The following is a 288358-nucleotide window of genomic DNA, read 5'->3' on the forward strand; positions in this document are numbered from 1 at the left end:
GCTGCAGCAGATGTGTTATATTTCTGTAGGGATTTGAGTTTTCCACCACCTACCTAGGTCTTCCTACTCCATGGTTTAAAAATATTTCCTCTACCTCACACTACCTCTCAAATAAACAAGTACCACTTACCAGATAATTCAGACAGAGGCAGAAGAGAACACTGAATCAAAAGCTTTAGATATACTTTGCCTCCTAGCCAGTTTCTGGGGCATGATATGCAAAAAGGCAAAGATGTAGAAAATAGAATCCAGAAAACTAATATCTTCATTTGTTTATTTAAATACTTATGGAGTGCCTATTACACAGTATGTAAGCTTGTCCTTTGCAAGATGGCAAGAGGAGTGTATTAGTATTGAGTTACAGGGCAGTGGGTCTATGCTAAAAGCCTATAAAATACTTCTAGCATTTAAATAGTGCCGATAGTTGTATCCTTCTCCTTAAGCTGATACACCATGTCACCTACTTAAAATATTAAATTTTAATATTTATTATATGCATAGTGTTACAAGGCAAACAATAATAAGGTCGCCAAACAAGCAGACCTTGACACTACTTAGGTCTAATAGATGGAATAAGATATTATAGTGCAGAGGACTTAACTGAAGAGTGGTGTTTGCCAGCAGAAAGAGCAATACAGTGTAAACACTCATAAATATGTCATCTTCTGTGAAATAGTTATGCCATGAGTATTTATTAAGAAGACTGTACTACACATAAGATTGTGATTACCAGCCCTTAGTTCTGCTCAGCAATCTATTTCACTTGGAAACTCACTCTCCCACTTACTTCATTGAATTTTGCAAACCCGATCTACTACCTTCAAACCTTCAGTCCCTTCCTCCAATCCCAGATCTCAGCTACTTCATAGCAAAATAGAAGCCATCTGATGCGAACTCCCTAACCCCACATCAGTACACATCCTCATTTCCCATTTACATTGGAGGAGCTGACCCTTCTCCTATCCAGAGCTAAACCTTCCCCTGGCTCCTCGGCTTCCATCCTGTGATGGTGAATTTTATATCTCTTGGCTAGGCTACGGTACCCAGTTTTTGGTCAAATGCCAGTTTTCATGTTGCTGTGAAAGTAGTTTTTAGAAGTGATTAGCGTTTAAATCAGTAGACTTTGAGTCAAAACAGATTACCTTCCATATTCTGGTGAGCCTTATCCAACTGAAGTTGAAGGCCTTAATAGAAAAGACTGAGCACCCCAGATGAGGAAGAAATTCTGCCTTCAGAATCAGGACTAGACCATCAGCTTTTGCCAGAATTTCCAGCCCGCCAGCTTGCCTTGCAAATTTCAAACTTGCCAGCTCCCACAATCCCATGAGCTGATGCCTTAAAATCCACCCCCTCATCCTTCCTATTAGTTCTGTTCCTCTGGAGAACTCTGACTAATACAAAAGTCCCCATCTACCGTCTACAAAATGGCTTGTATAAAAACAATAATATTTCTATAACACACTGGCTGCTCATGGCTGGAAGTTCCTCCTACCTGGAGCTGAAGACACCATGACTTTTTAGCTGTACTAAAAAGCTGCACGTCTGTAATTTTTAGCTGTACACTCCTCGAGGGAGGCCCTGCCCACCTCCCTCTTTGCTTACTTCTCTCCCTTGTATGTTCTACTTCTCCTTGGCTTTTAAATAAGCCTAAGCCATCAGGTTAAAAAAAATAGAATATGAATTTCTGCAGCATCTTCAGATTACCACCTTATTTCTCTTCTCTGCTTCACACTTTTTATAATTATTTATTCTGTTTTTCTCCTTTCTGTGTCTCCTATTCTTATACTTGTTCAAATGAGTGAAGAAATGAATGAAAGGAGAGTTGTCTAGATGAAAAAATGTGAGGCACTATGAAGGCTACTGAAAAACATAAAAATTACTCCTTAAACAAAACATATATTGGTACACATAAACATGTACATATAAACATATATAAAGCCATGTGATAGTTATAGGCAAGGAGGTATGGAGATAGGGCATCAAACGGTTGGGATTCTTTAGAAGTTTTCCAGGAGGAGACAAAACGTAGATAAAGATCGTTGTAGTAAAGGACATATTCCAAGAGCTCATTTAGAGGACAAAAGAAAAAAATTGGAGCCAAGTAAGAAGATAGATAAGATATGAGGCAACCACCAGTAATTCTGGAAGGCAAAAGGTGGAGGATGGAGAGACTTTAAAAGAGACAATGAGTTTCTCTAGGGATAAACCCAGTTTTGTGGAGAGACTTATGAAGAACATTTAAAGAAAGTAAAGATGTGTCGAGAAGAATAGAAAAAAAAATGTATGTATATATCTTCAATTTTTTAGGCAAAGGGTGAATATATAGAGAACAGTTTCCAAAAAAATAGTTGAGGCAGAAGCTAGATTCTCATGTGTTAAGAAATGTGTGAAGTAATGGAAGCAAGGAATACTAAGTCTTCTTTCAAGGAAGAAGGGTACTGAGAAGGACCTCTGATGTCCCTGGGATGCTTCACTCCCTCCATCCCACATCTGTCCGTCGCTAAGGCTCATTATTCCTCTTACAGATGCCATCTGTCTTGACCCTTCCTTTCCCTTTCTATACCTGCCTCTGTCCTGCTTTAATCTGTCACCTCGACTCCCATTCCTCCTCCCTCGAGGCCATCCTGTGTGGATGATGAAATGAGGAGTTTAAAGGCAGCAGGTGCCACAGGAGGGACAGGGTAACATGAAAGAAAGTGGATAAGAGCCTGGTCTCTGGAGGTGAAGAAGGCTGGCTTCAACCTTATAGCTGTCTGGTCTTGAGCCAATTATTTAAATTCCATGGCCCTCAGTTTCTTCATCCCTAAAACATAGACAAGACTTCCTTATTGGTTTGTTGTAATATTCGAATGAAATAAAATGTGTTATATAGACACCTGTATGCACACAAGGTGCTCAATCGTTTTTATTGTGATACCAAGCTAATGTTCCTAGAACACAACCTTTATTATTCTACATCCGTGACCAAAAGCCTTCACGGCCCTACTATTTCTTACTACTTTAAACATAAATTTCTCTCTCCTAGACTACGTCTCCCCTGGACCAGGGACTGTCGTAGTCATCTTTGTAACCCCAGTGAATAGCTTAATACATTTATTCAACACAAACTTTCTTTATTTAGGAAATAGATGGAATGTTACATTGCCACTAGGATAGAATAATATGCATTTGGCCTCATGTTGCAGAAAATATAACTAGCAGTGACTTTACAAAATAGATGCTTATCTCATGTAACCGAATTCTAGAGGTAGTAAGTTTCCAGATGAGTCAAGTGACTCTGTGATGTCAAGTTCTTTCTCTCCTAATCCACCATCCCCAGTGTGCTGACTTTTCACCTTCAAGCTTTTCTCCTTCACGATGCCAAATGACTACTGTAGCCTTGGGCATCCTGTGACCTCATAGGACCACTTTCAAAGCAGGAAGCCGTGAGGACAAGCAACAAGAGAGCTTTCCTTATTTGTCTCTCTCTTTACCTTATCAGTGAGGCTGCTTTTCTGGATTTCATTTGTTTGAGTCTCCTCCTCTTAATTTGCTCTGTAAAAGTTGGGGAGCCTGGCTCTAAGGACCTTCTCTACTTAACTCTCCTTGACAAGTTTATGCTTTCTCATGCTTTAAAGAGATAAATGCAGACAACTGTCAATCTTATACTATTCCAACCCAAATCTCATCTCCAAGTTCCATTGTCCACATAACTAACTCATATGTCCACTTGGCATCATACTGTATGTGATATTTTTCAACTATCTTTTGTCATCTTGTATCATGTTTTAGAGAACTATCTCTGTTATCCATGAGATCTAGTCCATTTTCAACCACTGAATGCTAATCTAATGTAGAAATAAACCACAGGTTAGCTATCTATTTCCTTGACTTGGGGCAGTTGTTCCTACATTTCTATTACAGAGCTGCAAATAAAGAATTTTCACATGTCTGCTACTGTGGAATAAGGAGCATTTACTTCCCAGTATAATTGTGGGTTTGCCCATTTCTCCTTCTAATTGTGTAAAATGTTCTCTGTACATGTTGTGGAGGCATATATATTTTGAAATGTTATTACTTACTTGTGACCTGAAATATACCAATATGTAGTAAACATCTTTATCCCTCATAATGCTTTTCCCCTCAAAGTGCATTTTTTATATTAATATAGCAACACTAACTTATTTATGATTATTATTTACCTGGTCTCCTTTTTTTCATCCTTTTACATTGAATTATTCAGCATCAATATATTTATGTTCCCTTATAAATAGAATTTTATTGGATGTTTAAAACCAAATTTATAGCCTCTGTCCTTTACCTGGAGAATTTTGATATTTCTTGTGATTAATGAAATTTGGGCGGTTTATCTCTATCTTCTCATTCTTTTTCTTTCCTTTAAAATTCTTTTATCTTTCCCTGCCTTCTATAATATTGACCAAGGTATCTTTATTCCTTTTTATCCTCTAAGCATTTAGATATTATACAATCAATTTTTTATTATTTAATTATGTTGAAATTGTTAACATATATACTTGATTAAACAGGGACTAAAATTAATAATTCTATAGCACAGGATACTATATTCAATATCTTGTAATAACCTATAATGGAAAAAAATCAGAAAAAAGAATATATATATATATTCTTTTTTAAAATGGTATTCTAAAATACCATTGTCTTTTAGCTTTTGTTCTTGCTCTTGAAAGTTTGTGCCAGAATAATTTTTGTTTCTTTTTAAATAATATATACTGTCTCTGTGATCACTTCAAAATCCTCTCTTTGTCTATGGTTTTCTACAGTTTCACAATAAAGTTTCAAGTGTGATTTACATATATTTAACCTGCTCATGACTCATAGTGTTTCTTTAATCAAAGGATTCATATCTTTCACCATTTCTGGAAAACTCTCAGTCATTACTTCAACACACGTTTCCTCTCCCTTTCTCTCAATCATCTCCTACAACTCCTACCATCTGGTATTCTCATCCGTCTCCTAATTTCTCCTTTGTTTTCCAATTCTTTATCTCTCAGTACTATAGTCCGCGTAATGTTCTCCAATCTAACTCTCTGTTCACTAATCCTCTTTCTAGTTGTATTTTATTTTCTGTCTAGTGTACCTATTGACTTTTTTCCCTAGAAATTCTATTTCTTCTTTTACAAATGTGCAATTTTTCTTGGTGCCCTCTTGTTTTCTTAGGATTTATATTCCACAGGTTTTGCTATATCCTTTTCAAACAAACTTATTTTATAGGTTCTACCTGAGTGTTCCAGGAGCTGAAATTCTTGGAGTTTCAGCGCTCCTCATTGTGGCATCTGCTATCTTTTGCTCAAGATGAATTGTATCTCTATAGCATGGGTTGAGGATTGTCTCTAGAGCAGTTTTGCATTTGCTTCTTTCTTCCAGGTGTCCCCAAGGGTACCACCCTGCTGGCTCCAATTTTTATGCAAACTTCTTTCCTTTGAGAGTTCCAAGCTTTGTGAGAAATATTATTTTGAACCCTAACCCTGCATGAAATGCAAGTTTAGGGTTTGGCGTCGCAGAAAATTCTCTTTCGTTTCAGCTTCTTTATCTTCTTTCTACACCAATGGGTGGATTTTTTTTTTTAAGAATACTCTTTCTCTGAGAGTTTTCCTGAGATTTAGTACTTTGAGGGTCCGATATTTATTCAAAGGTCTCAGTTTCAATCCCCTTCTTCTTTTGAATACAAAGCTTCAATTTCTGTCCCTCTGAGGATGTTAAACTCTTGAGACTCTGGATTACGGAGACCAAGAATACCTCAGGGCAGTCACAGTAGCTCGCGGTCTCACATACTTCACTCTGCCACCAGAGTAGTCTGTTCTTCCTTGCATGCTGAACTATGCATTTAAAACTTTTTCTTTACAACATGTATCCAGCATTTAATAGGTGCTGGTAGTAGGAGAATTTCTGCTTCTCTTTGTTCTCCATCTGTCGAATCTCTTGAAAGCTGCTGCAACTTCTGTAAGGCTGGAAAACAAGGCCATTTCCCCAGGTATAGAAGTCAACATTAGGGCAAAGAGGAAGGTCAAGCCTGTGCACGCGCGCGTGTGTGTGTATAAGTAGACACAAGTATGGCTGTATGAATGCGATAAGTGTGTGAAAATAAGCCTCCATCAGGGAAGACTTTCCTGAAGAGTGGGGAGAAGAAAAATTTGCTAAAGAGGCACAGGAGTACTGTTCCAGGCAGAGGACACAGCATTTGTAAGTGCACAAAGATTTAAGGGAACATGGATTATTTGGTGATCTGTAAGTAGGTCCATGCAATAAAAGCATAAGCGGAACATGGGGAAATGATCAAACTCTAGGGATGCATGATGTAAATCCATTTTAATTCCATGCCAAGAAGCTTAGATTTTATCCTAAAGACAATTGAATGCCCTTGAAGGATTTCAAGCAGAAGAGTGACATGATTAGATTTCCTCTATAGAGAGCCAATATGAAGAACAGATGCAGGGCGACAAGAGACCCTGGCAGTAATCCATATGTCTTTTCCCCATGCCATAAAGAGTCATCTGGGGGCAGATGATGTCAAGGAAGGGAAGGGATGAAGAGAAAGAGTGCCAGGGACAGATACTTGATATCAAGGACTCAAAAGCCAAAGGAAGGATCAGGTGGGAAGCTGGGCAGAGGGTCTGAAGTCCAGGAGAACCAGAAGAGGAATCATGAGGTTGCCAAAACTGGATCATAGACCAGTATCCAAGTTTGGTTAAAGTGCCAAGAAATTTAGACCAGAAAAATGCAGGCCAAGCTAAAGAAATGCTGAGAACAGGGATAAAAGTTTGGTGCTATCAGTTATGATATGTTGTGGTCAATAATAGTAAAGCTTTTAGATATGCCCATTTTCACTCATTCGCATGACAGAGGCATGTGTCCCCCTGCTTCTTGCTACTACCTTTCTGATTGGGTCTCTTTGATACATCAGCATCACTGAAAATTCATCCTTAAATAAAGCCAACAATAAAAAGGATGAACAAACATAATGATATGTAATTAATGCTTTACACTGCTTTGACTAGAAAGAAGTAATTCTTTAATGTAATTGTAGCTGTATCTCAGTGGGTACAGAGATAGAAATCTCATATGGGGCAAGGTGGCAGCGTTCCTGCCAGAAGAAACAATCTGGGCTGTCTTGATTTCCCATTTTGTCTGTAAAGACGAATCTGGCAAAGCTCTTGAGCTTGGCAGGTGTTTATCACTCTATTCCTATTCCAATGGGAGAGAAACAGCATGACGATTGTGATATTCTAAATTTAAAACAAAACCCACTTTATCCCAGATGATGAGCTCTAACTGGTGACGCTCCAGGGATGCGACTGCTGTTATCTAGCTTTTATGTTCTTTTGGGAAATGCAAGCTGCGTCTTCTCCATCTTGGCAGCAGTGCACCTCTAACCTCAATTAAATAGTATCCACGGTGGTGCATGCCTGATAGCCCTGAAATTTAAATAAAGGGGAAATAATAATTTTGTACTATAAAATCAATAAGCAAGAGACTTTCTCTTTTTCTATCATTTTGTACTCTGATGATTCCTCCTGTGCTCAGTTATGTTAGACCACATTTTTAGTGTGAAGAGTTACATCCAAGTATATTATTGCACATATTATAATTATCAGATAGACGCTTAACGGTCATAGAGATGAATGATTACAGACTCTTTATACAAAAGTGAAGAGGGGAATCAAAAAAGAAGCAAAAAGATTGACTAAACAATTAATGTCCTAAGGAATTCGTAACCTGCAATACAATGTTCCAAATAACCACAATATGACACTGTGGGATACATGCCAAAATAGGAGCATGAACAATTGCCAAAAGGGCACTGAATCCAATTTGGGACACACTAAATTTGAGATGCAGGAACAAAATCCATGTGACAATTTGACTGGGCAACTGGGAAGCTGGAACAGAGCTCAGATGAGAGGCTGGTGTTGAAGCCTAGATTTGGAAGTTGCCCATCCAGAGGTGATATTTTGAAGCTTTGATAGTAAATCTGAGTGCCAAGGAGAAGCATGCGAAACAGGAGAAGAGAGCCAAAAAGTGAACCTTCTGGAAGGTGCTCCTGGAGGGAACAGGAAGTGGAACCAAGTAAGGAAAAGCAATTTAGGAATGGTGAGAAGGGAAAAAGATGTGAGATTGTGTACCTTTATCAAAGGCAAAGGAAATGAGAAAGTCAAGCTAGAGGGAAGAACTGCAGTGCAAAATACTTGTGAAGTTTAGTAACTTGGGCCTGATGAGGCTGGTTATAATCTGCAGGAGAATGGCTCCAGTAAGCAGGAAGCAAAAAGGAAGATTATGATGGACTGACTCAGTAGTGAATGAGAATCTAGAAAGTAGAAGCAGCTGTGAAAAACAGTACCACACAAAACAGAACATTTGAGGAATCTGGTGATAAGAGGAAAATGCAAAAATAGCCTAAAGGGACAATGGGTTTGAGGGCAAGGCATTTGAATCTGTTTTGGTTGATTTGGTTTTATTTTTAATTTAGGAAAGACAATTATGGTTTGCAACTGAAGATAAGAGTCATAAAGGGAGAGAGAGATTTACATTTGAGAGGGAAAGGGAGAATTACATAGGGTCTCCCAGGGATGGCAGTGCAAAGACTCAGATAATAATCAAGGCCATTTTTTAAAGTTAGTGCTTACTGTATGCCAAGTGGAGTGCTAGGAACCTTACATCCATTAAATAATGTAGTTTTTACAACAACAGTGTCAGATAAGTATCATTAAGCTCGTTTTATGATTTAGGAAACTGAGACTCAGAAATGGTGAAGTAACTTGCCAAGGCCATATAGCAGGTTCAGTGGTATGGCTAGGACTTAAATTCAGCTCTAACTTGACTCCTAGCCGCATTCTCCATCTCCTATACTGAGCTGGACCTGACAGAAGGAGAATGTTCAGTAGAATTGCAAAGAAAGTGAGCCTATCCATGTTTTCCCACCTTCTGCCTAATCCGTCTAGTAAGTGATAAGCTCTTGCTAAGCTCAGTCTGTGTTGTAGTCATTACTGCGGGTCACCACCATCCAGTTCTCCTTCCCTTCCGGGCACGTGGCGTGTGCATCTCAGCCCCTTGCTCTTGGGTGGGGCTGTGTGAATAGTTCAAGAGGTTGAAATGTGAGCAAAAGTCACATGCCATCTGGGGGCTGAAGCAATAAAAAGCCTGATTCTCCTGGCTCCTCGGTCCTCTCCTGTGCCAGTTGTGGAGGGAGATCTTGGATATGACAGACTAAAGGTTATTTTCTAAACATATAAGAACACTTACAAACCAAATAGTAGAAAACAAACAATTCAATAGAAAGTGGGGAAAGAACATAACCATAAAAAAGTCTTAAAAACATAAGAAAAGATGCTTATTCATAAACTTTAAAATGCTAATTAAAATCACAGTGAGAAAACTTTTTAACCCAATCAGATTTGTAAGCAATACAAATTTGTATTTGACGGTACCCAGTGTTGGTGAGGTTAAAAGTAAACAGGAATTCTCATAGACTGTTGACAAACATGAGTACAAATTCTTTGGAAGGTAATTTGGCAGTATCTAACAATACTTAAAATACTCATGTACTTTGACCCAGCAATTCTACTTCTAGGAATTTTTGACAGATTTATTCATACAATATTCCAAGGAATATGTACATGACTATTTCCTGTAGTATTATTTATAATAACAGAAACCCCTGAGAATCTTTTTTTATTTGTTAAAAATTTTTATTGAAGTATAGTTGATTTACAACGTTATATTAATTTTAGTTGTACAACATAGTGATTCAGTGTTTTTATAGATTATTCTCCATTTAAAGTCATTGTAAAATATTGGAGGTATTCCCTGTGCTGTACCCCTGAGAATATCTTAAAACCCATTAGTGAAATGCTGACTAAATAGATTATTATTTATTCATACAAAGAAACATTACGTAACTATTAAAATGAATAAGTCTATGTATTAATGTATTACAAGATCAGATGAAGACCATATGAAAATACTTTGGAGAGCAAATTTCTGAAAAAGTGATTTTTAGACTATCCATGGTTTACGTTTGTAAGTCATCACAGCTTGATTTAGGTTTAACTACACAGGCAAATTCTCGTTTGTTTAATCCTCTTACCTAAAATCTCTGGGAAAGATGTTGAAGTTGAAACAGGAGGAAGAGATTGCTTCAGGCCAAAAAAGTCCCAGAAAACATCATGAGATCTAGAGCTAACCTCTGAGTCATGGTTTCATGGGAACTATTAAGATATCCAGTTACAGCTCCAGGCTTTACAGATATGGAACTGGAGGTCCAAGAATATTTATGGAACCAGTCATAACTGATGTTCATTTGCATAATATATAGAGTCTTAACAAATTTTCAAAGCCATATACTTCAAAGCAATTTTAATTTGACTTCAAAGCAATTTTAATTTGACTTTAAAGCCAGTATCATATGTATAATTCATGGAATGCTTTGCATTTTGCCATGAAATGATATTAATATCTTGAAGAAGAGCTGTTTAAATGATCAGAGACTTGTTCATAATTACAGGTTATTCTGAACAAAATGGCAACAGTTTTTTGTACACTATCCAAGTTGCTATGGTTGTTAAAGAGATTTCTTTTATGAATAACAGCGATAAAGTAGAATCTCAAGATCACCAACATATCTGGAAATATAGAAACCTATGCTTTCAAGGCACTTAGAAATAATTCATTCTAGTCTAACCATCTGTTTCCATTCAGGACCACAAATAAACCTTCAAAACCACAAGGCAGATCATTTATTCCTTGAAGACTGGGACTTTCCTCACAGAGTTTAATACATAGTCTTGCAATTAATAGTTGCTCAATAAATATTAGAATTAATTAATTATTTGAGGAGACGGGTCCAAGAGCATGGTCTTCGGAATGAGACAGACTGGATTCCAATCCTGGCTCTTCTACTCACTAGCTGTGTGACTTAGAGCAAGTCAATGTTCTCATCTATGGAGAAACTATACTCCCCCCAGGCGTTGCCAACATTTTTCAGTGCCATTTTGGGCACACGTGAATTCTCATTAATAAGAATCACGCAAGTTTTACTGGCTCATTTTCCCCACATGCTAGTTTCAAAACCTCAGTATTCTGTACACTTCTCCCCAGGTGTTTCCAGTTTGCTTCTTCTGGGTACTACCTTGCTCCATGGGCACTGCAGTTCTCCGCTGTGCCCTACTACTCCCCCGGGTTCCAGGCTTGCTTCTGTCTACAGTGGATTCCTGAGCAACACTAATACTCCACATGAGACAGTAAGTCCCTGGTGCTAACTCTACCTGCCGCCACTAGACCTCTAGCCCTGGCAGCAACCTCTGCTGGCCCTCTAGGTGCCATTCCAAACAACTTCACTCGAGGGCTCAAAGTTGCTTGGGGATTTGAAGAGAAGAGGTTCCCCTCCCCTGGGCAGTACTTTCCATTAGAGTTTCCAAAAACGTGGTGATTTTGTGTGCCAGTGACAGAGCTCTTTCATTCTCTCCTTCCTTCTTTTTCCTTTTTCTTCTCTCTCCCTCTCTTTCTCCATCCTTCCCTCCTTGTCTGCATCTCATTCTCTCTTTTTCTTCTTCCTTTCCTTTCCTTAATTTACAGACCACCCACTTTCTGTAAGACTAAACCTTCCATAGAGGCTGTTCTAGAAGTTAATGAAAAGTGATAAATCTCATATTGTATTCAGAATTCCTTTTCTTCTATTTATAACTTCTGCTCAATATGTTTGGCTCTTCCTTCCCTTAGAAGATTGTTCTTCCCAGAACACACTTCAGCCTCCATGAAAATAGAACTGTGTTGGCCCATATAACCAGTTTGCCTTACATTCTGACATGACTGTAGACAGGCTATGCTCAAAGTGAAATCCCCATCAAACACAGAATAAATATAGTGATACCCAAGTTATAAGACTTGTGATATCTTACAACCTTCTTAATAAGGTTGTTGGAATTTTAAAACAATTATTGACATGGAAAGCAGTCAGTAAATGTCAGCTATTAGTACTAATAGTAGTAGTGTATGGTATTTTTTATTATATTAGTATGATTTAATTAAGATGATTGTTACTTAGTATCTTATGTTCAATATAAGTTTCTTTTGATACATTTTAAAATGTATCAATGTATTATATTTTTTAATATTTAGTTTCTTACTGCATCCTTTTCTATCCTGGGGAAAATAAGCAAATTCTGCTCATCTATATTCAAGTTAAGGACTTTTAAGGGAGTTACTTTCTAATCCAAAATTTTAACAAAAATTGTAACTGTAAATTCTTGGCTACGAAAAAACTTAAAAGTAAGTTGCTTGTTTGAAAAATGAAAAACTAGCATGGGGATTTAATTAGTTAATAAATATATACCAAGTGTTATCTGCCCAGAATTAAACTCAGTACAGTAGGAGAAACAGAAGAATTAAAACACCTGAGGCCAGTCCTTCTAAAAAATATAGGACAGCTAAGATTAAATTTAAAAATAATAATAAGAGCTAACCCACATGGTAATTAAAAGTCTACAATAGGATTTCAGGGAAAAGGTATAGTAAGAAAGGCTGAATTAGTCACATACACTTTAATGGAGAGAATAGGACTAACCAAGAAGTCAATGAATGAATTTAACCAGGAAGAAGAGGAAGCATGGGATTGTAGAAAACGGCTAAAGATTCAGAAGACCTGCGTTCTGGTTCCTATTACAACTTTATTCAGTTAGTGAGACGTTCAGAAAATTACTTAAATCTCATTATGATCTCCATTATTATCTCTTATTTCAGTTATAAAAATGTGTTACCTCATTTTTAAAATGAGGAGTTGCACAAAATTATTTTAAAGTATTTTCATAGCCTTAAAAATTCCATAGTTATGATTTCAAAGGGTTGATATCATTTAGAGTTTATTTTTGTACCACAATGAAATTAAAATAAAACTTGATAACAGAAGGATACCTAGAAAATGTTTGATAGTTAAGCAACACACTTGTTAATAGTCCACTGGTCAAAGAAGAAATCACAATGGAAATTTTAAAATTTGTGGGGTGCAGGTAAAACAAAACCAAGAGGGAAGCTTACAGCATTAATTGCTTATATTAGAATGGAGGAAATGTCTCAAACAATGAGAGTTCCTACCTCAATAAAGAAGAAAAAGAGCAAAATAAACCCAAAACAAACAAAAGGAAGGATATGATAAAGGTAAGAGCAGAAGTTATTTAAATTGAAAACAGGACAATAGAGAAAATCAATGAAAATGCTGGTTCTTTGAAAAATATCAATGAATCAGTAAAACTCTAGCAAGATGACAAAATAAAAAGAGAGAAGACACAAATCATCAATATCAAGACTGGAACCAGGGATATAACTACCAATCCTCAGCCATTAAAAAGATAGTAAGGCAATATTACAAACAACTTTATGTTTATAAATTAAACAATTTAGGGAAAATGGGCCAAGTGCTCAAAGACCACAAACTACTCAAACTCAACCAAGATGAAATAGATTATCTGAAAAGTTCTATAACAATGAAAGGAATCAAAGTCATATTTTTTAAAAGCTCTCCAGAGCTGGATGGAGAATTCTACCAAACATTTGAAGAGTTAACACCAATTTTATATAATCTCTCCCAGGAAATGGAAGAGGAAGAAAACTTCCAAACTCATTTTATGAGGCAAATATTACCCCAATACCAAAACTATACAAAGACAGTATAATAAAAGAAAACTACAGACCAATATCTTTCATAAACTTAAATGTAAATATTCTCAATAAAATGTTAGCATATTGAATCCAATAATATATAAAAATAATGATATGGCATGACCAAGTGGGAGTTATTCCAAGTATGCAAGGCTGGTTCAACATTTGAAAATTGATCAATGTGATCCACTACATCAGCAGGCTAGAGAAGAAAAATCACATGATCATATCCATTGATACAGAAAAAATATTTGATAATATAAAACACTCATTGACAATAAAAGCTCTTAGTGAGTAAGGAATAGAGGGAAACTTTAAATATTTAGGGAGAGATAGATGAAAGGTAAGGGGATGGGAAAAAATATACCATGAAAACAATAAAAATAAGACAGCTGGCATGACTATATTAATATCAGACAAAGTAGACCAAATGAAATACACAAGAATGTTCAAAACATCTTTATTCATAATAGGAAAAAAACTAGAAAACCCACATGACCATTAACAGCAGAAGGAAAAAATTAACTGCCGTATAGTCATTCAATAGAATACTAACAATAATAAAAAAAGAACAAGCTACTACAATGCAACAACATGTATTGTATGAACATGAACAAGCAATAACATGCATTGCTATAGACAATAACATAGATTGTATGATTCCATTTATATGAAGTTCAAGAAGAGGCAAAACTATGATAATACAAGTCAGAATAATGATTACTTCATGGGTATCAGCAGGAAGAGGCACAAAGGAGTCTCCTAGGTAGCTGGAAATATTCTATATCTTGATCCGAAAGCCGGGTTGCTGGGTGTATATACTTACGTTAAAAATCATCAAGGTATACACTTAAAATGCATACATTTTGCTACGTGTATGTTATAACTTTAAAAATATTTTAAAAGTGAGTAAAATTTTAAATTAAAAACTCAGTAATGCTATAACATTTTGAGTAAATTAGATATGAGTCATTGCTAGAAAGTTTGATTCTACTTGGGGGGAGAGTTGGTGTTAAGAGGTAGTGGGAATAGTGGTTGAGGGATAGAAAATTGATGGTTTTCTTAATCTATCAGCAGTTAAGTTATTCTTTTAACTTATTTTAAAAATAGATTAAATGAATGACAACTACTTTATTAACTCAATTTCTCTATTATTTTTTAAATAATTTAGATCAGGCCAATTCAGTGTTGAGGCCAAAACACTTGTACACCAGGGGGGAGTTTTAGAGAATTATTAACAGAGTAGCTATTCCCCAAAGAATGTGAGCTAGCTAACTAATGATTTTTGAGTGCTTGTAAAATACCTTTGTTTCATGCAGTTTCATAAAGCTGAATTAAGCGTCTTACAGAGTGATAGAAAAGTGAACTCATCCATTTAATGACATCTGGATCAGCTGGAACATCTGGGTTGGATGTTTAAAATAAATTTGAAACCAGAAAATGTTTTGTTTTTTATTCCAATCCTGTTTCATTTACTACATTGGGGAAAGAGCTTAGGCAACAACATCTGTTTCCTTGAAAATTGGAGAGGAGTGCATATAGACACAACATATAATCATAAACAGACGAGTCAGGAGACAAAGACTCTTCTGGTATAAAAAGGGAATGATATGAAGCAGTAAAAACTAGAGGGATCTCCGAGCAAGAAGATTTGCTTTCAAGAAGAATCATAGCAGGCAAGGAAATACTCTACAAAGAATGATAATGGCATACAGCAGATCTCCAGAACTGATTCATCTTAATTTTGTCTCCTTTGACTGATGGCTCCCAATTTCCTCATCCTCCCAGTCCTGGGAACCACTATTCTACTCTCTGGTTTTACGAGTTGACTATTTTAAATTCTTCATAAAAGTCGGATTATGCAATAAGCAATAATGTATTGTAAACTTAAAATTTACAAAAAGGTATATGTTATGTTAAATGCTCTTACATCAAAAAAGAAAATTAGAACATTATAAATAAATAAAACTGGCAAAAGGAAACTTTTGGAGATGATGGATAAGGTTAAGGCCTTGATTATGGTGATAGTCTCCTAGGTGTATACTTATCTCCAAACTCATCATCAAGTTGTATACATTAAATATGTATTGCTTTTTGTATGTTAATCATACCTCAATAAAGTGGCTTTAAAAAAATAATGGGTATGCACGAGAAAAAACAATCCTTCATTTTTACATGGCAGCAAATAGCCAAGATTTAGTACAGAGTCATCAAAAGTCTTGAAAGATCACTGGGGACTTCCCTGGTGGTGCAGTGGTTATGAATCTTCCTGCCAATGCAGGGGACACGGGTTCAAGCCCTGGTCTGGGAAGATCCCACATGCCGCGGAGCAACTAAGCCCTTGTGCCACAACTACTGAAGCCTGTGCGCCTAGAGCCCACGCTCCACAACAAGAGAAGTCACCGCAATGAGAAGTCTGTGCACAGCAAGGAAGAGTAGCCCCTGCTAGCCGCAACTAGAGAAAGCCCGCGTGCAGCAATGGAGACCCAATGCAGCCAAAAAAATAAATAAATAAAATTAATTAATTATTAATTTTTAAAAAGAGAAAGATCTCTGGAGTACAATTATAAATGATTGTCTTAAATTTCAATATAAAGGGCATATAAATAGTTTAAACAATAAATTCTTCTATATTTTAATGTTACAACTACTAGCTACAGAAGAGGTTCTGGTATAAGGATCTCATTCCTAATTATGCTAAAGGACATGAAGCCTGGAATTCCATGGTTATGCAGCAGTTCCATTAAGCAACTCATCAATGAAATCAAGGATTCAAACCCTTTCCATCTTTCCAGTATGCCGTCTTCAGCTTACCTGCTTGGTACTTACATTGGCTGTCATGGTTACAATGTGGCTGCTACAGTCTCAGACTTATAGACACAAATTTGGCTGAACAAAATAAGAGTACTTCCTACTAGGCATCATTTTTTGGTTGTTGAAGAAGAAACAACAGGTTCCTCCTCAGTCCCCTTGATTAGAATTAAGCCACATCCCCAAGTTCTTTACAACAGGAGGATGGGCAGGAAGGGAAGTATCTGATATTATCAGCCTTCCTAATAGGAAGAAAATTCTGTTATCAAGGAACAGAGTTGAGGAGGGAAAATAACTCTTGGGAATACGACTGCTACACTCTCACTGTAAAAATTTGAAGAGTAGGGTAAGTGAAAGAATATAGTTGAACTGATAGGCATAGCTATGATATCTTACAGAATTTATTAGAATCCTTGCTCTGCACTGTCAACTAGTTCTGTAAGCCTAGGCTAGCCATTCTGATCCTTAGTTTGCTCATACATAAAAAGGATTAATAATGTATATGTTGTAAGATTCATATAAAAATTAGACATAAAGGATATAGAAGCCTTGTGTGTTATCAGATCCATGTAGCACACTGAATAAATGATACCCATTATTATATTAAAACAACTCTGTTAGCACATGAATATTACTGACAGGATAGGGTTTCTTTTCAACTATACATTTAAATGTTTTCATATTCTTTGTTAGTTCATCTTCACATTCTTTTATTCCCTCATTTCCAGAGCTAATGTTTTTTTACAGACTGACAGGAATTTAAAAATGAAATTGTTTAGTGATATAAAAAAATGTTTATAAAGTAAGATCAGTTAATAAGTATTAAAATCAAAAAGTGTCCAAACATTAGTGATAGAGATTCACAACCTCATTTTACTAAGAAAGGACCTAATACATAGTAGGCATTTAATAATCACAAGTGAATGTATAAAGCCTAGTGAGGTAAAGTGAGTTTCCTATGTAAAATGTTATTAGCTGACTTCTTGTGTATACATGGTGGCATTAATTAAAATTTCTTCCCTCTTACTCTTGGAAATCACCTTAGATCTTCAAACCACTTTTTTTTAAAAAAGTGAAACTGCAAGAAGCTAAATTTTCCAGACTCTAAAGTAGAGACCAGGGCTACTGAAAATAGCTGAGGTTGAACAGGGAAATCAAGAATTATAAGGAAAGAAGTGGAGAGAAGATACCCAAAGATAATTTACAGGCAAGAAAACTCATTAGCTTCAGATATCAGCAGGACTAGAAAGTTACATTTCTTAAAGGTAAAAGCCACCCAGTGAAGTGCAATAGCTGTTGACAGGAGCATTCCTGAGCTCTTTTTGGTTTTGAGGAGGTGGAGGAAAATGGCAAATTCACACAGGCAGCCATGTTTTCAGGAAGCAATCTGACTCTGAGGCAGTGAAGGAAGAGGAGCCTTTATGTTGACTAATGTGACTTTCTCCATTGTCTGAGAAGAAACAAATGCACCATAACTTATGCCAGTGCTGATGAACAAGTATAAGCAAAATGTGCTATGTTAATACATTGTAATATTATGTGGTCTAGAAAGGAATGAATTACTCCAATGCTCCAATGTGGATGAACCTTAAAAACATTGTGCTAAGTGAAAGAAGTCAGACACAAAGAGCCATACACTATGTGATTCCATTTATGTTAAATGTCCAGAATAGGCAAATCCAAAGACATAAAAGGTAGATTAGTGCTTGTCTCCAGCTGGAGCAGTTGGGAGGGAGGAATTGGGGAATGACAGCTAATATGTGTGCAGTTTCTTTTCGTAGTGATGTAAATGTTCTAAAATTAAATTGTGATGATTGCGCAACTCTGTGAACATACCCTAAACACCTATACTATACACCTAAATGGATAAATTTCATGTTATGTGAAATTTATCTCAGTAAAGATATAATAGGAGGGAGGCTTTTATTTAGCAGGTATAACTGCTTCTACAGCCTTTCCTTACCCCCTCTCTTCCCGGTCTTTTTGTGCTAGACCAAGGGTAAGGGCACTTGGTAGGCCTTCTTTTGACAGCTTAGAGCAAGAGGCGGAAAGCTTTGGAAGGTGTCAAATGTGTTATGTTGCTGTGTCTAAAAAATGGTGTTATTTCTGTGACTGTCTTTGGAAATATACTTGACCCTTGAACAACACAGTTTTGAACTGCGAAGGTCCACTTATACACTGATTTTTTTTTTCACTAAATACATGTACATACTGTAAATGTATTTTCCCTTCATTATGATTTTCTTAATAACATTTTCTTTTCTCTAGCTTACTTTATTGTAACAATACAGTATATAATACATATAACATACAAAATATGTATTAACTGCTAATGTTATCAGCAAGGTTTTCAGTCAACAGTAGGCTATTACTACCAGTTAAGTTTTGGGGGAGTCAAAAGTTATACATGGCTTTTCGGCTGCACGGGGATAAGCGCTCCTAATCTTCTTGTTCAAGGGTCGACTGTACCTTTATTAAATGTACTAAGCTTGTGCCTCTTTTTGGTTACAAATCTTAGCCAAACTTGTCTCATTGTGGTGTTGATGATTCTAGTCTACACCCATAACTGTATGTATATGTTGCACAGCAGTTTGAGGGCTCATGTGCATTTCCAGCCCCACCTAATGCTCATCACTTCATTCCTGGGATCGCCATGTTTTTAGCATCAAACCTCGTGTTTGACCAGGGTTGGGTGATGTAAATCGTAAACCCTCCTTAAGATTGTGACATAGAGCTTGTTTCTGGACTTTCTCTTAGAGCTTATGGGTCTCAGTGAGACTGTTTTGAATATGAAATAACCAAAGAATCTTTTTTTTTTTCCTGGATAACCTCCAGTATTATCTCAAGTCCTACTCAGAAGTATAACTTCTCTGGGGAATGCTTCTTTGATGAAAGACTTGCCCTGAGACTGGTCCTCCTGAGTACCTTAATATCAATGGTTCTCCATATCCCACAGCTCATGTGCTTATGAGTTGGGTCTAGACTGATAATTTTTAGAAACTAGTATAAACTATGTCAAATATATTTTGAGCTTCTTGTATTACTTTGCCCAGTTAGCACAACTCTTCTGCTGGTTTCTCTCTTTCATTCCTTGTTTCCTTAATCCTGTACAATAGGATAAAAACATATACCTTGGAGTACAGTTATGTCTGATGACACGTACATGTATACAAGCAACTAAAATTATAGATGCTGGGGTGGCAAAACTCCAGACAATGCCCAAGATGTTCGTAGCTGCAAAATGTTAGGTAAATTAGACTGAGAGTATCATCGCCTCTTTCCTAAAAGTTCCCAGACACAATTCTTTCTCAAAAATGAGGTTTGGACGTATTTGAGAAAAAAAGTGAAAAATTTTTAAAAAGCTCTTTCTGCTAGAGTAAGACAAATGGCTTTGGAAGAGGTACTCTTAGGACAATTAGAGTGAGTAATGTTAGAGTCATGAAGACAAAGAGAAGCTAAATTCAGGGCCATGTGTCCAAATAATTCTGATTGTTTAGACTCCAACCCTTTTATTTCCTTTCCTGGGGTGGCCCAGACTCATGGCTGGGGGGTATGCATCTGGTCCCTACCCAAGTTGTATTACCAAGTTTTCCAGGAAAGGGAAAGGAGGTCTGGAAAAGCAGATATAAGAACAATTAGCTCATTGATAAATTTTATTTCATTTGTCTTTTCAGAAGTCCTCTGTACAATCTTGTTTTAAAAACCTGGTATTGAGCCCTATACCAGATGCTCTGTGAGACAGACATTGCTGATACTTCTACCCCTGGGGGATGGTTTTAATAAAGTTCTATCCTGCTAGCCATCTAATATTAATTTAAAATTTCCTAATGCCCCAAGAATAAGGGCAGGATTCATCATTAAGATTTCTAAGCGGCATCTTAGCTGAGCTGCTGGTAAATGAAACCCAGGTCCTTTCTCTTAAGCCTCTCTCCCTACCCTTTGCCCCTCAAGAAGAGGCTGGCTTATTACTGCAGAGTTCTGTCCATTGATTGGGTCAGCATTAATTTCTTCAGTGCCGGATAATGCCGCACTTGGAGTATCTTCCTTGCTTCTTTCTCTGTGCTGAGTCCCTGCTGGGACCAAGGGAATCGACAGGCTGAGCATGGGGCAGCCAGATTCAGTGGGTAGACTGGCATCCCCTGGGTGACAAGCAGTGATTTTTCCTGTTTGCTCCATCAGACATCTAACGTTTTCCCTTGTTAATGAGGTGGGCCCCCAACTCCTCCACTGTGATTTTGTTTCTGCACATTTTCTAACTATCAGGCATATTAGATCAAAGAAAAGAAGAGATGAAGATGCTTATGAGGTAGACTGGAGAGGATACAGCTCCCTGCAGTGTGGCTTTGATCCAGACACTAGGTGGTCCCTCGTTGGAGTCACTGGCTACAGTATTTGAATAAATTTTGAAATGCTGTAAGTGATTTTTGTTAATAAAGGCAAAGAAGCACACAAATCAAAAGTTTCAGATTGGAACACAAAAGATATCTTAAACAAAAGGATTCATAGCAGTTCAAAATAATGGAGGGGAACAAAAGTATACCAGATGAATGTTAACACATGGAAAGTGTATTTGTGACTCTTAATATCAGCAAGGTGGAAATATGGCACAAAATATCAAACAACAATATGAGGGGCAGTTTATAATGCTACAGGATATACTTCATACTAAATATGTTATGAATACTTATGAACCAAATGCTGTAACAACAATCATAAAAGAAACAAGATACAAACAGAAATACCCAGAAACACTAGTGATAGACAATTGTAATGCAACTCACTCAGACTATGATGGATCAATGGTCCAAAAATGAGTAGAGAACTAGAAACACTAAATAACCTAGTAGTTTCTTCATGTTTTATCCAAATACTTTTAAAAAATGGAACTTCTCAATATTTGCAAATGAAGCAACTGACGAAGGATTAATCTCAAAAATTTACAAGCAGCTCATGCAGCTCAATATCAAAAAAACAAACAACCCAATCCAAAAATGGGCAGAAGACTTAAATAGACATTTCTCCAAAGAAGATATACAGATTGCCAACAAACACATGAAAGAATGCTCAACATCATTAACCATTAGAGAAATGCAAATCAAAACTACAATGAGATACCATCTCACACCGGTCAGAATGGCCATCATCAAAAAATCTAGAAACAATAAACGCTGGAGAGGGTGTGGAGAAAAGGGAACACTCTTGCACTGTTGGTGGGAATGTAAGTTGATACAGCCACTATGGAGAACAGTATGGAGGTTCCTTAAAAAACTAAAAATAGAACTACTATATGACCCAGCAATCCCACTACTGGGCATATACCCTGAGAAAACCATAATTCAAAAAGAGTCATGTACCAAAATGTTCATTGCAGCTCTATTTACAATAGCCAGGACATGGAAGCAACCTAAGTGTCCATCATCGGATGAATGGATAAAGAAGATGTGGCACATATATACAATGGAATATTACTCAGCCATAAAAAGAAACGAAACTGAGTTATTTGTAGTGAGGTGGATGGACCTAGAGTCTGTCATACAGAGTGAAGTAAGTCAGAAAGAGAAAAACAAATACCGTATGCTAACACATATATATGGAATCTAAGAAAAAAAAAAAAAAAGGTCATGAAGAACCTAGGGGCAAGACGGGAATAAAGACACAGACCTACTAGAGAATGGACTTGAGGCTATGGGGAGGGGGAAGGGTAAGTTGTGACAAAGTGAGAGTGGCATGGACATATATACACTACCAAATGTAAAATAGATAGCTAGTGGGAAGCAGCCGCATAGCACAGGGAGATCAGCTCGGTGCTTTGTGACCACCTAGAGGGGTGGGATAGGGAGGGTGGGAGGAAGGGAGATGCAAGAGAGAAGAGATATGGGAACATATGTATATGTGTAACTGATTCACTTTGTTATAAAGCAGAAACTAACACACCATTGTAAAGCAATTATACTCCAATAAAGATTAAAAAAGATAAAAAATGGAACTTCTCATCAACTACGTGCTTATCCTGAGATGCATGTCATACCAGAAAGACAGGATAGACTCCTGACTTCATTATTGTTCTCTTATTTACCAGTTTGCAAAATAATGGGTTGTTCATCGAGCATCCTCCAAATGTGATTGACCCCATGATTTTGTTTTATTCTATTATGAATTCATGGTTTTAAATATGCTTGATGTATTTCAATCCAGTAAAGGTATTATTCACACTGACATTCAAATTGTCCCATCTTTGTTCACTAGGAGCATTTTCAAGTTGATTCCTGAGTCCTTTCGACATGATAACAAGAATCTTTAATCTCTCCTTCAATTTCTGATACGACAGGATGACTCAGGCTTATTGAGTTACCTCTACCCAAGGTTGGAACATAGTCATTTCATCAAGGAGAACTGGTTCCTTTGAAAATAGATTTTAGAGATAAAATCTGCATTCTAAGAGTGCTCAATGTTTCTAGGCCTTTTTGGTGGTCAAAATTATATAAAATATGATATATATGTAAATATAATATATAAATATATAATATAATCATATATATTTAAAATAAATCATGAGTTCGTATTGAAATTTCAAGTTCAAATTTACAGCTAGAGGGATTTTACTTAACTTTTCCAATCTCATATTTTTATCTGCTTTTTCCCACACCTAAAATTCTACTTTCTAAAATCAACATAATTACCCATTTAATACACACATAGCAGTCTCAATACCAACAATACCAACACTACCACCAAAGATATGATTACTGAAAATAGGTTATAATTTTGGGGGGCTCTCTTTGTCCTTACAGTCCATCCGCTGGTGATATATAGTCAAATTAAGGTATTTTAGAGCCATTTGAAATAATTTCTCTTCTGTGCAGTTTGCCAGCTTGGCATACTATTGTGTTCCTTTGTTTCATTTTGCTTTGCTTTCAGTTTGTAGGGATGATTTGTAAAATTTTTATTCTGTTTTATAGTTATGTAACATATTTACATGGTTTCAAAGTTAAATGTACAAAATGTGGTATACATATATGTGTATATACATATATATATTAAATTTTGTGTGTGTCATGATCTCATATATTTTCTAGAAGCTTAGTTGTTTTTTTTTAAAACATCTTTATTGGAGTATAATTGCTTTACAATGGTGTGTTAGTTTCTGCTTTATAACAAAGTGAATCAGCTATACATATACATATATCCCCATATCTCCTCCCTCTTGAGCCTCCCTCTCACCCTCCCTATCCCACCCCTCTAGGTGGTCACAAAGCACTGAGCTGATCTCCCTGTAGAAGCTTAGTTTTGATCTTGGTTTTCCAGGACTCTCAGTGGTTCTATGAGCTGAGCTACTGAATGTCTTTTTAATAAACCTTTTTTTTTTTTTTTTGCTTAGTCTACTAGGCTTGGCTACCGTTGCTTGCAACTAAGAAGCTTAACTGGTACTGCAGGAGTAGCTGTTGGATGGGCAACTGAGTCCATTTGCAGATTGATCTATACTTCCTGAAACTAGTTTTGCATGAACAAAATCTCAATGTGTCGATTTGAAAGTTATTAAAGTGTCTGTTACACCTTTACCACACTCCTACCTTGTCCTATATTCATGTAACTAACGGACACCACACAAGTGCTTTGCCACAAAATAGACATGGGAGAGGCTGGCATAAATTTTAGGTATCCACCTCGGTTGGCATTCTGTTTCATTTCTGCCTTACCCTGTTATGTACAGTCTTATACACGTTTCAAGAGGTTTGTTGTGTTCTCTGAGGCCTGTTCATGACTCTGCTCCAAAGGAGGTTGAGAGGCTTATATTCTCAAGAGTCTCCACTTACTGTGTTGTGGCCACCAATGTGCTCTTGGAGAGCGATTCTCTTTATTAGATTATAAAACACACAGTGCAGTGGCGTCCATCCTCCTTGCAGAATGCAGTGACCTCTGATCTAAATGGAATATCACTTCCTCTGTTTGAGTCCAGTGTAAGTCTGAATTGAGACGTTATCACAGAGAAGTAGTTGAGAGAGAGAGTACTTCCTCTCAACTACGCTTGAGCATACATGGTGCCCTGAAAAAAGTGAGAGATTTGAACTTTGCGAATCTGTGATCTAGTGGTGAAATATAGAGATGTCGTATCAAAATAGCCTCACTTGGCTCTTTTCCATGCTAAGCGTCTTAAAAGTTTCTAGACATTTCTGATCATGTTGTGTATTTTCTCCTTGTTCTTTGGCAGCAGAAACACCTTTTAACGCCTTTTCAAATTAGGCTAGCACCTTCCACACAATCTTAGTTTTTTATAGAAGATGGTATGCCTTAGGTTGTATTTTTCCAATGTTCTGTGGAACATTTTCCTGTGGGCATTTGTAGGCATGTACCCAAAATATTCCAAATTCAAATGAATTTGGGAACTTCTACAGAGATTCACCCTGTAGAGGAATTCATGTAGCCCATGAGAATGTCAGAGCATTTCAGCCACAATGTTGCTCTCCAGGCATGGGTGCTAACATTCTTCATAGCTGTGTTCCCCTAGAACATGGCTTGGAAGTAAAAACAGTGAATATTTACTGGGGGCGCAGTTCTTCAGTTTAGTCCTGCACAGTTCCACAGCACCATTCAGTTAATCACACAATCCTATAAAGCTGGTATACCACTGTGCTATTTTACAGGTGAAAAAAAAAAAGGAGGCACAGAGATATTAAATACTTACTCGAGAGCACTTGGCTAAATATACATTATATAGTAAATGAAGGAGCCAGGAATCAAACCTAGACATTCTGACTTTTGAGTCCATTCTGAACTACTATACTTGCTGCCTTCTAATGAAAATTGCTACCCGAGAAGTATCTCAATCATTCATATGTTTTTATGACACATCTCATAAGGTTAGTGAGGCTTCAAATTGTCTATTGTAAAGGATGCTCAACATCACTAATCATTAGAGAAATGCAAATCAAAACTACAATGAGGTATCACCTCACATCAGTCAGAATGGCCATCATCAAAAAATCTACAAACGATAAATGCTGGAGAGGGTGTGGAGAAAAGGGAACCCTCTTGCACTGTTGGTGGGAATGTAAATTGATACAGCCACTATGGAGAACAGTATGGAGGTTCCTTAAAAAACTAAAAATAGAACTACCATACGACCCAGCAATCCCACTACAGGGCATATACCCTAAGAAAACCATAATTCAAAAAGAGTCATGTACCACAATGTTCATTGCAGCTCTATTTACAATAGCCAGGACATGGAAGCAACCTAAGTGTCCATCGACAGACGAATGGATAAAGAAGGTGTGGCACATATATACAATGGAATATTACTCAGCCATGAAAAGAAACGAAATTGAGTTATTTGTAGTGAGGTGGATGGACCTAGAGTCTGTCATACAGAGTGAAGTAAGTCAGAAACAGAAAACAAATACCTTATGCTGACACATATATATGGAATCTAAACAGCAAAAAAATGGTTCTACCTCATTGTAGTTTTGATTTGCATTTCTCTAATGATTAGTGATGTTGAGCATCCTTTCAGGTGTTTGTTGGCAATCTATATATTTTCTTTGGAGAAATGGCTATTTAGGTCTTCTGCCCACTTTTGGATTGGGTTGTTTGTTTTTTTGATATTGAGCTGCATGAGCTGCTTGTAAATTTTGGAGATTAATCCTTTGTCAGTTGCTTCATCTGCAAATATTTTCTCCCATTCTGAGGGCTGTCTTTTCATCTTGTTTATGGTTTCCTTTGTTGTACAAAAGCTTTTAAGTTTCATTAGATCCTATTTATTTTTGTTTTTATTTCCATTTCTCTAGGAGATGAGTCAAAAAGGATCTTGCTGTGATTTATGTCATAGTGTGTTCTGCCTATGTTTTCCCCTAAGAGTTTTATAGTGTCTAGGCTTACATTTAGGTCTTTAATCCATTTTGAGTTTATTTTTGTGTATGGTGTTAGGGAGTGTTCTAATTTCATTCTTTTACATGTAGCTGTCCAGTTTTCCCAGCACCATTTATTGAAGAGGCTGTCTTTTCTCCGTTGTATATTCTTACCTCCTTTATCAAAAATAAGGTAACCATAGGTGCATGGGTTTATCTCTGGGCTTTCTATCCTGTTCCATTGATTTACATTTCTGTTTTTGTGCCAGTACCATACTGTCTTGATTACTGTAGCTTTGTAGCACAGTGTGAAGTCCAGGAGCCTGATTCCTCCAACTCCGTTTTTCTTTCTCAAGATTGCTTTGGCTATTTGGGGTCTTTTGTGTTTCCATACAAATTGTGAAATTTTTTGTTCTAGTTCTGTGAAAAATGCCAGTGGTAGTTTGATAGGGATTGCATTGAATCTGTAGATTGATTTGGGTAGTATAGTCATTTTCACAATGTTGATTCTTCCAATCCAAGAACATGGTATATCTCTCCATTTGTTTGTATCATCTTTAATTTCTTTCATCAGTGTCTTATAGTTTTCTGCATACAGGACTTTTGTTTCCTTAGGTAGGTTTAATCCTAGGTATTTTATTCTTTTTGTTGCAGTGGTAAATGGGAGTGTTTCCTTAATTTCTCGTTCAGATTTTTCATCATTAGTGTCTAGGAATGCAAGAGATTTCTGTGCATTAATTTTGTATCCTGCTATTTCACCAAATTCATTGATTAGCTCTAGTAGTTTTCTCGTAGAGTCTTTAGGATGCTCTATGTATAGTATCATGTCATCTGCAAACAGTGACAGTTTTACTTCTTTTCCAAATTGGATTCCTTTTATTTCTTTTTCTTCTCTGATTGCTGTGGCTAACACTTCCAAAACTATGTTGAATAATAGTGGTGAGAGTGGACAACCTTGCCTTGTTCCTGTTCTTAGAGGAAATGGTTTCAGTTTTTCACCATTGAGAATGATGTTGGCTGTGGGTTTGTCATTTATTATGTTGAGGTAAGTTCCTTCTATGCCTACTTTCTGGAGGGTTTTTATCATAAATGTGTGTTGAATTTTGTTGAAAGCTTTTTCTGTATCTATTGAGATGATCATATGGTTTTTCTCCTTCAATTTGTTAATATGCTTTATCACATTGATTGATTTGCTTATATTGAAGAATCCTTGTATTCCTTAGATAAATCCCACTTAATCAATGTGTATGATCCTTTTAATGTGCTGTTGGATTCTGTTTGCTAGTATTTTGTTGAGGATTTTTGCATCTCTGGTCATCAGAGATATTGGCCAGATGTCAAAAAATTTTTCCTTTTTTTGTGACATCTTTGTCTGGTTTTGGTATCAGGGTGATGGTGGCCTCGTAGAATGAATTTGGGCGTGTTCCTCCCTCTGCTATATTTTGGAAGAGTTTGCGAAGTATAAGTATTAGCTCTTTTCTAAATGTTTGATAGAATTCTTCTGTGAAACCATCTGGTCCTGGGCTTTTGTTTGGTGGAAGATTTTTCATCACAGTTTCAATTTCAGTGCTTGTGATTGGTCTGTTTGTATTTTCTATTTCTTCCTGGTTTCGTCTCGGAAGGTTGTGCTTTTCTAAGAATGTGTCCATTTCTTCCAGGTTGTCTGTTTTACTGGCAGACAGTTGCTTGTAGTAATCTCTCATGACGCTTTGTATTTCTGCAGTGTCAGCTGTTACTTCCCCTTTTTCATTTCTAATTCTATTGATGAGACTGGCTAATGGTTTATCAATTTTGTTTATTTTCTCAAAGAAGCAGCGTTCAGTTTTATAGGTCTTTGCTATTGTTTCCTTCAATTCTTTTTCATTTATTTCTGATCTGATCTTTATGATTTCTTTCCTTCTACTAACTTTGGGGTTTTTTGTTCTTATTTCTCTAATTGCTTTAGTTGTAAGTTTAGGTTGTTTATTTGAGATATTTCTTGTTTCTTGAGGTAGGATTGTATTGTTATAAACTTCCTTCTTAGAACTGCTTTTGGTGCATCCCATAGGTTTTGGGTCATTGTGTTTTCATTGCCCTCTGTTTCTAGGTATTTTTTGATTTCTTCTTTGATTTCTTCAGGGATCTCTTGGTTATTAACTAGTGTATTGTTTAGCATCCATGTATTTGTATTTTTTACAGATTTTTTCCTGTAATTGATATCTAGTCTCATAGCGTTGTGGTTGGAAAAGATACTTGATATGATTTCAATTTTCTTAAATTTACTGAGGCTTGATTTGTTACCCAAGATATGATCTATCCTGGAGAATGTTCCAAGTGCACTTGAGAAGAAAGTGTCATCTGCTGTTTTTGTATGGACTCTCCTATAAATATCAATTAAATCTATCTGGTCTATTGTGTCATTCAAAGCTTGTGTTCCCTTATTAATTTTCTGTTTGGATGATCTGTCCATTGGTGTAAGTGAGGTGTTAAAGTCCCCCACTATTATTGTGTTACTGTCGATTTCCTCTTTTATAGTTGCTAGCAGTTGCCTTATGTTTGAGGTGCTCCTGTGTTGGGTGCATACATATTTATAATTGTTATAACTTCTTCTTGGGTTGATCCCTTGATCATTATGTAGTGTCCTGCCTTGTCTCTTGTAACATTCTTTATTTTAAAGTCTATTTTATCTGATATGAGTATTGCTACTACAGCTTTATTTTGGTTTCCATTTACATGGAATATCTTTTTCCATCCCCTCACTTTCAGTCTGTATGTGTCCCTCGGTCTGAAGTGGGTCTCTTGTAAACAGCATATATATGGGTCTTGTTTTGGTATCCATTCAGCGAGCCTCTGTTTTTTGGTTGGAGCATTTAATCCATTTACATTTAAGGTGATTATCGATATGTACATTCCTATTACCATTTTCTTAATTGTTTTGGGTTTCTTTTTGTAGGTCCTTTTCTTCTCTTGTTTTTCCCACTTAGAGAAGTTACTTTAACATTTGTTGTAGAGCTGGTTTGGTGGTGCTGAATTCTCTTAGCTTTTGCTTGTCCATTAAAGTTTTAATTTCTCTGTCGAATCTGAATGAGATCCTTGCTGGGTAGAGTAATCTTGGTTGTAGACTTTTCCCTTTCATCGCTTTAAATATGTCCTGCCACTTCCTTCTGGCTTGCAGAGTTTCTGCTGAAAGATCAGCTGTTAACCTTATGAGGATTCCCCTGTATGTTATTTGTTGTTATTCCCTTGCTGCTTTTAATATTTTTTCTTTGTATTTAATTTTTGATAGTTTGATTAATATGTGTCTTGGCGTGTTTCTCCTTGGGTCTATCCTGTATGGGACTCTCTGTGTTTCCTGGACTTGGATGACTATTTCCTTTCCCATATTAGGGAAGTTTTCATGTATAATCTCTTCAAGTATTTTCTCAGTCCCTTTCTTTTTCTCTTCTTCTTCTGGGACCCCTATAATTTGAATGTTGGTACATTTAATGCTGTCCCAGAGGTCTCTGAGACTGTCCTCAATTCTTTTCATTCTTTTTTTTTTATTCTGCTCTGCAGTCGTTATTTCCACTATTTTATCTTCCAGGTCACTTACCTGTTCTTCTGCCTCAGTTATTCTGCTATTGATTGCTTGTAGAGAATTTTTAATTTCATTTTTTGTGTTGTTCATCATTGTTTGTTTGCTCTTTAGTTCTTCTAGATCCTTGTTAAACATTTCTTGTACTTTCTCCATTCTATTTCCAAGATTTTGGATCATCTTTACTATCGTTACTCTGAATTCTTTTTCAGGTGGACTGCCTATTTCCTCTTCATTTGTTTGGTCTGGTGGGTTTTTGCCTCTCTGCTAATGGGTGGGGTTGTGTTCCTGTCTTACTAGTTGTTTGGCATAGGGTGTCCAGCACTGTAACTTGCTGGTCATTGAGTGGAGCTCGGTTTTAGCATTGAGATGGAGATCTCTGGGAGAGCTTTCGCCGTTTGATATTATGTGGAGCCGGGAAGTCTCTGGTGGACCAATGTCCTGAACGAAGCTCTCCCACCTCAAAGGCACAGGCCTGACATCCGGCTGGAGCACAAAGACACTGTCAGCCACACAGCCAGGTACGTGGGGAGTTTCTTGCCTTTTGGGAAGTCTGAGGTCTTCTGCCAGCGTTCAGTAGGTGTTCTGTAGGAGTTGTTCCACACGTAGATGTATTTCTGATGTATTTGTGGGGAGGAAGGTGATCTCCACATCTTACTCCTCCGCCATCTTGAAGTACTCTCCTCAAGCAAATGTTTGACATTTATTTTTCCATTCAACTCAGAATCCTTGATGACCTCTTTTGCTATTCATTCACATTGCTAGATTGCTGGGAGGATGGTGTGACGCTTTTGCTAATCTGAAAATTAAATCAAATCCTTTCCATTTTGAGCTTGAAATTTTAAGTGTCAGTGATCATTAACTAATCAGAAAGTTAAGGCTGCCTAGTAATCAGGGGCTTTATACAAGATGACAAATCCATTTGGTGACAGTTTCTTTTTCCAAGCAGTTTTCACCATGCAAATCAAAACTCCTAACCAACCTGGGCCATGTCTAGGCTGGGCCAAACTTGACTAAGAATAATTTGTATGCTGACATGGCTCCTTGTCCCAACTACTAAAGATGAACCCTATGTGACATATGAAAGTAAATTATCCCCTGAACTCAGCTAATAGCTCCGTTTGATTTTACAAATGAATAGACAGAATTTGGTTGCTGGTGTTTGTTTCTTTGACAGAAGTCAGAGGAAAGGGAAGGTTTCTAATTTGCCCCCTGCTCCTTCTGTTCCTCCCTTGCCTGTTTTCTCCCTTGGATGCAGGGAACTTCAAGGGCAAATTGGGTTGTAGACTATAAAGAAGGTTCTCACATCTCCCCTGCCCTCCATCTAGATCAGCTCAGCCACGCAATATGGCAAACTTAGATCATTTTCAGGAGTTTATGAAGAGTCCCATAGCTGTGGTCTGCTGTGAACTGTGATAGAGTTCTCCTCCTGTTATTTCCATTTTAGTCTTTGAAACCAAAAGCTTTCAGAGTGATCAGGGAGATGAAGGCACTGGGTCCACACATTATGCTCTTTGTCTCCAGTGATTATGGATCCCATGGACTCACTGTACTTCAGTCCAATTACTGTCACTATCATCAAGGATTTGGCGGGACTTTGTCCCTGGGAGTTAACTTCTAAGACTTGGAATTTGCCAAGTGATAGGAGTGTCTTTATTGTGAATCAGTCAAGTTTGCCTACATAATGAACCCTCAATAAAACTCTGGACACCAAAGATTGAGTGAACTTCCCTGGTCAACAACGCTCTGAGTATTGTCACACTTCAATACTGGGAAGGGACCACGTCCTGAGCATGAGAGCTTTGCATTTGGAACCCTCACAGACTGTGCCCTATGTGTATCTTCTTTTGGCTGCTTCTAATGTGTATCCCTTTGCCATAAGAAAGCTGTAATCATATGTAGAGCACTTTCAGTGAGATCTGTGAGTCTTTCTAGTGAATTATGGAACCTAAAGTGGTTGTGGGAACATCCAAATTTGTAGCTAGCTGGTCAGAAGTGAGGGTGTCCCTGGGGACCCCTGAACTTGCTGCTGGTTCTGAAGGGAGGTCAGTTTTATGAAGGACTGTGCCCTCAGACCTCGTGGCCTGACAAACTCATTGGACTGCTCTTCCAAAGCTTCCAGCCAGGCCTGTCTTTGCCTATCAGAAAAAGTACAGGCTCAGCTCGTATCACAGTGAATGAACCAAGACCAGTGCCACATCTGTGAAATGCTCTCTTTACTCTCCTCACTGGCTAATTCTTCTGTTAAATAGCTTGGAAGATGTTCCAGTTTTTCATATACAAAGTGGCCCCACTTAGCAAATAGCACTCCACACCATTATTAAAAATCACAGTTAAGAAAATAACAATTAATGCTGTGTCAACATTTGCTAGTTGATTTGATATTTTTATACATTATGAAATGTTACTATCAGCCACCACACAAAGTTGTTACAATAATATGGTATTCCTGTGTGTACATTACATCCACATGATTAATTTCTTTTATAACTGGAAGTTTGTACCTATTAATCCCCTTCACCTGTTTTGTCTGTCCCCCTGCCCCCTCCCCTCTGGCAACCATCAGTTTGTTTTCTGTATCTATAAGTCTGTTTCTGTTTTGTTTGTTCATTTGTTTTGTTTTTAGATTCCACATATAAGTGAAGTCACACAGTATTTGTTTTTCTCTGTTTGACTTATTTCACGTAGCATAATACCCTCCAGGTCCAACCATGTTACTTCAAATGGCAAGATTTCATTCTTTTTTATGACTCAGAAATATTCCATTGTGTATATATATATATATATATATATATATATATATATATATATATACACCACTTCTTCTTTATCCATTCATCTATCGATGGACACTTAGGTTGCTTCCATATCTCAACTATTGTAAATAATGCTGCAGTGAACATAAGGGTACATCTATCTCTTCGAATTAGTGTTTTCATTTTCTTTGAATAAATACCCAGAAGTGGAATTGCTGGATTGTATGGTGGTTCTAGTTTTCATTTTTTGAGGAACTGCCATACAGTTTTCCACAGTGGCTGCAACAATTTACATTTCCACCAACAGTGTACAAGTGTTCTCTTTTCTCCACATCCTCTCCAACACTTGTTATTTGTTGTGTTTCTGGTAATAGCCATCCTGACAGGTGTGATGTGGTATCTCATTGTGATTTTGATTTGCATTTCTCTGATGATTAGAGATATTGAGCATCTTTCCATGTCCCTGTTGGTCATCTGCATGTCTTCTTTGGAAAAATGTTTATTCGGGTCTTCTGCCCTTTTACTTATACTTTATATTGAGTTGTATGAGTTCTTTATGTATTTCGGATATCAATCCTTTATCAGATATATCATTTACAAATATCTTCTCCCACTCAGTAGTAGGTTGCCTTTTTGTTTTGTTGGTGGTTGCCTTCACGGTGCAAAACCTTTCTAATTTGATGTAGTCCTATTTGTTTATTTTTGCTTTTGTTTCCCTTGTCCATGGAGACATATCCAAAAAAATATTTCTAGGATCAATATTAAAGAGGTTACTGCCTATGTTTTCTGGTTTCAGGTCTTACATTTAAGTCTTTAATCCATTTTGAACTTATTTTTGTATATGGTGTAAAGAAGAAGTCCAGTTCGATTCTTTTGCATGTAGCTGTCCATGAGACTGTCTTTGCTCCATTGTATACTCTTGCCTCCTTTGTATAGATTAATTGACCAAATGACTGTGGGTTTATTTCTGGACTCTCTATTCTGTTCCACTGATCTATGTGCTTGTTTTTGTGCCAGTACCTTACTGTTTTGATAGCTGTAGCTTTGTAGTATAGTTTCAAGTCCAGGAGTGGGATACCTCCAGCTTCGTTCTTCTTTCTCAAGATTGCTTTGGCTATTCAGGTTTTTTTGTTTTTTTGTTTTGTTTTGTTTTGTGGTTCCATACACATTTTAGGATTACTTGTTCTACTTCTGTGAAAAATGCCTTTGGTGTTTTGATAGGGATTACATTGAATTTTTAGATTGTTTCTTTGGGCATTTTAATAATACTGATCTTTCCAATTCACAAGTAGGGTATATCTTTTCATTGATCTGTGCCGTCTTCAATTTTTTTCCTCATTTTCTTACAGTTTTCACCGTATGCTCTCAGAACATACATGTGCCAACATGTAGGTACATTTCTGGAACTGGTAGCACTCTTAGTTTTGGTTTCCCAAGTAGATTCTGAGAGAACTTGGATGCAAAGAAACATGAGGATAGAAGTGGAGAAATGAAAAAGGGAATGTAAGACAGCTTATAAAAGGTGAATTAACAAGCCTGTCACCACAGTAGGTAACCAAACTTAATCCTGCTTGGGAACTCTTGAAGTCTGAGTGAACTTGTGCTGCTGAGATATCTATAGTGGCCTTCCCCAATCCCACAGGAGTGTTTATACACCAACTTCTATTAGTCCATTGTTAAGACTGTTGTGCTTGCAGGCTGCCTTGGGCATCATGGGCTCTAGTTGCTAGAGAAAGCCCCCGGGGAAGTGGAAGTCAGCATTTCCCACACTATAATGGTTAGACATGAGAGGTTATGGGTGGACACTGACAAGTTCTGTTATACATTCCTCATAGTGACGGAAACTCTCTCCCTGTGCTGTCTAGTACAGTAACCAGAAGCCACATGTAACTATTTGAGTGAAAATTAATTAAAATTAAATAAAATTAAAATTTTATTCCCTCAGCCACATTAATTGTGTTTCAAATGCCTCATGACCATATGTAACTAGGGACTACTACATTAGACAAAGTGGATATAAAACATTTCCATTAACAATAAAAGTTCTTTTGTTCAGCACTAGTCTATGCTGTTATGTAGGGAAGTTGGGGAGATATCCCTTCTAGAAAGCAATTTGGAAAAAAAAAATCAAAAAACCTTATAACTGTTTATACCTTTGACTGACCAGTCTTAATTGGTCAAGGAACTAATCCTTGAAATATCTGTGAGCCATCATGAATAAAGATGTTTATTGTAGTATTATTTTTAATGCCAACACACCCACACAAAACCAGAAACAATTTAAACATTCAATATTTGGGGTGGGCTAATTATACTTCCATAAGTTGAAATGCTACCCATTAAAAATTATATTTTACAAAGTTGAATAAGGTGGAGAAATTTTTTAATAGCAGGAGAAATGGCAGAAATAAAAAATAAAAATAACTGTGTACTATAGTCTTAACTATATTAAAACATATACATTATAGGGTTTAAATATTTTTCTATCTATCTTACATGTTTTCCACATTTCCTATAATGATAATGTTATCTCTATAGTCATAAATAAAATAAAAACAGTACACACATACACACAATTGTTAAGTCTTTGAAATCTTTGTTTTCTTTTCTAAGTCATTGATAATGCTCTTAAATAGAACGTGACTACGGGCTGAACTGAGGTGACAGACACTGGAGATATTCCCCCAGGTTTGATTTTGCCTTATCACAACTTTTCAGGTATGATTATTCACCCATTTTAAAAATTCCTTTCTATCTTGGCACCCAACCCATATTTCTATATCTTGACCACAAGATGTTAATAAGATTTCTTTAACCAGGACTGAATTTGTTCGTTCAGCTTATTCAACAAACATTTGTTAAGGAGCTGTCGTCCTCCAGCTGAACAGGAAGGGTCCTGGGGTTTTGCACACTAGAGGTGGACAAACATCACCATAGCCGTGAGCACAGCAGACCCTGTCCTGGGCACGGCTGTAGGAGTTTGACAGTCCCCTGTCCCCTTGCCCCTGCTTGGCCCCAGCCTGCTGAACCTTCCCACCAGAGAGTCCTTTGGGTTTGACATTAATGCTCTAAGTGCAGAAAGTTCCAATATCATACCATTCATCCAATGGGCTCAAAGGAATCGCTTCAGCATTTAGGTTCTTAGGAACTCTTTAGGGAACTTGGTGGAAAGAAATCTGCATTCTTCTCTTTAGTAATTTAATCGACACTGTTCTGCATCACAGCTTCTACTACATGAGTAAGATATAATACCATGGAGTCATTCTTTATTTTTAAACTTTGGCTCCTCAATAGATCACAATTTATTGTCAAATATTTGGTAGTATTTGTATGAGCAGGTACTTGTATTATGAACCACGACTAGAGCAAAATAATTTCTCCAGCCATGAAACTTGTCTATATTTCAGAGTCTGCAGTTTGATAACCATTAAAATTGTCGCTGTGGGGATGTTTTCTGACTTTTTTTCTTTGAGCGTCTCCTATACTAGCTAGCATAGCATCTACTATACTAGTTCATTGACTCATAGGGAGCTGTGCATTTTACTAGCTCTGCATTTTACTAACTATTCAGTTTGCTAGCTATGAATTTGCTCGTAAGGAGCTATGCAGTTTATTACTCCAATTAATTGATGGCTTGCTCTGTGCCAGGCATAGTACTAAGTGCTAGAAATACAAAGCTGGATACTACACAGTCCTTATCCTCAAAAATCATATAATGGGGAAAACCCAGGTTCATGATCAAACAATATTATTTCTACGTGATGAATGTCATAATAGAAGCATAATATGATGTTACAGTGCACCGAATTCATGCTTTACCACCCCCTGTTTCTCTTAATTCCTATGACTTACTTAATATAAAATGTGTCAGCACACAGGCATAAACCTCTGTCCAATAAATCAGTAGTGTAAGCTATCAATTTTTCATTATTTCATAGCAATTAAATACCAGGCTCTGGGTCCCAGTTCCACCAGAGTAAGGAGAAAGACAACCAACCACACTCCTAATCCCTAGGCCTGTGCCATGGATCCCATAAATTGGGCGCTGAAATATTGAGGGGGATGGGACAGGTGGCATCTGGCCTTTGGTGGTTAGATACACAATTTCCCATCACAACATCCACTGTGCCCATTGACACGGTCCTTGGGTCCAGAGGCTCACTATTACATCTGGGCCACGATTGGGCACACGAAACCTGGCCCAGGCCTCCCAGGTCACATCTGTGCAGACTCACAGCACAGCAGTGCTGGTCCCCGGTATTGCTCTCTCCCTGTCAGTGCTACTGAGATGGCAGAGGTAACCCCCAATCCCCGAGAGAACTCTCCCTCCAGTCTGGGGAAAGTCCTCCTCTCTTCGTGTTTTACCAGGACACTCTCTCTAAGCCTAAGTACCTAAACTTCCCTTAGGGCCCAAGCTTTTGTTTATAATAACCAGGAACACCTGGGCTCATTTCTGATTTCTACACTGCCATGTTCCTCCTGAGTGGCAATGAGCCCAAAACCTACTTGGGAGAGGGCTGGTAGTGAGGAAGGAGAAATGTGGGCTTGGGAATTACCCCAGATGCACAAAGAAATGCGTCTGCTGAGCACTGTCTTCTCACACCTCCCACCTGCAGGCCTCCAGGAGAGCCTCTCTTGAGCTGATGGCATACAATTCAAGAAGAGGCTTAAAAAAGAAAGTGTTTCCATGGCAAAGTCTTTGCTTCTTTCTGCAAGTCTGTTCTCTCTGCCTCGCTTTATACCAGTTCTCAGCCCTGATGCACACTGGAATCACTTGGGAAAGCTTTACAAATTACTAATGCCTGTGAACCCCGCCTCCAGAAATTCTCGTTTAACTGGACTGGCGTGGAAGCTGGGCACAGTCCCCTGGAGAGGAACATGCAGTCAGAGGTAATGATTGAAGCATTGCTATGTCCATCTCCTCCTGGTCCTTCCAAGCTCCATTTTCTAGACTGCCCTTTGCTTCTCAAACTTTTTCACATCATGACATACAGAGGAAAAAAAAAAATTTTAGAGAGCAATGGGCTGAATATGAGAGTGTTTGGAGCCTCTGTACACCTGGAAGAAATGCTAGCTATGGCAAAGAGAGAAGTCAGTTCTCACCGCCTGTCAACAGATTGGAGGCGACCAGAGTGCCCAGACACTGCAGCTGGGCCACTCTAGGTTAAGACAGGCAACTGCTCTTGTGTTTACAACCTGTATGTCTTTTCCTTCAAAGCATATTCACACAATAAATGTTAGTGTATCTGTGCATTGAAATGTTTACTCAATAACCTTTGAGGTCCTATTATGTGTTTGTTGTTAGTGTTCAGCAGAGGGAATACAAAAATGAAAAGACATAGTTGTCATCATGCAAGGGCTTCTAGTCTTTTTTAGGATGAAAATGCCTTATAGGTTGGTCTCATTAAATATAATTCATTTTACTTGCCTTACTGGGCCTGATAAAAAGTGCATTCTCATTCAGCTAGCTGTGCATCCTTGGGCAAGTCCCTTAACATTTCTGAAACCCTTTTTTCCTCCATCTAGGAAATGAGAGGATTTTGCCCGATCTGGATGATCCATGTAAGGTCTCCATGTCTGCTAATGAAGTAGAAAGAAATCAGAGTATGTTGAATGATTCCTGTGACATTTAAAACCATGAAAATCAAGTTACTAAAGCAGGGACTTGAACAGACATTTGTACACCCATATTCATATCAGCATTACACACAGCAGCCAAAAGGGGGAAACAACCCAAATGTCGATTGACAGGTGAAAGGATAAATAGAATGTGATATAAATATACAAAGGAATATTATCCAACCTTAAAAAGGAAGGATAATACAACATAGAAAGCATTATACTAAGTGAAATAAGCCAGATACACAAGGACAAATATTCTATGATTCCACCTATATGAGGTACCTAGAATAGTCAGATTCATAGAGAGAGAAAGTAGAATGGCGGTTATCAGGGTGAAGGATAGGAGTTATCATTTAATGAGTAGAGAGTCTCAGTTTGGGATGGTAAAGCAGTTCTGGAGATTGATCATAGTAATGGTTCTGCTCAGTGTGAATGTACGTAATGCCACTGAACTGTACACACAAAAAGGGTTAAAATGGTAAATTTTATGTTATATATATATATTTAACCACAACAAAAAATATTTTTTAAAATGAGGTTACTACATTTATTTTACATTCTTAGTTTTATGAAAAATCCTTGTAAATACAATAGCACTGCATTCATTTCAGTGATATTTACATGATTATTTTTATAAACTGCTAAAAAGTTTTTCCATGATATAATTTATGCCTAATGACATGTTAGGATGGTTTGTAAACTTTGACCTGTTGCGCCCTAAAAATTGGAAATAAGTCATGATGAATATTTCAATTGCTTCTCAAACTTGGCTAATTAGAAGAACCACTAGAAATGATTCAAAATATTTATTACTGGGACTTACCCCAAGCCACCTGAATCAGAATCTTCTGGGAAAAAGCTTGGGAATCAATATTTTCATGAAGTGCCCCCGGTTGACTCTTATATTAGATAAGTTGGGAAATACATTTTTGAGATCAAATTCTGAATTCTGAGTTCAACTGAGAGAGAAGCAGGTAATCAGCAGCACCTAGACGCCCCTCAGCAACACCTCTTACCCCTCTCCGCCCCTGGTCTGCCTGTCAGGTCCCACCAGGTGACAGCTCCACTAATACTCTTTCTCGGGAAAGTTGATGCTGTGCTGAATAACTGCAAATATTTCTGCAACAGTGGATGGAAAACTGTACTAGGAAGAGAACAACCTGATGTGGATAACTCAACAGGGGATTTGGGCAATTGGATTAAAAGGGTAATGTGATCAGTAGACAATGAATCTACAACTAAGCCAATAGCAGACTGACAGCTTAATTCACTTAGGCATCTCTCCTTAGCATTTTACTAGGAACAAGTGCCCAGGCAAGCATTTTTTAAGCTGTATTTTAAATGCCAAGAAATTTGAAATGACAAATTAGTTTTAGGCCTGGTTGCAGAAATATGGATTGTTTTTTCATATTTTAATCTTTTGGGGAAGACCTAATTTCTGAATCCAATTTATTTTTCTTCCTCTGCCCCCAAAGTACTCTCACCGTTACTCTGGTGTGCCACATTTGTTCTCAAATGCAATCAAAGAATGGTAGAGGGCTTCCCTGGTGGCGCAATGGTTGAGAATCTGCCTGCCAATGCAGGGGACACGGGTTCGAGCCCTGGTCTGGGAAGATCCCACATGCCGCGGAGCAACTGGGCCCGTGAGCCACAACTACTGAGCCTGCACGTCTGGAGCCTGTGCTCCGCAGCAAGAGAGGCCGCGACAGCGAGAGGCCCGTGCACCGCGATGAAGAGTGGCCCTCACTCGCCACAACTAGAGAAAGCCCACGCACAGAAACGAAGACCCAACACAGCCAAAAATAAATAAAAAAAAAAAAAAAAAAAAGAATGGTAGAAGTGAGTAGGATAAGAGTTAAGACTGAAATGTAGAGAGTTTTACAAATTTACCGTGAAACAAATTTTAAAAACGTGTTTACCACGTTTAACATGAAAACTTTATTACATTCCTACAATCTTCATTTCCAATATGATTATCTTATGGTAACCGAGCAGGACCCTATGGGGCCTTTCTGGGACAGACCCTTGCCCCATATCCTCTGCTCTAGTTCCTCTCTGAAGTACCTAGATAATACTATCTGATGCACATTTACCAGTTGTTTTAGAGATGTGAAACCCCCCACCAAATGGAAGACGCGAACTACTTGATGACCATGAGCACATAGCCCTCAGGCCTCCTGGAGCCTAAACATTGATAACTAATCCCTGTGACACAGCCCTGTTACCTTACCATCAGCCGATCAGAGAATGTGCATGAGCTGCTCACACACGCTGGGACACCCCTCCCTCACCTGGCCTTTAAAAAATGCTTTCTTGAAACCCATGGGGAGTGCAGGGTTTTTGAGCACTAGTTGCCCTGAACTCCTTGCTTAGTGCCCCGCAATAAACACTGCACTTGCCTTCACCACAACCCGGTGTCAGTAGATTGGCTTTACTGTGAGTGAGCCAGTGGATCCAAGTTTGGTTCGGTAACATTATCATTTATTTGTTATCATTCACTATAATCTCTTCCTCTTCTCCTTACTCTCTCCCCTAGCCTGGCTTGCTCCCTTGTTCAGTTTTGGTTTCATTCTCTCTGTCTCTCTCTCTCTCTGTCTCTCTCTCACACACACACCTCACACACAAACTCAAGCACACACACTCAGACTAACCAGTCAACTATAGACGACCAATTGGTACCTCTTTGACTGTTTTGGCCAATTTTTTAGGAAGAGTGGCTTTGTATCAGCAAAATGTTTGAACATTCCAGCCTGTCTTCGGAGAAACCCAGGGGTGACAGAAGCATGAGCGTTGGTCTCTCAACCTGTATAAATCTTGTAGGAGAGCTACAGAGTCCTGTGCCTTTTTCATCCCCACACCTCCCACGTGTGGCTGCAGTGACAACGCATTAAGAAGATCCTCTACCTTGTGTCCTCTTCCTCCAGAAGGGACCTAAAAAGTCAGACCAACACTTGGTGTAACAGATCAAGAGAGCCCAGCTTGGCTCTACCGGCTAAACCTTCTAGGAGGCTGCAGAAATCAACTGTCACGTGCTCTAACAGATGAGTGGCTCCGAAGAAAGAGTTTAATAACTGTAATGTTTTAATAGCATCCGTTCTTGCCACCATACAGAGCTATAAGATAAGCAGTTCTCACCTGTACTATTGCATACCCATTGAGCTATGTAAGAAGAATTACAGTAAGCCAGGGTCTATGATCAATAATGTGCCTTTTACTTCAAGAGTATAGTTACCAGGAAACAAAAGCCCCAACATACCAGGGCTTTCTGAAGCACAAAGCTTTACGTCCTTGATTTTGATTCAAGACCTAAATTCTAATATATGTATTATCATCTCCGCCTTAAGTTTGCTGTGACACATGTTTTTCTGATAGGTATTATTTCTTCTAGGACTTAACAAAAAGTTAATTAAGAACTAAGTGTATTCAAAGATAATTATTGTGCACATATATGTACACACATATATGTATACACATACATATATATACATGTATATATAGGTATTTATCACTCTTCTCAAAACCTTCGTCCTTCGAGAGCTGACAGTTATTAGCTTTCTGAGATCCAGCCTGTTTCAAACTTGCTATATGCTTCCTATACCCTACACCTCCTCAGAGAGTGTCTTACTCTTCTTTCAAGGGAGCAGACTCTACCCAAATTCTTGCCGTTCAGAAATATGAACCCAGTGTTGCAAGAACATCTGATTTTTCAAAAGAAACTAAGATTCCAGATTTATAGGTGAAATCTTCCATTTTTAAAATGAAATAAAGGAACCAAAACCACTTCGACGGGCTGCATCTGATCCAGTGCTCTCTCTTTTAATTTTCTGGTGTAGAACAGATGGACTGAGGCCTCTCCAGCAATGATCTATAAATATCACTTTTTACCTTTTATCTTTAAAACCCTAACTTTCCTGAAATTAACAGTAACATTCTTACATGGGAACGATTTTGAGAGTAGCAAATCAAAAAATAAAACACATTGATTCCACCAAAATGGAAGAATCACTTTTACCTATGGGTATGTTTTCCCAGTCTTTGTGTTACCTTTGTGTGTTATTCTATTTTTATTTTATTCTTTGTACAAGTTGAATCATACTATTTTAAACCTATTTTCACTTATATATATTTCGCAACTATTTCTCTAAAACACAGTCTTTAATCACTACATATTCCATCTTAAATATAAATGACCACAATTTATTGGTCAGTTCCTATTGCTGAAACTTAGTTTGTCTGATTTCTTTGCAGTTCTAACTAATGCTTTGGCAAACATCTTTGTGCTCATTCTGTTAATATCCTCAGGGTAAATTCTTAGAAATGTTATTTTGGGGTCAAAGCATTAGAGTATTTTGAAGATTTTTGATGTATATTAGTAGCCTTTAAAGTTGGATAGATTGGGGTTCAAATCTACTCTTCCCCTCACCATCTATGAGATCTTAGGTGAATTACTTCTGTAAACTTCAAGGTTTTCATCTATAAAATGAGAATAATACGTCAGAATAAATTGTACCAGTTTATACCTCCCTTAGCAATGTGTAAGAGAATGTTAGACCTCTTGCTAATCTTTTTTCTCACCTTTTCTAGTAGAATAAATAAGAATGATATTTAATTTAATTATTTTATTTCACAAAATGTGGCACATTTTTAGATATTTAATTACTTAAAATTTTGTTCATGAATTGCCTGTCCCTATTTTTCTATTGATATATTTATCTTTTTATTGGTTTTAAGGAATTATTATAGTCTCCACAATTTTATGTGACATATATGTATATATACACTTTTTCATTTTTTTGTGGTCATATCTATCAATCTTTTATTTTTATTTTATAAACTTATTTCAAATTCAATTTTTAAATTTAATTTTTCATATTTAATTATTTAACTCATCCAAGTAATTTACTTTATAGGTGATATGAGGTAGTGTCCCAACAAAATTTGTTGAATGATCCCTTCTTTCACCACCAACTTGAGAAAACATCTTTTTAATACTTCCATATATTTCTGTTTTCAGGTTTCTGTTCTGTTTCAATGATCTGTCCTCTTTTGCTCCAATACCATGTTTTTATATTTATTAGAATTTTATACTTTTGAACATCTGGGAGTGCAAGTCCTTTTGCCAGGCATTTCTAGCTCTTTCTGTCTATTTATCCAGTACCAGTACCATAGTAAATAACAGTATATAAACACATTTAAATATTAATTGGAATTTATAGATTAATTCTGGAAGAGTCTTCTCACTTACAGAGTCAGTTTTTGATAAAAGTTGACAGCACAGCTCACAGTTACCCTCTCTGGCCAGAACCCAGAGGACGTAGTTCATGTTGCTGTTCCATAAGCTTTGACACTCAACTAGGAAGAAGCAAGGATGCCACAGAAGTCGGACTCAAAAGCCAAAAGACCTGGGTGTTTGTGACTCAAAAGTCCCAAAAGACCTGAAACTCTGATTCACTGCTATTTTTTGTTCATTAATTTAATTAAACCTCTCAGATACATTGTTGTTTATTTTCTTTATAAGTGTAAAAACAAAAAATTTAAATGACTATTACTGTGCTCCCCACTTCTCCTCTCCCTCAAATTTTGGGGGTGGTGTGAATCACAGAGACGTCTGATAAGTTTTGCTGAACAAAAGGAACCAACCAAGATTTATTAGTAGTTTTCAGAACATCAAGGTTCAATCAGTAAGTTCAACTATAAGAAATTACTGATCTTAGACTCTTGTATGTACAAAAATGGCAATTTCATATGGCTTAGCTTAATGTATACTGACAGTTCCTTTTGGTGTGTTTCACTTGCTTGGTGTCAGCTAGCTTTGTACATCTCGCTCCCTTTTTGCCCACGATGTATGAAAAAAATTAAAACTCTTATTTCCAAATTTTTTGGAAAGACTAATATAAATATCTATCTTTCTAAAATGAAGAAAAATTGGTCCATATGTGAATGTTTAGTAAAAGTTAAACCATTCCTTCTCATGTGCAATTTACGTCAAGAAAGACCACCCTTTCCTGTAATTCATCTGGCTCAGCTGCATAAATAATCTTTCTAAAACATGGTGTATATGATCAGCTCAATGACTTCTTTCTCAAAGCTTAAGTATATCTATAAACTCTGAACTCAGTATTCCAAGCTCTCTAGCGATCTTTCCGACCCTCTCTGCTGTCACCCCCTACAATGTGCTCTCCATTCTCTGCAGTGTGGTCCATTTTCAGGTCGCAAAACATAACTTGCTTATTTCTGACCTTTTACCTGTAGTTCATTCTATTGATCCCATTTCTTCTGGCTCTTTCATTACCTAAACTGTATCTTTTGTTCAGATTCCAAATCAAGATTCATTCCTTTCCAGGAGGGTGGGAAAATTCAGCCCTTAGTGTTATTTACAGCACCCATTATAATTGACTCTATATTTATATTCTGCTTATGTACGTGTCTTATCTTCTTGGTAAGGCTTCTAACTTCTTTGATGTATCACCATTCACCTAGCTCTGAGCTATCTAGGCAGTAAACCTTTTGATGACTAAGGTATGCAAGGTATTCTAGTTGACGATTCCAGTTTTCATTCCTCCTGGTCTGGTGATAGTTGGAATGAACAACTGCCCAAAGCAGATGAGATGTTATGCTACAGTGGAGTTCAATGATATCATTGCTTCATGTCAAAGCAAGGCTGCTACCCAACAGAGCTGTCTGGACATCGCTCCACGTGACAGCCACATCCCTATTTTTGTCCCTCGATTTTCCTTCTTTTTCACCAACAGGACCTGATTTTTGCTAAATGGCTGGTTCCTTCAAGTACAGCCATGGCAGGAGATGTCCTTTCCCAGAGCAGGACGATGAATTGATCCAAGAGAGTTAACGCTTTTAAAGATCTTTTTGTTTTGTCTCAGCTTTTGAACTCTGGGAAAATAAAAGTAAAAGTGCAAACAAAAGGGAAAGAGACAAAATATTTTTACATTTTCTTAAAAAGTGTTTATTTGTGGCTGATGTTGTTGTATGTTACATTGCTCTTGAAGATTATAAACCACATGCACAACAGTTTGCATTATTATCTTCCTTTGGAGTTTTAACAAACTTATTAAGTAAGACTTGCCCACATTCAGGTTGCTTTAGCTCAAGTCTTGCCTCTCCCTGGCTTTAATTAGATGAGATCCTTTAATATTTAATACCAGTTTATTTAATTGAAATATAATTTAATCAAATAATAAGACTGGTTTGGCTGGAGTATCCCAACAGAATACTATTATTAATTATTTTTCTTTTTTTATTATTGAGTCTTAAAATATTTAGTGATCATACTTGCCCTCACATTTCAAAATCTTCAGATGTTTCTGAAACTGCTGGATACGCAGTAAAGCTGCTGGATACATCTTTTCACATTTGCCATATCTTTTATTCCTTTATGATGCATAAGATCGTAAATAATATATCCATTATTTATGTGAGAGGAAGTTTTAAGGTTGGTACTTAAAGATGTTACATCGCCTAGGCCACGGTATTATTTTATTTTACGAGATATTCAGAAAAACAAATGGGTTATACTATACTTATTTTAATCTTATTATTTTGTATGAGGTTAGAATTTGATAACTGTTTTGTTTTACCCAGAAGTAGATTTTGTAGAAATCTGGGAATTAAAAAATCCAAAAGGTTTCCAAGGATTCATTTTATTTTCAAATTTCCTTTTATCCATCGATGTCTGCAGGGCATCTTCTGCTCTGCACACCTTTTAATCTTGAAGTTTAGAGAACTGTTGTCTTTTTGTTCTCCCTCTTCTACTTTTTTTCTAAGTCCTACTCTTTGCAAGGAAGCCAGAAGTGTGACAGGAAGGTGTGATTTTTAATTTACACCAGAGTCTCGCAAATAATGACTTTTCACACCCTGCTTTTGCTGCTTAGCCTAGGGGAGGAGTGTTGAGGCTACTGTCCTAGCAAATTAAATCCACTGCTGTAATTTGGGGCGATGTTTGTCTACATTTAACCCTTGTTCTCAATTTTGCAACTTGGTGTTTGTGAATACTTATGAGAATGTGTCTTATTACTTTGAAGTGTCCTTGTTTTTTAGGAAATGATTTTTGAAGGCTGTTATTTTTTTCAGATTGTCAAGAATGAAAGGTAAACAGGTTCTCCCTTTCCACCATTCTAACTGTTGGAAATTGTGACATTCAAACACACAAAAGTGAAAAATACAATAATACTTATTTTGAGAACTTCTAGCAATAATATTTAAATATATGATTTAATAAGTGTTTTTTATCTTTCCTTAAGATTCCATTTCTCTAAGAGTAGCCTTTCCTTCTGTCTTTATGGGAGAGTTAGTATCTTACTGTACAGGTAAATCTATATCATTTAGTTTGAAAGATGAAATGGAAAGTAATGTTAAAAAGATTTAAATGTTTTAAGTTTTTCAGTTTCTCCCCAGTCCATTGAAAGTCATTTGGATTGAATTGTAAAAAACAGGGATGAGCTGCCTAAGGGAATTTAGAAAAATTATTGTAATTGGCATATTGTTTTAAGTTTTCTAAGTAGTAGAGACGAATGGTGGCATACAAACATAACTGAATAGTTAAAGAATATATCTTGCAAACTTTGTATACTCGTTTCACTTACAATTATTGACATACTGAATTGTCTTCACATTTTGAAACTACCGACTAATTTTTAAGTTTTCAATCAACGTGTTAGTTTGTACTAGTTATTTTACGAATCATAATGGTGTTCAATAAAGTTCTAGAACTGAATGGAATATGTAAGAATATTATTGAAAGGAAGGAGATTCTCCTGAGAATTTGGTTCCTACTTCCTAATCTTGTTAAAGCAAAGCAATCAGAAACAGCTGCAAGCTCTCTCTCCTCCATGGGGAGCAGCAAGGGGTTAACCAGTCTTGGTTTACTAAGTATCTTTGTCAGGCTTTTATCTGATCCTTCCTCCCTTCCTCCCCTGCCCACCCCTTTTGTAAATGTCAACAACTTCCTGATGAGCCTGGTAGTGGTGAATTTCACACCTTCCTTTTCTTTGTGAAGAAACCTGGGTGTTAATGGTACAGGATTGGGTACCATTGTATGACTCTGGCCGTCTGTGAGTAAAGCTGAGGGATGCCTGTGGAAAAAAAGTAGGAGAAGGTGAAGAAATTTGAGAAATGAGACCAGGAAATAGGTTCAAATTGGTCTCATTTTGAAAAAGAGTGTTTGTTTTATTAGCAACTTTTAAATGTGTATTAGGAAAAGAATAATTTTAAAGAAGCTTAGCATTGAGAGTCTCAAAGAGTCTGGCAAAGAAAGGGCTGAGATTAGAGAGCTGATTGGTAAAAATAAAGAAATAAATAGAAGAACAACAGTCAGAAAGAAAAACTGAAGACTCCTCTTTTTATTCTACAGGTTTATTTACAGGCTACAGCAATGGAAACTTGGTCAGTTGATCAGGTCTGCAGTTGGTTGGTGGAGAAAAACTTAGGAGAGCTAGTTCATAGGTTTCAAGGTGAGTTGTTTACACTTTCAAAAATGTTAATTGAGCAGCCTAGATATTGAGTGTTCTGTGTTATTGATTTTTTTTTTTTTTTTCCCTAATGCATGTGAACATTGACGTGGAGTTGCTGCAGTGGGAAACTCATTTCTCTACTGACTGTAGCAGAGTTTGCGTTTGACCTAGTATCCACGAGAGAATCTAGTATTTCAAAAAGATCTCAAATAAGATAAATCTTGAGTAACTTAAAATACATATTTGATATATGCATTTGATACTGGTTTTGTCTATAAATATGCAGCTTGTGCATTTTTTGTGCAGTGTTGCATAGTGTTGGATTTACAAGTATGGAATATTGCTTGGTAGGTACCATGAAGAATACTTATCCGAAAATATTTTTTCCTTATCAAAACAGTGTCTGTAAGAAAGAATCGGGAGAGTGGAGGCATTAATGTGGAAGTAAAAAGTTTTTATTGTGACTCTAGGTTGTGGTACTTTCTTAGGAGCAAACATGTATTTGGAATTATGCAATATTAGTGTTCTATTTTTGTCAAAAGCACAGATAATTTTATAACTGCAGAGCACAAGTTTAGATGCATCTTTTAATACCGGAAATAATTCTGCCTGCTCAGAGTGCCGTGTTTTACAGCGCTTTACCCAGCAGACAGGTAGAGACATTTTTTTCCTTTTTCCCAGAGGAAGAAGTAAGTGGGGCCGCTCTTCTAGCGCTTAATGATCGAATGGTTCAGCAACTGGTAAAGAAAATTGGGCACCAGGCTGTTCTAATGGATTTAATTAAAAAATATAAGCAGAAGAGTCAAGAACTGAAGTCCCCTGGAGAAACAGCCCTGGTCACGCAAGCAGAAGCACCGCCAGAGTAAGTGTTCATGAATGGCTTTATTTTTGCTGTGCTCTCCTGATGATGGCTGTTGTGTGACATTTGGGGTTTAAACCTCTTTGAAAATTGTGGCCATTTTCAGATTGTGTGTACAGTGACACTTTTTGCAAAGTTTTATGAGTCAAGATACTTTTTTTTTTTAAATGCACCAGTTTTTTAAACACTGACTCCGTTTGTTAAGGAAGACCTATAAGCCCAGAGTTCCTACATAGAAAGCTCTATAACAAGCAGTTAAAATGTACATATAACACCAGCAGAAATGAACTCCTGCAGCTTAGGTCTTAAAGCTAGTGTTTGAGAAAGGCATCTTTTTCTGCTCCTTTGCTTTTCCCAAAGCTATTTGTGTATTTATTTATTTGCCAAGGATTCCTTATAGTAACTAATTTATATTCTCCTCTAGAGGCCTTCATAATATAATTTGCTAAAGACTCTTGCTGCAATGGATTTTTTAAATTTCTCAAGAGTATTCTTGGAGTACTGAATGCTATGACAGCATCCCACAAAAGTCATGTAGAAAAATTTGTGATGCCTTTGAGGTTTAGGGATGTTTTTGTTTGTTTTTTATCACTGACTTCTGCAATAAAAAGGAATGATGACAGGAATTATAAAATTTAAAATTTCACTTTGCAATTCTATGCCCCAGGATCATCTCAGGCATTCTGTTTTGGTTTTTCTGTATTTGAGACTTTTGCAAGGTTTCTAAGTTTAAATAATTACTGCAGACCAATTATTAATTTTTAAAGTAAGATTATGATGTTTGGTGAAATTCATTCTAAGTTTTTACTTTAAGTTTTTCAGGTTATATCTGTCAAACTATATATTTCTGTCTTGTTCTGTTATAAGCAATACAATGTTAGAGAGACCTGGCTTAAGTAATTTGACTTCTAGAATATTTGGATATTTGGGACAAGGAGGGGGATACGTAGACTTGAAGGAATGGTCCACAGTTCGTCTGGAGATTCTACCATTTGATTTATTTGAAGGATTTCTTCTAAACATTGTTTTGACATATCTATGTAAAAGATATGTGACTTTTGTTGAAGTTCCCATTGTATGCTTTTACTCTTTTCCAGCAAAGGGAGGGTGTAAACTTCAAATAGAGCTCAAAGTAATTTCCCAACATTCTTGGATGAGTTGGACTTTTGAGCTGGAAGTTCCCCTCAGTTGACTGGAATCTTGATATTGCCTTAGGCAGAGCTTGGAAGAAAACAGACACCCTTGTTTCCACTGCAAATCAGTTTATAATGTTCTCTAGTAAATGAGGACTAACTGGATTGCCAGGAAACCCAGGCATCATTCCTGGTTCTACCACTGACTTGGATTGATTATGTTAAATGTTGACACTCCTGTTGCTTCATCTGTAGGTTGTGAAAAGTAATACAGTACTTAACTCCATGTTAATCCACACTGATCTTAGGAGTATCATAGTCTTTGAGAAAATCTCTCCTCCTTCTCCCAGACCAAAATAGTCTTTTGCTAAATATTAAGCTGTGTTAACCTGGTTAAGAAAGCCATTTTCAAATGTAACCAAGACTTGGAACACTGGTTTTCCAGGGACTGAGTGGGGGCTTTTCACCCATTAAATAGTTGACTCTAAGGTTTGTGTTGTCTTGCATTCAAATTAAATTATTCTGGTGCAAAATCACGATTGCAGATGGGTTTATAGGTTATAGTTTGTTAAAATGTTTATTGGCTATATTTGCTTATTGTCAAATATATAGTCACTTGACAAATATATTGTCCTATGGGAATCAAGATAATAGAAAAAGGTATGAGAATATGCTATTTATTTAATATGCTATTTAATTAAACCCTTTTAGGAAGTGCTTAATAAAGATAGGAAACTTAGCGTAGTAAAAAGAACCCTGAAGCTAGGTATTAAAACACTTGATTTTAAATCCCTGTTCTGATATTAGCTACTCATCTAACCTTGGAGATTTGCTTGACTTTTCTTAGTTTCAACTGTGAAATGAAGTGAGTAGAATAAATGATGCTTAAGACTCCTTCTAAATGGTTTATAAAATGGCATTCTAGATCAGAGATTGCAGATGGGTTTCAACTTGCATATAAATTTCCTTTAATGGCTAATGGTTGCCTGGTATGTTATTTTGAAAAAAACTTTACAGGCCACATCTGGACAGGATATTTGGCATCCTATTCAGACTTAGGCAAATGATAGGAATATGTAATAGGTAGGAGTATCTGCAGTTGCTTTTTGGTGTCGTTCTTGTTGAAGCTGGTAGAAAAATCACTGGACAGGAAGTTGGAAAGTTGGAAGTTGGAAAACTGAGGTCAACTGGTGTTGCTACTGATTAGCTTGTGGTGGTGAGCAAGTTGTTTTCCTTTCAGGGCTTTAGTTGTATCATTTAGAAAATGAGGGTGTTGGGCTTCCCTGGTGGCGCAGTGGTTGAGAATCTGCCTGCCAATGCAGGGGACATGGGTTCGAGCCCTGGTCTGGGAAGATCCCACATGCCACGGAGCAACTAGGCCCGTGAGCCACAACTACTGAGCCTGCGCGTCTGGAGCCTGTGCTCCACAACAAGAGAGGCCGTGATACGTGATAGTGAGAGGCCCGCGCACTGCGATGAAGAGTGGCCCCCACTTGCCACAACTAGAGAAAGCCCTCGCACAGAAACGAAGACCCAACACAGCCATAAATAAATAAATAAATAAAATTTAAAAAGAAAGAAAATGAGGGTGTTTGTTAGTGAAGTGTGGTTCAAAGATCATGAAATTTTACAGATAATAAAAGGTCCCCCAAAATGACAGGGAATAGAGAAAGGATCTGACACAGAGTTCTTTTTTTTTTTTTTTTTTTGCCAAATAAGAATATTAACCAATAAAAGTGAATTCTGCTATCACTATTATTTCATAAAGGAAAGGATTATCATAACACCATTTATAAATGTGATGGATTGGGGAAAACAGCACTGTGAACTGGCATTGTCTGTCTCCTGGCATGTATGAACCAAGTGAGATGACCTCAGAGGATTTCTCTTTCAGTTCTCTCAGTCAGGACTCTGAAGTGGAGCTTAAAAGTGGACACAGATCATAGTGTTTCTACGGGCTGACTCCTACTCTCTGTGAGAGCCTCTGTGAGAGCAGTAGCTGTGACCCCTGTTGAATAGCCCCTGACCCACCTTTTCTTTCTTGGTGACAGGGATGAACAGTCCTCCAGTCGTGGGGAGCAGATGCCATCTTTCTATCCGGTTGAAAACCATAATAATGATCCGATTGACCAAAGAGTACTGAAACAGAGGTGGGATTGACAACTTCTAAACATTTGAAATCCAAATGATAATATTTGCCTTTATTTTTGTGAGGTTTCGTGTGTTTAAATGTATTTCTGAGTGGAAGCTATTTGTTTTTCTGGAAGGGATTTTTGTAAATCAAGTGATGAAGTTACTTGGTAAGAGGTGAAGGTTAAACTTTTTGATCTTCACATTGAAAGAGTAAAGTTTTGAGATGATATCATGCATCTTTCAATTACACGTTGTTAAGGAAAAAGATGATTTCTGTGCCCTACACTGTCCAGAGTGATTGGCAGTAGCCACAGAGATGGAATTTATTCAGTAAATAGTGTCCTATAGAATATGCCTTTTGTGGAGTCTTTGAGTTTCGGATTTGAGTTTTATAGTTGGTGTCTTAACTCGATGGCTCCTGATGGAAGCACTGCTTTGGTAAACATTTCCTCATATTCCTACACTGGGATTTTGGGCTGTAGTATTTCAATATACAGGCTACGCTGGAACAGAGGAAAACTATAGACCTAGAGAACCAGACCCAGAAATGTGGAGCTCAGACGAAGTTCTGAGGGGGACTGTAGGTAAGATACGGTCCGAGAGTCATGGCGGCCTATACAGCATTTTCCAGCCACCTGGCCTGTGCGGTTCACCCATCACTCGTGATACCTATTGTTTGCAGCAGCTGATGAGCAAATGCTTTTCATTAAATGTACTGTCACTGAAAGGAGAGATGTCAGCTGGCATAGAAGAATAGTCAGGCAACAGTCAAGCCAGGGTGTGGTCCTTTATAGTTTTTACAAGCCCTTTACATTATCATCTCGTTTAGTCCACACAGAAGTCCTGCAAGGTGGGCATTATTCTCTTTTATGTGAATGAGTTAAACTGAGATTTAGAGAAGTCAAGGGGCTTCTAGCTAGGTTTCCCAAATGGGCTGTTCTCACCTCAGCACAGAATCTACCGCCATCAGGGTGGGAGCTCAGGGGACCAAAGGCAGAAGCCTCAGCCCCTGGCTGCCTGCCCCCAGAGGCCCCGTGAGTGCAGAAAACACTGCACTTTTGGTCAGGAGCTCTTGCAAATGGGCTTCAGCTCTGGGCGTCCCCTCTGTTCTCTTTCTCGCTCCACCACCTTCAACCTCTCACTCTCACCCCTGGGCTCAAAGTCTCCAGCTGCCCAAGATGTCCCAGTGGTAGGGTCCATCTTCCTCCGTGCCATTGGTTCCCATTCGGGGTGGTGAGCGAGGAGGTAGAGGGCGATGTCCTACGTGGTCTTCCTGGTCTGAACTATGGTTCAGAAGCTGTAAATACATTTTAATGGTGTCTTCATTCACCTCCTTCCTACACATGGGAGCTTGTTGGTCCCAAGTGCTGTCTTGGATGTGGTGCCAGGGGTGCAGAGTCAGACGTGCGCCCTCAGCGACCCCTTCAGGAAGCTGCCAAAGGCAACCGGGCCTTCTCTGACTGTTCAGCAGAGACAGGAAGAGCGATGATTAGTCCCAGTGGTCCAACCCTAATACCACTGTGAATCAGTATCCAAACTGCAAAACGGGAATAATAAACACAGTACATTCCTCACGGTGCTCCTGTGAGGACCACTGTCTAAAATCAGATAATACCTGCTTGGTGCTAAGCACAGTGGAAGCACCTGGAAAGCACTCAGTGTACCGCCATCTACGCAGCACTGCTCCAGGCAGTAATCCCACGTGCCTGAGGACTTCTTTCCTCTCCCTGCTTGCTGCCTGTGGGAAAGGAGGATGCCACCTTCTACAAGTTCTCTAGGTCGTTTCCCTTCCTCAGCCCTCTGGTGATATTCCATTCTCATACGGTCCTGCGATGCTGGCCAGGCAGGATTATTATTCCCCTTTTTTTTCACGAGGCTGATCAAAGACACAGCCTGTGCTCCAGGGTATGTCTCATTCTTTATAGTGTCTGGCATGGAAAAACACAGAATTGGGTTAGAAATGGAGAGAAATAAGAAGGTTTGGAAACCAGAGCCAATACTCTCGTATCTTTCTTCTAATCATAAAGTCTCTCCTAATCTATATGACCACCAAGGTACCCATCACTATCCACAAGCACCGCAGAGTTAAACGTGTCCAGCAATGAGCTCATGTCCCTTGCCTTAGCATATATATAGGTGTAAGAAATGCAAATGTACTCAAACCCAGTGCCCTGGGTACAGAAGCACTGGTGCTGGAAAGCCAGGGGTGAAGCTTTCCCTCCCTCTCGTGGATCCACATGATGGCTGTCTCCGTCTCTCTTCTGCTTTCCTCATCCGTTTCAGTCCCTTGCTTCTTCCTGTGAGGATGGGTTACCCTACTACTCATGGCTGCTCTGCCCCGTTCAGACTGGCTGGCCATAGCACTGCCTCCAGAGGAAGTTCTCCCTGAAAACAGCTCAGGTCGTTCCAGCCAACGGACTCAGCCTTTCAGTGTTGCTTAGTTCAGTATCTGGGGAAGAGGAACTGAGGGGTCTCCTGTGGATCAGATGTCCCCTCCTGGGCAATCAGCTATGTGTGGGCCAATGAGGACAAGGCAGGGGTACCTGTTTTAAATATTTTCACTCTGGTCCTGCCCTTTGTCCAGGGCTGTGGAATGGAGTGGGACAGAAGATTCTCTCCCTTCCCAAGTCCTGTCTCAGACAGTGGCTCCGTCATCCAGCCATGTGAGTTAAAAAATCATTGGAGCCACCCTTGATCCCCTCCTCCTGCCCTTCTGCCTAGGGTGCTATTCATTCAACAGGTGTTGATTAAGAGCCTATTGCATGGCTCCTGGGTCAGGCTGTGTTGTTCCCTTCCCTTCCCTACCTGCTCATTTTTGAAGACTCTGCTCAAAATCCCTCTGTTGGAAGGAAGCCCCTCCAGTGATATTCCAGGTCAGGCAAGGCGCCCTTCTATGTATAGCATCCTCTACGTCTCTCTTGCTTCACTTGTAAAACTAGATAATGGAACTGATCACTTTAAAGTTTGTATTCCTTCCTTAGAAGCACCTCCTGGACAAAGACCATACCCTTCTGTCCTTGGAAACACAGCATTTGGCATAGTTCCTGACACACAGAGGCTAAATAGGAGTTTTTAATTGAAATGAGGATGCATGGTCCAATGAAAGACTGAATATATCTTCATGGGACGGGATAAATATTCGAATAACATCAATTTCTCTTTAGACCTTTTTGATACAATTCCTGCTGAATATGCTAATTTTTTTAACAGAATTAAAACTCCAGGAGTTTATGTGCCCCTCACACATAACAGGCTAGAAAGCTGATGGTTGGCTACTGCTTTCACGAGGCAGGGAGGGATGGTGGACCAAGTGCCAGCTTTGGGGTCTCACACACCTGGGTGGGAATCCCGACTCTTCACTTGTTCTCCAGGGGTCTCTGAACAATGTGTGATGGGCACACCCACCTGCTCGTGAGATGACAATTAAGGTACTGGCAGCTGTCATCACACCATACAAGGTGGCCGTCATCATTCTTGTGATATTTTTTCCCAAGTTCCCTAAATTGAACATGTGTTTTCCATCCAGATTATTTGCAGACAAGAAGTCAAAGAAGGCTCTAGAGGCAGGACATTCACGTGACTTTGGCCCTTGAAAAGATGTGTGTGTCCCAGTGGATGAATTCCAAGTCCCAAGGAAACACTAGGGTGCTGTGACACAATGCAGTTTTCTTTGGTGATAGGTGACCCCGTGCTCTTTACCGAATTGCTTGAATGCCCTTTCTTGATGGTAGGCTTATAAGGTCCCATCCTCAACATGTGTTGGCGATCCTTTAGAAAGACTTTTTTTCCATGCTATTCTTCATTTTGCCTCTACACTATTTGAAACCGTTTGCTTCCCTTTTAGTACCTAGTAAGGCATGAAATCAGATAAACAGGTAGAGGTTTCCTAAATGTCACTTTAAAAACACTTGGCTTGAACTTTAAATATATGCATGCAGATATTTTGCTTCAGCCTTTGGGTGTAATTATAAATTAGTCACAGTTTCACTCATATTTAAAAATTAATTTAACGATGATTTTTTTCTGGGTCTGGCGACTGCTGTAAGATGTTGTAGAGTGATCTTACCCACCTGCCTATGCTCAGGAGGGAAAATGTCAGTGGGTCCGCACTTGATGTATTGTTTGTAGTCACTGCCACACACACAGCCCAGATAAGGGGCAGCACACTTACATATGCATTTTATCCAGCACGTCGTAACAAAGGGAGGTTCAGTGAATTGCACCAAAGACAACATAGGTGATAACTTGTCACATTTAGATGCTGAATCCCAGGTCAGTGAAACAACAAGGATCCCTCAGAGTGAAGTGCAGGATCCCACATCTCCTATCCCGCAGGTGTAGAGAACACCCCATACCTAAGGGTTGTGTGTTTGGAAGTGTTATATTGTAACTCTGTCCCTTGATTGGAGATTCCCAGTGTACATTAACGTAGTAAATGCTATGAGGAGTCCTACAGTAAGAAAACCCCTTTCATTCTGTCTGGCCCAGAATTCTTTCTTTGTGTAACAGCTATTAACATTACAGGAAACACCTTAGGAAATACTGACTTAAAGATGTCTTACTTAAGTCAGGATTCATTCATTCATTCCATAGTAGATACTTACTGAGTGCTTACTCTGTGCCAGGCACTGGTAGACACAGAGGATACAGGGGTGAGCGGAGCAGACCAAGCCTCCCGGCTCACAGAGTTCACGTTCTAATGGTGGGGGGAATAACAAATACATATGATATTACATTGTAAATATGTTTAAGTGCTATGAAGACCAATAATGCCAAGAAAAAAGGGGGGAATAGAGAGTGAGTGGCGTGTGTATGCGCATATGTGTGTGTTAGCTACAGGAGGGTTCTATTCCAGACGGGGTTTTCAGTTAAGTCTTTCAACTTTGACTAAGTAATGCTTGAGCAGAGACCCACATGAAATGAGCTAGAACCGAAATTTCCTTCAGTGGAAGATATCTGTGGACCCAGCCAAACAGGAATTACAAAATCAGGGACAGTTGGGCTGACATGACTGATAAATAACTCTCTGACTCCTGCCCATTCCCATTAAATCTAATGGGACGTCTTCAGAGAGATCAAAATAAGCTGGATTTCTAGTCTCTTTTTCCCTTTCGTTCAGTCCAAAAGTTACTAAATATATCCCATGAGCTAGGTATTATATGGACAGTGGGTGAAGCGGGGGCAATTTTGTCCTTGCCTAGGGGCACTCAGAGTCTGACAAGAAAGATACATAAGTTAATAACTGCAATATTGAGAAAGAGATGCAGAAATAGATATGCACAGCGTACAGAAAAAGCACAGAAGAAGGATAAATAAGACTTCCAGGGAAGTGAGTATGGAGGAGGCCCCTGGGGGAAGTCTGCACAAAAACCGAGGGAGGATTTTGAAACATGATTAGAATTTCATCTGAAGGAAGATGAAGCAAGAAGAAAAGGACATTTACAGCAAAGCAAACAGCACGTGCAAAGGTACAGGCACCTGAAACGGAACAGGGCATTCTATTTGGAATAAGTATTTTTGGAATGTGAGAGATAGAGGCAGAGGAGATGGACTTGCTGGGAATGATGAGAGGTGCTGTTGGGGAGGTAAGGAGCCTCTGTGCTGTGCCCGTGGACAAGACAGTGGTTTTTAACCTTGACTGTACATTAGATTCTCCTGGAGGACTTAAACAAAATTTAGCAGGGCCCTAGACCGTGCTCCTCAAACTCTAATGTAATGAAAGGTCACCCAGGAATCTTATTAAAATGCAGATTCTAATTTAGTAGGTCGGGGTGGGGCTCAAGATTCAGCATTTCTAACAGAACCCCTAAGAAATGCCAAGCTGTCCTAGGACTACCCTGTGTAGTAGTAGCAAGTCATTTCTGGAGGTGTACAACAGACTGGATGCTTGTGTCCCTCCAAAATTCATATGTTGAAACCCTAATCCCAATATGATGGTATTTGGAGGGAGAGGACTTCCGGGAGGTAATTAGGTCATGAAAGTGGACCCCTCATGGATGGGATTAGTGTCATTAAAAGAAGAGGCCAGAAAGCTAGCTAGCTCTCTTTCTGGCGCGTGAGGACACAGCAAGAAGACAGCCTTCTGTAAACCTGGAGGAGGGCATTCACCAGGAACCCAACTTTGCTGTCACCCTCATCTGGAACATCCAGCCTCCATAACTGTGAGAAATTAATGTTTGTTGTTTAAGCCACCCAGTTTAATGGTAATCTGGTATAAATCAAGTTACTTGAATCCTTACAAATAGGAAACTTTTATTTTTATGATGCTACATAGTGGAGGAACTGGCAAGCCACAGCCCAGGTGACACACAGTTGGGGGAAGACTGTCAGTCTTTGGTTTTTTTTTTTTTTCCACGAGGCACATAAAACCAGCACTCTGGGCCAGATTTGAGAAGTGAATTTTACACCTCCATCTCCGTTTAGAAGTTGCTCTGAGGATGTATGCTGTTCACTGTGAGGTCAGGATTCAAAAGCTAGTAGTATACAGGTAGATTAATAAAAAGCTGCCCTAGATCCATTCAACCCTGAACTACCAGATTTTGATAATCCTGAACTACAAAATAGTAGTCCTCAACCATTTTGCAACAATTGTGTAGGTAATGTCTCATTACTTTTTCTTTGGTATGAATGAGGAATTAAAAAGAAAGAGGGACTCAGACATGATAGCTCCATGAGATCTGTTTTTGTGACTGTCATGCTAATAAGTGTAAATATTGAGGGTAAAGGCCAGAAGTTTCTGGGTCTTTGTCCATCTCTCAATACCAAGAAGAATTGGGGAATAGGAAGAAATAAAAGATTTATGTATTTTATGCTTCTTTGCTTGATTAGTCAGGGCCCCAAAAGTTCCTGGGTTCTTGAATCTCGCATTGGCAAGCAAGGACCGGGAGGATTTGAGAGGTGCCAGTTTGTGCCACAGCAGAGTGGCTGATGCCATCCACATCTTTACCTCTACTTTATGCTTGATTATGTGTTCACACATGCCTTTCAGAAACTAAATTCTTCTGGAAGTCTCGTAGATTAAATAGCAGCTGTGATAGCCCAGAGCTATAAAACATAAATTAAAAGCAATCATCAAAATGCTGAGAATGTGGAGCAAACATTTCCTGAATTAGTGGTGGTTACCATCAGTTGCAGCAAGAAAGCAGCATTTCCTTCATAGTCCTTGCATGTCTTGCAGTGACGTTCACTATTTTCAAAGATGGCATCTCACCTTGCTCATTGGCATGTATCTCTTTATTGGGCTTTTCAGAACGTCTTGTTTACTTTGTTTTCTTACCAGTGGAAAGTCTTGCCTAGGTAAAGTAAAGCAGGTAATTGTCAGAGTACTGGCATCATAACACAGAAGCAACATTTCTGTTTAACTTTGTCGTTTGGTGAAATTTGGTCCCTATTTTGAAGATATGCATTATGAGGTCCTTTTCTGTCCTATGGTAAGATGATAGCAAGTTCTTTAAACAAACGTCTAAGCCTCCTCTAGCTTCCTTTCTCTTCTTCTATGTTCCAAAAACACTGAAACTTTTAGATGTTGCTGTGGTTACATGCCATTTAGTTTCAGAGTTGATAATATAAAAATTGGGCATCCCAATATATACCATTTTTAGTGTATAAAGTCTGCAAGCTTGGGTGTGGAAAAGAATAAAATGAATGTAGGCTTGTGGAACACAGTCTTTCAGGTAGGTCCCTGGAGAGCATGGTATTTGTCGCTGCTTTCTCGTCTGATGGTGGGAGTACTGCTGCTGATGGTAGTGGTACTTTAGATGTGAAGACTAAGACCAGTAGCGAGAAAGGCTGTTCTTCACAGCTAAGTCCTCGCTTGTCTCTTGCTCTTCTTCCTTGAGGACCAGAAAGCAATACCATTTTATGAGACTAGAAAAGCATCACAATCCCTCAAGGTAGCAGATTATCTCCAAGCTGGAGCCCCTAGAAAAAGGTGTCACTTGTTACCTAAATTCTAGGAAAGCAGGCATGATTCATAACGACTCCAAAAGTCAACCAGTTGAGTGTTGTCAACCAGTTGAGTTGAGTGTGATGTGAATTCTGCCTTTTGTTCTGTAAAGAATCCACATGCAATGCAGCTGAAGCCTGGTGAGATGCTGAGAAAACTTCTTTAGGACGTTTTTCTCGGTGATGTTTGATCATTTTGTAATTCTCAACAGCCACAGTCTAATTCCTAGGTACGCTTTGCATATACAGAGGACTCTACTCCAATTGCCATATCTGCCTCTCTTGCATTTGGGTCCCACTAGTTTTCATATCTCAAACTTGGGGGCTTAGTGATGTGACACTTCAATTTCATGTATGAAAACACAAGTTTATGGAACTAATGTCTGCCTTTGCTTATCTATCATAGAATGTTACATTTAATGTTTTGTATCTCTCTCAAATGTTCCTAAAACTTTCTACAACATTTTTGTTACAAACTGTTCCACTCAACAATGACATAGGGAAATCAAAACAGGTAAGGAGCCAAGACTTAAGATGACTACTCACAGGGCCAGTGTTGGACCAGGTCATGTGGGAGATTCAGACAAGAAAGACCACCCAAGAGGCAGGAGAGTGGGGAAGAGAATCCACCTGGGGAGAGGGCTAAGATGAGCCAAGAAGATCGAGGGAAACTTAGGGCATTGGGGTGAGAGAAACAACTGCTAACACATGCATAGTGTGGCCTGGAGACTTAGTAGGCTTGAACCTTGGCTGGATCTGAGAATTCACATTGGATACTAGCTGATAATAAAATGGCACACAAAATTGGACCATATTATGAATTGTCCTAATTATTAAGTAAGTTATGTAACTGGAGATAAAACAAGTAGTCCCTACCCTCATGTATGTCTCTTCTGCTCCCTGCCATGGCTCAACATCTGCCTTCTGTACATTGAGATTTTTTCTTAAGAGAGCTTTAACTTTATGGGGATTCCCTTGTATGTTATTTGTTGTTTTTCCCTTGCTGCTTTTAATATTTTTTTCTTTGTATTTAATTTTTGATAGTTTGATTAATATGTGTCTTGTCTTGTTTCTCTTTGGGTTTATCCTGTATGGGACTCTCTGTGCTTCCTGGACTTGATTGACTATTTCCTTTCCCATGTTAGGGAAGTTTTTGACCATAATCTCTTCAAATATTTTCTCAGACCCTTTCTTTTACTCTTCTTCTTCTGGGACCCTATGATTCGAATGTTAGTGCATTTAATGTTGTCCCAGAGGTCTCTGAGACTGTCCTCAATTCTTTTTATTCTTTTTTCTTTATTCTGCACCCTGGCAGTTATTTCCACCATTTTATCTTCCAGCTCACTTATGCATTCTTCTGTCTCAGTTATTGTGTTATTGATTCCTTCTAGAGTATTTTTAATTTCAGTAATTGTGTTGTTCCTCACTGTTTGCTCTTTAGTTGTTCTAGATCCTTGTTAAATGTTTCTTGTATTTTCTCCATTCTGTTTCCGTGATTTTGGATCATCTTTATTATCATTACTCTGAATTCTTTTTCAGGTAGGTTGCCTATTTCGTCTTCATTTATTTGGTCTTGTAGGTTTTTACCTTGCTCCTTCATCTGTTACAAATTTTTTTGTCATTTCATTTTTTTTTTTTTGATGGGTGGTACTGTATTCCTGTCTTACTGGTTGTTTGGCCTGAGACGTCCAGCACTGGAGTTTGCAGGCAGTTGGATAGAGCCGGGTCTTGGTGCTGAGATGAGGACCTCCATGAGGCCTCACTCTGATTGACATTCCCTGGGGTCTGAGTTTCTCTGTTAGTCCAGTGGTTTGGACTTGGAGCTCCCACCACAGGAGCTCGGGCCCAACCTCCGGCCTGGGAACCAAGATCCCGCAAGTTTCCTGGCACGGTTAAAAAAAAAAAAAAAAAAAAGGAAGAAAGAAAGAAAAAAAGGACCAGTACAATATCAAAGAATAAAAGACAAAATAAAATTAGAAAGATAAAAGATATATTAGGAAAACTAAAACTATAATTGAAACAATTGCAACAAGGTAAAATAAAACCACAACAGAAAAAAGGAAAAAAAATAATATAAAAAAGGTTTTGGGGGTGGGGGGTGGGGAACAAGCCAAAAGGAGAGATCACTAACAAAGTAAAAAGAATAAAATAAAATTAGAAAAATAAGAGATTTATTAGGAAAAATAAAAATATAAAAGTATCAACAACAATGAATCAAAACCCCAATCTAAAAGAAGAAAAAAAAAAGAAAAAAGAAAACCTTGGCTATGGGGGGGAATTTAAGCAGGGGGTGGAACTTAGGTGGGGGCGGGGTTTAAGGTGGGTCAGGACCTAGGCGGGTGGGGGGGTGACCTTTGAGTGTGGGGGGGTGACCTTTGAGTGTGGGGCGGGGCCTCTGCTTAGAACCTGCGCAGAAGGGGAGAGGTAGCACGTGGAAAGGAGGGCTTCTGGAGTGTGGAGTTCCGAGTTTGGAGGAGGTCCCTGGGTGAGGGTGTGTGGGTGGGGTTTAGGCCCAACAGGCTCCCCGGTGCCTAAGTGGACAGGGAAAGCGCTGGCCCCGTTCCTTTCCATTCCTTCACACGCCTCCCCCACCATCTCCCCCAGGGTCTCTCCTGTCAACCCTGGACTCCTAACCATGGGTGGGTCCCGCTGGGTGTAGGAACACCTTCCCTCCCCCAGCCACCCCTCAGGGTGCTGGTCCCGGAGGCCCAGCCTTTACTTTTGCTCCCCCTTCCCTACCTCCCACTCCCTTAGGACCCGCGAGGCTGGAGGGGGCCTCAGTGGGCAGAGGGTCAGGTCCCGGATCTCAACAGGTTCCTGGGGGGTCCAAGTGGGCAGGGGAAACCTGGCCACACTCCCTTTTGATCCTCTGCCCTCCCAGTGGTTCCCCAATTTCCCCCTTCAGGTGTGGGATCCCTTCCCCTCCCCCAGCCACCCCTCAGGGGCCCCAGTCCCGGCCCACCTCCACTTCTCCTCTCCCTTCACTCCCCCCAAGCCCCACATCCTACCCGGTTGCTGGTGGGTCCTCCCATCCCCTTAGGTGTCCATGGTCCCCCACCAGTGCCTGGTAGGTGCCCTAGTTGTGAGGAGACGCGAATTCCACATCCTCCTAGTACGCCATCTTGACTCCACTCAGTCAATGAGCTTTTTCATGAGAACCTCCACCTCATAATTTTTTTTAATTAGCGCATACTGCAGTAATAATACTATTATCATATGTGTCAGCTTACCCTTATTGTAAGTTTTATTTTATTACGAATATAAACTCTACATACATACTGAGTGTTCAGTGCAATAGACTCTGATTAGTTAGACTGGGAACAATCCTAGCCATTAACATGTTTTAAAAGCTCTCCAGATGATTGTACTGTGTACCCAGGGTTGAGATCCATTGGATTAAAGATCTTTGTTCTGTGGTGGTATCTTGGTGAAGGGCACTGGCTCTGAGGTAGGAACAGAAATATCAACATCCTCTTAGTCTGGGAATTTTTTCTGCTCTGTGCGCTTACTTTAAGTTGACTTCTAGGGTGTTCTGCCCAACTCTACCTCAATAAAGATATGAATAATCTTAACCTCACAGTAAAGTTTTTAAAATCCAATGCAAATATTGTTTTATGGATGGGAAGTGATTGTGCCTGCAGTTATCTGCACCTAAATTAGAGTGTATTTTTAATTTCTGATTCTAGTATTCTGTGTAATACTAGTTTTGACTTGTATAAGTTAGCATAGCTTGTATTCTGTTCACTCCCCAAATATCTTGTTAAATTGTTTTAATGTAAAGAAAAGGATAATTTGATGCCCCTGATTTTGTCTAATTAGGAGCAAGATGGAATATCTGGCTTTTATAGAGCTTGTATGTGTCTAGTTACATTCTAGGTATTTGACAGAAATAAGACCATGCTATATAGTGCCTACCCTGATGTTGAAAAGACATACAGAAAAAATATATAGAACAAGAAGGTAAAAATTGCCTCCAGCCCTATTTTATAGCATTGGAATGTGGAAGTTATCCATTGATGTGGTACTAAATAAGACATGGCAACCTCACAAGTCTAAAGGGGTCATGCAGCTAAATTAGCTTGAAACTCCTGAGGAAAAGGAGATAGATGTTAAAATCTTGTACTGAAACCAAGTTAAACACCTGCACAGTTGCAGCACCTTTCAAAAATCTTGGGAAGGCACAAAATACAGCAAACAAAACTTGCCATTATTTTACACCCCCGGTTTAAGTAGATAAGGGAGAGATCATGGGAGAAAGAAATAATAGAATAGAACAGGAAAGGAAATAGGGATTGTAGAAGAGTATTTGCCACCTAGTACACCCCCACTAAATATTGGTTGAGTAAATGAATGAAATGAGAGAGGAACACTGGAAAATAATTTGGGCTGAGGCAAAAATTTCTTCTGGGAACAGCCTGTTGCTGTACTGAAGCCAGCGTTGAAATTATCGGTGTGCTCATTTTAGCCAGGACATCTTTTCATCGCTGATGCAGTTATTGCCAAAGAGGGAAAAAAAGGAGAAAGAGCTTATCATGAAAAGAGAGGAGAGTTCTTTCTCCTCTTTTCTTTATTCCCCATGTTTCATTATACCTCTTGCATTCTAACAAAATATGACCTAAAATTCTAAAGGAAACCTGGCCTTTCGAAGCTCATCTGAATTTTATTTGGACTACTAAGGCTTCCATGCTTGTACCAGAAAATTAACCTACTTAAGTTAACTTAGGAAATCTTTCTTTGTCTTCTGCTTGGCTTGCCTCTATTGCTTCACTTCCATTCCAATCAATCCTATTAGTGAAATGGATTAAAATCTATCTATTGTCTCTGGTAACTTGCTTGGAAATTTTACTTTTTATACACTGGATCAATCACTAACTTTAAGGTTTTAAAGTGGTTCTGATATTTAATTTTATAAAAAACCTTATTGAGGTGTAATTTTCATAACATAAAATTCACCCATTAAATTATACAGCTCAGTTAATTTTAGCAGATTTATGCAGGTGTGCAGCCATTGTCACAATCCATTTTGGAATGCTTTCATCACCCTAAAAATTCCCTGGTGTCCTTTTTTCAGTCAATCTTCACTCCAACCCCCAGCCCCAGGCAACCACTGATCTGCTTTGTGTAGCTATCATTTTCTGTAGCCTTTTGTAGCAACTTCATCTGAATGGATCAGAATATCTGATACTTATTTTAAATTTAGAGACCAAGTTTACCTTATTAAAATAGCCAAGAACAACTAAATTAAGTGACTCTTGTATTTCACTACAAACAGAAGCCAAATAAGTTAATTAGAGAAATTTTCTGAATCAGGTGCTAAGACTTTATCATATGCCTCATTTGCTTTGCTGAATTGCAATTTACTCTCTCTTAGATACCTTGTTCAGTTTTGAGCTATGCATTACATATTAACTCTTCAAGATATATGGATCAATATTCTTTCCAACTTCAGACTTTATTCTATAGTCTATACTGTTATGACATTTTTCTCCAGGATGACAAGTATTCGTGTGTGTGCAAAGGAAAAGAAAACAGAGATACCTGATGAGGCCTCAGACATTTGCAGGTAGATAATTGGATGGAAGATGGATTGATGACTTCCATATATTTAGGTCTCAAGAAAGTGGTTTCTGTCATAAGTTCTCAGGGTGTAGAGAATTAATAAGTTGCATATATTTGAAACAGAATTTCACTCTTTGTGTGTTTTTATTTAACAGAAGGAATGTGAAACAGGTTCTAACAGGGAATAAAGCCTTACAATGGACTAAGTCCTATGTTTTACCGGAGTTTCCTTATGATGTCAAATGCATGTTAGCAGAACAGAAGTGTCCTGATCACAGCATGAGGATAAGGATCATTGAGTTTCTCCAGGCTGACATGACGAAGTATCTGGAAGGCTCACTGTGAGTAATAACAGGGCAGACTTGCTGCTTTGAGAGAGGGTGTGTTTTCAGAGTAGACTTGAATTCATTTGGAACCGATTCTCTTCAGATTTTGCATGACATATTGGTAGTAAGTCCAACATTGCCCAATATTTGAATGTCTACGTTGTCATATAGAAAGATGTGAAGAAAAGTGAATGTAAGTTAGACTCATCTTATGAGGAGGAATGTAGGCTTCTTGAACTGAAAAATGTCCTCCCTGTCTCACCGAACAGGTACCCCACCACCCAGCAGTATAACGACGTGGTCAACGCCCTGCTGCAGGCCCACCCTTTCCTGGATGAGGACGGCTGTGGCTTTGTAAGTGACAATGTGGAGCCCTTCTGTTTCTCTCAACCTTTCTTAAAATAAGAACGTTGTATTGTCCAGTAATCTTATGCCTCTTTCTCCTTTCCTCAGTCTCTTTCTGTCTGTTTATCTGGGTCTATCTGTTTCTCTTTCTCTGTCAATTTCTCTGACTCTGTCTGGTCTCTCTCTGATTCTGTTCCTTTGGCCGTCTTTTCTTTCTCTTGCTGTCAGTCCCTGTTTTGTTCTAAGTTTTGGTCTTTCTTTCTCTCTTTCTATCTCTCTCTCTCCCCTCTAGCTCTGTTCTTTTTGATGACTTCTCTGTGTCTCTCTCTGTGTTCCTTTGTCTTCTTTAGGTCTTCTTTAGTTTTAGGTACATAGCAAAATTGAGTGAAAGGTACAGAGATTTCCCATCTCCCCCCTGACCCACACATGCACAGCCTCCCCCATTATCAACATCCCCAACCACAGGGGTACCTTTGTTACAGGGGATGAACCTATATTGACACATCGTTATCACTCAAAGTCTATAGGTTACTTTGTTTCTCTCTTGGTGTAGTACATTCTATGCCATGAGACAAATGTATCCATCATTATTGTATCATGTATATGTGTACTGTTTTCACTGCTCTAAAAATCCTCTGTGTGCCACCTGTTCATCCCTCCTCATCCTTCTCCATCTTCTTTCTCTCTCTATGTCATCATCGTTCTGTCTCTCGCTGAAAGCTGTTTGGAAGCTGGTGTGTAAAGATGAGTCTCTAGGAAGGATCTTTAAGAGATGCGATACGTGGAGAGAGTAAGGCTGTGACTGCACCTCCTTCAGGGCTTTCATCAATAAAGTGGTTCTTGCCTTTGTTTAGAGCCGGTGGAGAAGTGGTCTGCTTTTGAGGTCTTGACCTCCAGCCTCACCTGGCCCTCTCACATCTCTGCTGTTCTGACAAAAACAGATCCTGGAGGTGTTCTGGGGCAGCAGTTCTCAACTCTGGCTGCACATCAGGATCCCGAGAGATTCTGGTTTAGTTGATCTGGAGAAGAAACCCTGACACCTTAAAGTTCCCCAGATGATTCTGATGTGCAATCAGGGTTGGGAAACACTGCTCTAGAGGTTTCAATACAAGCTTTGCTCTCTGGGTCTGCAAGTCTCTTGGCTTTAAAAGCCTGGGATATCCATTGCCCAACAATGTGAGTATGCTTAACTCTACTGAACTGTACAGTTAAAAATAGTTAAGATGGTTAAAAAAATTGAGTGTATTGTGACACTGGAACTATATGATTTAAGGGACAATTGTGGGGAATTAATGCTTTGGGTACATAAGATTTGCTGTCTATTAGTCCTTATATCTCTATATGCCGTATACGCATACATTGGTAGTCTTATCTAAATAAGATAGATGTCTTTTGCACCTTATTATAGCAGATATCTCTGAGAAAAATTTTTTGCTGTACTTTCTTGAAGACATAGTGTGTGTCTTCAAGACACACACTATGTGTGTGTGTGTGTGTGTGTGTGAGAGAGAGAGAGCGAGAGAGCATGCACACAGCAAGGAAGCATTTGGTCATTTATAGGACTAACTTTATTCTCAACTTTTTTATATTGAAGTATAGTTGATTTATAATGTTGTATTTCAGATGTATAGCAAAGTGATTCAGTTATATTTATATGTATATATATATTTTACAGATCATTTTCTACCATAGGTTATTACAAGATACTGATATTCTCAACTTTTTATTTCAAAAGTTTTCAAATCTACCCAGGAGTTGAAAGACTGCTGCAGTGGGCAGCCATATACCCTTTCTGTAGCTCGAGGTTTCTTAGCCTGGGCAGTACTGCGTTTTGGGTGGATACTTCATTGCGGTGTGGGCTGCCCTCTGCATTGGAGGGTACTTAGCAGCACCCCTGGCACTCACCAAGTGTGACTAGTACCCCTTCACCCAAACTGATGTAACAACCAACCGTGTCTCCAAACATTGCCAAATGTATCCTGGGCGGGGGGGGCAAAATCTCCGATGATTGAAAATCACTGATCTAGATTCACTAGGTATCACCATTTTGCCACATTTACTTTTCCTTTCTCGTATTTATTTGTTTGTTTTGACTGAGCATCTGAAAAAAAGCAAGTCGCAGTTGCCACTCCTAAATACCTCAGCATATATCTTATAAGGATAAGGACAATCTCCTACCTAACCACAATACCATTTTTATACCAAAAGAATTAACAATAATTGCATAATATCATATACAATCCATATCCCTGTTTCTTCAGTTATTGAAACAAAGTTTTTAAAATGGATTTTTGGCTATAACATCTAATCAGAGATTATGCAATCCATGTACTTACTATGTCTCTTTAATTTCTTTTTGTCTCTAGGATAGTTTCCCTACCTTTTTTTTTTTTTCATGATATTTTCTCTTTTGGACAAGGCTAGTCCAGTTGCCGTGTACGATGATCCACATTTTGGGTTTGTCTAAATGTTTCCTAATGATTATATTTGGGTTTACAATGTTAGGGGAAGATCTGCTGGTGATATGTTAACTTTTCACATATCCGATCAGGAGGCCATAACTTCAGGGTTGTGTTTTATTGCAGAGTGATTGGAGGAGAGCTGTGTCTATGTAGCTCTTTCCACACCCCCTCTAGCTGGAAAAGCATGGAGAAGAAGGATGATTGTTCAGTGACAAAAAGATTTTCTGTTGTGGCATCTGTGTCAGGAATTCTCTGTGCCACGCATGTAGCAGATGCTCAGGGCACGCTCCTTGATTGACTGCTCATGTGGACCACTGCATTGACTGGCCCTTTTTTTGTTCCTATCAGATACTTGCTAAGGAGAGAAGGGAGAGGCTGGAAAGAAGACATTGGCAATTAAAAAATGTCCTAGCAGTTGATTGCTGTAATACCTCCCACCAAGTCCGCAGGTTTAGAAGCCCTTAAGAGCTGTGGGAAACATGAGGGGGAAAAAAATATATTGGCACTAGTTCAGATTTCAGGGCTGAGAAAAATACAAGCCATCCATTATTTCTGCGCTGTTGTAAAACAGCAGTGGCAGTGTCCAGACCCACAAGCCTGTGGGAGGTGAGGAAGTATCTCTGACTCATACATACCCAGGCGCTTAATTGGGGCCGAAGCTGCCTTCCCAACCCCCAAGCCCCAGTACTCCTCACCAGGGCTGCCAAGGGTTTTTTGTTATTTTTTTTTTAACATCTTTATTGGAGTATAATTGCTTTACAATGGTGTGTTAGTTTCTGCTTTATAACAAAGTGAGTCAGTTATACATATACATATGTTCCCATATCTCTTCCCTCTTGCGTCTCCCTCCCTCCCACCCACTCTCCCTATCCCACCCCTCTAGGTGGTCACAAAGCACCGAGCTGATCTCCCTGTGTGAGCAGCACTTTAGTTTACAAATGTCTTCCATGAAGTAGCTCTTCATTTGAGTCTCCCCCTAACCCAGGGCAGTTGACAAGACTAATCTTCTTATTCCATTATAGTTAAGGGAACTAAGGTTGAGGGATTACTTGTTGAAGATTTCTTAGCTAATACGTACTGGAGCTAGTCCAGCATCCTGGGTCTTTCCAACTTAGGTCCCAGTGCTTTATCAGGGGCAGGAAATAGCTCTTATTGAGACTTAAACCAAGGAACTGGGAATGACAAAATCTAAGTGCCAGACACTGGACTAACATGATCTCAGTGGCATTCCCATTTGCCTGAGCTCGTAAGATATGCCCAAAGTCACCCAGTGACTTAACCCATCTAGTGGCCAAGACTAGGAGGCAAATATGGGCCTGTGTAGCTACAAATGGCCATTTCTTTCCCTGCACCCACTCTTGGGCCTATTCAAGTGCATGGCATTGCAGGGAAGATGAGGGGCTGAAAAGAAGCCTTGAGGCTCAGGTTTGGCCACTCTTCACACAGTGAGATACTTACCAAGCAAGACCAAGACTCAGAGTCTTGCTTCTAGTCTGTTGCTCAACACCTGGGTCCATGTACTTCACAGAGGACAGACACAAGGCATCTAGCGTTTATAGTTTCCAAGATGCACCAAGCGCTGTGCTGGGTTTGGTGAGCAAAGTAGACCCAAGACCTTCTTCATGTGCTCACAGCCTAGGGGAAGGAAAGAATGGAAGGAAGGAAGAAAGGAAGGGGAAATTTGAAGAGAGGAAGAATGAAAAGAACAAAAAAAGAAAAGAAACAAAAACATCACCTAGATGAGGGTAAACTACCAGTGTGATGAGGGTAAACTACCAGTGTGATAAGTGTTGACAAGGAAAGGTGAGCCTGATAACCAAGGGAAGTGAGCCGTTAGGGAGGCCGTAAGGGAGTGATGGCTGAGCTGAGATCTGGAAACAGAGCAAGCTTTACCTAGATACCAGCAGGGTAGGCGAGGAGAGGGACAGAGCTTTCCAGGCCAAAACCAAAGGCCCAGCAGAGGGAAAGAATGTTAGCAGTGTTGGTGTGTTGAGGAAGAAGCCCAGGTGTGTCCCCAAGTTATTAACCACGTCTCTGGTCTTCCAAGCCGTCCACATGCCAGACAGATTCTCCCAGAGCACAATCTGACCATCCACACTTCCCACTCGATGTGGCCTAAGAGGGCTTCCTAACCCAGCTCTGCAGCCACTTTCTACAAAGCTTTAAAGGATACAGACACCTGGGCTCCTCTCAGACCTGCTGAAGCAGAATCTCTAGAGTCTGGCTAAGCACCAGCAGCACTGCCCCTCGGGAACTTGGAAGAAATGCAGATCCTCAGCCCTGCCCCTGACCTACTGAATTAGAGGCTCTGAGGGTAGCACCCAGCAACCTGTGTTTTAACAGATCCTCCAAGAATTGTGATTCAGGCTGAAGTTTGAGAACCATTGCTCTAGAAGAGAACTTCTCTGTCCACAGAGAGGGGTTTGAAAGGATCTGGTTCCGGATTACCTTGAAGCTCTTTTTGGGGTAACCACGCCCTTCAGGTTGGGGCTGACTTCTCTATTTTCTACACCTTCTACCCTTGCACGTCTTGAGCTCTCTGTTCCTGCCAGGCACAACTCTTGGCAGTTCCCCAAAGGGCACCATCTCCTCCTCTCCTCTGTTGCACACACTGCTTCATCTGATGATGCATTTAAAGAAAGCGCGTCAGTCCATATATGCATACGCCAGTATCAGTTCTTTTCTAGAATCCAACAGGAGAGTGGAGTGCATTGTGGAGACACCAGAGTAAAGTGGAAAGTATCCAATTTTAGGAATTAGGAACTCTAGACTCAAGAGCCAGTATATTTAGCTATATGACATTGTATACAAATACACACACACACACACACACACACACACACATATAGCTATGTACTACACAAAATATCAATATATGTATATATTTATAGCATTATCACAAGATTATTGTGAGGATAAAAAGAAGAATAGATATATTATTTCTATTACTGTCATGGGAAAATAATTTCAAACCTGAAGGTGGTAGGCAAAGATTTTATTGTTTATATAGGATTATTCCAATCTCTTTGGAGATTAACTGCCCTGTTTTATAATTTTACACAGTTTTTATGGAAACGAGCCCTCAAAGATCGTTTTAAATATGTTCGAAGACCCATAGAAGATGATGAACAAGTGATGAGAAATAAGTGTAAATTTGGACACCGAAAAGGCCAGACAAGGAAATCTCTTGCTGATATAAGATTTGATGAAATTAAAATCGTCCAGATAAAAGTAAGATTGAATCTTTAATTGTTCTGACAATGTATTGGTTGGTTGATTGATTAAGGGATAATAAATGCTAGCATTTAAAATAATTAAAACAAAATAAAATATCCTTTTGAAAATTTGAGGTGTGGGTTAGAAACTAAAAAAAAATCTGTTTTGTTTTTGTGAATGAGAGTATTTCCAAAAGAGGACTTCCAAAAACGGAGCAGAGAGTGTTATTGAACATCGCAAGTTTATTCTTTCACAATCTTCAAAAAACCTGGAGAAACCCTAAAGTTCTGGATCTTTGAATAATTTCTTTTCCTCTCATCCTAAAATGTATCCTGCGTTCTTGCTGTTCTTATTGCTACAGAAAATTTTTTTAATACTCATATTGTAGGGGTCAAGTTGCTTCTGGTTTCAAGGTTTCAGGGTGGAAGCTAATCCACATGCATGGGTCCAAAACCCCGTACTGTTCTCACTTTGTACAGAGGCGGCCATGAGGAGCCACAGGCAAAGGGCCCCAGGCAAGGCCTGGAGATTCCTCCCTCTGCAGTGGGTTTGCTGTACATAATGTTCACGTGGGTCCTAATTACCTGAAATTCTATAAATATTCCTTATCTGCCTCACAGCCCCCAAGTGTTCTCAGAAACAAAAGTGTCCCCTGCTAATAAAGTAGATTGAGCTCCTTAGGAAGGATGTCCAAACTATCAAGTTATAGAAGCTAAATCTCATGTCCTCCCCAAAATCTCTTTTCACATCAATCCAACATGAATATGTAAATATAATTTTTCACTACAGACACGTTTATGTCAGTGAATGTACTTGGTGTAAATATGCTGTTTTCTTCTTCAGCTGGTATAGTTATCTGATATTAATAGAGCAACCTGTCAGATCATCTCAATTTTATTATCACTACTTATAAGCACCAGGGGACAGGAATATTTTTTAACATATTTTGTAAACTGTTCATCCCAGCATTAGAAGTAAGAAACATTTTAGATGAAGGAGTATTTTGAAATACCTTATTGGGACTTCCCTGGTGGTCCAGTGGCTAAGACTCCACACTCCAATGCAGGGGGCCCGGGTTCGATCCCTGGCCAAGGAACTAGATCCCACATGCTGCAGCTAAGAGTTCGCATGCTGCAACTAAAAGATCCCACGTGCCGCAACTAAGACCCGGGGCAGCCAAATAAATAAATAAAAAGAAATACCTTATTATAATTTTCAAAGAGATTTTCAAATGACAGGCCAGTTAAGATAATATAATTTTATGTCTGCTCTTTGATGAAAAGACAAGACAGATGAAAGTTACCTAAATTTAGTGTAATTTTATAGAAACTTTAACTGCAATATTCCAATTATAAACTGAAATCATGATAAGATAGAATTACATTCATTTTAAAATCTTTTATATTCTTAAAATAAAAAGCCACTTTGTAAAGGAACATAATTATTTTGTGCATATTTTCAAAATATGTGATTTTCCATATACTACAAATGGAGTTCCTTTATAAATGAATTAAAATTTTACAAATTTTACAATTTTACAAATTTTAAATTCAATTTTCTTTCTTTCCCACCACATCCCACCAGAATTGATGCACGTCCCGCCAAAATTCATTGGAATAGATAGATGAATGGTAAAATCGGAAAAGTAGCACTTATCCCCAGCAAGGGTAAGCCCAGGGGGTCAGAGGCCACCCTGAGGGACACAGGCTAAACGGCAGCTCCTCTCCTATGTTGACACATCATCACTGACCCAGTTTGTACAATCGTCTTTCCGTTCTTTCTCAAAACCACCGCAATTCTTCATGTAACTGCACCTTTTGTTGTTCCTGTCTTGGAGTCTCCCAGACATGCTGGAATTCTAAATTGAATCCTACTAAGGCCCATGCAAGGGTCTTTGCTACAAAAAGAACAGGGATTGAATGTACCAGGGCCCAAGATGAGTTGATGTACCAGGGCCCAAGATGAGTTAAGTTGCAACAGAATTTAGTTTTGACCTTCCTGCCAACTGGGGCAAAAAGAGGTCATTGTTCACATCTGAAGAGGCAACATTTTTCCTGCCAAGCAAATCTAATTCGTAAGGATTTACTTTCCTCCCTCTTACAAATGGAGCTACAAATTGCTGATTCTTTTAAACACTGTAGCATCCCTGTTTATGACCTCATGTTCTGTAAAGCCAAAAGCTTTGAAGGATGGAGAAAATTTTACACTAGAATATTACATTACAACGTGTTTCTGTGTTTTGTACCCTCCATGGTGATTAAGCAAATGGGAAAACACTAAGAAGAGTAGAGGGATAAATCCATTGAACATACCACTTATCTCATGGGATTTTAGACTTCAGATGAATTGCCTAAATTATTTTGGGCTTCATTTTGAATTTCTGATAGCTCCTTTTTAATGTCTTTATGATTTCTGAAAATTAAAGATAGTTGGATTAAGATACACTGTGACAACTTTCACATCTTTTAAAATTTCTTGACTGGGCACAGCATTTCCATAATATAGAAAAAAGTTATTTCCTGTGCTGTAGAGATGGAAAATATTGATGCAGGCAAGACGCCAGGAGGCAGGCCATTCCCTCAAAGGCAGGGAAGTGGGTTTGGCTAAACTGGAGGAAGGTTTTGGGAAGGAGTAAGGGAGGGGAAGAGATTTTTCATTCCTTTTGTTTCTGTTGTTTGTCCTTTGGTGGTTGGAAGGAATTTACCAAAGAATTGATGGTAGATGCCTCAACGAAGGACAGTGTGGTTCTTAGTCCTGTCACGTGGGCTTCTGCAGATAACCAAGCAGCTGCAGAATTTGTGTGAGTTTGAGCTTAGGTGACAGATCTTTTGTCCCCAACCCTCCTCCTCCCTCAATCTCCAAGGTCAGCGTGGCACTGCTTAAACTACGCTACAAAACCCAAAGCTTCAGCAGCATCAAAACATCCACCCATGAGTCTTAAAAATGCCTGGGTTCCTCATATTCTACTCTTAAAAAAACTTATAACCATGGTATGCAGATGGCTATACTTGTCAGAATACCAGACTGTTTCCAGATCAGTCCTACAAAATACTGGTTTTAAATGCAATGTTTAAAAATCCTTTGCCAACCTCACGACCTCATGTCACTGCTGCTTGTAAATCATGCTGTCAAGTGCAACATAAGTGACGTTGCTTCTTATGCATCTGACTTTTAGCTTTAGGTCCAAGCAACTTGTAGCCCTGTGATTTGAAAAATCTGTTTGCTTTGCTTAATTGCCTTTTATTATACTTCTTCTAGTATTTATAAACGGAGACATAATTAGATTCTCAAAACAGAATTAACTGAGTAATTTCTTTTTTTATTGATGTATAGTTGATTTACAGTGTTTCAGATGTACAGCAAAATGATTCAGTTATATATATACACACACATATATATATGTTCTTTTTCAGATTCTTTTCCATTATAGTTTATTACAAGCTATTGAATATAGTTCCCTGTGCTATACAGTAGGTCCTTGTTTACCTATTTTATATATAGTAGTGTGTATATGTCAATCTTAAACTCCTAATTTATCCCTCCCCCACCCCCTTTCCCCTTTGGTAACCATAAGTTTGTTTTCTATATCTGTGAGTCTATTTCTGTCTTGTTAATAAGTTCATTTGTATCTTAACTGAGTAATTTCTTAAGTTGCTGACAACATTATCCTGTTTAAATGATGAAGACACACTGGTTTTAAAAGCTTACAGGAATTGTATGGAGCTGCATGCAGAGTAGTGGAATTAACTTTGTACTGTATGATTTTTTGTGCAAAACCTCAGGTGTTAAAGTTGGATGAATCAAACTCCTCACCTCATGGCACATTATTGTCATTGTTCTGTGCCAGGCCTTTCTCTTGTTCTATTCACTTCTTTTTGTGCTCGTTCTTCTCTGCCCTCTTCCTCACCTCTGCTCTTGGGCAATCCTTCTATTGTGTTTCATCTGTATCTTTTTGTTTGTAAGGTGTTCTAAAATGTGTACTATGATTTTGGGTGTATACATATTTGAGCCAGTGAAAATGGTATTCTATACCCCATTCGTGTTTCACTTTTTCACTGACACCCTCTAAGACTCATTCATGTTACTATGTATATTTCTAGCCCATGATTGTAACGATTATTACAAGCCCTTGCCTCAAGTCCCTCAACAGATTGTACTGCAGAGAACGCCATTATACCTGTCTGGTTATGGACTCACCTGTGTGTTATTCCTTTGGCTTGTCCACCAAGAAGTGGAACTGATGGGGCAGAGGGCATGCAGGTAGTTAATCTGACCAATTACTTTCTAGAATGATTTTGTTAGTCTCACTCCCATAATACTGCATATCCCTGTCTTCCTGCCATTGCTTGGCACTAGCCAGCCTTGTGAGTTTTGCCAAGTCTAATAGGTATAAAGTGCAATCTGATTCTTGTGATTTGCATTTCCCTTGATGACTAATGAGTCTGAGCATCTCTTCATGTGTTTGTTAGACTTTTGAGTTTCTTCTTTTAGAAAATTACCTCTTTAGATCCATTGCCCAGTTTTTAATGGGTTGGCATCTTTTTCTTGTTAATTTGTAGGAAGCAGTCCTTCCCATGCCCTAAGTCACAAAGATATTCTCCTACTCTTTCTCTTATTAAGTTTATAGTTTGCATTTTCATGTTTAGATCTTTAAGTCATCTGGAGTCTGTCTTTGTATATGCTATTAAGTAAGGATAGCCATAGGGTGAGTTGCTCTTACAACACCAATTACTAAACAATCCATCCTTTTTTTATTTATTTATGGTGGTACTTTTATTGTATGTTAAGTTCCCCCAAAAGACTTGGGTGTGTTCTGGGCACTATCCCTTATTCCACTGGTCTCTCAGTCTACTCTTACGCCATTGTCACATTACATTTGATTACTTAGTGTTTATTACTTAGTATCACTTAGCACTTAGTGTACAGACATTTCTGGGGTGGTTCACCCTCATTTTCTGGAATAAGGGGAAGGACAGGGGGTCCTTGTCTCAAGAACCCATGCTGGGACTCCTTTGTAGCACCTGCCTTCTCATAGGAGAACTAGAGCCTGGTCTAGGGGTGCTGAGCTCAGGTGGGAGGGTAGGACCAAAGGAAGGTTCCGAGCATCTGCCCTTGCAAGGAGCATCAGGATAAGCTCTGTCTTGCTCTTGTGGAGAGCCTGCTGTGACAGGATGCAGGTGGCCTATGGAGGCATCCTGCTCCTGTCATCCTGACCCTGGGGTGGAGTGGGGATGGCAATTGGTTGACATAGGGCACTGGACCCCGATCTTCACACTTACCCAGCCTGATGCACATCATTTCTCGGAAATCTCTTCATGCAGAGGATTCCTTGGTGGTTCCTTTGGGCCTCTGCTGACTCCTAATTTATCCCTCCCCCATCCATGCCCCATTTGAAACATCAGGATGTAAACATACTTTGAAATGCTTAAACTCATCTTTAATGCTTTTTGACTAATGCACGCATTTTCTTTTCTTAAGTTATTGAGGTTTCTTTCATCCAGTAGAGGTTTTGACTTATTACCATAAACTTTTCACTCTTGGGATATAAGCTGACTTTAATAATAGTCATTGCTTCTTTCAAATTTTTCTGATAAAAACCTGGTTTGAATCTTTCATGTGTCCAGTCTTTCACATTTAATGCCTGATCTTTTCACCCACTTTGAAAAGATTCTCCTCTGTCTTTATGGAGTAGATTAACTCTGAAATGGATATTTGGTGAACATTTATTTTGGTTTCTTGAAGCAGTACAGGAAGGACTTTGAATTTTCCACAGGGGCTTTTGCTTTTCTCTCTTTCTATTTTTCTTTTTCCTAATTGCAATGAAGTTCTCTCAGTTTGGAGGCTATTAATGTGATCTTTAAGTGCACAGCTTATTTTATCTTTATCAGTTAATGTAGTCTACATTTTGGTTTTTTTAAAGAGTTTTAAGTAAGTAATTTAATCCTATCAATCAGTTTCTTCAAAATTCCTTTTGATATCATCTTCTTGGAGGTTTTCATTTTATGCATGATTTATTACATCCAGCTCCAAGTTCTTAAAATCCATGTTGTCTTCTCCAGGAAGAGCAGTCACTCTAGTCTTCCAGTTCCTTGTTTACCATCTGTTTAGTAGCTCTATTCATTATTGAAAGTGACATATTAAAAGCTCCAGCTACTGTTATTACTGAATTGTCTCTTTCTCCCTTCCATTCTATCAGTTTTTGCCACATGATTTTGGGGTTGCTGTTGCTAGTGTATATAAGTTTATAATTGTTGTATCTTCCTAATGGATTGGCCCTCTTCCCATTATAAAATATCTTCCTTTGTCTCTAGGATCAATTTTTGTCTTAAAATTTATTTTGTTTCATATTAATATAGCTATTCTGTCTCTCTTTTGGTTACTGCTTACTGGTATACCTTTTCCCATCTTTTTACTTTCAGTCTACTTATGTCTTTGAATCTAAAGTGTGTCTCTAGTAGACAGTATATATTTGGATCATTTTTTAAAAATCCATTTTGTCAATTACCTAATGTGATTAGTGATGTTAGGATTTATGTCTGCTATCTGTTTTCTATATGTCATCTTTTTCTTGTTACTTTATTTCTTAATTACTGCCTTATTTTGTGTTAAGTAAACATTTTCTAGTGTATTAATTTAAGTTCCCTATTGTTTCTTTTAGTAAATAAACATTCATAGTTATTTCCTTAGTGGTTGCCCTGGGGATTACAACTAACATCTTGATTTATAATAATCTAGTTTGGATTAATATCCATTTAATTAAAACAGCACATAAAAACTTTGCCTCTGTATAACTACACTCGTTTTCCTTTTATACACTGTATGCCCATCAGCACAATTTATAACTCTTGCTTCATGCAATTGTTTTGAAAACAAGATGGGAGAAAGAAAGAGTTACAACCAGAAAATACATTGATACTGTCTTTTATACTTAACCTATGTAGTGACCTTTACCACTGCTCTGTTTTTTCATGTGGATTTGAGTTACAGTCAACGTTCTTCCGTTTTAGCTTGAAAGACCATCTTTAGTATTTCTGGTAGGGCAGATCTGCTAGTGATCAATTCTCTCACTTTTTATTTATCTGGGAATGTCTTAAATGTCTCCATTATTTGAAGGATGTTTTGCTAGACATAGAATTCATTTAGGGAATTGATTTCTGGTTTGAGAATTGGGTGTTCCAGTGTTCAGTTATTATGGTTTTGGCTATAGCTACCAGAAAACCCTGTCTGAAATTGGCTAAAACTATAAGGAGAGCTGTGCTCTCACATAGTAAGAAACCCAGAGGTGGATGAGTGTGGATATGATTGCTGCTCACCAATTTAATCAGCTCGTCTCCTCCAGACAATCATCATGTTTGTACATCTCCACTCCCTTGAAGTGAGATGTGGCCATGAGACTGACTCTGATCAATGGAATGTGAGAAGAAATGTCAAGCGCATTGAAGATCCAGTATGCAGTGCCCCATCTTTCCCCTTTCTTTTGCAATGATGACTGATATTCTAGATGGTGGAGCCAGTTTCTTGGGTGAAGAGGGTGAGGAGCTGGGCCCTGAGAGGGACATTCACATGCGTGATAAACTTCTGTTGCCCTAACGTTTGGGGGTTGCTAGATAGAGCCGCAGTATCTTGCCTATCCTGAGTAATACCAGCGGCTCCAAGTACAGCATGTCAGGCTTTGGATCCACATCTCAGTGATTCTCCTGTTCCAGGGCAGGCTTCATCAAGTGATGGAGTTTTATGGACTTTTCTCAGAGTCTAAAACATGAAGAAAACACAGTATTTTGCCCGATTCTGATATGAAATATCTTATCAAACATACACTGGGAATGTTGCAGCAGTTTCTGTAGAGAGGTTAATTTATGCTTTTTTTTTAAACTTATGCTATATCTAGGACAGGAACACAGGGATTTAATAAGTGATTGTGGGGTGCATCCAAAGTCCTCCAGACTTTTGTTAAATAAATAAATAGATAAATAATAAACAAACAAACTGCCGGGTGTTAAATTACTAACACTATACTTATACAGTAGCCCCCGCAACATCCACAGTTTCGCTTTCTGGGGTTTCAGTTACCCCCAGTCAACTGTGTTCTGAAAATATTAAATGGAAAGTTCTAGAAATAAACAATTTATAAGTTTTAAGTTGAGAGAGAGACCACATTCACATAACTTTTATTACAGTGTATTGTTATAATTGTTCTATTTTATTATTATTGTTGTTAATCTCTTACTGTGCCTAATTTATAAATTAAACTTCTCCATAGGTACGTGTTAAGGGAAAAACATAGTATATATAAGGTTCAGTACCATCTGTGGTTTCAGGCTTCCAGTGGGGCTCTTGGAATGTATCCCCCACAGATAAGTAGGGGGCTACTGTAATTCATTTCTCTCTTTAAATATTTCTTTTCCTACTTGTTGGGTATATATGTACCCAGTGACTTTGAAAGTCATGAAGTAGTTTTGTGTGTTAGCTTTCTTTGGCTTACAAATACGATGGAATTGAAAGTCATGCAAAATCTGCTTAGTCAATGCTAAGGACATACACTAGGTTTCTTTTGATTTCTTTTAGGGCATTTACTGTTTGTTTCTTACTGCACCTGACATAATGATTTATTGTATAAATACTAATCATTTTTATAGCCTTTTCCACAGATGTTTCTCTCATGGTGCAAAACTGAACAAGAAGCAAAAGTTGAAGAAAAATGTTGACAGTTAATTGCATTCTGGATATAATGCAATTACTGCCATCAGCAGGTGGCACGTTTGCTAATACTGTGAAGTTTTACAAGTCAGCTGTGCACTTGGAAACATGGGGCAAAGTCAAAGCAGTTTCCCTGCTGATTGACTAAGACACGTGACTGAAAGTTAAGGAAAGAGACTGTTCAAGTTACACAGGGAAACATCGTTTCCAAAGTCAATTTGATAATAGAAGTGGAAACAGGGATGACTGGAATTTGGTATGAAGAAAACTCTAGCATCTAACACAGCACTGTTCAATAGAAACATAATACAAACCACAGATATAATTTAAGATTTCCTAGTAGCCACATTAAAAAACGTAAAAAGAAGCAGGCAGAATTATAACATTAAGAGTATAGTTTACTTAACCCAATATTATCATTTCAACATGTAATCATTATGAAAAATTGTTAATGAGATGTTTTACATTCTTTTTTTGCATACTAAGTCTTTGAAATTCAGTGTTTCCAGCACACATCTTAATTTGGTCTAGCCACAGTTCAAGTGCTCCATAGCCATATGTGGCTAGTGGCTTTTAGACCAGATAACTCAGATAAATACCCCCTTAGAGGAATTAGAGGGTTAAATGACACTCTCTGGGGAACACCATAGTTAGCAGGGAGCATGACCAGTTACTAATGTCAAACCCTTGTTGCATTTCTGGGATAAATCCAAGTTAGTTGTTCCTTGTTCCTAATATTTGCAACTTTATTCATGAATGAGATTGACCTGTAATTATCCTCTCTCATACAGTTCTTTCAGGTTTGGGAATCAAATTCATAGACATAGAAGCTTCGTAGAATGGGTTGGAATTCTTCATAGAATTTCTTTTTTTTGACTCCTTGAAAAAATCTGCATAAATTTGGTATGCCCTCTGTTTTGAAAGTTTAGTAGAATTTGTCTGTGAAAACTTCAGGTCTTGGTATTTTCTTTGTGGAAAGACTTTTGTCTTCTAATTAAATTTATATAAGTTTCTAGGAATTTCTTTTTAGTCTGTTTGTATGTTATATTTTTCTAGGAATTTGTTCACTTGGTCTATGTCTTGTTAATCATCCTATGTTCACAGATAGTGGATCTACCTGATGCTTTCCTAATATGCTTGTAAAAGTCTTGATATAGGAGCCTTTTAGGCTCTTTACCATTTTTCCATCTTTTACAGGTAACATCTGCTCACATTCTGGTCAGCTAGACAGTTTGTCAACTTGTTGATCCAAGTGTAGTTCAGCCAAGTGTCCGCTCAACTAACTTTTCTAGAAAGATTTTTTTCTTGTCTCCTCAAAGCCTATTGATTACCTTAGATTTTTAATGAGACTATGTGAGGTACTTTTAGCCACCCCACCCCATCCAATGTACCCAAATGCATAGCGAATATAATTGACAGCTTCATGATTTAGTATCACAAAATACCCACCATAATTATTTTGAATTTGGATTATATGGCATGGTACTGCAGCCCTAAAAAAGCATTTAAGAAGGAAAAATAAAAACAATAACAATAACAAAAACTTAATTTAAAACCTTTTATCTCTTCTTAATATTTTGTCTTCTAAAATTTAAATGCATGGGAATAAATGACATTTCTATTCAGTGTGAACATTCTGGATAATCTAGGTTTCCATGTAAAAAGGTATGTAGGAAATGAAATAACTCTTAGATCTGTCAAGAGAACAGATTATGGGACTTCCCTGGTGGTGCAGTGGTTAAGAATCCTCCTGCCAATGCAGGGGACACAGGTTCAAGCCCTGGTCCGGGAAGATCCCACATGCCGCGGAGCAACTAAGCCTGTGCGCCACAACTACTGAGCCTGCGCTCTAGAGCCCGTGAGCCACAACTACTGGAGCCCATGTGCCACAACTACTGAAGCCCGCGCACCTAGAAGCCAGTGCTCCGCAACAAGAGAAGCCACCACAATGAGAAGCCCGCCCACCGCAACGAAGAGTAGCCCCTGCTCTCAGCAACTAGAGAAAACCCGCGTGCAGCAGCAAAGACCCAATGCAGCCAAAAATTAAATAAATGAATAAATAAATAAATTTTTTTAAAAAGAGAACAGATTATAATTCCAGAGTCAGTAATTAACTGTTTGATTTGTTCACAGCGTCAAAGACATTTGTTAACCATGTTCCAAGTCAAGCATAATGCTACATAGTAGTGTTCACCATATGAGTGAATCGTTGAGTGTGCCGTAATAGCCCATAACTCAGGTTTTCATGAAGCATTAAACTGCCACTTGAAACATGGAACATATTAATATTTTGAAAATATTTTGCAGGAGGAAGCTGTTTGTTTAGATTATGAGGTAGATGAACATATTAACTGGTTCCAGCAAGAATATGTGAAAACAGAAAAGGACTGGAGCGAAATTGATAAGAGGATGAGCCAGACTTTGGAAATAAGAAGAAAGTTGATCGGCAGCAGAACACCTCTCAAGGACATTCTTAAAATGTTTCCTTTCCTGAAGTGCCCCTATCAGGTATTTGCTTATAATAGTCTGATTATAATGTCCAAATTGATTTTTGTTTCTTTCCTCTTGGAGTGGTAGCAGGACTATGCAGCAAGATGGTGGTTATGAATCTCAGGAGAATGCATGAGGCCCAAGGGGTACAACTAGGACCATTTGGTAAAAATTTCTGGAATCATATTCTGATAACACACACTGGCTGCCTTCAGCTTTGAAGAGTTCTCCATCACTGGACACATTGTGGAGGCAGGGGCACCACTACTTTGGGGTATTTTGACAATGGGAAACATTTTCCCTTTGCATGCATTTAGACAATCAAGATAGTTTATGAGATAACTGTTAGCATGCAACATTACTCAAAATCTATTTCCTTTATGATCCCAAATCATTTCACAAAGTGGTCTTAAAATATACGAAGTTTACAGGTAAATCAGACACCCTGCCATTTAGTTTATTTAAGGTGGCCATTAAAGGGTCCTATTACAATTTTAGTGTAATTTTGGCTGTAGTATATAATGAAAGACTCTTCAATGTTTTTATCTGAGAATATATTTCATGGAGGAATTCTGTAGGTGCAGTCAACCAAACTGGAAATGAAAAGTTTTACATGCTTTTCTTCTTCCAAAAGAAACTGAAATAAGAATTTGCCTGCATGCTTTATTTTAATAATAATGTCTATAGCAAACATCTGAGTGTTTGCTACATAGCAGCTATGTTCTCAGTGCTTTACATGGATTATTTTATTTAATTTTTTCTCAGCAACCCTACCTTATTTATTGCTTGCTTTCTCCTTAATCTTTGGGTTGCTAGGAACAGTAATATACGGTAGCCTCTAGCTGTTAGAAGAGTATGCCAGATTGACACACGTACAAAATATACTTTTAAAGTGAAAAACTGTTAAACTGATAGTCTATAAACTCTTTAAATGTAAGGAGCATGTTCTGAACATTGTAGTAGTTCCCAAAGTACCTAGCAGAGTACTGTGTGTAAAATACAAATAAAATATTGATTTTTTTGAATGCTGGATGAGTTAGATGGTTGGTGACTTAGTCCAATCTAGCTGCTATAAACAAAAATACCATCGACTGAGTAGCTTATAAACAATTGAAATTTATTTCTCCCAGTTCTGGAGTCGGGGAAGTTCAAGATCAAGGTGCCTTCAGATTTAGTGTCTGGTGAGAGTGCACTTTCTGGTTCATGGATGGTGCTTCTTAGCTGTAACTTCATATGGCTGAAGGGCAAGCTAGCTCTCTGGGGGCTTTTGTATAAGGGCACTAATCCCATTTATGAGGACTCTGCCCTCATGACCTAAGCACCTCCCAAAGACCTCATCTCCTAATACCATCACACTGCTAGGTTTCAAGATATGAATTTGGTGGGGGACACAAACATTTGGTGGGGAACACAAACCAAGGGGACTCTTGGTCCCCTTCATGTATTTCACCCATTCCCCATCCCCTTCCCTCCGGCAACCACTAGTTTGTTCTCTGTATCTGTAGGACTCTGATCTTGATTAAAGGGGAACATACAGGATGTGTCTCAGTTTTCTTCCTTGGGGTTACTTTCTAGATCATGGCACAAAAAGGTGAAAGCCAAGCAGAATGGTGGTCTCACAGAGTTGAACAGTTAGAGGTGGGAGTTTGGGAATGATGAAGTAGTTGGTATTTGCGAGACAGGGTACTAGAGGAAAGATGGAGGGCAGAAGTCCATGGAGGGATCCCCCAGAGGTCTTTGGCTGAGAGCTGGACTGCACAGGACAAGACCCCACAAAGCTGCGAAGAGAGGCTGCCACAGGACGGCAACCTGAAAGCAGAGGCCACACGGTGTTGAAAAATAAGAATTCTGGCCCAGTCAGAGCGGGAAGACCTTGCTGAGAGTCTCGGGCGTCCATCTGAGACTCCAGAAAGTCCATACTTTATGTCCAAGATTTGAGTTGGAGCCATTGCCTAGAACTAAGGACGAAGACCAAAATAAACCAAAATAAACTCGTTCAAACAAACGATAAGATTAAGTCTGACAGAACCAGAAGGATCAACCAGAAATTTAATTGCCTGCCAGAACAAAATTTAACACTCTTGAAAGGAACACAATTTAATTCCGACTCCCTACTAGTGGTCACTAGGGGTAATAGTGAGTGGTGCCACTCCAGTTTCCTCCCCTGGATTCCTGGACCTGTGAATTCTGGCTACGAGAGAAACAGCACCATATATTGGGCTCTGACTCAGCGCATATACAGCTCCTGGAGAACCTTTCCCCAGCCCTACAAGGAACTGCTACCTAACTGGTGCTGTAACCAAGTCTTCAAAAGGCCATTTCACCGTTCCATCAAGCCAGCTGCTTCAGGATGGTGGGAACACGGTAAAAACCAGTGAATTCATGCAGCATCACTGTGGGGCATCTTAGCGGAGAATGGAATATGTATTTTAAAAGAACCAAATTGAAATTCAGAACTGAAAAGAACATTTATCTGAAATGAAAACATTGGATAGGGAAATGCTTATTGGGAAATGCAAACTAAGGGTCTGTGAACTTGAAGATAGAAATGATCCAATCTGAATAGAAAATGAAAAAGGATTAAGGTTCATAACCTTTGGGACAAAAGGGGTTGTAGAGAGAGGGGCTGTTCTGTGACTGACCATTCACGACTGGGGGTTTGGCTACATGAGGTTTGGGGAAGATTTGAGCAAATAAGTAAATATTGGGTTGGCCATTCTGTGACTGACCATTCATGGCTGGGGGTTTGGCTACATGATGTTTGGGGAAGATTTGGGCAAATAAGTAAATATCAATACATCCAGGATAATGGGAGCCAGGTTTTCGCTGTTGAGAGAGGATGTAAGGGAAGCACGGAGGTTGGAATAAGGCCTGTGTTGTTGGGTTGGAATTGAAGGTATCAGTGTGAACTCATGGTTTTTAATACTTATATATAGATATTTAAACAGATAGATGTATGTCTGTGTGCATGTATATACAAATATGTATTTCCTAGCTTTGTTCTGTAAGAAATCCTAGAACACCAGTGAAGCAATGAGCACATCAAGGGCTGAAATCTTAGTTTTTAAATATCATTCTCCATTAAAAGGAACCCGGGGCTTTTGGAGAAATAGCTGACTCCAAGGCTGAGGCAGAAAAAATATGAGATGAACCTGAAATATTGTGTAGTGCCAGAAACTAAGGAAGTGCTCACAGACCAAGAGGCTATGTCAAGAGGATTCAGGGGTCAACTCCTACTGGCCGAATCTGGACAATCTGAGCATTAATATAAATAAAAAAAGGATTAGAGTTATGATCATTTGAGTAAAGAGGAATTTATTATTCTGTAGTGATACAAATAAATGAATAAATAATTAATGTAGGAGAAGAGAAAGCTACACCGTAGAGTAGAAAGCCAATAAATTGAGAAAGAATTATGGAATTAGAAAATCACCATTTGGCAACTATCATATTCAATAGTAATACTTGATTCAGGCAAGAATCATTGGTGGATGTGAAATCTTATGGCTGAAAGACAGGAAAAAATATATTTACATCAACTCAAGGGAAACTCCCCTTAAAATACTTACAACTATATGTTAATTAATAACATATATATTAATTAACCTGTCAGATTCCATCTTCACCGAGTGATAAGTTAGTATCTTCAATAATGGCACCAGTTACCACCTTCTGATGGAGAAGTGCCAGCATTCTTGCCATAATTCATAAATCATGAAGAAACATCATACGAATCTAGAATGAGGGGTGTTCTGCTAAGTAATTGGCCTCTACTTTTCAAAAATGTCAGGGAATTTAAGAAAACCAAGATGCTGCTTCAGATTGAAGGAGACTAAAGAAACATGATATCTAAATCTCACGTGTTCCTGGATTAGGTCCTGGATTTGAAGAGCATGACTGCAACAACGGGCAAGTTTGAATGGATTAGATGTTCCTGATTTTGATGGTTACGCTGTGGTTATATAGGAGAGCATCCGTGTACTTCTAGCTAAGTACAAGGAATAATAACACGCAATGAAGAATTAAGGGGTAAGAGGGCATCATATCCACAGCTTACTTTCAAACGGATCAGAAATGTTAGCCTTGGGGGAAGTTGCGAGCTCTGTTTACTCTTTCTGCAACTTTAAGGTCGACTTGAAATTAGTTTTTTTTAAAAAAAGGTTAAAAAAATTCCTAAGCTGTGCGCCCAAGAAAGTGGACAATATTTACCTTCCTCATGCTTCACTTCACATCTCTCTGCTGAGAGAGGTTTTTGTAGGGTATTAATCTAAATTAGTCGTCCACTGAGTGTTGCCTGATAGCAGAGCTGCTATGTCTTTATGAGAATGTGAATTCCAATTTTCCAATAACTTAACTTTTGGACCTAATCTTTGGGCAATTTATGATCCACCAAAATACTCAAGAAATGATGAGACCCAGTGGGTAGTATATAACTGTTCCTTATAGTGTTTTAAGGAAAGTGATAATTACATAATTCCTACTAGTGTGGGTGATGAACAGTCTTATAATGCCACTCTGTCAAAAAAGTTGGGAGGGGGACAGTGGTGGTGGACTTCTCCGAAGGGAAGAACTTAGGCAGTGGCAAGAAAAGGTGGTTTTGAGTAAAGGGGTTTCCATACAGGTAAACTGTTTTTGCTTTCACCTTGTAGTCAGATCTCCTAGACTCATTTTGTTTTTCACCCTTTATTTCTGTCTGATCTTACAGAGTTTCTAAAGCTCTTTTCCCTTTAGGATACCATGGTCAGGAATTTTTCAAGGTTTGCTTCCTGAAATCTGACAGTTTTCTTCTTGTGCCTCTTGTTGGACAGTGCCAAAATATAACAATGTAGCAAAGAAATGTAAGATCCTAGAATCTTAGCTTGGTAACCCAGACAGCCAAAATATGTGTCATATACTTTGTAGAGGGATTTGTTTTCTGTTTGCTTTTTTCCAAGTACTTTGTAACCCTCATTCACTTGAGTCTGCATCCAGTTTTAATTCTACAGGCTTAGACGTTTGTCATGTCCATTATTTATTTCTTCCTATTCACTTCAGGCTTTCATTCTTTTCTCCTCCTCCGTCCTAAGTCTTTATACTTCTCCACTAAAGCTAATCAAATATCTAGTATATAAACTAACATTCAGAGCTTAATATAATTCTAAAGAGTAATTTACTTCCTTACATTCTATACATTAGCTTTTCTTGTGATCTTTTTCTTTTTTCAGCTGTTCAGAGAATTCCAACTTCTTACAAGAACAGATATTTATAAGAAAACAAGGCACATTTTGGAATCCTATTCAGAAAATATACTGGCTTCTTTTTCTTTGGTGGACAATCCAATCAATATTGCATTGCAAGAAAAAATGAAACAACATACAGATGAAGACATGTTGAAACGTTAGTAAACCTAAGGGATAGGGTGATGTGGTCTCAGTTATCTGTATAATTCAGGATAATTAGGAAAGCTATGCTTTGTAGAATTCAGTAGAATTCAGTGAAACAACATGTGGGAAAGAAAAAAAGAATTTCTCAACTAGGAGGAGTTGAGGTATAGATTTTAAAAGTACACTTGATATTGTAAAATTATATTTAGGAAACTAGTAACCTGTTAATTTCATACACAAGGTAATTTCCAAGCCACAAGGTAAAGTACAATGAAATCACCCTGGCTGAGGGACAGAGAGTACAGAACTCTTATCTTCTCCTGGCAGTGATCTGGAGGGCAGAACAGGAGATCTTGAATGTTTATTAGAAGGGGATGTTGGTTTAAAAAATGGTAGGGAAACACTGATCTAAGAAGGCTAGTTTGTTCTCCGTAGAAGGTAACAAAAAAAAATCCACATGTTTTGATACTGGCTTTACTTACAACAATTGGTAAGAGCTTATTTTTACTTAGACTGTGAGCCTGTTTGCTTTGACAGATATGAAGATGACAGCCACCTGTTTACTCCTACCAGATGTTTTCGGGGAGGATCCCAGCCTTTTTGTCATTGTGAATGAGAAGGTATGCGGTATGTCAATGATCGCTGGTTTGAGATTTCATATCTTTATGTGATTATTTATTTGAAGCAGGATGGCGGCCTATTTTGAAGTTATGTTTTGTCATATTTACAAATATGCTAAAGTGCAACAAGCTCATATATTGTAATATCATGGTTAAATTGAGGCATCTGGTATTATTTAGCTAGTTTACATATCATGGGGTGGTGACTACTGTAATCTTTTTTTTTTCAGGTGCAAGTGTCCACACCCGTGTTAGAAGTTAAGAACCCTTTCAACATGGATGTCTGTGAATTTTCTTTGTATTTAGAAAAAGAGAGACTCACAAAGGTGGATGACTGTATTACAGCCTTGGCCACTCTCATAGCTGCCTTCCATGTATTTGGGATTGAGTGTCCAAGAAGACTGTCCCAAACCCTCAACTTCCTAGAGACACTGATTTTTGATACGCACAGTCCATATTTTCCTTCTGTGAAAGAAAAGGAAAAGGAAGTAGGATTTCAACACCCAGTCACTTAATAGCATGCCAAATATTTTATCAGAATTGATCTCTGGGATGGCTGAAACTATTAAAAATTGTTTTGATTTAGTAGAGGTAGGTATTAGAAAATCATCTTGTCTCTAGGATTTGAACGAATATCAATGCCTTCTATCTTTACACTTCGATACTTTAATTCTTTATTGAAATTCTGTAATAAAATACTAAAGAGATGTTTATTTTGAGTTCTAAGCAATTCCAGTCCAAGTTAACACATTCAAGGGTGCATTAGTTTTTAAAAGACACTACGCTTCACATTTTCTTAAATCCTTCATTCAGATTAGGGTATGTATGACCTTGCACTTAAGTCAACGTGCCCACTTTTGAAAGACTTAATGTCCAGGAGCTGCACATTTGTGGCCTGTGGTTCTGCCTCTGGTATGAACATTGCTTGGAAACATTTTGAGCATTTTAAGAAGATGCTCACATTCCCCAGTTCCTCTTTCCCTCAGCTGACCTGCCCTGGGGGGTGTTTTGGTTTCCTTCATTCATACCTGTTGAGAACCCGGGCTGCTTCATTCCTGAGGTCTCACTTCTGGCCAATCTCGCTGGCACAGGTTTTGATCATCTGTGACCCGTCTTCATCTTTCTCTGCTTCCCTCGAGATGCAGTGATGTGCCTGGTTCTTGTCTCCCCACACGGTTTCTGGTTTTCCTTCGCCTTGACCTCATCTGCCCTGGTTGCCCCTTGGGCTTGTTTTGATCTATAATAAGGATCTTGCTTTTCACTCCCAGCACCACTTGGGCCTCAGCTTCTAGCTTCCAGGTTAGGACCCTTCCTAGACTGCCTCTCCAGCCTCTCTCAGGAGCCCTAGTCCTGGTGCCTCACGCAGCCCAAAGTCCCATGTTGTAACTCATCCAACATTAGCTTTAAGGTGCCCCTTATTGTCATCATCACAATCTCAATATTACTTAGGTTTTTTTTTTTTTTATTAATTAATTTATTTATTTTTGGCTGTGTTGGGTCTTCGTTTCTGTGCAAGGGCTTTCTCCAGCTGCGGCGAGCAGAGGCCACTCTTCATCGCGGTGCGCGGGCCTCTCTCTGCTGTGGCCTCTCTTCTTGCGGAGCACAGGCTCCAGACGCACAGGCTCAGCAGCTGTGGCTCACGGGCCCAATTGGTCCGCGGCATGTGGGATCTTCCCAGACCAGGGCTCGAACCCGTGTCCCCCGCACCGGCAGGCGGACTCCCAACCACTGCGCCACCAGGGAAGCCCTAACATTACCTAGTTTTGACAGAACTGGTTGGTTTAGAGACTGAAGAATTTAAGTGTGCTAATAATTGCACCACAATGCGATGGACATTTCCTGGGTTACTTCATCACATAAAAATTTTTTTTTAAAGTTTAATAAGAAAAGGGTTCATATGAATTACTAAAGAAATATTTTTATAGCACATCTCTAGAAATACTGCAAAATACTAATATCTTTCTAACTGTTCATTAAAATGCTTAAGTCAGTGAGATAAAAGAAAACGAAAGATCAGCTGCCCACCTCTGCCATGACTATTCGCTACTTACGTGAGAATGGACAGGCAATAACAATTTGGTACATTTCATTTTTGAATAACTATTCCCAATTCTACAGTTTCCATTTCTTCCCTTTCACTACAATGTGCCTTTAGTTCCTTACAAAAAAAAGTTTCTTTTATTTCCTCCAATTGTTCTCTCCCCACTCCCGTTTTTTGTGTTTTTTGTTAACCATCTTTATTGGAGTATAATTGCTTTACAATGGTGTGTTAGTTTCTGCTTTATAACAAAGTGAATCAGCTATACATATACATACATCCCCATATCTCCTCCCTCTTGCGTCTCCCTCCCACCCTCCCTATCCCACCCCTCTAGGTGGTCACAAAGCACCGAGCTGATCTCCCTGTGCTATGCGGCTGCTTCCCACTAGCTATTTTACGTTGGGTAGTGTATATATGTCCATACCACTCTCTCACATCATCCCAGCTTATTACCCTTCCCCCTCCCATTTTTTAAGTTTCAAAATCTTACTCCTCTTCTCCCAAATGAATTTACCAAGTTCTTGAGAGAGTCGTTTCCCTTGGAGGTCCACAGTCTCTATGGCTGGCCTTTTTTTTTTTTAATATTGGAGTAAAGTTAACAATGTTGTGTTAGTTTCAGGTGTACCGCAAAGTGATTCAGTTACACATATACATGTATCTATTCTTTTTCAAATTCTTTTCCCATTTAGGTTATTACAGAGTACTGAGTAGAGCTCCCTGTGCTATCCAGTAGGTCCTTGTTGATGATCTATTTTATATATAGTAGTGTGTATATGTCAATCCCAAACTCCCAATTTATCCCTCCCCCCACCTTTTTCCTCTGGTAACCATAAGTTTGTTTTCTAAGTCTGTGAGTCTGTTTTGTAAATAAGTTCATTTGTATCATCTTTTCTTAGGGTTAGCCTTGAAAAAAGCCTCTCTTTGTTCCTTTGGGCTGGGGGCGGAGAGATAGGGGTGGAGCTGCAGGGTAACTGCAATGAACTTTGGCTCGAACATGACAGACATGCGCTGACCATGAGGGCAGAGACTCCCATAGACTTCATTGTCTCTTTCAATGGTGTATCTGTCTCCAGTGGACAGCATGGCCGTGCCACTTGGCAAATATTCAATATTTCTTGACCAACCTAATCCTATTTTCTTTGGAAGCTGAGTCCACTGAATCTAGAAGTTGCAAAATAGCAACCTGGAGTAATATTTCAACCGGTAGACGGGACGGACTCCTTTGGCTTGTAGAGTGTTTGTAATTTTTTAAACTGCCTTTATAGATGGGAAGGTTCTGTCAAGTTCCACATTCCCCATCCCTCCCTTTTGTCTTACTCCAAGCCTGCTTCTCTCATTTCAGGGACCTCCCTGTCATCCCGGCTCCCTATTGCCTCTGTTAAAACTTAGACTATACTTAGACTATATCCCAGGGATGGAATGGTGAAAGGTTTCCTTTTCTTGTGGTGGACTCTTCCACCCTAATAGGGATGCTTAATGCCCTGCCTCTAACATACAACAACATGCTTCTTAGAATGAGCAGATGTTTTCAGTAAGATTGAAAAGGTTCCTCTGTTATAATACGTGCTTTAAACTAGAAAGGAAAAGTCCTCAATGCGTGTCAATTCTACTTGACGTAACCATAAAATTTTTGATTTTTTTTTCCTTTTTGTCACTCTTCACATCATCTGGGACACAGTTTGACAAACAATTCCAAATCCTACAGATTCATTCATTACACAGGTGCCCATATGTTTGATATTGTTCCTGCTCTCATACACCCCTCCTATCTGACAAGGTTTCTTAAGAATCATACATATATAAAAAAGTATCTGCAATTAAGATTTTATTTCATTCATGTCAGGTATAACAAGTACAACTTGAATGTACAAATTCTGAACAAAAAAGGAGAAAAGAACTAACAACAAAAAACTTTTTTTAAAGCAGATTTATGCAAAGAAATGAAGGGGGGGGGTCATGGGCCCTGTTTTACCTTGAATTATGACAAAAGCAAAGGACCACTCATAGACTTCCAATGCAGGGGGGAGTATCAAGGGAATCCTACATGATAAAAAAATGAAAGCAACTAAGGAAAGAGGTGGACCTTTCCCCAGAATTCAGACAACATGCTACAAACTTACTTTCTACTTTTAAAATAGTTCTTAAATAAATATCCAATCCTGGAATTAAAAGTTACATACATAGGCTGATAAAATAATTTACCTTTTGCGTTGGAAATGCATTCTTGCAAAAGAAACACTACCAGCTATCAGTTTATAGGTCATCAAGGGCTTGCATTTAAAGTGCATCTGTATGCTTCTATATTGAGGAGAAAAGAGTCTCTCCAAAACAGAGCTCCTTGAATAACTGCTCTGGGAAGGTCACCTCCCTCATCTGTGAGCATTTAGAATCTTTGTGTTGACTGGGGTTGCTCCCTCAAATCTCGCCTCTTGGGTAAAATCTATACACTCTCTCTTCAGCCAATCCTAAAGAAAACCTTTGGGTTTGGAGGACACTGCAAAGGTCTGAGACAGAGCTCTTTCCAGGTTAGTGTTTATATCGATAGAATGAGCCCTTCATCTCTGAAGAGCACCACAGTTATTTCAATGACAATTAGAAGCTCAAGATAATCTCATAAATAGTTTAAGATCATACAAACAGCCCCCCAATATAACTGCATATTCCTTTGATATCACTGGAGTCCTGTAAACACACAGGGCACCACGATGTATGAGACTGATGTCATTCAAATACATCACCTAATTTATTTATGTTTATATATTTTATTTTTCAATTCCATTATTTATATACACGTTTTTGGTAATTAAGTCAAGATGCTGGTGAAAATTAATTTGTTTAACATTTCATAATTGCGTGCAAAAGTAAAAACACTGATTTAAAGAAAGGTAATTTTTACAACTATTCAGCCCCAACAAATTATGACAAGCAGTTAGGCAATATCATGACTTGCAAAGTTATACTTAGCATAATGTTGCAATTCAAAATATGGCACAGAATTAACGATACAGATAACAGTCCCACTGGCTAAAGTTAGCCAGGTTTTGACGAATTTGGTTTAAGTTGAAGTTTGATTATATAAAAAGGTTCCTGAAAGTATTGAAAAAGAAACAGTGTACATGAAAGAGAATTCAACAATGTTTACAAAATGCCAAAAGTCCTTACTCTGCCCTCCCCCCCACCCCCGCTTTTTCCATAAATAATTAATGAAGTCCCCCTTCCCTCCCACCCCCCAGCCTCAAAAAGATTTACAAAGATAAATTTAGCTCAGTGAACAGAACCGAAAGATGACTGTTGTTAGACAGTACCTGGTTAAAAGCTCAAGCACTTTCGTAAGAATTCATATATATTGTCTCTTAAGGAATATAAATAATCTGACAGCATTGCTCTTTAGAGTTTTGGAGACTTCTCACTTAGGAGTTACAACTGTCTTTGTGCTTTGAGTAAAACATGAGCTTTAAAGCAGAAAGCTGATGGTGTTCAAAATTCACCATCTTCAAAGTTCATTGTGAGAGTTCTTCTCTGCGGCTTTGAACATCAGGATAGAATTGAAAATTTTGAGAGCAGGGCCCAACTTAATGCTCATAATTTTCACAATGTCTGTTTGGGTCATAAGCAGAAATGCTTCTCCATCAATTTGCTAACATGGGAGGAAAAAGACAAAAGATTGTGAGTTAATCGGATGTAGGATTATGGGACATAGTCAAGGTTCAATTTTCAGCTGTCTTCTACACAGTAACACTAAAATGGCACAGATGGGCAGTTCATGTGTACAAACAACAGTTCCTCGTAAGTGGACCTTTCTTATCTACAACAACACCCCCAAATGTGGACTGGGAACAAAGTCAAATTCATTCATCTGAAGAATCAGCTCATAGGAAAGTGGAAGGTGCTCATATCTTTCTGTGATTATTCTGACGTAGGTGCTGAGTCAAAAACAATTTGGGAAAATCTAGGGTGCCTCAGATCCAGTTCTTATCAGGGCAGGTTTTAAAATGAGAGATGAGAATAAGTACATAAATACTTGCTGATAAGCAAAGGAATTCAGGCAAACACATCAGCTACATGCCTTCCACCATGAAGAAAAGAAAATCAGTGATAACATTCATTTTTAGAGTAGCCACAGTTATCCTTCAAATGCAGAAGAAAAGGAATTACTAACAACCAACAAAGGCAACCACCAGTATAGCTGAAGGAATGTAAGCCTGGTGGGAAGAGTTGTACACTCTAGGGTGGTTCTTCTACTACTTGGGTAACCATAAGAAGCATCCTTCCTCTCTCTGGGTCCCTTCTAAGACTAAAAGTCTACACTTTTACAGAATAGGATACTGTGAGATTCAAAGATATAACTCTGTGAAGATGATGTCTGGTTCAGTGGGTAGAGCAAAGGAGTAGTCTTCTTATTGTATAATTTTCAGCTCTTGGGGAGTCCACCATCTTAAAAAAATTAATTCACTCTCTTTGTCTTCTCATTTTGTACAAAAAGTAAAATACACTTTTGCTCTCTGCCTCAGAGGACATTAGAAACCTTGACAGCAGTGTACTATTATGGGCTGAATTGTGTTCCTCTCAAATTCCTATGTTGGAGTACTAACCTCCAATAATCTTAGAATGTGACCTTATTTGGAAACAGGGTCACTGCAGATGTAATTAGTTAAGATGAGGTCATACTAGAGTAGGGTGGGTCCCTAAACCAAGATGACTGGTGTTCTTATAAAAAGGGGAAATTGTGACACAGACACACATAGAGAGAAGACGATGCGAAGACAACAAGAGAACACCATCTGCAAGCCAAGAGAAGAGGCCTGGAGCAGCTCCTTTCCTCACAGCCCTTGAAGGAAGCTACTTGCCAACGCCATCATTTCTTGTGTTCAGACTTCTAGCCTCCAGAATTGGAAGACATTAAATTTCTGCTGTTCAAGCTACTGGTTTATGGTATTTTGTTACAGCAGCCCTAGCAAACAAATACTACTCTAAATTCTGTCAGCAGTTCACTAAATAAAGCCTAATGTAATTAAGTTGCCATTTCTTGAAATTTTCCCCTTTCCTCTAAAAATAAAAACCTGTAAATCTAAATTGCTTAAATGCTTAATCAGTAAGAAGGAGAGTCATCTTATACAACTTTAAGTAACAATTCTGTGGAAAAAGTTTGCTCATTTTCAGCAAGGAAACACCCTGCTGTCATAAACTAGAAGTAAAGACATTGCAATGTTAATTTCTAAGTGTAAGACAAGTTAAGTGGCAGCTATGAGAAACGTTCTATTGTTTTTTGGAAACATTTGCTTTGGTCTCATTTGCTTGTGCTGTGACAGGTCTCTGATAAACAAGTCCAAGCAGAGAGGCAGATCTACTAACACTTCACTCAACCCAGACAGACCTTGGTAGAATGAAGGATCTGACAGACGTCGTCTAAGACATTAACTAAAATGTCAACGTACCGGGTTTCCCAGGGAGCTCACTACAAAGAGTGAATGGTTTATTATAACCTTGGGCCCTACTGAGTCTTCTTCTGGGACTAAGTAAGAGTTTAAAGTGACAGATGACTGATGAAAAGGAACATTCAGAGAACTACGAGGCTGGAGTCTGAAAGCTAGGAGTGGGATGAGAAGGATAAGTTTTGGTAGATTATTATTTTTAAAGCTACCCTGGGAAGAAAAAAATCATCTTGAGGCTAGAGCCAAACTTTAGTATATTACATACAAGCTGCTCTGATGTGTAGCCATAAGGATAATCCTCAACTGGAAAGAAGCAAATAATTTAAGAAAGTACTTTCTGAAAACAGTAATTACTGCAATGGACTGCTGGGTTTATTTTTGGTTTATGCTTTTGTAATGCATATAAACTGGTCTAGCTCCAGAGATTAAGTTTCTTGCTAAAGGCCCAAAACTCTGAAGGAGGATTTGGAACTTGGGGTTCCTGCCTTCCATTTCATTGCTCTTTCCACTGTGCACTCGTGGTTCTCTTCCAATGTTGTAACTCTGCAAATCACAGCAACATGCTCTTTGAATGTCTTTCTCAGAGTGTAAAGGTAGGAGTCTATTCATTCAACAGAAACTTATTAAATACCCATTATAGTCTACATATTATTCTTGGGCCTGGGCATATAGTGCAGACTAAAACAGATAAAAACAAAACTGAGCAAACAAATAAAAACTCCTTGTAGAGTTTACATTTTAGTAGTAGGAGACAGACTATAAGAAAAACCACAAGAAGCAAATTAATTAGTAACTAATTCTAAAAGGTGATTAGTGGTATGAAAAAACTGCGAGTTGGGGAGATGAGTGGACAGTAGGCCAGGATGGATGTGTGGTGGCAGGTGGCAGATTGAAGGAGGGTAGTTAGGATAGGATATTGAGAAGTGGAGTAAGCCATGTGAACACCTAGAGGAAGAGCATCCCAGGCAGAGGGGAGAGCCAGAGTGTACCTGGATAATTTGAGGAATGGCAAGGAGGTCTGTGTGTGGAACAGTGTAAGCAGGGGACAGAGTGGACCAAGAGGTCAGGCGGTGAGAGAGGTGATGGGGTGTCAGACTGTCACCCTTGTGAGGCTCTTGGCTTTTACTCTGATTTAACTACCAGAAAGACCTGAACAGAGGAGTGACATGATTTGACTTGATCTTGTAGCAGAATCAGCCCAGCTATGCTGGAAATAAATTATAGAGGAGCAGGGACTTCCCCGGTGGTGCAGTGCTAATGCAGGGGACACGGGTTCGAGCCCTGGTCTGGGAAGATCTCACATGCCGTGGAGCAACTAAGCCCATGCGCCACAACTACTGAGCCTGCGCTCTAGAGCCCGTGAGCCACAACTACTGAGCCCGTGTGCCACAACTACTGAGCCTGTGCTCTAGAGCCCAAGGGCCACAACTACTGAGCCTGCACTCTAGAGCCCAAGAGCCACAACTACTGAGCCTGCGCTCTAGAGCCTGTGAGTCACAACTACTGAAGCCCACATGCCTAGAGCCCAGGCTCCACAACAAGAGAAGCACTGCAATGAGAAGCCCATGCACCGCAATGAAGAGTCGCCCCCGCTCGCCACAACCAGAGAAAGCCCGCGTGCAGCAACGAAGACCCAATGCAGCCAAAAATAAAATAAATAAATAAATAAAATATTATTTTAAAAAAAGATTATAGAGAAGCAGAAATAGAAGCGGGGAGCTCGGCTAGGAGGTTATTGCTTTAATCCAGATGGGAGAGGACGGTGGCTCCGACCAGAGGTAGCGGTGGAGGGGGGAGAGGGAGCTGGAACACTTATATGCTTTTAAAATACATCCAATAAGGTTTTCAACAGATTAAATGCGGAGTGTGTAAGAGAAGGAGTCATCCAGGATGGTTTCAGATAATAGCCCACACCTGCACTTTGCCTCTTAGAGATGACTTACAAGACTTTAGCTAGATTTGTTTTCTCGTTTTCGTCTAGGACTCAAAACCCACACCTGCTGACCTGGTGAGACATGTGAGAGCAAGGATCATGTCCTATTATCTCTGAATTAACCCTCTTACTAGAGCATTACATGGAGTATCATACACATGGTAGGAATTTAACAAGATTTCACAGGGTGAATGAATAGCGGAATGAACATATGAATAATACATGTGGACAGAGAACATTCATTGCCTCATTCTTCAAAAGAAGGCTCTGCCTTTGAGGATATTAGGTGCCTGGGGAATGTCTCCAAAGATAATATGAAGAAAAAAGTTATTCAAAGAAATAACATATCATTTGAATTTGAATCTTACTTAACCTAAATAACAGAGCAAATCTATATGGATTGGCTAGATATCAACAGAATCAAAAGTAGAATTTATAAAACAGATGTGCTAGAAATTTATTTTTTAAATTGTTTCATCATTTTCAAAGGTAATGTTACTACATGGCTCTTTCAAGGAAAGAGCAACAGCTCCCTGCAGGAATCTAAGTCTGCTCAGGGATCGAAAATCGACTGAGAGTAACCCACAAAGACACTTAGGACCTGGGCCTTAAGAAACTTAAAATCTGAATAACTGCAAATTCTTTCATTTGACCTTCAACTAGAAAGAAGACAGAACATTTCTGAAAGTAAGAACATAAATCAGAAAAAGGCTGATGACAATCAGATCCTTGTGCATTTTAACAGGCATCCACATAAAGCATAAATGATATCTAATAGTATAATGACATTGGCGACCGGTGGCTCAATTCTTGGCTGTGCCGACACTCTTGCAGTGTTCTTAACTGAAAGTGTGCTATTTGAACAGTGGAGGCTAAGCATAGGAGCAAACAAGGTATCTTATAGCTGCAGACAGCAGATGCTGGACAAAGGCTTCTGAGATGACTCAGTCCTCATTGTACCTTCTGAGATCAGGGTGATAACTGACTGTTCTGCTTGGAGGAGATGACAGGCAAGTGGCTTATTTTTAAAGGTCTCTAGTGAAAAGAGTCTCCTGCTTCTAGTGTAGTTAGAAGTAGAATTCCTTTTTGTCCTAATGTTCACTAGAGGTGGTATCATTATTAATCATCCCTTATATTGAAGTTTCGGACAGGCAGATGAACACAACTAATAAAATCATCTTCCAACAGCAGACGGTAATAAATGTAATGAATATCAGTTAGTATAAACATCACTGAGAAATGTATAAGGTCTAAGGGATTGTTTTAGCAATAATGGTAATATTAATTATCAGCATCAAATGAAGTTAATCTTGGTGTTAAAATGATGTTTGAAAATAACGGGAACTAATTTTACTTTATTAAAAATGAAACGTTGCTTCTTTCTTGCGTTGGTTTCTTTCTGTGCTATATACTATACAAATGCATGTTTTTAAGTTTTGTGTTTGTTTTCTTAAATAATGAGCTTAGTGCTACTGCTGTGGGGCATCAATAAAATGGCACAATTTCCTTTGCATCTAATTTTATACAAACACATTTTTATACAACTGATTAATGCTGCTTGTTAGACAACTCGATATCACTTTGTCAGTTTCAACATAACCCGTCTCTTCCTTCCTCTGCCAATTTAGAACATTTCACCATTCACTGCCTTTCAGTGCTTTGTCCCCCCCCTTAAGTAACATACTGCAATTTAGTGGAATACTTACTTCGTCTTTAAATACCTTTCCATGTTCTTCACATCCAGGTAGGCTCTGTATGAATTCTGACACCTGTTAAAAATAAGATCAAAATTCCAGTTTAAAAAAAGAAGCCGGGGGACTTTCCTGGTGGCACAGTGGTTAAGAGTCCGCCTGCCAGCGCGGGGGACACAGGTTCGAGCCCTGGTCCGGGAGGATCCCACATGCCGCGGAGCGACTGGACCTGTGTGCCACAACTGCTGAGCCTCTGTGCCACGGCTGCTGAGGCCCGTGTGCCTAGAGCCCGTGCTCCACAGCAAGAGAAGCCACCGCGATGAGGGGCCCGTGCACTGCAGTGAAGAGTGGCCCCCATTCACCACAACTGGAGAAAGCTTGTGAACAGCAATGAAGACCCAACGCAGCCATAAATAAAAAAATAAATAAATTTATTTAAAAAAAAAAAATGGTCCACATCAAAAAATAAATCTTTAAAAAAAAAGAAGCCGGAATCTAAATGCTACAGGTTCAAAATATTTAACCTATACTTTCATTGTTTCTCTCAGAATAATTTCTTCTCCTTCAGAAAAAAAAACACTAAACCCCACATGCATTCATGTTGCCCTCTCCTTAAGCCAGTACTACTACGTCTGGCCCCTGGCAGACCAAGAAAATAAAATATACCTCATCTGTGCTCCATTTGGAAACTTTACTGGCAGGGATGCCGGCTACAGTTGGGAGAAGTTTGCTCTGCTGCTCCCAGCGCAAGGGCAGACATGGAATCGGGGACTTAAAGGACAGAAAGACCGCTGACCGCCGCTGTGCCTGCTGTACGCTGGGTTCTTCCCGGGCACCTGGTTGACAGAAACAATCAGGAAGTCACTCTCTGAAAAGCAGCCAAAAAAGCCCCCAATGCCATGTGTCACCCCCAAACAATGAGTAGCATGGAAACAAGGCAAAGCATTGGTTCAACATTACATTCACTGAATAATTACACTCTCGTTCATCTTTACTGAAAGTCACCATAAGAAACAACCTAAAATTCAACTGACATGTTTGCCACATCACCCATCACTGAAGACATGCATCATTATATCATTCAATGTTCCCTCTTTAATGTTTCAGATAAGAAATCTACCCCCGAGCTTTAGTGACAAGGAAAATAACTCTCACCCTAGGGAATTATATTTGGTTCCCTTTTGGCTTTTGGATGTCCTAAAAGTAAGAGCCAAGTTGCATGCTCAAGTCCAGCCTCTGTGTTTACCCTGTAGTTACCATACCTGTTCTTTCGTTTTACTTCAGCCCTGTTGTGTTCTTCCAATTTTTATTTACTAATCACATCGACTTTTTAAATAGCCAACTTATTTTTTTTGAAAGGGGATATGAAATTATTGCAATAAAAATAAAATAGCATAAAGGCAAATGCTTTTGTCATTCTTCATTTGTGAAGATCAAAGTTAAAACTACAGAATATTCTATTTATCTTCTAGTTCTTCTGAATCCAAACCTAGTTTACTGCTGCTCTTCTAAAACAGCCGTTTTCTAGCAAATGTTTTTTTTTTTGTCCTTGGGACTCTTGACTTAGAGTTTGTCCGTCATTATCTCTGTAAGATCGGATCCTTTAGAAGGGAAATCTTTTCTGAAAACTACTTACTCAAAGCCCATCAGAAGAAGGCACCTCCCCACACTTACTCTCCCCTCTGCCCACCAGCTCAGCTAGGAACTGAAGATGGCAGCACACCTAGAACCCCCTCCAATCACACCCCACCCAGCAAGGAAACCACTTCCCTGACTTCGAACACCATCGCTTCTTTTGCCCTGGTTCTGAACTGTAAGTTTGATGAAAACTTGGTATCTGGCTTCTTTCTCTCAGCAGGGTCTGTGTGATTCATCCACATTGCTGTATGTAGTTGTAGCTCACCTGCTCTTTGCTGTGTGGTTTTTCATTGTTATGAATATTTCACAATTAATTTGGAGCTGATGGACATTTGAGTTGTTTTTAAGTTTTGGCTAAGACCGACATTGTTGCTATGAATGCTCTTGTACATATCTTTTCTTGAATATATGTATGCCTTTCTGTTGCATACATACTGAAGAGTGGGACTTTGTGGTTATAACATTTGTGTACATTAAGCCTCAGCAAATTCCACCAGTTTTCCAAAACAGCTGTATAGTACACACCTACTAACAGTATAAGAGTGTTCCAAATGCTCCATACATATTCTTATCAACATGTGGTACTGTCTATCTTTCTCACTGTAACCCTTTTGGTGCGGGTGTCATGGTATCATATTGTGGTTACAATTGCATTTGTCTGATGACAAAGTTGACAACCTTTTTCTATGTTCATCGGTCATACGGAGAACCTCTTTTGTGAAGTACTTATCTATTTTATGCCCATTTTTCTATCAGGTCATCTTGCCTTTTTCTTACTGATTTGTAGAAGTTATCTATGTATATACTCTGGGTAAGAATCCTTTCTTGAAAATATGTATTACTTATATCTCCTCCCACCCTGTGTCTTCTTTTTACTCTCCTAAAAAGGTCTTTTGATAAACAGAAGTTCTTAATTGTAGTAAAATTTATTAATTTTTTCTTTTAGGGCTAGTACTTCTGAAGAAATCTTTGAGAAATCTTTGCTTACCCCAAGGTCCTGAAGATAGCATCCTCTGTTTTCCTCTGAACACTTTATGTTTTACCTTTCACATTGAGATCATAATCCATCTGAAATTTATTTTTGTGTATGGTATGAGGTAAAGATCAATATTCATGTTTTTTTTCCACATGGATTTCTAATTGCCCAACCATGATTTAAAGAAAAAGACCAACCATCCTTTCCCTGCTGTACTGCAGTGCCAGCTTAAAAATAAATCTAAATCTGTTTTCAAATATTCTCTTCTGTTCCACTGGTCTCTTCACACTGACCCACAGACTTTAATTACTCTCATTTTATGAGTGTACTGATATCTGCAATCTAGGTCTTCTTCAAGACTCCTTGACTATCCTTACCCCTTTGCATTTCCAATTTTAGGATCTGCTTGTTAAAAAAAATGCTAGGATTTACATTGGGATAACCACTGAATATACATCAATTTGGTGAGAGATAACATCTTCACAATATCAAGTCTTTCAATCCAAGAACAAGGTATCTCTATTTATTTGGATCTTAAAATACCCCTCTTCAATGTTTTGTCATTTTCATGTAGAGGTCTTGCATATCTTTTGTTAAATTTATTTTTATGTGTCTGATGTTTTCTGTTGCTATTATAAGTGGTAAAGTTTTTTAAAAACTATTTCCTACTGTTTTATTGTGGATCTTTAATAACTTTTCTCTTAAACTAGCCTAATCTAAATTTGAATTGCTCTGAATGTTAGAAAAGTCGTTATACTGAATTAAAAGAAAAAAAAATCTATCTTACTGGAGCTAACACCCACTGGTCCTTGCTCTACCTGAGTGAGCTCATATAGAAAACTGTGTCTGCTCCCCATGAAACATTTCAATTCTTCAAATATTTTATTAAAAAAACCCTTCATGGTCCCTCTTTCCACATTTCATCCGTCGAATCTCATAAAATTGGTTTTAAGGTTTTAGGTCTTCATCCTATTTTACTGAAAATCTATTATAAGCCAAATATATAAACCTGTACCAGTTTGTCTTTATTCTTTTAAAATTGCCCAGAGTTCAAGAAACTTTTTTTGCATAAATATGGGGTAACTTAAAAACACTCCTTAATCTCAGACAGTCCCAAGAGTTCAGCAATTATTTGCAACACATTATTTGTAAATCCTTCAGGAGATGGACTTCCATGAAATGGTAAGAGTTCTAGTTCCACACTAGAGTAAAACAACACAGTCTACTTTGTAACTTGTATTTGGATTGCCTGCCACAGAGTGTCAGTTTTTTCCAAAGCCATACACTTTCTTCTATAACTATTTATGTTCTGTTGACACTTGGCACTGTTTCCTCCTTCATTGAAGCTCCATTCTATGTTCATTCTAGTCCTGCTAAAGTTGTATTATTCACAGTTCATTTCTAATGCTCCTACATCATTATTCCTTAGAATAATAACTGAGCCATTCTAAAGAAATGACTAAAAACCCTAAAGCTCCTATATTTCTGGTAGCGTTTGCATGTCTTCGAAGCTGACATTATACATAGGCCTAGACTCATACACCACTCCAATCCTAATACCAGTTTTGCTTCCTTCACCTTAAGACCCCCATTCCTTTTGCTGATTCTTTCATGTTGACTGATGCCCAGTGTTATTTTCTGACGAATGGGGCAACTGTAGCATTTACCAACCACAGAATATGCCATCTCCTCAGAAGATGTTAGGTTCACGCTCCCAATCCAAAAAGGATAAAGAAAACAACTTCATTTGAGTGGATATGTATTTGATCCTTTGAAATGCACAGAAACGTGACTCCAGGTTTTTATTTTAACATGTGATATAGACTAAAATAAACGCACAAAGACTCTGGCTCAAGTAGTTGGCTCAGTGCAAAGAGTAGGGAAGGGTAGGTTTGAATGTGTATAATGTGCTTTAGAAAACAAAGCTTTTTTATTCTGGAAGACATTTCTGCCAATAGCATTTTATGAGGGTCAGATTTCTCACCACCCTCCTCTCAAATGATTTACCTGCATGAAAAATCATACTTTTTAAGGAGTTCTCAGTATTTTTTGAAGTTTGCCGAGAAGAAAATTTACCCAAGATATATGGTCAAACTTTTTCTCACTACTCCCACACCTTGACTCTCCTTCCTCCTGGGGAGAACAGTAACTGAATAACTAGCCCCCTAGAACCACCCTTGACCAAGATAAGACCTTGGGAACAGACACTCTGCAAAGGAGAGCAACAAGATACATGAAACCTGCCTTCTTGATACTGTCGAGTACCATTAAATCATGGAGCAGCTACCTTTGAACCTCCTCCATGTGAGAGAGAACTAAACTGCTTTTACCTGATATAAACCACCTGTATGTGTTTTATGTCACACACACACACACACACACACACACACACACACACACACACCCCTAATCCTAATCACTACCAAGTTTTACTGCAAGAGCGTTCATAATAGTGAGAGACAGGAAATAACTAGCTTAGATATCCACTAGAGATTGGTCCGTTAAATGATGCTGCATTGATTATCGATCCACAGAGGGAATATTTAATATTATTTTGTAATTAGTATAAATATTTGTGTAAAAATGATTGTAATATTACGTAGTTAAAAAACTGCAGGTTACAAAGTAGTTAGTACAATATTTCAGATATTAAAAAAATCCCAAAGAAACTCCCCAAAATTCAGAAAATGGTGTTAGAAAATAAAATTATAGGGCTTCCCTGGTGGCGCAGTGGTTGAGAATCTGCCTGCTAATACAGGGGACACAGGTTCGAGCCCTGGTCTGGGAAGATCCCACATGCCGTGGAGCAACTAGGCCCGTGAGCCACAACTACTGAGCCTGCACGTCTGGAGCCTGTGCTCCGCAACAAGAGAGGCCGCGACAGTGAGAGGCCCACGCACCGGAATGAAGAGTGGCCCCCGCTTGCCGCAGCTAGAGGAAGCCCTCGCACAGAAATGAAGACCCAACACAGCCCAATAAATAAATAAATAAATAATAATTTAAAAGAAAATTACAGATAATTTTGATTTTCTGCTATTTGATTCCCTGTATTTTCTAATTATTCTATAATAAATGTTATTTTAACAATAAGTTATATAAAACCAGAAGCCGATATTGAATAAGCTACTTATTGTTACTCAAAAATAATAACAAAAAAATGAAAGCCTCACTTTGGTGACTTGGAAAGCAATTTAATGCATTTTTGGAAATATATTATTAAAACATCAATTGCTGGGCTCCCTTAATATCAGAAGCAAGAAAATATTAGATGGGAGTAGCGTTAAGAGAAATAACTTTGTGGATTTTTGGTTTTACTGCTATTTCATCTCTCTAGCCAATTATCAAATGAGGAATATTTTTCTTATGTTGATACTTAATGGATGGATAGTAAAGCCCTGCCTCTACCATTTACATTTATTGTTTATAATATGGAAATCACTCATTCAGCAATTACTTATTCAGCACTTACAGTGCAATGTGGAGGGCTACATCAATACAGCATATTCTTGTAGACTTTCTTGAAATGATGTTTAATAGATAATAATGTAGTTATCCAAAGCAGAAGTTTGCAAATACAAATGTCTCTCAGTTCTGGTTGAGAATATAGGTATTAAAATCCTTAATTTGGCTTAGGGTAGGAAAAAGTGAAGTAGAAGATTAACCCTTGTAAGAAGACAGGTCTGATAAAGGTGATCCTGAAGAAATATATCCTCCAATGTTTCATGCAGAATCAAGACAATAAATCTTCAGAATAGAGACCACCATCTAAACCAAACATGAAATCTCCCAGTAGAAAGAGATGTCTTCACTACCATGCAGCATGAGAACCTGCTTCCTATAGGGCTGTTCCCATTAGGGCCCAGTAGAACCACTGCAGAACCACAGTAGAACCACAGGGAGGGCAAGATCCAGAGAAAAGGAAAAGTACTCTTCATGCTGCTCCTTGCTCCTTTCGGACTCAGATCCCACTCTGCTTCCTATTTCCAAGTCTGAACAATGCTAAATCAAGAAGCCACAGCATGACTTACCATTTGTCCTGACTCATTCCTATCCCTTGAAGCCAGTGACAGAAGTGAGACCAGAATCTCCAGCTGCCTTGTTTCATTTTAGTTTCAAAACAATGCTAGGAGGTAGCTATCCCAAAGATGAGGAAAACACACTGTGAGATAGGGCAAAGCCAAAAGCCACCCTGTGAGATAGGGGAAGCATCAGAAAGTGGCCCTGGATCTTCTGTCTCCTAATAACAAAGTACAGGGTCATGGTCAAGGGGGTGAGTTTAAGAGTCTGATATACATGGATTCAAGTCCCTGTTCTGCCACTAACTAGCTCTAAATTTTGGCTAAATCAACGTAACAGGATCATTGTAAGGATTACATGATATTTTAAAAAATGCTTATTCCAGTGTCTGACATATAGTAAAGACTCAGCAAATGGGAAAACTTATTCCTATCTTGAAAGAAAGGCATGCCACTGAGAGTATACTGAATATAAAAAGGCAAAAATGAAAAGGAGTCAATGACCCTTTTAAGCTAATATTCCATGAGTCTATAAAAAAATGCTCTTAATGTGAAAGGAAAAAAAGCCAGAAGAAATGGGATACATCTGTCAACCAAGTTTTTTTTAATGGAGTTACTAACTGGTGACTAAATATAAAAAGGATGAACAATAACAATGATTGGGTAAAATAAATGGATCACAGCATCAAGGAATGTGGATAAAATTAGCTCCAAGATCCTAAACTCAGGCGTGAAAAATATTTGAGGATCATTTCAAGGTTAACAACCAAAATAAAAACCAATTGCTATGGAAGCAAAAAGCAAGCCTGATTTTTCAAGTGAGAATCTAGTACATTACAAAATAAAATTCAACTCTTTCTGCGTATCAGCACCCGTGAGAGAGAATGTTTGCAGAAGGGAAAAGAAAATTACACGTTTCCCAGGAATACAGGAGTTTAAATTTGAAGGTCAATTTATAGGATCCTTTATTAATGGGCCTTCCTACAATGGAGGAAATGAATTAGTTTATCTTTCAGGCAAAGGAGACAGAAGCCAACAAAAAGAAAAAGCAGAAAAAAGTGATGCATTGTATTCAGTAAAGGTCCCCAAAGGTCAAATTCAGTAGCATAGTGGCAATCATCAAAAAATCAAAAAGCCTCATAATTACACATATGGTATGGAATTAAATTGAATTAACTGAAGAAACAAGGTAGGAAGATGTTTTTTTAGGGAGAAGTGTTTTTAAAAATCAATTTGCTCTAAGACTCCAAACAAAATAGTTCTCATGGGCTTACTGAATCTTAAATCCTACTAGCTATAAGGAATACAGGGTGGCTTCTTTTCAGACTCCTCTATACTAAATAGTGCACAAACTGCAAGAAGGTTTCTCTCCTATCACCTATGCCACCCCCCCAGCCAAGCCAGATCTGGGAAGGGCTGCTTCCACCACTGGTGAATGGCATTGTGAATGAACACTGGTGAGCACCTACGAGGCTCAGCATATCTACCTGACCCTCAGGCTCAGGTGTGAAAGAGGAATTCTACTGGCACCCAAATGGGAGCATTGAGGGGTAAGTGTTCTTCACAAAAAACCTGGGGAAACTTCTCTGCACTCAAAAATGATAAAATAAAAAACAATCACCAGGGGCCTCTGATAAGTTCTACAAAACACTGAGAGAGGAGCATTGATTTATTGACAGAAGAGTTTCATGATTTTAGTAAGGCACAAGGGAACATGACCTCTACAAAACAAAACAGGCTATGAAAAGAAAAAAACAAGCCAGTGCAGGAAATTAAAGGAAAATAAAAACCACTATTAAAATTCATGTTAAAGGCAGTAACTAGTAGACTTGACAGAGCTAGAGTAAGACATTGCAACTTGAGAAATATGTCTAGAATATCAAAAAATGCATAAGCTGTTGAAATATTAAACTACTTCCATAGTGGCTGGTAATAGTCCCCTCCACCCTCAGCAGTCAGGCCCTTGCAGGACTTCCCTAAGATGCTGCAACCAAGTACAGCAGGGAGCTTCCAAACTGCTCCAGCACTAAGGCTGGTGTTTGTTTTAACTGTCCTGTGCAATGTTGGCTGTCAAACCAGTTGTTAAATATTTTGAATATCATCCTTTGGATCTAACCCAAGAGTAAAAGGTACTACCAATCAAAAAAGAGAACAGAACAAAAGTAATAATAAAAATAATAACTGAAGGAATTTTTCTGGATTAAAAAAAAATCCTGGATCTAAAAAAAAAAGTAAATAAAGCACATGACATCTCAGGCAAAATAATGAAAGAAGGCTGAATTTAGGAGCCAGATTCATTGTCTAAAACCAAAAGATTGGATTGAATTGGGCCTAATCCCACATATGTGAAAGGATGTTTTGGTTTGTTGTTCAGTTTTTTTCAGTTCTGTTTGGTTTTTCTTAAAGGAAAGTCAGAGACCAAATGACTAGCTAGGTGTAGTGGACACTGTGGTGGGCTCCCACTTCGGAACTCAGAGGTTCATTCTCCTACCTGCTGACTGCTGATGCCTCAGAGCTACCTCCCTCTCCAGGAACTGCCCTAAGCCAAAGGGAGGCTCCTTGTCCAAGGACACGGCCCCTCTCAGCCAACATCCAAGGACTGGTCAATACAAAGGCCTGGTCCTCATGCCTAAATTCAGGATAACTCGGAAGGGTCATCTGGAGCTCCTTTGTGGGATCGACTGAGGCTTCTGCTGTAACTGCATCATAGCTCATTCTGCCCACTGTTGCTTCTCTCACTCTCTCATTGGCATCATTCCCAAGAGTACCCACCAAAAACCTTCTGCACACATCACTCTCAACGTCTGTTTCCAGAGAGCCCAATCTGAGACACTAGGTCATGGCTCTATTGAGACCTGAGAGGCAGGAGGACAGAAAAAACTAAACACACCCACCCACTGACTAGGATCTGAGATATCACCAACATCACCAAGATACAGGAGCCCTCAGACACCATAAGGTCTCATTTTGGACCGAAGGATCATGGGGTCCAGGGAAAGACAACCAATAAACTCTTAAATGGTAAGGTCAGGAAGTGAAATTCAAATCTTTTCCATACAACATGAATCTGGAAAAAATTTTCAAAAAAAAAAAAGAAAGAAAGGAAATCTAAAGCTAAGAAAGCAGTTAAATAAAAGCTGATAATCATAACATGATTTCACTACAGTAAAAATTAATTTTATGAAAGTTTTACATAAAATGTTTCAAAAATTTGGAAATGAAGGGAAGTCATCAAACTCATTTTAGGAGGCTAAAACTGGATGAGATATTAATATGCGAATCTTACTTAGGAACATATGTGCAAAAATTCTCAAAGCAGCTTGTTTTTATGAGGCTCCTTTTCACTAATGAAAAATAAGACAGTAAGTAAAATATGCATATTGAACTGTAGGTTTTATGGGTGACAAAAATAATAAAGAGCTATATATGAATCCTAGCAATGTTTCTTTGGAAAGAACTGTAAAACTCAGGCAATTCAAATAAAAAAAAATAGGATAAAAATATACAAAGTTTGAAAAGACATAAAACTACCACAGAAGAAGAGAGAACACCACGCATATCATGTTAATAAACCTGAAATTCTCCATTAATTAGACTATTTTCAGAAAAAAATTATCAGAATCAGCTCAGCAAATAAAATGGAAAGTGAATTACATCACCAAGTTAGGAAGAAACTGAAAAGGTTGTCAAATTATTACTCCCTCAAAAAGTTCAGAGCCCAGAAGATTTTATTATGAATCTATCTAAACCTTGCAATGATCAGATAATTCCATGCAATAGACACTCATTTCACAATACTACTACTACTTCTGCTATTACTTCTACTACCACTAGCAGCTAATACTTTGGCCACTGATGCATTTATTCCTCATAATAATCCAGTGATGTGGGTACTATTAAGAAACTGAGGAACAGAGAGTTAAATACTTTTCCCAAAGCCAGCCACACAGCTAGTACTGGTGGAGCTGAGAAGAGAATGAAGGCCGTGCTCCTAACCACCATTCACAAAGAAAGGCTGAAGCCTTTGATTAAGAACCCGATATACTCGGATGACAAAAGCTTCGTAAATTAAATGTTTTTCTTCCTTTCTAAATGACCAGAAACATTATAGCACTTATTATGTGCCAGGCACTGTTCTAAGCAAGTTACAAATGTTACTGTACTCAATCCCCATAACAACTGTGGGAGGGAGTTACCATCATCAACCTTCTGGACAGATAAGGAAACAAGCACTGAAAGGTATTCCATGAAATGTCCAAGATTACACAGCTAGCAGGTGGTAGATCAGGGATGCAAATCCTGGCCATCTGAAGGGTTTGTATGTGGTGCAAGATGAAACACCATAAAACATGCTGAGGACAGCAGAGAATATAACTTTTAAATTAATCATAAGTTACTGCTTTATGACAATCAGATATGGAAATCAAAGCATCACTTATGGAATAGGTCATTATACGCAAACAGTCCTTAGGTGCCATTCTACAATCTTATAAATAGTCTAAACCAAATAAAGCACATGACAAGCAAAGTCCCAGGGACAATCATTAAAATCATAATCGGGACAACATTGTCCTATAAAAAATAAATAATAATTATAACACTATGCGTAAAGTATAAATACCATCTGTACTGTGAGTAACAGTCATTACGACTTCATTGTTCAGTTAAACCACTGTAATGTCTATTCAGCAAAGATGTAAGACAAATTACTTTCTCCAATACAACTTAAAACTTTTGTTCAAGCAATTTCCTTTTCATTTTGTGGTACTAGGTTAAGACCATATTAGTTCTATTTGAATTTCAACACATTCTGAGATGAGTCTGAAACATATGAAGCAAATGACATCAACAATATCAAAAAAATTTACGACAAGGACCAAACAGAATGCCTTATCCAAACTTTATATACAATATTGTACAGATATGTGAAAGAGACTGTAAATACAGGTCACAGATGAATCCATATCATTATGAAGTATACACCAGATTTATCCTGAACAATAAACTTTTATTGCCTGTGGTAACAGAACCAACCAAACGAAGTTTATCTTTAATATAAAAGGGACTGCTACATTCCAGTTAAGTTTTGATTGTTGAGTATTAATAGTAATACCCATCAATAATATGAGATTATTATGGGTACCTGTGGCTTCATGTGATGTCCTCATTTCACTCTCTGTTCTCTCTTCAAAGTCTTCTTTGACCTCAGCAGCATGCTGGTCTCTGAGAAAAATAGGTGTTTTAATATTTTGTAATAGAAACGTTTAAAATGGGAAAGCGGGGGTGGGTGGTAGTGGTGGGATGAACTGGGAGATTGGGATTGACATGTATACACTAATATGTATGAAACAGATAATAAGAACCTGCTGTATATAAAAAAAATAAAATAAAAATTTAAGTACAAAAAAAAAGAAAGGACTGGCTCAACACTGCACCTCAGCAACTGTTTTTTTTTTTTTTTTTAATTTAAAAACAAATGATACCATTAAAATGTTAGAAAGGATTTTCGGTTTTACTAAGAAGCAATTAATACTAAAAACACCTATAAATGTTCATTTTCCTCATTATCAATTTTCATTTACTGTTCAGAAAGATTTTAAAGCTAAGAATGGTATTAAGGTTAACTATTCTGGAAAATGTGGCTACTGAATAGCTCAACTTCAAATTGGGACATGTATTCATGAGGAATTTTACTTGTCCTGTATGGTAAGACTACAATTTTAACAAAGAAAATGGTTTTAAAGTCCATACCATTTAATCAAGTCACTATATACTACTCAGCTCCAGAATTTGAGATTCAGGCTGAGATTGCCCAGGAGAATCAAACTCAATTCTAGGAAGCTTTTCCTGGCTTAATCAGGTCAAATTCATAGGCTGAACTGATTCCACCTCTCTCTGACCAGGAATGAACTAATGCTAATCTAACCATGCCAAGAACGCTCTAAAATGGAATGGACCCATTCCAATCCTAATTCAGAGCTTTACCCTGAAGTCAGCGACAAAAATGGCTTTAAAGGAAACCAGGCACAGGCTACTTATATTTTCTTTAAAACTAAACTTCAGGGATTTAAAAATTTTAACCTAATGTATTCCGTTCTCAGGGTTCAAAATAAATCCTTTATAATACTCTATAATACTCTGTACTTATGATGTTCTGTTGTTTCAAATGCTGTTACCTTTACAAATATATCCTTAGTTTCTTGAAGACTCAGACCACACTTCTGTTCGGTGTTAAGAAAAGGGATAACACCTTTGAAACCAAATATCCCAACAAAATATAAAGGAGTTCTATAGTCTTAATTACCAAGGCACTAATTTACTCCCTTTTTGTAACAATACTAATTTAACACAATGCTGCCAACACAGTAAGCATGAGATAAATAAAATGTTCACTAGTTCTTAGAAAGATCATTTCCAGGGACACATGAAACTTCACTGGAATCTGAGCTCCCTGGCTTACTTCATACTAAAAACAACTTATCGCAACTGCTGAAGAATACTTGCTTATTTGAGAATGGGAAGAATCACTGTCATTATGCAATAAAAAATTTTTTTCCAAGAGAAATCAATTAATGACTATGGAGGCTCTTACACCATAGAAAGTGGGGAGATGGAGGAATAGTGAAAACAAATAAGAAAATCGCTGATAACTGGAGAAAGGACACTAGGTGAAGTGATAGTAGAAAACTGCCTTCTCTGTGAACAGTGTTGAAGTTAGACTTGGTAATTACAACATGTTAAAATCAGCTTATTATGCTAAGATTAGCTTATGTGATCTTCTGAACTTGTTTCATATTAAACTGGAAATAATAATCTTTGAGCCCACATATCTATCCCAGTAAGTACTGTGGCCACTGAAATAAGTGGTTTGTGGATGGCTATATTAATAGTTATCAGAAACAATCACACATTAGAGTGACATAACTTAAAATTGGCATTTCTTGGAGTCAAAGAAAATAAATTCCCAATTAATTACTGTAGATTGCCTAAAAGCTTTAATGAATGGTTAAAAAAAAAAAAAACCCAAACAAACAAAAAACCAAACTGAGCCCAAAGGCTAAAATTATATCTTAGAATTTTCTGTATATTTCAGTTTTCATGGTTGAAATTGTCCACTGATAATTAACAGTTACATGTTTGTGGTTTCAATAATGCATATTATATTTTCCTTTAAAGTAAACTTTATTAAACTAAAGCTATAAGACCTAAGTATGAGGAAAGTTCTTCTGTATTCTTATGCCCAAATACAATGCCAATGACTTATTTTATGAAATGTAGGAAAAGGATCATTTTCTAGGAGGGAACAGAGATAGAAAAGGAAAATAAGACGTTTGACCCCAAAAGTTTCTTCATCCTAAATGTGCCATAATCCATCGCTGAAGAGAAGCAAAAAAGAAGCTTTCTGCTTGTATATTCATGTTCCTTCATTATAGAAGCATGTTCAGTTCTTACTTTCCTTACTTTAACTCATGATATTTCATTAAATTTAACCCATATAAACTTGGGAATATATACATATGGATATTTATCTTCACCGAAAAACAATTCCAATGCAGGACTCCATAAGAAATGTTCATTGAATGTTGTATTTCCAATTAATAAATTGATTTTGCTAACTCCTTAAAATTAAAAGTGACTAAGCCCCTTTGGGTTCTGATGCTTCCTTTAGCTGGGGTGGGGTCAATAAGAATAGTCTGTTAGAAGGGGTATTACGAAACAGATGGATGAACAGAACTCCTGAAGGAAACAGAATCCTGACCAAGCACATCCAGAAATGTGGAAACAGTATTAATAAGAAGTAATAATAAGAAAACTTAACATACTTAAGAACATATTATGCACCAAAGATTGGCCGAGTTCTTTACATGTCCAATATTTCATAACAGTCACTGGAAGAAGGTTCTGTTGTTATATCCACTGAAACTTAAAGAGGTTAATCTCAAATTTTCAGGGCAAGTATAGCACCAGATCTTACTGACACCAAAATCTATAATTAGATTTAATTATTATTTGTTTTTTTACCCTTGTGTTTTTCCAGAATACAGTAAATATCCTTGTTACATGCAGTTAAAGGGAACTTGCCTTCTGGTGTCATAATCTTATTTTCAAACTGTCTTTTATTGATAAGGTCAGGAATGAGGAATCTGACTAATATTCTTACTTGTTTTATATTTTATCTAAAATAAAAATCACTTTCTCAACTGGGCAACCAATATTTCTCTCACCTATAAGGTTAGAAATTTCACTGCTAATTCTCACTGAATAGGTACTGTGATTAATTTCTTTCTCTATGCAAAAATGAAATGCTTTATCTAGGATATCGACTTCCCAAGCAAAAAGTTATTCTAGCTGCACAGTCTTCCAATTATAAACAAAACATGTTTATATCACAATGTCAAAACTCTGTGATAATATTATAACACACTCTGGAACAGAGTGCAAGATATGCTTGTTGACAGATTTTTTTTTTTTAATGACAACCAAAAATATTTTTGTTGTATTTTAATATGACAATTTTCCTCACTTTAAAACTCCTTTATCTTCTCCTGTTGATCAACATTTTTCATTACAAACAATTTTGTTTAGGAAGGGAATACAAGCTGAATCGTAACATGGAGAAAGCAGCCCAGCAGTGGTCTTGATGGTCTTTGAAAGTGAATAGTCCTGGTTCAAATTTCAGCTCTGCTACTTACAAGTTCTATATGACCTTCAGCAAGTTACTGAACTTCCCTAATCTTCAGCTGCATCTTCTGTAAAACAAGGATGATAAATCCTTTACCTCACAGGCTTTTTGAGGACTGAATAAAACAATATATAGGAAGTGCTTAGCATCCAGCCAGACACATAAGTAGGAGCATGATAAATGGCAGCTATTACTATTTAAGAATTACTTATATTTTAGGATAAAATTATCTACTGACACCTATTTTCTTTAAGTAACCTGTTTTTCCTCAAGTTTTAAAACAGCCTTTAGAGTAATGGTTATGAGCCAGCCTACAGTCAGACTGCCTAGCTACTTACTAGCTGTGTAACCTGTAACCAAGAGAGGTCTGTTTGCTGAATGTGGATGTAATAATAGCGCCTACCCCACATAGGCATTATGAGGGTTAAATGATCTAACATAGCTAAAAGCACCTAGAAGAGTGTCTGGAACACAGCAATTTCTCTTGGGATTTTAGAATTTTCAACAACCAATTTATTTCAGCATTTCTTTAGCCTGAATTGAAGTATGATCATAACTAAAATCTTACTCAAGAATATTCTTTAGGCTTTTAATTAAGACAGTGGAATACACTCAAATGGAAAAATGTTTTCTTTTTGAGTCAGCATTCTCTTTTTCTCTGTAATTATGTGTCATGCTTTAGATGTCTTACGATCTTACTCAAATGAGATTTGTGGTAAATATTAGTGAAACAAACATTAGAAGAGTAAATACATAGTAACAGGATAGCATTTGAATGCCAACAGCTGTTTCTTCAATTTTATTTTTCATTTAAAAACAATCCCTAGCCCATTATGTTTCAATCAGTCATCAGTTCATTAAAAGTAATATTGAAACAATATGAAACAACTATTTTGCTTCAATTCAGGGATTTCAGCCAGCTCTCTAACTCCAGCATGAGTTTGGCTTGGCTCATACCTTAAAACCACCCCATCCTTCTCTTTCCAGAAGAGCTTATTCTAGTCTCATAGGGGCTTTGTCAGAGCTGCAGAGGACCTGTATTCCCCAGGAACAAGCGGGGACACAGTGAATGTACTGAGAGCTGTAAAAAATGTAGGGTTTCCTATTTTGAATGTTAAAAGGATGTCTCTTTGCATGTCCCCAGCATTTTGAAAAAAAAAATTCTGGGCTGAGGTCACTCACAGGTAAAAAATCAGAGAATGGGAATCTCAAGGTTGTATGTTAGAGGAACTGTAAAAGAGAACCTGAATTGTCTCCAAAATGCCCCCTACAAACTGTGCTTAATGGCTTCAGGACAAGGAGGTCACCATCTTCAAAGGGATTCGGAAAAGATGGCAAATAGAACCAGTGCAATTAAAACTTCCATGTCTACAGTTAACATTCGAATAAAGAGTTTTTATAACCAAATCCCTTTTGAGACTATACACGAACAATAGTTTTAATAGAGTTTTCATAAACACAGTCCAGGAGAGATAAGCATAGTTTACTATTTATCTAATGACTACGAATAAAACATTTTGATTAATAAGGCTATTAAATTAAAATTTAGCATAAGGAACATATGTTAGTGAAGAAAGGAATATAATGAGTAAGTAAATAATAGTGGATGTTATCAAGATGCCAAGGAAACTCCCCAGTAAAATGAATTCATCAATTAATTAATCAATTCTCTTATAAAATGAAAAGCCCTAACCAGTAAGGTGAGATCTGGGAAGTAAAGATCATGTAGCATAAGAAGAGCAGGACTGCATTGCTTTCATGCTGCTGTCATATGAAAAAGAACAGATATCGTTGCTTTTCTACTATTTATAAGAGTCTCCTGAGTCAAGAATAAGTGCTATTCAAGGAGAGAAAAATCAGACTCTGTTACAATATTGTTCTAACAACTTCCCAGGCATCAGCAGTAACACGGTCATCTCTTCCTTACGCTCTGAATGGTTGCCTTGTGTCACAGCAGTTGGCATCAGGACTGCGAGTGTTTTAACCCAAACCCAGCTTCTCCCTGGTGCACACAAACAATGACACAGATTTGACTCAGATTCCCAAGAACTGGAATATTTGAAAATTTCCACAGCTCCTAATCTGTATCTGGCAGCCCATCAACAGAAGGGGGGAAGAGGCTTTACAATAGGCAGGGAATGACCCAGTCATTAAAGGAACTTTCTGAGTAGTCAACATCAAAGCCCTCAGGACCAGAAAACCTTAGGAAGCAACACAAAGTTTCTGAAGATTCCTAATTAACTTTTGTAATCTTTTAGAACTTCTGGCTCTAAATTAATTTTATTCTACTAGATTTTACAGTTTTGCAAATAAAGAGATGTATACATGCTTATAAGTTCCATATTTTATGTTAGCCTGTATTCCCATCTGTTTCACAGGGCCCTTCTCATGGGTACAGATGGGCAAATCTGATTCATCCTAAATATATAAATTAGATTGAAGCTGCAATTCCTGTAACTGCTCCATGTAATTCTGAGAGTAGAAACACTAGACCTACAACTTGAAAAGCTGTTTTAATGGCCTATAAAGAACTGAATTGAATTTTTTCATTGGATATAGGTTAGTAATGGGCATTTGCCTTGCAAGGTAATACAAGCATTAGCAGGTATTTTTAAAATGCTTTATTGTACTTCTGTGGTTATCCCTAAGCAGGCGTAAACAACATGGAACCTTAAAACATTATGTGGTTTTTAATAGCAACAGCACCTAATTTAGAAACACAATTACAAGCATCTGTAGAATATATTTCATGAGAATAAGACTATGTGGGATAGACGCTGATGTTCTCTATTTGGTAACACATTGTGAACTATTACTCCAGAGAAGGGTCTTTATATTCAGTAATGATTCTCAAGGCCTGGTTTATAGATCACTTGCATCCAATCACCTGGGGATGCTTGTTAAAAATGAACTGAGATGCAGCTTACATTTTCTGAATCAGTATCTCTGGAGATGGTACCTCCAAGGTTGGATTTTTTTTTTTTTTTTTAGTAATTTTTAAAGTTTTATTAATTAATTAATTAATTAATTTATTTATGGCTGTGTTGGGTCTTCGTTTCTGCGTGAGGGCTTTCTCTAGTTGTGGCAAGTGGGGGCCACTCTTCATCGCAGTGAGCGGGCCTCTCACTATCACGGCCTCTCTTGTTGTGGAGCACAGGCTCCAGACGCGCAGGCTCAGTAGTTGTGGCTCACGGGCCTAGTTGCTCTGCGGCATGTGGGATCTTCCCAGACCAGGGCTCGAACCCGTGTCCCCTGCATTGGCAGGCAGATTCTTAACCACTGCGCCACCAGGGAAGCCCCCCAAGGTTGGATTTTAACAAGCATCTGATGCTTCTGATGCAAAACAAAGTTTGAAACCCACAGGTTTTATTCAGATAGACAGAGAAAAATAAACTTTCTTTTACTCAGCTGTAGACACACAGAGACTTAAGGTTATTGGTCCCCAGGAAAAGCTCCTCCACTGATTGGCAGAGCCCAGCCTCACCATCTTGCTGCCAGGAGCACGGCGAGGGCAGAGATGAGTGGCTGCTCTCCCAAGTAAGGAAAACATCTCACTGAAAGCTCTAGACGCAACACAGACGCTCCTTACACATCTGATGAATGAATGGATAACTGGGAGAGGATTACATCCTCACATTTCTATCTAAATACACACTGGGAATTCATTCATCAGCTGACCACCCATCTGACGAGTCTCTGTAGGAAAACAGACCCAAGCGTTCAGCACACCCACAAAAGGACTCAGGGTAGAGCCCACTTAATGTGGGGCAGAGCTTCCCAGCTAGGATGCCCTGATCCTTGGGTACCAGTGCTCTGAGATACCGTCGCCTGTGGCCCCGGCTCTTGCCAGCCAGAGGCAGCCCTCTGTGTCATACAAATGTGGTCGTTTCCACAGTACCATTTTCTACGTGGCCAGGTAGTTAAACAACAGTTTGGGAAACACTGCCCTAATTTATACAAGTGTAGGTATGTGTTTGGGGGATTTAGCTCTTAGATATCCAGTGTGGGGATTTTACAAAGTTGAGAAAGTAGGAAGTTTTACTGGAATAAAAAGAAGGTTATGAAGCAGTTGCCTCTTAGGTTATGTGACTGATAACGTCTCCTTTGAAGGCTGGTGGGTGATTCATGGTGGCCTTCCAACCTCACTGAGTGCCAGGTAGTGTGCTTGGTGCTGAGGGCGTCTCAGAACCACAGAAGACGTGGCCTCTGCCCTTGTGGAGCTTATCATCGAGCAAAGTACACAGACTCGGAGAAAGTATTTACGCAGAATTGTCAATTGTGTCGGGATGTGTGACACAAAAGCACATAATAATGAGGAATCTGACCCACCCATGGTCTGGAGGATCAGATAAAGCTTCCCTAAGGAAACAGGAGTTAACCTGGAGCCTGAGAGGTAAGAGACTCGCTAGGAAAGTGTAGGAATGGGGGTTCGAGGTAGAGAGAAAAGAATGTTTGAGGACCAAGGTAGCTGAAGCATTAAGTTTAAAAACAGCCTAGTAGAGAAAAAGCTGGAGAGCTCAGCAGGGGCCAGATAACACTGGTTTTGTAGGCCATGTTCAGAATTAGGGTCTTAATTCCAAGGGTAATGGGAAGTCGTGGAAAATTTTAAGCAGGAAGATATACTCCCAAGTGAATTTTTAAAATGCAGACTCCTAGGCCCTAGCCTGAAAGATTCTGGCGGGCTGGGCTGGGCCCCGTAATCTGAATTTTAGAGATCTCAGGGAATCAGACGTGGAGTCAGGTTTGGGAAGCATTGCTATGGAACGCTGGTTGTCCATGGGTCTATCCCAAGCAGGTGGCCTGTGAACTGGCCCTTAAAATACCATTTATGGTATGAAAAGGACACACATATTCCTTGCATTGTTCATTTATCTGGCCCTATTATGTCTGCTCCTGGATCACAAGCCACGCCAGCACACTTCACTCTGGGGACCGGCTGGCATTTGAAATGGGTGAATGGGCTGGTGCAGCAGACATTGTCGGGGCCTGGCCCATATCTCCTAGCCACACGCTACCCCTTCAGCGCACAGCGGCCGACTCCTAGCTACCTCTCACCTGCTCTGCCTTCCCACAGGATTTACTGGGGCCCTGACTGCTCTACCTGCTGTGCAGCAGGGGACGTGCTGGGAAATTAACTCGTCCTTCCTCCCCTGGCAGCCTAGCTCCGTGACCGAAGACGAGCTGGTGTTTTAAAATAGCTCAGCTCCCTCATCCCTACGGTGGGAAAACCTGAGATGTGTGCTTTACACAGCCTCCCAGAGTGCCGCCAGCAGGGCTGTGTTCCCGCTGCCCACAGTGGTAGCTGGTGTGACAATGAAGCTTCTACTGGCTGTCTTCCCTCCCCGGTCTCACCTCTCCTCTCCCCTACTGGCGTTTTCCTCACCTCTCAAGTAAACCACTTGCCATCAAATCTCTGTCTCAAGGTCTGCTTCTGGGGGTGCAACTGTCTCTTGCTGTGCCAAATGCCTTTTTTTTTTTTTTGAAAAAAGTAGAGTCTGGCAACCAATTTTTAGCAAATTGTTAAGAAGGATGCAAAGAAAATGTGTTAAAACCTGACTGGGAAATTCCATCTACATGAGCAATGATTATGCAAAAAGAGGAGAGACCGTAATCTGACATTATGAGAATCATCTTGTTTGAGTGCTCTCTACTCAAAGTTTAACCTAGGAATATTAAAAAAAAAAAAAAATGGGCCAGCCTTACTTTGCTCCTCTGAAATAAAATAAAATAAATATTGTGAAACAAATAAGCAACCTATTCCTCTTGCAACAGCACTAATAAAAACTAACATTTATTGAGGGCTTATTGCTTATTAGTCACTGTTCTCAGAGCTTTGCACAGCTCACGATTTCATTCTTAAGTCCAGGTGAAAGAATCAGTGATCAAAAAATTTTATGTTTGCTATACACACTACTATATATAAAATAGATAACTAATAACGACCTACTGTACAGCACAGGGAACTCTACTCAATACTCTGAAATGGCCTATATGGGAAAAGAATCTAAAAAAGAGTGGATCTATGTATAACTAATTCACTTTGCTGTACACCTGAAACTAACACAACATTGTAAATCAACTATACTTCAATAAAAAATTTTTTTTTAATTTTAAAAAAGAAAAAAGTAATTAAATATGTTCATACAGATTCACTTACAGCAAAGAAGCCAGATAACTTCAACTCTATTAATTCTACATTAAATCAACCATCCTCAAGCCTTAAGATGAGACTTCTTTGTTAACAACCTTTCATTTGTTAACATCTGCTGTGTTGCTACCCCATGATCATTTATATCTAAAGTACCATGTATCATTTTGATTGTTGTTGAGAACTAGTGACTGCCTGGAGAAGAAAAAAAATAAAATAATCTGAAGCCAATTTTTAAAAATTTAAAAGAATAAAATCTATATTTAGAAAAGTAAATAAATCGATGTTATTTTGGCTATTTTGGAAATGTTGTTTTTATGCATAATGAAGTGCTTAGATTGAAATATCATGATGTCTGTAATCATTTCTTAAAAATACTTAGCATAAAAAGTAAAGCAAAAAAAAATCTCGGTCAAAAATGTTCACCTTAAAAAGTCTGGGATCATTAAGGGATTGTCTCCCTCATGTTTCCTTTGATAACATATAACTAATTAAATCTCTCAGGTTACTACTAGCCTCAAAATAAATAAATAAATGAGCCAGTAAATAAATAAATAAAATAAAAATAGTTAAACTGGAAAGTTGAAGATGAGAAGAAATCTGAATAAAGTCTTCAAAACCATGAATAACATAACGCTCATTTACCAAATCCCGGTACCCCTGAAGCAATTTAACTTTAACACAAATAAGTGTAAATATTAATTCACAGAGAAGTAATGGCAGGTTAGAATTCACTGAATCAAAAGACAGTAGGGGCTAAAAATCTATGTAATGTAAAAATTATTTAGATATCAAACATGTGCCATGGGTTACGACAGAAACCTTAAAATCTCTAAGACTGTCTCCTTAATGACGGGTGATGATGTGAAGAACCACGCTCACATCCTCACAGAAGACAGATCCCTGGAACTGTTAGATCCACTATAAACGCCACTCTTTTCTAGAGATCAGACTTGTGGTTACCAGAGGCAGGGGATGGGGGAGGGGGAATTGGAGGAAGGCGGTTAAAAGGTACAAACTTCCGGTTACAAAATAAATAAGTCTTAAAGATGTACAGCATGACGACTACAGTTAACACTGCTGGATGGTATATTTGAAAGCTGCTAAGAAAGTAGATTCTCATCACAAGGAAAAAAAACATTTTTTTCTTTTTTTTTTGGATGTACGTGAAGGGATGGATGTTCATTTACTGTGGTAATCACTTCACAATATACGCAAGCCAAGTGATTATGCTGCACACCTTAAACTTACACAGTGCTATATGTCAGTTATATCTCAATAAAACTGAAAGGAAAAAAATTACTCTTTTCTTACAAATATTTCGAGTTAAAAAGGACCGCAAAAATCATCTAAACCAACTAGGTCTTTCTGCTGTGAGGAAACTGGACCCAGGTATCCAGCCCAGAGCCCAGAAAGTTAGTGAAAAGCCTGTGAGATGAAACTGCCAGCCCTTTAGAGTATCCTGTTAAAACTGTAAACAATATCTCAGCTTTTGAAATCTAAACTTCAGGGATCCTTACCTCCTTGTGAGTCAATGAACTCTGTTTCTGTAATTATTACTATGTGAATTAGTACTTTATTTGTCTTAAAGTAAATTTCCTCAATATCTGATATGCCCTCATTATAGGGCACTGAGTTGGGTACATGAATTTATGTTACATTAGTCATGGTTTTAAGGATGAAAAACAAATCATCAGGGACTTCCCTGGTGGCACAGTGGTTAAGAAAACGCCTGCCAATGCAGGGGACACAGGTTCGATCCCTGGTCCGGGAAGATCCCACAAGCCACGGAGCAACTAAGCCCGTGTGCCACAACTACTGAGCCTGAGCTCTAGAGCCCGTGCGCCACAACTCCTGAGCCTGTGCTCCATAACAAGAGAAGCCACCACAATGAGAATTCCACGCACCGCAATGAAGAGTAGCCCCCGCTCGCCGCGACTAGAGAAAGCCCATGAGCAGCAATGAAGACCCAACGCAGCCAAAAAAAAAAAATCATCATTGTTGTTGATAATTAAAGAAGTTACAGCTCTCCCCAGTCCATAGGGCGAAACTGCTTTTCTCTAAGGATTTTGATACTTTAAATGCCATTACTCCAATAACACTGCTGTGAGCTGAGAATCAGATTTTTAAAAAAAAATTTTTTTAATTAATTAATTAATTAATTTTTGGCTGCGTTGGGTCTTCATTGTTGCGCGCGGGCTTTTTTCTCTAGTTGCGGCGAGCAGGGGCTACTCTTTGTTATGGTGCATGTGCTTCTCATTGCGGTGGCTTCTCTTGTTGCGGAGCATGGGATCTAGGCATGCAGGCGTCAGTAGTTGCAGCACGTGAGCTCAGTAGTTGTGGCTCGAGGGCTCTAGAGCACAGGCTCAGTAGTTGTGGTGCACGGGCTTAGCTGCTCCGTGGCATGTGGGATTTTCCCGGACCAGGGATCGAACTTGTGTCCCCTGCACTGGCAGCTGGATTCTTAACCACTGCGCCACCAAGGAAGTCCGAGAATCAGATTTATTCATTCAAATGTTCACTTGGTTCATCCATGAGAATAAAAGTTACAAAATATTAAAATAATCAAAGAACTACATTGTCTTAGATTTTTAAAACTCTCCATAAAAGAAAGCCCCAAAACCTAAGTGCTAAGGATCATCTTTCTATTAATGTTTTCTTTTAGTAATATCTTTAGTTAATATAAAGGCAGAGAACATTTACTTAAAACATCAAACAAAACTTGGTTCTTTACTTAATAATCAACGGAGGTTAAAACATTCCAACTCAACTCTACAAGTGATATCAACACCAAATGACTAAGCATACAATACAACAAATATCCTAATAATTAAATGAAATAATGTAGATGCAAGTACTTCGCATATAATGAGCACTAAAAAGAAATAATGTCCATTCTTCACAGGGAATCTACCATCTTCTTTGTAAAGGATGCTTTTATACAAATATTGATCAGTTCACTCAGAGTATGAATTGGCATGAAATAAAATGGGGATTTCCAAACTTCTAACATCAAGCAAGTTCAACTAAAAGATGAACAAGTAATACGATATCCTGCCTGATTTGGACATACTTTTATAAGTACCATCGGCCTCACGTTAATTAAGTCAGGTGCATTTTCAATAATGTACGAGAAGACATCACTACAGAACATAAATCACCTAAGGAAAGAAAAGTCTTCCAACTACAGTACCTCTAAATAATATTACTAATATTACCTAAGGAAAAAAAAGTCTTCCAACTACAGTACCTCTAATAATATTACTAATATTACCACTTTAATTACCTGGTTTCAGGAGATGAAGAGATTTCATTTGTGTCTGCCCTTTTACTTCTTGGAAATGACGGACTAGCCGGAGGCATCTCACCACTTAAGCGGTCTGGGAAAATTCGGTCTTTATTCAAATTGATTTCTGAGTAGGGACAGGTGGCAGCACTAAAACATGAAAAATTAAAAAATAACGAAAGGAAAGAACACTCCTGTTAGAGCATAATTACTTCTTCCAATTAAAATGACAAGCTAAAAATATAAAATGCAAAAATTTAACTGAATATATATATTTACACAGATTAAACATACAGTATGAAATATTTTATCTTTAAAACATAATTTAAGTATATTCTGATAGAAAATATGCCTCTGCATTCGATTTTTAAATGCAGTCTTTGGAAGTGAGCGATGGTCACCGAAGGACTCCCTCCTGTGTTGTCCAAGGGCAGGGCCTGTGCATATCTCTAGGAACCATCAGCCCAAGAGAGAAATGCTTAACATAGGAGGAGGGTTGGTGATAGAGGTGGGACAGAGACAGAGTGATTGACAGATGGAGCAGATCCCTTCCTAAAGTGATCTTCCAGGCCCAGGGCCATCACAAACTGTTTCATTTCCTTTATAACAGCTGCTACCCTCCAAAGGAAGGAGGTTCCCCCCATTTCCTGTCTCCAGGCCCATATGTATACCTGATATCCTAGGAAAAAAAATCAATCGGTAGCTATTCCCATCCCTAATATGAAAACGGACCAGAAGCCAACTTGGATAATAACCCATCTAGCTCCCTTCCCTTCTATCTGTGACCACTGGTTGGTCTCTCAGATTCCACGTGGGGATCATTCCTGTTATCCAAGCAAAGGGAATCTAGGTCACTAACTGTTAATTCAGCATTAAGTCAGCATACTCCTGTGCCTGGGCCTCAGCTTTCCAGTCTCCAGAAAAACTGGGCAGCCTCTATCTGAATACATAATCAACCCCTCCAACTAACTCCCTATCTTGCCCCTTGGTTTTTAGGAAGCCTCCTGAAATCTGGAAATGATTGGAACTTAGGTAAATTATATTAGTGTCTTGCATATTCTTTTCCTCAGGTTAGGTACTATTTGGAATGTTGATAATCACCTAGGGAAAATTTTTAAACACTGACTTTCTGCCCTCTACCAAGAGAATCTGACACATCCTCCTGGGAGGAGAGAAGAGTCTGCAAATGCTCCCAAGTGATTCTGATAATGGTCTATAAAATTTATCACAGATACCTTGTAAGCAAAAGTACAATCTTTATTTTCTTTACTTACATGCTACTTTGATATCTATGCAAAAGAGGAAAGTAAATAACATTTGATCATGTGTTGACATAAATGTATATAATGTTAACCCAACAATAACAAAAACAATAACCAGTGATATTTATGGAGCATTTACTATATACAGAGCACCATGCTAAGTATTCTACATTCAGTATTTTACTTAATCTTTACAACAACCTACGCGGAAGGCTTTTCATGTGACAAACTAAGTTTAAAATGGTTAGATAACTTCACTCTTGAATTATTTCATTCATTTGATCGACAAGTATTTATCAAGTAACTACGATGTGCTAATTACCTTCCTAGCCATGGGAAACACAGTCAAAATGAAAAACACAAGCTGTCTGCTCTCATGGAGCTGATATTCTAGAAGGGGATGGGCCATACATGATTTACACAAATAAACTGGACAACCCCACACAGTGACAAAAGCCAGAATATAATGTAAGAGAGACTGCGGGGCTGCGAGGGGGGTGGTGAGGCAGGGCCTCTCTGAAGAAGGCATTCCAGGAAATGGGAAGAATAATACAACATAGGGAAAGCCAGGCATGAGCAAGGGAAAGACAGACCAGCTAGGCTAGAGTGAAGTGATCAAGGGCAGGAGATGGTGTAGAAGCAGGCAGGGAAGTATTATGTAGGCACTAGCAGGTCATAGTCACCAGTTCATATTTTTATTTTAGGTTCAATTTGTAGCCATTGGAGGACCTTTGAATAAGGAAATGATAATGGTTTGATTTACAACTGAGAATAATCACTCAGGATTCTTTGTGGAGAGAAGATGTCAAGGCAGCAGAATTGGAAGAGAAGTTATGTAAGAGTAAAGATACAATAGTGACTTGAATTTGTGTGGTTGGGATGGGGAAAAAGAAGACCATCATGTATCCTTTGAGATCCCTCCTGTAGATGGGCTGGAGATGGGGAATGATATAAAGGAAGTATTCAAGGTTTTTGGCTCGAAGAACTGGGTGGTAATAGGGACGCCTCTTTCTTTTTTCTTTTTCTGAGATGAGAATGACCAGAGGGAAGAAGATTTGGGGGCAGGATCAGGCATCCTGGAATGTTTATTAGACATCCAAACAGAGATGCTGCTTGCCCATGGTCACACAGCAGTGAAGTTGCTCAGCGAAATGAGCATACTATTTTATCCATCCTATTCAGAATGCATACACTGTTTTATTTCACTTTACTCATTTAACAATGATGTGAAGGAAAATTCATTGCCAACTACGATTTTTTTTTTTTGAACAATACCTTTCAAGTACTTCATGGGATCCTTCATGGGATATTTGTACTAATCAGTGTTCACAGATATGAGTGACAACAACCAAGTCTACCTTGAGCAGAAATGAACTTATTGCAAGGGCACTGGACAGCTCAGCAGGAAGGCTGGACAATCAGGCTCGGGCAGGAAGCAGGGTCCAAGCAGCACCTGCCCCTCCTAAATGATCGGCACAGGATGAGGCTGCTGGGCTACAGCATTCATCCCTCTTCTCAGCCCCTCAGCCACTTCCATACCTCACCCAGTCCTCCATTCCACGGAGGCTGCAAATAAGTCCGATCTACCTTCACGTCATCCCTCATGATGGAAGCCCCAGATGGCAGCATCTGCTGGGCTACATTTAGGTCTTCTGCCCACAGGCCCGAGGAAGAGGATCCTGTGGCTCCCCTAAGGGAGGTGGAGCCCTGCCTGACCCTGATCTTGGTTTCAGGCAACATGTAACTGTCTTAGGGCTGTCTTATAATAAATGTGTTTAAACCAAATTCATCTTTAATAAACTCCCTTCCCCTGGAAAAGAAAAAGAAAAAGGATAAAAAAAAAACACAACTACCTCCTCTTCCTGCTCTTGATTCTTGGTTTCTGATAAAGGAAATGTATTAACCAACTCAGATCGTGGTCATCTTTGACTCTATTCTATTCTTTCTCCCTCAAACTGTGTATGTATTTCTACTGCAAATTTATCTACTTAAATTTTGTGGTAGCAGGAAAAAAAATCCAAATATATATTTTTTGGTTTCTTTTGACGGACAGTATGCTGCTCTTCCTAGAATATCGCAATCATCAAATGTTTGACTCACCGTTAAACACCTGGCTTTACGATTGTTGACTAACTGTATGTTCACTTTGGAATTTATTGGATATGAAGAAAGTAAAGAAAATGAAGGTCCTGGTCCTAACCCCAAGCGCCACTCCAATACAGGGAAGATTCTTGGATTTTTAGATGGGCTGGGTCTCCAACTACACACTATAGTGAACAGTTACAGCGTAGAAGGCTTATATTATAAGCTCCATGAGGGAGCCCCTTCATCTGTTTGTTGATTAAGTGAAGGAAGAATATGTCTCTCTAGATCACCATATGTAAACCTGGGTAGCTCAGAGAGAGGCAAGACTGCAGACCAGAATGAAACTTGCCACTTAAATATCCCCCGTTTCTCGATTGCTAGGGCCAGAGGGTAATTTCAAATTCTCACCCTGAAGTAGGGGAAACAATCACAGCCTTCCAAGCAAAGATTTACTAATGGGCCACGATGATCAATCAAGGCAACCACACGCTGATCAGTTATAGATTTTGTGCTAACACCTTCTCTCCTTCTGAACCCTGAGAAAACTCAAATGGGTTTACACACCTCCTATTCTTACAACTACTCTGGGGCAGAAAGGGAAGCCAGCTGGTTCCCACAGTAGGAGGTGATTAAAAAAAAAAAAGAAGATGCCACAAAATGCAAATGAAGGGCTTCCCTAGTGGTGCAGTGGTTGAGAATCCGCCTGCCAATGCAGGGGACACGGGTTCGAGCCCTGGTCTGGGAAGATCCCACATGCCGCGGAGCAACTAGGCCCGTGAGCCACAATTACTGAGCCTGCGCGTCTGGAGCCTGTGCTCCGCAACAAGAGGGGCCGCGATAGTGAGAGGCCCGCGCACCGCGATGAGGAGTGGCCCCCGCTTGCCGCAATTAGAGAAAGCCCTCGCACAGAAACGAAGACTCAACACAGCCATAAATAAATAAAAATAAATAAATAAATAAAATTTTAAAAAAATGCAAATGAAGTGTACACAGAGGGATAGGCAATGCCCCAGACGGATATCAGGAATCTGGTTCTAAATGTGCTCTGCAGCTTTATCCACAAGGAGCAGGCATAACTTGGAAGACTCCGTTTTCTCATTTGTAAAATGAAGATGACAACGACAAACATTACCACAGACTGAGTGCGTTACCCGGGCTGCGTGCTTTACTTGCATCACCTCATCTAACTCCCACAACCCTGGGAAGTCACTCCTATTCTAATGCTCAGTTTATAGATGTTGAAGCTGCGGCTTTAAAAAGGGAACTTGCTTAGTATCATCCCATTAGAGTACGAACTCTGGCTGTCTCCTAATCGTTACACTACACTGGCAAAAAGTACCTTGCAATTTCCTTATGCCTAATCCGTGACCCATCTGAGAGTGCCACCTTCTAGCAAGATGCTACTGTCACGTAGCTGATATAAACTGAGGCAGTACTTAACCTCTCTGGGCCAATTTCCTCACTTTTAAGTTTATAAAATTCATATGCAGTTTTAAAAGTGAATGACTTTATAAACAGAGCAGTGCTGATCAAACTTCTGTAGAAAAAGTGGGTTCTCATTAGGCTTATAATCATTTCTAGTTTCTCGTCTACTAAGTTTCTAGTAACAAAACGTAAGTAAGGCATGGCTCACGGCACAACATGTGTACTTAGTCATGGGCACACGCATGTATACGTGTACACACAACTCTACCATTACGCAGGTCCTCAGAAGGCAGGGGAACAGATTCACACAGGATTACACAGCTCTCTACCGTAAGGACTTTATTAGGGTGCACGCTTGTTCTATTAGCAAATAATTCCGTATCTGCTATATATACAAATACTTGTCCCACTGGCCACTGTAAGAAGGCAGTTTTTCCTTGTAAAGACTGGTCCAGCTTATTAGGAAAGGTGGGAAAACTGCCATGTTCACTGCTTTCCACTGCCACCTTTAAAACCCTTTTAGTTATAAATACACTTATTTAAACAACTGGACAATGTCTTCAGTTTTCTAAGTGCTCACATAATCATTCTCACACTCTGTCGAGACAAGAACCTATAAAATACATGCTCTATCCAGCCACTGTGCTTTGCATGAGAGTCTAGCGGTTAAGAGTAGTGACTTAAGTGCCTCAAAAGCCTGGGCTGAATCCCGGGTCTGCCACTCTCTGATCCTGGGCACTCTCTCAAGCATTCTAAATCTCTCCTCCCACTTCTGTAAAACAGAGATTAGAACAGTGCCAGCTTTACAGAACTGCTGAGAGAATTAAATGAGATAACAGATCTAAGTGCCTCGCAAATAGGAAGCCACAAAAAAAATCTTGCCCAGGATTATTATTTTAAAAGGAGAAGAAGAGTAACACTTAACCCCTACTGTGTAAAAGACCATCAGCAAAAATAAACAATAGCATTAAAAACTCCATAATATGCCCCATTTATAGAGGCTCTCTGCTTCCCTCAGGAAAAGGTGATGCTTCTCTCCGAGTGCGACTCATTCATGCCTCTCCAAAAATCTGTTTGTACCACACTCTTCTCCTTAGAAGTAGGGGCCCTCTCCTCGGTACAGCCCATCACCTAACCCAGTATCTGCCTACAGCAGACACTCAATAAGTGTTTGTTCCATGAATGGATGGATGCTGAACGAATATGATGACTATAGTTTGCAGGTATAAATCCAGAGTTACCAATTTTTTAAAACTCTCCATGGACTTTATAAATATCCTTTAAGGTTGCAGGAAGTACTCTCTGTTTTTTTCTTTTCTTATTTAATTTCACCAAGATAAAATCTTACACAGGAAACATTTACTTCTGAAGGCATTAGATACGTAGAACATTTAGTTTTATATAACTTTAGTTATCCTTTAATCTCCTCCCATTATGACCTCTCGGTAGGCCAAATGAATGAATCAACAAAGGGAAACACCATGACACAACCAATATTAATGCTGTCTTGCTAGAGATAGAATTAAGTCATCTGGCTCCTGAACGTCCCTAGAAAGGAGAACACCATATCCACATCCAACTCACTCCCTGACTGTTTACATTTTAACACTGAAAAACATCACATTCTTACATTTCATTGTTGAGAACACATTTCTATTTCTAACACTTCTTAGATCAAATACAACCATTGTAATTTCTGGAGACTCTATAACAACACATGCTAGTCAAAACACTGGCTTTTGCTTACATGTTCATAAAATTGATTATTCGTGCCAAAAGAACAACTTTCCTTGTTATCTAAGCAAAGAATGCATGTTTTGATTTATGTGGTTTCTCAGTAGATTAATCCAAAGAGAATTTTCTCGTTATGTTTTCCTAAGCACAGCATTCTCAGTAAGGACAAAAATAAGCGCCAGTGAAATGAACCTTTTAAAGAATAGCCATGATGCAGCAGCTCTTCCACAAGTCCACCAAGGAAATGGAAAACAGGCTGTGACTAGTAAGGATTAACATCCTGCCAGATAAAGAGCTTTGAGTGCTGAAAAGAGAACAGCATATTCAGGGAGACTAAGAAAAGCCAGCTGAAAGGGCTGAAAAGAAGGGAATATAGGACACGGGCAGGAGCTGACACTAGTTCTCTGGATCGCATCCCTGACCCAGAGTTATATACAGATCTGCCGGTTATGTCTGATACGTGACAAGGAAATGAACACAACTCCTTTATCAATGCATGGCTTCTAAGCCATGAGGTATACTTCTTCCTCTCTCATTCCAGAAAACAATGAGTCATTCCCCACTATGGTTCCAATTATACTGATAGATTTTTTTTTTTGGATCACATTTCTCCATAACATCTTTCATGATTCTCCCCATAATTTCTCCCTTCATTTAGCAAATACAACACTTCATCTTTGAAAAAAGACTCCAGAGATAATCACTGAAACTTTGTGAAATGGGTGTGGACCAGCTGAAGGACCCTCAGAGGTCCACAGTACACTTAGGGAAAGGCAGTCTTAATGAATGGCTGGTGCCATCAGGCAGGGGACAGGGCTGTCACCACAGACCTTGCTGTGACAGGCAAACCTCTCTGCTCTCCTAAAGAGATTATGGACATTGTTACAAGGTGGATTTTCTTCCCAGAAGACCAAAAAAAAAAAAATTCTTTGTAAATTTTTCATTGTACCCCCAAAAACATAATGTCAGTATTCACCCATTTTTAAGATTTCGTTTTTTCCTTCATAATTTGAGCAAATTGCCTTTGGTTCAATGAACATCTTGGGGTTGTACAGTAGAGAGGTACATATGTCAAAGTTTCAATATTAGTTACTATTTTGTATCTTATATTTTAATAAAATTATGTACAGCTTTTATAGGTCCATTAGTCCCTGAGTTCTTTGAAGGCTGGATCTGTGACTAATTCAGGGAGCCGTGCCCTGAGAGTCAGTGAGAGGGGGGTGGTCAAGGGCACAGTTAGACTGGGCACCATTCCTGGCTCCCCCCTCACCAGCAGTCAAGTAGGCAAGTTAGAAAAACCTCTAGAGTGCCATGGTGGCTTCATCAAAAAAATGGAGGAAATAATAGTTCTATATTATAGGGTTGCTTGAAGGTTATCCAATACATGTAAAACAATTAGTGCAAAGCTCAGAGAGAGTAAACAAATGCTCAATAAATCTTACTGGAAAAAAAAAAAAACCCGCTGCTCAAAAATATTTACTAAATGAAAGAATTTATAGATATATAATGGAAATTTAGCATACTAATGAGTTTTTGGACTTATATACAGTAGTCACTCCCTATCCGTGGTTTTGCTTTCTGTGGTTTCACTTATCTGAGGTCAACCAAGGTACGAAAATATTAAAGGAAAAATTCCAGAAGTAAACAATTCATAGGTTTTAAACTGTGCGCCATTCTGAGTAGCGTGATGAAATCTCACGCTGTCCCACTCTGACCTGCCAGGGAGCAAATCACCCCTTAGTCCAGCGTATCCCGCCCGTTAGTCACTTGGTAGCCACCTAGGTTATCAGATCCACTGTCGAGGTATCACAGTGCTTGTGTTAAGTCACCCTTACTGTACTTAATAACAGCCCAAAGTGCAACAGTAGTGATGTTGGCAATCCAGGTACCCCAAAGGGAAGCCGTGAAGTGCTTCCTTAGGTGAAAAAGTGACAGTTCTCGACCTCGCGAAGAAAGAAAAAAATCATATGCTGAGGTTGCTAAACTCTACAGTAAGAACGAATCTTCTATCTGTGAAATTTTGAAGAAAGAAAAAGAAATTCGTGTTAGTACTGCTGTCACACCTCAAACTGAGAAAGTTAGTGTGTAATAAGCACTGAGTTAAAATGGAAAAGGCATTAAATTTGTACAATGAGCTATTTAGAGAGAGAGAGACCACATTCACATAACTTTTGTTATAGTATATTGTTATAATTGTTCTATTTTATTATTATTGTTGCCAATCTCTTACTCTGCCTAATTTATAAATTAAATTTTATCACAGGTATGTATGTATAGGAAAAAACATAGTACATATAGGGTTCGGTACTATCTGAGGTTTCAGGCATCCACTGGGGATCTTGGAACATATCTCCCACAGGGATAAGGGGGGTAAGGGAGATACTACTGTAATGCCTAAGAGTAATCCAGCTGCTTTCACTTGCCAATACTGAATCACTTCTAAGATGCAGTATTTTTATGTCCCTTTAATCATACAACTTTTGGTGTGCAGTCATACAAGCCATGAAAAGGATTTTTAAATGGATATTTGCAAATGGAATCATTATTCTGTCTATGCACAGACTTTTACTCTGGAACCCACTGAACCCCATAAAAAAACTTGGCAGGAGTGTTGCAAAAGGAAGATAAGCAGCATTTGAGGCTGCAGAGATTTAAGAAAGAGGAAATTATATAAAGATAAAATAGTCACACCAATTTAACAATTCCTATTAATTCTTAGAGGAACAGGTAGTGAAATCTTCAGATTTTTTAAAGACCTAGATTCACAACCTGTATAAACTAGGTAAACAAGGAATCATTTTTATTACTGGGCCATCCAGTTAACATACAGTTAGAATACTTATACTGACAAATTATTATTTTAATATGTACGTGAATTAGGTGATGCCTCTGTCCTCTAAAAATCCCAGTTAAATCACAGAAATTTCTTACTATTTCAGGAATATTTTAACGTGTCTACAAAGACCCCAAATTGCCTAAACAATACATCAAATTTCAAATGTACAAATTTGGTCTCTTTCTTTTAAGTTACTTAGATGTGAGAGAAAAATATTGAAAAACTCTTTATTTTTGACAATGTATTCTGATGTTTGTCTATTTATATTTGTGCCTTTTGTGATCTTTGCTGCTAATCTACAATAATCTCACCTCTCGATATTCAAATTGTTGTCACCCAATCATAGAATATTCTACCAAACAAATACTTCAACAAGGCCTGCCCTCTTCTCATTATTAATAGTCAACCCAAAACGACTATTTCAGAAGTTCAGTATCTATAAAACTAATCAGGTTGCCAAGAAAAGCCAAGTACCTAGAGTAAATCTATTTTAAATCATGAACGCATTCTTTCCCAGGCAAATTTAACTACAGATACACTCTTCATTTTTACATGGTCACCATGGTAACCACTTTTCATACGGATCTGAATGCAGAATTAGTTAATATCTATTTAGTATACATAGAAATCATTATCTTCCACATACAAGGGACAGGCACCCTCTGACCACGTAAGGAATCTCTACCTGAGTGGCAGCACCACATACCTGTGAGGGCCCAGGTGTCTTGCTCTCTTAAAATGGCCAATCCCTTTACATCCTGGGGTCGAGCATCCACCGTGTTCCGAGGCTTCCATTAATTCTAAGGGGCCTATTAAAAAGCCAAAAAAAAAAAAAAAAAGCAAAAATTTAAGGCTATAAGAGTCAAATGTCTTGGATCAGAATAGAGAAAAAAAATCCAATTTTTCAATCAACATGTATAAACAGAAAAAGAAGGTCCTACAAAATTAAAAATATGCTTTAAGTCTCTACTTCTAAAGGTTTTCCCCTAGGACTTTGTTCACACTTCAACAGTGAAATGGTAACCTTTGATCCAACCCTCTTTCAAAATGTCACAAATTCCAGAGATACCGAAATCTAAAATAATGAGATGATTCTAAACATTCTGATCAAGTAAATAACATAATTAATATATGAATACCTGCACACTGTGAAAACTTCAGAGAATACACCAGGATACAGAAGAACAGTTACAGATCCGCTCAAGCAACTCCCCTCACATTTCATTCCTTTTCCTGACTAATCATGTTAATGCGTAAGCTTCTTAGATGTTCCAAGCATTCCCACATGTATCTACATTTGTATATATACATGTATCAAGTTTTTGGTTTTGTTTTATTTTGCCACATAAAAGGCACAACATAGATATGTACGATTCTGAAACTTCTTTGGTCTTTAACTTCATGTCTTATAAATCTTTCCATCTCAATAGTAATATTTTTATGACTGTTGCATTGTAGCTGTAGCATGAGTGCACCATAATTTATTTAACCAATATTTGTTTCCAAGGTTTATTATTTTAAACATACTGTAACCGATACCATGTCTGTGCATTCTGGTGCCCTTATGTAGCTTCTATGTGGCATCCAGAAGTGAAGCCACCAGGTGGGGAAGGCATGTTAAATTTTTAAGAAACCCGACAATAATGTATTTGCTACATTTTTCTTTCTACAATGTATTTATTTTCCTCCAAAACTGAGATCTGGTATGTCAAGTTCTCAGTGTACCTTTTTAAAAAAATTGAATTTAACTGAAATTTTTATTGAGGTGACTGCAGCTTTGCATGCAGTTGTATGTAATAATACACAGGGAGATCCCTTCTACACTTTGTCCAGTTTTTCCCAATGGTACTATTTTGCAAAACTATAATATAAAATCACTATTAGTATATTGACATTGATACATTAAATTCTGATAGTCTGACAAATTGTCTTCCAAAATTTAGTACTAGTTTTAAAAGATGATGATACTGTTAAATAAACGAAAGTCTAGAAACACTCTACTTTTTCAAATATTAAATTTTTTCTTTTATGTATTTTTGACTATCAGGTAACTAAAAATGCAGTAAGAGGCAAAAGGATTAACCAAAGAAGAAATGTACAGTAGAGAAGTATTGGGTTGGCCAAAAGGTTTGTTCGGTTTTTCCCATAAGATGGCTCTAGTAGTATTTAGTTGTCTTTAACTTATTTCAAAACAATTTTGTTAGATTTTATGTGACAGCTGTCATATTAGCATGCATTTAAAAAAAGACTTATCAGAATTGGTGAATTTTTGTGTAGCCATTTTAATACTGAAGATGGAAGAAAAAAAGCAACATTTTTGGCATATTATGCTTTATTATTTCAAGAAAGGTAAAGCACAACCAAAATGCAAAAAAAGATTTGTGCAGTGTATGGAGAAAGTGCTGTGACTGATCGAACATGTCAAAAGTGGTTTGTGAAGTTTCGGGCTGGAGATTTCTCACTGGACGATGCTCCATGAGACCAGTTGAAGCTGACAGCGATCAAATCGAGACATTAATTGAGAACAATCAACATTATACCAGGTGGGAGATAGCTGACATACCCAAAATATCAACTATCAAATCAAGCACTGAAAATCATTTGCACCAGCTTCGTTATGTTTATCGCTTTGATGTTTGGGTTCCACACAAGTTAAGCGAAAAAAACCTTCTTGACCATATTTCTGCATGTGATTCTCTTCTTAAACGTAATGAAAACATTCCATTTTTAAAACAAACTGTGATAGGTGAAGGTGATGAAAAGTGGATACTGTACAATAATGTGGAACGGAAGAGATCGTGGGGCAAGCGAAATGAACCACCACCAACCACACCAAGGGCCAGTCTTCATCCAAAGAAGGTGATGTTGTGTATATGGTGGGGTTGGAAGGGACTCCTCTATTATGAGCTCCTTCTGGAAAACCAAATGATTAATTTCGACAAGTAGTGCCCCCAATTAGACCAACTGAAAGCAGCACTCGATGAAAAGCATCCAGAATTAGTCAACAGAAAACACATAATCTTCCATCAGGATAACGCAAGACCGCATGTTTCTTTGATGACCAGGCAAAAACTGTTACATCTTGGCTGGGAAGTTCTGATTCATCTGCTGTATTCACCAGACATTGCACCTTTGGATTTCCATTTTTTAGGTCTTTACAAAATTCTCTTAATGGAAAAAATTTCAATTTACTGGAAGACTGTAAAAGGCATCTGGAACAGTTCTTTGCTCAAAAAGATAATTAAGTTTTGGAAAGACTGAATTATGAAGTTGCCTGAAAAATGGCAGAAGGTAGTGGAAAAAAAGGGTGAATATGTTGTCAATAAAGTTCTTGGTGAAAATGAAGAATGTGTCTTTTATTTTTACTTAAAAACTGAAGGCACTTTTTGGCCAATCCAATAGAACGAGAAGGTAGAGGAAAAGAAAATATTAAGCACACTACACAAGAAAATGGAAACATTTCTTTAGATTATCACTGTGTCTCTTACTCAAAGGAGGCTGAAGAGGATGCCCGGTTTTTGAACACCAACCGACGGGGTGAATATCAGGAGAATCTGCATCTATCCAGTAATCATAGCAACTATTCCAGCCATCAAAGTGAACCTGGATAACAAAAAGAAATTAATAGTATAATTTAGGTCACGAGAATTCCTACAGTAAAAGTTTTGCCCACCGTAACCATCTTCATTCTCTTCTAACTTATATAGTACATTTAATATCCAGATAAATTATTTTAATTATTCAAATTACTTCATCCCAGTACGAGAAAAGAGGTACTGTTGAACTACCTTCGACATATTATCTAACCATAATTAAATGTCTTGCCAAGGGCACTTTTTGGGTAATACTTCTACAGACATATTACATGTATCTCTCACTACTATAAGCAGTTTGAGTACCTAACATCTTCATATGAGCAACACTAAACACCCAATAAATATTATTGAGTAATGAATAAATCAGGGAAGGGAGGGAGGAGGAAGGGAGAATAGAGAGGCAAGACCTTTCATATAAACGTCAAGTCTCCTAGAATTATGCTAAAAAAGACTTTAAAAAATTCAGTGGATGGACACCCAATTTACAAAATATGCCTCCATCAAATGCATTTTAAAATATTTTTTCTCATAAATAATTACAATATCTCTCAAAGAGATTTTACAGAGTGGTCAAGGCTACCAACTTTATTGGCCACCATGTAAAAGGGCAGTTAGTCTTTCAGGCATGGTTACTAAGGATCAGCTACATATCTTTCAAGTATCACATATTTTTTATCTTTTAGAAGGAAAGGATATACTAAAATGTTATATTTTATTTTAGATCAAGTTTGCCAGCTAGATTTCCTTCTTAAAGTCTATGAATCTCTTACTACTAAAAACACAATAGATGCCAGATGGATAAAAAAATCCAAACATTGAAAACTGAATAAAAGTTCTAGAAGAAAGCATACATTAATATATTTATCTTGGAGTGCAGTAGCCTTTGTAAGCAAGACACCAAACTCAAAAGCCATAAAAGAAAAGATGGATCAATTCGAGTACATCAAAATTTAAATCTTCACAATGGCAAATATTGCTGCTGGCAAGATGGAAAACCCAAAAGAAACCTGAAAAACACATCTGTTAACATGTGACAAAGTACTTCGTTCCTTAATTTGTAAAAACACCATATATCAGTATAAAAAGATGAAAAATCTAACAGAAAAGATGGAAAAGATACAAGTGGCTCATAAACAAGAAAATAACTTGTTAGTAAATACATGAAAGGACAATTTCACTTATAACTAAAAAACTACAAATTAAAATCACAGGATGAAATTCTTCTCCTTTCAACCTGCCAAAATATTCCATTTTGGTGACTTCTAGAGCTGATAAGTATGAGAATAAATGGATGTTCTCATAGACCATTGACAGGAGTCTTGACTGGTGAGATATTTCTGGAGAGTTATTTGGCAATAATGGATCAACGGTTAAAATATATCATCTTTGACTTGATAATCTAAATAACTCAACTCACTGTTGTAGTAGAAAGCAACCAGAGTGTCTACCATCAGGAGACTGGTTAAATAAATTATGGTATATTTATATGATGGAATAGTACAGAGTTATTAAGGTATGTATATATGGGTTCAATATAATGTCCATTGCACTGACTCTACTTTCTCAAGCTTAGAAATTAATTAATCCTAGAATTAAATCCCACAGAATTCCACACCTGCAAGAAATCATGGATAATACTTTAAAGAGGAGAAAAGATCACAGAGCTAGTTAGGAGGAGTAAGAGGCTAAAATTCATGGATCCAAAATAAACTTGTTCATCATTCACATACATTGCATATAAAAGCAGCACTTAAAGAAAGTTGTTTAACTTGAAACAACCCTTTCCTTTCCTCTGATCAAATATAATGTTCAAACAACACAGAATGATATTCATGGTAATTTTCTAAAGTTTATGCTATCAGTGCCACCAATAAATGAGCAGTCATAATTCACAGTATTATAGTTAAGTTTTAGGTATTCTAATTCTCAACTAATCATCAAGTGATAATGCTCTATTTTACTGGATACACAAAACTCTTATATTTTCTCGTCTTGCTGTTTCTGAATTTCACTTCTTCTATACTGGAATCAATGTTCCCATAACTCATGTTCCATTTGTTAAATTTTACAAAATTTAGCTATCTTCCTATAGCAAACAAACTCAATCCTAACAAGTAAGTGGTTCTCCAACCTGGATATACACTAGAATTACTCATGATTATTGAAAAGAAGAAGAAAAAAAAAAATACAAAAATGGCTGAGCCCACCAAGGAGGTTCTGAACTTATAGGTATAGCTTGGGTTCTGTGCACCTATATGTTTACTTAACTTCTAAGTAACTCTGCTGTGCACTCAGAATTGAGTCCCACTGATAGTAAACAGGACACTACTGTACAGCAATATAGACTCCAAAAATGTTAATATCATCATAAATAATAGGGTTCTTTTAAAAATTTCCTCCCATATACCTTCAAGAATATGTTGGAGCTACTATATCTTGTGATACCATAACCCCTTCCTACTTTTCATTAAAACTGACATCTCAGTTTGGCAATGAAAAGTCATCTATCTTAGATGACAGATATACCTTAGTTACGTAAATAAGTCTAACATCTCCTACAAACTAGGTTGGCCGGCAATCGGGAGAATCTTAGTACTTTAAGGTTAAATTTCAGAGTTAAAATTTAATTTAGGGCTTCCCTGGTGGCGCAGTGGTTGAGAATCTGCCTGCCAATGCAGGGGACACGGGTTCGAGCCCTGGTCTGGGAAGATCCCACATGCCACGGAGCAACTGGGCCCGTGAGCCACAATTACTGAGCCTGCGCGTCTGGAGCCTGTGCTCCGCAACAAGAGAGGCCGCGATGGTGAGAGGCCCGCGCACCGCGATGAAGAGTGGCCCCCACTTGCCGCAACTAGAGAAAGCCCTCGCACAGAAACGAAGACTCAACAGAGTCATAAATAAATAAATAAATAAATAAAAGAACGTGAATTTCTTTATAAAAAAAAAAAAATTAATTTAAATATTATGAACAGAGGTAACAATACAATTCTCTAAGTAGCAAATGCACTTAAAAACTGCTACCTAATCATTTATATGTGGAATCTAAAAAATAATACAAACGAATATATATGCAAAACAGAAAGATACCCACAGATATAGAAAACAAACTAGTGGTTACCAGAGGGGAGAGAGAAGGGGGAAAGGACAAATTAGGGGTATGAGATTAACAGATGCAAACTACTATGTATAAAATAGATAAGCAACAAGGATATATTGTACAGCACAGGGAATTATAGCCATTACTTGTAATAACTTTTAATGGAGTATAATCTGCAAAAATACTGAATCACTACACTGTACACCTGAAACTAATAAAATATTGTAAGTCAAGTATACTTCAATTAAAAAACTGCTATCTGAAATTATGTGAACATTAATAATATATACAAAATTAATATTAACCCTAATTAATATTCTTACTCTGGCAGCCCAGATGAAATAAATTTATTAAAGTTTATATAATTTCATTTCATCTTTACTACTTCAGTCCCTGGCACATTAAGAGGCTTTAAACAAACAAAATATCAGACATTCTAGTAATGGTAACTGATAGCTTTTCTCTTGCTGGGTCCTATATTGAAATGAAATCAAATGCCTGACAAAGAGAAAGAGAGGAAGATAAACAAACATACCACACAAAATATTTAAACATTGTACAGAACATAAAAAGACATCCAAAAATATTTATAATAGAAATGTCCCAGTATAAAAACAGTTAAACATAAAAGCAACTCAGCAACAAGGCTGAATTTAATTAAAATTCTAAAGAAAACAGACTATTACGTATCAAAGCATAGTACAGATGATTTAACTTACACATATTTAAAATTATAGTTTAGAAAACTGAATACATTTTTTAACCTAGGAGTGTAATTTGGACCCTTTATAAAAACTTCATACTCGTTATTGAAAATTTCAAGATTAAGACATAATATTTTTAGAAAGCACACTATTTCTTTTTTAAAAAAATGATTTAGTTGTATTTTCTGTTCAGGTGAAAGGCAACTCAGTAAAACACATTTTAGACCCAGGTGCTTATTTCTGCTCTCTTCTGAAATGAAAGTTATGTTTGAAAAGGTATAAACCCAGAAGGACAAATGGAGACGGAAAGTAGCTGATAGGTGAGAAGTGGCGACGATGTATGTGGAGGGCAGAAGCAGATGAAGGAGTGCTGACCCACTGATAGAGAGTGGGTGGGTTGCAACCCAGATGCCTAGAGAGGGAATGCAGGTCCAGAGTGAACTGGCTCACAGTGCAGAACCCAGAAGGACTCAGTATGGAGGCAGCAGGTATGTGAGGAGGTCTGGAAAATGATAGCATTGGCTCAAACTCTGAATATGGAGTGGTTAGACCTCTAGGTCTGATCCTCTATGCCACCCACCAAAGTAACTGCCCCTTCAGCAACCCTGCAGGAGTAGAGGCTTACTTTCTAGAGACATAAGCATGGAGGTTTTAAACTCCAGGACAATGGTGACGGGCCAGACAGAAAGCACAGGGACTGAGTGAGAGCCTGTATCCTCCAACCCCATCCTTCTCCCTGCCTCACACAGCGGCCACCAAGTTTGCCGCTCCCTAGGGAGGAGACTAGAAGAAACGGAAAGGCTCTAGACCAAGAACCCAGATGCTGAAGAATGGGGACCTCCCTATGAAAAAGGTGGCTCTCTGCTCTCTTTTCCCACATGAAGCCCAACAGCCAATAACGCCCACCTTTTTGACTAAAAACAACTAATGTTAAGCGCCTTTTCTTACTGTGAACAGCCAATCAAGGACTTGACATTTGAAGAGAGGCTCTAATGTGAAAGCAGAAGCCAAACTAACTCAAAGAGGAATTTAGAGAAAATAAAAGGAAGCAGAAGGAAAACTATCACTGGTGTCCTCAGATAAGAAACAATATTGCTTCAGGAAATAAAAAGAGGATGCCATTTTGAAAGGGGGGAAGGGAGAAGACTAGAAAATAAGAAAAAACTCTTGAAAATTAAAAAAAAACATAGTTGTAATTAAAAATGTAATACAGGATTTAAAAAATAGACTGGATATCTCTAAGCAAGTAGAAAAAAAAAATCAGAGAAGCATAAGAAAGAAAATATAAGAAAATTAGGGGGTCCATCCCAGAGGTTTAATACCAGAGTAGCAGGACTTGCAAAAGAGAACAGTGAGAGAGAAGGAAGTCATCAAAGCAATAATGTAAGAACATTTCTAAAAACCAAAGGATATGAAACTCCACAGTGAAAGGGTATTATTAGTGCCCTGCATGATAAATGAAAAAAGACCCTCACACCAAGGCACGTCACCACAAAACATCAGAATATCAGGGACAAAGATTGTCTTGAGAGTTTCCAGAGAGAAAAGGTACATCACCCAGAGAGAAGGAACCCAATGGCCTTGGATGTCTCAAAAACCAGCACTTGACGTGGGAAGACAGCAGAACAATGCTTGTAGTTTCTGAGGGGAAATGATTCTCTACCCCATCACAGTATGAATCAAATGAAAGGCTAGTATATTGACATGTTCAGATATGCAAAGAGTCGAAAAATATGCCTTTCATACATCCTTCTTCAGTAAGTTACAAAAAATTTGTTTCAGCAAGGTAAGAGAGTATACAAAGAAATACAAAGCATGAGACTCAGGAAAAATGAATATACAATATAGTGTGTTGGCAAAGAGGCGTCTCAGGATGAAAGCTGTGTGTGAGGCTGAGAGAGTAACCACGCTGATCAGAATAGGTGGCTGTTAAGCTGTGGGAAGAAGGGTCCAGGAAAAAAAGAAAGATATAGATGCAAGATTCAAAAATACACTTGAGCTTTTTGACCAAAAGACTTGTCAGATTTATTGGAGCGTTTGTTAAAATCTAGTAAGAACACAGACAATTTAAAATCAAAATACAAATTAATTACTGACTCTAGGAAAAATCAAGTATCATAAGAAAAAGACTCCTCTGCTCAGCAGTGAACAAGATTTGTTTATGACAATAAACATGGAAGAGTTAAAAAAAAAAAGAACAAACACTGTGAAATAATTACTGAAAGGATAAGGCGAAGGAAGGATGACAAGATCTAAATCCTGAACTACCAAAAGAGGAAGGAAATAAATATATTTAAAATTGATGGATTCAGAAATAGCAGAATGCAGCTATTATTTTTTTAAACTGCAGATCAAATGTCATAAGCAACAGCCAAAAGAGTTGAAAGTTCTTGCCTCTGGGGAATCAGACCTGCCGGTGGGGATGGAGACGGCAGAACAATCTTACGTTGTCACAAAAACATAAAAGACAAGAGCAAAAATATTCTTGTCATTTTTCTTCAACAGCAAAATATACTAGGTTTAAAAAAAATTAACTGTAATAACTCAGTGTGAAATATTATGTATTACATAACTTAAAAAGTTGATTTTATTTAACTTAAGAGTTGAATTTTATCCTTGAGAAACTTAAAATATTACACTACACTAATGACTTCACCTCTATTCTCTGCTTCCTTGTCCTTCCTGAAAAAGAAAAAATAAGCGTTCTTGCTATATCATCTCCCATATTATTAGAAAAACTTCTACTGTTGAAAGTGTCCTGTATTTTCACAAGTCTCTGATGAATCCTCAAATTGAGTTACTGTCACCTGTTCACTAACCTTTTGTGCACTTCATAAAAAAACAGATATTTGTCCACTGGTTTATGTTTAGCTATGAAATTCATTCCAGTAATTATAAAAGATGATTGTCAACTATATACCTCATTAGCCAGTTCTTTTTTGTGTATTAAAGATTGACCTGGATGTTGTACTGGAAAGAGAATTCAGCCAGAAGCAAAAAGAGCTGCTTTTCTCATTAACTAACTGAACCATCCACTTTAGAGTATTTGACCCCTCTGGACCAAAATCACAAAAGTAATATGTGTTCCTGAAACCAGGTAATTAAAAAGAAAAACCTAATCACTTATAATCTTAACAGAAAATCACTGTCATTATTTTGCTTTGTTTATTTCCATAACTGCTTACGTATGGGTGTGTGTATGTATATATATATATATATATATACACACACACACATATATATACACATACATATGTATATTCTTTTAAAAGACAATACCAGACATTACATATAGTATTAAACCCGAATTTCTCACTTGCCAAAATTAAATATTCTTCTAAAATATGAAACAGCATGTAGACGTACAGTCATTTATTTTTACCCATCTCCCACTCTGCTTATTCCCAATGTTAAATACCATAAACCACTGGCTCTGTTATATCCTCCTTGCAGCTTTTATCTTTGCATATTCCTTTTGGTTATTCCTTTAACATAAATTCCTAGGACTGAAATTCCTGAATTAAAGGGTAAACAACATTCTAAGACTTTTGATGCCTATCACCAAACTGCTCTTCAGAAAGGCTGAGACACTTTATACTTTCACTAGCTGTATATGGGAATAAACTTTCTGCACCCAAGCCAAAACACTTCTTTTTTCAATTCTGACCAATTTGACTTATAAAAATAATGTATTACTTAATTCTACATTTCTAAGGAAAACTAACAAGAAAACACACTTGAAAAAGATTAACACAGGTCTTCCATTACTTATAAAATTTTCTAAAATGTTATATGATTACGCAATCTTAAAAATAGTGAATTACATGCTAAAAGTTCTATTTTATGGAAATACTACGTTTGTACAGGATTTTCATGTTATTTATAATTTATTTTCCTATATATTATCTCATTAGAGATACATGAAGATCTGATTTATTATTATTTAAAGAACAGGAACTTAGACTCCTATAGCTTAGGACCGTGACTTAGTTCTGCCACTGCCCATAATTAATAAGTAATTTATTCTGTGCCTCAGCCTCATCGATAAAGTAATGACAATAACATAAATCTCCCACACTGTTATCACCACAAACATCAGATAATGGAGGAATACTCCTACCCTGTAAAACTCCACGTAAATCTAATGTCTTGCTGCTATCATAACTAGTATTATTCTTAACAGAAATTCTAAATGATCCTGTGAGGTAAGTAGAATGCACATCATTCTGGTTTGAGAGTGAAGTTAACGCTGAAGCCAGAAACAGAGACGAGAGCCTGAAGCTCCTCACCCGGAACTGCTACTACACTTCACTCTATCGCATTTGGACATGGACTGAACCCATCTTCTTATACGTTTGTTTACTTTATGAGAGGTACTTGACTTTTATTAATCTAACTCTAATAAAATCTGACTTTATTTATAAAAATATTTCTCTTAACTTGTCCTATATTAAAAAGCAGGATATTCTGAAAAGTCGACATGCACTATACCCCATAAGACCTTACTATACCCCACTGACCTTAAATATTTTTAAAAAAGAACACACTACTGGAAAATGAAGTATTATATCTTCTCCTGAATAGATTACCTTAATATGATGTATCTACTTTTTTCCTCCAAATATATACTTAAAATATTAAAAGTCAGTCATAATTAAAGAGAAAACTTATGTAAAGTAAAAAAGTGGAAAGATACTGACTCACAAGGATGTGCGCAGCCACTTAATTTGCATATTTCTATGGCTTTACTAATTTAATTCTCAGACTTCACAAATTAAATGTCTGCTAAAGTTTTCATCTAAGATGTCTTGTTAAAAAAAAAAAAAGACAAAACAAAACCACAACAGAACACTTACTTTTATTCGGTGATCATCCGTGTCTGCAACTGTTGCTACTCTAATAAACATGGGATTTCTTTTGTCTATGATCTCAAGCTTCATTTTTTTCTGGAATCCATGTGGAGGTTTCTGCCATAACAGAAAATTTTATACAGTGAGATTCAGAGGAAGGGAAGGTGAACTCTATGTCACAAAGACAGAATTAAAAAAAAAAAAAAAGATGAGCTATTACGAGAACTAGCCTTTCAAACTCAAGTTCCTAGAATGGCTTTCGACCTCACTCTCCCTATCGAAAAAATAATCCCAAATCACATGGCCAAGCCCACAGGCAATAGAAACAGCCTGAGCAACTAGTCACAGGAGCAAACAGAAAGCCAAAGATCTTAAGATGAAATTCAAAATACTATGGTTTTTTTGATTAGCCATAGGAATGACGAGTTTCTTCTCATTAGTTGGAGGTGCCTTGGCAAAAATCAACAAACATGAAAATTATTTTTAAAAAAGAGGGAAGAACCTTCAAGTGGCAAAGATGAGACACAGAGATTAGAGGTGGTAGTGAGACCAAAAAGCAACAGATGTCTTTTTAAGAAGAGAATTAGCAATCAAGACACGCAAGATGGAATTGCTCTACTAAGAACAAGAACGAGAATGAGGACCTACAGCTACCTACACCTCAACACTCAGCAAAAACCCATCAGCCTCTGAAAAATTTACGGGCAGAAGGCAAGGTGATTGCTAATGGGTGTAATAAAAGTGTTACTGTGAAAATCAAGTGTGAAAATTATGTAAAGGATGCAGAACAATTAATGCAAGGTACCTAAAGGCCAAACGAGAGAAATCTTAATTTTCTCTCTGATATCACTGTGACACTAGATATGCAGACTGAGCTTGATGTAATTTTATCCAGTTCAAAGCAAAGTGCAAAGCAGCTCTTCTTTGTACGAGGCTATGTTAAAGTTAGAGAGTCAGGTAAAATCCATAAATATGACATGACTCTAAACATTACTCATTTATAAATCCTGAATTTACTCTCAGATGGAATCATACATATTCTTTGATATGGCTTTTCTTCATGTAATATAGTTTTTCCTCTCAAAAATTTTGATGTTCTTTTCTTATGTATTTGGGTCCATGCCTACTAATTAATTCTATCATTAAACATCCTAGAAATTTATGCACAAAAGGATCCATTAAAGAAAAATGTTGTTTATGATAGACTGTTCACATTTTTTTTTTTAAAAATCAAGTATTTAAAATATCTTTCTTTTCCTTTAAATTCATGGGAAAATACAAATTATAAAGATGTATGAGATTTAAAAAATTTAAAAATACATTTCATTTCTTATTCTTCCCTTGCACACAACTGAGGTTAACTTTGAATCTTAATATGCAAGAAGCAATGACCCAGAGTTAGAAAGATACTATTATAAAAACAGACGACCTTGCATTTTGGTAGTCAAACATGCTGATTTATAGCAATAAAAGAAAAAAAAAAAAAAGCCCAGCATCTCAGCTTGTCATAAACAAACCCAAAGGAATGATCAAATATAATTTTCATTATAAAACAATATCTCTTCCTGTTTGGTCTTTCAGAATATCTAGCTGGAAAAACAGAAGTGTGCTGTACAACCAACTCACTGCAAACCAATTCAAATATAAGTATTTTCCAAGGAGACTTTCAAGTCCAAAATGGAAGTATTTTTTAGATGCCAACAACAAACCCCCCAGTAACAATTTTGCCTTTCAAAACTGTAAAAATTCAGAAACATCTTCTTTGGTCTTCTGTTTCTCTCCTATTCCTGTTCACAAATACTCCTTCTGTTCTTAAATTTCAATGACTGAACACTATCATCAACACAAATTAATCAAATATTGTAAAATATAATATCTCACCACTTTGAAAGCTCTTGCAGGAGCAGGTAAAGAATTGGTTTCTTCTAAGTATTTATCCCAAGAAAAATGTTTCACATTTGGATAACCTAAGAATAAAAACAGTAAATCCTATCAGGTTTAACCAAAATGATAGTGAGAACCACAAACCGACCTATAAAATTATGAGATATTGTTATCATTATAATGAAGAAAATTATGTTCATATTACACAAAATAACTTTAAACTGGCTACACATTCAGAACTACTTGTAATAATGAAACCATTTTCATCTAGATCATGATGTCTTTATTAACTTTTAAATGAAAATTTAATATATACAATTTGCATTCTCAGGTAAGGATAGTCTTAAAACACAAAATACACACAAACATAAATACCCTTTAAAGTCTAGCAATTTTCCTTCTAATAATCTAGGAAAAATTTCATATGTGTATACAAAGAAAATGCACCATTGTTTGTAAATGTGAAAATGTAAAAACCAGTTAAATGACCATCAATATAGAAATGTGCAAAATATATATATATAGTAAGTGTAAAATAGAAAGCATTTATTAAAAAGAATGAGGCACGTTTATATATATCAATATGTGAAATATTCCACATAGTCATATTGTTAGGCCAAACAAATAAGTTAAAATAAATCCTGGAACAGTATTAACAAAATGTCTAAAAACAAATATCCTTTCTCCCTCCCACCCTTCTTTTGTTTCCTCCAGAGTCCAAAACCCAGTAGGAAGACATGAGTAGGAATTAATGTTGGCCCAGTAGGGTAGGAAATTGGCTACTTTATATAGTCCCCTTTATGGGGACTGAAAAAATAAGTAAATATACTGGAGACAATAGAAGCCAGATTTCTCACTGGCTAAAAAGAGAGGTATAAATATGAAAAGTGAAAAACCAGAATGAATTCAGTGGTGTTGGATGTGAATTGAAGCTAATGGTATAAATTCATGGTTTTCAATATCTACAAATGCATATAGAAATACACATAAATTTTTTATATGTTTACATAACTATATTTCCTATGTCTACTAAGAGGCCGGAAGCAGCATTAGTCCAGTAGCAGTGAGCACACCTAGTGTCTAGCTAGGTCTTAGTGTCTAAATATCATTCTCTATGAAAAGGAACCATGGAGTCTGCAAGAAATGGGTGACTTCAGGGTTGGGTCAGGGAAAGCACAAGATAAGCCTAGCTGTAGCAGAAAATAGGAAATTCTCCAAAAAATGATAAAAAAAAACATGTCAAAAGGACATAGAAATCAGCTTAAAGGGGCTCCCACTGGCCAAATCTGAGAAAATCTGGCCATAAAAATAAATAAGGTACTGTAGTAATGGATTATAACCCATTGATGACAATAGTAATGTATGGGTCCATGCTGATATAAATAAACTGAATGATAAATAGGAAGATGAGAAAACTATTCTTTGCAGAAGAATGTCAACTAATTATGTACAAGGAATGATGAAATCAGAAAAATTACCATTTAGCAACTGTCAGAATAATTCACACTAGAAATATCAACAGATGCTAAAATTAGTGAGTGACATGGGAATGAAGTGCAGGATATTTATACAATCTCAAAGTGTCTCCCCCAAATACTTATCAGTTACAGAGAGAAAAAAAACGACATCTGTGAAGAAGCCTGGTAACTACCACCTTGATCAATTACTAGTAAAAATCAACCAGTAATGACACAAACGGACATCAAGTGCCACCTGAGAGGATGCAATGAGAACACAGCACTGTTTCTGTGATATTCCTGCCAAAAATGCATACCCTGGGTCTAATTACGAGGAAGCACCAATCATGCCCAAATTAAGTAATATTCTACAAAATGACTAATCTGTAGTCATTAATTCTCAAGCATATGGCGGTCATAAAAGTCAAGCAGAGCCAAGTGAAGGAGACCAGAGAAATATGACAACTGAGTAATATGCCTGATCCTTTGGCTATAAATGACATCACTGGTACAACTGACAAACTTGAATGGGTCTCTGGTTCAAGGGTATAGATGAGCCACTTACTGTTCTTGCAACTTCTCTGTTCATTCTACTGAATTATAAAAGTCCATGAAAGGAGACAGAAGACTTGGTAATCTGCCTCACATCAGAAGTCACTAATAATGCCTCACACCACCCCTTCCCAGGGTACCTAACCCAGTGCTGTGAAGACACAGCCAGGAACCTGCTGCTCACTGGTCCTGTTTATTTACTGGATCCCTGATGATGACAAAAACGATGATAAGAAAAAAAAAGATCATTATCAAACTGGGAAATCCAAAAGAATCCTCACAGCAATTCAGATGGTGATAGTGGCAATCACTATTCACGGCTCCTAATATGACATAAGCCACAGGACTCAGGAGGACTGAATGGGAGAAATCTTCCAGGCAGCAACACAAAACCATTTTGGGCCACAAAACCATTAATACCTTGCTTTAACACTTTACGGTTTATGTAAATGCTCTTTCATCTTCAAAACAGCTCTGTAAATCAGTAAAGGACAGGAGCTTTTATCTGTGAACATGGGAGAAAACTCAGAAAGTGGAAGGGACTCGCCTTCCCATCACAGGAATGGTTGGTGCCCTGAGTGAGTAAAAGATCAGGTACTAACTGAGACGCAGTATCAAGGAACTGGGGACAAGCCTAAAACTGACACCAGCTGGTAGAATGGAATAAGGCTAGTATTTGAAGCTCCAAGCTGAGTCTTTATGCTTACATGCTGCAGGCAACAACCACACAACAGCTCCTAACAAACCAAGGAGGCATCCTTTCCCTGTGATAATGACAGTCTTCATCACTCAGAGGAGTATCCACAAGCAACCACATATACCACAGTGATGCTCTGTGTTAACTAACCACCCCGTCATTTCATATAAGCAGTAGTCACGGCACATTAGTGATATGCTCAAAAACTCACTGCCTTATGATGAAGCCACAGAATCTGTTCTTCAGCACATGAAAATAAACTCAAATTGACATAACAAACAGTAGACCCACAATCAACACAAACCTGGAGGAGTAATAAGGGTTCTTCGATGTTCTTTACACCAACCAACTGGATGAATGTGTGGGCTAGAGGCTTCACACCTGTAGGTTATATAAATTTAAAAATCGTAATTATCAGGATAAATTCTCAAATACTAGTAAAAGTTCAAAAATGTTAGAGATTGTGAACACCTTATACAGAGTTCTATGTTTTACAATCTACCTAATTTGAAAAAAATATTTGCTATACCAAAGGATTTTTCACTCTTCCAATATATAAGTACCAAGTAGATTTTTATCAGATACATATCGTATAAACTTGATACCAGGGAAATAGTTTTTGTTCCCACACAAATTGTGTTATATTCCACAACTTCAAAAACAGCAAAAATTAAAAGATAATAAATTTGTGTGAGTGTGAGTGAAGGGAAGCCCAGGACATTTGCAAGGTTTTGGGCATGGCCACTAGAGAGTATACTTACCATTTTTTGAGACAGGAAGAATGCAAGCACAGCCTGACATTCCAAACAGTGAGTGAAGAGTTCTGTTACTAACACGTTTAATAAACAGGTCAAGAAGTAGATAATGAGCACAAAAATTTGAAGTTCAAGGGCAAGATCAAGGCTAAAAACACATACTTAGGAGTCATCAGCATTTGGGATTGTACTTAAAGCCATGAGCAGAGATGCGACCATCCAGAAAATGAGTACAGAGAACAGAAAAGAGAAGAGAAGAGACAAAGAAGTCCAAGAAAAAATGACTAGTAAAGTAAGAGAGAGAAAGAAAGATGAAATCGATTAGGTCAAATGCTACTGCTAGGTCAAAGAAGAGACAAACAAGAACTGATCACTGGATTTACCAACATAAATGTCATTAGTATACTTGAAAAGAGCTGTTTTGGTGGAGCTGGGAATGGGAAAGGGCAAAAGCCTGAATAGAGGGGGTTTAAGAGAGAGTGGAAGGAGGAGATTGGTTCAAGATGGCAGAGTAGAAGGACGTACTCTCACTCCCTCTTGCGAGAGCACTGGAAGCACAACTAACTGCTGAACAATCATCTACAGGAAGACAATGGAACTCACCAAAAAAGATACCCCGCATCCAAAGACAAAGGAGAAGCCACAATGAGATGGTAGGAGGGGTGCAATCACAATAAAATCAAATCCCATAACCGCTGGGTGGGTGACTCACAGACTGCAGAATACTTATACCACAGAAGTCCACCCACTGGAGTGAAGGCTCTGAGACCCATGTCAGCCTTCCCAACCTGGGGGTCTGGCAACGGGAGGAGGAATTCCTAGAGAATCAAGACTTGGAAGGTTAGCAGGATTTGATTGCAGGACTTCAACAGGACTGGGGAAAACAGAGACTCCACACTTGGAGGGCACAGACAAAGTAGTGTGCGCATAGGGACCCAGAGGAAGGAGCAGTGACCCCATAGGAGACTGAACCAGAACTACCTGCTAGTGCTGGAGGGTCTCCTGCAGAGGCAGGGGGTGGCTGTGGCTCACTGTGAGGACAAGGACACTGGCAGCAGAAGTTCTGGGAACTACTCCTTGGCGTGAGCACGCCCAGAGTCCACCATTAGCCCCACCAAAGAGCAGGGTAGGCTCCAGTGCTGGGTCGCCTCAGGCCAAACAACCAACAGGGAGGGAACCCAGCCCCACCCATCAGCAGACAAGCAGATTAAAGTTTTACTGAGCTCAGCCCACCAGAGCAACACTCAGCTCTACCCATCACCAGTCCCACCCATCAGGAAGCTTGCACAAGCCTCTTAGATAGCCTCATCCACCAGAGGGCAGACAGCAGAAGCAAGAAGAACTATAATTCTGCAGCCTGGGGAATGAAAACCACATTCACAGAAAGACAGACAAAATGAAAAGGCAGAAGACTACGTACCAGATGAAGGAACAAGATTAAACCCCAGAAAAACAACTAAATGAAGTGGACATAGGCAACCTTCCAGAAAAAGAATTCAGAATAATGACAGTGAAGATGATCCAGGACCTCGGGAAAAAAATGGAGACAAAGATCGAGAAGATGCAAGAAACGTTTAACAAAGACCTAGAAGAATTAAAGAGCAAACACCTAGAAGAATTAAAGAACAAACAGAGATGAACAATACAATAACTGAAATGAAAAATATACTAGAAGGAATCAAGAGCAGAATAACTGAGGCAGAAGAACAGATAAGTGACCTGGAAGACAGAATGGTGGAATTCACTGCTGTGGAACGGAATAAAGAAAAAAGAATGGAAAGAAATGAAGACAGCCTAAGAGACCTCTGGGACAACATTAAACGCAACAACATTCACATTATAGGGGTCCCCAAAGGAGAAGAAAGAGAGAAAGGACCCAAGAAAATATATGAAGGGATTATAGTCGAAAACTTCCCTAACATGGGAAAGGAAATAGCCACCCAAGTCCAGGAAGTGCAGAGAGTCCCATACAGGATAAACCCAAGGAGAAACACGCCAAGACACACAGTAATCAAACTGACAAAAATTAAAGACAAAGAAAAATTATTGAAAGCAACAAGGGAAAAATGACAAAAAACCTACAAGGGAACTCCCATAACGTTAACAGCTGATTTCTCAGCAGAAACTCTACAAGCCAGAAGGGAGTGGCATGATATATTTAAAGTGATGAAAGGGAAGAACCTACAACCAAGATTACTCTACCTGGCAAGGATCCCATTCAGGTTCGACAGAAAAATCAAAAGCTTTACAGACAAGCAAAAGCTAAGAGAATTTAGCACCAGCAAACTAGCTCTACAACAAATGCTAAAGGACCTTCTCTAAGTGGGAAACACAAAAGAAGAAAAGAACCTACAAAAGAGACCTGATAACAATTAAGAAAATGGTAATAGAGCATACATATCAATAATTACCTTAAATGTGAATGGATTAAATGCTCCAACCAAAAGACACAGGCTCACTGAATGGATACAAAAACAAGACCCATATATATGCTGTCTATAAGAGACCCACTTCAGACCTAGGGACACATACAGACTGAAAGTGAGGGGATGGAAAAAGATATTCCATGCAAACGGAAATCAAAAGAAAGCTGGAGTAGCAATACTCATATCAGATAAAATAGACTTTAAAATAAAGAATGTTTCAAGAGACAAGGAAGGACATTACATAATGATCAAGGGATCAATCCAAGAAGAATATATAACAATTATAAATATATATACACCCAACATAGGAGCACTTCAATATATAAGGCAACTGCTAACAGCTATAAAAGAGGAAATCGATAGTAACACAATAATAGTGGGGGACTTTAACACCTCACTTACACCAATGGACAGATCATCCAGACAGAAAATTAATAGGGAAACACAAGCTTTAAATTACACAATAGAACAGATAGCCTTAATTGATATTTATAGGACATTCCACCCAAAACCAGCAGATTAGACTTTCTTCTCAAGTGCACATGGAACATTCTCCAGGACAGATCACATCTTGGGTCACAAATCAAGCCTCAGTAAATTTTAGAATACTGAAATCATATCAAACATCTTCTCTGATGTTATGAGATTAGAAATCAATTATGGGGAAAAAAACATAAAAATCACAAATACATGGAGGCTAAACAATATGTTACTAAATAACCAAGAGATCCCTGAGGAAATCAAAAAATACCTAGAGGCAAATTACAATGAAAATACGATGATCAAAAACGTATGGGATGCAGCAAAAGCAGTTCTAAAAGGAAAGTTTACACCAATACAATCCTACCTCAAGAAACAAGAAAAATTTCAAATAAACCATCTAACCTTACACCTAAAGGAACTAGAGAAAGAAAAACAAACAAAACCCAAAGTTAGTAGAAGGAAAGAAATCGTAAAGATCAGAGCAGAAATAAATGAAACAGAAACAAAGAAAACAATAGCAAAGATCAATAAAACTAAAAGCTGGTTCTTTGAGAAGATAAACAAATTGAGAAACCTTTAGCCAGAGTCATCAAGAAAAAGAGGGAGAGGACTCAAATCAATAAAATTAGAAATGAAAAAAGGAAAAGTTACAATGGACACCACAGAAATAAAAAGCATCCTAAGAGACTACTACAAGCAACTCTATGCCAATAAAATGGACAATCTGGAAGAAATGGACAAATTCTGAGAAAGGTATAATCTTCCAAGACCAAACCAGGAAGAAATAGAAAATATGAACAGACCAATCACAAGTAATGAAATTGAAAAGGTGATTAAAAATCTTCTAACAAACAAAACTGCAGGACCAGATGGCTTCACAGGTAAATTCTATCAAACATTTAGAGAATAGCTAACACCCATCCTTCTCAAACTCTTCCAAAAAATTGCAGAGGAAGGAACACTCCCAAACTCATTCTACGAGGCCACGATCACCCTGATACCAAAACCAGATAGAGATACTACAAAAAAAGAAAATTACAGACCAATATCACTGATGAATATAGATGCAAAAATCCTCAACAAAATACTAGCAAACAAAATCTAACAATACATTAAAAGGATCATACACTATGATCACGTGGGATTTATCCCAGGGATGCAAGGATTCTTCAATATAAGCAAATCAATCAATGTGATATGCCATATTAACAAATTGAAAAATAAAAACCATATGATCATCTCAATAGACGCAGAAAAAACTTTTGACAAAATTCAATACCGATTTATGATAAAAACTCTCCAGAAAGTGGGCATGGAGGGAACCCATCTCAACATAATATAGGCCATATATGACAAACCCACAGCAAACATCATTCTCAAAGGTGAAAAACTGAAAGCATAAGATCAGGAACAAGACAAGGATGTTCACTCTCACCACTATTATTCAACAGAGTTCTGGAAGTCCTAGCCACAGCAATCAGAGAAGAAAAAGAAATAAAAGGAATACAAACTGGAAAAGAAGAAGTAAAACTGTCACTGTTTGCAGATGACATGATACTATACATACAGAATCCTAAAGATGCCACCAGAAAACTACTAGACCTAATCAATGAATTTGGTAAAGTGGCAGGATACAAAATTAATGCACAGGAATCTCTTGCATTCCTATACACTAACAATGAAAGATCAGAAAGAGAAATTAAGGAAACAATCCGATTCACAATTGCAACAAAAAAGAATAAAATACCTAGGAATAAACCTATCTAAGGAGGTAAAAAACCCGTGCTCAGAGAACTATAAGACACTGATGAAAGAAATCAAAGATGACACAAACAGATGGAGAGATATACCATGTTCTCGGATTGGAAGAATCAACATTGCGAAAATGACTATACTGCCCAAAGCAATCTACAGATTCAATGCAATCCGTATCAAATTACCAGTGGCATTTTTTACAGAACTAGAACAAAAAAATCTTAAAATTTGTATGGAGACACAAAAGACCCCGAATAGCCAAAGCAATCTTGGGGAAAGAAATGGAGCTGGAGCAATCAGACTCCCTGACTTCAGACTACACTACAAAGCTATGGTAATCAAGACAATATGGTCCTGGCACAAAAACAGAAATATAGATCAATGGAACAGGATAGAAAGCCCAGAGATAAACACACGCACCTGTGGTCAACTAATCTATGACAGAGGAGGCAAGGATACACAATGGAGAAAAGACAGTCTCCTCAGTAAGTGGTGCTGGGAAAACTGGACAGCTACAAGTAAAAGAATGAAATTAGAACACTCCCTAACACCATACACAAAAATAAACTCAAAATGGATTAAAGACCTAAATGTAAGCCCGGACACTATAAAACCCTTACAGGAAAACATAAGAAGAACACTCTTTGACATAAATCACAGCAAGATCTTTTTTGATCCACCTCCTAGAGTAATGGAAATAAAAACGAAAATAAACAAATGGGACCTAATGAAACTTAAAAGCTTTTGCACAGCAAAGTAAACTACAAACAAGACGAAAAGACAACCCTCACGATGGGAGAAAATATTTTCAAACAAATCAACGGACAAAGGATTAATCTCCAAAATACATAAACAGCTCATGCAGCTCCATGTTAAAAAAACAAACAACCCAATCAAAAAATGGGCAGAAGACCTAAATAGACATTTCTCCAAAGAAGACATACAGATGGCCAAGAAGCACATGAAAAGCTGCTCAACATCACTAATTATTAGAGAAATGCAAATCAAAACTACAATGAGGTATCACCTCACACCGGTTAGAATGGGCATCATCAGAAAATCTACAAACAACAAATGCTGGAGAGGGTGTGGAGAAAAGGGAACCCTCTTGCACTGTTGGTGGGAATGTAAATTGATACAGCCACTATGGAGAACAGTATGGAGGTTCCTTAAAAAAACTAAAAATAGAATTACCATATGACCCATAATCCCACTACTGGGCATATACCCAGAGAAAACCATAATTCAGAAAGACACATGCACCCCAATGTTCATTGCAGCACTATTTACAAAAGCCAGGTCATGGAAGCAATCTAAATGCCCATCGACAGACGAATGGATAAAGAAGTTGTGGTACATATATACAATGGAATATTACTCAGCCATAAAAAGGAACGAAATTGGGTCATATGTAGAGACATGGATGGATACAGAGACTGTCATACAGAGTGAAGTAAGTCAGAAAGAGAAAAACAAATATCATATATTAACGCATATATGTGGAATCTAGAAAAATGGTACAGATGAACCAGTTTGCGAGGCACAAATAGAGACACAGATGTATTGAACAAACATATGGACACCAAGGGGGGAAACTGGGGGGCAGGGGTGGTGGTGGTGGGATGAATTGGGAGATTGGGATTGACATATATATACTAATATGTATAAAATAGATAACTAATAAGAACTTGCTGTATAAAAAATAAATTAAATAAATAAATAAATAAAATGGAAAGCCAAAAAAAAGGGAGAGAGTGGAAGGAGATGGGAATAGCTAACTCAAAAAATACATTTAAGGGGTTGTGTTTTAAAAGGAAGCAGAGAAATGAGAAATTAGAAAAAGGGAGGTTGTTGGGTTTTTTTAAATTTGGGACATACTTAGGGGAAGCTGGATGAGGCATATATGGAAATCTCTGCACATTAAGTTTAGAATTACTTCAAAATAAAACCTTTTTTTAAAAGATGGGAAATATCACTTCATTTATTCAAGACATATATGCTGAGCGACTACCATGATCAGGGCACTGTTCTAAGTGCTAGGGCTACAACAGCTACCAAAACAAACAAAAATCCCTTCTCCTGCTTGGGTACTGTAGGAATAATTCAAAAGAGAGGGATGACCTATCAATGCAGAAGAAAACTCACTCTGTGCGAGGGAGCAGAAAAGCGTAAGAGCGGGGGGACATCACGCACAGTTAGAGAGAAGGTTCGACAGAGATCAGAAAGGTGGGGAGACAACATGGTGGGAGCATGTGGACCTCTCTTTTGAGCATGTCTATTTTGTCAGTGATACAGGAAGCAAGCTGATCAACTGAGTGGGAGAAAAGGAGAGGGGTTGTGAAAGATTTGAGGGAATAAAAAGGGGAGTGAAATTTCCTGGAAGAATAGACAAGGACATGTAGCAGGATTATGGGGCAGGACTAAGGGCCCCGTTGAAGTTAGCAGTCATGAAAGTGAGTTAGGCCAGTCAGCATGTGGCGTCTTTCTCCAGCTATATTCAACCGCTCAGGCACAGGCAGAGAGTAGGCAGAAAGTCAGATTCAACCAGAATTGGGATTTTGCCAGGCAAACACAATATAAGGAAGTAGAGGCTATACTTACAAGGGAGTAGTTATAACAGTATTACAAAATATACAGGCATCTAGAGGCATATTACAATTAAAACCTTAAAAAAAAAAGTTGGTAGAACATTTCCCATCTGTGTTCTCAAAGATGATAGGAATCATGAAGTTTAAAAAAAACGTCAGGACCCTATGATCAAATATTTGAGGAAAATAACACATCTCCCTCTTAGAGATTTACAAAATACATCATTGGTATATTAAAGACTGAAGTTATTCTACACCAGGCATACTTCACCTTATTTCACTTTGCTTTACTGTGCTTTGTAAAGATCACATTTTTTACAAATTGAAGGTCTGTGGCAATCCTGTGTCGTCAGAAGATGGTTAGCATTTTTTATCAATAAAGTGTTTTTTAATTAAGGTATATACATTGCTTTTTTAGACATAATGCTATTGCACACTTAACAGACTACAGAGAACTTTCCAGGAAATGTTGTAAGTGAACTAACACACAGTCACCACTTTCCAAGTCAATCTTTCCAAGTGAGCAGCTCTGACCAGTTAACACAAGATGAGCTGATGGAACCCCAATTTAATGCTGATTTTTCTCAAAATCATTTCAGTAGAAAGTACCTTTAAATTTATAGTTGAAGGTTTTTATTCACTTATTGAATATCTCCTACCCACCCCTCCCTTACACTATTATTTTTCTTAATCTATATAGGGTTACATGTGTATGTGTATGTCATTATTTTAGAAATGTGAAAGGAAGACATAATGCCGCCCAGTTCATATGGCAATTGGTACATTTCTTACACTATACATTTTCATAAAAGATATTTTAATACCCAATTCCTTCCGAGGCATTATTATAAATTGTATAAGCAAAACTATGGAGCTCGATTTCCAGCTGTACTATTCTTTCCTAGACAATTATTTGGTTATGGATTATTAGTAATGATGCAGCCTTTATTTTAGAGAAATTTTTATTTTATTCTAGGGAAAGCTGTTAATTGATACAGGGATCCTTAAAAATGAAAAAATAAGTATATAATACTTTAATTTTTTTCTTCCCAATTTAAGACAACTATCAAGTACTTCTAATTACCTGTCAGGTTCATGTTGATTGAAATAAAAGCATTAGACATAATTAACTCTTTTGATTCTACTGGATTTCTCTATAAATTACAAGTAAGGAAAATACTGTATCATATTTTGGTGACTCATTCCTGTATTGCCTGAATCTTATATAAGGTTTTAATATTATTTAAATATTGATCAAAGTCACCGTCTAAAATAAACCAGGAAACTGTCTCAATAATGAAAATAAAAATAGTACTATTTTATCTAGTTTACTTATAGCTCCTCAATAAACAAACAACACTTCCATCAGAAGTTGGAAGGCTGTGAAATCCTTTGTTACTATTGAAACACAAGTCATCTCTTAGTCCCATCTAGTGTTCAGAAGCAGAAATGTAACCAAGAAAAAATATATTGAAGAACAACTAATGGTGAAAAGTTTGGCAAACCGTTGCTCCCTGTGCCTTTCCTTTCTTTCTTTGGGGTTTTTATATGTATTTTTAAAGAACTCCATCTCAAAAAAAAAATTTTTTTGAAGTCCACTTCACAAGTAAGTGCAAATTATTTATGAAGGCTGCTAAGATCCAATCAGATCTAGACTGGTAAATAATAACAGAAGTAATAATTCATGAAAAATCCATGTTTGTAATATAAAGTGAGCAAACATTAAGATCCTCATTTTATGGAAACACTGAGAGGTTAAGCGATTTTGGGTTAAAAAGAAAGGGACCCTGGTTGTATCAGTCACAGCCAAAAGCTAAACAAAAGTAAGGCACACATGCTGGGCTCCCCAGATCTCGGCAGAGAGTCAAACAAGAACATTTTAAGACGCTCACTTAAGGAAAACCTCAAAGTCTTCATTCAAGCAATGGTTTAGATTCTTTGAAGAAATACAGCACTCTTGGCCTCTCTCACTCCCTAAATCCAGAGCATGATGACTGTCAAGTTATTTCCCAGGGCCCACTTTCCTGGCTCCCACTCTGTGCTAACTCTTCAGGGCTTCCAACACTCGGTTTTACTACTAAACCCCAAACCTCATCATACGGAGTCATCATAGTTCTCCTTTTCATCCCTAATTCATTTCCAAACCCATTCCCCACAGTGGCTGTTTTCAATATTCGTAATTTGCTTCAAGATTAAAACCTGATTTCACTAACACAGTGACTACTAGGAAAAGATAAAGGAGGTGCCACCTCATCACTCTCCTGTCAATTTTCCTTTCCTGTCTTCATTTCCTCCATGAGTGAGAATAAAGCTTATTTCTTCCCAAGGCTAGCCCCTCCTACGGGACACGGTATCCTCAATTATCCAGTCTCAAATGTCTCCCCTCTCCCTCTACAGTGGCTTCCTTCCTTCAACCAAGCTCAACACTCTCTGTGTGCAGGAAACCCTCCTTAAGGGTTGACGCCCCCTCAGGCAATAATCCACTTTCACCTTCAGGGCCAAACTTCTCCGCTTGATGTCCTTTACAGCTATCTCTTTAACCTTTTGCAAACTGGTTTCTGTTTCTAAAATCCTTATTTTAATCCTCACACCACCTTGTGAGATAGGGACTATTAATCCTTTCTGCAAAGGGGGCAACTAAAGCTTAGAGGAGTTAAATCACTTACTGAATCCCCGGGCTGCCATACCCCAAACATACCCTTTTTTGCCCCATGGGCTTAAACATAAGCAGTGCTTTCCTGGAATATTTCATCCCAACATCTAAGTACTAATTCCTATCATTCTTCATGGTCCAGTTCAAATCCCATGTCCCCAGGAAGACAAAAAGAAGAAGTTTGCAATCCACTTGGAAACAATCAGTAAAAGGCCCCAGCCCCATATTTGTTCTAATTCACTAACTCAATGCTTCTCTTTTTCATAGATCTGTTTGATGATTTTTCAGCCTAACTCACTGGGATATCGGACTGAAATTCAAAGACGGCTGAAGTGGCAACCTCATTCTAGTCAACAGTCGCCTAAGTCCTGTTGTCATGGTTTCCTGGTTCCCAAAAGACAAGGTCACGTGAAAATAACATTTTGGGGGGGGGGTTGGGTCACATATTGCTATTATTTATGATTATTATTAATATTATTACTTTGTTAATTTTTTATTTTATATTGGAGTACAGTTAATTAACAATGTTGTGCTAGTTTCAGGTGCACAGCAAAGCGATTGATTCGGTTATACAAATACATGCATCTATTCCGAAAATAACATTTCTTTAAAGCAAGATTCCTTCCCAGGGCCTGAGGGATGAGAGGGGGTGACTGCTCATTGTGGAGCCCAGCCCTCAGGCATCGGAAGATGATGGAGGGAAAGGGGCCACACGCTGCTCCGGGAGGATGGTGGCATCCTCACTGGGAGGGCTTTCCTTCTGCCATCCTTAAAGTTCTTTCCCGTATTCCAATATTCTGTGATATTTAGGATTATTCCTAAGTCTAATCACTGTCAAGGGGATAGAATTAAACGACTACCAACTACCAGTGATAAAAGCACAGAGGAAACCCAGAGGTAAACCAATTATTATTCTAATATATGTATATTATTTCCTTTCATTAAAAATTACTTCAATCCTACATAAATTTAAATCCCACATAGCACTCCTCTTTGGAAGGAAGAAATGTTTTACTGCAATTAAACATGCAGTACCACAAATGTGTGGTGTGTGTGTGTGCGCGCACGCGTGTGTGTGCATGCATGCGTGAGCGCTTTCAAATTCCCACTAAGGTAAAAAGAGATAAGATCACTGTCCAATTCAAAGGGAAAAAAATCTCATTTCCAAACTATTTTAAATTGGGAAAGCAATCCGATTTGTATCCTCAATTACATACCTAAGTAATTTATGCAGATACAAAGCATTCCAAAATTCGAAGATCAAAGAACATAATATTTAATAAGGCTGGAGAAATTCCAGTGCACTTAAGCAATTTTCAATGTGCCTTAATTGTATATTGAGGCAGAGAACACACCGTTATTCTTTTTCTGACAATTAACAAAATATAACTTCAAGAGTTAGAAGTATAAGTATATCCTCAAAGTACATTCCATTCTAAAAATAATTTGGTTGTGCTCATAAGAGTACAAAATCAGAGCTGAAAGAGATCAATTTTTCCCCCTGCTCTTTCTAATAAGAACCCAGGATGCTTCCTAGTCCCTAGGCATTTGCCATCAAAGAAAAATGTGACAAATTCTTCTAGAATTCCTCATTACTTTTTTCCAGAAGAATGTTTTTAAAGGAAATACATCTTACGTCAAATAAGCAGCTTACACTTTTAAACCCTGTAATACTTACAAGACCACAAAAATAACTGAAACTAACATCCACCCATTTTGTTTAAATCAGGCAAAAGCTCTAAAAAAAATTCTCCCTAAATGAATCAGAACTTTAAAAACAAAAAGCTCTCATTTCAACAAATTCTAACTACTGCTTTAAAGTATCATTTATTAATAAAAGGACTGTATCCTAGTCATCAAGTTGGTACTGCCACCATCACAGCACATCAAGCACAGGAGGGAGAAATATGTTCCTCCCAGGACAGATTACAGTATTTCTGAATTTACAGTTTTCTCATCTATTCACTCACTCAAGATAGGTACACATAATTTTAAATGAAACAAAAACCACCAGTTTGCAGAAAATACGAAAAAGAGAAGAACATGGTAAGCAATACCATGAGGATTCAATCAGCAAACCCAGAATGTGGGAGACTCAACAGGAAAAACAACCTGGTTTCTTCAATAAAAGTTACAAGGGGAAGAAAATGATGGAGGACTAGGAATCTATAAATTAAAATTGATCAAGAGAAACATCAAAGCAATCATAAAATGTGCACCTTATTTGGACCTAAAGCAAGCAAGCAAGCAAGCAAGAAAAAAAGAAAACCAAGACAATTGGGGGAGAATGTTTAAGTATGTTAGTGACATTATGCCATTTATAACTTTATATATTTGAAGAAAGAAAAAGAGTATCTTTAGAAAAGACATTCACAGATGAAATGCCATGGTATCTGGAATTTGCTTCAAAGCAATCCTGGTGTTGGGAATTTAGGAGTAGGAAAACACAGGAAACAAGACTGATATAAATTGGTAACTGCTGGTGGTAGGTAATGGCTGCAGGAGGGTCACTCTATTATTCTCACTTTTGTATATACTTGAAATGGTTTATGTTTCAATAATAAATTTGATTGCAAACTGAATAAAAAGATATCCTATGAGGAAAATTATGCTTTGCAGAAAAAAGCTGGGTTAAACATACTAAAATATTGACAAGTACTTGACTCTCTGCGATGTGATCGTGGAACTACTTTAAAAAATTCTGTGAAAACCATATGTAACATGTAATTCAGATTTTAAAAATTCACCGTTTAAAAGTCTGAATAGCAAATGGCTTTCACTGTCTCTCCTTTTTTAAAATAATGCAAGTAAAACTGATGCCTGCCTGAGAATCCAATTTGAGGATTAATGGAAATTATTGATGGCTCTACTGAATATTTAAATATACACATACTGAAAAAGACAGGAAACAAGCTTTCCTGAAACTGAGCTACATTTATATAAATTAAACTCCATTTGCTACTGTAACCTTAGCCTTATTTTATAAAGATGTCTGTCACTTCTCATTGTAAGTATTCTCCAGAAGGAACTAAACAGTGCAGAAATGACTTTCACCAGCAAACTGAATTGTAGTTTCATCAATGAACATGAATTTGGTATGAAAAGTCATTATTTCAATTGCTTAATCAAAATCTCATGATTTGATTATAATTATTTTATGATTATGTAATTTTATAATTACGTTGCTCCTACCACTTTATGTAGTATAGTCAACACCCATAAGGATTAAAAACAATATTCCTCAATTAATCATTTGTATTCAGCAATTATAAATAGTTAAGTTAGCTACTGGGCATGAAAACATGAAAGGAAGATTAAAATGTTTTCCTGAAAAATGAGATGAAGGGGAAGTGTGAGTCTGTGCATACATTCACGTGTGAGTGTCTGTTGGGAGTGTGGTATGAATTGCACTTCCACAGGAGGAAGTCAACTAAAACACAAATCACGAAGTAGAATTAAAGGATGTTAATTTAGAAATATAGGCCATATGGAACAGGTAAAAAGTTAAAAATCTGAAATGGGAAAGAGTGGGACAGAGCACTGTTACTTTAGTCATAAGCTTTGCATTATTACTGCTTTTAAATCATGTACTTGGATAAACACTCAATTAATAAAGCACACAGCAATGGAAAAAATGTCTCACCAATAGTCATAGCTCTCATCCCAGTTGTCAAAATGTACGAGGAAACGATTGTCCACCATATCTGTTACCGTAGCAACACAGATGAATGCAGGGTTCTTTTTGTCTACAGCTTCAAGCTTCATTCCAACTCGAAAGCCTGATGGGATCACTGTCTATGAAACACACAGATTTAATTAGAGACAAGCACACACTTAACGGCAAGGACCTGCACCCTCTCTGCACCTCAGGCTTGAAGGCCTGGCATCCATCAACTGTATTCACATAATTTAAAAATCATGAACCACTTTTACAGCAGAGTTGCTTTCCAACAAGCAGCAATAAGAAAAATGCCCTGTTGCTACACCCAGTTAGCTACCTGGACCTTTAAAACTTACACACCCACAACCTCGCAAAGTTAATTAATTTTAACACGTGTCTTGGTACTGTAGATGACTACACGAGTTAGGCAAGTTTTATTTACTGTAGAGTTTACTTTCAGTTTTTCTTTTCCTTCATTACAGACTTAACAATGAAAATTATTTCACACAAAATAAGCACTTAAGTTAAAAATGCGTGTAAGTCAGTATAAATTCACTCCCACTTCTGAAAAGGTCTTTCAAAAGAGTACTCTATTGAAAGTAGGTCATCTTCCTGTACAAAAGGCTGCAAATTATTACAACTTTGATTCAACAATACAGATATTATTCACAATAGCACGAAAAGAACTGGCTATTAACACATACAGCCATTCAAAATAGTTTGTAATATAAAGAAATCCACAGATTATCAGCCATCTGGGACATGAAACTAAGACAGTAATAAGTTCGGTAAGACTTAGTGCTTGAGGTGCTGCAGGTGTAAACATTCCTTACAATCTTTTGTGAGGAAAAGTATCCTAATCTCAGAGAAGTACTTGAATATCAGTTATATCAATCACAACACATTACAAATCATTTCAGCCCTTCTAAAAAAAATCCTTCTGTCCAGACTGAAGCGCACAGATACTATTCTAATCACTTTAAGCAAAGTAGATGTTATCTCTCTTTTTACTATAATTATACAGCTATCATTACAAAAATGTGGACAGCCATGTATCTGAATATGTTAGAGTGAAGTTCTGTCTGAGTCGAAGGATCAGGCACTAATGCTACACAGATACTGTTACTACATATTTAAGCCCTGAAATTATTTATCAGTGTTCTGACTGTAAATATTTGAGTATTCTAAGGTAGAGGAATCTAGAAATAGAAAAATTAATTGCCTCTTAGATACCGAACACACAGCCCAAGATTAAGTTTTGTGCTAGCAATGCACAGAATTTAAGACGATGGTTCAAGGCAATGGATCAAATCCCTGACTGAACTCATCACCAGAGAACCAGACAAGGATGAGGAAACTTGGAGCAGTGACAGCAGGCAGGTTGCTGAGTTTTCCACCTGACTGACCTTCCTCCCTTGTCCTGACGGAGAATGACGCCGAATGACTACGCAGTATTTACATTTCAGCAATTAAGCTATCCTCTCAATTAAGACATTTTAAAAATAATAACCTGGTTCATTATCTCTATTAATTACCTAAATGCACACACACACACATCCCTCTCCAGTTCTCTAACTCAACCTGGCTTATGTTCACAATTTGATTAGAGAATGTTTCAGCCGTGACTGATGCCCTCAAAACACCCGGTTAATGTCATTTCCCAAATGAGGGTATTTGGGGTGGGTGAGAAGGTTTTTCCCCACTCCTGATATTTATTTGGAGGGAATTCCTAAGTGAAACATGACTGCCTCTCTCTACACTCTCAACCACTGTCCCTAACTGGTGAATCTGGAAGGAGGAACTGGTCACACCTTGAAGAGTAAGCTGGCCTACAGGGCATAACAGTCTCCACTCTGCCCCTCTAGGAGCAAGAGCTGTCCTGCAAGAGGGTAGTCTGCCCTGGTCCAGTGCTTCTGGGCTTGGCTGGTGAGGCGGGAAGGGCCAGTACATCTCTTTAACCCCAGGGCTCAGAATCAAGAAACTCATCTGCCAGCAGATACAGGCCATGCATGCACTCCAACTGAGCCCTTACTAACTATAAAGATGAGACTTTGGTTTTCCACCTGCTTGCTCTCTGTTCTTTCCAATGAGATCAGAACTGGGGCAGGGAAGAAGGCTAACATATCAGGCCTCCTCAGACATGCCAACACGTCAAGAAGTAGAAAATACAAACACATCCAGACTTTGCTTCTGTTACACTGCGGAACAGAGCTAGAAGCTGGAGAGAAGATTTAAATGATGGTCTCTAGCATGCAAATCTAAATGGGGCTACAGGCGTCTCACTATGTGAATCCCATTTGAACAGCACTCCTAAAGTCAAGTGAAAATAACAATGAAATGTCACAATTTTTCTTATGCACCTTAACTGTAAATTATACCTAGGTTTTATACTGTGTTGCCTTTTATTATTTAACAAAAAAAGACAGCCATGATGTGGCTAAAAACATATTTATTCATGATTTTAAGCTAATTTTAAAGTTTAATTAAGATAAGAGCACTGTATTTACCAAAGCTATAAAATTTATTATAGTTTCTTGTTATCCCTTGTAATTTATCTAGTGAAACACTCAAAAGCCACTTCCTGTGAAAGGAAAAGTATTTTGGAGGTACTTACTATATTCTGATTTTCAAATAATGACTTGGGAGCAGCCTGAGCTTTGCATGTCTTGAGATAAGTCTGCCAATTAAATTCTTCTTCTTTATACCCTAGGGTAAGCACATATAAACACACAGTAAAATACCAAAATATTTCACACTTAGCTTTCCCTTCCTACTTTTATCTGTAACTCCAACATGCAAAATCAAGCAATCAGGTGACTCTTTAAATAGATAGTATTTAACTCATAATTTATATCTATGTATTTTTATACACAGGGTATTTATTTCCAACAAATTATATTATTTTTTTCAATTCTGAATGAATGGTAATGGATGAAAAGAAAAGGTGTAAGAAAGCAAACATATATTGTACTCAGATGGACTTCTTTTTATTACCAGACCATTTCTACCAGTATTTAGGTAGAATTCCTCAGCAGTGAGCTAGAGTAGTTGAGTTCTTTGTTTTTCCCTCACCCGTTCTACTCTGGGAGACTAACTTGTAGGAACAAGTGGGAAGCTGGAAAAAATGGTAATAACAACAGATAAAATCTTTCTGGCCTGTCACCACAAGAATGACAATTCAAGATTTATGAAGTAAGCATGTTGGCAAATTACAATAATGGAAATGTCCTTGTCTTAATTTTCACAATTTCATGTTTAATGCTGGTAAAGCCAACATTTTCTTCAAAAAGGAAACTGAGCATTTAATTTTATCTACTCATGTGCTCTCTTCTACTTCCATCAAAGTCCAGAGGCTGGTGTGAAAGGAACAGCTAATAATTCACCATATATAACAGGCCAATTTATACAAAGGCTTACAGATTTTCTTTTTCATCCTTATCTTTTCTAGGTGCTTCTGTTTGATCCTTCAGTTATCTGAAAATACTATTCTGCCATTAATTTTTCACTTAAAACCAAAGGATAGCTTGTCCATTAAAACCCAATAACCCTGAGACAGGCCAAAAATATCAAACTAGTAACCTGGTTCTTTGACATCAAGCAAAAAATACTGAATGTAATATGAAAAGGAAGGAAATAAGAAATTATTAAACATATTAGGGATGAACTGAAAAAGATGGGATCTGTTATTCTTGGATGTTTTGTAAACATGAAACAGACAGAAGCATTGGCAGACTGTAATATAAAGAATTTAATAATAAAAGAGTAAGTGCTATTAGTCCAACCCCCAGCTGAACTGATTTTCAGTGTTATATTCTCCTTTCCAGTCTCCTAAATATTCAGATATGTAAGTTCAATGCATAATTTCTCAAGAAATTTTTTATTTACTGAAATGTCAGTGAATACACTTAGCTATGTAAACAGGTTAGAACTAACTTTTCAATCATATTTCAAGGATGTATTTGTGCGTGTGTTGTGTGTGTGCATGAAATAGAAATCTGTAGCTAAAACCTGTAGTCAAAATTAAGTATCAAGCAGATGTTATGTGACATGCAAGTAAGTACATGGACATAGTTTATTCTCCTAAGTAGGATTCTATTTTTTTTTTAATTTCTTTCACTTTATTTTATTTTATTTTTAATTAATTAATTTATTTTTGGCTGTGTTGGGTCTTTGTTGCTGCGCACGGGCTTTCTCTCTAGTTGCGGCGAGCGGGGGCTACTCTTGGTTGCGGTGCGCGGGCTTCTCATTGCGGTGGCTTCTCTTGGTGCGGAGCACAGGCTCTATGTGCATGGGCTTCAGTAGTTGTGGCTCACGGGCTCTAGAGTGCAGCCTTAGCAGTCATGGCGCACGGGCTTAGCTGCTCTGCGACATGTGGCATCTTCCCGGACCAGGGCTCGAACCCGTGTCCCCTGCATTGGCAGGCGGATTCTTAACCACTGCGCAAGCAGGGAAGCCCTAAATTTCTTTCACTTTAATAAACATTTTTCATCATTAACAATAAGCTTAAATTTGGGCCCACCTGAATAATCATAAAGTCTGAATTCTTAAAAATCTAAATTAAGATGTAAGAAAATAAGTGTTTCAGAATATAAAATGTGAAATTAAAAAGTGACAGTACCTTTTGGAGGATGGAGTTTGTGGCCAGTTTTCTCACACCACCCAACTGGGTGAATATCCAGAGCATCTGCATTTACCCAGAAGTCATAACAATCAGAATATCCATCAAAGTGCAGCTTTATCCGGTATCCACAAACCTGAAACAGGTAAAGGAGGTCGATTAAAAAACAAAACAAAACAAAAAACCCAGAATATTTCTGCACATGTACAAAAGTAAATTAACATGATGTCAAGTATGATATGGATTATGTTCACCAAAGCACGCTCGTTAACAGCCACAAAAACAAGTGAACAAATAGCAAAATCTAAAGGCGAAGGCTATTACATTGGGAAGAGCTGAGCTACAGTGTTCCGGCATCATCCTCAGTTCCGCCAGGAGCACGTGGATCCTGGGTGACAATTCTCCCATGCAGACAAGTCCTCTGTTCATTCCCTACATTGTACAAGCACGTGCTACCAAGGGGAGCCGGCAGCACGGGGTGCACAGCTCCTGCAGGGTGCCAGAGTGGGTGCCCTGCTGGGCACTGGCTCAGTGCTAGCTCTCTGTCCTCTATAAAGCTCCACACACAGCGATATCCAGCCAGACCTCGGCTGGTGCAGACACGGGGAGAAGTCAACTTATCCTCCTCTCCACTAGTAGCAGAGTGGGGAGAAAGAAAGAAAAGCCTCCCCGATTCATACTTAGATGAGACAGGCTCTCTGGAATCCAGTGAAAACTCACTCTGTGTAACACATGCCGAATGCTGATACCACATTATCTGCCTAAATTAGGGCCCCACTCGGGGGAGTTCTCAGTTAAAAAAAAAAAAAAAAGGTTATGTAGGTTTATGGGGCCTTCGCCGGGTCACGCTTGGCCTTGGGCTCTCAAGACAGTTCAGTCTCTCAGTCTCCTTCCCACTAGCACAGCAGATGTGTTCAAGTGGAACCACACGCCACACCAGACCTCTGACCACGCCAGGGCACCTGCCTTGCAGAAGTCTGAACAAGAAGCTTGAGATTGGAGTGCGGAGCCAGGGCAATGCACAATCCCAAAGTAATCAGGAAGCTGTACAGTTACTGCTATGAAGAGTTCTCTAGGGCATACTGTTAAAATTCAAGTGGCAGAACAAACTTACAGAGTGAGTCACAGTTTATGAGAAAAATTATATTCGTGTGAGTCCATGTATGTACTTTTGTATGTTTGTGTGGGTATATATATGTTATTATGTGTGTATACATATATACATACGCCCACACATACACACATAAATACATACATGGACTCACACACAAAAGTATATGTACTTAGATACACACATTTATATACATACTTACACACATATATATGTAAATTCACAGTAAAAAAAAAAAAGTCTGGAAGGACAGATGCCAAATATTAACAATGATTTGTTTTGCAAAGTGGGAAAGAAGAGGCAAAAGGGAATGATGGATTTCTAAATATTTTATCTTATATATTAGTATTTAAAAAAATAGAAGGTATTAATGCTACATATATAAAAATGAAAATAAGTTGACTCCCCCCAGAGAGATAAGAACACCCTGCAGAGCCGAGACTGGGGTCTCTGGAAGCACAATCGTTCGAGAAGGGTAGGTGGCCGCCCCCCACCCATCCCATGCCAAGGAGGAGCTCAGGGGCTGCTTCTCTTATAAGCCTTGGAGCTAGGCAGGCCCACCCTGCCTTACACTCAGTTGTCTCTGGTCAGTGCCTAAGAAACAAGCCCCTTCAGTAATTTATCCCTTCAGTCCTTCAGGGTCATACTGCTCTGAGCTTCTGCCCCGTGCACTCAACTTCCCACTACTCCCCCCATACTCTCTCTACTATATCTTACGCCCTCCGAAACCCTTCGGTAAACAACCTCCTCCATCCTCAACTTCCTTGCTCAAAGGCACGTCTGGTTCTTCCCTCTGAAGCCTTCCCTCAAGCGGAGGCTACTCCTTCTCCTACTCTCCATCCCTCCGAGGCCCAAGCGTGGCCTACTGCCTCAGGCCACACCATGCTCCAGGGCCTGCTCTCCACCCTGCTCCTCTGAGGCCTGGGCCATGTGGCTGTACCACTTCGCCCTTATCATCCTGCATACTACCTCCCAAACATCCCTCGTCACTCATCACACTAAGCACTGGCTCACTCTCTTCCTTTCCATCCTGAGTAGCTCCACCAGGCACACGGATGACTCAGCCAATACCGCAGCTCTTGCTCCCTGCATTTCCTCTTCTCCCACGGATCTTGTCCCATCAGAAACGGCGCTGCCTTTCAACGATTAAATTCAAACATCCATTCAGTTTGCTAACCCAGTTACTCCCGATACACTTCCTTCTGAATCTCAATGAAAACTCTGGCGTCTCACATTGATTCCCCTACTTTCTCTCTAGCATCTTCCTTTCTCTGGAGCCTCCTTCCTTAGCAGTCACTTAAAATATTTTATCAACATTTTAAATTGTTGCCCTAAAACGTTGTCTGACAAAATTCCATTATCCCAAGTATCCACCCAGTCTGCACCTATACCTGGTCTAGGGACTGGTGCTAAGGGAAAAAGATGACACACAGTCAATCCTCATTATTCATGGTTTCCGTATTTGCAAATTCACCTTGATAAAATACACTTGTAACTCCAAAATAATATTTGTGGGGTCTGGGGACATGTGCATGCACAGAGTGGTGAAAAATCTGACTCACCCATCATGCAGGTTTCCAGCTGAGGCTGAACAAGGCAAGATGCTCTGCCTTCGTGTTTCGTACCTCACCTAACAAGCAAGTGTCCTTTATGTTACCTACTTATTTAGTGCCACGTTTTTTCATGTTTTGTGCTTTTTGTTGTGATTTTGCTATTTAAAACCGCCCCTAAGTACTGAAGTGCTAGGTAGTGTTCCTAAGTACAAGAAGGCCGGCAAGTGCCTGACAGGGAAGATATGTGTTAACAGATAAGCTTCATCAGGCATGAGTTACAGCGCTGGTGGCCGTGAGTTCAATGTTACGGAATCAACAATAGACAAACAGGTTGTCTTCAAACAGAAACATAAAACAAGGTTAGTGCTGATCGGCTGACGAGAATGTTGTGACCAGAGGCTCCCAGTAACCTAACCCTGTATTTCCCCTAAGCGCAATGGTTCAGTAGTATTTACGGAATATAACTACCATAAATAATGCGAATCCAATGTACCTGTTTACCACACTCTCCCTACTGCACAGCAATCCTTCTAGACGCGCCTGGCCAGTTCCCTCTCCCATTCTTCACAAGGGCCTTTTTAAACCTCTTCCCTCTCCTTCAGCTACCAATCCCACCATCTCTATCGTCAATCTCAGCTGAAAATTTACCTCCAGAAGCTGCCTCCAAACTGGCAAACCTGCCCACGCCCACCACACCCACCCTCTCCTGCTCCCCCCTGCAGAACCCAAGGAGAGACTCCTCCTGCTGGCGAAGGCTTGGACCTCCTCATATACTCTGGATCCCATCCTCTCCCATCCCTTCTTTGTCAATTATCTGCTCTCTCTGAGCCTTCCCATCCTCTGCTCCCCAATGACTTCTTCAGAATTCAAGCATCCTCTAGCCAGTCTCTTCTCATTACAACAAAAAGGGAGGGATGAGGGAGAGAGCAAGAAAAAGTAAAGAAAAAACTATCTCTTAGTCTTAGACAAATTCTTGTACACTCTCGGTGAAAATCTAACAACTGATAAACTTTTTTGGAGCCCAGAATAGCAATATGCATCAAAATTTAAACATCCTTAACTTTCAACCTGGTAATTCTACGGATGGCTCCTACAGACATACTCACTATGCAAAAAACAAAACAAAACAAATCAAAAAAAAAAGCAAACAAAAAAAACACTGAAATATAAAAGGATGCTCACAGAGGCACTGTTTGTAATAATGAGAAAGTGAAGACCACTCAGTTGTTCATCAATATGAGAACAATTAAATAAACTGCAGCAATTCAGTGAAATGGAATACTACTCACTGGTTAAAAATATTATATATGTATAATATAATATATAAGATACAGTGTCACAAGAGCAAGTTGCATAATATTATGTATGATATCACTTACATGTAAAAAAGAGAAAGATATATTTATACATATTTTTACATGCAGAGAAAACATCTGGAAGGAACACCATGAACTCATAAGTGCCGTTTTCTTTGGGACACAGAATGAGGAAAACAGAGGGTGGACACAGAACTTCTATTTTTTAATAATATATACTCTTACACTAGCTGACATTTCCAGGATGAGCAAACATTACTGTTACGGTAAAAAAAAAAACTAGACAAACTAAAATAAATTTCCTTTAAAACCAAGAGTTGAAACACACACACACACACACAACACCCCTCCCTTAAAAAGTTTCCCTTGTCTTTTACAGCCAACTTCTCAAAAGCAGTCTAAACTTACTGAATGTTTTCATAAATCTCAACTGTTCTGAGAACTACATAAGCTAATACATGGAAAACACTCAGCTCAGCATCTGTCCCATGGTACACGCTGTGGAACGGTATGTTATTATTTATGGTGATTGTCATCATCCAGCTATCAGACGTGACTGTGTTGTGTAGGAGCCAAACCTCTTACAAATCCACTAAGTCACTGAAGGAAAACTATGATAAGTAAAACTAATACACACAATGGTCTTATTCTTTGAGGAAAATTTTAAAACATACATTCCCCTGACTCAAGGAAGAGAACAAGAAGGAGGCAAGCACATAAAGGAAAAAAAAAAATTCTAAGGGCTCTCAGTAATATATTGGGCTAAGATATACCTAATTGACCTGGACATCTTTTTCCGAAAAATTTCAAAGAGATACCTTGAAATACTGAAAGTAATATAAATATCCGTTGGTCTGTTCCTTATGTTAAGGAACGTGGTACGGTGAAGCCTATGGCGTCAGACGGACCAGGGGTCAAATCCTGGTTCTACTACCTTGAAGCTGTGTGGCCTTGTATACCTCACTTAACCTCTCTGAGCCTCAGTTCCTTCATCTATAGAACAGGGATGAAAAGGAGTTCTTGCAAAGATCAAATGAGGTAATGTTTACAAAACGCTAAGCACCGCGCCTGGCATAAAGTAAGCACTCAACAAATGGCACCTTTTCCCATTATTAAATCCCTATAATCACTATTTTGTTTTAAAAATAAAGATGAGGCAAAGCTTACCTCAGCCACAGTGAGGACGCAATACACAGACTGATGCTCAGGGTCCACGCCTTCTAATTTCATGCCAACTTTAAACCCATTTTTGTTATATGGAAAAGATTGGTACTAAAATGCAAAATGACAGCAGTTTTAGTGAGTGATCACCATTCTTAAATAAAGACTATATAACCAAATACATAAGCAACTCCTAAAAATCCAAAAGAAAAGGATCACTGGGTCATCTCATGGAAAAATGGACAAAGACAATAAACAGGTGACAGAAAAGGAAATTTAAATGTCTTACCGATTTAAAAAGATGATCAACCTCCCCCATAAGAATCATACAAAGTAAAATTACGGTAAAATATACTTCACCTATCAGACCGATAAAGATCGAAAAGTTTGGTTACAGTGCATTGGCAAGGCTCTAGGGAAAGACATGCACACAGACATCGCTAATAGAGATATAAACTTCTACAACCTCTAGCAATCTCACGATATCCATAAAAAAGAACATTCTCTTTGACTCAGCAATTCTAATCCCGGGAAATTACCCAACAGAGATAGCCACATATGTGCTAAAGGAGAGGTGTACGAGGTTACTCACCAAAGCATTTACTTACTTACCAAAAGACTCATGTATATATATTATACATTCCATATATACATATAGCATTTCATCTTATAGCTGTTCCATAATAATTTAAGGTGGTCCCTACTGACTGACACATATATGTGTGTCATACTCATGTAATATATATGACATACATATATGACATATATGTCAATCAATAGGGAGCAGCTTACATTATTATGGAACAAACATAAGATGGATATATACGATGCATCAGTATAAAAGACTGATGAAGGGGTCAGATGAACTGAGATGGAATAATCTCCAAACTAAGTTAGACAAAAAAGCAAAGTCCAAAACAGTATGTGACATATGTTATCATTTGATTAAAGACAAGGAGGGGAGGATTTGTGTCTATATATTGCTTATATGTACATATAATTTTCTTATAGCGCCTTCATGTTTTAATCACATGAATGTATTACTGATTCAAGTAATTAGCTGTATTTAAGCTTTTTTTTAAAAATTGTAAAAAAGTCTATTCTGCAAAGGACCAAAGTTGCAGAAAATAATTATACAGAACAAGTCATATGCAATGACTATTACATATTAAATATTCTAATGTAGATGTAATCATCCCAACATTTACTATTCACCACTTTTTTTTTTTTTTAATTTTTTATTTATTTATTTATTTATGGCTGTGTTGGGTCTTTGTTTCTGTGCGAGGGCTTTCTCTAGTTGTGGCAAGTGGGGGCCACTCTTCATCGCGGTGCGCGGGCCTTTCACTATTGGCCTCTCTTGTTGCGGAGCACAGGCTCCAGACGCGCAGGCTCAGCAATTGTGGCTCACGGGCCTAGTCGCTCCGCGGCATGTGGGATCTTCCCAGACCAGGGCTCGAACCCGTGTCCCCTGCATTGGCAGGCAGATTCTCAACCACTGCGCCACCAGGGAAGCCCTATTCACCACTTTTTAAAAAAATTTTATTGAATACTCACCACTTCTTAAAAACTCTGTGTTCATACAAATATAACAAAGTATTGATAGCAGATTTATTACATACCATGATTAAATATAATTAAATCATTTAAACCAAGGGTCAGCAAACTACAGTCTAAGGGACAAATACAGCCCACCACCTGTTTTTGTAAATAAAATTTTACTGGAATACAGCCATGTTCATTCATTTATATATTGTCTCTAGCTACTTTCATTACAAGAACAGAGTCGAGTTGTTACTGAGACCACGTACCCCATAAAGCCTACGATATTTTCTATTGTCCTTTATGGAAAAAAGTTTACTGACCCCTGGTCTGGCCTAGAGACAGAAGTTCCCACTCAGAACTACTTTTATTGATTTTAAATCACTTATGATAAAATATTTTTCTATGGTTATACAGTAACCCATCTTTCGATGTTTTGTTGTGATATTACGTAAACCACAGTAACTCATTTTTATTCTCCCAAAGACATGATGTTGACATGAAATTTTACGCCAGTTCTTCTTTATCTACTGGTTTTTCAGTAGTAGTAGAAACATTCCTTTTAAAATCAATGAGTGAAAGCCTGGTAAATATTGAGAAGAAAGAGCACGTGCGTGTGAGTGTGGGGGGGTGTGGTCATGCACGTGGCACTGGGGAAGGTGTGCGTATAAATGCTAGCTGCCCTCGGAGGCACCCCTCCACATATGAAAAACAATATGTTTGAGAAATTATCCCAAGTCACATTTCCTAAACAGACAGTAGAAACGGCAGTACCAATTCCAGAGAAGCATTATGGACAATGTTTCTAGAAAGGACTGTACCTCCTTGAACAGCTTTGCTGGTACTGCCACAGCTTTTTCCTCTTCCAGGTAGGACGCCCAGCACCAAGCTTTCTTTCCTTTAGGAGGCAAACCTGAAAAGCGAATGAGACTAAAATGACAGAATTCCCAAATCTAAGAAATCAGAGTGGTACACTATGAACTCTCACTTCCCTAACTATCCCCAGGCCTGGCTCTTCTCTTACTTTCATGGCTGGTATTTCTCCATCTCTTTTCCTGGCTCCTCTTCCAAAGAAATGAGAGCTAACAAGTGAACTGTGTGTATATCCAGGTGTGAGTGTAGAGAAAAGAAGCAGAAGAACTTAAGGTTAATGAAGAAGATGTAGTAGGAAGCCAAGAAAGAACAGTACCACGGAAGCTACAGCAAGTAAGAGCTTCTTCTAGAAGCAGGATGCTCAAAATTTTTTTCCTAAGGAATCAAGAAGTTGAGGACTGAGAAAAGGTCAGTGCACTGAGTGGTCAGGGATGGACTGCTAATCTTTCTCCATGATTAAAAAAAAAAAAGGGGGGGGAAAAAATCAAGGTGCCAAAGGCCAAATTGAAGTAGCAAAAGAATACATAAATGATAAACATATGGAGTCAGCTAATATCAATTTTATTTGGGATTAATTTGACAAAAAATGAAAATGAAAGAAAGGGTATAACAGCTTGATGGGTATTAAAATTGAGGGAATGGTATTTTGGGGATGAGACTGCAACAGGCAATGATGAAGCCCATGAAGAGGAAAAAAAAATGGAACACCTAAGAGGGGGAAGTGACTGAAGGGACAAGGTCACAGAAGGGCCAGAGCCCTGAGAGTAGAAATGAAGGGGAAGGGAGAGTCAGGATAAAGACACTTTTGAGGCAGAGTGCAGAGTAACTGAGAATTTACTCCCTTTAATTTCGGTGACATAAGATAGAAGGTCATCTCCCCCGAAATGTAAAAGTTAGGCTGTGTGCTTGACGCAGGTAGAAATACCTCAAACTCTTTTTGAGGAGTTAAGAGCTGAATGAGTGAGGAATGCAGCCAAACCCTGAAGAGAAGCACTGGGTTCAGGCCTCGATTTGCAGGGACAATGTGACTGGCAGGTCGGAACAGGACTGTTCAAAGTACAGCGACCTAACATGGAGGACCGGACAGGCAGATGCGGCAGGTCCTTCCTTTGCATACAGCCTAGTGGGGCACACGGAGGCATCTATGGAGATGACCCAAGGTCCACGATGAGTAAGGCAGCGAGTTCATCCACCAAGTACTGAAGGGCAGGGCCTCATGAGAATAAAGGACTAGATTCCTCATGAGAATAAAGTGTTCCTTGAGGAACAACAAAAAAAAAAAGGTACCAGGTCAGGAGGTCATGGTTGAGAGGAAACTTTAAAAATCTATAACCTTAGGAAATGAATAAGAACAGAGGTTTCAGTCAAAGTGCATAAGTAAAAGATACCTACTGGATGGAAAAATAAATAATGGAAAATGGTCTCAAGTTTGCCCTGACACTACTCAAAAGCTGCTAATTTCCACTTTTCCCCCTTATCTACTTCTTCTAAACTCTAATTTTTATTGACACAATTTAATCAAAAGAAAACCCCCAAACGATCCTTTAACTGCCACAGTGTGCATTACAATTAAGACTAAAATGTCTACCTGCGTGAAATATTTTCAGCTTCATAAAGTTACAAATAAAACCTTCCTTTCATCAACTCACCCTGCTTTAATACAGCCGAATCACCTCGCCTTTTCCTTCGGGCTCTCTGCGAACCCCTCAGGATTCTTCCATCTTGTTTGTTCTCCTACAATAAGGAAGAAAAGTTTATGATTTTAAAAAGTTCATGAAATTGGCACCAATGAAAAGTTAGAGAGCTGTCGGAAAGCATTATTTTTTGGGGGACTCTTCTTCAATTTCACTTCATAACTTTTAAAAGAAAGTAAGAATATAGGTCACTTGAGAACTATGCTGCTTTTGGCCTGAGGTCCTTACAAAATAAGAACATTTCCAAGAATTACACTCTGTTATAGTACAGATACAGCTCCCACCTCCTTGAAACACTTTCTTCTTTCAGCTCCTGGACCACTCTGTTCTGGTTTCCCTCGTACCTCACTGGCCTCTCTTTCTCAGTCCCTTTGCTGACATCTCCTGCAACCTAATCCCCTTCTCTTCTTTACCTAATCCTTCTCCCTAGGTTTTAAAGATCATCTGTCTGCCGAATATCCCTCATCCATATCTCTAGCCCTGACCTCTTCCCTGGCTCCACATTCATGTATCCAGATGCTTACTTGGGATCTTCGCTTGGATGTCTAATAAGAATCTCAAACTCACGAGGGCCAAAGGACTCTAGATTCTATACTCCACTCTGGCCTTCCCATTCTCAAGTAATGGCATGATTATCCAGTCAATAGTTCAAGCCAAAAAGCTAAGAGTTATCTCTGATTCTTCTCTTTCCCTCACACACCCTGACAACCCTACCTTTAGCATCTATCTCAAATCCACCGACTTCTATCTTAAACAGCCCTCTTATTTAGTCACTGCAATAAACTCCTAACTGGTTTCCCTGATTCTACTCTTGCTCTCACATGTCAAAGCAGAGTGATCATTTTAAAACATTAATCATATCAAAGTACTCCCCTGCCCTCAACTTTCCAATGACTTCCTATCTTACTCAGAATAAAGTGAAAACCCATTACTCTGGTTTACCATAAAGCCCTGGACCACACAGAACTCTTCAGCCTCACCTTACTCCATTCTCCCCTAGCCCTCAAGGCTCAACTACCTTGTCTTCTTTATTTCCTTAAACAAAACATGCTACACACATTCTTACCTTATGGTCTTTTCCTTAGCAATTCCACTGCCCCACGGGGCTCCTCACTCCCAACTTTACCTCAGGTTCCTTCTTATTATTCAGATCACATTGTCCAAGCCACCCTCCCTAGGAGGCCTCCCTGATAACCCAACTTAAAGCAGTCAGATCACCTTAATGCCCTATTGTAATTCTCAGCATAGCGCTCATCATAGGCTGATATTTCCCCTTAATTTTATGTCCCCTTAACAAGAATGTAATGTCCCTGAGAAAAGAAACCCTGTCTTCCTGCTGTCTTATTCATCCCTGCATTCCCAACTCCTAAAACAGTGACTAGCCAATAATCGTTGCTCAATATTGATCTTAAGGAAAATGCTTTGAGACCTCAAAGTTCTCTTTTCATATAGAGTTACTAGTAAATATTTTAGAGAGGGGATGTTTATGTTTTAATTAGCATATTTTGAATTAGTTTTAGCTAAATATACCTGACATTTATCTGCCATTTTATACCTACTCACACAGTTTTATGAGATCTGTCTGCAATTTACCAAAATGGGATTGGCATTTTGCTGTCAAGAGGAATCTAAAATTCGTTTGCGAAACTGAAGGTTCTCCTATTGCCTCTTTCACTGCAGTGATAAATTCCAGAACATCCTACTTCTTCACCCTGAGGAAGGGGTACTACTATTCATAACTCCCATCTTGAGATGAGGACAGTGACACAGAGAGGGCAGGTGGGTAACCTCCTGATGGTAAAACAAGGTCACGGAACCAACATCTGAACTCAGGTAACTGGCTCCAGAACCAGTGCCTTGGAGCACGGTGCTACCCGCGAAGGAGCAGCCCTGTGGGTACTAACCAGCTCGTCGTCTCGCTCTTCCTCCTCCTTGGAGTCGGCTTTCAGAGACAACTTTGGCTTTTTCTTCCGACTGCACTTAGGATCTTCCTCTTCATTGTCTTCTCCCACGTCCCTTTCTTCCTTCTGATCTCTGCTGAATTTATAAACCCAAAAGAGTGGCAGGAGACAATACCCATCAAATATCTGCATGTTGATTAGCAACACAAAAATCATTAAAAAAAATATTTAACCACTGGGAGAATGGTGTACATATTAGAATGGTGTACATATCATAGATAAGAGACACTTCAAACCACCATCATATATAACACTGTCAAGATAGAAAGTGGAAATTAGCTTACGTATTAATTTATATAATTATTATAATTATGTAATTAATGATATAATTTTAAAAGGGCACCAGCACTACAGGTGTAACAGGTTCTAACAAGTTTACAATTATTTGTCTTCCACAGCTGCCATCCAGACTAATAAAAGAATCGATTATTTAGAGATAGTCTAGCCTTCAGGGGCAATTTTAAAGCAAGGATCTAGCAATTATTAAGAATGCCAAGTCCAACTGAAAAAGGCCAAGTGTAACTTTGTAAAACATCAGGTGGCTAACAAAAACAGACAATTCTCCAGCCTGTTCTGATTAAAACACATGGGAAACTCCACTCAAACATAAATGCCAAGTCATTTATTTGTAGTATACAAGTATGTACAGGAAATACACCTTGCTGGTGATCAGCTGACCTCGTCAGACAGTTCCCAATGGCAGTCACACCACCGTCAGTCACAGCTGACGGCCCTGACTCGGAATCCTCAGTCCATCCTGAGATCAGCAGTAACACAACTACCACACTACTCACTATGGCCATTCAGCGGATTCTCAGTCAGGGGAAGCTTCAGTCCATTTGTGGAGTTTTAGCTGAATTACCTAAGACCTCCCAAAATATAAACAAAAGTGTGTTTCCACAAACATGAGTGTCATTAAAATGTGTATGTAGCCCAAAGAAATCTAAATACTCTTGGTTGGGGAGCAATCAAATTAATGTAAACAAAAGGCTAAAGAAAGAGGCAGGGGTTGTATTGCAGCTAGGACGTGAACAGCACAACTCAGTTCAGACATGACCAAAGACACCAGCCCAGTAGTGGGATCAGGGTCCAAGTGTCTCCAAAGGGAAAGTCTCTGGGGGAAAAAAGATATTTTTGGATGACAGACATCAGAGAGCACAAAACCTCTGTATTCCCAAGCACCAGACCCTTGGACTCTAAAACTCATTTTATAGATGGAATGGGGGCAAAAACCTACTTGTCTTTGATATGCCGAGCACAATTCTGGCTGCAATAGTTTCCTCCAGAAAGACACTCATCTACGTTGCCATACTGACAACAGTTCTCACAGAATTGAAGCCCTTCTACTTTCACTGGATCCTTCAACCTGAAAGGCATCCCAGTCTTCTCGGAAAAGACTAGAAGACGAAAAGAAGGAAAAAAATTTAAAACCATGACAGAAATCATTGCAAAACACATTTAGACTTTTTCTTCTAATAATTTTGTTAGGAACACAATAAAAGAATAATGTTTGTTGAATGAATGAATGAATGAATGATCAAACTACATAGCGCCTGGGAGGGAGAAGAGGATGGGCTTGACAGGAATCACTCAAATTATTTACATAACACACAAAAAAATTCTTCAGAAAAGGTAAACAAAGGCTTGTCCAAGGTCTTTTCTACAGAGTTCAAAGTAAAATGAAGAAAATTTCATTAGTCACTAAATTCAGAAGATGAAACCAACCATCCATTGAATCCTATACAGCTGTATCTTTTCGACAAAATTTTAAAAGGGTTATCTATGTTATACTGTGTTTTTGATGAGTGACTCTTTTACTTAATGGGCTGAATCAACATCTTTCTATTTTACTTTTAATGTAGCAGATCTCCTAAATCATAATTATCCATATTGTCTAGGAGCTCACATTTCCTTTTGCTTGAATCGTTAGGCTAATCATTCATTCAGCAAACATTTATTAGGCACCAATTTACGCTAGACACTGATAATGACAGTACAGACCTTGCCCAAGAGAGCTCACAGTCTAGAAGAGAAGACAGACAAGAAAACCAATATTTATAATAAAATGTGATACATGCAATAATTGAAGCATGAACAAGTTCCAGGAGTAGTACAGAGGAAGAAGTGACTCATCCGGCCCGGGGGGAGGTCAAGGAAAGATTTTCTGATATAAAGCCTCAACAGGGTTTTGAAGGCCAAAGAGGAATTTACCAACTGGACAAACAGAGAAACAGCATCCCAGCCAGAAGAAACAGCATGAGCAAAAAAGGCAAGAAAGCATGAAACCGCATGATATGTTGGGAGAATTTTATGTAATTCAATGCTGCTGGCCCTGCCAGAACACAGCATACAAAGAACAGAACAGAGAGCAAAGACACAAAGCAAGCAGGTGGGTGCGGGTCACCCAGATCTTTGTCTGTTTTGCTAAAGAGAAAATAAGAATTCGGTGAAGTGTCGGATAAGCAATCTACACAAGTTCCTCTGACTTCGGTGTGTGGGATAAATTGGGAGAAATCAGAAGCAGAGTGATTCTTTAGGAGCCCGTCTGCAGTAATTCAGGTGAGAGGTGATTAGGCCCTAAACTAAGGCAGTGGCAGTGATAATAGGTAGAAAAGGCCAGATCTGAGAGATATTTAGCAAATAAAAACCAGGAGGATTAAGTAACAGGCTATGGGGCTGGGAGAGAACAAATTCAGGATGACTCCTAGATTTCTTGCTTGTCCACTGGGTGGATGGTGCTACCATCAATTGATATTACGGGCTACAGAAGAAAAAGCAGGTTGGGGGGAGGGGAGAAAGAAATAGAAAATGAATCGCATTTCAGACATGTGGAGTTTGAGGTACCTGTGGGACATCCAGGTGGAGATGTCCAGTAGGCAGGTGGAAATACGGGCCTGGAGCTCGGGGGAGAGGTCGGGGCTGGAGATATAGATTTAGGAGTCATCAGCATATAGGTGTTAGTTACAACCATCGGAGTAGATGAGAAAAAAGTGGCAGGCTTTTGGCTAAATCACCTGGGTAGGCTATTACAACATGGATTTACTTGATAATTTCCAATTAACCTTGTGCTATGACAGATCTGGCATAAAGAAAGAAGACACTTTATAGTTATTTTAAAATATAAAAGCTGGTTCCATATTAGTTTCGTCATAGAAATTTACCTAAGAATATGTGACACAAAGATCACCCAGGATTTTCAAAGTTCCAGCCTATTATAAAACCTTAGATATTCTTACATTAAAACTCTTCAAAAAAAAAAAAAGAAAGGACAATGCAGATGACCTGTTCTTACCTTCTTGAGCAGTTGGTACCATCCAAGTTGTGGTAGCTGTTGCTTTTTTAACATTTTCCATCTCACTTTCATCTGTAATAACTTCCAAGGCGCCAAACTCATTTACACGGAACTAGCGACAATAGTAGAAAGAGGCAAAATTTACAAAAGTGCTCAGAAACATCATCATTTCATGGCTGGCACATGTAGTCTTTAAGCAAATGAAGTACGTTTTTATAAAGTTAATTTCAACAATTATATCCAGAAAAGCCCGCTACCACTATTAAGCCCTTTGCATTTACCAATTTTGGAATTTCAGGAAGGGGGAATAGAACAATGCAACAAAGAACTTCTTAAGGATACAAACAACCACCCCTGCAGTGTCCTATGGAGTTGCCAGCTCACTTATATGGCTTATAATTTCAAACACTATTTTTTTTTTTTTGCTAAGACTGTTTTTCTTATTTCATATTACTGCTTATTTGATGATCAAAGTTAGTGAAAGGAGAATTACTGTTTTCCCAGGAATCAACGTGTCTCACCCAAGTTCACCTAGTTCAAAGAGAAGGAATATCATCATTCTAGAAATTGTGACTCACATGTCCCTCTCCCCATATTCCAAGATATGAGGAAGGAAGGCTGAGCACGAGTCATGGCACCCCCGGCCCTACACCTCCTCTTTCTTTCACTGCTCTTTAGAATTCTCTGTTATATTCATTCACTTCTAGTCCTCCTAATCTAAACCACTGGTAACATCTATGAGATGTGAACAAGCTTACTAGCTTCAGGCCAATTTTATCACTAAAAAGTAAGGGCATCTTGATTTCATGGGCGTTTTTGACCCCAAATATTGAAAATTTCCTCTCACCTCACGGCGAGCCTCAAACCAAGTATTCTTCTGCAATCTCCTGGACATACAGTTTATGTGTTGAAGACTTTTAACCACTACCTGTGTGCAGGGGCCCCATCCTCTTTGAAACAGCTAGTTTTACTGTCACATTCATGAAGGTCAAAGTTATTCTGTATTCCTTCTGTTTTTCCATAAAACAGAATGACGTTAGAGATCCACTAAGCTTGACAGGGGATGAAGAGCTAGAAAGCTCAAAATTCAAAAGGATTATAAACCTTTCGGCTTAAAGTTTTTAGATCTCTCGCAGAAATACAGATGAGCATGCAAATATGCAGTATTTAAATGAGGCCTTCCATTTCCCAATCTAAAAATCTATTTGGTCAACATGCCAACAGAATGATTTATTTTACCAAACTAGATTCAGACTACAAGTCAGAAACATCATAAGCAAAATTTACAACTAATTATTCTTTCCACCAGGTGAAAGTAGCACCTTAAACAATTTTCTGCACATAGTCTACAATTATTAAAAGCTTTCTAGACTGAACAAGTGATATAGTTACGGAAGGTGAAAATGTTTTCTCCCTATTTCATATTCCAGATACAAGTTCCCAGGTAACATGTATATACTAAACCTAGTGGGTTCACCTAAAAATGTCAGTTTAGGAGGTGGTAAAAAGTCAATTGGAAGGGAAAGAGCTAAAAATAAGTTTACTTTTTGGAAAAAAATAAATTTTTAAATGACCAACTCTGAAACCAGAATATTTCAAAATAAAGCTGACAGTACCATCTACTGGGCAAGAGTAGAAAAGCCAAGCCATCATGATTATTAATTAATGATGTTAAAAACTATGGCAGAAAATCAATTCTGAATGAAAAATGTTTAAAAACTGGCATCAGCCCAGGTAAGTAAGTTTACTTTTATTATATGTTGATGTTAATTTAAACTTTTTTGACAAATACAAAATGTGGGAAATAGCACAAAACATTTACATTACACAGAAAGTCTCCTGTGGCTTAAATTTCCAAATTGCTGCTAAACTACACCTTGGCATTTCAAACACTGAGAAAGAGAACACAGCTGAGTGGACTCTTCAAATCAAAATTCAGACCTATGACACCTGGGAGTTTTAGGTTCAAATACTTTCAAAGTTAAAAGGTAATATTCCCACATCACAACACTTAATTCCAGTTATCTTTTTCCAGTAACTGACCTACAGTCTAAGCACAAAGTAAAGATGCAGTGCACTTAGGAAAACGGTTAACTCCCGTAAGCCAGGGACCCAAGGACGGACTTAAGGGGTTGATAAATCCCAGGAAATATATGCAAAATTATGGTTAAGGGCACATATATATTTATCTGGGGATAGAGTTTATAAGTTTTATCATATTCTCAAAGGCATCCTATAACCCTGAAAAAAATTTAAAAATCTACTCTAACTGGTTACTTTATTTTAAAAATTAGAACATTCTCTAACACTATATACAAAAATAAACTCAAAATGGATTAAAGACCTAAATGTAAGACCGGATACCATAAAACTTCGAGAGGAAAACATAGAACATTCTTTGACATAAATTATAGCAATATTTTGGGGGCGGTCTATCTCCTGAAACAAAGGAAATAAAGGCCAAAAAAAGGGGGGACCTATTTAAACGTAAAAGCTTTTGCACAACAAAGGTAATCATCGACAAAAGGAAAAGATAACCTACTGGATGGGAGGAAATATTTGCAAATGATATGACCAATGAGGGGTTAATATCCAACGTATATAAACAGCTCATACAACTCAACACCAAAAAACAAGCAGCCCAATTAAAAAATGGGCAGAAGAACTGAATAGACATTTTTCCAAAAAAGACATACAAATGGCCAATAGACACATGAAAAGATGCTCAACATCACTAATCATCAGGGAAATGCAAATCAAAACCCCAACGAGATATCACCTCACACCTGTCAGAACGGCCATCATCAAAAAGGATACAAATAACAAATGTTGGCGAAGATGTGGAGAAAAGGGAACCCTCCTACACTGTTGGTGGGAATGTAAATTGGCACACCCACTGTGGAGAACAGTGTGGAGGTTTCTTGAAAAACTAAAAATAGAACTACCATATGACCCAACAATTCCACTCCTGGGAATATATCCAAAAACCCAAAAACACTAATTTGAAAAGATACATGCAACCCAATGATCATAGCAGCATTATTTACAATTGCCAAGATATGTGAGCAATCTAGTGTCCATCAACAGATGAATGGATAAAGAAGATGTGAGAGAGATATATATATCACATACTATATATTATATATATATAAAACACACACACACACACACACAATGGAATACTATTCAGCCGTAAAAAAAGAATGGAATTTTGCCATTTGCAGCAACATGGATGGACTTGGAGGGCATTATGCTAAGTGAAACAGTCAGACAGAGAAAGACAAATACTATATGGTATCACTCATATATGAAATCTAAAAAATATTCATACAACAAACTAGTGAATATAACAAAAAGAACCACACTCACAGATATAGAGAACAAACTAGTGGCTACCGGGGGGGTGGGGTTGGGGGACAACATGGGGTAGGGCATTAAGAGGTACAAACTATTAGGTATAACATAAGCTACAAGGATATATTGTACAACATGGGGAATATAACCAATATTTTATAATAACTATAAATGGAGTATAACCTTTGGAAACTGTGAATCACTATAGTGTACACCTGTAACTTATAATAAAAAATTAACCTCAAAGTATTTTTAAAGTATCCTATCATACGCAAAAAGACACAGGGATCAATTTTTTGACTTCTCAATTTTTTTGTCTTCCACAATGTTACTACTGTAAAAAATGTTGGACAGCATAGGCTGTTAGTTAGGTACTGCTAACATTACTGAGTTCCACTGATGAAATTCCAGAAAGACTGACACATTTCCTAACATTTTTTTCCCCAATAAAATACTCAAATTCCGAAATTGGTAATGCTTTTATGAATGGTGCTGCAACTATAGAAACTTGATATAATCACTTTTTTTAAGTTGTTAGTTCTTTTAACCAAGACATCTAAAAAGCACTATAAAAAATTAGCAACTGACTCCATTCTACAATCAAAATGTCAAAATTATAAACTTTACAAAAGGGCTTTATTAAGCAAATCAAGCATATCAGCGGACACTGTGTAACTTCTGTTAGTGGATACATCTAGGTCAATCAGAAAACAATTACGCCTGAAATATGTAAGGGGTTGAAAAGGTTTTGTTTGTTTGTCTTGGCTTAAGCTACCTTTTATTTGATTCATTCTCTTTATTTTTGCTTATAGAGGCAAAGGATCTTTAGCCTATTTGTGCCTGTCTTTAATAATAGATCATTAAAAGACACTGCTGAGATTACTGTTTTCATTACTTTCAGTGTTGAAACGGGAGTTCTACTTAGCAATCTGTTTTAAGGACAAAGATATTTAGTAACTAAACTGTTCTGAACGTCAATCAAGACAAGGCAAAACCCGGCAATAAGAGCGCAGTGAATTTTCCAGTTGGGTTTCTGCATCGCTGCTGCTGGGTCTTGCTCTTGGTTAAGTGGCAACTATTCTTTTGAGATAAGATGCTATCACCCTCAGGAGGGTACTGACATTTTACTGAGGGACTCTGGAAGACTAAATCCTTATGACCCAGAGGAATAATTCTCTGCAGATAAATTTCAGAAATCATAAGAAGTTTAGGTAGAGAATCGCTTAGGGACAGCAAGCCCTACCATGCATCTTTCCACAAGCCTTACCACCTAGTCGCCTGCCTGTTCTTACAGCTGGCCCTGAGCTATTAATCTACAAACACAGATTTGCATCTTAAAGGAACAAATTAGGCAACGGTAAAGTTTACAAAGCTTGTTTAAGTAAAAATGTCTTGTTAATGACTACAATATTTTCAAGAGGGCCGGTGGACACTTGTTGTTCTTCCCTAACACTACACTTTCTGATGCTAGCCCCTCTTCTGTATGCCCCTTTCTCTCCCTCCTCCCATCCCTGCCCCCAAAAGTCTTCACACAGTTTCCCACCTATTTTCAGGCACCTAAACCTCACATGACATCTGCTTCCAAAGACTTCCTGATCCCTCCAGCTAACATAATACCTCCTCTAAATTGCTGTAACATTTCCCTTTCATCTCTTTTGATATGAAAACATTTCTCTTGTTAGTAGAATGGCAGTGGTAAGAGAATCAATTTTAAAATCAGAAAAGCCTGGTTTTAAGACCCAGTTCTGCCAGTAACGAACTGTCTGACCTTGCTTGAGCAAGTGACTTAAGCACTCCGGGCCTCTGTTTCCCCATCTGTAAACTGACAACAGTGACAGAAACTCCCTCAAATGGGTTAAATAAGAGAATTAAAAGATGTAGGTCAAGTGCTCACCAGAGAATAAGTTCTCTATTCTTTCTGCTACTGCACCCAAATAAGGAGCTTTTGCGCTCTGTCTTATATAAGGGTTGGTTAGCCCAGTGTGAAGGGGGGAATGGGGATGCCAGCAACAGGGACCAGTAAAAAGGGACCAAGGTGTGAACTAGTTGGCTGGGCTGGAAACAGGGTGGCACAGAGGAGTGAAATGAGATGCAGCTGGAGAGGAAAGTAGGGGCTAGACCACCAAAAAACTCTTGTGGTAAACTTAAGGGGTTTGAACTTTATCACGAAGGATACAGGAAACTGCTAAAGGATTTTAAGCAGAAGAGCGGTATCACTTGACTGGCCAGCAGTCATGAGGCTTTTACAGAGAAAAGTTCTTTCAAGATGGCAATAAACTGAAGCATATTAAAACCTGTTCCCATGATAAGAAACCGACTTCTATGTATTAGCTGAATTAACTTCAGCTGGCTGTCTTAGGGATTGCACATTAAGAAAGCCACATGCCTTCGCCCATTAAAAAAAGAGGAAGCTTCCAGTGTCAAATAGGCAGAGCATGATGCGGGAGAGTAAATTGCATGATTTATTCAAAGTTCTTTCCAATAACTTAATTATGAAAAATCAATTGCTTAATCAGATCTCTTAGGCAACTCAAATTTTAATATGAGGAGCAAATGAATCAGAAATCCTAAGCAATATAATCAACTGGCTAGTCTTTGAATCTCCTCAGATAAAAAGGGTTATAAAGTAGAAAAATTTTTTTAATTATTTTTTTAAATAGGGTATCTGTCAACAGCAGATAAAGTGAATTGGATACATGGCAATTACCCAAGTAATTAGATGAGTCTAAAAATCAAATCAAATAACCCACATTATAATACCCACTAAGTGGCTTAATTATCTGATTACCTTTATAAAAGTAATAGGTTAATTCCTAAAATCCATTGCTTAGAAAACCTTTAGGCAATCTAAATTTCTGAGGGATGGAGACTTCACTCTATTGTCAAAATCTAGCTGAACAAAAATTATAAATTTCATCATCCACCTACATGGAAAAAAAATAAGCCATTCAGAAGGAATAAAAATGTACAAGAAAAATAAGACGCTGAAGCAATAAAAAAAAAGGCAGTTTACATAATATACCATAAAGCAAGAAAAGATACAATTTGTTAAGTGTTTTACATATATTACTTTTTTCAATCCTTATAACCAGCTTATGACATAGATCCTATAACCCCATTTTACAGATAAAGATTGTGAAACTTAGAATTTAAATAACAAAGCTCATTTAGCTAATTATGTGGCTGACACTATCAGAATCTTGAACAGTTTTTCTTTCTCAAAAATTTCAGCAGTCTATTTCCATCATATCTAATCCAGATGAACATTTGGAGAATGTTAGAGAAGATAAAACCCTTGGCATTCATTTAATTCCTTATTTTACCAAAGAGGAAATTGGCCCCAAAGAGATTAACTGACTTGTTCAAGGTCACATAGAACTAAAACTAAAAACCAAATCTCCTTTCCATATTTCACTAAACCTCACTGCAATATTTTTGTTAAACTAAACTCAGATAGATATGTTGGCACACTGCACTTAATTAAACCTAAACCAACTAAAATCTAAGTATTTTTCCAACAAGAGGTGGACTGTCCAAATCTCACCACTGAGGATGGGCTAGAACAGTTTTGGCTCAGATACTTGTCAAGTGGCCACTAAAAGGGATTGGATTCCAAGAAGTCAGTATTAGGGGGCAGGAATCTCTATTCAAGACAGGCCAGAACGCCAAGCGCTAGCAAGGCAAGCCAAGAGACGGCCAGTTAGGGAGGTCGGATGTTCAAACACCTGCGTGACTAAGTACAAACACAAAGTCTAAAGGGCCCCAGACAGGTTCAAGGTCCCAGAGATAGGATCAGAGCAAAAGCAAATTAGAAATGAGAGGTGGGGGGGCTGGCTTCCCAGGTGGGTGCTTGCACAACCCTGTCCCAGGCTGCAGCAGATGTGGTCCTGGAGTGGCTCTGGGGGGCTGGGGAAAAGGGGCAGGGTGAGCACCTAGAAGAGGAGCAGACTGAAGCAGTGCTCTCTGAGGAGAGTTCTCAGCTATACAAAAGCAGTCTCATTTACAGGAAGGACCAGCTTCTGAACAAGTGATTACACAAAAATCCATATTTACAGTTTACAGTATAAATAATTTAAGGGAGGTGAACGGTCCTGTTTATTCAATATTTTAACATTATCCAGTTTTAAAATAAGAGAACTAGGACACAGGGAGTGTGGTTTTTCACTTCAAGTTACAAAGCCCATGACTACAAAAAATATACAAAGCTAGACCTTCTAAGTCTACCACTTTTACATTTTATTGGCCATCCTGATAGACTAAAACCTGAAACCATCCTCCTTGAAGCTATACATTAATTTCTACAAAATGCGTACAGATTGCAGAAATACTTCTAAGTCCCCTACCCCAAGTGACAAAGCCTTCTGCCAAACCATCAGCAGTTTGTCATCTTGAGATGCTGAGGACCAAGCATCATATAAAACTACAGCCACTATGCTTAATGCTTTTAATCCTTATTTCACATATGTGCTCAAATTCATTTTAATAATACACACACACACACACAATTTTATGTAATAAAGACAGCTTACCTTTAAATCACTTCCTGGTAATGTACCTACTCCATCCTTCCAATCCATAACACTGAATACATCAAATTCTTGACCACTTGTGCTAGAGGCAGATTCAGTCATGATTTTGTTTTAACCTGGAAAAGGAAAAAAGGGCATATCACTAAATATTCTACATACAAATCAGTTTTTATTTTAGTGGTCATTGCTTCAATTTCCCTTAATTACATAATTTTCTTGATCATAATATCCCATATCCAGAGATTTAGAAATAATTGCTTCAAAAATATTTTTCCTAGTGAAAAATACCATAATTAATATTTTTCCTAGTGAAAAAAATATTTTTCCAAGTGAAAAATACCATAATTAATCCATGGTAAATTACAGGAGAAAATATATGAATAAAAGTTCTAGGTTAAACAAAAAGTGCCATGGTGAATTTTTGCTATTGTTAGAAGAGGAATTCATTGTTTCATAGCGTATTCACTTAGAACAAAAAATCATGATGACATATGGATAGAATTCTTCACCCTCTAAGGAGTTCCCCCTACCCCAAGACATTCAAAAGAGAGTATATGTGGATAAAGGATAGTATCCAGTAAAAAATGTTGAAAAAGAGGCCATTTAGATTAAAAAAAAAGAAAAGAACAAGAAAATTCAGTCCATTATTGAATGCCATCTACACTAAATTTGACAGTTAAGTCTGTTCTATCAATACAATGAATATACAGTATGATTGATTCTTTCATGAAATTGATTTATTTAACTCAGTTGAAATATCTGCCAAGTTGATGATCTGAGAAATAGGAAAACAGTCTCAAAATGTACAGCAAACACAATTAGGCTATGTTAAGATAACCAATTTGGCTAGCTACACTGTGATAATGCTCTTCATTTTCATTTTCAAAACAAACTTTTTCGTAATCATATATCCATTGGCGGTAGTATTGATATTGTTATTCTGAAACTGCTGTCTGTGTGGTATGGGGTGAAACAAATAAGTAATTATGTTGGTGTCACTGACAAGTGATCAAAGATCAATGGGTCCTAAATCTAAATGGAAGTATCTGTATAATTTCATGATGCATTTTATGTTTAAAAAATATGCATATTTTCTAGCTTTGCCCACTGACAAACTCTAGAAACAACCACCAATCAATAGTAGTTAACAGCCTAGTGTTCAGATTGTGGTCTCTAAATACCATTTCTCCCAGGCCTTCCCAGAGGTGGCAGGAAATGTGCAAGATGAGCCTGGAACATCTTGTCAAATAAAAAAGCAAGGAAGCTATCAAAGACAGCAGAGGTCATACCAAAAGGACTCAGAAGCAAACTTGAAGAGGCTTCTGTTGGCCAAAGTAAGGATATTAGCTGCAGTGAATTGAAACACATCAAATAAGTTTAAATCATTATGAGTTCACAACGATATTCAAAACAAATAAACCAACCAAGAACACCTCATTGATCACCTTTTGATTATACAAGGGAACCAACCAACTTATTATTTGGAAAAAGAAACAAGGACTTATCCTGCCCATATTGCATGAGAGAAACAGAAGTATGCACAAAGTGCTCGGGCATGCCAAAATACCAAGGCCGTCTCAGGGGAAAGCACTGGTGAATTGTTTGAGATGCAAGCTGAACAAGCTGCTTTTTTTTTAATGGAATCCCACTTTTACTTAAAAAACGATGTTTATTCAAGTTTGGATATTTGGAAAATATTTTGTCACACTGACAGCATTCGTTACTAAAGATACAATTTCAGCATTTTGGAAAACCTGTATCCACCACCATGAGCTTGACAGCTTCCCAATAGCTATAGAACTTTCTAAGGAGATGGGTGGTGATATTCATGAATATGATTTTTTAAAATATTTCACAATGAAGTATGTCAACATTTGGAAGATCTACATAACTCAGTGAAGTGATATTTTCCAAATGACCAATGCTTACAGTTACAAAATTATGCATGGCTAAAGAATCCATTCAAAGTGCAACACAGACCGATGGATTTTAATGTGACAGAGCACAGAAAGCTCACTGATAGGATTTCAAATTGCACACTGCAACTAACCTTTAAGAAACTACCACATATCAAGTTTTGGTGTAATATTAAAGAAGAGTGTCCATCATTAAATGAAAAACTTAAAATAATCCTCCCTTTTCCAACCCCATACCAGTGTGAAGCAGATTTTCTTCATATGTGTCAACCAAAACAAAATATTGCAACAGACTGAATGAGAAGCAGGTATGAGAATCCAGCTATCTTCTATTAAGCAGACATAAAAGAGATTTGCAAAAATGTAAAACAGTGTTACTTCTCTCACCTTTTCTTTTAAATTTTGGAAACTGTGATTATAGTTTACAAAAATTGTGCTTATACATACTAAGGTAATCAGTTTACTATGTTAAAAGTAATAAATAAATAACCAATATACTTTAATTTCTAAGGCAGTAAATATTGATACATATAACACAAACAATAGCTCTTTGGGTTTTTCATTTTTTAGAGCATAAAAGAGACTTGAGACCAAAAAGTCTGAAAACCACTGCTACACAGGATTAAAAACTTGTTTTCTGGGCTTCCCTGGTGGCGCAGTGGTTGAGAATCTGCCTGCCAACGCAGGGGACACGGGTACGAGCCCTGGTCTGGGAGGATCCCACATGCCGCGGAGCAACTAGGCCCGTGAGCCACAATTACTGAGCCTGTGCATCTGGAGCCTGTGCTCTGCAACAAGAGAGGCCGCGATAGTGAGAGGCCAGTGCACCGCGATGAAGAGTGGCCCCCACTTGCCGCAACTAGAGAAAGCCCTCGCACAGAAACGAAGACCCAACACGGCCAAAAATAAAAATAAATAAATAAATAAATAAAACAAAAAACCACACACATGATGTTAAAAAAAACAACAAAACAAAAAAAACTTATTTTCTGCACACACAAAAAATTGTAAGGAGTAACTAATAAACAAATGAAAGAGGAAATTTGAAATTTAGATTAAGAGACATATTAACCAATCGCAATACTGCATTTCATAGATCTTGTTTTGACCCTGATTTAAATTATTTAAAAAAAAAAAAAGATTATTAGGGACTTCCCTGGCAGTCCAGTGGTTAAGACTTCGCCTTCCAATGCAGGGTGTGTGGGTTTGATCCCTACTTGGGGAGCTAAGATCCCGCATGCCTCGGGGCCAAAAAACCAAATCATAAAACAGAAGCAATACTGTAACATATTCAATAAAGACTTTAAAAAATGGTCCACATCGGGCTTCCCTGGTGGCGCAATGGTTAAGAATCCGCCTGCCAATGCAGGGGACACGGGTTCGAGCCCTGGCCCAGGAAGATCCCACATGCCGCAGAGCAACTAAGCCCGTGTGCCACAACTACTGAGCCTGCGCTCTAGAGCCCGCGAGCCACAACTACTGAGCCTGCGTGCCACAACTACTGAAGCCCGCACGTCTAGAGCCCGTGCTCAGCAACAAGAGGAGACACTGCAATGAGAAGCCCACGCACTGCAACAAAGAGCAGCCCCCGCTCACCACAACTAAAGAAAGCCCGTGGGCAGCAACGAAGACCCAACACGGCCAAAAATAAAAATAAAAATAAAGAAAATTTTAAAAAAAATGGTCCACATCAAAAAATCTTAAAAAAAAAAAAAAGATGATTGGACAGGAGGAGAAATATGAATACCAACTGACTATTTGATATTAGAGAAATACCATTGCTTTTTTTTGAGGGATGATGACGATACATACTTTAACGAGGGGAGGTCTTCCTTGTATTTTAGAGACACAAGCTGAAATTGTGAAATGAAGGGATATAAGGTGAAGAAATTGCTACAAATTAATTAAGGGGTAAAGTGGTGAAATAAGACCGGCAACATGTTGGAACTGTGAAGATAAAGACGAGTGAAGGGTCCAGGGTGGTTATTACACTACATTCCACATTTTAAATAGTCAATAGGAAAAAAAAAAACAAAGCCCTGTGTTTCTTTGAATTATAGCTATCTTCTGTTGGAGTTTACTAGATGCTTCAATATTCTTTCTTCCTTTATCATTAAGACTTAATCCTCAAAACAGGAAATAGGTTGTAAAGGCCTGAGGAAGAATTAATCTAAGAAACAGTAAAAATATGAAATAAATTAAGACTCATACTGAAGTTCTCTATGACTCCTACCTCACTAAATACATAAAGATCAGCAACAAACCTGACTTTCTAAGGTAGGAGTGGCGACTTTTCCTGATAGATAGTAGAGTGATAGAATAATTTTCCCCCTGGTGGATAAACCAGGTAAAACCTGAGTGATCCTTTAATAAGAAAAATTTTTCATTTATTCATTCAATCGCATCTTCTTCCAGAAAAGGATTCAAAACATCAGACAACTTACACAAATTATTTCATTTATTTGTTTCTCACAGAAAGATGGGTTCTATCATCCCTCTAGTCGACACTGAAAAAAGTGCAGAGTTCGGTAACTCACCCAAAACCATACTTGGTGGCATACCCAGGATTTTAACCCAGGTCAGTCTGATTCCAACCCTGGGCTTTTTTCTCAACCACTGTCTTGTGCTGTCTCAAAGTCTTACCCCCTCTGAGAATCTGGCTAAGCCTACTTTTCCCCATTTTACTCCTTGGAACACAGCAAATCCAGAAACCAGTTTACTAGGTCCAAAGTTCTCGATTTATGCAGATCAGTACAACATGTATCCTTTTTAGTAAAGTGCCATCAAATATATGCTTATTAACAAAATGTCATTGAGACACATATTCAACACAAATAGATTTTTGGTCTTTTCCTACCTAAAAACCATAAATGTATGAAAGTTACAACAGCAAAAATGCTGTCTGTGACTAGGAGGAGGAATAGAAAATAGGAGTAATCTAAAAGCTATCACTGTACAAAAGCTGCAGTAAATGTTTATTACATATTTTAGGAAATAATTAGAATATGCTTTTGCTATACAAAACACTGGTAATGTTACATAGTATACTCTGCCCGCAAGCACATATCTAAAATTTATAAAAATTGTTTCCATCCGTTGTTTCATTCTAAGGCTTGTGGACATTTTGTATAAAATATAATAGCATAAAAATATTCACTACATTGTCCTTTCCTTTATCCAATTGTGAAGCCACTGGCTACTTTCACTATCACATGAAGTCTGAACAGCTATGATAGATTAGGCATTTTCCCACCATCTCCTAATCAGGTAGAACAACCAGCAACCAATATTATTTGAACAGAAGCTAGTTTTATGACACCCTAAATCATCCTCCTTTTTCATCTTCTGTAAGTGTGTGCACTTATATACAAACATACAAAGTCCTTTCACTTCAACAAATTGTGCTTCTAAGAGTTAAGCAATTTTTTTTTTTTTTTTTTAGTACTTAGAAATGCTATGCTTTATATTTTCTTTAATTTTCACCTGGCACTGGTCCATCATCCCATGTGTAACCTGTATTCCACGGGCCTAAAAACCAGGTAGATAATGGTCACTCACAGTACAAGCCACAAACAGTATTTCTCATTTGCAGAAAATCACACCCCAAATCTCTTGTTAATGCTGCTGAGACTTCCTAAGGAAGTATCTTAAATATGTACCATGATGGGTCCTCTGTGTTATTAGCCAAGATGTACCACTTTTCTCCTAACCTCTTCTAAATGCTAATGGTCTCCAGCCACTGCTGATGTCAAACGGGACAGCTTTCGAGATCAGATATCCAGCAAATGCATCCATGCAGCTTCTGATTCCCACTCACCTATGTTACGGCTGACAATGGCTAATATCAAGGGTACTGACACCCAATGTGCTCCCACCAATGCCCACTGTGGATGCCTCATCAAGGAGCTGATAATTTTACTGAAGGTGAAGACCATTACTGTTGGCACCAATGCAAATGTATTATACTCCCAAAGTCCCTCTTTTGTGAAACAGTTCACTTCAGCTTTTACTCATTTTTATTACAATTTCCTTGCCCTAAGAATTCAGCAAAAGGGCTGGAGGACAGACTAAATGACATTTTAACACTGTCCTCAGAATTACCTCTTCTCTCTCTCCTGCACTCCTTGTCTCTAAACCAAAGCTGTGCAACTTGACTCTCCCTGGGAATCATGTATCGAATGGATGCACTTCCTCAATCTCTCATGCAAAGAAATCTCTGGAAGCCCTAGCCTACATGTACCACTAGTAATCTAGAAACATTAGGTGGTGATGAAATTAGTTAACACCTTACATTTAAAAATCCTATGTTATAAGAATATGGAGATGCAAGCCCTCTCATATACCGATGGTGGCACTACTGATTGAACCAACCTCCATGGAGATCAATTTTCAAGAACATATCCTCCAATTCAGCCCTTCTACCTCTAGAAATTTATCCTATAGATACTTACATGTATAAAAAAACGTAAAAGGTGATTCATGGACTAGAGCACTGTTTGTAATGTTAGAAAACTGGAAACAACCTGACTGTCCATCAGTAAAGGACAATTGTGGTACAGCCATATACAATGGTTAAACAACAATGAGGGGGACCTCCCTGGTGGCGCAGTGGTTAAGAATCTGCCTGCCAACGTAGGGGACATGGGTTCGAGCCCTGGTTCGGGAAGATCCCACAGGCCACGGAGCAACTAAGCCCGTGCGCCACAACTACTGAGCCTGCGCTCTAGAGCCCGCGAGCCACAACTACTGAGCCTGTGCGCCACAACTACTGAAGCCCGTGCGCCTAGGGCCTGTGCTCCGCAACAAGAGAAGCCACCGCAATGAGAAGCCTGTGCACTACAACAAAGAGTAACCGCCGCTCGCCGCAATTAGAGAAAGCCCGTGCGCAGCAACGAAGACCCAACACAGCCATAAATAAAAAAACAAAAAACAAAAAACAAAAACGAAGAACAATGAGGAAACTCTTTACATTCTGATATAGATAGAGCTCCAAGATACTGTTAATACTACTAATTTTATGCAAGGCATAAAAACTGTGTGCTACCATTTGTGTAAAACAAATGCGGTATATATAAATACGTGTATTGCTTATATAGGCATAGCCTATCTTTGTCAGGATTTGTCAGAAGCTGGTAACACTGGCCGCATCCACGAAGGAGCAACGACTGACTGAAAGGCAACCAACGGAGGGAACCTGCTCTCTGTGTAGTGTACCCTTTAGTACGGGTTGAATGTTTAAACGTGTGGGGTTTTTCTAAGAAAAAAAGTTACATTAAAAAAAAATATTTTAAAATCCTGTCTCATATTTATTTAAAATACTCCATGTTTTGAAAGGCACGTCTTCTTACGAAAATACTTTGCTTGTTACTGATGCCAACAAATGAAGCTATAGACTAGAAGGTGCTAGGAAAATCAACTTCCCCAAAGCTCTTGGGTAATTTAACTCGTAGGTGTTTAACTATATATGCAAATGTATCAGCTCCACAGATGGGTGAAAAGAGAAAGGGTAGGGTTCACTTCTCCACAACTGAGGTATCAAAAACATACAGTAGAACCTTGGCACTCACAGACTACTTATGGTTTCTGCCATTCCTGAGTGACAGCTGAAGTTCCCATGACATTTAGTAATTTGCCATTTTGCAGAGACACGATTCTGAATAACACTCCATAAACTGAGAGTCCCGGCCAAGGTCCAGGTGCGCTCTGAGTCACAGTGCTTTGTCTGAGTGCTATGACCACTGTAAATAAAGTGATAAAAACTTTGTTTCTTGTTAAGAAATGAAACAAAAGCAACTGCTAGTTGATTCTAGCGTTGATGACAGAACGAGGAGAATACGGAAATGTTTATGAAAGTGATAGGTCCCAGCCACAAAATAGAAGTTTCGGATAAATCAAAGGCTGAAATGTCAAATGCAATGATGACTCAGACACACTATGTGAACAAAACTACCAAATGCTCCAAAAGGAAATAAGTAGAAAAGATGTGTGAATTTGTTTCAATAAGTGCTCTCGACAGCACAAAAGTTGCTCATCAAGCGAGATAAGTATTTAAGGTCTAGAGAGATCATTTACATTTTTCAGTTATACTTTAGTAATTTGAAGGGAGGAATTACATGCTACAATGATTTTTTTCAGGTTGAGACTTGGCGATGGTCTTGGGCTGTATCCCTCACAAATGTCAAGAATCTACTGTATCTTACTTTGACTGGAGATAAACAGAGTCCTTCATAATCCTCCCTTTCATAGGATTCCTTCCCTCACATCTTCCAGGAGAGGATAAAATGGTGGCTTAGAGTGGGAGCAGAGACTCCCCCAGGGCTGCACTTCTACAGCAAGTTCAAGGTGAAGAGGCTGCCTGGGGCTGTGATGGAGAGAACAGTCCCCTGAAAGATAAGCAACCCAATCTAGTACGTTCCAACATAAAGTAAGAGAGTGGGCCTTGCCTATAAACCAAAAGTCTGGATCTGCAGATAAGGTGAGAATTAAAGATTACTAAAGAAAGTGTACTAACTGTAGCCTGGCCATTCCTGCTCAAACCATTGTTTTCAAAATATTACAGTATTTAAAAGAACGGCTCGTTACTGTTCACTAAGACCAGTTAAATGGTTTTAATAATTTTACATGAAGTTGCTTTTTTAGAATTCCATTTTATAGCTTTACAGTTAACAGGTGCATTTTTCAAAAATAAGTTACAGAGATGACAAGGCCAAGAGCTGGCAGTAGTTGTAAAATGGGGGTAGACATGACCTCAGAAGCAGCAACTGAGAATCAGATTTAAATTCCGTCATTCAGAGAGATGCCGGGGCTGAGATCTCAGTGCCTGGTGTCAACGGACTAAACTCATCAGTTTTGGGTTCAAGAGGGCAATGTTATCTTTTGTGAAGAGTAAGTCAGGAATGTTAACCCTAAAATCATGACCACGAAAGAAACAAAAATGATCGCTATGCAGAAGAGTAAGACGGCAATAAGGAAAGTCAGCCTCCACTGTGGGGATCCAATGCCTTGTTGCTAGGATGCCCACATTAATACCATCAACTGAAGTTGGCTTTTGGTGTACTTTGTAGAAATCATCAATCACTAACCAAATGCTGTCTCTGGCACATTGTGACATTCTCAAGAAAGTCCTAAGCGTCATCTTCAGTAATATCATCAAAACGGCCTCTGCCCACTGCTAAACACGTTATTAAAGTGGCGTATAAAACTGTTTTGGGCCTCCCCATCCCCACTCACCCTGCCCCTTGTCATCCTTTCATAGACAGATGCAAATCAAACACGTCATGCATCATCCTCAAAACCTGCCACTCTCTCTCAAGTTCCTCTTTCCATCCCTCTCCCTTTCCTAAACAAACCACAGCCTTCCTTTCCTCCCTTCAATTCACTTTCCAAAGATTAACGATTACCTGTTCTGTGACATAAGACCAACTAATCCCTTGAAGTCTCAATTTCCCCACCTGTAAAATGTGGCAAATAACAGAACTTTTCTTCATTGGGCAATGGTGAGGATTACATGAGATAAGCCAGGTAATACCTCAGCACAGTGCCTATCCCATAGTAAGCAGTCAATAAAATCTTAACTTTCTACTCTAATTATCTGGTTTAACAATTATTTGCACTCATGAGAGTCGCTCTGTGACCTCAAAAAATTAGTCAGTGGCTTTTTTTTTCCCTTTCCCTTCATTTTATTTCAATGGCATCTCTTATAGTAAGCCACCTGTGTTCAAAGCTCCATCAGAAGATGTCAAGATCACTACATAAAAGTAGATGTTGCATTGTTAATAATAATAATACCTATATTTACATGGCTCCAGAAATGACTAGCTTTCTTCATAGAACAATACCTCTGAAGTAATGGAGAAGGATTTGCTGTGTGGGGAGGGAGTTGGACCCAAAGGCCAGGCTCTCTCGGCCACCATGCTGGGCTGGCACCACACTGTGGACCAGGCTAAGGCATGTAAACAGGATGAGATGAAAAGCTAGGGCCACATTTCTCAAAGTCTGCCCCTCAAAACTTTTAGACCATTTCTGCATGTCCCGTGATAAAAGTTTTGCGGTGAGGGAGATGTGTAACCCCCCGGGGTCTTAGGGAGACGGATGGCGCATGTCAGCAGCAGTGCAGCAATCTGTGAAGTGCTGTCTGAGCCCAAGTTTCCCAGAGTCACTTAGCCTTGTGGCTCTGTTATCACAGTACAGCGAGGTCCATGGAATCCCCTTTTTGGAAAATGCTGAGTTATAGAAAATAAATTCAAGAAACAACATGAGAGCAGGTAGTATTTTACAGGGTAGAATTTATTCATCTTCAGGTTAGAGTCAACTACAGAGGTGCCACCTCCTGGCTGAGCTCCCCATCTGCATCCATGTGCTGAGATTTGTAGTGTCTAACACTGGGGAATGCCCTCAGGACCTAGAGTCCAGGCTGGAGAAAGTGATCCTGAGAAAGACAAAACCTCTGCCTCCTGAGGTCTATCTATGGTTTTCTGATTTATTCTCTAATGACCTCCTATGTACTTTCATGACACCAGAGAGGGACACAGCCTGTAATGGGGGAGCTCACATACCCACAAACACACGGCCATGTAGGGGTAGTCACACAAAGCCAACCAGCCTAACTCATTCCAGAGATACAAACATACTGGAGCTGGAGGGTTTCTTCTACGCTTTGCCATTTTAAAGTCTCTTACCAATACTAGACTAGTTGACCCTCACAGCTACCTTTTAAGATGGCCAAGAATTCTTAGCCTCATTTTACAGATAAGAAAAGATCACCCAACCAATAAACGGACTTTTACCTCCCAAGACAGTGCCCCTCAAACTATACCATAGTGCCCAACACATTGTATTTTAGTCAGTAAAGAAGCCAATCTAATGTAAAGGTGAAAAGCAACAGCAGCCAGAGTGCTTGGGTTGAATCCTGGCTTCACAGTTTACTAGCTGTATAATCTTGGGCAGGGTACCCAACCTCTCTTGAGCCTTAGCTCCTTCATCTAAAAAATGGAATAGGAATATCTACTTCATATGGATTAAAATTTTTTTTAATTATGCACGTTAAAGTGGTTTGTACTTTTTGGACACTCAGTCCACAACAGCTACAGTTACTTTGAAGAAAAGAAACAAGCTGCTCTCCAGTGTCCACATCCCCTCCAAACATGGGTTTACCAGATGTCTGAAGTATCCCAGGGCAGAGGAGTTGATAACTGTGCAAAAGCCAATACCTTTGCACCACAAAGTCCTATTTGATTTCTCAAGAGTCCAGGGGTGAAGGTGGAGAAAAGTGGAAGTTAAGAACTGTGGTAGGAATCTGGGATTTCATGGACAAATAAAATTTCAAAATGAATTTGGGAAACTGATGAAAGGTCAATAAGTATTAGTTTTCCGAAGCTCTTATAAAGAACATTTTAACAAGGAGAAAAGTATGAAGGACATAATCTCTGAACAGCGACCCAAGACTAAGCCACTGGCAACCTTACTGTGACATTTTTGCTGAGGAGGCATAAAAGCTTCCTTGCATACCAACTGTGGTTCCAGGACCTGCTTTCAAGAAAGCTAGTACAGAGGCAAACAGAAAGCACCGTAAGAGATCGCAGCAAGAGGCCAGGAGGAAAAAGAGGGACGAAAGCTATGGATCCTCTCCAAAGGGGACTCAAATGACTACAGTGAGTCTTTCTCTGTACAAGTACTGGAATATGTGTACGTAAGATGCCAGGAGAAGAGGGGCTGGAAAGGCAGCCCCAATTATACCCCAATTATATACCCCAATTATAATACTTATTACATCATATCATGATCATTTACTTACAGGAGGTTTTGGAGGAAAGAAAACTGGATTTATTCATTTCACTATCCCGTGTGATTATCCACAGTAGGAATCAATAAAAATTTATCAAATGAATGAATAAAATAGAAGGGGAAAATTTAACAGACTAGTTGTGGGCAGGGACTGGGGAGAGAGGAAATCAGGAAAAGATCTTCATTTGTCCATCTATCTCTTATTCTCCAGTGAAAATTCTAACTAACAACGAGGCTGCTAAGTATTTATTTACCTCTTTGGCAGAAGGATAACATTCCTGCTCCAAGAAACCCTCCTTATTTAAGTGTCAGTGAAGAATACATCAAAAGAAGTTAAATTCAAACCTCTTAAACAGGCTTATTCAATAAGGATAAGAGAAAAATCTAAACTCACACCTGAAGCATCTCTCAACAAACACATTTTGCTACAAAGAAAAATTTTCCTTTCAAATCAAGCATGACAGATACCAGCTTTGATATTCTACTCACCCTGACTGGCAAGAACTCTGAATCGCACACATACTGGAACTGAGATCTGTTGTGGAGAGATGTGAAATTTTGCCCTGAGGGCCCAAGTTCATAGACTTTTAGGCAGGTAAAACTCTAGATCATTTCAATGTGAGAACTGAAATCTCAGTAGCATCAAGAACAAATCCTTGAGAATCTGGGTCTCCTGTCCATATATATGCTTATATAGTAGATGCCTTCCTTTAAATATGAAATCAGTTATTAGGACAGTTCCTTCTTATTGATACTTTTTCAGAAACACCCCACCACCACCAGTAGTTATCTACTGGTCATGTTTTAATGAAAACGACCCTAGTTATAACATATTGATGGTTTCTCTGATTTGCTACCTTTTCTGCCATGGAGATTACATGCAAAGGGGTAGTCACTGAAGGCAACCTTTACGAAATCTCAACTTCCTGCCCTTCCGTTTGTTACTGTAAGAAGGATGAATTATTTGAGATTCTGGGGCCTAACCTACTTACTTCCTCTGAAGGAGGAACAGAAAATGAAAAATGCCTTTCAAGAAAAAAAAATGTACATAGAAAATGAAATCACAAACTGACATTAACAGTCTTACAGCATATTTAATATACTCTCTTCAAATGCTTTTATTTGAAGTTCATTTTCAGTGTACAGACTGTATCTCAATTTGAGGCAAAAATATCCTGAAAAGTGCTATCATGTCATCAACATATTACACTAGTAGTGTAATAATAGAAATTTTACACCCATTAGAGGGATTCAAGGGAATAAAAAGAGCAAGAACCTGTCTCACACAGATACTTCCACGCTTATGCAAAATATGCATGAACTTAAATTAAAAAAGAAAACTAAAAGTAGTATCTTGTTCTTTTTTCTTATTTCACTTCGTAATTTTTAAAATGCTAAAAGCAGTATCTTTTTTCTTATTCTGCTTCATATTTTTATAGAACATAGAGCTAGAATTAAAAGATTTACACTTGATTTCTCTTTTGCATATAATAAATTAGATTTGACCAGATTTTATTTCTGTCACATAAGTCATGTCTACAGGGCTTATCCTGATAACCATTTGTAGCTAAACCCCTTATCAATAGATTGAACAGCTAGGCCTCCAATCTGCCAAATAAGACCACAAACCAATGGGGTGAAATTATCTAGACCATTTAACAACCAGACCAGGGATCTCAATTCACAGTTCAGGGTTCAATCAGTGTAACAGATGGGAGAAAAATAATCAACTGATTTTGGTGCCTGAACCATCCTACTGAAAGTGTTTTAGGAACTGAACTGGTTTAATTCTGTAACATTTCACATAACATAAAGCTGTAGTCCAATCTTGAAAAGGCCTGGCACACAGCAGGTACTCAAAAAAATTTACTGGATGACAGTGTTTCAACAAAGGAGAAACAGGCTGTACACCTGAAACTAACACAACATTGTAAATCAACTATACCCCAATAAAAATGTAAAAAACAAAACAAAAAGCAAACAAAAACAAAGGAGAAACAGCCCATCACCCTATAATCAATGCCTGCAGTAGCATCCTTCCAAGTCAGACAAAAGCTCTGCTTGATGGATCACGACTCAGATAATAGAAATATTATATGACTCCCACTGTAATCCTGAACCACCCAATGAATCAAAAACTCTTCACTTCATTTTGTAAATGGGCCTACTCTTCTAGTTAAAGAGTATAGTATCAGTAGTTATCGTATTTTGGTGAATATATTCTTAGTCATATTCCGTTATCTTTATTAAACTTTGATTCTAACACTACATTCCTCCCTACCCCCAGCTTCTCACCACCATTATCTCTATCCCTCATTTTAATTTTCTTCTTTTATAATCAGAATAAATTCCATCATGTTTTGAGCTCACAAAATGGTAAATTTAGGTCCCAATCTTTTGATTGATGATTGATTGATTTACACTTTTTGACAACACACCCTACTGCCTTATCAGGTCTCTTCCTATACAGAACAAGTGAAATCTTTTTATATATAAGCCCAGTAATTCCCAAAACTAATCTGAGTAATGTTTTATTAACAGTTAGTGATCATTTCAAGGCCATGAACTAGACCAAGGTGTTCTTTTCAGTATAACTCAGTCTTTCCCCAACTTTTAAAAAAAGGAACAAAAAAGAGGAAAGTGAAGAGACAGTGTTTTCTTCCCGTAATTTTTTCTTACACCTGTTCGCTATTGCTCATCTTAGCGAACCAACGTATAAGAGCAAATACATTAATCTGGAAATGTGTTTTCTTAGAAATATTCTAAGAATTACTATTTGGAAAATTAGAAAGTTAAAGACATAACAAAACAAAAGCCAGTGTCATTTTCCCTGGTCCCACCCCTTTCAAATTGCATGATATGAACTAAAAGACAAGTTACTAAGTATCTCTGAGCACCAGTTTGCTCTAAAAGAGAATTAATAATACCAAATGCTCAAGGTTAGTGAAAGTATTAGGGATAATATTCAGTGTCTAGAACAGTACCTGGGCATACAGAAGGCACTCGGTAAGTTTTTGTTAGATGAATGAATGAGCGAATCAATGAATGAATATAAAATATCTAGCTTAATGCTTGACATTCAGAAGGCACTCAATACACAATTACATTGACTGTATCAACACTTCACAGTGTTTTGCAGAGGGCACCCTACCTTCCAGGTCCCTACCTTAGGAAACACATCCAGTAGTACCACCATAGTACTTAACTGTATTCACCTCTATCTACCTTTCACTAGCACTGAACCATGGCTTTGTTTTGGTAATTACCATTGTATGTGTATAGATTATCTCCTCAACTAGATTATGAACACACTGAGGCCAAAGACTGTTGCTTTCTCTGTAGCCTCAACAAATTCATTCATTTCACCCTATTCTAAGTATTGATTATATGAAGCACTTCCCAAAGGAGACATACACAAAATAGATACTCAATAAATATTTGTGGACTGACATAAAACACTGACTTACAGAAAGAATAGTAAATAATAATAAAAAGGTTTTTACTATAATACATATGTAATTCTTCTAATCACTACCATAAGTCCACTTCTGAGTAAGAAACTGGAGCCACATCCAGGATCACCCAACTTTATACAAGTTCCTCTCAAAAGTCCTTGTTCTTTCCTTCAAACCACTCTGTCTCCTACAAAAGGACTTCTTAAAGGCTTTTTTCAATTCGACTTCATAAATCAAACTCCTGGGGTAAGCGTGTAGGGAACTCATCAAGGGCAAAGACCTAGTCTTTCAGTGTTCAGCACAGTAAGAGCTCAATAAAAATGAGTTAACTAGTAGAAACATCGCTAGAGAGATTACTCAGGTTACCCAACCTTGGGACCCCAAGGGTACCCTTGTCCACACCACATAAAGTAACTTCTTTTGTAAGTTTCCCATCCTATTATAAATAGCCTTTGTTGATATATGTATTTCTTAGAAATAAACTACCAAACAAAACAAACCAGTGGAATTTTTCAAGAACCAACCTTCGATTACTCAGGGACGAATTAAACAGGACATATATTTCTTCTTTCCTTCACTATGGGGTTTTTGGGTTCTTAGCATATTGATTGGATAATTTACAAGAGAAGTGAGATAAACTAAACTAAAACTTGTCAGAGTTTGTCAAGTTCAGTATCATCAAATGGAAAACAATGACAGATAGTACTTGTGGTTTTCTTTTTTCTATGTAGATAACAGTTGATTAGAATTAGAATAAAGCAGCAAAGAGGTCTAGAAAACATAGGGGGGAAAAAGCCCTACAGGTAGCTTCCCCTAAATCCACAGTCATTTGCAGGACCCATTTTCTGGCCCCGAGAGTTTAAATTCTTACTACTCCAGTTACCTATTTTCTCATCCTCATTTCCCAGCAGATTCACACAACTAAACTATTAATTACAGCACATGAATTCCCCTCACACCAACCCTTCTACTTTCATCACCCTACCATTTCCACAATTTGGAATCATTTTATATTTAAAAGTATTTATTTCATCTACTCCTACGTAGCAAATGACTAGTTTGGGATAAATAAATCTCAATTTGTATTCAACACCATGTTAAAAACATGGTCCCTTCTCTCAAGGAGCCAAAGCTGTAAAAGAGAAACTACCATTTTCCTAAAGAAAAGAAATATCCCCCAGAAGTATTGTGACAAGTCCATATAATATATAGACCAAAAACTAATCTAATAATTTTAGCCAGGAATTAAATCACTCTGTTCAGCTCTTAAAAACCTACCTCCTGCCCTTTTCACAAAACCTGGCTAAGGTGAAACGGTAATATGACAACCATTTCAAACATTTGAATAGCTCTTCATAGTGCTCAAAACCTTATTTTATTTGATCCCTTCAACAAAGAAACCAAGGCAAGCATTGTTGCTCCACTTTTCCAGATGGGGAAATCTAGGCTGAAAGAGTTAAAGCGACTTACACAAAGTGGTACATTTAGTGGCTAAATTGTCTTCTGATTCCTATTCTAGTACTCTATCTACACTCACGATGATTCCCCAAATGAAGAAAAATAATCACTGTCTTCCACTCAGCACATCTAAACATGAAACTCACCATCCTAGGAAACACATTTCACTCTGCCTGAACTCAACTTCTGTCTGGGCGATCTTCTTGGAGCCGTTCTTGCCCCCTTGTCTCTGCTGCATCACCTACGTGGACATCTATTTATTTTGCTAATTATACTACTCAAGATGATCCACAAGCAGAAAATGACAATAAATTCCCTTTTAACAATCATTTTTATATTGGTATTTATTCAGTAATGACATCGAGACCACATCTACCCTGGTTATAAGGTGGCTCAATAGGGATTATTAGTCCTGCTAATTTATTTTGTTTTCTTTTGTTTTTGCCAAACAAGAATTAGCAACTCCTTTAATACTCAAGACAGAGAAGGAAAATGAAAGGCAGAAAAAGAAAGGGAAAGATCAAAAGAAAAAAGGTATACAGAGTAGAAAGCACTACAGTAGCACAAATGTACTTTGATGCTCTAGCCAGAGAGGGCCCCCCTTTGCCTGAGAATGACCTTTGTCCTGAAAGTAGGCCCTGGATTATTGGAGACAAACCAGCACCCTCCAAAATTACCAAAGGGATCTCTACTGGACAACAGCTGTATTCCCTGTGGTGATATGCTTAAAAGTTGACAAGTTTACGATAACACACTGGAAACTCACTATAACCTATGATTCAATATTTGGCACAAGTCAGCCCACCGTTGGACTTGAGTCACAGAATATAAGTTACTTAAATATCCCCAAAGATCTTGTTGTGAATTTCACCTACAAAATTTTACCAAGTTTCAGAACCTGCCATTTCACTGTGTACTTATACAACAGTTATATTAATTCACAATTGCTTTGTTCTAGTTTTCCCACTTTCTCAATTCCAAAGAATAAAGCTATTTATTTTCAGTAGAAAACAGGTGCAATTGGAGTGTGAATTAAGAATCTAGCAAAAAGCCAGTCCAAAGGTTATCCAGAACAATCTCTTAACTTTTCCTAATGTTTTAATTGGAGCCTCAATCACACTCAGTGTCAAGACTTCCACGCATTCAAAGCGGCCCTCACAAAATGATGTTTTTCTGCCAACCTTGTTTCACACTCTCCTCCCTCATCCCCAAATGCAGCTTTTAACATTTGCAAGTATATCAAGGAATTTGTTTCAACATGCAACTCTTACCTAGTTGCAGTGAAGAAATAATTGTCTGATGGTCTTTAAGACTGTCGTCCACCCTCAAGACTTCTTCCGGAGGTCTAGCATTGATTTAAAGGGAGGACAAATAAAATCAAAATATTGTCATAAAAAAAAGAAGCCTTCAAACCCGCAATTAATATGCATAAATTTTGAATTGCTGATTTATTGCATAATTTCGTACATTACCACTTGGTATGTTAAAAAAAAAAAAAAAAACTAGTTCTGGATGAGATGAACTAGATTTTATCATTTATATCATTGCCCTCCCCTAAATTCCCCCATTAAAGTCTCTCCCATTGTATGACAAGCAGATGAAAGTTACAAGGGTCAGTTGATTCAACTTTCATTTCTCTCATTGCTTTTCTTAAAACTAAAGTTACTACGCAGAACACACACTAGCATAAGAATAGATACTATGTAAGCAAGTTTTGTCCATATATCAAATATTTAAGCGTTTAAATCACAAATTATACAAAGCATTCAGAAATAATGTCTTTTGCAGTGAAACAAAATTACACTCTTAGCACTAAAAGGGGCCATTTATTTTATGACTATATATAACTGTATGTTTAAGAAACTAAATACCAGCCTTAAATTATATTTATTAGAGAATAAAATGATCAGCTCACATAAAAGGCAAATTTCAACCAAAGGTCTTTCTCATTTTTTCGAAGTTTTAAACACAAATTGCACTTTGCATTTTTATTAACGTTCAAATGAAATTATCCGCTGTGACTCCTGATTAAAAGTTGATCAAATGTGTAGACAACGATAAATATAGAAAACAATTGCTTCTAATCCAGAGAGTGACCAATTTCAAACCCCAGAATAAAAGCGAAGTGTTTTTTCCCATAGAAGTAATAATGAAGAGTGGAAGCTGTAGAGTCTGGGTCCTCAGATCTCATTTGCTCTCCAATGTACTAAACTTTCTATTTCTGCTCAGCATCCTCTCACACAACATCTGGCTGCTCGCTCGGGTCGTCTAATTACTTCCACGTCTGAACGGACTACGTAGCTAAAAGTAAAGGCCAAAGTTTGCTCTCGGCCTTCCGAACTTAAAGATGCGTTTAACCACTAGAGGTCTCCCCTTGGCCAGTTTTGTACGTTCGCTATTTTGCTGCACTTGAAACTTTCCGGAGAAATGCTCTACTCGAGTCAGTGTTTTTCTAAAAACTTGCGCAAAAATCCACGCGACCGAGCTAGCCAGTACAGAGACTCTCGGGCTCCCCAAACCAATAAAGCTATTACAAACAACCCTCTAGGAAAATCAAAATTAATATTCGACGCACTCGCTCCAGCCGCTGCCCCCCCCCCCGCCCCATTCTTATTTCTCATCTCAGTTTCCCTGAACTTAAACTCAGAACAATCAAAAATCTATTTTTGTTTCGGTGCACTCTGAAGGATCTCTAACGCATTTTTCTGGCGGTAGACCCGAGGTGGTAGAGGAGCGGGCCGAGGGATGCAGGGAGGGGGAAGGGCCGTGCTCACAGCGCCCGAGGAAGTTGCATAAGGAAAGAGACTCCGTTTTTTGGGTCCCCTCAAAAAATCGGCAGGGAGGGGGAGGAAAAGGAAGCGGGGAGGGGGGAGGTAGGAGGGAAACCGAAGCGACGTTTACCTTCGTCTCCCCGTGGAAGGGTGGGGTAAGAGCCACGATCTTCGCGACCCGGGAGGGCGGCTCGTTACCCCCACCTCTCTCCGAGCGCAGACGGACAAACAGATACCCCCACCCCTCCGCGGGGAAGGCGGGGAGGAAAGTGCCCGCTTTTAAACTTTCTCTCACGGTCGCGCTTGGGCCGGGCTTTGACCAGAAAGGGTGGGGGAGACTGGAGGGCCTTTTTCTTTCAAGGTAATTAAAGTTTTACCACCAGCACAGAAGTTGCGCCCCCCTCCCCCGCTTCCAGGGCTCACAAGTTTTCCTCCCGCTCCTCCCCCCCCACGCCCCACCAGCTCGCGGGGCGCGCGGCGGATGCCTCGGCTCCTGCGCTTCCCGATCCCCACCCCCGCCGGCCTCTACTTCCCCCCGCCGGGCCGCCGCGGCGCGAGGACGGCCCGCCGGGCCCAGGACGCTAGTGTGCAAAACCCATTATCCCGGAACGGCACACGCACGCGGCGCGAGGCGGGCGGCGGCCCCGCCTCGGACCCCTCTTTGCCTCCCCAGTATAAGCACGGCGTAAACAAGTTGCAGGAAAAGCAGCCCCGCGCCTTCACCCCCCCAACCCCCGCCCGCCTCCCCGGCGCGGCGGCCGCCGCCGCCCGCCGCTACCGCCGCCGCGGCCGCCGCCTCCCGACACACGCCCGCGCCCGCACCCGGGCCGGCGCGGCACGGCGCGGGGCGAATGCAGCGACGGCGCGGGCTCCCGGCCCGGCCCGCGAGCCCGCGCCCTGCGCCCTCCCCCGCGCGGACGGCCGCCGCGGGCCCGCGCCGCCTCGCTTCCCGAAGCACTTTCCTGCCTCGGGCAGAAATAAACCGGAGGGTTTATTTTTGTGCAACTTTCCCAAAATGGCGGAAATTGGAGCTGATCTATATGAAATTCTCACACAGTCGGTCGGGAAGGGGGAGGCGGCGAGGAAGAAAACGCAAACTCTCGGCCGCCGAGCCCGCCGCGGGTCCGTGAGTGTGTGCGTGCGTGTGAGTGTGCGTGTGCGCGGTGGGAGTCGGGGAGGCCTTTCCGCCGCGCGCGCACACACACACACACACACAGAGCACACGCCGGGGAGACGCGCCTGCACATTCAACCAGTCCATTCTCCGCAGCCCGAGCGGGGAGAAAGTGGCCCGGCCTCTTTTCCCACTGCCTCGGTCTCCCGTACTTGTACTTCTCGCGCTCGCTCGCTCGCTCTCCGGTGCGCGCCCGGCACAAAGGCCACACGGGCGGAGGGGGCCGCAGGGGCGGCGCGCGGGGCTCACGCCTCTCGCCGCACCGATCCGCGGCCCCGGCCGCCCCCGCCGGCGCCCCCAGCCTCGGCCGCCGCGCTCGCCGCCCGGGCTGCGGCTCCGCGGCGCCCACTCGGGCACGCACCCCGGCGGAGCCCGGCGCCGCCGCGCTCCCCACCCCGCGCCCGGTGTCATGAAAGCGACCAAAGTGACAAGCTCGGGGGGCGCGGGGGAGGGGGCACACACGCATCTGGCCGCCTGCGCGCGGGCGAGAGCCCGACGCGGCCGCCTCGCCCCGGCTCCTTTCCGCACGGCCCCCCACACCCTTCCCCGTGTGCGCGCAAAGAAAAAAATACAAGTCTCTCCTCCCCCCATTTTTTCCTTTCTCTTTTCTCTCTCTTTTGTTCCTCTTTCACACTCGCACTCACTACTTCAGAGTGAGATGCCCAGAGACTCCCCCTCCAGCCGTTTCCGAGTCACTTGCCCACTTTTTTCCCCAGGATTAAGTTTTCTTCTCTTTCCCAGAGGCGCAGAGAAGTGGGGGAGAAACCCCTTCTGTCCTTTCCCCTCCCCTGATCTGTTTCACAAGACGAGGGTGCGCTTCCTTCTCTCTATAGGTCTCTTAACTTTCATCCTCACCCAGAAAAATAAATGAATGGCTTTTGCACGGACAAATCTTCAGATTAATAAGAGATTAGATCCGATCAACCGCTTCTTACCCCCAAATTTTCTCTTTTTTTTTTCTCCGTCTCACGAGTAGTCCTGACAAATGGTCCAGGGCTGCGGGCGCACTGCGCATGTGCGCGTAGAGTCAGGGCTGGGGAGAGGGGAAACTGCGCTGGTGCCGGTGCCGCCGCCGCCGCCGCCGCCGCCACCGCCACCGCCGCCGCCGCCACTGCCGGGGAAGCTCGCTCTGGCTTCCCTGTTAATGCTGCTGCGCCTTCGCCGCTGGAAAGCAGCATTAAAGCGGGTTGGCAAATGCAGCACCCCGCAGACACTGTTTCAGGTGCATCTTTTCAATGCCCTTGTCACCGGCTCAGGGCTGGTTCAAGAACAATCAAAACAAATATGAAAGACTGCTAAGGTTATAAATTTCTTTGTCTATTTTTCACTTTACTTTTTTAAAAAGGCATTTCTCAGAGCAGCTAATCCACCATATACTGTTAAACGTATGCTTTCAGCCATTAAAGAGTGGGGCTTAGTCTTATACGAACACAACCCAAAGGCTAAATGCATGCTACAGGTCATGAAAAATAAGAAATAAAGTTTTAAGTTTTTACGCCCTAGAACCTCCCCCGCTTTTAGGACTGGAAGAATACATTATAAAGTGTGCATGTGAAGTGTGCACGTGCTTTGCGTTTCTTAAGTGTTGGTCTTTATTGATAGCTTAAACGTGTTAGGCCTCTGTTGTGAAATATGTTGGGATACATATGTCAACTTAGAAATCAGTGTTAAAGTCCTCTGTCCTCTGGCAATAAGCAGGTCGAGGACGACCCTCTGAATGTATTCAGTCAAGATGGCTGAGCGGTCCTAAATAGCAAAACCTGTCTTTGCTAAGGCATCAAAACTAGATCAAGGGAGGGTATTGTATTTCGGTATTGACAGCTTTCCACTTATTGACTACAAGCCTCCTTTTGGGCCGCTCACCATTCTCCTTTTCTACTAGATACAAGTACTTAGAAAATAATTCAAGAAATTGAAATTGTGATAAACACCTCTAGGTCAATAACGGAGTTTGCTTCGCGAGAAAAAATGTAGCACTTCAGGAATGGTGGAAGCAGGTCTTACATTTTGCTGGGGTGGGAAGATAAAGTAATGCCCCCACCCCTCAGAATGGACTATTTAGTTTGCATCTAATAAAGGGTAAAGGAGGCCCTTTTCCAAAATTGCTGCCTGAGGCCTAGAATTTAAATATATCACAGATGGAAATTCTGTATTAAGAATCCTTCTCCAAAATGTAAGTAATAATATTCTCGATTGAATTTTTTCACTTAAAGAATGTTCCTTGAACCAGTTTCAGAAAATAAACTGTTAAATTCTTTCCTTAGGACCATGAAATTACCCTAGAGAAGCAGACTACCCGAAAATGTCTTCTGTTGGTATAGTGACCAAATTCTCCAAACCAAAAACCAGGATATATGGCTTGACATGTACTCAAAACAAAGGAACAAACTCTGTGAAGCTGAAATGAGTTCATAAAATATGCTTCATATTTTGGGAAACAGTTGGTTTAGGGATGTGAAGTGGGGAAGGCTGGGTTAGTGAGAACTATAGATAATATCATTGATTTCACCCACCACATCCAACCTTTTTCTGAGTTGCTCCCAAACAGCCTAATTAACTGATCTGAATTTCAGCTTCTCTCCTTTTCTCCCTAGCCCTTGAATAAGCAGTGAAATGGCCAAAGGGAGAGAGACTACAGGAGGAGAAAGGAAGCAAAGCCAGGGGGCTATGTGCAAAACTAAGATCTTACCCCAAAAGAAACTAAAATTAATTTTAGATTCCTCTTTCTAAAAATCCATTTTAGATTTGTTCTCTCTAGATAATTTCTGGATGATGTTTCTACTTCACATATATTTTCAGAGATTTCCACAGTCCATAAACTTATATGCAAGGCCTACCTTGTGCTAATCATGCTACAAGGCGTTGGGGATAAACAGATGATCAAAACTAGGCAACAAGGGGCTTCCCTGGTGGCGCAGTGGTTGAGAGTCTGCCTGCCAATGCAGGGGACACGGGTTCGAGCCCTGGTCCGGGAAGATCCCACATGCCGCGGAGCGGCTGGGCCCGTGAGCCACAATTACTGAGCCTGCGTGTCTGGAGCCTGTGCTCTGCAGCAGGAGAGGCCGCGATGGTGAGAGGCCCGCGCACCGCGATGAAGAGTGGCCCCCGCTTGCCATAACTAGGGGAAGCCCTCGCACAGAAACGAAGACCCAACACAGCCATAAATTAAAAAAAAAAAAAAAAAAAAAAAAAAACTAGGCAACAAGGAATTCAGTCTGGCAAAGGGGACAGTCTAGTGCACTGGGCATCGCTTTACAGCGTGGAAGATGTTGTACTAGGGGTATGCAGAACAATTATAACTGAGGAGCATCTATGGCAATAGGAAAGGCTTTCCAGAAAAGGTGATAACTAAGCTGATTCGTGAAGGACAAGTGTCCAGGGTATGTGGTTCTACTTTTTTCTCTGGGAAGGTGATCCAATCAGAGAAAGCCTGAGTAAAGGTCCAAGGGTTTGGAGAGCAAGGCTTGCCTGAGACCTATGCACATGTCGAGATTCACTAACAAAAATAAGGACGAGTTGAGGCTCTCTACAATACGTTGTCTTTCTCCCCCAGAGATCATCAGTAAAATCTCAAAGATTTAATCTAAATTGTTCCCAAGATGTGGTTCCGGATGGGAAATATTTTGAAGGTACTCATATGTAAGGGTAATGCTACCAGATTTTTCTACAAAGAATCCATCGGTGTTACCACCTGAGACAGGGGCAGAATATGATATTAGAATCTAAATAACACTGCATTATTCTTTATATAAATTGGTAGTATTTACAGAACCTTTCTCCATCTGTTCCCTAAATGGTAGTATACTAGTAGAAGCTTTTTGTTGTTCCTTCACACTTCCACCATTCAGTCACTGGTTAGTAATTCACGATGAATCCCTTCTTTCCAGCATCCCTTAATCGCATCACTCTCCACCACTCTCCCCACTTCCCATCCCACCCTGCTCTACCCTAGCACACGTACATACCTAATCCATCCTCAGACCAGGTCTGTAACTTCCCTGATGTCCCAAACTAAAGTATTAGCCACTCCTTTACTTTTCTTTATATTTATTTATTTATACCCAAACTTGTGCCCTGCCCCCATGACTTCAGGCTATTCCATTTCTAAATATTCTGAAGCTTAAGCCATTTTACATGGAAAATGTTTTAAATCACTGTACTCACTTTTTGAGGCTTCTCATCACCTCCCAGATGAAGGTCATTCAAAACCTTTCTCACTATACTCCATCCTGTAACCTCTACTCTGTGTGAATTCAATTTAGAAACCTACATTCCCTTTTCCTAACACGAAGCTTGTTCTGCATTGACAGGACACAGTCCTTCCTGGAAAAACTCAAGGACGACCTCCTCCACCAGCCAGCCCCTCATAAATGGAAAGTGACCAGGAATGAAGTCCAAGAGATTTTCATTGTAATCCAGTTCTGCCACCACCCACTGGGAACTATTAGGCAGGTCACCTCATGTTTCAGGGTTTGAATTCTCTCACTAGTTACACAAAGAAAAGAGAGTAGCAATTGATTTCTGAGATCTCTTTGAAAGCCATGTCCCTTTCCATCCTTCCACATAACAGTAACATTGCCACATTTTAGTACAAATAATACTGAACCAAGGAAAGAATTTTAAGTAAGGGGTGAAAAATCCATCCATCTGCTAAGTATCAGGATGTTATCAGTTTATAGCTCATTCAGTTGGTTTAGGCCCGGTACTAATGAGATGAAGGTCATGAGTTCCATTCCCTAATGGCTAGTTAGTTTTGATCTGTTTCATAGCCACAAACTTCTTTCCTAACCCCAGTTTCCCATGTTGTAACATGTGCTATTGGTCACAATTCTTAAGGTAAAATTGAATCTTTCCATAGAAATTTTCTTAAATGAACAATACTTGAAATCATTCTTTCAATGTATTATCTTACTTTTAAGTGTGAGTCACATTATTTATTTTTTTAGCCTATATAATTGTGTGCTCCATGTTATTCCAAGTATAAAAATGACATTACCATTGATTTGGCCAAGATTCTTATTATTGATATTTATTTATAAGAGCTGAGTTTGATTTTCTTGTTAGTGTTCTAGATAACACTAAAATGTCCATATAGTACTCTAATTTGAATACTGGTAATCTTTACTGTGACACATCTGTATACATTCATAGCAGAGAGCTTGTGATAGTGAAATGTAATTGAAATGCTGAGAGTAAAAGAAAAAGGATCTGTTACTCATCAGGTAAGGAAAGGATCATAATGTAAATCTTAAATCCTCAACGTCTTGAGGAAATTAATTCTGGATAGATGTGAATATTTATTATAATTTTGTTTAGATGCAAAGGTAAAGTTAGAAATATGACAGACATATTCAAAAGAGCAGAATAATATGGGACTATAAACTGGCTTCTAAATTAAAAGGAAAAAGAGCTTATAATTTTCCATAACACACTTACTCACTTAAAGCCTAAATTTAAAAGCCTTATAACTAAACGGTATTAGAGGAACAAGCCAGACTTCAGAACATGTCTGTGACAGTAGCCTCTGATACACTTAGACCCTGGTTCTAGAATGTTCTTTCCATTTGACCTGGCCTCCTGGCCACAGCTGACTGGTCCAGAAGTGGGCATTTAATCCAAGGACTGAATCAAGTAGGGGTGGCCTATGAGTCAGCAGGGAGTGCTTCCCCATGTGAATAAAAGTGATGAAATGGAACAGTCTATTCTCACGCTTGGCCATATGAACCGGAAATACTGAAGATGAAATTAGTTGATAGGCATTACAAAAACTAAATGATTCACAGAGAGGAAAAAGGTAGAGTGCAGGTACCTTAGCTGTTAGGCATTAGAAACTATGCATAAGTAGAAATCATAAGGTAGAGCAGAGCAGAAGTTAGCCAGCCAGATAAAGATAAAGGTGCTAGAGCTGCCCTGGGCTCTACATGACCTCCTATCCCCAAATGTCATTCTAGTCTTGGAAAGGCCTGGCCACTTTGGGACATCATGAAAACCACTTACATAGCTAGAATTTCTGTCTTCACTAGTATCACCATGATAGCTCCCCATCCCTTATGAAAAATTGAGCAGTTTTTTGAATTGAGTAGATAAACAAAAGACCCATAGCAACAGCATTATGTATGACTTCTTCTTTTTAATCTTACAGATTTAAAGGGGACCAAGTTAGAAAGTCAGTTTAGTCAGCCCAGTACCCAATCACCTTGTGCCCATTAGTGGAACATGCAGGCCAGACAGTAAGGATCAGATCCCAACACCATCACTTGCTAATGTGTGATCTTGGGCAAGTTGCTGAACCTCTCTTACCTCAGATTCCACGTCTATAAAATGGGAATATTTACGGTATCTAGCTCATGAGGTTGTTAGGATTTAATGGAGTAATACAAGACTAAACCTTGGCATGTGGTTAGTAATCAATAAATGTTAGCTTGTGAGTTGGGGGTTTTTGCCTGAGTTGTTCCCTGCAATATTCCTAACACCCAGACTTGTACCTACACACAGTTAAGTATGTAATAAATATTTATTCAGTGACTTAAGGAAATACTATTATGTGAATTATTAGGTCCACTCTTTTACTTGCCCCTTTCCCAGCTGGTTACTAGGTCAGAGGTGTCATGTCACAGGCGTGCCCATGGACAACATCCTCCTAAAAGTTCCTGAAAGCACGTAAACAGAGAGTGCTAATGGAATTCATAGGCCCTATTTCAAAGGAGCCTGCTGTTCAGAATATATTATCTTTATTTAGCATTTATATTACACTTTTATATTTTCAAAGCCCTTTTCAGTTTTTTAACTAAATATTTGTTATAACATTCCTACGTTATCTTTCATAAGGGAGGTAACTGAGGCATGGTTCCAATCGTTAATACCTATATCTAGAATAAAATTCATCACATAAATACAGTTAAGTGTAACTGTACAATAAAAAAAAAAAATCTGGAACATTACTTTGTTCATGTAGAATGCCGAATGGAATGTCAGCGTTCGAGAAGAAGACAATCTGTTACTTTAAATTATACTAGCTCTGCCTTTCACTTGGTTCTATTTCAGGAACTAGAATCAATAGAAAGGTTTTTAAACTGGGGTTTCTCAATGGGTTTGAAGACTGTAAGGAATAAAATTTTGAAATTCAGTATTGAAACATTTCACCACATCTCAGTAATTTCCCAATCTTTTTCTACGAAAACCTCTCCAAGAAAGTAGTTCTTTCCTCCTGTCAGTGTGTTGGGGGTTTCTGTATGCATGCCCTTGGAATTTGTAGACAGTGAAGAATGAAAGGGTAAAAAAATCAGTATACCATTGATGAAATCAGTCAAGAGTAATCTAGTTTAAGGAGATTTGGGAAATGCCCAAATCCGATCAGGTGTCTCTGTGGAGTTGCAGGAAAGTCTGAAAATGTATTGGACTGAAAAGAGATACTGAGTTTTGGTCACTATTCTGATTGGCTTCACTACAGATTAAAGTAATCCTAACTCAGAGGAGCCCTCAATAAAGCTGGATGATCTATTTCTTTGACTCTAGTTGACTTCCTCTTCTACAGCCCAACCAGCTGTGTACAAACCTCAAGGCCAGATTCCACTCCAGGTTTCTTCTATCCCAATGTAAGCTCCTTCAACTCTTCCCTTCAACTTCTAAATCTCTCTCTTTTCCTCTCCCATCTCCAGGGAAAAATATCCCTACTTCTTCCCCAGGCCGTCTCTCTAAATGTGCTCTTGATCACACCCTCTCTCTATTCCTCCATAAATTTTCATTATTCTCCCGATATTTACAGTTTGCTATTCTCCACTGGTTTTCTTACAGCCCCCAAATATGCTCATATCTTCCCAGTCTTAAAAAAGAAAACCTTTTGTCACTTCTACATCCCTTCAAATTCTGTCTCATAATCTCTCCTTTCCTTTGCTGCCAAACTTCTTGAACAAGTAGTTTGCACTCAACTTTCTTAATTTCCATACATCTGATTCATTCTTTAATCCATGGACATTACTGAATATGCTTTCTTCTTTTAAAGTCTCCAATGACTTCCTAAATGTCAAATCTAGTGGCCACAGTCCAATTCCTATATAAGTGCTTCCTAGAAGCACTTGACAAGTGTTGACTAATCCCTTCTTTGAAACTCTCTTCTCACGTAACCTCTTTGTCAATTCGCTTTTCTGGCTGTTCTCTTGTCCCTTGGACCTAGTCCCTCTTTCTCCTCCCACCTGATAAATATGAGTCCTTCTGGAGTTAAGTTCTGGTCTTCCCTTCTGTTTTTATACTCTATCCTGAGGGAACTCATGTACTCCCTCAGCATCATTTGAACTCATCTTTGTGTAAAGAACTCCTGGACCATATTTTTGTTCATGAGCATTCTACAGAGCTTCAGACTTACATTTCCACTTTCTTGAGCTATATAAATCCACGTGGATATTCTATGTGTTTGAAGACAACGGAATAATGTGGTGGTTTAAAACAAAAAAAAGCTTTGGGGTTAGACCTGTGTTGGGGTCCCATTTCCACTACTTAACTAGGTATTAGTAACTTAATCTACCTAAACTGAGTTTCCTCCCATGCCCAATAATATCTACTGTACTGGCCATTATCAAGATTAAAGGAGATAATGCATGTAAGGTGCCTAACACATGAGCTTAATGAATGGCTTCTTTCTTCTGCATTCTCCATCTCAGTTTATAATGTCTCAGTCACTGAGTGCCCTCAGTCACTGATTTAACTACAACTTCCTCTTGCTGCCACCCATATCCAGTTGGTCACCAGATCCTACTGATTGTTCCTCTATAATATCTCTCCTCTAATCCCTCCCTGCCTTTTACTATTTCCTCTGCCACTGCCCAGCCTGGTCTCCTGCCAGGCTTATTACCCTATGTTTCTAACTACATCCTTGCCATTACAATCATTCTCCTCGAGTCCAGAGTTAGTAATATTACTCCCCTGCTCCAAATCCCTAAATAGTTCCTCAGAACTTTAGAAAAAATTTATCTCATTGGTCTGGTATTTCATGCCTTTCAAGCAGTGGAACAAACTGGCCTTTCTATCTTCAGCCAGTACACCCCACAAACCTATGCATAAGCCACGCCAAGCAAACCCAATACATTGTCACCTGTCTTTGCTTTTGTTCATGCTATTTCCTAAGCTTGAGATGCCCACTCTCTGTCCCCACTTGACCTATCGAAATTTCTAACTCTCTCAAACAGATATTTGTACATCCATGTTTATAGCTGCACATGCACAATAGCCAAAAGGTGGAAACAGCACAAATGGCCATCAACAGATGAATAAACAAAATGTGGTATATACGTGCAATGGAATATTATGTAGCCTTATAAAAGGAAGGAAATTCTGACACATGCTATAACATGGGTGAACCTTGAAGACATTATGCTAAGTGAAATCAGCCAGTCACAAAAGGACAAATATTGTAGGATTACACTTATCTGAGGTACCCAGAGGAATCAAATTCACAGAGACTGAAAGCAGAATGATGGTTGTCAGGGACTATGGGAGGGGAAAATTGGGAGTTGTCATTTAATGGGTACAGTTTCAGTTTTGTAAGATGAAAAACGTTTTGGAGATGGATAGTGGTGACAGTTTTTTGGTAACAATGCAAATGTACTTAATGCCACATAACCGTACATTTAAAAATGGTTAAAATGGTCAATTTTATGTTATGTATATATTACCTCAATTAAAATTTTTTCCTAACTCATCTTAAGTTACATATATTAAGTACCAGGGACTGTGCTAGGCACCTGGAATACAAACAAACAAACAGATAATAATAAAGTGCTACCTGTCCCACAAGGGCAGATAATCGAGAAGGCCTCAAATTCTACCTCAACCGTGAAAAACTCCAGGTCATTACACTTGAAATTTAAAGCTTTCTTCTGTCTCTACCTATTTTAGCACTTGTCACATCCTGCTCTATATTACATCTGGTCCTCCTAAACGTTTGTCTCTCTTCTGAGATAATAAAATGCCCTAAGGTCAGGAGCTCTATCTTATCTATTCATTTTTTAAATCTATCATAGCACTTAATACAGTTCATTGCACATAATGGAGGCTCAATAAATACTTGTGGAGTAGAACAGAATGAAAAGGAAGTTAAATTCAGCCATCAATGATGTTTCAGGCCGAAAATGACACCACCTCATAGACAGGCCTTCCTCAAAAGGGGCATACTGACCAATAACATACTCTAACACGAAGATCAAAGGAGAGCCCTGCCTCTATAACACGACTACATCACTCAGTACCAGGTACTTACAGCTGTTCTGGATTCCATTTATGATCCTCAATAAATGGGCTATCATCTCACATTTGAATGAATTTTCTAAAATTTCAAATTTAAAGCCATGGTTTAAACATAGATGGATGGACTTAGGCACTGTCTGGCATGTTTAGTGTCTGAACTGTGAACCGATCATTAAGAGTTTTGTGAAAAGAGGTATAGCCACTAACAGTTGGTTTCCCTTCCTGACCCACTGGAGTTTGGAGGAGTCCATCTGACAGCTGGTTTGGTTTTGAGTACGTGGCAATAATAATCAGCACAAAGAGCACTTAGGAATCTACAACTTTCTATCTTCTGATAACCCTTTAATTATAAATCATCCAGGTAGCATCAGACACTTAAGACTATTTTCTTGAGTACTAGGAAAATTTTTCCTTCATCAAGGTGGGATTTCTCTTTTCATCTTCAGGAGCAGAGTTCTCTGTTTTACTGTCTAGATGAGACTTAGGTCCCCCGGTGCTTAATAATTATGCCTAATAATTTACTGAGTGATTACTGTGTGCCAAGAACTGTGTAAGGCACTTTCCTTATATTATCTCAGTCTTCTTGGCAATGCTATGAGATAGCAAGGTGGATTTCTTTTTTTGTGACTACCCTAGATTCTTTTCCTCTTCTTTCATTGATAGCACCAACTTTCCCTTTAGGGAGCTTGCAGACTCATTCCATGTAGCCTCGGGTACCTGTCAAGTCCACAGCTTCCTAACATCAAGGAATGGGTGGGTGATGGAAATGAGGCCATTTAGACTCTGTCAGGAGTGTTGATTATTGATTCGTGGGCTGAGTGACAAGAGTAGCTGGCTGTAGGTAAGTTATTTCAGAGTGCACTCCCCCAAATTCCTGAATGATATCCGCAGAGTAGCCCCAGTGCCTGTTTTCCCCCAGGCCTGATCACTTAGCTTTTCCTTCAACTTTTCAACATACTAAATTTTGTTCTAATAAATTCTGCTTTTTAAAAAAATCTAATTTTTAGCCAGAATCAGTTGTTGGTAACCTGAAGATCTGCCTCATAAGGTAGTATATTTGTTTCTATTGCTGTGTAACAAAGTATACCACACTTAGCTGCTGACAAATACACACGTTTATGCTCTCACAGTATCTATGGGTCAGGGCTCCAGGCATAGCTAAACTGGGTCCTCAGCTCAGGGTCTCACAGGCTGCAGTCAAGGTGACAGCCAGGGCTAAGGTCTCATGTGAGGTTTGGAGGTCTCTTCAGAGCTCATGTGGTTGTTGGCAGAATTCTTCTCCTTGTGGTTGTAGGACTGAAGTCCCTTTTTCTTGCTGATTGTCTGCTGAGGCTGCCTATTGTCAGCTCCAGAGGCCCCTGCAGTTCTCTGCCACATCCACAGACCTCTCACAATGGGAGAGTTTGCTTCTTCAGTCCTGGCAAGATTAAAGAAGCAAACATTGAATGTCTCTCTCACTTTGAATGTCTCCCTTCAGGGAGGCCCTGGACCCTCCTTTAAAAGGCTTACCTGATTAAGTCAGGTCCACCCAGGATAATCACCCTTTTGATTAACTCAAAGTCAGATGATTAAAACCTTAATTACATCTGAAAAATCCCTTCTCTTTTGTCACATAACATAATCTAATCACTAGAGTAAAATCCCACACATTCATCCCACAGTCAAGGAGAGGTGATGAGACAAAGAACACACACCAGCTGGGGGGAAACTTGGGGGCCAGCTTATAATTCTACCTAACACAGATACCTACTCTTATTATCCCCATTTTACAGATGAATAAACTAAGGTTTAGAGATGTAAGTCATTGGTCAAGATGACAAACTTCTAAATGTTAATGTCAAGTTTTGAACTAGGCCGATGGCCAGTGTTTAAACTAACTCATGGTATTCTTGAAATGATTTTTATTTCCTTCATCTAAATCTTCTTGTGCTTGCAGAAACTCTTCTGTATTTTTAAGAGTTTGTCTAGCTTTTTCCACCTTTTCTGAATACTCTCATTCTCTACATCACATGTCTGTATAGACAATGGGGGCAAGCCACTACAGAGATACTAAGGCATTTGACATCTTTAGAACAATATCATACGTGAGTCATCATGCTAGACAGCATGAGAAAACCCAAGGTGGACCCCCAAGAAACGCATTTTCTGTCAGAAGATACAAGATCAGTCAAAAAAGTATGAATACATGTGGGAAAATAGTAAAAGAGTGCATAGAAGAGGGAATAATGAATTCTAACTGGAATGAAAGGATGAGAGAAGTTTTCTCAAAGGAAATGAATAGGATCTTGCCTTATAGGAAAGTGAGGAGGTGGCAGGGAACATGGGGAAGAAGCTTCCTGAAGCTCCAACCTCTCATGAGTTCCTCCTCACTTGATCCTTGCTCACGTAAGTAGACACACAAGAAGTCTTTTCAGAATTAAAAGTATGATAATGTTACCCCACATCTTGAGATTCTGCTTTCTTTGGTTGACCTAAGGTAGTTTAGAAACCAAGGAAAATAAATCAATTTTGATCAAAATATAGAAAAATAATCTCACACTAAATAATATCATCTAAAGCATGTTTTCACTGGGCTATTAATGTGTATATTATACCAGCTTATTGACTGTACTTTTCTTATGTGATTTATCCTATTACTTTTTGGAGAATCCATTTTTTTCTCTTAGGCCCAAGGTGCCATTGATGGCCAGTAAGGCAAATAGCACTAGTATCACTAGGGAAGGTACAGAAAACAGAGGAGAAAATAGCATTCTAAATTACATCAAACCATAGTATATCTATACCAGAAATACTATGTGTATTTGTTTTGTTAGAAATTTTATATGAAACAGTAAAACAAATGATGTGAAAATAGGGCTGTTTAAAGTAGTTGCTAGGATATTGGGGACTTTTAAATTAAAATTTCCAGATATCAAGAGCCCATATTTCAGCTAAATTTGTCCTTCTATTTATTCAACAAATATTTATTGAGTATCTACTATATGCCAGGTAATATACTAGGTTCTGGGAGTAAAACACATTAAATAAAACACATATCATCACTCTCCTTAGGATGTAAAATATAGTGGAGATGTTATCAATAAATGGGCAATTATAATACATCACAATATATTCTAGAGAAATACTGGTGGCAAAAGTACAAAAATAAAGAAATATCGTAGAGAGTACAAGATGCTTTGGGAATAAGAAGGAAAATAATTTTGTTGAGTTTAAGGGAACCTTGTGAGGTTTTCTGGAAGAGGTGGCATTTAAGTTGATATGTGAAGATAAAATGGGAGAATATGGGACACCAGATAATCAGCCAAAGATCAATGAGTACCAAAAAAATTGTGAAGCTTATCTGGGGACAGGGAGGAGGTAACGAAGAACTTTCTTTAAATTTATTTGAAAATGTTAAGATTAAAAAAAAAATCCTCCTACACAAAGATGCTTCATTATATCACTTACCAGCCCAAATCTATGAGCTATACACACTTACCTGCAACGTCTAGGCAAGAACTTATCTTGCTTCTCTGCAACAGTCTTTGCCTGGAGTTCATCTCCACTAGGCTCTGAAATCTTGCTTCTGCAGTGACAAGCGCCATCTCCTTCACCGGCCACTGTGAACTTGGAATTTACAAATGCTGGAACCTTGTGCTCATTGGTGCAGTCAGTGCCAGCTGCTTCATGGCCTCCGGCAAAAGAACAAATCATTTCAACTATAGACCAAACAAATGCCAAAACTTACAACTTCTCCAAAATTACATCCATGATATAGAACATTTATGGACAATCAACAATATTCCTTATACATTACAATAGATTTTATAGCTTTCTTAATTTTTATTTTTTAAAGTCAATGTTTGCTCCAAAATGTGTAAATTACATGTATGTACGTATGTAAGTCCATACCATTCAACTCTGCTATACTCACCTGACCACAACATACATATAACATTGATGTTGTCTATTTTCATAAAGCTGTAATAGATTACTATTAAAGATTACTTGCTTTTTTTTGGTTAAAAAAAAAAGCATGAGCTTATACGTTTTTGTAACATATATCAAAATTACATATGCACTTGAATATTTGGCCAGCATTTCTACTCTCTCCTACATAGCTTCCCACATGTGTGTGGCATGACAAAGGTACAAGGTTATTCATTGTGGCATCATCTCTAAGAACAAAATAACTAAAAATTCATCAATATAAGACCAGGTTTTAAAATTATGGCAAATTCTTACAAGGAGATAACATGTAGCCATAAAAAGAATATCTATATGTCCTGATAATGGGATGATTCTGAAGACATGTTGTTAAGTTCAGAAAGCAAGGTGCGGGATCAGTGAGCATAGGACGTTTTGTATAAGAAAAGGAGAATACATAAAGAACATACATATATATACATATATATTTAATATATGTTGCTATAGACGGCATGTTAGTGTCCCCCTGAAAGTTATATGTTGGTATCTAATCCCCAGTGTGATGGCATTAGGAGATGGGGCCTTAGGGAGGTGATTAGGTCCTGAGGGCAGAGCTCTCATGAATGAGATTAGTGACCTTAAAAATGAGACTCTGGGGAGCTCTCTTGCCCGTTCCATCATGTGAAAACACAGCAATAATGAACCCATTACATGTTAACATAAATATAATATTTTTATTTAAAATAGCTGGGTTTTTCAAAATAAAAAGTTAAGAGTGGCATATTTTTGCAAATCTCTTGGATGTCTGGCTTACTAGAAGACATCTGGATTCTCATATCTGCTTCTGCATTCAATCTATTGTGATACGTTGTTCTGGCTGAAGTATAAGAAGAAAATATGGTTTCACACAGTAAAGAGGTTAGAAAACAGAAGTATTTCAAAAGGCTTTTTAGATGATTGTAGCTATTCTTCTTTGCTATTACGCCAAAACTCAACAATAGTTTTTTAAAGGTTAACTGCAATGTAGTATCTGAAACTATCAAAGAGCTATTCATACCCAGTTACATTAAAATCCACTGGTCTGCCTTGCACTTTGAATACTTCTTTTACCCCTGCATGATTTTTTAAGATCATGCACTGGCCATTTGGGAAATATTGGTCCATTGAGTTATATATGTCTTCTAAAGGCTAACACATCTCATTTTATAACATCAAAAAATTACATTTGCTGTATCACCACCAATTTCATCAGAAAAGTTTTTTGATACTGTGAAGTTATTGAGCTCACACTGGTGGATACAAGTTTTCCAAAATTGTAATTTTTAGTTAAAAGTTCAAATTTTATAATTTGCGGCTTATACTGTCATTTGCTTTTCTTGAATTAACCGGCATATTTTGTTCATTTTTAAGATAATGTTTCCAAAACAATTGCATGAATAACCATAGTTTGCCTGTCATTCTCTCAAGTAAAAATGGTGTTCCATGAAAAATGCAGCTTTGGGTTTGCAACTCAAACGACCACGCAAGTGCATTCCCTTGAGACAACCTGGTACTTTGGTATGCAGCAAAAGTGTTTCATGTGTACTTCCCTTTGCATCAGACAGAATATTAAAAAGGCACTCAAGAGTCAAGATTTAATAAAATTATTAGCTTTTCCTGCTTCATCAAGGACATTCTTAAGTGAAATTTGAATGTTTTTAGCTGTGAATACATGGTAGGGAAGAATACAATGACTCCTAGTACAGTTTAGTGCTACTGTCTTGACTCATGTCAGGGTGCCAGTGGTCTTATCCACCACTGCTTTTCCATCACCGGGGAAAATGTCAACAGTAAACATGGCAAATGTGCCTCATTATCATTATAAAAATAGTTCTGATCTCACAGACCCTCAGTGCATCTTGGAAACCCACAGGGGTCCGTGGATCACAGTTTGAAAAATATTAGCATAAACAATTTCTGGATTAATAAATTAGAAACTGGTAACATTATTTTCCTTCAGTGAGGAGCACTGGATAATTGGGGGACAGGTGTGGGTGGAAGATGTTTCACTGTATACCCTTTTTACTTTCTGAATCTGAACCAAGAGAATGTATTAGTCATTCCAAGATAAATGTAGAAATGATTTTAAAGAGCATAAGAAACTTGAAAGCTGGACAAAGGAAAGTAAGGTGACAACTTGTATTTATACAAGGATAATATTCTGCATGGCGGCATAGTCGCAAAGCATCTGGCTGGTATAAAACTCAGATGATTTTAGAACCATTGCTCACAAGGAGGCTTAGCCTAGAGTCATTGGTTAGGCTCACAAACTGCTAATCGGCCCAGTAGTTCAGGCATGGAGAGTAAGCAGAGGACTTGAATAAATCACATTATAATTTTATAACAATAAAACTCAGGGAGAAAAGTCAGAAAGCTGTATGTTACTGCAACAATTAAGGACATTCAATAGTCCCTGATTACCACTGACTTTTCTTTCCCCAACAGTCCCCTCCCTACTCCTAAGCAATAAGTCTACATGACAAAGGTAAGTGCTGGTCACGTGGAAGGAGCGGCCCTTTTCTATAAACCATCATGTTTACGTGTATCCTAATCTCGGCCTACCTGACCCACCTTGCCCTTCTATCATCTAAAGCAACAGTCATACACTCAGATGCCCAGAGGTTCCCAATAGGTAATGAGTCAGGCAGGCCAAGAAGAAGAAATCCATTGCCCTCTGTCTTGTATATTTCCACTTATGGTAGGAAATGTTCCTCTTGACCCTACCACATGAAAAACAAAAGTTCAGGTGTGACCATAAATGGGAACTGACAGCTGGCCTCTGTGTCAGGAGGATAATACCTGGTGGGACCCTGGTGAGGCGGAGCGCACAGGCCTATATCAAGAGGACACCTGCTCCTCAGCTCTTCTTAGCAGCTTTGGATCTGGTGTTGCCATTGGACACGTACACTTGGTGTGATTGTCGTCTCTCTCATTTTACAAGAAAAGAGAAAAATCTGGATGCTTTATGGGACATTTTCTAAGTTTTGAAAATAGGGAACTAACTGAAAAAAAATCTTTTAATGACTGTGTGCAGGCAAAGAACATCTTGGCCAAAGAAAATGTGCCAGTGGGCTGATTTCATAATATAGTCTTATAGCTTATATCTCTGATCTAAATTAACTTTCTAATATCTTTGTGAATGCCATTTGGGCCCAAAGAAGGTTCCATTGCAGCTGACCTGTTTCTCTTCATCAGGGAAGCTCATTCTAGCTAAGGGTAACTCCCCAGTGAAGGGGAAAAAAAAAACAACTACCGACAAAGACAGTTTGGTGGTACACTAAATTAAAAGGGCTCAACATCCTGATAGGTTCACATCTCACATGAGATGGGCTGTGAGTAGCACCGGTGATCTTGAGAACTCTACTTGCATCAGAGGAGGGGAGCTCCATTTTGCTCTCTGTGTCGCCAACGAGAGACAAGAGCTCAGACAACCACACAGATACACTGCTCTGTAGGCACAATACTAGCCCATCACAAGAAATTTTCCTATATAAAAACCCTGATCTTTCAGTCTCAGTCAGTGTTAAGGAAGGCTATCCTAGGGAAGCCAACCAATGCCTAGGGGCCCAGCACTTGGTCAGTATCCAGGGCTCCCAGTAGTGTGGTCCAGTGATAGGAGAGAGACTTCTTAACCAAAACAATTTGATATATATCTTGGCATGAGATGCATACCCACAAATTCTGTGCTTCTGCATCTGGGGTCACTGTGGCCCACTAAAAACATTTAAAATAGTCCTCTGGAATTTCTGATGACTCTACCTTTGGCATATTAACATCCAAAACACAAATACCGATGTCATGTGCATATACGCAGGATAGATTTAACGGTCCAGAATAATTGTTTCAAGTCCTCTTGACACCCCCCTCCAAGCACCTCTGGGATAACATCATCATGTATTTTATCACTGGCTGCTCTCCTCTTCCTTACTAAGGTACAAAATTGTCTTGGTGGAAGCATATGCCCTCACCAAAATGACATGTATTATCTTTACATGAGAGGACAATGCAGAAGTGTTTTACCTCCACAGACTGTCAACTACTTCATCTACCTATTCTAGAAAGAAAATTCTGTTCAGACCCTTCCATCCGTATGTATGTATCTATCTACAGCAAATCACAGACCATTGGCCAGGCAGAAGAAATCTTACAAAACTCATCTTCCTAACAATGTATCTGGCCTACCACACTTGCTCTGTGCAGAACTCATTACAACTCTCCACCAAGAACACACTCTCCTCCACAGTAACAATAATTTCTACTCCTGTTACTTCCTTACCTCACCATCTTTCCAGCAACTGTTGAGTGCATGAAATCACTCCAAGCCACCCAAGAAGAGGTACAAGACTTGCTTGAACATGAGAAGGAACGAAAACCAAAAGCAATGGACCTAGAAGACAAAATCAGAATCAGAGATACCATCTGGCATTCTTCTTAATGCATTCATACTCCTTGGCTTTATAGACTTGCCAGAAGACTGTTTCTCAGGACTGCCAAAGTGAGGAGAGCGATAATCACACCTCAAATTCTGATGAGAATAATTACATAAGGAAGTCTCAGCCCTAGGAAATGTCTGATTTATTTGTTGAACTTGGAAGTATAAAAATGAATAGTCTAATATCGAGGCAAAAAACCAAATCACGTACAAAAGAAAAAAAAGAAACAGGTTGGCATCACATTCTTTTCCACAGCAGTATTCAATGCCAAAGAAATGATAGAGAAATGTGAAAAAGAGTTCTGAAGTAAAGAAAGTAGGACCGAAGAATATTTTCCCAGGCACGGTGTCATGTAAGTGAAAACAAACATACTTTAAAAAGAAAGAGCTCAGGGAATATAACACACTGAGATTTTCTTGTAAAGTAAAATATATTTGATGACAAAAATCTAGCTGATTAAGAAATGAATCAAAATTAAAAACTGGGAAATGGATAAGTGGTAGCAAAAGTAAAAAAACAAACACGTGAGCAATTAAGCCATTTCCAAATAGACTACTGGAAAATACAGAATACAACTGCAATAAATCGTGACAGTATAAAAATAAAACAACTCAAACAAGGCAAAACTGAGAGGGGTATGAGACAACAAGCGTAAGAGGGCTGCAGTCCTCATCTTTCATAGCAGTGAGTCAACTGACACTGTCTAAAACCAAAACATTCAATTGAAACAAGAAACACAACCATTTCAATCTCTTATTTTTTAACAAATTCGCTTTTAACCTAAGAGAGTCTTTTTTTAAAAAAGGAAATAATGTATTTTGTGACCAAGAAACATATTTGAAGTCCACAAATTCCTTTCATTTTTTCTCTCAATGAAAATTAAAGCCATTATTTTTATTTTTAAAATGAGATCATTTAACAAAAGTCCATTCATCCATCCATCCAATCAATTATCCTTATCACATGCATTCTGGATGAATGTTGACCTCTTGAGTGGTGCAATGTGGCAACCCAGATGCTTTCATCTGTATACATGTGTATATATTTTCTACACATCTACCATGTGTGGAACGATGGTTAGAATGATGTCCCCCCTAGTGTTAATGGTATTTGTTGAGGGTAGGATTTGAAGTGATTGTTTCAACTTTCTCTTTTGCATTTTTCAATATTGCTGAAAAATTTTAAAGCATCTATTCTTTTTACAAAAAAAAATCTTTCTTTAAATAAAAACAAAGAAATACAATTTGAAGCAAACTATTAACCTTGAATACTTCCCCATGTATAAGGCAATCATCCAGAACCTATGTTTGTTTTCACCCCCTTGCTTCAATTTGATCTCCCCAGCTACAAACTCTTGACCCTGCAGTACCAATTTTGAGCCCACCACTCTCCTCTCTATCCCCCTTATTTGGAACCTAACTTTCTGCTCTGGATTCCTATTCATTCTCCAAGTGTCCTGGAGGAAGTATGCTGCTGTTTTTGCTGCCTAAAGACTTCTGCAAGTCTGATATCACAGTATGTAGTGAATGTTGTTATTTTACTCAGTAATTAAGAGAGCCCTAGGATTTTAATTAATTTTACCATTTTGTAACACTACATAAAATTAGAAAGTTTTATTTTAAATTGGCTATCCAGGATCTGAACTCCTGCCTTTATTTGGGAAGTTCTCCAAGCTATGAACCTCTGTTCCATGTGCACATGGACGCTGAGGAGTCCAGAGCGTGCTCTCACAGCACCTCCATCTCACACACACCCAGACGTACATTTGTCCAGTCATTTGAACCAGCCTGAGATTTCAGTGGGGTGAGTAAGGCAATGAAACAGGGTGAGTGGAGAATTTATTTTAGCGACAGCAGCCACAGCAACAGTCACTAGAAGCAGCATCGACTGCAGCATCGTGCCTTGTGCTGGTGGAGACAGGTGGGTGAGCTGCAGCCTCCATTGTTCAGCCGTGGCCGTGATTCTAGCTGCTCAGCCTTCCTTTGTTCCTGCCTGTTTTCAAAGCCTGGCATTTTAGTCTTCCTGGAAATTCTGTGGGCTTTCCAACAACCTTTCAATAGATTCCTTTTTTGTTCCAATCAGCCTGCGTCCGCGTCTATCACCTGCAATTAAAAACTTTGACCTATGCTGTACTTACACTATGATTCTACGTACTTGTATTTTAAATTATTGGTATGGGACCTCCAGACTTAAATTCAAATTTGGATGCTCGTCTGCATTGCTAATTCTGCCTAGGCTTTTGACAACCCTGTTTATTTAACAATGGACTCCTCCGTTTTCATTTTCTAGTAATACATTCAACGGATAGTCATTATGCTTAACATTGTGCTGAAATCTGGGGATTAAAAAAAAAGAAAAACAAGACAGTATGCTTACCATCAGGGAATTCAAATTCTAATGGGGAAGCTAGACAAGAAAATGACAAGGTGGTAAATAGTGGAACAAGGAAAGGCACAGGGTGTTACAGAAATACAAAAGAGGAGTCCAGAAGAGTAGTACCGGAAGAGTCAGGAAACTCCATCCCATGAGGGGATCTGGAGGGAAAAATAGAAGGGAGCCAGCTGAAAGGGCACAGGCAAATGACAGGAAAGATATGACACCATGTAGTTTATTCAAGAAGCCTCATGCAAGTTGGCTTTCTAAAGTGACAGGTGTTCTGGGTGTGTCTGTGGGCTCCGTTTCTCAATCTTGCGTGATCAGCAGAATCACCTAGGGCTTGTTAAATATTTGATATCTAGCCTCTTCCTCCAGGGAATCTGATTTGGTAGGTCTGGAGTGGGGCCCCAGGTGACTCACATAAAAGGGAAACTTTGTCCCGAGGAATGAAGCTGGAGGCAAAACTCATGGGACTTTGTATGCTTGAAAGTTTGAATTTTATCCTAATGGCAAGGTGAAGCCACTAAAAGATTTTAAGCAGAGTGGTGATAAGATCATATTTGCACTTTAGAAAGTTCATTCAAGCAGCAGTAAAGACCTGGAAGAAAGCTGAGATTAGCAGTCAGGAAATTCGTGGCAAGAAGACCAGTTAGGTTATTAAAAGTACTCTGGTTGAGAGATAATATGGATCTGAACGAAGGCTGTCATCTGCAAAACAGAAAGCATCAACAGCATACAGTTTAGTGTAGCTGACTTAGTTGCTGTTGGCTGTGAGTTAAGAGGAGTCAAACATGGTGTCTAGGCTTGGGACTTGTATACTTACATAGGTAGGGGTGAAGTTCACCTGGATGAGACAGAGAAGAGAAACCCAAAAAATTAAAAATTGATGAGTTCAGTTTTGGCCATGTTGAATTTGAAGTGCACATGGCATGACAGCCAAATATCTTTGGGATCTTATATACACGAGTCTGGATCACAGAACATGGATAGGAAGAGAAGGTATAGACTGGCTGTCCGTCAGATATAGGTGGAAATTATATCACGGTGCCATTAAAACAAACTGGTATGAAGGCAGTGGTAACCTGGCCATAAAGGCCCGCTTCAAGTTGCACACATGGCAGGGAATTGATCTCAATATTCCACTCATCTGGAGACTTATAAAAAGTGAAGACTCCTGGGCCCCAGTGGCTGAGGACTAAGGTAGAACCCCCAAATCTGTATTTTTTTAAAGAAGCTTCCTAAGTGATTCCCATGAGTAACTGGGTGTGAGAACTACCATACAGGGCAGGAGTTCCCAAATTTACTGCACATTAGAATAATGTGGTGAGCTTTTTAAAGTCCCACCCTCGTACCAATTAAATCAGCATGTCTGGGTGGGGACCAGGTGACAAGATTTTTTAAGATTCCCTAGGTGACTCAATGTGTTGTAAAATCTGGGAACTACTGATATAGATTACTGATAACTAGATTGGCCCAAATGGAGTGTTTGTATATAGTAGTCAAAAGCAGGGCAGTCCTAGGTCTAGGCATGAATACAGTCAAGGAGCAGAGTCCAGATCAGAGCTGAAGTCAGGACCAATCAATCATTGGGTCTGCCGAGAAGAGGAGATAAGTAAAGTTGACCCATGTGACCTTCTCAGAAATGGGTTTAGAGCCCTAGCTATAACTTTAATGAGGTTCTATGAAAAAAAACAGTGAAATAAAGAGATCCAGGTCCTCTTATTTCTGTGAACTGACAGTTGAAAGATTCTAAGTAAACTTATTTGAGATTTTAGGTAGCAACAGAAGGAGAATTAAAGAATGCTGAGCAAACCTTAAGGAACATTGTCCCTTAACAGGCAAGCAAAGGAGCAGATAGTACTACTTAAGGGGAATGGGAAGGCAAGCCAGAGAGGTAGGAGGAAAATCAGTAAGAGTAATAACGCAGAAGTTAATGGCAGAGAGGACTTCAAGGAGGGAATAATCAACAGTGTGGAATGCTACAGAAAGAAGTGTTAGGAAAACTGGAAAATGGCAATTGGACATATCTCTCCATTCATCTTTGAAAACTACTGGAGGGTAGGATGCTATTTCTCCTGCAACCTGATTGATAACCACTATCCGAACCTCATGACTGCCGCATTCTTGAGCTACGAAGGGAGAAGTACTATTCCAGTGCAAAGCTCATTATCATCATCCTTTCTCAAGCCCACATTGCACAAGAAGGATCTCATTTCTAACAGAAGCATCCTGAAACAGGCCTCTAAAATAATCCAAAGGAAAGGAATAAAAGGCTGCCTGCGAGCTCTGACTAAAAGGAGTAAAATGCTTAGTTTAGAGAGGTGAAGGCTGAGAGGGCTGTGATTGAGGCATCCGATTAGTCATCAAGTCTTCTCTATTCTACCTCTGCACCGCATCTCATTTCCATAAACTTATTCCCTTCTCACTTCCATTAGCCTTGTCCAGTCCCCAGTATACAGCTCCCTTACTGGCCACTGTGCTTCCAGAGTCTGGCTCAGCCAATCCATCCCTCACACTGACCACACTCACGCAGCTCTCTCCTCTTCAGGTGCCCTTTCCTCATCCTATTCCTTCCCACAACAAACCAGCCACGGACTTGGGCTCTGAGATTGCCCTGGTTTGTGTCCCTGTTCTGCCACTTATCTGTCACTGCGACCTTAAGCAAATAACTTAAGCCCCTGTGCCTTATTTTTATCACCTGTAACAGGGGTAATAGTAGTTCTTACTTCACAGGAACGTTATGAGAATTAAAAGAGCTGGGCATGTAAGGTGTATGGTTAACAGCTGTGTAACGTTATTAATCTTGCTCAGATTCTGATTTCTTATCTATAAAATGCCTGTGAGAATCTTGTCTACCTCAAATTGTTACAGAGATTAAATTAGAAAATGCATTTAAAGTAAATCAGCATAGTTCCTGGTACCATCAACAAATGGTAGCTGTTATGGTTTTTAAATCCCAAGTAAAATGGCACCTGTACCACGAAGGTTTCCGAAGAAGTCCCAGTGGAAATAAATCATTTCTTCCTCCATGCTCTGCTCTTCATTTTGATTTTAGTATGGCAATTATTTCCCTCTCTTTTATGCTCTTTTTCTTTTCTATTCTTTTCTGTATTGTTATCACTTATTTACATCTTCCTCCTCCCCACCGCACCAGATCATTAGACTGAGGGCAGAGACTAAGAACCATATTTTACTAATCTCTGTAATTGTTGTGTAATACCATGTAATACCATGCCATGATTTTCAAATTCACATAGTAGGCTCTAATTTACTGGTAGCTGAATGACTTTACTGACATTTTTATATTGGGCTTTTTTTTTCTTTTAAATATATATAGTAAATTTTAATGATACTTGGTACAGATGCAATGAAAATATGGGAAAACTGTAAATTGGAGTGTAAATTGGAGCAATCTTTTGGAAGAAAATATGGCAACCAGAGTTTCCAAAAATAGGGTACTGGATAGAGTATATTGATACAATGGAATAATGTGGAATATTATCAAAGCTATATTAAAAGTGTGTATCTATACATATACATATTTGCTAAAGATCTCTAAAATGTATCATAAACATTAAAAAGGTATAAAACTATGTAAATTGTATGCTCTCTTTTGTGTAAAATTAAAATAGATGTGAATTTATGCAGATTTATGCTTTTTAAAATTAGGAAGTATAATAAGCAATTGTTCACTTGGAGAGTGATGGTAGGGGAAAGACGGAAATGAGGTCTTTCACTTTTCGTTTTGTGACTTTCTGCACTGTTTAAATTTTATAACCTCATACATGCATTATTCCTTATTAAAGGGTTGATGAGAAGGGAGATTAGGGTCTACCCCTTTTTGGTTTTATTCTTTGTACGTCAGTGTATTTTTTAAAATGTATTGCAAAAATTTCCTCCATATTAAGTGTTTTTCAAACCATACTTTAATAGATGTGTGACACTCCATCACGTGATATATATCATGATTTATTAACCCTTTCAGTTGAGTATTTAAGTTGTTTATGTTTTGGCAGTTATAATACTCAAACGAGTATTTGATTATTCTTAGTTCTGGACACAGAATTGCTGAGGCAGTAGCAAAATTTTGTCATTGACAACCCTTCTAGGAACAGTCGGTCTTAGGATACTCTCCAGGATGCCTTGAAGGGCTTACTATGCAATTTTGGAATTACTGATAGAAATTTAGAAGAGCTGAAGTGCTCTGCACAATAGAGAATTTTGAACCCCCAGAGGCAATGGCAGGTCAGGGAGAGGGGGTTGGGGACTGCGGGCAGAGAATAAGACAGAGAAACAAGATGTGAGACTGTGCGCTCCAAGGACACGACCCCCTCCCTCTGAGTGGATTTCTTTTGGAGACTTGTGAAGAAGTCGAATTGTTGGAAAGAGAAACAAAGACAGCATACAAACAAAGGAGCCTAAGGCCGATTATACTGCAGGGCATAAACCTGGGAATTAACAGGAACCATGGGAAGGACCTGAAGTTTCATGTATCAGGGGACTGGGGATGGAGTCAAATGTAACTAACTGGCTTTCTCAGTGGCAGGACTTTCCACCCCCTCTTTATAGCACACACCCCTCCTCTGAGGACCTCTGTGTTATTGGCATAATAAAATCTTGTGATTCATAGAACCAAATTGCCTCCTGAAGAGGATGTACACATTATGCTTTCACCAGATGTGGAGGAGTAGGCCTGATTCACCCCACCATCACCAAGAGTGGGTATTATAGCTTTTAAATCATTAGTGATTTAACAGAAAAAAGGTGTTCTCATTGTTTGTTTACATGACTTTGCCTTTTGGAAAGGTTAACATTTTTTTCATATTCATCCCATTTCTTGGATAAAATAGAAACGATCAAACAGGACCTTCTTTATCATCCCACAATGATATAATCATAGCTACCACCTATACAGCACTTGGTAGGTGCCAGATGTTCTTAAAGTGCTCTTATAAATGTTAACTCATTTAAAAATTCACAAATCTATGACATAGGTAATACTTTCCATCCATTTCACAGATGAAGAAACTGAAGTCCAGAAAGCAGAATTTGATCAAGCTAGTAAGTGGAAGGAGTTGGATTTGAACCTGGTTTCATAGTCTGGCTTCTAAACTTTCCACCATACTACCTCTTTTTCCTTCATCCATCTTCTACAAACCTATTTGCATTGTCATCCTTCCACTGCTTTCAGCCTTTGAAAAGTGTCAGAGACCAACCTTTCCATTCTCCTTTGGATTACATCACTCCTCACCATCTAAGAATTCTCATTCATCAGTTCTCTCCTGTCTTGTTCATCTTCGACCTCCCTTCAGCCCTGATATTACTCATTCTAAAAAATAAAAATGAAAACAAAACAGTCACACTAAGAAGCAAGCAAACAACAAAACCTGGCATGCCTATATTTCCTTTCAACTACCAGAGCTTTTTCTCTCTAATCTTGTCCACTCAGAGACTCAACTGTGCACCCTCCGTTACTTCTCAGCACATTCCAACCTTGCTTCAACCAGCCCACTGAAACTATGTTTGCCAAGTGTAGCAGTAACATTAGATTTTCCAAATGCAATGGCTCCTTCTTTCATTTAATCTGTATTTGATACAGTTAACCATCTCCCTCTTTGGGATATGCTACACTCTGGTTTTCATTCTATCTCTTCCATCTCTTCTTAGTCTTCTTTGTAAGCAACTCTTCCTATACCTAATCTCTAAATCTTAACTTTCCTGAAAATTTAGACCTGTGATTTCTTTTCTTCTCACTGTACATACTCTCTCAAGCTGACCACATCCAGTCTCGTGGTTTTAAATATTATCTCTCTGGTGATGTCTCCCTAATTTGTCTTACATGACAGCTCCACTGGGATGTATATCAGGAATCTCTAATTTAACCTATCAAAATTGAATTTTTTATTTTCTTCCCAAATCAGAGAACTTCTTCCTTACCCTCTAAACCTAGTACATTCTATGAGGTCAGGGACCAAGATTGTTTTGATCATCACTTTATACTTAGAACTTGGCATGGTTATTTATACATAGAGGGTGCTCAGAAAATATTTAATGAGTGAATGAATAAAAATTTTGTTTTTGTTTGAGATGATAATTCAGAAACCAAACTTATTTACCTATAGACCTATAACTGATTAATAATGTACATTCAGAATTAGTGGAAAAAATAATATATGAATGAATGATTTTGAAAATCAGAAAAAAACTTTAGATATTTTTCCATACCTAGGTCTTAGAGTTGAAAGGAAACATAGTTCAAATCTCTTGTTCTGTAGATGAGGAAACTAATGTAGTTTACTTGCCCAGTATGACATCAGTTTTGCCAGAGCTGAAGCAGAACCCTACAATCTTATTACCATGCAGAATACTGCAAGATGTTTCAAAATTGTGTATAAATTCACTATACTACATTTGTGTGTGTATATATACATTCATACAATTCATGTGTATATATATATATCACTAACTAAAAACATTTTAGTTATTCCCTATCAACCCCCTCCCCAACAGTAACCCCAGAGACTAGAAAAGTGCCTGACACATAATGGGTGGTCAATAGATATTGTTGACTAAGTGACCTGCAGTCTTTTAAACTTAGTGACAACTAAAACAAACCATATATTTTTTGCTTTAAAAACAGTCACCTATTTTTTTTAACAAACACTCCAGAATGCATAGTATGAGAAGTATACATGAGATTATAGGTTCAATGGAACATTTGGAATTAGGCTTGTTTTTAAAAATCTAGGACCTGTGGGGCTTCCCTGGTGGCACAGTGGTTAAGAATCCACCTGCCAATGCAGGGCACACAGGTTCAATCCCTGGTCCGGGAAGATCCCACATGCCGCAGAGCAACTAAGCCTGTGCGCCACAACTACTGAAGCCTGCGCACCGAGCCCATGCTCTGCAACAAGAGAAGCCACCGCAATGAGAAGCCTGCTCACTGCAACCAGAGAAAGCCCGCACACAGAAACAAAGACCCAACGCAGCCAGAAATAAAATAAATAAATTTATTTAAAAAAAATCTAGGACCTGTGATTCTTCTAAGAAAGGGGGCAACCATTTCTTTCCAGTTTCCTATCTGTGCCAGGTACTTTACACACCATGTCTTGTTTACTTCTGGCAGCCCAGCAAGACAGGTATTACAGCCATTTTAATGGCAGGAGAGAGCAACTCCAAAAGAACAAGGGATCTATAGAGAGTTATATACTAAATATCAGATGGGATTTAAATCCAAATCTGAAGCCACAGCATAAGCTTTTTCCCTCTGATGAGCTATGTTTTCCAAAACAGTAAGAAGAAAGTGTTATTTCCCCAAGGACTAGACTACTGAGTTCAACATAATTTTGTGTAGCACAGGGCAGAAGGAGGAGTAGAATTAAACTAATTTCTTTCTTTCAAAATGAAAATATATGTAAACATATACATATAAAAAAACTTAAAGTTCATATAACTAAATTCTAACTTATGTTTTAATGTTTTGATTCAAGTTTATTGAGGATAATTTACATAAAATAAAATGCATCCATCTTAAGTTTACAGTTTTAATGAGTTTGACAAATGTGCATAAATTTTAGTCATCACGCAAATCAAAAAATATAATATTTCTATCACACATAAAGTTTCATCACCTCTTACTTCCTGACCCCAGGCAACCACTGACATGCTTTCTGTCATTTTAGATTAGTTTTGCCTAGTCTAAAATTTTATATAAATGATATATTTTGTGTTTGGCTTTTATTACTCAGCAAAATGTTTTTATATGTTTTATATGCATATATATTGCAGTTATCAGTAGTTCATGTCTTCTTAAAGGCAGGACCTAATTTTTTTTTTTTTGTCCTATCTGTCAATATCTTTCTTTTAATTGGGGGTGTTTAGGCTCCAATTAACATTTTTTTAAACTTATATTTATTTATTTTATTTTTGGCTGCGTTGGGTCTTCGTTGCTACACGCAGGCTTTTCTCTGGTTGCAGAGAGCGGGGACCACTCTCGTTGTGGTGCGCAGGCTTCTCATTGCGGCGGCTTCTCTTGTTATGGAGCATGGGCTCTAGCCGCGTGGGCTTCAGTAGTTGTGGCTTGCAGGATCTAGAGCGCAGGCTAAGTAGTTGTGGCTCATGGGCTTAGCTGCTCCGCTGCATGTGGGATGTTCCCAGACCAGGGCTTGAACCCGTGTGCCCTGCATTGGCAGGCAGATTCTTAACCACTGCACCACCAGGGAAGCCCTCCAATTAACATTTAACACAATTACTGATACAGATGGATTTAGTCAGCCAGCTTATTGTTTTCTGTTTTTTATCCCACTGTTATTTTGTCCCGCTCCTCCCCCTTTCCTGCCTGATTTTGGATTATTTCACTATTTTTTTCAGTATTCCATTTTATCTACTGGTTTTTAAGATACACTTTTTTTCATTTTTTTAAGGAACTGATCTAGGAATTACTCTACCTATCTATCACCTTTCACAGTCTATCTAAAGCTAATATGACACTAACAGTTTCATGTAAAATATAAAAACCTTTCAACAATATAGACTGCTTACCCTCCCCCTGCCATCCTTATGTTAGAGATATCATTATATTGATATACATTGAAAACAATGCATGAGAATATTATAATTTTGTTTTAAAAAGTCATATGTATTTTAAAACACTCAAAAGGGAAAAAAAAGACTCATATTTATTCAGATATTTAGCATTTCTGATGTTTGTTATTTGATCTGAAATCAAAATTTCCTTCTAGCACCATTTGCTTCAGCCTGGAGGCCTTCTTTTAGCATTTTTTATAGTGTAGGGCTGTTGGAAAGAAATTATTTTAGTTTTCTTTATATGAAAATGTCTTTATCTTGCCTTAATTCTGAGGGATATTTTGGCTGGATATAAAACTCTGGGTTGGTAAATTTTTTCCTTTCAGCACTTCGAAGATGCTGTTTCATGTCATCTGGCCTCCATGTTTTCTGATGATAAATCTGCAGTCATTCAAATCATTGCTACTCTGTATGAGTCATTTTTGTATAACTATTCTTAAGATTAAAAAAAAATCTTTAGTCTTTCTGCAGTTTATGATGTGTCTAGCCATGGTTTTCTTTTTTTTTATTTTTAAAAAATTTTATAGAGTTTTTAAAGGTTCCATTTGCAGTTATTACAAAACATTGGCTATAATCCCTGTGTTGTGCAATACATCCTTGAGACTACATTACACCCAAAAGTTTGTACCTCCCGCTCCCACACCCTTATATTACATCCCCCACTGGTAACCACTAGTGTGTTCTCTGTATCTGTGAGCCTGCTTCTTTTTTGTTATATTCACTAGTTTGTTGTATTTTTTAGATTCAACATATAAGTGATATCATACAGTATTTGCCTTTCTCTGACTATTTCACCCAGCATAATGCCCTCCAAGTCCATCCATGTTGCTGCAAATGGCAAAATTTCATTCTTTTTTATGGCTGAGTAGTATTCCATCTTCTTTATCCATTCATCTGTTGATGGACACTTAGGTTGCTTCCATGTCTTGGCAATAATAAATAATGCTGCTATGAACACTGGGTGCATATATCTTTTTGAATTAGTACTTTTGTTTTTTTTTGGATATATGCCCAGGAGTGGAATTGCTAGGTCATATGGTGGTTTTATTTTTAGTTTTTTGAGAAACCTCCATACTGTTTTCCATAGTGGCTGCACCAACTTACATTCTCACCAACAGTGTAGGAGTGTTCCCTTTTCTCCACATCATTGCCAATATTTGTTATTTTTGTTCTTAGCCATGATTTTCTTTGAAGTTATGCTGTTTGTAGTTCTCTGAGCTTCCTGAATCTGTTAATTTTTCTCTTCCACAAAATTTAGGTCATTTTTGACAATTATTGCTTCAAATATTTTTTCTGTCCCAATCTTTTATTCTTCTTGGATTCCAATTACATGTACATTAGACTGTTTGATATTTTCCCACAGTTTCCTGAAGCTCTTTCTTTTTTAACTTTTTTCACTTTGTTCTTCACGTTAGAAAATTTCTATTGATCTGATTTAAAGTTCACTAGCTCTTTTTTTTTCTTTTTGGTCGTCTATATTCTGCTATTGAGTCTATCCAGTGAAAATTTTATTTCCATTGTTATATGTTTCAATTCTAAAACTTTCCATTTTATTATTTTTTATAATATATTTCTCTACTGAGATTTTCTTTATTTCATTCATTTCAGGTGTGTTCATCTTTACCTCATTGAACGTTATAATAGCTATTAGTAAAGTCCTTATCTGATAACTTTGATAACTTGATAATTTTAGAGTTGGCATCTGTGGATTGTCTCTTCCCCTGAGAATGGTTCATATTTTCCTAGTTACTTTTATGACAAGTAATTTTGGATTGTATCCTGGATGTTGTGACTTGTATGATGTCTAGATTTGGGGTTCTATTATAATTCTCTGGAGAATATTAACGTTTTTGTTTTAGCAGGCAATTAACCCATTTGGGTTCATGGTAACCTTTTTAATCTTCTTTGAGTGGTGGAACAAATCTTAATTTATTTCTCTGAGCTTCTGCTGTGAGGTTTTGAGTCTGTTCCATGTATACATGGTTCTGGGGATTGGCAGAGTCTTTGTGCGTGTTCATAAGCAAAATTAGATGACTCCCTCTTCTCCAGCTCTCTCTTGTTTAAAATTTTTCTTCACTCTGCAGTTTGCCTAGCCTACTTTCCATATTTCCTTTACCAAGAAGTATGTCAGGGTTTCTCTAGGAAATCTAGCTACTCACACTATTGCATGACTCTGAGTCTATCTTGGGAAAGCTGCAAACAACACCAATAACAACAGCAACAATAACTGCAACTGCCACAGTGAACTCACCCCCAAAACCACAGTAAACGCCCCACCCCATGCCAGTCACTTCTGTAAGTTTGATTCTTCTCCATTATCTGTCTGCTTTTTTTATTCAACTCGTCAGAGTTCTCAGATAGTTGTTTTTAATATTTTGTTTATGGTTTATTATTATCATGGGAAGAATGGATTTTTAGGGAGCTTATATTGCCTTAGCAGAATTGGAAGTGATTTTTAATGATGTTTTCTGAGGATCAGAAGATTTTAGTTTTAATGAAGTTTAAATTATTATTTTTTATTTTGTGGTTAGTGGGTTTTGTGTCATGTAAATGATACCTTTGCCTATCCCAAGATCATGAAGACTTTCACTTATGTTTTCCTTCATAAGTTTTATGCTTTTGGGTTTTCCTATAATCTATTTCAAGTTAATATCTGTGTGTGTTAGAAGATAAGATCAAGGTTAATATTTTTCCACCTGGATTTTCAATTTTTTCAACACCATTTCTTGAAAAGATTATTCTTTCTCCATTGAACTACTTTTAGGAACTACTTTAGGACCTTATCAAGTAATCAGATATGTACAGATCTCCTTCTGGACTCTATCTTCTGTTCTGCTAAACTATACATCAAACGTTATAGAAATCCTATTTCGATTAATTTAGCTATTAAATCTTGAAACCAGGAAGTAAAAACCCTCTATTTTTCTTTTTCTTTTTCAAATTGTTTTGGTTACTCTCAGTCCTTTGTATCTCCATACAAATTTTAGAATTAGCTTATCAAACTAATATATTATTGATCAACAACGGCAAGAGTGCAGAGCTTTGCCTTGTCCATGATTTTAGAAGAAAGGCATTCAGTCTTTTAGCATATTATATGCTATTAGTTATAGAGTTTTTATGGGAACTTTTTATTAATTTTAAGAAGTTACCTCTCATTTCTAACTTGCCAAGAGTTTTATTTTTCCTAATAAAATGGGTGTTGAATTTTGCCAAATGCCTCTCTGCATCTATTGAGCTGATCATATATTTTTTTTCTTGTTTATTTTGTTAATGTGGTGAATTATCTTGACTGAATTTTGAATATTAAACCAGCCTTGCGTTCCTGAAATAAACTGTAATTCGTGAAGTGATGTATTATTATGTTATGTATCTTTTTTTTTTGATTTGCTAATATTTTTACTAAAGATTTTAATTCTTATTTTTTGGCATATGCTTACTAGGAATATCAGTGCGTAGTTTTCTTTTCTGGTAATGTCTTTGGTTCAGTGTCAGGGAAATGCTGTGCTCATAATATGAGTTAAGATGTGGTCCTTCCTCTTTGTTTTTTAAATAAATTTGTCTACAATTATATTATTTCTTTTTAAATGTTTAAATGTTTGATAGGATTTACCAGTGAAGCTATCTGGCCCAGAGTTTTTGCTGAAAATTTTGAAATTATTGTTTGATATATTTAACAAATAGAGAGCTATTTAGAATTTCTATTGCTTCTTGAGTGAGATTTGGTAATTTGTATCTTTCATGGAATTCATTCATTGTATGTAATTATCAAATTTATTCTCTTAAGATTGCTCATAATATTCCCTTAAGATTTTTAAAATATCTGTGGGATCTGTAATGATTTTCTCTCTTTTATTTCTGATATTGGTAATTTTAATTTATCTTGTGATTTCTCTTATTTTCTTGTTCAGTCTAAGTAGCTGTTTATAAATTTTATTGGTCATTTTAAAGTACTAACTTTTGTTTCATTAATTTTCTTTGTTGTTTGATCACTGGTGTCTGCTCTGATCACTACTGATACTTCCTTACTGCTAATTTACTCTTGATTTAATTGACTCTTTCTCTAGTTTTTTAGGATAAAAGCTTAGATAATCAATACTAGAGCTTTTTTCTTTTCTGGCATGTGCTTTTAAAGTTATTTCTCTCTTTCTAAGCACTGTTTTAGCTGCATCCTTTAAATCTTGTTTGTTGTATTTACATTTTAAAAATTCAGTTAAAATATATTTTTCTTGTGATTTATTTTTGACCATGGGTTATTTGTGCGTTGTATATTTCCAAAAATTTGGAATTTTCCACACATTTCTCTTACTGGTTTCTAATTTAATCTCATTACTGTTAGAGAACATATCACATATGCTTTTTAAAAAATTTTTATTGAGATATAATTGACATATAACGCTGTGTAAGTTTAAGGTTTACAGCATGTTGATGTGATAAACATATATTGCAAAGTGATTACCATTACCACCATAGTGTTAGCTAACATACTATGTATGTTCTCAGTCTATTTAAATATACAGAAACTTCTTTTATGTGTTTATACACTAAACTTTTTTAGCGTATCATCTATTTTAATAAGTATTTCTTGTACAATGGAAAAGAATGTATATTCTGCCTTTGTTTGATATAGTGTTTTCTAAATACCAATTAGGTCAAGTTGGTTGATAGTGATGTTCAGCTCCACTATATTCTTGCTAATTTTATCTCTATTTAATCTATCAATTACTGAGATAGTATTAAATTTGTCAACTTTCATGTGTTTTTGTCTATTTATCCCTTTATATCTGTCAGTTTTGGCTTTATATATTTTAAGCTCATTATTCTATATATACACATTTGAGATATGTACATATTTTTGATACCTTGCTCCTTTTACCATTTTGAAATGTACCTCTATCTTTGTTAATATTCTTTGTTCTGTGATGTATTTTTTCTGATATTAGTATTGCTTCTCCATCTTTCTCATGATTAGTGTTTGCAAGTTTTTTTAAATTTTAACCTATCTGTATCTTTATATTTAAAGTGTTTTCTTTTACAGACAGTATATAATTGGCTCTTGCTTTCTAACCAGTATGAAATTTTCTGCCTTTTAATTGCAGTGCTTAGATCATTTACATTTAATGTGGTCAACACAATGACTTTTTATTCTACAATGATATTATTTCTTTTCTTTTTTTGTTCTATCTGTTCTTTGCCTTTTTTCTTCTTTTCCTGTCTTCTTTTGCATTTTCACTGTTCTGTTTTATCCACACTTTTGGCTTATTATCTCTATCTTTTCACTTTATTTTTAAGTGGTTGTTCTATAAATTACTATATGCACCTTTTTTTTTCACAGTCTTCCTTCAAATAATATTATACCAATTCACCTTTAATGTAAGAACCTTAAAACAGTACACTTCCATTTCCCTTTCTGTCCTTTTTATTATTATTTTCATACATTTAATTTTTGCCTATTAGAAATGTCATAATACATTATTATTTTTGCTTTAACTTTATCATTTAGGAACATTGAAAATGAGAAAAGGACTTTTATATTTATTGGCATATTTACAATTTCTATTGCTCTTCATTCCTTTGTATATGTATAAGTTTCCTTTGGTGTTAAATAAATATTCTAAGTTGCTATCTCCTTTCCTTAGCTGTCTTTTTCTCAAACCCTTTGTCCATTTAAAAAATTGAGTTGATTACCTTTTTATTATTACTTGTAAATGTTATTTATAGATGCTGATTACCAATCTTTTATATGCTTTGCAAATATTTTTCCCCCAGTTTGTAACTTGCCTATTTATTTTTACAATGTCTTTTGACAAACAGTAATTTTTAACTTGGTCATTTTTTTCTTTTATGCTTATTGCTTCCTATGACCTAAGAAAACTTTGTGTACCACCACATCAAAAGAATATTGTTATATGTTTTCCTCTAAAAGCATTATGGATTTGATTTTTATGTGTAGGTCTATGATCCATCTTGAGTTAATTTTTGTATATGGTGTGAGATTGGTGACTAGTTTTAATTTTGCTTATATTTTTAATTTCTAGAAATTCTATTTGTCCTTTTTTGAATCTGAAATATCATTTATTATAACTTTATCTTCTTTATTGATATCTCTAAGCCTTTTAAAAATTTCTTTAAGCATAGTGAGCATTGTTATTTTATACTGTGTGATAATTCTTATATCTGAAGTCTTTGTGCATCTGTTTCTGTTGTTTGTTTTTTCTGTTGGTTCTCAGTCACAGAGCTTCATTTCCTTATATTCCTCTTTATTATTTATTATGTATTGAACATTATATTTGCAAAATCTTTGTGGAAATAATCTGAGATCTGTACCTTCTTCCAGAGGATTTACATTTGCTTCTATCAGACACTTGGGGGCACTGCCAGACTAGGGCTGTATTCAACCACTTCGAGTAATTTTAATTTGAGCTTTAAGTCTATTTCAGAGTTTTGTTTTATTTTGTTTTAATTTCTGGTTCACCCTTACCTTGATGGTGTAGCCTTGTGAAGTGCCAGCTTATTGTAGGAAGAACGCCTATCTTGGATGAGTTATAGGTTTTGATTTCCTTTCCACTCACCCTATGAGTTGTCAAAACTAAGCTTCCACCTTTCAAGAATCAGAAAATGCCCTAAAGGCCAAGGCACTTTTGAGTTAATGGGACTAATCTTGGTTCTTATTTCTTTCAGTTTGGGCCTAGAAATTTTTTACTGTCTCATCATGTCTTCTATGCTTACAGGGAGATATTTTTTACATTTTATCCAAGCTCTTTAGTTATTTCCATCAGGAGTTGATCCGGGTTCATCTGAATAGCACATTCTGCAATTGCTAGCTGACAAAATTTTTTCCCCCAAATGATTAACCACTTAGTCAATAACATTTGTTGAAAAATGTATCCTTTCCACACAGGTTTCAAATGTCACATTTATATTTTACTCAACAAACACATTGGTCTATTTCTGACCCTTTTCTCTATTCCAATCGTTTCTCAGTATTCCCAGTGGAGACATGACAAGGTGTCTCCTATCCCAACTTCCTTTCTTGGCCTTCTTTAACTAATAGACTAGATTTTTCAGGTGATAGAAAAGTACTTGCCTCAAATATTGGCCTAAGACACTCTCATGTATTCCTCACGGGAATGCAAAATAGTATAAGCTTTGTAGAGGAGAATGTGGCCTCATCTAAAAAAACAAAAACAAAAACAACTTTTTATGCATTTCTGTTTTGATGCAGAAATACCACTTCTAGGAATTTACCCCAAAGTTACACCTCAAAATATCAAAAATTTATGAGTACAATATTACTTGTTGCAACATTGTCTGTAATTGGAAAATACTGAAATGACCTAAATGACCATACAGAGAAAATGGCTGAATAAACTATCATACATCCACACAATGGAGAGCTGTGAAGCTGTAAAGAAGAGTGAGGAAGAGCCCTATGAACCGATATAAGTTTCTATGAAACACAGTTAAATGAAAAATGCAAAGTGCAAGAGAGTTTGTATAGTATACTATCTTTTGTATAAAAAGAAAAATAACATATACACATATCTGCTTATTTTTGCAACAAGAAACACTGAAAGAATAAACCATAAACATAAAATTGGTTTTCTTTAGCAGTTGATAGGAATAGGGTAAGCCATTCAATATTTTAAATATTCAAAAGATAAAATTAAACTTAAAAGGACAAAAAAGTAAATCACTAACTAGTATGTAAACAGAAACAAATAAGCCTAAATATAAACCAAAATAATAAAATAATCACACGGAAAAAAACCCCATAATTCAAGTAACTTTGAACACAGTACTCTATACATCTTCAACAGGACATGGTCTATTGAAAAAAGGACTGTAAAGAATTTTTGAACTTTACTCAGTAACTAGTTTGTTACTGTTAGTGGCATTAGTGTGTCAATTATAAAACTACATTGCATGTATTTATAAGATACAGCAAATGAGTAAAGATATTCATTTTGTTGGTTACCAGGGTTCTCACTGTGGGAGAAGGGAGATATAAAAAATGATATTGGGGAAGGGGAGAAACAGGATAAGTACATAGTCTCAGAGTATTTCCCCATAGATTACTTATTAATTACAAATGGGAGGAATAATAACTTTACATGGAGAAACTGACAGATACAACTTTAAGAGATCAAAGTCCACATCACCAATATTGGGAGAAACTGATACCGTGTGCCCTATGATACAAAGCACTGGAAAGAAGATAATATAATTTCTGTGATATTTCTGTCAAGAATGCCTAACCTTCATCTAATAATAAGGAAACATCAGACTTACTCAAATTGAGGAACAATGTATAAAACAACTAATGCATATTCTTCACAAATATCAGTGTTGTGAAATATAAAGAGAGATGGAAAGCCCGCTCCAGGTTAAAGAATAAAGAGACATTATAACCAAATGCCATTCATGATCCCATATCAGATCCTGGGTAAGTGAAAAAAACTGGACTAATTAAATATTAACTGTATATTACAAAACAAAATTTATTTCTGTTAAATTTCCTCTATTTTATAAACAAACTGAACCATGATCATAGATGATATTGTTCTTGTTTTTAAGTTATGCAAATTGAAATATTTAGGGGTAAAGGAGTATGATATCTGTATCTTACTCTCAAATGATTCCAAAAATAATAATAAACTGTGTATAATATATATGTATATATTCATATAATGCATATATAAACATACATACAGACATATATGGAAAGAGTACATGTGCTACAGCAAATGTGAGAAAATGTTAACATGGGAAGCTGAGGTTTTTAAAATGTAGGCATAGGAATCTGAGAGTTTGGCATGGCAATCAGATTTGGTCTTTGAATCTTTAGTTTACGAAGAAAATGCCTTACTGCTTCAAGGTACTCTGTTAGCATACCATCTAGGGGATGATCATGTAGAACCCAGAGGAGGCAGACCTCTGGTTGGTATATGAAAACATGGTACAGATACTATTTTAAGAGATTGGTCAAAACGGGCTTATGATCAGGAAAAAAACATATTAAATCTTTAAGGAGATATAATTTCAAATTCATCAAATGGGCAATCATTTAAAATCTTCAATTCAAAGGACTGAGGAAATGAAAACTCGTAAAATGGTAAATTGGTATAATTTCCAATGGTGAATTAGAAATTAAACTAGTTATTCATCATATATATCATTCTGTATCCAAACAGGGTACAGAAACCACATAATTATTTGAACAGGGGAAGTTTAATATAAAGAATTGCTACTCCGAGATTGGTTCAAGATGGTGGAGTAGAAGGAGGTGTGTGCACTCCCTCTTGCGAGAGCACCAGAAGCACAACTAACTGCTGAACAATCATCGAGAGGAAGACAGTGGAACTCACCAAAAAAAGATACCCCACATTCAAAGACAAAGGATAAGCTGCAATGAGATGGTAGGAGGGGCGCAATCACAATAAAATCAAATCCCATAACTGCTGGGTGGGTGACTCACAAACTGGAGAACACTTATACCACAGAAGTTCACCCACTGGAGTGAAGGTTCTGAACCCCATGTCAGGCTTCTCAACCTGGGGGTCTGGCAATGGGAGGAGGAATTCCCAGAGAATCAGACATTGAAGGCTAACACGATTTGATTGCAGGACTTTGACAGGACTGGGGGAGACAGAGACTCCACTCTTGGAGGGCACACACAAAGTAGTGTGTGCATCAGGACCCAGGGGAAGGAGCACTGACCCCATAGGAGACTGATCTAGACTTACCTGCTATTGTTGGAGGGTCTCCTGCAGAGGCAGGGGGTGGCTGTGGCTCACTGCAGGGACAAGGACACTGGCAGCAGAAGTTCTGGGAAGTACTCCTTGGCATGAGCCCTCCCAGAGTCCGCCGTTAGCCCCACCAAAGAGCCAGGTAGGCCACAGTGCTGGGTCACCTCAGGCCAAACAACCAACAGGGAGGGAACCCAGCCCCACCCATCAGCAGACAAGCATATTAAAGTTTTACTGAGCTCTGCCCACCAGAGCAACACCCAGGTCTACCCACCACCAATCCCTCCCATCAGGAAGCTTGCACAAGCCGCTTAGATAGCCTCATCCACCAGAGGGCAGACAGCAGAAGTAAGAAGAACTACAATGTGCAGCCTATGGAATGAAAACCACATTCACAGAAAGATACACAAAATCAAAAGGCAGAGGACTATGTACCAGATGAAGGAACAAGATTAAACCCCAGAAAAACAACTAAATGAAGTGGAGAGAGGCAACCTTCCAGAAAAAGAATTCAGAATAATGATAGTGAAGATGATCCAGGACCTCAGAAAAAGAATGGAGACAAAGATCGAGAAGATGCAAGAAATGTTTAACAAACACTTAGAAAAATTAAAGACCAAACACCTAGCAGAATTAAAGAACAAACAAACAGAGATGAACAATATAATAACTGAAATGAAAAATACACTAGAAGGAATCAAGAGCAGAATAACTGAGGCAGAAGAACGGATAACTGACCTGGAAGACAGAATGATGGAATTCACTGCTGCAGAACAGAATAAAGAAAAAAGAATGAAAAGAAATGAAGACAGCCTAAGAGACCTCTGGGACGACATTAAACGCACCAAGATTTGCATTACAGGGGTCCCAGAAGGAGAAGAGAGACAGAAAGGACCTAAGAAAATATTTGAAGAGATTATAGTTGAAAACTTCCCTAACATGGGAAAGGAAATAGCCACCCAAGTCCAGGAAGTGCAGAGAGTCCCAGGCAGGATAAACCCAAGGAGAAACACGCCGAGACACATAGTAATCAAATTGACAAAACTTAAAGGCAAAGAAAAATTATTGAAAGCAACAAGGGAAAAACGACAAATAACATACAAGGGAACTCCCATAAGGTTAACAGCTGACTTCTCAGCAGAAACTCTACAAGCCAGAAGGGAGCGGCACAATATATATAAGGTGATGAAAGGGAAGAACCTACAACCAAGATTATTCTACCTGGCAAGGATCCCATTCAGATTTGACGGAGAAATCAAAAGCTTTACAGACAAGCTAAAGCTATGAGAATTCAGCACCACCAAACCAGCTCTACAACAAATGCTAAAGGAACTTCTCTAAGTGGGAAACACAAGAGAAGAAAAGGACCTACAAAAAGAAACCCAAAACAATTAAGAAAATGGTGATAGGAACATACATATCAATAATCACTTTAAATGTAAATGGATTAAATGCTCCAACCAAAAGACACAGACTGGCTGAATGGATACAAAAACAAGACCCATATATATGCTGTCTACAAGAGACCCACTTCAGACTTAGGGACACATACAGACTGAAAGTGAAGGGATGGATAAAGATATTCCATGCAAATGGAAATCAAAACAAAGCTAGAGTAGAAATATTCATATCAGATAAAATAGACTTTAAAATAAAGAATGTTACAGGGAAGGACACTACATAGTGATCGAGGGATCAATCCAAGAAGAAGATAGAACAGTTATAAATATATATGCACCCAACATAGGAGCACCTCAATACATAAGGCAAATGCTAACAGCTATAAAAGAGGAAATCGACAGTAACACAATAATAGTGGGGGACTTTAACACCTCATTTACACCAAAGGACAGATCATCCAGACAGAAAATTAACAGGGAAACACAAGCTTTAAATGACACAATAGACCAGATAGATTTAATTGATATTTATAGGACATTCCATCCAAAAACAGCAGATTACACTTTCTTCTCAAGTGCACACGGAACATTCTCCAGGATAGATCACATCTTGGGTCACAAATCAAGCCTTGGTAAATTTAAGAAAATTGAAACCATATCAAGCATCTTTTCCAACCACAGCCCTATGAGATTAGAAATCAATTACAGGGGGAAAAAATGTAAAAATCACAAACACATAGAGGCTAAACAATACATTACTAAATAACCAAGAGATCACTGAAGAAATCAAAGAGGAAATCAAAAAATACCTAGAGACAAATGACAATGAAAACACGATGATCAAAAACCTGTGGGATATAGCTAGTGGGAAGCAGCCACATAGCACAGGGAGATCAGGTGGGTGCTTTGTGTCCACCTATTGGGACAGGGAAGGTGGGAGGGAGACGCAAGAGGGAGGAGATATGGGGATATATGTTTATATATAGCTGATTCACTTTGTTATATAACAGAAACTAACACACCATTGTAAAGCAATTATACTCCAATAAAGATGTTAAAAAAAAACAACCTATGGGATGCAGCAAAAGCAGTTCTAAGAGGGAAGTTTATAGCAATACAATCCTACCTCAAGAAACAAGAAAAATCTCAAAAACACAATCTAACGTTAAACCTAAAGGAACTAGAGAAAGAACAGCAAACAAAACCCAAAGTTAGTAGAAGGAAAGAAACCGTAAAGATCAGAGCAGAAATAAATGAAATAGAAACAAAGAAAACAATAGCAAAGATCAATAAAACTAAAAGCTTGTTCTTTGAGAAGATAAATAAATTGAGAAGTCTTTAGCCAGACTCATCAAGAAAAAGAGGAAGAGGACTCAAATCAATAAAATTAGAAGTGGAAAAAGGAGAAGTTACAATGGACACCACAGAAATACAAAGCATCATAAGAAACTACTACAAGCAACACTATGCCAATAAAATGGACAACCTGGAAGAAATGGACAAATTGTTAGACAGGTATTACCTTCCAAGACTGAACCAGGAAGAATAGAAAATATGAACAGACCAATCACAAGTAATGAAATTGAAAAGGTGATTAAAAATCTTCCAACAAACAAAAGTCCAGGACCAGATGGCTTCACAGGTAAATTCTATCAAACATTTAGAGAAGAGCTAACACCTACCCTTCTCAAACTCTTACAAAAAATTGCAAAGGAAGGAACACTCCCAAACTCATTCTACAAGGCCACCATCACCCTGATACCAAAACCAGACAGAAATACTACAAAAAAAGAAAATTACAGACGAACATCACTGATGAATATAGATGCAAAAATCCTCAACAAGATACTAGCAAATAGAATCCAAAAACATATTAAAAGGATCATATACCATGATCAAGTGGGATTTATCCCAGGGATGCAAGGATTCTTAAATATATACAAATCAATGAATGTGATATACCATATTAACAAATTGAACAATAAAAACCATATGATCATTTCAATAGATGCAGAAAAAGTTTTTGACAAAATTCAACACCTATTTATGATAAAAACTCTCCAGAAAGTTGGCATAGAGGGAACCTACCTCAACATAACAAAGGCCATATATGACAAACCCACAGCAAACATCACTCTCAATGGTGAAAAACTGAAAGCCTTTCCTCTAAGATCAGGAACAATACAAGGTTGTCCACTCTCGCCACTATCATTCAACATAGTTTTGGAAGTCCTAGCAATGGCAATCAGAGAAGGAAAAGAAATAAAAGGAATACAAACTGGAAAAGAAGAAGTAAAACTGTCACTGTTCACAGATGACATGATACTATACATAGAGAATGCTAAAGATGCCACCAGAAAACTACTAGAGCTAATCAATGAATTTGGTAAAGTTGCAGGATACAAAATTAATGCACAGAAATCTCTTGCATTCCTATACACTAACAATGAAAGATCAGAAAGAGAAATTAAGGAAACAATCCCATTCACCATTGCAACAAAAAGAATAAAATACCTAGGATAAATCTACCTAAGGAGGTAAAAGACCTGGGCTCAGAAAACTGTAAGACAGTGATGAAAGAAATCAAAGATGACACAAACAGATGGAGAGATATACCATGTTCTTAGATTGGAAGAATCAATACTGTGAAAATGACTATACTACCCAAAGCAATCTACAGATTCAATGCAATCCCTATCAAATTACCATTGGCATTTTTTACAGAACGAGAACAAAAAAACCTTAAAATTTGTATAGAGACACAAAAGATCCCGAATACCCAAGCAGTCTTGAGGGGAAAAAATGGAGCTGGAGGAATCAGACTCCCTGTTTTCAGACTATACTACAAAGCTACAGTAATCATGACAATATGGTACTGGCACAAAAACAGAAATATAGGTCAATGGAACAGGACAGAAAGCCCAGAGATAAATCCACGCACCTACGGTCAACTAATCTATGACAAAGGAGGCAAGGATATACAATGGAGAAAAGACAGTCTCTTCAATAAGTGGTGTTGGGAAAACTGGACAGCTATGCGTAAAAGAATGAAATTAGAACACTCCCTAACACCATACACAAAAATAAACTCAAAATGGATTAAAGACCTAAATGTAAGACCGGACACTATAAAACCCTTAGAAGAAAACATAGGGAGAACACTCTATGACATAAATCACAGCAAAATCTTTTTGACCCACCTCCTAGAGTAATGGAAATAAAAACAGAAATAAACAAATGGGACCTAATGAAACTTAAAAGCTTTTGCACAGCAAAGGAAACTACAAACAAGACGAAAAGACAACCCTCAGAATGGGAGAAAATATTTTCAAATGAATCAACGGACAAAGGATTAATCTCCAAAATATATAAACAGCTCATGTAGCTCACTATTAAAAAGCAAGCAACCCAATCATAAAATGGGTAGAAGATGTAAATAGACATCTCTCTAAAGAAGACATACAGATGGCCAAGAGGCACATGAAAAGCTGCTCAACATCACTAATTATTAGAGAAATGCAAATCAAAACTGCAATGAGGTATCACCTCACACCGGTTAGAATGGGCATCATCAGGAAATCTACAAACAACAAATGCTGGAGAGGGTGTGGAGAAAAGGGAACCCTCTTGCACTGTTGGTGGGAATGTAAATTGATACAGCCACTATGGAGAACAGTATGGAGGTTCCTTAAAAAACTAAAAATAGAAGCACCATATGACCCAGCAATCCCACTACTGGGCATATACTCAGAGAAAACCATAATTCAAAATGACACATGCACCCCAATGTTCATTGCAGCACTATTTACAATAGCCAGGTCATGGAAGCAACCTAAATGCCCATCGACAGATAAATGGATAAAGACGATGTGGTACATATATACAATGGAATATTACTCAGCCATAAAAAGGAACGAAATTGGGTCATTTGTAAAGACGTGGATGGACCTAGAGACTGTCATACAGAGTGAAGTAAGTCAGAAAGAGAGAAACAAATATCATATATTAACCCATACATGTGGAATCTAGAAAAATGGAACAGATGAACCAGTTTGCAAGGCAGAAAGAGACACAGATGTAGAGAACAAACGTATGGACACCAAGGGGGGAAAGTGGGTGGGGGTTGAACTGGGAGATTGGGATTGACATATATACACTAATATGTATAAAATACTTAACTAATTAAAAAAAAAAAAGAATTGTTACTCCAATTCTCTGTTAGAATTAATAAGGGATTGGTAGTAAGAAGTGAGTCTAAGGAACACAGGGAGAGCAGGTGTAAGGAGTCGCCACTACCCTTGGGGCTGAGACACGTGCCCAAGGGAGAGCTCGCACCCCTCAAAGCTGAGATCTAGACCATGTTGGAGAGGGCTCAGCATGGTTGACTGGATGGATGAGAACTCACGTGATGCCAGTCCAGTGGAACTTGCTGGAAACTCGCCCTCTGGAACTTGCCAGAAATCCACGCTTGAGAGTGCTGAGGAAAGCTGGTCATAGGAAAGTGTCTCGCCAGAGGCACTTTGCAGCAAAACCACCTGAGGGGTCTTCCAGGGGTAGCTGCTGGCCACTAGGTGCTGCACGCTCCCATGCATTGCAAGAGTCTGGTGCGGGAGAAGCTCTGCACGCTGCAGAAGCCACGCGCTGCGGAAGCTGCCCGTGCTTTAGGAAGCTGTCCACACAGTAGCAGCTTGCTAAGCTGGCACACCAGAACCAGGAAGCAAACCCCTGTCCTCCTGCAATGCCTCTCCATCATCCTCCTCTGACGTAACATTGTACCAGCTGGCAAAGGGAGGGTATTTAAAGGGCCTTGGCTCCATGTTCACGGAGCTGGAAAAAAGGATGAATTTGGAGTTACATGACAATAAATAAACTGACAAGATGATACCTAGAGGTGTTTCACGTGTGTATGTCATACTATTAGGACACAATTCTACAGAAAGGAATGATCTCATCTGCTTCCTGGGTCTCGTTAGCACGCACTACGGGACAGTCTCTTCGGGGCACCAACGTATGAGAAATTGGCATCCTAAGCCCTTAGGTCACTTCACCCAAGAACCAGACTCCTGGGAGAGAATGGCCTAGTTTGGGTCAGGTGCCTACCTCTTGGTCAGGGTATCATGATATTCATGGTCCCACCAAAATTGCAATAAATGGGCCAAGAGCAAGTTTCCCCCAACTGCCTCCCCCCCTGCAACCTGTTGGAGGTGTAGTTATGGGAAAACGCCATAGATGCTGGGTAATGAAAACTGACAGGTGCCTTCAAGAGCAGGGGCTGGCAAACTACAGCCTATGTGTCATATCTGGTTTGCCACATATTTTTGTATGACCTGTGAGCTAAGAAGGGTTTCCACATTTTTAAATGGCTGAAAAAAAACTCCAAAAGAATGACAATATTTTGTGACATATGAAAATTATATATATTCAAATTTTAGTGTCCATAAGTCCAGGCATACCTCATTTTACTTAGTTTCACTTTATTTCATTTCACAGATACCGTGGGGTTTGTTTGTTTGGTTGGTTGGTTTTTTTGATACTGTGTTTTTTATAAAGTAAAGGTTTGTGGCAACCGTGCACTGTCCGATGACAGCTAACATTTTTCAGCAACAAAGCATTTTTTTAATCAAGGTATTATGGTATTTTTAAACACAGTGCTACTGCTCACTTAATAGACTACAGTATAGTGTAAACATAACTTTTATATGTACTGGGAGACCAAAAATTTTGTGTGACTCACTTTATTGAGATATTCACTTTATTGCAGTGGTCTTGGTGGTCTGGAACCGAACCCGCAATATCTCTGAGGTATACCTGTGAAGTTTTATTGGAACATAGGTGCATTCTTTAAGGTATTATCTATGGCTTTGTGTTTTCATGCTACAACGGCAGAGTTGTGTAGCTATGACAGCCCCTGGATGGCCCCCCGAGCTTAAAATATTTATAGTCCGGTCCTTTATAGAAAAATTTCCACACCTTACTCTAGAGTCTTTCTACTCAAAGTGTGATGTGGAAACTGGTATGCAGACTATCAGGTCTCACTCCAGATCCACTCAGTCGAAATCCACACTCTTACAGGATTCCCAGGTAATACGTATGCACACTGAAGTTAGAGAAGCACTGCCTTAGAGAAGATAAATTTGATTCTGGGGTGGGGCCTGTTTTGTTACTGTGTTTGTTATTGTGTTTATCAATAGCCAATATATGTGAGGGCTTGTGCTTCACAGTCATTGTTAATTAGGCTCTTTTCTATTTTCACACATCACCAATATGTTAAATCTACCTTAGATAATAGAGGTTTATGGTAAGAATACCCAGGAAGCAAGGAAGAGCAAGATACTAGTTCACCTGGCCTCAGGAAGATCTGCGGGAGCCATTCACTAGAGTTAAAGATCCAACAGTAGCCCTAGTGGTCACAGGAAGCTCCGGCGATCGAAAAGCTGTTGCAGATTGACAAGATGCTTAAGCCTCAACTACTCTGTCACCCTCTCGACCTTTGGGTCTCTGCTTACTCAGAATTTCTACAATCTTTTACTTCTGACCATCTGTAGGGGTCCCAGAGGGGTCTAGGTATTTTCAGTAATAGAATAGAATTGGATAGAAAATAGTATGTATTATATATAAAAAGAATAAGATAAGGACTAGTTTCATGGAAATTTGCCAGTGTGTGTGTGTGTGTCTTCTGGGTCACCATATAAGACATATTTCTACTATAGTCAAGATGTTTGAAAGCCCTAAGAGACCATCAAGACTAATTCCAAAAGGCTCTACATCTCATCACACAGCCAAGCTCTTGAGATCATCCCTTATTTTTTCTGGGATTCTTACCTACATACAACGTTCTAATTTGGTCCAGTTTTGCACCCCCTTGCAGGTCCATCGACCCATTTTACCCTCCAATACTCATAGCATGTCATCAGTTAAATACTGTATGTCTTTGAACTCTTCTCTGAACCGTCTTTCTCTCACTGTAGCCTGACTCTTCCTTGAGGACTCAGCTTCCCCTAAAACCCTGACGAGTGATGATTAATTTATTCTCCTGTATTCCACAGATCGTGTGGTCTTGAGGTAGGGTCAAGCATCCCACATCCTTGCTTCCCACTGCCATTTCTGGAAGGAAAAAAAAACCTGTTTCTTAAAACAAACAAATATGCAGAAATACCCAAAAAAGCCTATTTTGGGCGAGACATATGCCATCTGATTCAGGGTTATTATACAGTGTTGTGCAGGCAGAACCTACACAAGGCTGGAGGACGATGGCTATGGCCAGAGGAAGGGCACCATTTTTAATTTGCACAGAGACATAAACCATTTGCTAAGCCCAGTTTCAGCAAAGCTGCATTTATCAACAGGGTGATTTTCTAATTTCTGTGAAGGCACCCACTGTACGAACTAGCAGCCATCCTGATAGAGCACATCATCTCATTATTGTAGACATCTATAGTATTTCCTTCATTCACTGGAAATTTTATCCCTGAATTATTACCTTTCTCTCTACCACTATTGTAGTCATCATTCTTAGTAATATCAGTACCCATATAGGAACCAACTACCCATAATGTAACCACTTCCAAAATTTCAATTTCGGATATCTTGCTGTTAAACCACTCCCTGACACCCTTCTAGACCACACCCTTTGGTATGTCTATTTCAACAATTCTTCAAGCCCACCAAGATCTCCCTTCAGTATCCACACCTTGGATAAAACCTCAATTCCTAGTGAAATCTGATTTTCTGTTTTTTCTTCTTTTTCATCCTAGATGCTCAAAGTGGCTAAAGGAAAACTGAGTGACTATACAGACTGCTGGCACTTTATATCATATCTCAAAAAATTCAAATATTCTCTCAATACAATTTTGCAATGTTATTACATTTCCTTGATCTCTTTACTCCCTAAGACATCTATTTCATGCCTTCTCTTCTGTCTTTAAACCTCCAAAATATCTTCCCCATTTTCATCCTTAGCCTTTGACTTCGCTTTATGTTTTATCCAGCAGGTATGTCCTCATTATCCCTTCACCAACCTACATTTCAAGGACTGTGGATGGTCTGAGATCTTACCCTACTTGTAAGCTAACAAGTTAGCTTACCACAGTGCCATGAACGCCAGCAGAAGACACATGACTCCTCGTCAGAGACAAAGAGCTTTATTACTCATAGCATGGCAAACAACATGTGCATCAGCATATTTACTCTCAGTTCCCTCTGTCCCATGTCCCTCACACATGAGCCCAGATGGATGCTTGTGCATGCTATTGGTTGTGTTGCAGGAGAGGAGCCCTCAGACTAGGGACCCATATCTTTTATAATAGGCAGCAAGCTGGCCTACCTTTTTCTCCAGAGGGAGACAATATCACTATTTTCCAAGGCTGTTCATTATACCAACACCCTTGAAAAGATATTTGGAAACAAACAAGTCAGTGCCTCTGTCTGCAAAATGTGCAAAACCATGAGTAACTCATGAATTGTCTCCCAATACTACTTGGTTCTGGACCATAGTCACTTTCCTGTCTATGCTCCCTAAAGCTTCTCTACAAATTCGCGTCTTACAGAGGGAATCCCATCTCTTTTGCCTACTCCTTGAGGTCTCTCTTTCACGTTCTTTTCTCTACTGGATCATTCACATCAACTAAATGACGTAATAATTCCTATAATTTTTTTAAAAAGAGAAAGAAAAAAAAAAAACTCTTGACTTCATGTCTCCCTCCAACATCTGACTCATTTCTCTTTTCTTCCTCAAAAAGTCATATATACTATCTCTTTCCTCAGTCTCATTTTCTTCACCTTCCACCTCTCATTTTATATTGAATCTACCCTAGTCAAGTTGTGCTCCCACCTCTCCACTGAAACTGTTCTTGTCAAAGCCATCAATGAGGGACTTTCCTGGTGGCACAGTGGTTAAGAATCTGCCTTCCAATGCAGGGGACACAGGTTCGATCACTGGTCCAGGAAGATCCCACATGCCACGGAGCAACTAAGCCCGTGTGCCACAACTACTGAGCCTGTGCTCTAGAGCCCGAGAGCCACAACTACTGAGCCTGCATGCCATAACTACTGAAGCCTGTGCTCCCCAACAAAAGAGAAGCCATCGCAATGAGAAGCCCACACACTGCAATGAAGAGTAGCCCCTGCTTGCTGCAACTAGAGAAAGCCTGTGTGCAGCAATGAAGACCCAACCCAGCCATAAATAAAAAATAAATAAATATTTTTTTTAAAAAGCCATCAATGACCTCCACATTGCTTAATCCAATGGTCAATTCTGAAGTCTTATTTTAACTGACCTCTCAGCAATATTTGACACAGTTAATTAGTCTTGGTCTTCTTGAAACACTTTCTTCACTAATCCTCCTAATTTACCCTCCACATCACTGTTTGTCTGCCTCTCTTTAGTCTCCTTTATTCACTCCCATTGTGATCTCATCCTATGTGATGACTTTAAATACCATCCATACTCTGATGACTCCTAAGTGTATTTCTACTGCCTTACTCTCTTCCCAACCAAATATTCTTATATATGACTGTGTATTTACCTTTTTCTCTTAGATGCTTAAGTTTAACAGGTTCAAAAGTCAAAGTTTTAATCTACTAATTCCCTCCCTGACACCCTCTATAGATCTTAATTCTCCTACAGTCTTGCCTATTTCAATAAGGTCACCACCATTAACAAGGTGTTCCCACCAAAAACCTTGGAGCCTTCCCTGATTCCTTCTTTTCCTCACATCACCATATATAAGCCATCAACAAATCCTATGGATTTTACCTCCTAAATGTATTCAAAATCCACCATCTCCACAAACATTCTATTACAAGCTGCCATCATGTCTTTCATGAATAGACTTCTAACTTGCCCCCTATTCTATTCTCCATGCAGTATTCAGAGTGATAAAAATCCCCAGTGACTTTCCATCACATTTAGAATAAAATCCCAGGTCCTTGCCACAGTCTACAAGGACTTCCATAACGTACACCCCACCACCACCTCTTTGACTTCACTCTCCCCCTTCCTCACTACTTTCCAGCTACAGAAAACTCTCCCGGATTCCTCAAACACTTCACACATGCTCTCCCCACAGAACCTTCGCTTTTGAAGTTCCTTCCATGTGGAAAAGCCCTCCCCTGGATAACTGTATGACTCACTTTCTCACTCTTTCAGATTTCTGCTCAAACGTCTCTTTAATAGAAAGGACTTCCTTGAACACCACATCCCAAAATAGCATAATCTGCCCATTACTCTCTATCCCCTCATCTGCTTTATTCCTCTTTGTGGCACTTAGCACTGACATTATACAGCTACTGAATTTCAGTGGCTCTGAGATGTTATCAGTTGAAACATGTGCCATTACTTTATATACCCATCAAGATAGAGAAATTCTGACAAATAAAATCACATCATCTTTCTTATCACTTAGAATTATTTTATACTCATTGGAAATGATCTTTTAGACTTATTTGACATGTTTTGTTTTTTAAAAAATCATATATCCTTTATACACAGAAAGGAAACTGTAAGCAAAATAAATCAATTAAATTATATCTAAGACATCTTTACATTCAGAATTTAATATTCTGATATATTCTTCAACTCATACTCAATATCACTGTTTTTCCACACACTATCTCACTAATAAAATGCAACACAGCTTCATCTACCTGTGGGTGTCTTTCCTAGGACCCATAAAGTAAGAAATATGGAATTGTGGTCATCCTTCAAATAATATTACTTGCTTCTCTAAAATCAAATTTATGTCTCATTGCTCTATTCCTGAGCCTGGCTGTCTACACAATAACTTTTCTTTTTCAGCTATATAAGAATACCACATTTTGAAGACATTTTCAGTATTTAAAGTGTGTACATACAGTATCAACAATGCACATAATTCGGTTGTGTTTGTAGTTCTAAACAGGTAACTAAGTTCACACAGGAAAACGACTCTGTGACCGTTCTCTGTCCAACTGTGGTTATAAGATGACAATGACTGTAAAACGCATTCCATTTTCAGAAATCTTAAAATTTGACAAAAATGCATGTCTTCAAATCAGTTAAATATAACACGTGTTTGTCTCTCCCACCAGAATATGAGTACGAGGAGGGCAGGAAATAGTTTGGTGTTGTTCACTGATTATATCCTCATCATCTAGAAGAGTATTTAGAAAATAGTAGAAGCTCTAGAAGTGTCTGTTGAATAAATGGATAAACTTCTGCCTCCACTACTGAAAAAGGTAGTATTTTACACTTAAAATCCCCAAGACAGAGGATTCAATTGACTTAGTCACCAGCCAGCGCCAGGTACCCCTGCTGGGGGGACGTCTATTTCTAGGCACCTCACAGATCGCTGATGAGCCATCTAGGCATTCACACGTGTAGATGACCATCACTGACACAGTCACCCACCTTAGAACCTTGTCTGCATTAACCATGGCTTGCAGCGGAAACCTAGAAAAAGACAGAAAATTCAGCCCTTAGAAATTTGTGAGATTTCATTACAACTGTGAAGCCTTCCAAAAGGTCCATGTAAGGCAAGTACTTCAAAGCCTCAAAGAAAAGTACAGAACAGCTGGAAAGCACCTCATCTGGTCTGCCTGATGACCATTTGTTTTTTCATTTAATCCCCACAACAACCATCTGAAGGAAAATTCTTTTCAACATTTTAGAGATAAGAAAATTAAATTAATAAAATGAATAGGTCTCTTATTCAAAGCCGCACAATGGCATATTTAATGCAGATTGTCTGTATTTCTACTTTGTGATGCATCTTCCAGGTGCCAAGCATTGGGCTGAGGGATTTAATGGTGAATAAAAGCAACTGTGGATCCTGAGCTCATGGAACTTAGAGACATTGAGCAAGGGAAACTTAGTCCCCATACTCAATGTGCAACAAATATCAGAGTTCTCTAAATCTACTTAATTCTGACTGCAAGCATCTAGCCTACATTTCAGTGTCTCTTTTCCTGCCTACACGCACTCATAGCCTAAGCTGTACAAAGGTGTTGGGGAATAAGGTTACACCAAAGCATCTGGAAACCCTTGCAGTCATCAGACAGTACTGGTTTTTGTTCAAGATATTCATTATTCCTTGTTCATATGGTCCTCTTCTGTCCAAAAGTTCTACATTTATCACAGTGGAAGTACAGGGATCTTTGTCTAAGCTAGAAACCCATGCCTGGATCCCTCCTCCTGAGGTATAACAATGCAGCCACCCTTCTTCAGACCCTCACCACCCCTGAAACTGCCAGGGACCCACAGCCCCTCTCTCATTCACAATCTATAGAACTTCCTCTTCTTCTTGTCAGTCTCTCAAAATCATTTTTCTCCCCTGTAGCCACACTGCAAAATCCTTTCATTGGGCATTACCAAAAAAATGTCGACCTCAGGCATCTTTTGCCAAAATCTCTGATCAAGGAATTAAAAAGCCTGGCTACTTGCATGAAATAGTGTAAGAGAATACAGGTGAACAAATAAATTGGCAGTATATTGGCAAGACATTATTCTGCCTGTCTTCTCATCCAGTTGTCCCCCAAGATATGACCCAGGTCCCTGTTCCAAGTTGGGTTCTTCACATTGTCATGTACAAAGTGACACTTGCCTTGAGACTACGCACTTGATTTTATTCCTAGCTGCTCAGGGACAATGCCTCCCCTGTCCTGCTGTTTTACTTTCCAGTAGAGTACAGGTATCTCCAAGCCCAGAGTTATGTAATAATGTGAGAGGAGGAAGGCCAGAGGTACAAGGATTATCTGCGATTTCCTATAATTCTCAAATATTAAATTATGTTTACTATAAGCCTTATAAAGGTGGAAAATGACATATATTTTCATTTCATTTCATTTATATACAGTAGTTCCCGCCTTATCTGCAGGGCATACTTTCTAAGACCCCCAGTGGATGCCTGAAACTGCAGATAGTACTGAAAACTCTATATATACTATGTTTTTTCCTTTACATACATACCTATGATAAAGTTTAATTTATAATTAGTCACAGAAAGAGATTAACAACAATAACTTAAAATAGAACAATTATAACAATATACTGCAATGACGGTTATGTGAATGTTGGGTGGTCTCTCTCTCAAAATATCTTATTGTACAAATTTAACGCCTTTTCCATCTTAAATAAGCACTTGTTACTCACGGTGGCCATTTCTTTTGCAGTTTGAGATATGACAGCAAAACTAGCACAAATTTCTTTTACCTTCTTCACCATTTCACGGACAGAAGATTCATTCTTACTGTAGAGTTCAGCAATCTCAGCAAAAGATGTTTTTTCTTTCCTTATAAAGTCAAGAACTGTCATCTTTTCACTTAAAGGAGGCGCTTTACGGCTTCTCTTTGGCGTATCTGAATTGCCAGCATCACTACTCTTGGGCTTTGGGGCCGTTACTAAGTACAATGAGGGTGACTTGAACACAAGCACTATGATACCAAGTCAGTGGAACTGGTAACGGAGGCGGAGGTGGCTACTAAGGGACTAACGGGAGGGATACGCCGGACTAAGGGGTGGTTCGCTTCCTGGGCGGGACATAGCAAGACCGCGCGAGATTTCCGCACGCTACTCAGAACGGCGCGCAGTTTAAAACTCATGAGTTGTTCATTTCTGCAGTTTTCCATTTCATATTTTCAGACTGCAGTTGACCGTGGGTAAATGAAATCGTGGAAAGCGGAACAGCAGATAAGGAGGGACTTCTCTACCGCCTGATTCCAAACGGAATTTAAGGCAGCTAAGGAATCTAAGGAAGATATTTAATGACAAACGTTGAAACAAAAGGGGTTGCTCCTTAACCTGAAAATTCAGTTTAGCAGAGTGGTTCATTCAAAATGTTCCATTTAAGCAAGACTTAATTATGTTCGTATTTACTAATACAACATTTGTTCTTACTCATGCAGTGAAGAGAGTTCTTGAATGATTTGTCAAGCTAGAGAGAAAAAAAGGTTTTGTTGTTGTTTTTTTGCAACAAGGTAATTTGTGTTCTGTTACTTTTCTACATTTTCAGACATTTACTAAGCCACAAAAACTATGAGTGGAGAGGGAAGGTAGGCAATGTAAGTAACATGTTTTAAAATATATTACCTGGGCCAATCGTTTTTAGAACAATATAAACTAAAACACTCTACTTCATGTGGAGAGAATTGGTGCTAACAAGTTTTTTTAAAAGTCTTAGTTTTGGCTGAGGTAACAAAGACCAACAACAAAACAGTGGTTTCTAAAATCTTTGATGTTCTAAGGAAGGGGAGGTGCTAGACCACTCCTATAAAAACAGATTACTTAAACGCCTATTTCATTACCCACCGGAAGGCATAAACTTCTTGAAGTTAAAGATGCAAAGAGAGAGAGAGAGAATTTCTTTGGAGAATGTTGTTGCAATCTTTGGGGTTTCCCTGATCACACCTTGTGAGAGGGGGAAATGGTGCCTTGTCATTCCCCCTTTACCTTTAGCCAAGCTAGAGAGGGGGCTTTAAGGGAACCACTCAGAGAAGCTGACCTATGCTTTCCAAAGGTGAGGAGTATGAAGGCTGGTGGAGAAGCTGTACCTAGAGCAGCCCAAGGTGGCCAAGCAAGAGGGGGAAAGAGCTGTACTGGGAATTTCCTGTTTTTTCAGCAATAGTGGACACGGATTCATAAGTGCACTACATTTAGGCCATGTGGGAGGAAGCTAGCTTAGACACTTGTTGAATCAGTTTCAATAGCACTGCCTGGAAAGGAGTTCTGGTGATATGCTGGGACTAATGGACGAAGCATATGTAGCCTACAGGATTAGAGGCACTGCCTGTATCTGGGTGACTGCAGGAGAGGCCTCCAGTAAGAAGTGTCTTCAAGGAATCCAGGGAATCACCCTATTAGAGGATGCTACGGTTTGAATGTTTGTGTCCGCCCTGAAATTTATATGTTGAAATCCTTATGCCCACCGTGTTGATATTAAAAGGTGGGACATTTGGGAGGTGCTAGGTCATGAGAGTAGAGTGTTCATGAATGGCATTAGTGCCCTTATGAAAGAAACCCCCTCAGAGCTCCCTAGCCAGGTTTATCCATGTTGTTGCATGTGGCAGAATGTACTCTCTTTTTTGAGGGTGCCAAATAATATTTCATCATATATACCACATTTTCTTTACCCATTCATCTGTCGATAGATAGATAGTTGTGTGATTTTCATAAATTGCTTATTGTGAATAGTGCTGCAATGAACATGAAATTGCAGATATCTCTTCGAGATCCTGATTTCAATTCTTTTGGATAGATGCCCAGGAATAGGATTGTTGAATCATATGGTAGTTCTATTTTTAATTTTTGGAGGAATCTCTATACTGTTTCTGTAGTTGCTGCACCATTTTACACTCTCACCAACAGTGCAAGAGGGTTCTAGTTTCTCCACATCCTCACCAGCACCTTTTTTTTTATAATAGCCGTGCTAACATTTTGCTAAGAGAAATAAGCCATATATATAATGACAAATATTGCATGATTCCATTTATATGAGGAAGCTAAAATAGTCAAATTCATAGAAGCAGAGTAGAAAGTGCCTGTAGCGAACAATACTGTATTGTGCACTAAAAATTGGCTAAGTGGGTAGATCTCATGTTAAGTGTTCTTACCACACACACACACACACACACAAAGCATGGGGGGGGGGATAAGAAAACTTTTTCAGGTGATGAATATGTTTATTACCTTTATTGTGGTATATGCATATGTCCAAACTCCTCAAATTGTACATATTAAATATGTCTGGGGGCTTTGTATATCAATTAGAACTCAATAAAGCTATTTTTTTTAAAAAGAGGCATACTTAGTGTGAACTCTGCAGACTAATAGGTCACATCCTAATCCCATTCTCCTTTTCGTTCATACCAGGGATCTGACATTATCTCCTGGAAACAATGTCAAAGAGCCTTGAATGACAATGTAACTGTATAATTACTTTCCCTTGTCCTTTTTCCCAGTTAATAGTTTTAGGAGGCTTAGGTTTTTTCCTACACATATTTCTGTCTTTTGTAGTCCTCATCTTCATACCCTTTGCCACCACAACCTAAAATTTAGATAAATTGTGTTTTTTAAAAAATACTTTAGTTTTTAGAGCAGTTTTAGGGTCATGGTAAAATTGAGCAGAGAGTGCCTGTATACTCCCTGAGAATTATACATATATAATTTTGTTATGTGTGTGTGTGTGTGTATATATATATATATATATATGTAATTTTGTTATGTATACTTTACCACTATGGTACAGTATACATAACAAAAGTTACAATTTTAAGCATTTTTAGGTGTACGGTTCAGTGGCATTAAGTACATTCACATTGTTGTGCAACTGTCACCATCATCCATCTCCAGAATTTTCCATCATCCTAAACTGAAACTCTGCCCATTAAACAATAACTCTCATTCTCTCCTCCCCCCAGTCATGGTAACCACTATCCTACTTTCTATCTGTATTAATTTGACTACTCTAGGTATCTCATATAAGTGGAATTATACAATATTTGTCCTCTTGTGTCTGGCTTTTTCACTTAGTATAATGTTTTCAAGATTCATCTGTGTTGTAGCATGTGTCAGAATTTCCTTCTTTTTTAAGGCTGAATAATATACCATTATGCATATGTGCTACATTTTGTTTATCTATTCATCTGACGGTAGACATTTGGGTATTTTCCACCTTTGGGCTGTTGTGAATAAATTTTGTCACTTTGAGAGTCTTCCACTGACTACTTCCTTCCAAATAACACCTTCCTTAACACTTTCATCCCTCACTATGCCTATTACTGGGCTAGCTTTGGGCTTACTTTGGAATACTTATCACCACGTGACACTTATTAGTTCTTTATTCAGAAACTTTCAATGTTTTCTTAGCTCATCCAGAGTAAAAACTCCAAAGCTTTACTTTCCCCACAAGACTGTCCACCGTGGGATTTCAGAAGAAAGTTAATGTGTCCACAATGACAGCCATCCAAAGTTTCCCTTTATTCTTCATTGTCTGGAAAGTTGTTTGCTACTTTTTTTTTTTTTTTTTTTTTTTTAATGTGCAAACACAAAGGAGCTCTTTAGTCTTTTTTTTTTTTTTTTTTTTTTTGTCTATGTTGGGTCCTCGCCTCTGTGCTAGGGCCCTCTCCAGCCACGGCAAGCAGGGGCCACTCCTCATCGCGGTGGGCGGGCCTCTCACTATTGCGGCCCCTCCCGCCGCGGAGCACAAGCTCCAGACGCGCAGGCTCAGCAACTGTGGCTCACGGGCCCAGCCGCTCCGCGGCATGTGGGATCCTCCCACATCAGGGCTCGAACCCGTGTCCCCTGCACTGGCAGGCAGATTCTCAACCACTGCGCCACCAGGGAAGCCCTGTTTGCTACTTTTTAATGACAGAAAGATTCTGCTCTGCCTCACACCCTTTGATGGTTTCTCCTGCTTCTTAGATCCCACAGCCTGATCAGCATGAGTGTTGAGGAAACCCAAGACCACAATCAAGGAAACAACTCACTGTAGGGTACGTTTACTGTTGAGAATCAAATTAGTAGTGCAGAAAATCTACTGGGAAAATGTGTCAGAACACAGAGCAAAATACAAAGAGGTGGAATTAATGAGGGAAAAAAAAACCAGGAGGACAGATCCAGGAAACCCAACAAGGGATTAATTCAACATGTGGGACTTCTGGAACTCAGAAGGAGGCAAATTGGAAGTAGAAATTAAATTATGAGATAAAATTTCCCTGAGCAGCAAGAGACTGGAGGTACAAATTAACAAGGTTTACCAAATTTTAGGAATTTGGTAAACCTTTCACTTCTAATCATGTTGGATTCAGAGGAACTATGTTTACCTTCTCACATTAAATAACTAGAAAACCAGACAATGTATATGCAAACATGATCACTGAGAAAAAAGGGATCAAATGACCTGAGCTCTATAAATGTCCCCACTTACATAGTTTGAATATCATATTGAAATTCCTGGAATTTAAGAACAAACAATTACAAGACAGAGAGAACAGAACACGTGGGAGAGCGAGAAAATAAAAACATTCTAATTCCCAGGTATGGGAAGGAGAGAAATAAATAAACAAAATATATAGGATTAGAGAGAGTTGTTATATTCTCATGATAGGTAAATATGGATTTAGCTATAGGCTTAATCACCAGCAGAATTTAAAGAAGAAATTCTAAATTACCAAATTTGAAAAAGCAATAAAGAAAACTGTGACATTGACAGACTAGGTAATAAAGAGAGGAAACAATGACAACAAGGTAAAATATCCAGAAAGTGTATAATATAATGGAAGGAACACCAATTCTCACTAAATTTTTTATCATGGCCACATTAAAAATAATTTAAAAATGAAACTCATCTAAAACAGTTGCAAAGAAACATTGAAAATGAAAATCAAGATATGCGCAAAGATATAGCAGGTAAATACAAACAGAATGCAGGTGTGAAGATATCAATATACAACAAAACCAAAAACATTAAGCATAAATGAGTCATTATTTTTTTTCTTAAACATCTTTATTGGAGTATAATTGCTTTAAATGGTGTGTTAGTTTCTGCTTTATAACAAAGTGAATCAGCTATACATATACATATATCCCCATATGTCCTCCCTCTTGCATCTCCCTCCCACCTTCCCTATCCCACCCCTCTAGGTGGTCACAAAGCACCGAGCTGATCTCCCTGTGCTATGTGGCTGCTTCCCATTAGCTAGCTATTTTACATTTGGTAGTGTATATATGTCCATGCCACTCTCTCACTTTGTCCCAGCTTACCCTTCCCCCTCCCCGTGTCCTCAAGTCCATTCTCTACATCTATGTCTTTATTCCTGTCCTGCCCCTAGGTTCTTCAGAACCTTTTTTTTTTTTTTTAGATTCCATATATATGTGTTAGCATACGGTATTTGTGAGTCATTATTTAATGGTGAGAGATACAATTCACCTAGACTCAGGAAAGTTTTGTCCCATAATTTATGCATAATTTATGCACAAAATAACATATCCATCAATACATAAAAAGGTTTTATAAGTACAACTAGATATTTAAAGAAATATAGTAGAAGAATTTAATATACATTTTCTAGAATGTGATGGTTCAAGTAGATAAATAATAAGTAAAGACATAGATTATTTTAATAATACAATCAACAAGCTATAAAAAAACGATGTCTTACATCAGAGAACATATATTCTCTGCTTAGATCCATGGAATATGTATAAAAATTAATCATGTTCTTGGCCACAAAGAAAACAATAAATTCTATAAAGTAGAGATTTTACAGACTACATTTTCTGATAATAATTCAACACAGAGAGAAAAAAATAAATCATCATCAAAAAATTTAACTCCTTGGAAATGAAAATGTGCTATTTTTTTTAAATAACCCTAAATCAAAGAATAAATCTTAACCAAAGGGGGAAGAAAATGATCTAAAAAGAAAAGAAAATGAGAACCCATAATACCAAAACCTATAGAACACAGTTAAGACAAAAGAAATGTTATAGTCTTAGAGGCTTTTATTAAAAATAAAAAGAAAGATTAAAGATAAATAAGAAAAGCATCCAACTTATATGAGAACAACAAAATAGCCTGAAAGAAAGCAGGAGGATTCCAAGTTCCATGAGAGCAGGAACTTTCATTTGCTTATTTCCACAAAATGTTCACTTACTTAGAATAGCACTCAGTAATTATCTGTGATATCAATAGAAAGAATAAATAAAAACAAAAGCTTGTGTTTTGTAAAGACCAGTCAATAAATAGTAGGTAAGTGCAAATTAGGACAAAAGGGATAAAATAAATTGTGCAAAATTAAGAATGACAAAGAAGATATAATTAGAGATAGGGATACAATTTAAATGATTATAAAAGAATATTATGTGCAATTCTTTGGTAACGAACTTGAAAATCTAGAGAAACTAGATGATTCCCTGGAAAAAATATAACTACAGAAATAGCAGAAAGAGGCTTATTTCTTATACTTTCTTCATGGGCACTGAGACTTCTTGTTATTAGGTTGAGACCATAAGACTGAGATCCAGTCCAAGGAGTGAGAACACAAGTGATGTAAGCCACTTTCAGGGTCCGGCACCTAAAAATATCCTGCTCATTCCTCTAGTCTTTTTATCTGATGATTTTAGAAGACACATATTCCATATAGCTTAGCTACAAGCTGAAAGATGGCTCTCTGACCATCTCAAACTATGATGTGAGCCAGAATCAACTTTTAGCATGTTAAGCTTCTGATATTTAGTGTTTTGTTACTGCAGTGTAGCATAGCCTATTCTGACTAATACATTTACCACATTTGACCAAGAAGTAATAGAAACTTGAACAGAAGAAAACCCTTGTAAGCATTTGGAAAGATAATAAAACTTAACCATTTGAAAAAGCACAGGGTCCATATTGATTTTCAACTAATAGTAACAGTTAAAAAAACAAATATTTAATCTTAATACTAATACTTATTTTGGTATTAATACGATTTAATTTACTTAATATTTATTTTAATATTAGCATTCGGAAGTACAGGCATACCTCGTTTTATTGCACTTCGCTTTATTGTGCTTCACAGATACTGCATTTTTTACTAACTGAAGGTTTGTGGCTACCCTGCCTCGAGCAAATCTATTGGTGCCATTTTTCCAACAGCTTTTGCTCACTTTGTGTCTCTGTGTCACATTTTGGTAATTCTCGAAATATTTAATACTTTTTCATTATTACTGTATCTGTTATGGTGATCTGTAATCAATGATCCTTGATGCTACTACTATGACTCATGGAAGGCTCAGATAATGCTTAGCATCTTTTAGCAATAAAGTATTTCTTAACTAAGGTACATTTTTTTAGACATAATGCTATTTCACGCTTAATAGACTACGGTAGAGCGTAAGCATAACTTTTATATGCACTGGTAAACCAAAACATTTGTGTGACTCACTTTATTGCAATATTTGCTCTATTGTGGTGGTCTGGAACAGAACCCATGATATCTCCGAGGTATGCCTGTACTAATCTTTTTTATTTTTTAATTTAATTTAATGTTTAAATTTTAAAATTAATTTTATTGGAGTACAGTTGATTTACAGTGTCATGCTAGCCTCCACTGCACAGCAAAGTGAACCAGCCATACACATACATATATCCACCCTTTCTCAGATTCTCTTCCCACATATGTGACCACAGAGTATTGAGTGTAGTTCCCTGTGCTATACAGTAGGTCCTTGTTGGTTATCTATTTTAAATATAGTAGTGTGTATATTTCAATTCCAATCTCCCAATTTACTCCTTCCCCTACCCCCCCGCCTGTACTAATCTTATTTTAACAATGCCAACTCAATATAAAGGAAAGCTTCTCAGTTCATTTTATGAAACTAATTTAAGCTTAATACCAATACCCAATACAGATAGTAGAGCAACAGGAACAAAAGTCATATAGGCCAAATTTATTAACGAATGTAGATGCAAATTTTCTAAGTAAATGATTAACAAATGAAACAGCAGAACATCAAAAAGAATGTTACACAACCAAGCAGTTTGTTCCAGGAATGTGTGAATGATTCGAAACGAAATTTTTCAATATAATCACTACATCAATACATCAATAACTTAAAGGAGAAAAGCCATGAATACATCACAGATGCTAAAAGTGTTTTAATAAAGAACTTCCTAATTTTAAGTGTAAAGTGGGAATTTAAAAAGTTATTGAAATATTATAAAGGTTACTTACCAAAACAAACACGACTGTCATCTTAATCATGAAATATTGATGGCAGTTGAAAAAATGGCAATATTGTAGAAATAATCTTAATCCAAAGGCCAGTTCCTCCATAATCAATAAATAGTCTCTGAAAGTTAAAAAGCTCAACTAGTAAAGATTCTTAATGTGGTACTCCCTAGGACAAAGACCATGCATATTTTATATATTCTAAATGTATTACTTTGACAGCTTTCAGACATATGTAATTTGTATCCCCTTCAAATTGCCTTTTTCAAATTTCCTAACTTTTGGTAAAGTCCATCTTCCCTGCCCCTTGGGAGCTTTAGGCATTTATCATATGTTATCACGTGAAACTGTTGAGTCAGGCTTGATTCCTTGACATATACAAAAACATCATTTTCTTATTCCAGCTTAATTGAGAAATACAAAACAGCTTAATACATTAATAGCTAAAATACACAGCCTCTATTTTATAAATAAAGGACTGAGAAGACTAGCATAAATAAAGACACAATTTAATTCTCTCATTATTTTTCATTGCTCTAGACATTTTAGTTGCTGGATCTCTCATGTGAATGTATTTAAACAAATGGGCTCCATGACTATTTTTGTGAGTTCCACAGGAGACAAATGGAATTTTATGAGTAAAACATAACATGTGAACAGAAGTTATTTATTATACTTTTGTTTTCCTAGATTAATAAAAATATTTAATCATGGTCCTACAAGTGTTTTTACAGAAGTATAAAATCATATAGAGTATCTGACCTAAAAGGGAATGGAGATATATCCAATATTTTTCTGATAACAGTAAGAAAAGAAAAGAAAATATGCACTTTCTTCAGAGTAAAATTTCTCAGAGGAATCCTCAGACCTTCCCTGAGCTAGAAACATGGAAGTTTCACTACATTCACTACAATGTTCTTCAGGCACGCTCAGTCATATCTAAATCTCAGTGATAGAAACAGTCTTACACTGACACCATCAAAATCTACACACAAAAGAGAAAAATTGAAATCACCCATAATAGTAAGCACCAATAACATTTGGGTTATCAACATTTATTTTCTTTGGATACACACACACACACACACACACACACACATACACACACACACATAATGAGTTTCCTCAAACTACCCCAATCTGGAGTTTAATATAGGATCACTTCAGCAGTGTTACCTCTATTTTGCTGCCTTGTGAAAGAGCAAGACCCCAGACCCTTGGAAAATCTTGCCTTGGTCCCAGTGTGTTTCTATGGTTTCCAGAGGGTGTCACACAGGTGCCCAGGTGCCTGCCCAGGTAGCTGCCACATGGCAGGCCCCAGGCCCCAGTGCTGTTTCTGCAGTGCCTGGTTGCTTTTTACTATCAAGAATTGCCCCCACACACTGAAGCCTTCAAGACTCCAAGCCAGGTGCAGGCCAGTAGAAAGGCAGAAAAGAAATCTCCCTTCACATTTTATCTTACATCTGTTGTGGGCACACTGAAAGTGCCTCGGGTGCTCCCCAAGCTTCGCAAGGTCTTTACTTAAGCAGATCCTCCCACCTTTGCAAGAGTCCTCTGTCTCCCAAGACAAGCTCCAAGTCCATGGAGATGGAACCTGGGCAGGTGCACGGCAGACACCCCTGGGCTCAGAATTACTGAAGCCTCACATCCCAAGGCTTTGTCTTACAGTCAAATATGTTTTTCACAACTCCCTTTTCACTTAGAATGAATTATTTTCTAGGGGGTTCCTTCATTCCCCCAAGCAAACTGAAAGAAGCCCAGAAGGCCACCCACCAGGTCCTTAAGCCTGCCTAGACTCGCTTACACCTCAGAAGGTGACACACAATCCTGAACCAAAACAGCCCTCGTACCGCATTCACACTCAGATTCCATTTATTGTTTATAAAAGTGGGATCATGCTTATATGCACAGTCTTTACCTTGCTTTTTAAAATTTAATACTATGTGACCCATGTTTTCTATGTCATTAAAAAACTTTTCAGTTCTATGTAGAATTCTGTTTTATCAACAAGCCATCATACATTTAACTAAATTCCAATTGCGAGACATGGAAGTTTCCAATTTTCCTGTAAAATGTAATTGCAATGAGCATCCTTTAATAAAAATTCTTTGTGTTTCTGTGTGGTTATTTCTATAGAATAAACAGCAACAAATGGAAATATTTTGTCTTGATCTGTAGACCTAGTTGCCTTCCAGAAAGTTTGAAATAATTTTTATTTCCAAAAGTGTGAAAGAGTGTCTAATACACTATGCTTTAGCCAACACTGATCACTATGTTTAATTAATTATTTAGTTAATTAATTAATTTAATTAATGTTTTAACTTTTTCCAATGTGCTAGAAAAAAAAGTATCTTCTCTAAATTTACATTTCTTTTAATGTTGAAACTTTTAAAAACAAGTTTCAACATTTTCCCGTGTAGGTATTGGTCAGTTTTATTTTTTTCTTTTGTTAAAAAACATGTTTTTGCACTTTTTAAAAAAACATTGTCTCCAATTTCTCCGTTGTTCTCCAGAACAGTTTAAAAAATTATTTAAATATAAGGGAAAATAAAGATGCACATAATTAAGTAAAGACTATCTTATTCACCAGTTTATGCTTTACCTGGTTTAAGAAATAAAAATTTAACAGTAGAGTTACGTCCTCATGAACCCCTCTTGATCACATTCCTCTCCTTCTTGACCCCTCACCCCAACCCAGAGGTAGGGTTTACACACACACACACACACACACACACACACACACGTGCATGCATGCCCAAAATTCATACATTTACATATTCATGTAAACGTATTTTAAATATTATCATTTTCGTAAACAGTATTGTACCTTATACATTCTTCTTGTTATTGAAAATTTCAAATAGTATATAAAGGTTGTTAGAATAAGGAGCCCATCATGCCTCTTCAACAATTATCAAGTCATTACAGATTTTACTTCAGTTATACCCCCGAACCACCCACCCCTCCCCTGGATTACTTTGAAGCAAATCTCAGACATCTGCAAATGTCTCAGAATGTATCTTTAAAACATAAGGACTCTTTCAAAAACACACATACAATATCACTGTCATAAGTAAAAAAACCAACAATAATTATTTTTATCAGAAAACATCAAATATTCCAATTTCCAGTTACCTTATACTTTTTGTTTTTAGTTTCTTTATTGGAATCAAGATCAAGATAAAATCCACACATTGTGATTGGTTTCATTCCTATTCTTTTTTTTTTTTTTTTTTTTTTAATAAATTTATTTATTTATTTATTTATTTTTGGCTGTGTTAGGTCTTCGTTTCTGTGCGAGGGCTTTCTCTAGTTGTGGCGAGCGGGGACCACTCTTCATTGCAGTGCGCGGGCCTTTCACTGTCGTGGCCTCTCTCGTTGCGGAGCACAGGCTCCAGCTCCAGACGCGCAGGCTCAGTAGTTGTGGCTCACGGGCCTAGTTGCTCCGCGGCATGTGGGATCTTCCCATACCAGGGCTCGAACCCGTGTCCCCTGCATTGGCAGGCAGATTCTCAACCACTGCGCCACCAGGGAAGCCCCATTCCTATTCTTTTATTCATTTTTATATTGGTGTTTTAATCCTTTTCATTGATTTTTAAGAATTGCTTATATAGTACACATATTTCCCTGTTACACTGTTAATACTAATGTGCTGTTTACATTTACATTTCCTTAAATTTTTGATTTGTAGAAGTTATTTTTAAACTTTTGATGATCAACTCAACTTCTCCCTTTTTGAGGTGTTTCTTAGGAAGACCCTTTTCACCCCAATATCAGATTTTCATCTATGCTTTGTGCTGATATTTTAATTTTTGTTTTTACATTTAACTCTATATCCAGAACTTAAAATTATGTTTAGTATATTATGAATTAGTGCTGCAACAGGACGATTTGAAAAATAGCATCTTTGCAGGGACATCCTCAATTTTCAGATGAGGAAACTGAATCTCAGAGATATTTTTTACAGAGCGAAATAAAACCTAGAATTTAAACCTCCCCCATTGCAAACCAAGTCTGTTTCTCTTACCTCTTCTTATTTTTCTGTCCAAACCATAAAGAAATGGGTGGGGATCTCAATGATCTGAAGAATTTCTCAGCTATAGTGATTTGTTTTTACATCTTTATTGGAGTATAATTGCTTACAATGTTGTGTTAGTTTCTGCTGTATAACAAAGTGAATCACCTATACGTATACATATATCCCCATATCCCCTCCCTCCTGCATGTCCCTCCCACCCTTCCTATTCCACCCCTCTAGGTGGTCACAAAGCACCGAGCTGATCTCCCTGTGCGATGCAGCTGCTTCCCACCAGCTATCTATTTTACATTTGGTAGCATATATATGTCAATGCTACTCTCTTACTTCGTCCCAGCTTACCCTTCCCCCTCCCTGTGTCCTCAAGTCCATTCTCTACGTCTGCATCTTTATTCCTGTCCTGCCCCTAGATTCATCAGAATCTTTTTTTTTTAGCTTCCATATATATATGTGTTAGCATACAGTATTTGTTTTTCTCTTTCTGACTTACTTCACTCTGTATGACAGATTCTAGGTCCATCCACCTCACTACAAATAACTCAATTTCATTCTTTTTATGGCTGAGTAATATTCCATTGTATATATGCACCGCATCTTCTTTATCCATTCATCAGTTGATGGACACTTAGGTTGCTTTCATGTCCTGGCTACTGTATATAGTGCTGCAATGAACATTGTGGTACATGACTCTTTTTGAATTATGGTTTTCTCAGGGTATATGTCCAGTAGTGCGATTGCTGGGTCATATGGTAGTTCTATTTTTAGTTTTTTGAGGAACCTCCATACTGTTATCAATAGTGACTGTATCAATTTACATTCCTACTAACAGTGCAAGAGGGTTCCCTTTTCTCCACACCCTATCCAGCATTTATTGTATGTAGATTTTTTGATGATGGCCATTCTGACCAGTGTGAGGCGATACCTCACTGTAGTTTTGATTTGCATTTCTCTAATGATTAGTGATGTTGAGCATCCTTTCATGTGTTTGTTGGCAATCTGTATATCTTCTTTGGAGAAATGTCCATGTAGATCTTCTGCCCATTTTTGGATTGGGTTGTTTGTTTTTTTCATATTGTGCTGCATGAGCTGCTGGTATATTTTGGAGATTAATCCTTTGTCAGTTGACTCGTTTGCAAATATTTTCTCCCATTCTGAGATTTGTCTTTTCGTCTTGTTTATGATTTCCTTTGCTGTGCAAAAGCTTTTAAGTTTCACTAGGTCCCATTAGTTTATTTTTGTTTTTATTTCCATTTCTCTAGGAGGGTGGGTCAAAAAGTATCTTGCTGTGATTTATGTCATAGAGTGTTCTGCCTATGTCGTCCTCTAAGAGTTTTATAGTGTCTGGCCTTACCTTTAAGTCTTTATTCCGTTTTGAGTTTATTTTTGTGTATGATGTTAGGGAGTGTTCTAATTTCATTCTTTTACATGTAGCTGTCCAGTTTTCCCAGCACCACTTATTGAAGAGGCTGTCTTTTCTCCATTGTATATTCTCCCCTCCTTTATCAAAGATAAGGTGACCAGAGGTGCATGGGTTTATCTCTGGGCTTTCTATCCTGTTCCATTGATCTATATTTCTGTTTTTGTGCCAGTACCATACTGTCTTGATTACTGTAGCTTTGTAGTATAGTCTGAAGTCAGGGAGCCTGATTCTTCCAGCTCCGTTTTTCTTTCTCAAGATTGCTTTGGCTCTTCGGGGTCTTTTGTGTTTCCATACAAATTGTGAAATTTTTTGTTCTAGTTCTATAAAAAATACCGTTGGTAGTTTGATAGGGATTGCATTGAATCTGTAGATTGCTTTGGGTAGTATAGTCATTTTCACAATGTTGATTCTTCCAATCCAAGAACATGGTATATCTCTCCATCTGTTTCTATCATCTTTAATTTCTTTCATCAGTGTCTTATAGTTTTCTGCGTACAGGTCTTTTGTCACCTTAGGTAGGTTTATTCCTAAGTATTTTATTCTTTTTGTTGCAATGATAAATGGGAGTGTTTCCTTAATTTCTCTTTCAGATTTTTCATCATTAGTGTATAGGAATGCAAGAGATTTCTGTGCATTAATTTTGTATCCTGCAACTTTACCAAATTCATTGACTAGCTCTAGTAGTTTTCTGGTAGCATCTTTAGGATTCTGTATGTATACTGTCATGTCATCTGCAAACAGTGACAGTTTTACTTCTTCTTTTCCAATTTGGATTCCTTTTATTTTCTTTTTCTTCTCTGATTGCCATGTCTAAAACTTCCAAAACAATGTTGAATAATAGTGGTGAGAGCGGACAACCTTGTCTTGTTCCTGATCTTAGAGGAAATGGTTTCAGTTTTTCACCATTGAGAATGATGTTGGCTGTGGGTTCGTCATATTTGGCCTTTATTATGTTGAGGTAGGTTCACTCTATGCCTACTTTCTGGAGGGTTTTTATCATAAATGGGTGTGGAATTTTGTCGAAAGCTTTTTCTGCATCTATTGAGATGATCATATAGTTTTTATCCTTCAATTTGTTAATATGGTATATCACATTGATTGATTTGCATATATTGAAGAATCCTTGCATTCCTGGGATAAATTCCACTTGATCATGGTGTATGATCCTCTTAATGTGCTGTTGGCTTTTGTTTGTTAATATTTTGTTGAGGATTTTTGCATCTATGTTCATCAGTGATATTGGTCTGTAGTTTTCTTTCTTTGTGACAACTTTGTCTGGTTTTGGTGTCAGGGTGATGGTGGCCTCGTAGAATGAGTTTGGGAGTGTTCCTCCCTCTGCTATATTTTGGAAGAGTTTGAGAAGGATAGGTGTTAGCTCTTCTCTAAATGTTGGATAGAATTCGCCTGTGAAACCATCTGGCCCTGGGCTTTTGTTTGTTGGTAGATTTTTAATCACAGTCTCAGTTTCAGTGCTTGAGATTGGTCTGTTTATATTTTCTATTTCTTCATGGTTCAGTCTCGGAACATTGTGTTTTTCTAAAAATTTGCCCATTTCTTCCAGGTTGTCCATATTATTGGCATATAGTTGCTTGTAGTAATCTCTCATGATTCTTTGCATTTCTGCAGTGTCACTTGTTACTTCTCCTTTTTCATTTCTAATTTTGTCGATTTGAGTCTTCCCCCTTATTTTCTTGATGAGTCTGGTAGTGGTTTATCAATTTTGTTTATCTTCTCAAAGAACCAGCTTTTAGTTTTATTGATCTTTGCTATTGTTTCCTTCATTTCTTTTTCATTTATTTCTGATATGATCTTTATGATTTCTTTCCTTCTGCTAACTTTGGGGGGTTTTTTGTTCTTCTTTCTCTAATTGCTTTAGGTGTAAGGTTAGGTTGTTTATTTGAGATGTCTCTTGTTTCTTGATGTAGGATTGTATTGCTATAAACTTCCCTCTTAGAACTGCTTTTCTGCATCCTATAGGTTTTGGGTCATCGTGTTTTCACTGTCATTTGTTTCCAGGTATTTTTTTATTTCCTCTTTGATTTCTTCAGTGATCTCTTGGTTATTTAGTAGCATATTGTTTGGCCTCCATATGTTTGTGGTTTTTACAGTTTTTTTCCTGTAATTGATATTTAGTCTCATAGCATTGTGGTTGGAAAAGATACTTGAAATGATTTCAATTTTCTTAAATTTACCAAGGCTTGATTTGTGACTCAAGATATGATCTATCCTGGAGAATGTTCCATAAGCACTTGAGAAGAATGTATATTCTGTTGTTTTTGGATGGAATGTCCTATAAATATCAATTAAGTCCATCTTCTTTAATGTGTCATTTAAAGCTTGTGTTTCCTTATTTATTTTCATTTTGGATGATCTGTCCATTGGTGAAAGTGGGGTGTAAAGCTCCCCTCCTATTATTGTGTTACTGTCGATTTCCCCTTTTGTGGCTGTTAGCATTTGCCTTATGTATTAAGGTGCTCCTATGTTGGGTGCATAAATATTTACAATTGTTATATCTTCTTCTTGGATTGATCCCTTGATCATCATGTAGTGTCCTTCTTTTCTCTTGTAATAGTCTTTATTTTAAAGTGTATTTTGTCTGATATGAGAATTGCTACTCCAGCTTTCTTTGGATTTCCATTTGCATAAAATATCTTTTTTCCATCCCTTCACTTTCAGTCTGTTTGTGTCCCTAGGTCTGAGGTGGGTCTCTTGTAGACAGCATATATACAGGTCTTGTTTTTGTATCCATTCAGCCAGTCTATGTCTTTTGCTTGGAGCATTTAATCCATTTACATTTAAGGTAGTTATCGATATGTATATTCCTATTACCAATTTTTTAATTGTTTTGGGTTTGTTTTTGTAGGTCTTTTCCTTCTCTTGTGTTTCCTGCCTAGAGAAATTCCTTTAGCATTTGTTGTAAAGCTCTGAGCTATAGTGATTTCAAAAGCAATTTGCTTGAGGTGAACCTCAAACACTCCAACCCAGAAGAAAAGATTATTTTCCAGAACAAGAATATAGTTTTTATCCAGAAAACTGAAGGAATATTCCTGTGTTCTATATCAGGGTTTGTAATAGAGACAAATACAAAACACATACCTTTTTTCCACTATTTGGTAAAACAGAAGAAAAGTTTCTCAAAAATGTAGTTAATAATACTAAGTCTAACTCTTAGTGCTTACAACATGCCAAGTACTATTCTGAGGGCTTTACAAGCACAAATTCACCAGAGTCTCACAGAGCCTCACAGTACCTCTGTGATGTATGTTCTTTCTTTGAAATCCCCAATTTACAGGTGAGGAAACTGAGGCATGGAGAAAATAAATAACTTACACAAGGTTTATTAAGAGATGGCAAGCAGTAGAGCTAGGATTTAAATTTTGGCAGCCTGGTTTTAGAATCTGCACAACCTGCTTATTATAGTAATTGTAATATGTGGTCCCAAGGCAGTGGTCACAGGTGCTAATCTGGCAGGAATAGGCTTTGGAGCAATCTTGAGTTCTCCATGCCTGGCAGATGTATTTAGTGGTACCAGGCAGGAAGACATATTCTGATTTCAAACAACGCTATGTCCTCCAACTGCCTGACTGTCTACACCCACACCCTTGTCTCTTAGCATATATATATACATATATAAATTCAAGGACACATCTGACAACCTCTAGAGAAAGTAGATCTCTAAAGAAAACAATTAGAACATGAGACCTTTAGCTACAAGAGTAATTAAATAATGAGAGCAAGAGTGAGCGAGAAAGAGAAGAGAGGGTGACACATGAAGTTGACAGTTTTATTGTTACCCCTAAGATACAAGGCTTATTATAGGCAATGAACTATATTGGCTTACAGTTTGAATTTTATTTTGATCAAAAGCAGATATTTTCTCAAGCAACCCCAGCCACAGCCTTTTTGGCGGAAAGACCAAATGGCTGGCTACTCATGTACCGTTGAATGTCTGAGTATGTTTGGACAACTGAGTGCAATAGGAAAAAAGTCACAAGTCAGCCTTTTTGCTCCTGTATCAGCAGAAGAAATGAGCTTACATAATGGGCCCTTGAGATCGATAGGAAGAGCCCAAGTTACAAAGCTGCAGCCTGAGGCCCCGTTTTGCATCGTCCCTCCACGGAGCTGCTAAACTTAAAAAAAGAGAGAGAGACATTAGTCACCAAGAGGAGAGAGAAAGCAGTTATACTTTGTAGAACGTTCTAACCACGGATGCCAGGTAGTGCCCACAGAATTTCAAGTTTGGACTAAATTACACATTTCAGAAGGACCCTCTTCCCTCCAAAGCCTGTGGCTGAATTATCTGGAGGAAGCCATGGCTGCTAAAAGCCACAGAGACTGTGATCCATTTATGCATCAAATTCCAACCTGCCATTTCATATTGAGGTAGCAAAGCAGTTTCTACGCTGGGACCTCCACAGATTTGTGCACAAATATAGCCAGATATAAGGTGAAGGTATTGGGGGAGGGATATGGCATCAGATAGCATCTTATCCTTTTTATAAGAGTGTTCTTGGAAACTTGAGGAAACCACTTAATTTCTCTGGGTCTTGGCTCGTTACACACACACAGGATAGTTTAACGAGACGCTAATTCATGTCTAGTCTCACTGATGTAGAATATTCAAAGGAATAAATGGGTAATTTCCAAGTACTTAATGCCAACATTTTATGTTCTGAGTTTGTTGCACAAGGAGATATAAATAGGTTTTCTGTGTCTTAGAAGTCTTCCTAAAAATATCTCCACTTGGGTCTTTGGTGGGAGGTAGTTGGTTCTCCCCAAAATATGGGAGTTGTGGTGGGTGAGAAAGGATGGGTTCTAATGCTTGGACATGAGGGCGATGGATGGTTGGGGGAATGACTCAGTCCCGGGCAGGGTTGGATTCCCAGAGGCTGAGAAAGTAGAGGAGTAGTGACACCTCAAAGTCGTGAAGATCCGTATTCTGTCACTACATGGCCCAGGATGTAGCAGGGCCAGCATGTGGATTCCTGGGCCTGAACACTAAGGGCTGTGCCTTCAGGACCAAAGCAAGCACCAGAGTGGTTAGGGGCAGCATAGAGGGAGAGGATGTGGAGAGCAGCAGAATGGTCCAACTTTGATACAACATATGGTCAGTGAATATCTTAAAGGGTTATTAATCAGGTATTAATCAGGTTTCTCCAGATGGGCAGTGACACACACACACACACACACACACACACACGATTATAGTGGCTGGAAAGTTTGGAATCTGTAGAGCAATACAACAACCCGGAAATTCAGGGAAGACTTGGTGTTGCAGTCTTGAGTCAGAAATCTTCAGTCTGGAAACTCAGACAGGATTCCTATGCTTCAGTCTTCATAGGCACAGTTACTGCTTCTTCGGGAAACCTCAGTTTTTGTTCAGCTGATTGGATGAGGCCCACCGACATTTTGGAGAGTGATCTGCTTTACTCAAAGTTTACTGATTTATATATTAATCACATCTAAGAAAAAAAAACCCTTTGTAGCAAGATCTATTCTGGTGCTTGACAAAACAACTGGGCATCATAGCTTAGCCAGATTGACAAAGTAACCATCACATGGACGATTACGATGGAAGGCCAGAAGTCCTCCCCCAGTGTTCCCTGTTCTGTGTGTGACCCTGAATCAAGGAAGGGGTAAGCACTCCAAATGATAAAGAACAGATTTTCAACAATCCTAACAGGTTTAGGGCCTAGAAAGATTTGACTGGACTTGGAAAATTAAGAAATTTTATTTTTTTCTTATGTACAAGGGTCATGGAGCAAATCCACAATAGTTATACACGTATGATGGAACTGAAAGATCTTCAAGGTAATTTCCATCTGTAAACATCCCATGATTTCATGATGTTATGCTGCTCTGACAAGCCTGAGATACTCTATTAGGTTGTTCTGCTTTCTGTAGCAGTATTTTCCAGTTATATTGGAATTACATATCCTATTTTCAAGAAAATAGTTGTTCATTTTTTCAGGTACAACCATTCTAAGTAGAGACTGGTGAAAGCCAATTCTTAAAATAATTTAAAATGTTATTGGCAGCTCTTTACTTAATATGAAGTAGATATATTCAATTTTGTCAGAACGTGAAACCTGAAGACACTCCAGATTTCTCATAATAGTAAGAGGAAATTACTGCATATATCAATTAAAATTTTATTCATAAGATAATAAGCCTTTTCATGAACAATCTCAGTAGGACCTTATTTATATCATGTGATGTGGTAATAATCCATTAATTCCCATTCTGTGGTAATAATCACCTTCATATTAATCTGCAAAGAGAAAGAGTTAAGCACAAACTTCTAACTCACAAAATTTACATCTGTAGTTTATGTTACAAGAAAATAAGAAAACATAAATTACAACAAAAGCAAACACAAATATTTTTGCTAAGTCCAGCTTATCATCCACATAAGGCATATAAATAGCACAATCCCTGGCAAGACAAATAATATGTATTTACTTATGGTAAGATGTTGGTGAACAAATGGATTCAGCTATTAGGTTCAAAGACCCGTGGTTATTATTTTGCTGGAACAAAATAGAAAAGGACAATTTTACCCTTCTGTGGAAAGAAACAATCTTGTTCTAGGAAACCAGTGGCTTGCCAATTCACAGTTCTCCTCAACTCTGACGTTAAATTTTAAAACAACAAACAAACAAGCCCTACACACCTACACACTCCACCGATCCACACACCCACACACAGAGTCTAACCAACATCTCTTACCTTTGGAAAAGCACTAAAGGCCAGAAATGCTAATAAAGTTTACAACATAGTGGTATGATCTGAGCTTCAGTTTATTACTCTAATAAGGGACACAACAGCAAAGGAAGGAGGGGTGAAGCTATTCAAGCTGGTGCCCTAGAGTGGTAATGTAAGAAGTGATGCTTATGTTAGTTGTGAGACAGGGTGACAGTTTCTGCCATTGTCAACTAAAATCAGACTTTTTTCCACTTGCCTTTGTCTAAGCGATTGGAAGAACAGCATTAACAAGGGAAACCCCTTGTCTTAGTCTTGCCTCTGTCTGTATCTATCTGCACCTAATCCTCCTCCTAATCCTCTTGAATCCCTGTATTTTTGGTTTGTGTGTAAAATAATTTATTCAGGTCTCCATTTAACCGATCTTTCTAGAATGCTTACTGTGATGGAGGCGATGCTATGTACTAGGGAAACAAACAGCACATAGAGGGACACCCTCCTTTTTCTCACAAACAGTGACTTCAACAACAGTAACTCAGGTTTAACTACTGAAACAATAGAGGAAATGCAGAGTGACATGAGAGCCTAATTCATTCCTTATTTTTCATCAAGTTATTTACTTATTGAAACTATCCTCTTTAGTTCAGTGTAAACAAATGTAAAAGTAGAGACAGGCAAAAAATGGTGGAAGAGTGCACATGTATACCTTCTTCCTCACTCCCAATCCCTTAAGGAAATGACAGAAAAGATTTCATTTGTTTGGTTCTCAAGAATAAATCTATATCAGTGCTGGAAAATGAGAAAGGATGTCCAGAAAATTAAAGTTCTAGGAAGATAAATAGAAACAAAATGGAATCAGGTTGATGAAGAAACAAGGTTAGAGAAAACCTCAGGCTAAAACACGGGGAAGAGCATATTTTACAGTGTTGAAGGAATTTCAGTGATTTTTCCATGCTCAGAGTCAACACATTCTTGAAATAGCTAGGCTAGTTGGGCACCTTCTTTCTCTCTCCCTTCCCAC

General features: G+C 38.2%; 2 protein-coding genes across 8 annotated transcripts; one reads left to right on the plus strand and one right to left on the minus strand.

Annotated features, from left to right (window-relative positions):
- The first annotated feature begins 47628 nt into the window (after nucleotides 1–47628).
- SAMD3 (sterile alpha motif domain containing 3) lies at nucleotides 47629–89384 on the plus strand. Its single transcript, XM_059941943.1, has 11 exons — nucleotides 47629–47722; nucleotides 48404–48584; nucleotides 48942–48947; nucleotides 51766–51864; nucleotides 65506–65691; nucleotides 65946–66030; nucleotides 71547–71714; nucleotides 82704–82904; nucleotides 88091–88262; nucleotides 88787–88869; nucleotides 89100–89384. Exons 1-11 carry the CDS (start codon nucleotides 47644–47646, stop codon nucleotides 89382–89384), a joined length of 1545 nt encoding a protein of 514 aa, XP_059797926.1. The 5' UTR covers nucleotides 47629–47643.
- A 4760-nt stretch (nucleotides 89385–94144) lies between these two features.
- Nucleotides 94145–213782, minus strand: L3MBTL3 (L3MBTL histone methyl-lysine binding protein 3). 7 transcript variants are annotated; one of them, XM_059941946.1, is made up of 23 exons: nucleotides 213709–213782; nucleotides 210101–210174; nucleotides 192218–192333; nucleotides 184335–184446; nucleotides 183887–183961; nucleotides 182280–182439; nucleotides 180986–181118; nucleotides 179037–179121; nucleotides 177336–177427; nucleotides 174979–175083; nucleotides 169832–169967; nucleotides 167828–167919; nucleotides 165196–165347; nucleotides 151197–151273; nucleotides 148184–148269; nucleotides 146309–146419; nucleotides 137544–137658; nucleotides 134762–134864; nucleotides 124714–124863; nucleotides 111740–111819; nucleotides 100633–100802; nucleotides 99982–100044; nucleotides 94145–94547 (listed from the first exon to the last, which is right to left on the minus strand). In XM_059941946.1, exons 3-23 carry the CDS (start codon nucleotides 192317–192319, stop codon nucleotides 94404–94406), a joined length of 2343 nt encoding a protein of 780 aa, XP_059797929.1. In that variant the 5' UTR covers nucleotides 192320–192333; nucleotides 210101–210174; nucleotides 213709–213782; the 3' UTR covers nucleotides 94145–94403. The 7 variants fall into 7 exon arrangements, with proteins under 7 accessions (XP_059797929.1, XP_059797930.1, XP_059797932.1 ...); XM_059941947.1 differs by lacking the exon at nucleotides 213709–213782 and adding an exon at nucleotides 212654–212741; XM_059941949.1 differs by lacking the exon at nucleotides 213709–213782 and adding an exon at nucleotides 211731–211971 and having other exon boundaries at nucleotides 180986–181115.
- Between the last annotated feature and the right edge of the window lie 74576 nt (nucleotides 213783–288358).

Source organism: Balaenoptera ricei, chromosome 12 (genome assembly GCF_028023285.1).
Source record: "Balaenoptera ricei isolate mBalRic1 chromosome 12, mBalRic1.hap2, whole genome shotgun sequence".
Lineage (NCBI taxonomy): Eukaryota > Metazoa > Chordata > Mammalia > Artiodactyla > Balaenopteridae > Balaenoptera > Balaenoptera ricei.

Bases quoted from the DNA above. Each gene is read 5' to 3' on its own strand.
- SAMD3 (XM_059941943.1), top strand. From the start codon at position 47,644: ATGGAAACTTGGTCAGTTGATCAGGTCTGCAGTTGGTTGGTGGAGAAA. The intron at 66,031-71,546 runs GTAAGTGACAAT...AATTTTACACAG, and splicing joins ATGAGGACGGCTGTGGCTTT to TTTTTATGGAAACGAGCCCT. The intron at 82,905-88,090 runs GTATTTGCTTAT...TTCTTTTTTCAG, and splicing joins TCCTGAAGTGCCCCTATCAG to CTGTTCAGAGAATTCCAACT.
- L3MBTL3 (XM_059941946.1), bottom strand. From the start codon at position 192,319: ATGACTGAATCTGCCTCTAGCACAAGTGGTCAAGAATTTGATGTATTC. The intron at 184,447-192,217 runs GTAAGCTGTCTT...TATTGTCGCTAG, and splicing joins TACCAGGAAGTGATTTAAAG to TTCCGTGTAAATGAGTTTGG. The intron at 182,440-183,886 runs GTACCTCAAACT...TTCGTCTTCTAG, and splicing joins TCCACCTGGATGTCCCACAG to TCTTTTCCGAGAAGACTGGG.